The sequence below is a fragment of the Accipiter gentilis genome, chromosome 34, assembly GCF_929443795.1.
Source record: "Accipiter gentilis chromosome 34, bAccGen1.1, whole genome shotgun sequence".
NCBI lineage: Eukaryota > Metazoa > Chordata > Aves > Accipitriformes > Accipitridae > Astur > Astur gentilis.
The window spans coordinates 2081644-2314736 of record NC_064913.1 but is presented as its reverse complement, the minus strand read 5'-3'; the positions used below and the strand labels follow the sequence as shown (position 1 = coordinate 2314736).

At 41.1% G+C, this 233093-nt stretch overlaps 6 protein-coding genes and 1 long non-coding RNA gene across 15 annotated transcripts; 4 read left to right on the top strand and 3 right to left on the bottom strand.

Annotated features, from left to right (window-relative positions):
* Nucleotides 1-8358: 8358 nt before the first annotated feature.
* Nucleotides 8359-21109, bottom strand: SLC35E3 (solute carrier family 35 member E3). Of its 3 annotated transcripts, none has more exons than XR_007504662.1 (6): nucleotides 20664-21109; nucleotides 20327-20437; nucleotides 18584-18742; nucleotides 17569-17651; nucleotides 15775-17105; nucleotides 8359-8440 (listed from the first exon to the last, which is right to left on the bottom strand). XR_007504662.1 is itself a non-coding variant. In XM_049792523.1 (5 exons), the coding sequence occupies exons 1-5, from the start codon at nucleotides 21051-21053 to the stop codon at nucleotides 16919-16921; spliced, it is 930 nt and encodes a 309-aa protein (XP_049648480.1). In that variant the 5' UTR covers nucleotides 21054-21109; the 3' UTR covers nucleotides 14563-16918. The 3 variants fall into 3 exon arrangements, 1 of the variants encoding a protein (XP_049648480.1); XR_007504663.1 differs by lacking the exon at nucleotides 8359-8440 and adding an exon at nucleotides 12912-13737; XM_049792523.1 differs by lacking the exon at nucleotides 8359-8440 and having other exon boundaries at nucleotides 14563-17105.
* A 957-nt stretch (nucleotides 21110-22066) lies between these two features.
* Nucleotides 22067-53451, bottom strand: NUP107 (nucleoporin 107). 3 transcript variants are annotated; one of them, XM_049792264.1, is made up of 28 exons: nucleotides 53368-53451; nucleotides 52523-52608; nucleotides 50781-50870; nucleotides 46325-46461; nucleotides 44221-44356; nucleotides 43609-43712; nucleotides 41584-41711; nucleotides 41206-41254; nucleotides 39918-39989; nucleotides 39339-39427; nucleotides 38346-38424; nucleotides 37277-37390; nucleotides 35002-35092; nucleotides 33756-33832; nucleotides 33166-33225; nucleotides 31617-31762; nucleotides 31462-31510; nucleotides 30254-30323; nucleotides 29693-29811; nucleotides 28035-28073; nucleotides 27519-27669; nucleotides 26365-26471; nucleotides 25274-25376; nucleotides 24933-25093; nucleotides 24623-24748; nucleotides 23802-23915; nucleotides 23353-23520; nucleotides 22067-22388 (listed from the first exon to the last, which is right to left on the bottom strand). In XM_049792264.1, exons 1-28 carry the CDS (start codon nucleotides 53373-53375, stop codon nucleotides 22281-22283), a joined length of 2781 nt encoding a protein of 926 aa, XP_049648221.1. In that variant the 5' UTR covers nucleotides 53376-53451; the 3' UTR covers nucleotides 22067-22280. The 3 variants fall into 3 exon arrangements, with proteins under 3 accessions (XP_049648221.1, XP_049648223.1, XP_049648222.1); XM_049792266.1 differs by lacking the exons at nucleotides 52523-52608; nucleotides 53368-53451 and adding an exon at nucleotides 46584-46637 and having other exon boundaries at nucleotides 50781-50857; XM_049792265.1 differs by lacking the exons at nucleotides 50781-50870; nucleotides 52523-52608; nucleotides 53368-53451 and adding an exon at nucleotides 46584-50580.
* A 2816-nt stretch (nucleotides 53452-56267) lies between these two features.
* Nucleotides 56268-91423, bottom strand: RAP1B (RAP1B, member of RAS oncogene family). Of its 2 annotated transcripts, XM_049791921.1 has the most exons (8): nucleotides 91283-91423; nucleotides 72199-72283; nucleotides 70729-70797; nucleotides 67918-67974; nucleotides 66358-66498; nucleotides 64174-64317; nucleotides 62626-62741; nucleotides 56268-61177 (listed from the first exon to the last, which is right to left on the bottom strand). In XM_049791921.1, the coding sequence occupies exons 2-7, from the start codon at nucleotides 72253-72255 to the stop codon at nucleotides 62655-62657; spliced, it is 555 nt and encodes a 184-aa protein (XP_049647878.1). In that variant the 5' UTR covers nucleotides 72256-72283; nucleotides 91283-91423; the 3' UTR covers nucleotides 56268-61177; nucleotides 62626-62654. The 2 variants fall into 2 exon arrangements, with proteins under 2 accessions (XP_049647878.1, XP_049647880.1); XM_049791923.1 differs by lacking the exons at nucleotides 72199-72283; nucleotides 91283-91423 and adding an exon at nucleotides 69348-69415.
* Nucleotides 91424-91562: 139 nt separating this feature from the next.
* LOC126034478 (uncharacterized) lies at nucleotides 91563-113558 on the top strand. Of its 3 annotated transcripts, XR_007504640.1 has the most exons (5): nucleotides 91563-92861; nucleotides 94907-95099; nucleotides 96325-98507; nucleotides 106225-106339; nucleotides 107004-113558. It is a non-coding gene; the product is annotated as an uncharacterized LOC126034478 (long non-coding RNA). The 3 variants fall into 3 exon arrangements; XR_007504638.1 differs by lacking the exon at nucleotides 94907-95099; XR_007504639.1 differs by lacking the exons at nucleotides 94907-95099; nucleotides 106225-106339.
* A 6954-nt stretch (nucleotides 113559-120512) lies between these two features.
* MDM1 (Mdm1 nuclear protein) lies at nucleotides 120513-197580 on the top strand. Its single transcript, XM_049792231.1, is given in 30 exon segments — nucleotides 120513-123059; nucleotides 123175-123225; nucleotides 125952-126272; nucleotides 134535-137688; nucleotides 143049-143176; nucleotides 144111-144227; nucleotides 145217-145407; nucleotides 145519-147512; nucleotides 149137-154416; nucleotides 154418-154466; nucleotides 154469-154600; nucleotides 156311-156366; nucleotides 156369-156433; nucleotides 164833-164928; nucleotides 169385-169547; nucleotides 170641-170746; nucleotides 173111-173472; nucleotides 173915-174049; nucleotides 176151-176306; nucleotides 178363-178496; nucleotides 180640-180739; nucleotides 186808-186846; nucleotides 187219-187394; nucleotides 188697-188975; nucleotides 190686-190834; nucleotides 190957-191087; nucleotides 192037-192295; nucleotides 193793-193861; nucleotides 196087-196208; nucleotides 197287-197580. Coding segments are annotated over 21 exon segments (2844 nt in total). The 5' UTR covers nucleotides 120513-123059; nucleotides 123175-123225; nucleotides 125952-126272; nucleotides 134535-137688; nucleotides 143049-143176; nucleotides 144111-144227; nucleotides 145217-145407; nucleotides 145519-147512; nucleotides 149137-154335; the 3' UTR covers nucleotides 196194-196208; nucleotides 197287-197580.
* IL22 (interleukin 22) lies at nucleotides 197257-211294 on the top strand. 2 transcript variants are annotated; one of them, XM_049792237.1, is made up of 10 exons: nucleotides 197257-197338; nucleotides 198956-201809; nucleotides 202515-202883; nucleotides 206651-206942; nucleotides 208604-208693; nucleotides 208773-209030; nucleotides 209642-209707; nucleotides 209804-209947; nucleotides 210168-210233; nucleotides 210587-211294. In XM_049792237.1, exons 6-10 carry the CDS (start codon nucleotides 208827-208829, stop codon nucleotides 210698-210700), a joined length of 594 nt encoding a protein of 197 aa, XP_049648194.1. In that variant the 5' UTR covers nucleotides 197257-197338; nucleotides 198956-201809; nucleotides 202515-202883; nucleotides 206651-206942; nucleotides 208604-208693; nucleotides 208773-208826; the 3' UTR covers nucleotides 210701-211294. The 2 variants fall into 2 exon arrangements, with proteins under 2 accessions (XP_049648194.1, XP_049648193.1); XM_049792236.1 differs by having other exon boundaries at nucleotides 197282-197338; nucleotides 198363-201809.
* Nucleotides 211295-226222: 14928 nt separating this feature from the next.
* IL26 (interleukin 26) lies at nucleotides 226223-232679 on the top strand. The gene is made up of 5 exons (XM_049792239.1): nucleotides 226223-226393; nucleotides 226765-226821; nucleotides 228210-228341; nucleotides 232442-232507; nucleotides 232593-232679. Exons 1-5 carry the CDS (start codon nucleotides 226223-226225, stop codon nucleotides 232677-232679), a joined length of 513 nt encoding a protein of 170 aa, XP_049648196.1.
* The last annotated feature ends 414 nt before the right edge of the window (nucleotides 232680-233093 follow it).

Genomic DNA, 233093 nt, shown 5'->3' with positions numbered 1-233093 from the left:
GCTAGATTGTGACCATTTCCTGCTTTACTAATCTGTAGCTGTGAAAAGGAAATAATCCAGTGATCTCTCCTTTTGTAGGAGTACTTGACTGCATGTAATTAGATCAGAGGAAACCTCATTTTAACAATGATCATCTGCCTTGATTAAGCAAACTAGGATGACCCCTGTTCAGTTTAGAACTGTTCTGTTAATCCAGTGTTCATTTGTCATTCAAATGTACTATTCGGTCTAGCACAAAATATATTTCTGTTCCAGGGAGGGGCTCAGAAGGGTGTGTGGGGTGTGTACAGGCTAACAGGACTCATGTGGAAGACTGAGATGTCTTTCAGAAGCTCTTGAGGAAACACTCTGAAATATATTCAGGGACAACCTAGATCTAGGAGAGGCCGAGAGCAAACATAGCATGCAATCCAAATCCAGTCTGTTTGGGATGCCATGTATGGACAGAACTACAGCTGATGATGAGGTCTGGCCTGAAGTACTGTTAAAGTCGGGCTGCAGTTTGGGTTAGAGATGAGGAAGACAAAGAAATGGTTTTAACTGTCTGGCTGTTACTTAAACTTTGTTACTAACAACAAAACCCAGCAAGGTGTTCTGTTACACAAGCAGCTTAACTCAGACCCCTTCTGTGCTTCTGATCATGTATCTCCTAGAATTGTCCCAGCCTTGCTAAACCCATTTGTCAACATCTGCCCTGCATGCTTCCATGCTTGTTTTCTAGCTGCCTGTTATACAAGGAATATAACCTTTGTTTTGGACCACAAAGTCTCTATAACATCCTCCCCTGCAGACCTTCTTGTGGTCTGCTTCACAATTTAATGTTTGGTCGATGCAGTCTTACTGACTGGTGTATGATTTTACTTGATGCAGAACGAGATATCCATTCCTGAGAAAAGCCTCAGCACTCTACTTTTGTTAATACGATTGATTTTGCTGCTGAATTACAAAGTCACCTTTCTGCTGGTATCAAATGGCTCTCTATTTTTGGGAGTGTAGCTTTGTCAGTACAGCTTTTAACATACAGTTTGCAGCATGTGCAGTTAAAACAACAATGCTAGTAGCTAGACAAGTCGTTTGAAGCATTTGCTAGAAGTATTACTAGTGTCTGGGGTAGGCTCGACTTGAAACCTTAATTGGAGTAGTTTCCCTCCAAGAATTCCTTGCCATCACAAACAGGGCTATGTTACCAATCTTGGATGTATCTTCCAAAGCCCGCTTTGGAAGTGGATTTGCTGAGGAGTTTCCTTGAGATTAAATCTCCCCCAAATCAGGCATGGATCCATATACCTCCTGAAATAAACTGATGTACCTTGCTAAGTCATCCTTCTGAAGAGCCGCATTGCTTTCCTGGCTACCCTATCTCTGTTTATCTATATGCCCTCTCTTGATTCAGGTGGGTCCTGATCATATGTTGCCTCACCACCTAGTAGTTCACATGCAACTACTTGTTGCCAAGCAAGAAATGTTTTTTACAGTGTCCAGTTGCCTGCCTGGGAATTAGTACTTGTTTAAACACAGACATGAAACAGCATCTAAGGAAGGAACACATTCATGCCACTGAAACAGAGAGGTTCTCTCTATGGACTGAGGGAATAGTGACATGAGCACAACGTATGGGAGGGAACTGGTGCAGTTTTACTAGGAGGGCTAGTTCTGTCATCTTTCAGTGACTATAGTGATACGGACTTTTCTGACCGATACACAAAACTGACATTTCGTTGATCTGGTGAAGCCCATAAACTCCGATGTTCACAGAAGGCCTGGAGCATCCTGAATCACAGTCAGCAAATCAACTCGAACTCCACTTGAGAGCCAAACCAAGAAGAGGAGTGAATCCATGGGCTCCTAACAGTGAGTTTGCATCCACTGCATTGCTTTCTTTGTAAACAAGCAAACCCAAATCACTGCTGTTGTGGTTTAACCCCAGCCAGCAATAAAGCACCATGCAGCTGCTCACTCACTCCCCCCCTGCCCCAGTGGGATGGGGGAGAGAATTGGAAGGAAAAAGGTAAAACTCATGGGTTGAGATAAGAACAATGTAATAGAACAGAAAGGAAGAAACTAATAATGATAATAATAACAATAATAAAATTACAATAATAATAAAAGGATTGGAATATACAAACAAGTGATGCACAATGCAATTGCTCACCACTCACTGACCGATGCCCAGTTAGTCCCCAAGCAGCGATCCCCACCAGCCAAGCCCCCCCAGTTTATGTACTGGACATGACGTCCCATGGTATGGAATACCCCTTTGGCCAGTTGGGGTCAGCTGTCCTGGCTGTGTCCCCTCCCAACTCCTTGTTCCCCTCCAGCCGTCTTGCTGGCTGGGCATGAGAAGCTGAAAAATCCTTGACTTGGTATAAACACGACTGAGCAACAACTGAAAACATCAGTGTGTTATCAACATTCTTCTCATACTGAACCCAAGACATAACACTGTACTGTCTACTAGAAAGAAAATTAACTCTATCCCAGACAAAACCAGGACAACTGCATAACTTTATGTCCAGACAGTGGTTATTCAATCCTCTTGCCCTTCTGCTTCAAAATGGTGGCTGTATTTGGTCTGACTGAAAGACTCTCTTATGGGAAAGAAACAGAAGAAAAAGGCAGGTTTTCTAGATCAAGAGCTAGTGCATATATGCACAAGAATGACAAGCTGGCGGAGTAGAAAATAAATTCACCAATGACTCCCAGACAGCTACAAACTTATATGAAGATTTCCTTTTACCTAGCTGGCAAAGTCGTCTGAGAGACAGTGCTTTGCATCTCAAGCATATTGAGATTTACATAGAAAACAGGCTATACTAGAGGGGCAGTCACCTTGAAGCAATTGTCTTGTGATCTTTTAAGTTTGCATAGCATAATGAATATGCATTAAAGTTGTTTTTTTAATTATTTATTATGTTTCCAGTGGTATATTAGTATTCTGATTTAAAAAAAGATCCAAAGGGAAGGAGATTTACATATGACATATACAGAAAGCCTACTTATGATGTAGTTGTAGTGGGTCACACATTACACTTTCATCTTGAGTGATCTTTTCCCAGATTTCTTCTTCTAGCAGTAGTTGGAATTGGAGGGTTTAGATTTCTGAAATATCTCAGAACTTGCACCCTTCATTTTTATTTATAGCTGGTTGTGTGATTTATTTCCTCCAGCCCACACATGTAGCTCTTCTGTACTTGCACCTCCACAAAGAACGTAACTAGTCATCTTGCTATCCATTGGCAGTAACCTGGCAGGACTGCCAAAGTACCTTATCAATATGACATAATCATATTAATGAATGTTAAGGATGTGATAAAAGCTGTTTATTCACTGATGTTTTTAATGGTCCTGTTTGACCTGTTCCTTCCATTGATCCTCAAGGTTTGTCCCTTGCTCTCAGAAAGGCTACCTAAAACATGGAAAGCAGCCATTTAGCTTCAGCATTTAGGCTCCATCTGTGCATCAGTTGTATCAATTTCCCATTCTGCAGCGACTCACAGTTCATCTTACAGCTCTTTTTTCCTATTCAGATGTCTGGCAAGAAAGGTCTGGGGAAGTAGGGACTAAACCTCATCTCCCAGAATTAGTGGACAACTGCTGTCAAGGGAGACCAAAGCAGGAAATATTTCTGTGCTGTAACAGAACAGGCAAATGTCCCTAAAGATCTTGGAGATCTAAAGATCTCTGCAAAAATTATTTGTCTTTCAAAGGCAATCTACTATAGAGAAAAGCCTTCTGTGGAAGATCTGTAAGAGGAGGTGCAAGGGGTTAAGCACAAGCACTCAGGCCCTTCCAAAGGCCTGGACAACTTTAGGGAACCAAGCTGGCTAAGGAGTTCCTGGGAGGAGTTCTGTGACCCAGGGAGATACAGCAGGGAGTTCTGCTGCAACAGCCTTCATGATTCATCTGCTTGTGCCAAGCTGGGTGCCAAGGCCCTGGAACATGACAGTCACAGAGATCCAGGGGAAAGCTCTCATACATGTTTTCCCCCTGAATCAAGGAAAAAGCTCTCATACATGTTTTCCACTCTCACAGCTGCAGTGAGAAATGCTAAGAAAGTGGGACTTTGGCATTCTGGAGTTCAGGTGCCAGACACTGGTTGGGACGACCAGCACTGTCTTGAGCTTCTTTTTTTACATTCACCTCTGAATTTCTCCACTTTGTCCCCTATGGTATTTTTCTCCCAGTACTTACACATTCTTTGTCTCCTTCTCCCCTCCATGTCATTGCTGCTTTTCAGATTTTGTTAATATTTCCACAGTATATTTAATAAATATACTCTCTAGACATATATGAAAAACAAAAAATAGTTTCATACAAAGACCTTGCAAACTATTCTGCAAGTACTGTTACATGTCCTAATTTTTGGTAATTACATGTGAAAATGTTTGTAGAATTGGATCAATAAAGAAGCATATAGCAAGAGGGTTTACTCCTTTTTTTAAAGTGTTTTAGTATCCATATATTTAATACCCTGCCTTTCTTATTTTAGAGCTTTAGTTCTTCATAGCTTCCACCTGAAAGCCAGCTGGTACTGGTTTCTACTACGTGGCATGTTTTAGCCTGAGGAGGATTCTGATGGGTCCAGCTGCACTAGAGAAACTTGTACAAGGCAGGTAGTTCTTGTCCCTGACTTGTTTTTATTACCATAATAATTTTTTTTTTTTACTAAATATGAAACAGGTAAAGCATGGGGAATCCCTCACCCCAACCGCCCTACAAAGTGAAACCTGTTTCTAAGCACTGGTTGGCAATACAGGTCAGGATGACATCCACAGTCTTTATCAGGAAGGCAAGGTTTGGAGAGAGAGAGAAAGTATTACTCCAAATGGTATATGAATTTTTGAAGGATGTGTGTGCCATTAAGCTTGTTTTTCTGCCACCTCCCCTGGCTCCATTAGCTGGTCTGACAGACATTAATTACCTCTGTTTACAAGCCTTCAGCCTTAGACCATGCTGGCTCTGTAAGGAGGCTTGTCCGTGAAGGTTTGTTGCTGATCGTGCCATCTGGTGGAGAAAAGGGTTTTTTCCATCTACAGCACGCAAAGAAAGGCTCTTAGAAATACAGGGAGAAAACTTGCACAAACCCACTGATAGCACTGGAAAAGCAGGGCATAAACTAAACTCTTAACTGCAGATGAGGAAGCCACGCAAAATACTGGTCTGTGCTTTGTTTGGTTCCACTGAAGTATTAATATCTTGGTTATCTCTTGCCTCCAGAGAAAGCAAGTGCATGGGCTTTTTGGCGTTCCTTCATTCAGCTGGTTTCACTGGGTCCATCTTAGCATCTTAGTTTAGACCACCCCTGTTGTTTAAAAATAATCTTTTTAGCTGTGGTAGCTTTGAGTCTGTGCATTTTTCTTGACAGCTTCTTCTGCTGTTCTTTGTGTACCTGGAGAGATATGCAGGCACTGGGCTTTGACTTCTGACCCACCTTATTTATCTTAACACCATGTTTTTCAGATATGAGCAGGGCACACAGCATGGTAGAACACCTTGAGAGAATTATACCATGGTAGCGTTACTCACAAGGGAAAAATCCCAAATCCACCACTGTCGGTCTGTAAGATATTGCTGCATCACAACTTGGCTGTCAGGAGACAGGCTGTAGTTCCTTCACATAAGCAAAACAAACCTCACATAAACATATTCAGAAATGCACTGCCATGAGATATTTGAGAGCACAGGGCTTCTGGCTTTCTGTGCTAAAATACAGAGTTTCAAGATGATTCATGAGAACACTTGTTTTTCCTACTATCTGCTGAAGACAGTCTGGTAGAATACAGACCATCCCTTTTGGCAGATAATTGCCTATCCTGATCTTTAACTCATTCAATGCAGATGCTACAATATCTAATTTCCTCTCGCTTACTGGATGGGATGTAGGTAAAGCTGCAGAGAATCATTGACTTGGACCTGCCTAACCCTCCACCTGATCCCTAATCAGCCACATTATCTACTATACCTGCTCTGCTCAAAGAAACCTATCAGTTGTGGGGCTTACTCGGCTGCACAGCCACACTAAAATGGTTGTGTTTAATGGTGAGATAGTGGAGATTCAGCATGCATTTCTTTGGTTGGCATGCTACTTCACAGAGATCTGTTCCCATCCACCTCTTCCATCCTCTTGCTGCCCCTTCTGTTATACTGGCACAGATGTTTGTGCATCTATGGCATAAAGTGGATAAAGTGATCTGGCACACCTGAGAAACAATGCATTTTTTTCTGCAGATCAGTTCCCAGAGGTAGTCCTCAGTAGCTACGCAGGGGCTGGGCCAGGACATCACTGGAATGGTAGCAGACAGGTAGGCAGGGGAAAAGGTGGGATCTGCTTCAGCTAGCTTAGGCAGCAGCACTACTGAAGGTGAAGCTTACAGAAAGCTTGGCTGATTTCAGAGCACACCACTGCGAAAGAGGTGTCCCATTCTCTTCCTTGCCTCCTCACTGCTGGTTGCAAGCTCTGGTGGTGAGACCTTTTTTGGAAGCAGTGTAATGTTGGATTGACTCAGCCACCTTGCATGTTTAGGTGGTTAGGTGATGCAGCTGAGCCCATCAAATCTCTCACTGAAATAATGTCCTGAGCCTATCTAATGCCCTATTGAAACAATGGCCCTGCCAGGAGCTGTGCATTCCCAGCCAAGTATTTCTTTTGAGTTGGCTTTGGCTCATTTGACCACAGATTTAGCTGATTCAACAGCAGGATATTTACTTCTGTTTACTGCTAGTATGTCAGCTTGCTTTATCATGCAGTCACATGAACACGAGAGACATCATAAAGAAAGCAGCAGGAACACACAGCTGGAAGCAGAGAACTGGAGATGGAAATGGGGAAATAACCCCTTCTGAAGGCAGGGAGCCATTCAGTGGTCTTTCCCTTATCATCTAACCACACCTTGAATGTCCTGCCATTACCTGTGGTATCAGTCATCTGGGTTGATAAGTCCCTGCGGTATCTCCTGTGATAGAACTGGGCCCAAATTCTCAGAAGTTTCCCTCAGGTGTTACTTAGGCAGAAGTAAAGAGTACTTATTACCACAGATAATTACTTTAGCTAGTCCCAGACAGCTTTTTCCTGTGTTGCAAAGGAGTTGAACGCTTTCTTTGCAAGATGAGTTGGGTTGATTGTACTGATGAAGATACTTCTGATGGTAATTTGCAGGCCATTCTGTTTTATAGCTCATTTGCCCTGTACTTCAAGCTGAACCTGTTCTCTTCTGTGAAAGCTTCTTTGGAAATGTACAGCTTGACATCTGGAGAGACCATGTCTCAGCTGTGTATTTTGCATTCCACTTGTGCAGATATTAAGGGAATTTCCTTTGTGATAGCAAATACACACATTTTACTGTGGCAACTTTTTCATAAAAGACTGAGAAGTGAGACCCTCTTTCATCTTGTGGCTAATCATTCCACCACTCTCAAAGCTTTTTCCCCACACAGTTCCAAAATTATGATCTTGGTATTTCTTTGCCTACTAGCAGGCATGATTTGCTGTTGTTATTACAGCTCCAGCAAATAAAGTTGCTCAAGCTCAAAACATCACTCCCTCTGCTGTTGACGGTACTTTCTTAGCAAAAGTTACTGCCCTTGCAACACAGTAAGTCAGAGGGATCACTACCCACATCTCAGTGGGTTCAGTTCAGTCTGGCACATTAAACTGTTACTCAGATGATTGCATCAAAGGGAGACCACCACATGGGCACACATTCCTCTTTGCTGACACAGATGGTGTTATCTATTAATATGTATAATATGACTGAAATAACCAGGGAGCTGCTAAAGTCCTGTGTACAGCCCCCATGAGTTAATATTTAAAATAGGGAAACAATAACTAGACATGATTTAGGGTTTAGGAACTAACTACTAGACAATGGGGCTTTACGTTTATGTCAGAAAAGGTAATGGATTGTGGTCTGGTCAATAAACCTTGAAGAACTGCTTGGAACTGCGAGGATTAGGGAAGAAATAGGTAAAAGCTAATTCCTACAGGGGGAGATCGGGACCACTGACTCATTGACCACCTACTCAAATGATACCACCTGCTCAAAAGAAGACAAGGAAGGAAGAAGTCAGAGTCTGTGTGCTAATTTACATGAGGGGTGAAGAAGAAAGAACCAATCATTAAGAAAAATAACAATGAATATGTATTAGTTAAGTGTATAAATGTGAGAATTTTTGAGACAAGAGTGTGCTGTCTTGAGACAGGCACCCATTCATGTGCATCAATGAAATTAATTTGAAAATACCTCAACTCTGTGTGTTATTGGCTTGCACACCGGGTAAATGAAGTCCGTTTGTGGGACAACAAGGGGAAAGGACGATCGTCTCTGGAAGAGGAGAAGCCGCAAGTAGCTGGGGAGTGGTACTGTCTCACATCGCTGTCAGCGTGTGCACATGGAATAAGAGTTAAGAGTCCTTTTGGTCCGTGCAGCCATACAATTATTATCTGCAAGACCAAAAAGATGACTGCAGTAAAACTAAGGAAACTTTATGGTTTTATCTATGCTTTATATATGCATATCAGCTCTCCATTTTCATGACGTTTTGCTTCCAGTTTTCAATGCAAGCAATGCATTTTTAGAGCCCAATGTCTCTGGCTGCTTCTTCTGCTACAAGCCAATCCTGTCAAGCCACTTTTGCAGAAAAGTCTTTCTAGAAGTTTGTTTCATTTCAGTCATTCCTAGCCCCAAAATGTTAAACCCCATTAGTCAATAAGGATGTCACATCCTAAAATAATTTCTTTAGATATCTTTGTATGCGTTGATTTACTTCCATTTTTAAAAGGAAACTCCGGAGATCAGGGGACTGCTTATCTTGTATACTCAGTGAAAATGTTGAGAATTCTTAACTATGAGATATTTAAACCGTGGCTTGCTTAGGGACAAGTAACTGATTAGAAAATTAACCAGCCTTTAAAAATAATATCCCACTGATTTCTGATTTGTGTGACACCCTGTGAATTATTATAGGCTCTCAAATGAGTAAAGCCCTCTTCATGGAAGCAGAAACAGCTGGTGTAGCACAGACTGGTTCAGCTAAATACAGCACACTGAAAAATTGGACCGACACAGAAACCTTCCACAGATCTTCCCTTTATACAGGGGACAAGAACAGAGAGTTGCCAGTCCATGGGAGGCTGCAGAGGCAGGCAATGAGCCACTAAGGCTCAGAGCCAGCCAGTCTCCCAAAGACTTCAAGACCACTTATAGGCACATAAGTATGTTGTGGAGTGCCTGAGGAACTCTGAGGGCTTCTGGCTGACAGCTTGGTAGCTGTACACAAAAATCCGGCTTTCTCACTATTTTGTTTCTGTGTGACTGAAAGAGGTGCCTCCCACCCTGCCCCACTTCCCTCAATCCTGTTTCCAGCTGTGTTGTGTCACTCTTCTCCCTTGTCCCAGCTCCGAAACGTGCAGTAAGGCATCACCTTGCTGTCTGAACCAGTCATGGCTGTTCTGCCTAGCAGAATCGGATGAATCTCCCAGTTCACACAGACAAGGGGCAGAACCAAGTGCCCAAGCCGTGTTCCTGGGAAGGAGCAGGACACGTGCCTCTAAGCAGTGACATGCCATTCCACTGACTCTGCCATCTCATATAATGTGTGCCAAGAGCACGTCTTTCACTAAATTTGCTAGTTTCCCAAAGTTTCTGATTTGCAAACTACCTGTATTTTAATTTCTCTCTTTGGCATCCAGACAAGGTTTGAATGACACCCAAGTACAGCTGGTTCTGTAATCTTGCATCTAGTTCCACAAAAAAAAACTTACTGTGCATGCTGAGCAACCCCAGCTCAGCGCCAGCCTCCCATGTGTCCGTCCACTCTGCTGTTGGCTGGACCTCACTGAGACTGTAGGTTTAGGGGTATAGAATTAAGGTTTACATGTCAACCCCTGATAAAGGCAAAGCTATCCATGAATCAAAATAGCCTTTATGGGAAAATTTTGCTTGGGCTGTGTTTGGGAAACAAATCTACTACATCTCCCTCCCTCTTTTTTTCCTACTTGTAGACCAAAGTCTTACGCAAACTGCACCTGAAGAAAAGCTGAAGAAGTGGGTTTCTTGGGAACCATACTAGCTAAAAGACATTGGTACATTGTTAATCCTGATCAGAATAATCATTTTACCACTCAGAGAAGTGAAATTGTGTGTTTTCAGAAATGTATCACAATTGCCTGAAGGACGATGTATGACCACCACTATTAGTTTCTCCTCTCAACTGGATTGACAAATAGGAAACCAGTTTTTGACTAACCACCACAAGAAATGCATTTAACAAGTAAACCACTTTGGATCCCAGAAAAGACCTTAACATTGCCTTTCCACTCCTTGGAGAGAAGTGCTTTATTTCACAACAGTTGATGCTGTATAATAGGAGTGGCTTTTTACATTCAGCTCAGACAGAAACCTGAGTGGAATCAATATGCACACATGTAGATAAATTACAAGATCTTAATCAAAGTTTTTAATATGCAACTCCAGTGTATTGGAAAACAAAACCTATTCAGTCACTCTAGTTAGTTAAACAGAAGCAGTTATTTTCTGTTAGCAACAGAAAATAAAAGTGTGCAAATGGTTTCTTTTTCCCCGAAGAGTTAAGGAGAATTAAAAATATTATGGGCAGAGTAAGGAAGCAGAACAAGGACTGTTTCTTTGTTAAACAGGAGACCAAAAAAAATGTCAAACTTGTCAACTATGCAGCTTCATTTCTGGAAATGCTGAGCACATGCCATTCTCCGTTAAGTACAACTGAACGGGAAGAAGTTCACACTGACAAATCTGGGCCTGCTATTCAGATGCCTAATTGTGGAGTTAAGCATCTAAACTTAGACCTTATATTTAAAAACCTGCCTATATGTATATGTGCTATATACTCCTCTCAGTTGTCTCTTAATTCATGGTTTCACTTTTTTCTTTCCTTTTTTTTTTTTTTTGTTTTGTTTTGTTTTTGAATCACAGCCACCTCTGTTTTGTGGTCCCGGTAGCCGTGATTACTCCATGTACTTCACCTGATCAGAACACAGCTCCTTTAAACAAGTTTGCTTCTCAGCTTCTGCTTTGTAAGGAAGTAAAAAATACAACTGACTTCTGTGCTGAAGTCATTAAAAATTACATTCTTATGCTGTGCTTCAACCAGAGATCTCCTCCCTGCACTTCCTGGATGTGACACAGCTGTCTACGGTTCTAAAAATAATCCTGTTCTTTCCTGAGACACTGCTAGCCTGCTAGTTACCCACATGGCGGTGCTGGACTTCTTGGAGCTCCTTAAATGTAACCATGTGCCTTCAAATAAAAGGCTTGTGTTCATATTCCAGTGAAGCCACTAACAAATCAGAATGTATCTTTCCAATGCTAATCTTCAAGTAACCTTTGGATCATCCCCACTACCTGCTTCTAAAGACATAATTTACTTTCATTACATTGTTTAATCTGTCCATGTCTGTTCCTGCCTTTCCATTATAAAGGCAGCATGTTGTGCCTATTAGCGCAGCCGGGAAGGCACATGCAACTCCTGTGCTGGCAAATTACCTCTTAATTCACATTAACCTGACTCCTCCTGTATTTTAAGCAATTATTTTTTTTTCTGGATTGGAAGGCAGTCAAGGGTTCCTAGGTAAAAAAAAGCAACACTGGGTGAGCTCAATGTATTTATGTGAGCAGTGAATACAAGTTCTGTCTCAAGTCCAGAATGCCCTAAAATATGGCATAATTACACTTTATACAGAAAGGGCAGACTGAAACAGGAAAGGGAGCTTTCTCATGCACCTACTAAAGGGAGATGACAAAGACTAAAGTTTGAAAGGATTAGTAACTGCCTTGCAATTAAAACAATGAAAAGGGATCACATTTCCCTTTTCTTTAGTTCTTGTTGTACTGCAGATTGTAACTATGACCCTTTGGGCTGGGTTGGATCCCCTACAGCAGGGCTGACAGGGCACTGCAGTTACACGAGGCGATGGAGTATGTTCTACCCCCAAGGTCCATTAGACCTTTCAGCTGCTGGAGGAAGATAGGAGCACGATCCAAGTTAGATGAAAGCAGAAACAGTAACTTCAGCAAGACAAGCTCTGTAGGGAGAGGTGATGCATTTTTGTTGGACCAACTGATACAGCTGAAAAACAGCAGACCGGCTTTCGGGAGCACAAACCCTCCTTCACTAAGCCCAGCATCACTGGGCGAAGGGGAGGTGGAACAATAGCTGCCTCCTCTCAGGAAGGTTAAGCATCGCTGCAGACTAGTCTGGCAAAGATTTTATACTGGCTGAATCCAGCTATTTATTTTTTTGCATGGCATTTCTATTTTCAATTTTTATATTATTAAAAGCTAGCTTAGACTAAATTTGTCAACTACTGCAGCACAGCAAGAATTCATACAATTCAGCTCTTGCATTCTTTGCAATACCTGCCTGGAGATAAACCCACACCTCTCCCCGCTGCTTAGCATGGGTCTTTTTGGCAAGATGTCTCTGCGTCTTAGAATAGGATTTCTCATTACCCAAGATTATATGCGCTCCTGCTGATAGTTTTTCACTTCGTGTTCTTAACCTTCTGTGGCTGACATCCCAATCATCTTTGCAGCAACAGAGCTGTCAAATGGAAGCCTGAGACTGTAAGCAGAGAGGGAGCACCAGCAGGAAGAGAAAGAATTTGTATGGAGCAGAAAGCTGGTGCTTTTCTGCATCTATCTAGTTAGTAGAGAAACAGAAAGACCTGCATCTTCACAGTTCGAAGAGTGAAATTCTTGTGCAAAATAAAACTTACCTTCGCTGTATACCCAGTCTACCTTTCATTTATTCCACATTCCTTTCTTTTTTGTTTTCTCATTAAAGAGGGAAGTTGAGTTGTGAATGGCTAACGTCAAATTTTAAGAGGAAAAAACCCGTAACACAAGCAAACACCTGCAAATCTGCAATCCAAACTCTGCTTCTTTTAAAAGCCAGGTAAGAGACCAGCTATGTAACTGGGATCAAAACAGACATCTTGGGAGAAAAATCGTACTATGAAAGGTGATTTGAGAGACACTAAGGCTTGCTCTCCAAATTCCCTTAAACTGCAAGCCTCACGGTTGTTGTTAAAAGCAAGAAGATAAAAAGCTCTCTCATCTCTCAGAGTGAGCCTTCTTTTTCCCTTCCTAAGCACATTGGTGAATTTCAGGCTAGCCATTTCTAAATCACTGCTAAATACACTAAAAGTATGCCAGTGTTTAGTAGCACAGTATTGCTCAAGAGCAAGCCCCTTCTCAGCAGCCCAACTGTATAAATACATACACGCCAGTTAATGAAATCCATCATTACCTTTTGATAGATTTTGCAGAAGATGTGACAAACTAGACATGGGTTAGACATTAGCTGTACTCCAAAATGTTATAAAAACACTCTTCTGAAGCTCCTATTATATAAGACATTATAAAAATGGGATTTTTACCTTAATACTTAAACCAGCATTGACTACCACTAATATTTTAGAAAAAGTTTAATAAAATCTATGGCTATCCCAAACAGGGCTTTAATGTTGCTTTAGTCTGACGCCATCACTGGGCATTCATTTAACGAAATGAGACAGAGAGAGGATACATTTCTGCTGAATTGCAGCTCTGTCTTGAAGGTAGACTTCCTGCAAGACAAACCTCCTTTTCATACATGTAACAGCAGCAAACCACCTTCCTTCAGCCTCAAGCCTGAGAGAGTAGCTGTTCACCCATCAACAGGAAAACTCCTCTGGCACAGTGCCCCCAAAGCCTGCAAGAACTTAGCAAGTCGTACAAAACCAGATGCAAAATCTGTCAAACAAGCGCTGAGTTACCAACGTTAAAGGTTAACACAAAGCTTTGAACTGAGCATCGCTTAAGTGAAGGCATACTTCCTATTCATTTGGGGAAAATTAGAAAACATCGTGCATGTTGTTCTAAAAGTGTTTTCAGGGACAAGGCTAGCAGAGATAACTTACTAGTCACTCGTTTTAATCAGAGGCATCTGGATCTGCTCTAATTTTTAAATGCCACCCTTGTATCTATGCTAGCTTTTCCACTGGAACTACATCAATGATAGCTTTTTAAAGTAAAGAATGATAATATAAGCAGCAAAGCACTCAACAGCAGAAAAGGACCAAGGTCCATCTTGCTACCATGGTTTAGTCATATGTAGAATATGAAGTAAAATGAAAAGCAGAAAGCAAACACCAGGGCTTGTACAGTACGGCTCCAATTGCGATGGCAAATAGAGGGCGATGACTACATATTGTTAAAGATGCCAAGTCTCCGATTTCCCTTTCAGGAAAGCCAAAACTGAATGAAATACACATAATTAGCAGGAAAACATATTAAAGTGATGTAGTAAAAACTAGAATAAGCAAGTTTCCCACCAGGTAAGCATCAGTAATTTTTATAAGACTCCAATTTTACCTCGGGATTTAAAATTTCCCTCATTTGTGTCATAAGTTCAGTCCCAAAACTTGCAAACTCCTTGAAATATTTATACAGACAGAAATCCAAGTGGCACCACTTTGTCTTATACACACCTAGACCCCCAAAGTGTACGCAATTTAAGCAGAAGATGAAAAAAGACAGGAACAACTGTTCTCCCCTGCAATAAGCAGGTGTCAAGCGATTAAAAATTTATTCCCACCCTACACACGGTATCCAAAGAAACAATACATACAAAGATCTATTTATCCCATGATTACACAAGCCTCCTGGATTTAATATTTTGAACCATATGACAAAGTTCAACATACTTTGTTTGCAAGATACAACAGGTAAATCTCAAAGGAGAGTTCTTGAACGTATGAAAAAAAATCACGTCACTTAAGTGACCTCCACGACTTACACATTCCAGCAACAGACTGTATTTATAATGTATTGTTTTAATGGTACTGCTAACTTTCTCTTGCAGATCTGCTCCTCTCCTTAAGGAATCTTTTGTATTTTCAGACATGTTTGTTTTGTTCATTCTACCACTTCATATATATTTACATCAGACTCATCCCAAATATTGTTGTCATACAGGCTTCTAATTCAGTTGTTTTATAACTGTAAATGTCTTTGTGGTCTATCTACATTTTAGAAGAACTTGTGCACAGCACAAATTATTATTAATGCAAATGGCTTTCTCAGCATATGTACTGAAGGATATGTATCCAGAGATTGACTCTCTGAACACATCTTTCAGTAGTCCAGGCTGTATTTTTAAACTAATTATATAGATTTATAAAAACGTATACAAAAAATTATCCTTGAACCAGTACAATGTCTAAGACACAGTTGGTAAAGATGTAAAATTACTCAGGTATTTCTAACTCTGAAATGATATAGAGTGTTATGGTGTAAACTTAGGTTACACAGAGAAATAACTTTTTCTTAAATCAAGAACTCTGTAACAGAATAAATAATTTACAAGCTTGAGAAGATCTGCATTGTTTCCTACACAAAGACTTGTTACCTATATTGTAAAAAGCTTAGAGGAACTAAATATAATTTCCACTGGCGGTTCTAAAACTTAAATACCTGTTTTTGTTCACATAATTCCCCTCTTTAAATCTGCTAGAGGTAGATGAAGCTAAAACGAACCCCAAAATGGAAGGATTAAGATACTGCAAATAAATTCTAACCCTGCAAATCTAGTGAACATATGTTCTCACCAGATTTACTGAAAGCAGTTATTTTCTCTTTCTTTTTTTAAATAGAACAGCACTCAACTTCTTCCTTCCATGCTGTCAAAATCGGTGCTTGATACTGTCATAAAATAATTTTCAAAGCATTCCTGAATTAGAGCAGAAGCAGGTCTCACCTCGCACTCTTCAGTCACTCCGATACCTTTCCGAGGACTGTCTGTTGACGAAACACCTAGCCAGCGCTGCCCAGACAGCCCCCGGGCCTCCCCCTGAAACAATGACAACAGACAAATCTGCAGATCCCAGCGAAAGTAACTCTTGGGGAAAGGTGCGGGAGCGAGGGAGGTGGGACTTCAGCAGCAGAGAGAACCGAGCATCCTTCATGTCCAATACAGACGGTGACCTTTCCAAAGATTTCTCCAAAAATATTTTTAGCATGGGTGTCTGTGTGCAAGGGCTGCAAAATATTTGGTTATTACCATGAAATCAGAGATTTTATTAGGCTCACAAGTATTTACAAGATGTCATGTAAAGCCTTGGTTTTGGCATAGAGAAAATTATAAAGCAGTAACAGGATTTTCTAAAACATGAATGACTTCTTTAATGTCCTGACAGACCAAAAGAAAAATTTAAGATGAACTGCTTGGATCTGATCTACTTTTCTATAGCTTGGCCTGCGGCTTCAAGTTTTCCAATGTCTCCTCTAGTCTCTCTCCACCTGTAACTTTACCTACTTCCTTCAGCCAAAAACTGTCAATGTGTTGAAGCCAAACATACGTAAGAAGGCATACAAGAAATAGCAATGAGCTTGGCGGCCCTTTTTAAAACTACTGAACAAAGTATGTTTCCTTTTCATCGTTCACCAGACAAAAAGGAGGAAGTTATCACTACATACCAGAACATCTGCATAAAAGTGCCTCCATGTTTCTTCACAACAGCAATACTGGCATGATCACAAAGACAGGATTCCTTTTCTTTCTCTCTCTCTCTCTGCATTGTAACTGTAGCCATCATGATCTCATTTGGTATGCCAAAAATATAATTACTTCAGAACAATTTCCGCAGCAATTTGAAGTGTGCCTTTTTCTCTTTTAAGTTACCATTTAAATTTAATGGAAATGAGAGGACGGACTGAGATGGCAAAACCCCAGCATTTTACATAATTCAGTTCATTTGGTTTAGTTACAGAATAACGATCCTGGCGGTTAAACTAAAACCATAGATCTAAATGAACGGGGCAATTTTGTGCATTCTAGAATCAATGCATATTTAAATACTTGTTTTCCTTCACAATATTATTAATCTCCAGAAACCCTTGCTTTATGGACGCTGAACCAATTTACTCTTATTGCTTTCCTGCTCGCTAAGCTTGAAGTGGGTGTAAGCTAAAATGCCCAACAACGTGCACAGAATCCCAAGGCCTTGATTAACAGACAGTGGATCCTTAAATAAGAGGCACCCTCCCAGGAGGGTGATACAGAACTTGAAATGTCCAAACATGTTATACCTAGACATCTGTTAAGGATAACAGCAAATATCAGTATTATTTTTTGTAAAGAGAAACACTTGGCAATTTCATTAATTACATCCAAAGCATGCAACAGTGTCACACTGACTTCAACTCATGCAACTTTCCCCCACCTCTGCAGCTATGACAATTAACCTCCACCTAAAGCCTTTCACCCATTGTACACTACAAACTGACATGCCAACACTTTCTCAAGGTAGCCAAAGTGTGGGTAAATATTCTTTGTAAGTATGACGGTCACATCAGTAAGTTAACCACCATTACCTATACAAACCCCGAACAAAAACAAAATACACTAAAACATGAACATGCTTTTCCAGCTTCATCATTTAAGATAAAGCAGGCAGGTTACCAAACAGTTTTCCCACAGTAAATCAGCCCAAATGAATGCTAATATAATTCATCTGGAAACAGGAGAAACAACTAATGGTACAAAGGATACGTGACAGGTGACGTATTTCCAATGATCCAGTAAATGGACAAGTTTACCATAAAGGCTATTATTCCAGACAGCAGTACCATTATCTGTGGATTAATGGACACAGTCAGTAATCTGACACACTTTTGGCTATTTGTAGATATATTCCAGGTTATTAATTTAGTTTCCTTTACTTCCAAATGCAAAATATCAGCCAAGAAAACCATATGGAGAACAAAAATAGAAACAGCTTCAAATCAGTACAGGCACTAAGTGGTGTGTGTAAGTATCTCAGGGTATGATGTCCATAAATATATACTGATATAACCAAAAGCCTTTTCTCCTTTACTCTCAGCAAACATTTGAGAGTGTTCTGGAAAATTGGGCTACTCATACACATAGAGGTTGTATTCTTTACTTTTGAGACAAAGTCTTATTTATGGTCACAACAAAAACTATTTTGGAAAAATATTCTGATTTTGTTATTGCGAGTACTTGCTATCCCATTCATAAACTGTAGTGCTACGAGAAATGGCCCATCGCTGAACGGCATGATCAGCAGTGGTAAGAATATGCCACTGGCTTTTTTTGGACGGAAGGATAAAGGCAGAAATTATAGCCTTCTTGCTGAAAATAAACTAGCAATCCTAGAGAACAACAAATGTTGGCATCCTTCCACAGAAGAGGAGTTGAGAGTGTCAAAAGTAAGCATGCTTATCTCTTTTTCTGAGTGGACAGTAAGAGCTGGAACTTGGGCACTTACATATTTTTAATTTAATACACTAGGGGAATCTTCTGGATTTTGTCAGATTTGCCTGTTATTCAGATGCCCTCTAAACAGAAACAAGGAGGTTGACAGACTCCTCCAGGAGGAAAGGGGCAGACGCAACAAGGGTTTTTTCTTTTGCACATGCCCCTCTCATCTCCTCTTAGACAGTAACTATACAAAAATCTGTTTCACAAAGAAACAGATCTTACTATCAAATTCAACTACATCAATGCTGAATATTTATTTAAATAAAGTAAATAAAAGGCTTACCACAGCTGAAAGCGTCCAGGGCCCAAATATTCCCCCTTCTCCAAAGACTGGCTCGAAGAAGGGTATGATGAACAACAACATAGCTGAGGACATTGGTGCCTGATAGTACAGCAACTGCATAGAGTTTACCTGCAACTCATGTTGTTTAGCTCCTACCCACTAAAACCAAAAGAGAAAGCTGTTACACACAAGGAAAAAACCCCCAATAAATTGAAAACTTGAGCAAAAGCAAACTGGCTACTAACACAAAGGGAGTCTCGTGTGGACAATACTATGTAACAGATTGTTGAGCATCATCATCTACCTTTGCCTAACCGAAGGCCCATGTGTTTGTCTCTTGCAGGCACACAAGCCACGTGAGGAGAAAATCATATGCAGGGGCAGTGAAAAATGCCTGAGTGCCTAAACCTTCCTTTTCCCATTGCCTGGGGGTAAAGTTAAAGAAAAAGAAAAAAGTAGCAGAGCTGGGAAGAAAATGCCAGCTGCCTTTTATTCTCAAGACAAAGTCCAGATACTGTCTTTGATGGAGCCAAGCACCTTTGTCTCAGTAGGGATCTGCTCTTGCTCCTTTCTTCTCCTTTTCCTCCACACACACGCTAACAAAACCAGTCAACGTTTGTCTGTCTTTTGCCAGTTTATTGTGAATTTACTAGATTTCATTTCAATATTGACTATAATTGACTATAATTTGGATTGTTGATGGTAGCATCCTTTAAGAGACAACATTAGTTATCTACAGTTACGAAGAGAGATGTTAAAGCCAAAAAGATGCACCTTTATATTGTACTGAAGAACGACATTTACTTTAATACTTCATAAATCACATTAATTGGTAACATGGATTCCAACATATAAACTTGCTAGGTTCTTTTAACAGAAGTCACAGAAAAATTTCACTCAGGTACTACCATTTCTCCAGTACACGCACCATCACTTAAAGTTATTATGCAGCACCTCTCTCCTCCTCCTGCCGCAAAACAGGACAAGAGACAATTATTTAGGGTCTTGCACACTACAGGTCAAAGAGCCTCACCTCTTCAGGAGGCACAGTACGCCCGTTACAAAGAAACGCACGTTTAAGTTGATGATGACTATCACATCAACATGACCGGGGACTCTAATATAGGAGGCTTTTACAGCCACGGCGGATAATGAACTGGCCATGAGCCGTTAGTACAATGTTAGGGCAGAAAGGGCGAAGGCAGCCCTTGGATACATCTGTTTTTTTCAACCATAATCAGCCACAAAGGTTATATTGTGCATACGTGTTAATGCACCCTCTATAAAAAGTGTGTATAGTTGAAATTGAAGAAGGATGCTGATAAAATGTCAACAGCTCAAGGATAAGCCATGGGAATAACTGAGGGACTGGCAAATGCCCTTTCTAGGGAAAGGCTCAAATGCAAGGCACTTGCTTCAGCAAGGAGAACAGCTGTGCTCTCTAGAAAAGCGGCGTTTTACCGATAAAGCGATCTTCACCCCTTGAAAGTATGCTCGCCGCCACGTGAAAGATGACAGCCCGGCTTTTAGCAGCAAGGACGATCAATTCCTTAAACAAGGTACCAGGGGCTGCGGCGGATTATCGCAGTTTGTTTTGCAGTTTTGTTTAAAATAAATAACGGCGCGTGGAGGCTTTCCTGGAAGGCAGAGCGCTCTTTAAAGGCGATTTAACCGGGAGGCAGCCGCTTCAGGACCGAATACCATCTCCCGCCCCCCTCACGCCCCCTTCCCGCCATTACCCACCACTTGGTAGAGGGAGGTCACCAGGACGCCCAAGGTGGCGAACGCCATCCCGAGGACGTTGAATTTCACGTCGTAGTAGGAGTTGAGGAAGACGCCCAGCGTGATGGGGACCTGTGGAGAGGGAAAAGGGCGCGGGGTTCGGGCCGGGCTCCTCTCTGAGGCGTCTCCTCTCTGTGAGGCGTCGCTCCTCTCTGAGGCGTCGCCTCAGGGCGGGCGGGCGGGCGGAGGGAGGGGGGGGGGGGCGCGGGGTTCCGCGCCCCCCCCCCCCTCCCTCCGCCCGCCCGCCCGCCCTGAGGCGACGGCCGCCCCTCCCCGCTCCCCTCAGCCGCCTCCTCACCAGGGTGAGCTTGATACGGAGAGGGAAGGTCTTTCCGTAAGCCAGGCTCTGGATGACCACGATGACCGGCGTGGTCATGGCCTTAGCCAGCTGGTAGGTGCCGATGGTGTTGCTCTGGAGGGAGAGGTTGGTGAAGACGACGAAGCCGCAGAAGCTGAGGGCCAACGGCAGCACCTGGGAGGGTTGGAGGCTCTTGGGGGAGAAGGCGCCGAGAGCCTGGCACAGGTAAAGGCCGAGCCAGGTGATGGCGAAGTGGACCAGGGTGAGGCTGAGGTTGGGGAAACCCAACCGCACGTACAGCCACTTGTTTAGGAAAACGATGCAGATGGAAGCCGCCAGATTCACCAGCAGTCCCGCCGCCAGACGACCCTGCGCCGGCATCCAGCCCATGGCGTCCCGACGGGCCGGGCAGCAGCAGCAGCGGCTGAGGCAGCCCGCCGGCCGCCGCCGCCGCCGCCGCCTAGCCCCGCCCACCACCGGACACGTGGGCCCGCGCCTTCCGGTGGCCCCGCCCCCGAGGGGCGGAGCTGCGCCGCCGCGCCCGCCGCCGGCACCGGCACCGGCAGCGGGACGGTGATGGCTGCGGGGAGCGGGCTTGGCCCGGAGCCCCCTTGCAAGGAGCGTCGGAAAACGCGGCCCAAGGCCCGGAGGACAGCCGGGGGAAGGTGCAGGAGCTCTCCCCGGACCCCCCCCTCCCCGGTCCAGCGGCGGGTGGGAACACACGAACCGGAGCCGGTATTTCTGTAAGCACCACGGACATAAAAATATACCCACGTACGAGTGTGGCACGAATCGCGTTCTTCGGCATCTGTCAGGGGCACCGACTGGGTGAGGGAGCCACAGCTTCTGCACAGTGGAGCAAAAAAGCAAAAAAAAAAAAAAAAAAAAAAAAAAAAAGCCACTTCCCCCCCCCCCCCCCCCGCAAAAAACCCAGCAAAAGCAGCTAAACGTGTGTTTACACCCATAGAGCGGGCCAGAACAGGGTTTCTAAGTCAATTGCAAGATCTGAAACTGGGGAGTTTCAAGGTACGATCGCCTTTCCTCCGGTTCTGGATCCCGTCAGCATTTCAGCAGCCACAGGCTGGCCCCTGCGAGCCCTGAAGCGAGCCCTTCCTTCTCTCTTCCGAAAGGCTGACGGTAGCCCAACACCTTCGCTCCTCCGGTGACGTTCCTCTCCTCCAGCCCCCTGCGTCCGCTTTCTTCTCCCCTGCCTTCCACATACATCCTCCCGCAGCCTCGCTTTCCTCTCCGCTGTTCCCTTGCACGTTCTCCTCCTGCCCAGTAATGTTTCCAGGCTATGGGCAGCGCTTTGGCATGTAGCAAAGAGATGAAGGTTCATACAATCGCCATATTCACATAACAACATTTTAGATTAGAATGAACAAACCTTTTCTATTCGTGAAGCACTTTTATTAGAAAAAAAAAACCATTATGAAAAAGGGTATATAACAAATATCATCTCTGAAGTTGGTCAGAATTTTTCAAGTTGAAATTGAATCCCAAGGGTTGTTTCCCCCCCGCAAAGATCAGAACAGTTTGTCCGAGTCATGGTTTTGTTCTTTTTTTATAACCAGAATGTCCATGTTCAGAAGTCTTTGCAAGTATCTACATGAAATCCTAGGACTGAATTTCATATCCCAAAGGATCAAGATCCTGGTCCAGAAGCATCAGAGAAGATTCCCTCAGCTTCTGTAGAAGCTTCCGGAGTTCTTCTTTTGAAAATACCTAAGAAAAATAAAATTAAAAATAATGAAGTTATATTTATTTGCAATGAACAGCACTAATATCAAAGTAAATGGTAGTTAATTAAGTTGTAATTTCCCCACCCTTTCTTTCTATTGAAGACAGTGTGAACATCTGACATTTCAGAAAGGCATTTAGTAAAGGACTGGAAGCTAGTAGTAGTATCCAAAACCTGAAGATAGTCTCAAGATAGCTCTGTCTCATAACCACTACAGAGATTATTGCTAAACAGCCAAATTTAATTCTCCTGTTATTGCTGGCAGAGATCTTAGGTCAATCCAGGCGAATGCATCACAGTGTTTTTCTTGGCCTTGATGTTTCTTTTCAGATGTCTAATCCTTAGGTGGTTGTTTTTGTTTTTTGTTTTTGTTTTTGGTTTTTTTTTTTTTGTGCAGGGGGGAGTGTTGTGGTTTAGGGGGGTGTGTGTTTTTTTGGTTGAGTTTGGTTTTTTTTTAAGTGATAAAGTTTTTTGGGGTTGTTTTTCAGGCTTGTGGAAGAAAAGAAGGTTAGGTAAACCCAAGTGCTCCAAAACAAAACCTGCTTATACAATGTTCTGAAACGTAATGGAAATAAGAAAAGAATCAATTACAATTCTACAGTTCAACTTAGAATTGTTTAGGTTGGAAAAGACCTTTAAGATCATCAAGTCCAACCATTAAACTTAATTCAATTCAATAGCCCCCGTCCAAAAATTAGTAACTGCACTACTCGGAAGAACTGCTTGTCAGAAGACTGGCATCATCTTCAGGGTTTCAAAGGTAACTCTGATTCCTTAAGTCAGCATACAAGGAAGCCCTTTATTACTGCAGTGAATGGCAAGAGATAAAGAAACTTACGATGTTAAGGAACATATGGCGTCTTCCTCTCTACATAGAAGCTTCTTCCACAGTCAACCCACAGAGCTTTTAAATGGAAGCTAAGCTGCCTGCAGCTCTCACTAACTCACCGTATAAAGCTTGTGTCGCTCAGAAGCGACCATGTCAGCCAGTCGCAGGCACTCCTGATACTGTCCAGTACTGTGTAACACTGTGTGCAGTAAAAAGCACATCATTGGCAGACACAGCTTGCGCAGCAAAATCATCTGGTGCATTCGTTCAGGGTCATCCTCGGCATCCTTACCATAGCAAAATAACATATTAGTATTATGAACGTCTACCTTTAAAACGCAACTCGACATAACCACATAATTAGTAGCATCAGAGGCAAAAAACTGGACTAACCAGCCTGGACTGGACTGCCAGAGCTGATTTGTACAGTAACCAAAGGGGAAGCAATCTGTAACTGGTCACAGCAAGGCCAGAGTGAATTAAGCACATCAAACTAAAGGTGACAAAGGTACAACTGAGTACAATCCATGCTTTGTGGTCTGCGCCATGATATAAAAATTCATTTTACCTCTCTAACATCAACCATCCATCCTCCATCAACAAACAGCAGCACATTGTACATTTTCTCTTTCACATCAGCTGTAAGAGCATCCAAGAGGCCTTTCCAAATACCATAATCCATCTGGCAAAGAAAAAAACAACAAAACTACTGCAGAACAGGATAATTTCCAAGGCTATTTTAAGACAGACTCTTCACCTAGCACGCAACAGCCAGCGCAGCTCCAATTCAAATTAGAATCTTCAGCTAAAACTTAAAAGCCTGCTGCTAACAGCTACTTCCACCCTTGCTTAATTCCCTGTCCAGAGTGTCAGACAGGTTGTTCAGAAGCAAAGCCACCAGAGAAAGATAATTTTAAACAATTATTCTGACATGCTTATAAAACACATACTTGTATTAACTGAATACAGTATATTCATACTGGCTAGACATGCAAAAAGAACTTCTGGCAAAACAAACAAAATGGCAGCATCTTTTAGAAAAGAAAGTGTGACAAATGCAAGAATAAAAAAGAGTTAATAGCAAAATCAAGTACTCAGAGTTGTTAATAACATTGACAATCAACATATTACAATGAGTATTTACTACTACATGACAATATTATATGTAAAGCTGAGTCATACAAAAAAACCCCAACACACGAGAATTTATTGTGCAGTGGCATTAGTATTCTACTGTTTCATACTCCCCTGATATAAAACCAGAATAATTTATAATAGAGCTCTTAAGCAATATGAGTTAGCAGTCTTCTACTCTGTTTCATTAAACTAAGACCACCTCCTAGGCAAGAATGTACGTGTTCATAGTAAATAACTTGAACTTTTACATACCTCATACTTCTTTTCTTTATGTTCATGGGCCACTTTTTCAGTGAAACTTGCTTGTGGTAACAAAGAAGGCTTCTGTGGAGCTGAGTTCATGTGTTTAAACCATTCGTTAAAGGTTTCGTGGGCTTCCTGGATTGCATTGGAAACAGTCTTTTGACTTACATAATTACAAGAATGTCATTAAATGCACAGATATAGTGCATCCAGGAATCAGAAGTTAGATCAAATGGACAAAACTTGAAGTTTCACCACCAAGGCAAAGCCACCATTATTTCTAAGTAGTAACTTGGAATACAGCATATCTGAAACTCACCAAATATGCCCGAATACATAAATGTTCCCGTATAGCATTGTCATCTTCAGCTGGAAGCGGAGTATCCATTCCCTGTTCTTCCCATTGGTTATATATTTCTGCTATAGAGTCTTGGGGAATCTTCACAAACACATCTTTTGCAGCTTCATGTTTCTTGGATGCTATGAGAACATGAACTGAGTATCAACAGCTTTGCAATTTCCATAGTTTATTTTTATAAAAACTGACAAACCAATGCTTTTTAATAGACTAGGTTCAAAGTTATATCAAGTATAATGCCAAGAGCCAACAAGAACAAAACCAGCATTTAAAAGGTCAACAGTATTTGCGAAATTCAGTACCCAAGAACTTCCTCATGATTGCATTGCTTTGCTTAAGTGCTTCCGCCCTCTGTGCAGGATCAAATACAAGCCAATCAATTACATCTATTTTCAGCCGATCCGCCTGTAAAAAACAACATATAGATTCACTAACATTTCAAGCATACAGCTGATGGTAGACAGGTTAAATCTGGTCAATGAAATACACAAGTTTCTAGAGATATTTGGATAGCATTATGACATACTAACAAGGACAGCTTTATTCACAACTTTAGTATCAAAAGCTTAGAAAACAATCTCTGCAGTCTAGAATAATTAAAAAAATATTTCTAAGTATTCACAAGATATTCAGACCAATGGATGAACATCAGGTCTCAAAAATTTTTATGGACTACCATGCATCTTCCTCAAACTTTAATATGAATACACTGTACAAACATGATTTCTGGAGCCCTTGCTATAATCTTCAGGGGTGCCATCAACATGCAACTAGTTTTCCAACTCTTGCATTAGATAAACTACCTATTTGGCTTGGAGTTTAAACTTTGTACTGAACAGCAAAAATTTGCCACAAGTTTGCAAACTATCAGTTGCTTTCTAAAGAGTACTTTGAACGCAAGCTATTAACAGTACCTCACTGTCACTGAAGTACTGAGTTGGATCCAACTGACACTCAACAGTGATGACAAGGAAACTGTCAGTAAAGGCAATCTGTCATAGCTAGAATATGTCACTTGAGCATGTGATAAGGTACATCTGAGATCCAGAGTATTAATCCTCATAATTCTTAGAAGCTACAATAATACCCCGCTCTCAGCTACAACAGATTTTGGTATAGTAATTTCATGGGCTTTATCTCCACTTACTGCTTGCATACAGACATGCTGCTGAGCAACATATACCACAGCCCAGAAAATGAAGGAGATGTAGAAACAGAAGTTATGAATTCGTGCAATTCAACTCCTCACTTGGTCACATGGAAAGTGCACTTCCCTCACAGGATTTTTCAAGGCAATTTCCACCATTGTTGAAAGAGAAATATGGATCATATATGGCAAAAGACTCTGCAGTTGATTGCAAACTGGAATATCTGCCCTACGAAGTACACTCACCTCTGTTGTGCCCATATCTAACATATGGTCATGGTGACTGAATTCACCAGCATCCTTCTTGCGGATGTTTTCAACAACAGTTTTTGTTATAGTTGCAACATCCAGACCTGGATTAAAAAGAGAACTATGTAAGAGCGATCATGAATCTAAACTTGCCACAAAATGAATTTCAGACTCCAATTGCTGATCTTATTCCTTACTACCAGTAACTCTCATCAGTCTGTCCACACTCACATTGTTGGACTAAATTATAAGCTTTGAGATACGTAATTTATTGCAGGTATTTTAGAAGAATGATATTTGAGATAACAGAGAACACCAGACATGGGAAAAAGAATAAGACAACTAACAAAGTTTTTTAGTCTGTGCTGGGGACCAGCATATAGATATATTTACTAAGACCGCCGATTCCTACAAATCTGATGGCAAGACTATGATTTGACAGCAATGTACCAGGAAAAGCTCAGAATAGTTCTTTTACAGATGCTGAAGCAGGATGGTTTTTTTTTTTTTTTTAAACCTTAGCCAAATTTTTAAAAGAAAACGACTAAAAAATGATCAAAGAAAAGTCAGACACTGAAGTCTGCAGTAAATCTATCTCTGTGAATTTTGAGTGGCACAGAGGCATTGTGAAACAATGGACAGTGCCCTGCTTCACTGTAGTCCCTTTTAGTTTGATGTGTGGGCCTGGAAGCAAGCTTACAATTAATGCAAGCAACCCACCATGGCTAAGGAAGAGTACTATAAATAGGACAAAAAAAAAAAAAAATCAAGATACTCATAACCTTCCTAAATCCACAAACAGGTTTGTATTTTTATAATTTGTTTTCTGAAATAATATGATCATGTCAAGCTTCAGAGCTTCAGCTTGAGGCAGGCAGCTGGCATTTACTTCCTGCTGTGTTTGGACATAATCCAGAAGCAAAAGTGATATTTAGTTTAATTCAGAAAAATAATTGCAATTCCAGGTTAGTTAAAAACCACAATATACCTACTTGAAGAGTGATCAGCAAATTAATTTTATTTAATTGAAAAATGAAGAGACACAGGAAGGAAACATTATCATCTTCATAGCTAGGTCTTGCATTAAAAGCTACTGAAACACAAAATAATCCAGCATATAAAATGATAACTGGAATATCAGTATATCTCACCTGCATCTTTCGCTAATTCAAGGCAGTGGTGGCGTTGATCACTTTCAATAACATCTTCGAGAAATAAAGCATACTGAGCAACAGCTAGCTCTGGGGGCAAGTGGCTAACATAAAATGCTATTAAATCTGTGTGCTTCTCAGATACCATCCGCTGCAGAATAAGAAGCAAATATTTAGAAAAACATACTATATTCCTCTGTGTAAACACATGTGTTTACACTTCTGTAAAAACACGTTTTATGTAAAAACATCAATGTGTAAGAGATTTCTGATTATTTTCTTCTGATAGAGGAAGATTCCCCTTCTCAGCTTCTAAACAAGGATCAATAAAACTGTCTCTTATTCAAGCACTGCTGACAGAAACTCTGCATATTAGGCAAGCTTCCATGTATCTCTTCTCAAGAGACCATTAACTGCGTCACAGCTCTTTCCACCCTGTAACCTTAAGTCTTCTTTTCTTCCCCCTTTATGTTTAAATTACACTAGAGAAAACAAACTATATTTTTGAAAGCTTACCTGAATGTAAGTCTTTAGGACTTCAACAGAAACTTCCTCCTTATTAATACAAATAAAAATTCAGTTTTAAATCAGATAATGCGGCACAAGAAAAAAAAAAAAGATACTTTACAGGGTATCACTATTACACAGACACAAGGTTATTTGCTTATCCTTGCTTCAGTTAATTTACACATTCAAACAGGCTCAGCTGGAAGAACTGTTTCTCTTGGAGAGTGATTAAAAAAATAAGTCTTCCGATTCAAAGATTTAGTGTTCCAAGGATTTTCTTTTCCAGCAACTGGATAATATAGTTTTTGGTCTAACTGCAAAGTTGCTTTTAAAATTTTTTTCAAATCTTTCCATTTTACCTTTCTTTTTTTTTAAATTAATAAATAAAATGTCAGGTGAACAGATGACTATTGCAGTGTGCAACACACACTGTTGTATTATAGAAAGTTCTAATCTTCTTCTGTACAGGTAATAAAATATCACCTGCTCATCTGTAATAGCCTACACTAAACAACCAAAGCACCTGAGACTGCTTTAGCTAGTTACTGTGAAGAACTATCATTTTAGTTTTGTATGTGTAAATGAAATTAGAGATCTTCATCTATGAATTGTACTCAAACATCAAATAAGGAACATCATAAAAGCTTGCACAACTGCCTCTTCCATCTGAGGTCTACTGAGGGTTGATCGAGTAACATTCCAGTAAATTCACCTACTCCAAAACTGTAGAGGCAGTAATCAACAGTTGCTTGCAATCCTACAATGGAATTTATGTAGGAAATTGCACCTTCTTTGTCTCCTCTGTTAAACATATGCTAATGACTAGTCTTACCATACTTCAGCTTAAAGACCTACTCTAGCAAATTTTGAGTCTGGCTAAAAAATGTGTATGTACACACACACACACAAGTTCCTCTTAATTAGCTAAATCTTAACTGCCTTCAAAATAAATTTTAACAAGGGAATGAAGCACTGATTAGAGGCATGAAAAAAACATAACTCAGAGCTGTATTTAAATCATCTAATGAAAACACACCTTTGTCTTCTGCCAAAATAGGTTACATTCAGAAACATATTTGATACGTAAGTGCTTCTAAATTTTAAAACAGTAGAAAAGGAGAGCTTCTAATTACTTGTGATTGCCTCAGAAAAGAGTAATTACAGCTGTGTGACCCATCTGCATATTTAGCATAAATAGGCTAGGTAGCTAGTAGGCTATACTTAGTATATATTTTGAGAAAATATGAAAGTTTCAGCTAGTACCAATTACCTCAAGCAAAAACATTTATGAGCTTACAGCAATAGGTACAATTCCAAGGACTCTGTATAAGATCAGTTCATATTCAAAGCATCTTGGCTGCTATGAATAATCCTAACATTGAAGTTTGAGTCAGGTCCTTCTCAATAAAAGGGTTTATGAGTAGGATCCACCATCCTCAAAAAATAATTTTCAAGCTGAACTGGAGGGTAGGAGGATGCTTGTTTCTAATTTTGACTGTTGTACTTAGGCTCCAAGATCAACAAATATACTATTTAAGCATACAGCTCCTCATCAGCCTGGTAGCAATTTACCGTCATTGTATGTAGTTTATATATTTACATACAAGCCTTTCTACTTCAAAGACTAGCTATTGGTATGACAACAATTCAACTACAAGTGAACTTACCTTAGTCTGCAGACCCAAAGTGCGGAAAAACAGAATAAGATGTGTCATGAAACGAAGGAGGTGTCCTGGGAGCACACTTCTGTCTTTGGAAAGCCATCTGCTGAATTCTTCCATCAAACCTATAGCCACCAAGCAAAAGTCCATATTAGCCATATCGTGGGGAAAAAACACCTCAGAAATTTTTCAAAATTATTCATTTATTCAACAAGTGTAATATAGCCTCAAAAGACAAACAAAACAGAGCAGCAACAGTTTTGGAAACATTTAGCAGTTTCACTTAAATATCTGCCATATGTATTTTGTCATTTCTCAGAAAAGTTACAGCAATAGTCTTATATATATTCTGACACATTTACACGGTTTCATGACTTCTTTAAAAACTACCTTATATGTCAAACTGCAGAAAGTCCCTACAGTTCTTGATTAAAGAAGCAGCTTAGGTTTTAGGTGGAGTTTGCCTACTGTGTGCCTCTAAAATCCATTCACACATAAGTTTCTGGAAAGGTCACTAGAAATAATGTAGTCAGTTGACATTTAAAAATTACTCAGAGAAAAGCTCACCATCCACATCTCCCAGTATAATGAATTTCTGAATCACATGATAGTGTTCTTGATTCTCCTCTATAACCCTCTGGGGAAAGAAAAAGAAAGTTCAAACTTTGAATAAAATCTTATAGCATAATGTATAAAGAAAGCAAACTTATAAATAAAGCAAAGGTTCCTCCTTAGGGAAAAAAGCTATCCTATTTCAAAGGGTATTCTGCATAAAGAGCAGGAGAAAAAGCACTTGCTAGCTCAATGTCAAATTACAAGAATATCGACAAACTGAAAGAAAGAACCAGAATATAGATCTGTGGAGTTAATACTTTCATGGAAGAGACCCAAGACTAAGGGCTTTTTGCTCTGAAGAGGAGAACAAATAACGATGTTCCAGAGAATAGATTCTACAAAGTCACAGAAGAAACAACAATGTGTATAAATCCTTAAAGAAAAGGCTTGCGAAACTTACTTGGGGAGATTTTTCTTTCGGGTAGAGGAATTAATACATGAAACGCAATTCAAATGCACCTGTAAAGTTGCTATATGGTGAGCACTGCACTAGAAAGGCAAAGGCAGCTGGGTGTATCTGTGCCTGACCGCATCAATCTGTAAGCTGTCTTTCAACATGTCTTTGTCTTAGCAATATTATAAATGCTATATGTCTATTTCATCAAATAACAGTAAGTGCAGTTTCAATTTAATGTTTACAAAATTAACATATAAGTTATATACTCCATCTTAAATGAAATAAGCACCCTGGGTGTTGAAAGTAACAAAAGAACACAGCTTAAGCAAATATGCCTTTAGATTTTGAAAGGCCTGTTTTGAAATATGCACACAAACCTCCTGTAAAGAAAACTGAAACCTCCTACAAAGAAACGGTATGTAATCTATCTTTGCACATTTTATCAAAGCGTTAAATAGTTGATTTACTCTGTCTGCTTTGTACGTCTGACAACACTTGACAGTCAGCTGTTTCTTTAGCACACCCCGCTAGTTTGGCAGATATGGGGCAAGACAAAACCTGTATCTTTTTTATCATTAAAAGGTGGCAGCATATAGAAAAATCTATTTGAATTGAGAAATTACACATTACAGAGGTAGAAAACCTAGAATAAATCAGTCACTGTACAATTTGAACATTTCCTTAAATAGTGTAGTAAAAGTAGAACCTAAGGAATAGTAAAAAATGGTAAACAGTGAGGAGAAACACTGTAGTTAACATGTACCTTTTTGTCTGTTGCCTGAAGTTCTTCAAAAACTTTTTCTGAAGTCCAGCTTCAAAGTAGGAGAGAAAAGGCAAAAAACATTACCTTGAATATTCCAAACAGATCATACAGGATCCTTTGTTGAGTGTAGGAGCATAATTTTACTTAAAACTTACTTTGTTTCTAAATAATCTCTAGGGAGCTCTTCCATCTCCTCTGCAGTTATTACTGAGGTTCGTATTTCCTGCTCAACAAGAGTGTCCACCATGACTCTGAAATATGCCCAAACAGTATCTTCCCAGGTATCACAAACTGGAAGAAGCTACATATTAAAAAAACAGAGCAAAAATTATCAAGAGATGGAGAACTATCAGAATCCAAACAGAGCAACTGTAATTTAGGATCAGATTTCTGGGCACCAAAGCAGACTAATAACCACAGCAGCCTTTCCTTCATCAAAGCAGGATACAAAAAATCCTTTCACTGTATAAAGCTCTAGTTCCTTGATTATTTTATATCAAAGGTAGTCAACAGAAACAGTCCTATCCTCCTTCCAGAGGCAGCACCACTCCAACACCATTCCCCCTCTTGTGTACCACCTCAGAAAACCAATCCAGATGAAGATTATCCACTTTTCTCCACAATCACTTTTCAGAAGGATCACTTTGCCTTACTGGTTTATGTCATGGTTGTAAAAGTCTCAGTGCAGTAGTGAGCTGTGAAAGGTAGGAGGAAGGGAGTACTGCTGCTGTGGTAAAATAGAGAATTTTATATCCAGTTCTTCTCTGAATCTTGCTAGGCTCTTTCAGCATTGAAACCCTAGAACAAGTTCCAGAAAAAACACTGCATTTCATGAAACACTTCTCTCTTACAGTAATTATAAAATTACTGAAATTACTGAAATTTAATTTCATTAAATGTCTCTCTGCTCTGTCACAGGAAGGTAAGCATCTTCTGTTCTGTAAGTCTGTATAATTTTACAATGCCTTTTTTCCTGTAAAAGAGCTAATTTTAAACTTCAATGAATAAAACCTGAAAACATTCCCTATTCCTCCTCTTTTTATTTTCTGAATTATCTTTATTTCTACTACATCATACCACGATGGGGGGGGATGGGAGGGGTGGGGGGTGGACGGAAATCAAGCTCCTCAAGTAGGAGCTTACCACGGATTACTATAACAGCAAGGAAACTTTTATGATAGTCTGCAACGTTCCTCATTGTTCTTAAAAATAAAAAAATAAATTAAAAATCAGTAGTTAGGAGTGGGAGAGCACAAAAACATCTGAAGGATTAAAACTAATAAAAAGAGAAAACTAAAAAGTTAGCATCATACAGAGTGTAAAACCTATTGATAATGGAATTCAGGTGCAGAATCATCTTTGGATACACCAACTCATCTGTAAGTATACTGTGCATGAGCAGGGAAGTGACTATATAAGCTCTTAAATAATACTGAACTAGAAAGTAACTAAAATAACATTAGAACTGTTTGTACTGAAAGTCAGCAGGAATAATACTAAGAGTCGTCTAACGTATATTTACTTAAGGCATGTCAATCCTACAAAGAACTTGTCTACTAAAGCAGCAATGTTTGCTATTGTCCTGTTTACTAGATCTTTAAAAGTACAATAACCAGTAATTGCAGTATTTCTGATATCACTGTCACATATGAGAAACAAAATGTACAACTACCAAACACTGTTTAACTATGAGGCCTGACATACCTGTTTGAGGTTTCCACTCAGTGCTGCATAGATTGCTCTCTCATATCTATTAAACTGCTCCTAAAATAAACAGTAGAAAAATATAACTTTCAATTACAAAGCATATAAGTTTTCTACTCACTTTACATTTTATTAGAGATTAATCCATTGCAAAATGTTCCATCTAACAGTTTCCAAGAAAAGCTGGAAAATCACAGGACAGATCAGGAGCCAAAATAAGAATAGCAAGTGACCTCCCCTTCACTAGCATCCCCTTGTAACTTATGCGAAAAATTTATATTGACCTGGAAAGAAAGCAGCATTTTTCTTTTCCCATTCAATTAAGTCAAGATGAAAGTCAGTGTTAGCAGTTTCACTTTCAACCAAATAAAAAAGTCAGACATTTCCTAAGCCTGAAAAATTGGTGCTGATTATGTAGATTTCTCATTACAAGACATAAATACGTTGTTTCAGAAGTCCTCTTACAAACATTAATTGCCAAACTTATAAGCAGCAAACACAGAGGAGTTAGGTTTACTTAAAATCATATTACAGAGTTCAGAAAAGTTCAAATTTATATATTAATATCAAGCAAATCAGCACTGTCTTACCTCTTCAGCCATACGCCAACAACTTATTTTCCAAATGCACCTGTATGGATTCCCTTGAACAGGCTCCAGCTCTTTCCCTACATGCAAAGGATAATTAAAAGGCGGGAGGGGGGGGGGAGGGGGAAAGAGAAAGGTGCTATTAAAAAAAAGAGAAACGGGTAACAACGTAAAACCTATTTTCTGTTATTAACCCAATTTCAATCCCTTTGGAACTCTTCCCAAAGCATTTTGTTGCTTTCAACTGGACCACAAGGTGGCTTTTCCAGGAAGCTTGGTAAATGTACATCTTAAAGTTACAGGATTTTGAAAGCTTAGCTGCTAACTAGATTTGACGAAAATAATGTATTTGACCACAACATATCTATAATGTTTACATTCAGAAAACACAAAATTAAGGAGAAAAGGAATTTTTATATCTTAAGGAATACAAACTTCTAAAAAACGTCACTGCTTCAGTGCTGCTATTCTGCATACATCTGCATAAGGGTACGCATCATGAAATTAAACCCCACATAACAGCAGGCTAGGTAGGTACACTCAAAACAAGGCTAGGACACTGGTGAAGCATGCAGATAAAAGTAACAGGGTATCAGGATTTGAAAAGTAGGAAAGCAATATGCCTTCCAGACCTGGCTATGTACAACGCTTAGACACGTTCTTAAATTCTTTGCTAAATCCTGCATGTCCTGACCATAAAGAGAAGGAAGGTATTGTGTTATAAATAGGATCGTGTGCAAGGAACCTCAGAACCAAGGAGAAATGTAATTTAACAACTTTCAAATATTTTAAAAAGCACCTCTTTTTCCTGCATTTACATTTGCTGAACTCTAGTCCTACTATACCTTTTTGAAGCTGGATATAGAGTCCAACTTTGGAGCCTGCAAGCAACAAAATGTTTGCTAGGTGGCACAATTCAGATTTTGAGAAAATACAGACTGAAATATTATATGGAGGTGGAGAAGATCTGTCTGGAACTCCGAGACATCTATTTCCTAGTGATTATGCTTGCTTTTCAGAAAGAAAGTGACTTTAGCATGTTAAGTGGATTCAGTGAATTCATACCTTCAACTAAAATATTCATTTTTATATGTTTACACGTTCAACAGACATGATAAAACATTTCGGATGCAAAAAGGTTTCTTAAGGTAAAAAGAAAGAGCTATTTCTCTTTGCCACAGACAGATATTAAGAGAAAGCCCTCTGCCCTATTTTTACATCTGTCTCAAATGCACTTTGAAGTAGATACCTCCATTTATGTTAGGATCATGGTACAATTTCCATCCTTCCAAAGTTGCAGCTCTCCAGGCCTGACCACATCGTTTGCATAAGCGCTGTGCCTGAAAAATAATGGATTTGCTCAGCAACAGACTTCAAGGTAGGAAAACCACCAGCTTCTCCTTTAAAAATTTGAACTTTATTAAAATAGTTAATTTGTGTAGAGATTCTACTATGCAAAAAATAAGGATAAAGAATCCTAAACTCAAAGCAACTGAAAGATTTCAAAGTGAATAAAATGTCATCACTGGTTTTTTTACACTAAACACAGTTGGTATTTATAGCAATGTGAGAAATATGCTAGTCTCATCTTTGCTAGCTTAAACAGCTGTTACACATCTTTCTAGTAAGTTTAGTTTAAGGTGTCGTCTTGTTGCTTAGATGTATAATCCATCTCTTCACGCAGTCATCTTCTATTCCAGTTAATGTAGCTTTCCAAACCTCATGCACTTCTAAAAATAGCAATCCCACCTTTCCCATAATGATATTCAATAGTCTATGCACTAGCACAAACAGGTTTAAGTCAAAGCTATTTTGAATAGCATAGAAAGTAGAACAGAAACTACAAAAAAAACTTCCCCACAATTCTTCCAATCCTCCACCCCTGGAAAAAAAAAAAGTCAGCTACAGATTATCTAATTAGTCTCACTGGTACTGTTCCAGGACTGAGAAAACAGTATGAACAGTGAGAGAAACTGCAATATGCAGTCTTCATTTGTTTAGCCAAATTCTGTTCTTTTCATACTGGAAGGCTGCAGACAGTCAGCCATTTTGGGAATGGTAACAAACAGTAAATTTAAAGAATAGACAAGCAAGTTGTTCTAGCTTACCTGCTGGGTATTACCTATTGTAATAGGTAAACGAACAGAGGTTCGTTCTTAATTCAGAGTAAGCTTGAAGTATTTTAAGTTGCTCTTTCAGTAGTGAATAACCCACTTCATGGTTATCAGACAGCAGGGACATCATAGCAGTGACTGCAGAACAACTGATGCTGCAAATTTATATTCATATTGCCCTGCAGCAACATGCTCATTTGCCTATACTATCAGAAAATTAATGGACGTGCACCATATTGGAACAGAATACTAGCAAGTAACCGTAAGTCCTAAGTCTAAGGTCTTAGGCACAAGAATCTCAAGTCCTTTTTTTTCCCCTCATTACTCAAATGTCCTTACACATACATAAAGCCTAGTGTAAGGGAATCAGTTTCCAGCTGAGGCCTTTAGACAACACCACAATACAAGTATTTACATGATTAAATCATGAAAGTCACTTCACAACTGGTAATCGTTGTTTAGAACAGCTTTAGGACCTAAATTGCCTGGATGTTTGTTACTCAGCTAAGGATTAATGCAAAGTATACACGTCATATTCTCTAAGGTGGTGGAACAAGGAGACTTAAAGTGAAAGAGTTAATGGGGGATAATAACGTGTTTTCTACAATACTCAGATAAAGTCTATCAGAGTTTTCACTGCTGAAGACCCTGCCAAAAAACAAAAGTAAGAAAACAGAAGGTAGAAAGCAAGCAAGAAAAAATTGTTTTAACTAAGAAAGTAACCACTGTAAATAACCAAGTTTCTTCTGATGGTGGTATTAGCCTATGGATCTTGTGCACTGGCCCCCAGTTCTCAGTCCTGGGACACACCTCCAAATGTGTCATTGCAACCATTTGTACAACAAGGTGATAAAAACAGGCCTGACTCTCTTCGTCAATTCCACTCAGATCATATACCCAAGGGAACATTAGAGGAGTAGAGCAAGTAAAGTTTGCTTAATTTAATGCTATTTCTAAGAAAAGCATACATCAAACCTCTCTGTCTAGTTAAAATTGCAAGTGTGTTCTACTCTAATATATCTAGAAGGAAGCCTGTATGATAATCCATTGATTATTAGAGATGCAGTCAGGAAGTTCTTTGAAACATTCTGTGTGTTTTTCTGGCAGTGTTTAGTATCAAGCCACTACAGTAAAAAAACACTGTCAAGCAACCAAAAAAAGCAAAGATACATAATCTTTTCCATAACGTGTATCCTACACCCAAAATTACTTAACTAAATGGAAGATTTTATTAAAATACTAATTTAGCAGTCCATCACTGTCAGTACTGATAATAAATTGAAAATTAAATCACTACAAGCCAAATTTAAACAGACATTTTAGTATACAGCTTTTCATTAGCCTTAACAGTAAGATTTAAATAATTTACACTAGTTAACCAAGAAGATACTATAACTTTCTGCAGCTTACCTCATCTGTCATTCCTGCTCTGATGAGAGTGAAGAGATACTTCAATAACCTCGCATCATCTTCTCGGTCCAAATCATCAAGTGGCAGTTTCTGTCTTATAGGAGCATCTGGATCCTGCAAGGGAAAAAGTCACCATCCATCCACACGATGCCTATATGCCTCTTCCGATGATTTCCTGCGCTGTTTTATAATTTGGAGACACTTTTTCACATTGGCACAATCTGTACAACCCATGTAATATCTAGCATGATACTTCCTTGTCTTTCCTCTCTCATTTCTTTTATTCCTCTTCTGTCAATGTTTCTATCCGAAGGAGCCATTGCAATTTATTTACTCCACCACCTTGTTTTTTGCCCCAAACTTCTCATCTTCCAGCTCTTCTCACCTTCAGACATCCTTTCCCCTTCTGCCTCTCTACCTACCAAACTGTTCCTCCTCCTCCACCTTCTGACTGAGAAGGCTTTTCACAACAGCTGTACTTGCTTCTATTTAATCCAAACAGATTTTCTCAAGTCAGTCAATAAATACCTCAGATCACCACCCAATTGAATTAATCTTCTACGACTGCTTTACTGTCACTGAGACAGTTCATTACCTCCTTCTACCAGACAGTCCTTTCCCTCCTTAACTTCTCTTCTATTAGCTTTTACTATAGTAGGTCTCAAGGAATCCCATCAGGACTTGGTTTCATTGTACTAGTTACTGTATAAAGACAGCATGCCGCAACCTGCAAGGGCTTCCAAACAGTTTTATAAGCTTTTCTGGTTAGGAAAATGAGTTTGTTTCAGACATAAAAAGTACTATTTAAACTAAATGGCTTTTTTAGACCACAGACACCTGTGATGGCGGGTGGGGTATGGAAGTGACTGCTGAAAGAAAACAGAAGTCCACATATCCCAAAAGGAACTCCAGAGGTGCCCTGCCTCACAATTTCTGTACTAATTTTCAGATAGTACTACTGCTTTTGGATAGTACAACTATCTAAAAGCTGGTGGAAGGCTGTGAAAATAGCATATATGCTCTCTCTAACCCATTTTGAAACTAAACGTTGTTTTTAAATAATACTTACCAGCTCTGTGACCAGAGCTCGAGAACTTCCAATGTACGTACTTAACTGTCGCTGCTTCAGGGTATGTAGTGTGTTCTCCCTGAAAGCAGTGAAATGCTTTTCAGAAAAATGCTTTTTTAGCAAGCATCTTTTAATGAGACACAAATATTGAAAGATATTTTTTGTTACATGGAATATGGTTACAGAAGAGACACACTTGGTTTATCAACAGACTGTGTTACTGTTGTGAAAATGGAACATTTCACAAGAAGCACAATATTAGAATCAATACATGTATCTTTGATTTCTTTCAAAAGCATCCATAATTTCAATCATTCCTGTATTTAACTATGAATGATTTCTGCATGAGCAAAACTTCCCACTAGCATTCACTATAAAGTCAGTCTAGGACAGAAATTCAACTTAGGATGAACACATGATTCCAAAAGCCTGTATTCACTGGCCATTAAAACCAGATTTATTCTAGACATCTAGCATGAAAGGTAGTCTTTGGTCTTTTCTGCCATAAACCCCACCACTGATAACAAAGATGACAATACCAGCTTCTGGTGAAGGATCAGTGACACAAAGTGATGACAAGAACTTAAACAGGCAAAAATTAAAGCCAGACAAAGAAGTGACCACCTGAGAAACACATAATAAAAATGGTTTTATCCAGCATAAATAACAGGCTGATCAGCAGGTGACCATCTCTTATTGTGCCTTCTTATGAAAAAAATCAAATCTGCATCCAGGTTAAGATTAAATTAAGTAGCTTTGATGGTTTTCCTTCCATCTTCACCTCGCAAAAGCAGTAACTGACTTTTGAGAAGATACACTTCAGTGGATGGGTGCAAAATCTCAATTTTTACATCTAAGAATTTAAAGAAAAGATGTGAATGAACTGAACAACTTTTAAAAATCCACTTCTTTTTTAAGAGTGATTCTGTGTCTGTGCATGTGAATCTTACACTCGATGGGAGCATGTATACAATCAAAGAAATCTGAACTCACCAATATACAGATTTTGCATAAAACTCAATATTATCGGAAAAGTCCCCAATTTCATCCTTGGCAATGCTCTCTAGCCAATCTACCACGAGCTGGAATAAAATTAAATTGCATTTTTAGAACAAACATGTAACAAATAATATTTTAACTGCCCTCCTCTCATCTCTGGATGTACTCATTATCTACATGGTAACCAAAGGCGTACACATCCTGAAGACTATTCCACTTTGAAAGTATCCAATACGAAGGTTGTTTAGGCACTTGATCTCTATTTTTCACTAGATGCTGCAGTTACTACAGTGCTATTTAATAGTTTATTAATGACCATCAACAGTAACACATGAGCCAAATGGGAATAGCTCTCAGCCTTTCATCCTCTCCAAGCTAGCCTGAAAAACATTTCTGATCTTTAGAAACTAAAGAGCATTATTTTTACACATACAAAGACCAACACACTTCAGTGAATATAAAAAAAAAAGTATTAGAAACAGCTTTAAAAAGTGCATAGAGCATTAGTGTTATAAACATTTAAGTGTCTACTGATCTATTTTCCATTCTCATCTTAAAAACTTTCCATCATACCTGGCTTTGTCGAACAACTGAATCTTTCTGAAACAAGTTGTCTACATTCGTTTTTTCACTAGCAGTTAAAACCTATTTAAGAAAAAACTGATTATTACTTCATGGAAAAGAAAACTTGTCACAAACCCACAAATATCAAATTGGACACATACTAACTCATAAACTTTCTACAAGTTCAGTATGCTACCTCTCCCCTACCCCTTTTTAAAAAATGGATGACACTATACATTTCTTTTATTTGGATGATCTTTTACATCCAGTTACACTAAAAACTGTAAAAATGAGATTCAGAATATAATTCACAGATGTATGACCACAGAAAGATTCTACATAGTAGATCTATTGATTCCACTGACTGCACTCATATTATCCTAAATCCCATTTATTACTGTATACATAAAAAAGATGACATTTTCCAAGACCATACACACACTTAACATGAACAAGCAAAAAAAACCTCCAAAACCCCCAAAACCTAACCCCAGAACCCTGATCCTTCTATCTGCTCTCCTGCATTAATTTAGCTTTCATTAGACTTGCAACAAAAAGAGAACAGAAGATGCATTTTCCTAAAAAACACAGGTAGGAGGAGACTGGTTTTTGGCACAACAGTGTTTAATTTAATAGTGACAACTTAGCAGTGGGAATCCTAGAGGAAGCTATTTTATGACTTAGAAAAAAGCAACTGCGATCATAAATTTTACAAAGGCAGAGTCACTTTACTTATTGTTTTGCCTTCCTAAGCATATTCTGGCAGCAACAGCTGGAAGCACTATATTGACATAGACAAGAAGACTACAGCTGAAAGAAGAATGCTAAAAAAAATTGGATTTCTCTTGAGATAAATTGGAATCAGGATTGTAAAGGCTAGACAGCTTGAGAGCACATGTTCTTCTTTTAGGCAAAGCAAAATTATCTCTGACCTATGGGAACATTACAGCTACTGATGCAACTTTTAAAGAGAAATAAATAGTTATTTCTAGTGGATTTTCCAAGTGTATGTGCAATACTTAAGGAAATAAAACAAAGTATAGTTTATAATATTTTTTACACTAGCATTTTCTTTTCAGAATTGAATATTTAAATTAACTTTTCACAATATATGAAATAATTTAATATTTGTCTTGATAAAAATCAAATCACTCTCATTTTTTGTTCACATTCCTTCCTTCACCTTTGAATTTTGAGTGGCTGCAATATTGAGATTCTAAAAATAAAATACAAGCACTTAGCTTGTATTTAGCTTATTATATTGCTTAAAAAAAACCTCCCAGAAGTCCAAGCTTACTGTGATATCAAATGCAGTTTCATCTTCCAGTGCAGACTGTATTCTGTCTCTAGAAATAAAAGTGCAAAACGTTAATGATTAAAATAAAGCTGAGAAAATTGAGCAGAATGCATAAGTGAAAGCCCTTAAAAATACCATTACAAAGATGTTCTTTTAAAAAGATACCAGAAATTGCAAAGGTAATAAGAATAGGCCCGTTTACAACTTTCATTTCTGTAAATAGATAATAAATAGACATATATATCAGCACCTAGTTCCATAAACAGATTATTAATAGGAACTTAATTGCCTCACTCTGTATTTATAAACTCATAAAAAAAATATATCTAAGAAAGCCAGGTCAGTGTATAAACATAACATGCATTTCAAAGCAATTACCTATAAAGCGAGGACAACAGTCTCCACGTTACCATCTCCTGCTTGAGAAGCCACAACACACTGGCAGTTTTTGAAAACTTTTGCTGTCCAGGAGTTGCCCGATAAACTATTTTCCCTAGTATATTCACCTGAGGTAAATAAATTTATACATAGTTAATATTGTCCATCATTGTATTTTTTTCCTAAGCCATTACAGCAATCTTTTCATTATCCTGAGTGCTTTCAACAACTAAGTTTGATTACCATCTCTCCAAAATAGGTAAATGATACTCCACACCATAAATTCCCTTAATTATTAATAAAAATAATATTAACACAGCCTAGAGGCCATAAACCAAGAGAGCAGCTTTGTTTTGCAATGCACCGTACAAAGCCAGGATAAAAACAGCTTATGTTGATCAATTAAAAAGCACCAGAAGACTGGGAGGGAGAGAAGACAACCATTGAAAAAAACTGAAAAAACAGACCACACAAAAAACAAACCACCAAATTCCCCAACTTTTTTTCCATATACATCAATACCAAACAAAGTCATAAAGTCAGCCCTACTGGTATTTGCGACAGCATTTATGCTTTTATCAGTGCCTGAAAGATACCCTTCTCTTTCTAGCTCTGTTAAATGAGGAAACCCAAACTGTTGGTTACCACATAATTTACAGTATCACCGAAAAGAAATTCTATTATCATTTCCTTTATTTATTATGAAGAAAATGTGGACAATAAAGTCTTCTCCATCAGTAGCTAGTTCCAGAGCTCCTCCTACTTCTGAGAACAGCCCCAAACTCTTACATTTTAGGAGTACCCAATTTGTCAGGCATCAATATCTTCATCAGTTTTCAAGTGGGAGGTGAGCAACAGATTTGGAGAAAAGAATGATGTGTACCATCACAATGCAAGAGAGGAACATGATCTTCTGTTCTCTTCTATCACCTCCCAGAAAATATGAAAAGAGTTGATGGCTGCTAGAAGCCATGGGGCTGATCTCAGCAGAGAGGCAGCATGAGAGCTCAGGGCTGCCCCTCCACCCCCATCTCAAACCCCTCAGCAACACCAAACCAATCCTTGGAGCAGCATCCTTTGCTCTACTTTTGTATGGTAACATGCAGTCAACTCTCCTCAATTCCACATGGCTTAAAACGACCAGTCTATGTTCCATGATCTTGTAGATGGTATCCACATACTCTAACAGGAGGAATGGAAGAGACTTTCTTTTCCATTTAAGCTCAGAAGTTCCACCATCTCACAAAATAATCAAGTTCACATTTATTTTCCTTCTCTTGTCTGCTTCCCACTTGGGAACACAGTTGTGGTACACGCCTCATTGAAGATCTCAGCGTTCTCCAACTTACCCAGCCCCAACAACAAATTTGCACAAAACAGGGCTAGCAACCTTCTACCAAGAATGCACTTTCTTATGAAGTCTCTTAAAAAAAATTACCTGCCTACCTATCTCTTTTATGATCAACACTTACTGATAGAAGCATCATAGTTTCTTCCTTTCAAACTGTCAATCCCTGCTGATCCTGAACTGTCGGTCAACAGCCAATCAAATAAAAAACTATGTCTAAAAGCAGAGACACTTTAAAGCTAATGTTGAGCCCTCTACGGCCAGCTTGTTAGTAATGTAGGAGAAAACTCTTAAAGCATCATAATACAATGATTTTATTTATTTATATCCGAGAGAAATAAGAACACTTTAATCCAGCTTATCATTAACAAAAAAAAAATATCTATACATCTGCTCATGTTTATTGTCACTTGACACTTGTAGTGGAATGGCAGCCAGATGACATTTTCAGTATTCAGCAAGCTACACAATGGGTATTCCCGTGCCAAAGTAGTGTATGAGGAAAGAGAGATGCTATTCAGTGCTAGTGTTCAGTGACTCATAAGACTGCAACCAGCTGGAAGATTTAAAGTGTCTATGTTAAGCACTCTGACTTCTCAGCTTAAAGAAAAACAGCAATACTACTTTGGGAAGGGACTGTAAAATAAAGTGAACAAAACCCCAAGCAAACTACTTACCTGACTGTTACAAATACTTTCATACTCATCCACAAGATCAAAAATGGTAGTTGATGTATGTTTCAAGAAGGAATGCAGAAAATCTGAGTACATGCTCATAGTAGCTAGAACAGATTTAAGAAGAAACAGCCATATTAGTCAGACACAATTTGGTAAAAAAACCCCAACAGACTACAAAAAAAATCCTTCTGATAACAAGGCATATCATCTTTCGTAAATCTAAATGAAGACAATGATGATATGAACTATTTATATCCCATGAAGTCAGAAGAACTTATCAACTAAGATAGTTAAGATACACAGAAGCTACGAGGTAAGTCAAATACTTAAAAAACTTTTGCTGTAAACCTGTCATCTGTGAAAGTTTAACAAAAAGATCATTTGCATATCTCCACAAAACTAATCCAGTTGGCATCTCATGTCACCAGAGCACCCCATATGTGCCATCAAGTTCCACAGAAGACAGAAAGTCTCAAAACTCCCATAACAGGAAGAGATTAACTTTCTGAACTTTTTTAACTAGACTGTTTTTGACAAAGGAATATCAGCAAAATAATACAGAAAAAAAAGGACATACGTATTTATATCCCACTAAATGTCAGATTGTCTCACCAGCTTCCCCAGGATCATCCTCACGCAACAGCACAGCACTCATAGTGACATCTTCTGTCGTATTGGACATGTCTAGATTTACGAACTTTCCTGTCTGCTGAGGCGAGAGTGCCATTGTCCAGCTAGTTTCATCCAACTAAAAGCAAAACAAGAACATAAGGAAAATAAATGGCAATCTCAGACTATTGTAAGCCTAGCTCCAAGTTTCTTCCTTCTATATGAATGGTATAAACAGAGCAATCCTAAAAAACTAATCATGAAATAACTGCCTTTAGATAGGGTGCAACTATGCCTTTAACAAACAGCTCTGAAAAGATAAATTTTAATCTGGGAAAAGGAAATTATCTTTTTTTTTTTTTTTTTTTTCCCCAGGAAATACTCAAGTAGAAGCTAATCTAATAAGACCATCTACTTTAAAACACCATGTATCACTTTTCATCTTAAAACAAATAAATCACTCTAAACTTTCATTTCTAGTACACTAAATGTTTACTTAGTATTTTGTCGTTTGAAGTAAAAAGACAGAATAACATTGACTAGGTCGTAAAGCAGCTGTGAAAAGTTATGCCAAATAGTTAAATTTGAATCAGAACCATTTACCAGTCTTTCAGCCTTCTTGGTGAACTGCTCAAAACCAGTTAATCAAATGAAGCAATACATGTTTAAAATAATAACAAGTATCAGAATATTAAAGGGGGAAATAATTACATACCTATACTTTGTGGGGGGTATTTCAGGGTAGGTATTTGATAACATATCTGACATCAGAGCAGCAAAATGGCCAAAAGAGAAGATAGACTGTACATACACTGCACTGAGAGGACAGCTTCCTGTAGCTGTTTCCATGACAGCAATTGCTTTCTCAGCAGCAATTAATGCTATACAAAGACCTAGAGGTGTGCCACTGGTTGATTCTTTTTTCCACTCTTAAAATGGTCCCACCCAAACAAGTACAAACAGGGAACCAGATGACATTGCTGTAGCAGTCGCTTAAGTATATTCAAAACCTGTGGACATATACCTGTTACTCTTCCTTTTATACCCCAGTTTCTACCACAGTATTCCTCTTGTCTGATCTCTCTCTGCCATTACAGCCCTCTAGCCAACCAGAACAGAATGCTATAAGCACTCTGACTGCAGAGTAAAAATAACAAGAAACTCAGTTCCAGTAAAATCATTTCAGGTCTCTGTGGGAAATGCAAAAAGGGCTGATAAGTGTTCTTATCTACCACAAATTTCCACAAGACATAATTTTAAGTCCTTTTCCCATCACCCTCCTGTGAAAGCCCTTGTCTAGTCCCAAGTTTCACCCTGCTAATCTAAACAGGATTAAAGTCAGAGCACTAAATGCTAACCTAAAATGTACTCCACTCACAAAACACTAGTTACAGAATGACAAGAGGCTCTGAATCAGAGGAAAAGTGGCACTGCTAAGAGCTGTATACATGTTGGTCAACTAGGCCCCAGAACCTGATCATTTAAAGAAACAAATGGACTGTAACAAACTATAGAAACAACTAGAAGGGAAAATGAATTAAAATGCACATACAGAAAGACATCTTAACTTGAGTTAATTTAAAAATAAACAGAGATAAAATACTTCAGATGTCCCTACTGATAAATTGTCTAATCAGTGTTTTTCCAAAGACATTACAGTAGAAGATAATTATCATCTGAAAAGTGATCAGAAGAGCTTATTCTTTGAAGTCCAAACTTTAACATCCAAGTGAAGCCTAATACTGGAGAGTGCTAAAATAAGAAAAATTCTGAAGGTTTAACTTGCTGACATAGAACAATTGTCTTTGAAGAATTTGTAAACAAGCAAAGTCAGGATTTTTGTAGTTACAAGCTGATGTTATAAGGACTAGCTTAACACACATGGTGTATTTAGCAAGTCCTTAAAACCCCCCATTATTCCTCACCACATCATCTCAAACACCACAGTAATAAATAATACTAGTAGCAAGCAGCAATAGTAGTACTAGCAAGCTTGTACCACCCACAGTTTGTCCTTGGTGCAAACACCACTGAAACACTGTAAACTTGTAGTTTCTTAAAAGTTTCACAGAAACAACAAGAGAAAAAGGTGCTCTAACCATCTTACCATTGACAGATTGCCAAAAAGTCCAGGAGTTGGTAGAATCAGAGGAGATTTCCCTCCTGTTCCCAGGATGGCAGACATATCTGATGGCTTCATGGAGCTTCGAGTTAGTGCAGTAGTTGAAAGAGACCGTGCCTTTTCTGGAAAGAAAAAGTATTTAAGGCCACTATGCTCTATCAAGGAGGTCCAAAAGAAATCTTATAATGGAGATTGAAGTATTTATGAAATCCTGCTCCATCACACAAGAAACAGACAAACCAACCTGATGGAGAAATAACTTGCTCCTGTCCATCTTCATTTTCCTTCCATCAGAAGGCTTGTACCAAAGCCACAAATGCCAATTATAAAAGAAAAAGAAGTCTTAGGCCCAAGAACACTTAGAAATAAGGTTAATTATCAATAATGGAACTTAATAATCTACATATCTAGTTATGCTGGAGTTATACAAACACCCTGTTAACCAAGTTTGGAGCATACTCAAGCCCTAGTTTTTGAAGTAGGCCATGTATAAACATAAAGACAAAGCCCATCTACTGTCATTTCAGTTCCTCCTCAAGTCCAGCAGCATTCCAGATAGAAGTCTGAAGCCAGGTTGAACGCGAGTGTACATATGCACCAAATATGTGACACACCTTCAGTTACTAGAGTTCACTAGTAAACACACACCATGAACATAGATAGCTATAAATCTCAAGTCACTCTTCCTTGGAAATTGGTCTCCAAACCCTTAAAGCAACAGGCAACCACAAGTCTGCTCCACCAAGCACTACATCTGCTCCAGATAATCCCGCACATGAGTGCAACGGCTGGTGTTCCCAGGAATATCTGACCCACATTAAAAATGGAGACACTGCTATGCAAGATGATAAATGCCACAGCCTATGACAACAGGGAGCTCTACCACAACAGACCTTCATACAGTCCAAAGACCACAAAATTTGCATCGAGACAGTAGCTGCTTTGGTCCCCTTATCAATCACAAACAGCCTGGGAAGCCACCTAAAAACATTGACAGTGACAGCCAAATCAGGAGCTGTGTCAACAGTGGTAAAGAGGGAATGACACGTAGTCCCAACATTTTGTTAGCAAATTTGGAGAGAGAAGTGCTTGTACAACCCTCAACAGCAGTTCTTGATAACAAGACAGCTTCAGTCAGCATTGAGATCATTAACGTTTCCTTTTGGACTGCTGGAAGCAGAGGCATCAAAGATGCCCACAACAGCATATACAACCACAAAATAAAGAGCATGTCCAGGGTTTCTATCAGACCATCCAGTTTGGAAGCAGAAAATCAAATGCCTGTGGCACTTTTTTTTTTTTTTTTCAGTGCCTGAGGTAAAAAGAACTTTCTTGGAATTTCCCTGGTCCTGAAGGTTGCCACGAGTTTATCTCATCAGATCTCCGACACCCTCAAATTATAAGGGGGCAAGGTCATTGCAAACAGGTACAGGGACCTTAGAAGGCTTTGTATCAATAGGTAGATTTAGTTTTCCATGCATCAGTTTCACACAGACTGAGAAAGTTGAAGAATCAAAGGTTTTGTTCCCAATGAACTTTCCCTAAAGTCTTGAGACATGAAAGTCACACATACTGAAAATCAAAGAGACAAATCAATTTTCAATCTGTTGAACTAGAATTATGGCTACTAGCATTAACAGTCTGACTCTGAAGTTGCAGATCAAAGCATTTAAATCGTTAATGGATAATCCTTCTCTCCTCCATGGTACCAGAAAGTAACTGCTGTAACCCCCCCTACCCATACGACACAATGGACTCAAGGGTTAAGAATTCACAGGGTGGCAGAAAAGAACTATGTTGAATAATCCTCACATACAGTTTCTAATACTCCCAAAGCCACAATTTGGAGCAACTGACATCAAAGGAAGCAAAATCCCTTGTCCTTGGGAGAGGAGATAATGGATGCACTTCATAAGAACACTTTAAATGTCCCACTGTAGGAATGGGAGTGTGCAACGGGAACAGAAACAGGAGTGAAAATGCCGATGCTTTGTTTGTTGCAGAATCTTCAGACAGTTTGAAAGAGAAGTAGCTCTAGTGTTATGTAGCTGATGACACTTGTGACTCTCAGAAAATCTGTACAATGCAGTGCCAGAGGTAAAACAGATGAAAGCCAGGATGCCAAGGAGAAATGCAGTTGTAACAAAGAAGCGCAGAAGTCTTCAGATTAAATAGTGTGGGAACAGCAAATAGCAAACCTTCTGGAAGGACTCTCTGTCCACTCAAAGTGCTGTTTGAAGAAAGTTTATCACAGATCATACGCACACACATGGATAACCATCAGCCATTTAGGGAAGTTTGCAGAGAGAATCATTATTCAGAAACCAGACAGTCTCCTTCTGAAGTCTGTTAAAAAACAGATGGCAGGTTTACAGAGTATATGCTGTCTAGTAACATCTCCTCATGTTACATCTCTATGCTGACTGGCCATACAAATGAACAGAACTGCTTAACATTAAACCTTCTTGATCAGAGTATTTTCCATCTGTGATCTCTACTTTCACCTGACATCAACTCCCTATATGGTTTGGGGGTAGCTGCTGCAAAAACAAACTGTACACTACCTCTTATGAAATTCTGTACTGTTGAGCTTTCTGAAAATAGACAAAACGAACTTCATAGCAACAAAATCATGGCAAGCTGATAGATCAAAACACTAACTGAAATAAAGATCTTCACTGAAGACAGACAATGGTCAAGATGGTATACACATGTTCTAATTTGAAGATAAAAGTGGGAAAAGAGTTACTTGATTTTGAAGTACCCTCTGACCATCACAGTATGACACATAATGCTCCTCTCTTTAAAACAACTAACTCATCACCCATCTCCAAGCAGTCCTGAAGGAAGGATGTGGAGCAGCAGAAGGTGCAGCCACGCTCTTGGAGCTTGATGGAAAACACACAAGCGAGATGATAACAAAAAAATAGGAACCCCTTATATAAACGTCTGAATGATGACAAAATAAAGACTACAGGAAGAGACTGTGACAAGGAAAAGGGAGGTAAGCCCTGGTGATGACATGGAAATGTAAGGAATAGGCATGTTTCTTTATTTCACCCACAGCTAGTGAGGAAGGGTCTAAAGGATTACAGACCTTTTCACAGTATGTTTAGTGTCAAGTCAACACTAAGAACAACTTGCACTTTCACTGCGAGAGCTGCCAATGCTGACACACAAGTAGCTTGTGCTCAAGAAGACGGCTGATGCTAACAGCATTTGTCTTTACTGTTGGCCACCCAAACAGAAGCCACTAGATATTACACTAAATGAGAACAAGCAGGGGCTACACAGAACTTGCCAGGCACCCTGAGAAACCATGAAGAATCAGTCTGTCTGGAACTATCTTTGCACCAGTGCCAGTTTGGGAATAACCCTCAACACACTCCTGATATGCGTCAGCTGATGCAGAACAGAGGTTGAGATTGGGAGGTTTCAGGGCAACCTGACCTTAGCCAACATGTGTGGTTCCACAGCCTTTCTGTGAGGTGTGCCATCTAATTTCTTCTCCTGCTAGTGGAGAGGGAAATCATTTGCCAATAAACACACATGGTAGAAAGGTCAGCAACAGAACTAAACTGCCACAAAAACAAGGATGGAAAAATACCTGAAGAGACACCACACACTATCTCAAAGAATTAAAAGCTACTGCAAAACCAAAAGAAGGTTGTGAAAAAGAAGGAAACACAACAAACTAGATTGCTGACTAGTAAGAATCAGTTTCAACATGGTACTTGAGAGAAACTGAAACGATACTGGACACACTCTTGTGCCAAACAAAGAAAATGAAGCTCAAACACCCTCTAAAAACGGAAAGGCAAAAATCCATTGGCATTCAGCAATAGCATAAATATGTAACATATGAACATATATGTTGACTGCTACTAGGTGTTTTCTTCTCTATTTATAAACACGTTTAACTTCACAATCACCAAGTAGTTGAGGTTGGAAGGAACCTCTGGAGATCAACCGCTCCAAGCCCCCTACCCAAAGCAGTGTCAACTAGAAAAGGTTGTTCAGGACCTTGTCCAGTCAGCTTTTATTATCTCCAAGGACTGAGACTCCACAGACCGTCTGGGCAACCAGCTCTAGCGTTCAATCACCCTTACAGTAAAAAAGTGTTTTCTTATGTTTAAACAGAATTCCCTGTATATCCTGTTGTGCCCATTGCCTCTTGTCTTTTCACTGGATGCCACCAAGAGCCTGGTTGTCTTCTTACTCCCTCCCATCAGGTATTTATGCACATCGACAAGACCCTCCCCTGCCTCCCCGAGCCTTCTCTTTCCCAGGCTAAACAATCCCAGCTTTTCTCAACTTTGTGGCCCTTCACTAGACCCACTACAGTACATTCATGTCTTTCAGTGTTATGAATTGTTATCAATTATGAAGTCCAAGCATATTATTCCTTTAACTAAATACTAAAGAAAGAAAATAGTCTTACCTGGCTGGCGAAGCAATGAACTAGGAGTTCGGGAAATCAGCTGTCCTCTGGGTGTCATGTTTCCAATAGTGTCATCCAGCGATGTAAGAACTGATTAACAAACAAGTTAAGAAACATTCTCCTAAACACGCTTTCAGCTCTATTCAAAACAATTGTGAATACTTGGAAAGGAAAAATAATTTACTGTAGCTCAAATATTATGAATATTATACATCTTGTCTTTCAGATTAAAGCAGAAAGTCCCATTCATGAGCCTCAGCTCACAAAACATTTCACCAGAAGCTTAAAAGCTGGTGGGCTAAAAAAAAGAGACACTGCAAGGTAAAGTTCAGAAGCCTGAGCGCAGCAGGTCTGGGACTCCTCACTTCTCATAACTGCTCAGATCAAAGAGAGTACTTTTGCCCCACGAGGAACTGCTTTATGCTGCATAACCCATAACAAGAAAATCTGAGACTGAATGTATTTAAAAAAACAGTTCTCTTAGTTTCAGGATGCTGATGACTTTAGGCCGTTGCTCTACTTTGCCTTTTCCTGTCAGCAACTAGGTTCAGTGCTCCAGGTATGGCTTACTAAGAAGTAGTTGTGTAAAAGTTTCAGTATCCTGTGTTGTATCAGTGTCCAAGAATGTCATGATTCTTAGGGACAATCTCACTAATTTTATTCTGCTTGCAAAAACCAGAAGGATGAGGAAGTGTACTGGATTCCTTTGCTGCCATAGCCAGAAAAATACCATTATATTAACTGTCAAATTACACGGTATTTTTTTCTTATTGTGAATAAGTGGAGGAAAAAATTCTGTGGAAATATAAATCTACGTCTGTGCACTCCTCTTACTGCAGATGGGAGGTTAGATATACTGAATAATCATGATACTCTGATAACACAATACACGCAGAAAAGCATAAAACCACAAAATTAAGATATAATGAAGAAAACTTAATTTTGTCAAAAACCTCAGAGATGTCAGCTATGGCTCTCATAGTTCTCCGGGCTGATGTCAACCTGAGTTCGTAAGCCCACGAAAAACTGTAAAGCACCATGCTACACAAACGTGATGGCACAAGTTCAGGAGATAGGCAGTGCAACACCCCTGCAATCATATTTAACCCACAATCGAAATAATCCATCTAAATATAGTCAAGAACTGATTATGCAAGCATTTCAACAATTTCTTACTTTACCTGAAGTCTACTGAATAACCTGTTCTGAGCCATCACTACAACAGCTTTGATGTTGCTTGAGACTACAATGTGGGGAAAAGGAAGGGAGAGAAAATTCCACTCAGAGGAAATACTACTCTGTGAAAAGGCAAAGAATTGCATCTTTTTGGCTCACCCCTAAGTTCTTGAAACTCATCCAGATTTTGTGGTCGCTCTTTCAGTCAGTCATTAATATCCTTCCCCACTAGTTTTTAGATACCGCAGTTTTGTTTTTGAAATTTTCTCCATTTTAATACATGAAAATACCACACAGAAAAGAAAAAAAACTACAAACAGGGAAAATGAGACAGTTCAATAGCAAAATTTTGACCGCAGAATACCTCACAAATAACAATTTCACATTACATTCGTACATTCTTCACTTTAAATGGGTAAGAACCAGAGAGTAACTTGCTGTATGCTTAAAAACTATTCTCAACACGCTTGCTCAAAATCAAAGCACTGGTAAAAATAAACAGACCTTGTGAACGTAGTGAGCAATAATTAAAGAGAAGATAAAAAGTCTTTACAGAAAAAGGATACTAGAAACTCTTTTCTGAGAACTTTGCTTCCATCCAGGTCTGGCCATCTCTACATCATGGGGGGATAACACATCTCCAAAATCATTTCTAGAGAACAGCACCACAGACACAAAGTAAGCAAGTGAACCCAAGCAGAACATACAACAAGGGTTTTTTTGTAGCTTCAAGTAACTCCACAACTGGGAAGCTTAAACAAAGCATAAGGCACCTCTAATTCTCTTACGGATGCCCAGTTTCCTCTACAGAACGTTTAGTATTGCTCATCAGCTCAGGAAAATGGGTTTGTCTGAAAACCCACACTTTGTTCCTCCTCCTCCTAGTAAGAGATGCAACTACACAAAATGCAATTTCGAATTGAAAGATTAAATTGAAAGAATGACAGGATGTCACCGTTTGAGGTTTTTTTCTTCAGATACACAAAACCACCACAGATCGAGGAAGCTCACGTGTCTTGCAGAAAGGCTCAAAACCGGGTAACAATCACTAAAACTCGGGTGAGAAGCCGCCGGTGGACTGCGAAGGCCGCAGCCGTGACTGCCTACGCGGGCCCGCCTGCAGAGCGCCTTGCCAAGGCCCGGCTCAACGATTCCCGCCTAATTAACAGCTTCACTTTAATCTATCGACACATTCCAGAAGAAATCAAGCAGGTTCAAAGCTCCCGGGTGACAAAAAACCTTCGTTACCCCTCAGAAACTCTTCCAGCCCGCACCCTCAGCGCACCGCTCCTCCGCGGCCGCTACAGCGGGATGTGTCAGATCACAGCACACCCGCAGGTGCGGAGCCCACACCCCCCCGGCACCGTGTGTCGTGTCGTTCCCGTCCCTCCCTCTCCCGCCGTCTGCCCACCTCTCCATAGCGGCCTCCGGCCCGGCCCGGCACAGCCCGGCCTCAAGCGTTCCCGCCTCCGCCAGCGCCGGCCCGCGGCCCGGAAGGAGAAAGGCGAACTTCCGCTCGCGCAAGGCGGGGAGCCGCCGCGCTGCGCATGCGCCGTTGCGGGAGTGCGGGGAAGGCGGGACGGGCTGAGGCGAGCGGGGTCATGGTGGCCGTGAGGGGTGAGGGCCTGCCCCGTCCTCCTCCTCCGGCCGGGCGGGAGCTGCCAGCCGCCAAAGGCTGCTCTCCTCCGTCAGTCGGCGGGAGCCCGCATTAAGCGACAAAGCTTAAAAAAAAAAACCCAACCCCAAAGCCAAAATGCCCTAATTTAAAAGTCTCAGGTGCTGTTGAGGTTATCTCGTTGCACGGAGAAGGGCACGAAGTGGTGTTTGTTTGTTTCTTTTCCTCTCCCGTTTCTCCCAGTGCAACTCGGACTACTGGCACCAACTTTTAAGAGGTAAAGTAGTAACCAGCGCGCAGGATCACTCAAAGTTACAAAACTACACACACACACACACACCCACCCCCGGATTTTGCACGCTTTTTAACTGTAGAAAAATACTGTTGCTGCTCCGTCAGCACAAATGACTGCGCTACTGACAATAGTTCATGGACTTGTACTCTAGCACAAGGAAAACTGTCCAAAGTGCATTTTTTAGCAGAGATGGGCAAGTGCTGAAAAGCACTTGCCAGGTACTCGAATGTATTTGGAGCTACAGCTACAAGGGGGTACTCTGAGCAAATTTGGCATTTAAATTCCTCATACAGAAGTATCCATCTGGAAACAGCTGCAAAAGGCAGCAGAACTGCAAGGCGACAGCCTGAAGTCCCACAGCTTGCTTAAGATGCTGACAAAATGTCACAGCACCCAAGCTTGTTGTCTCGAAGCTGCTGGAGAGCCTAGCCTCAGAAGGTTACACGAGAAGCAGAAAGCCGAGAAGCCTGATGAAAATTGGGTATGCATGAACACAAGCAAGCAGAAGACCCCAGGAGAGTGGATTAGTCATTTGGGAGATAGTTTTGGATTTAAAAAAAGTTGTCCTTCTATCACGTAGACTATCGTGAAAGCACAAGTGAAGGCAACAACCTTCATTACAGCAGAAAACTAAAAGAATGGTAAAGGAACCATTATATCCTAATTCCGTGCTACATATTTAACGGAACTCACCTCTCAACACATCCTGAGAGAGCAGTGTGGCATTATTGTCCCTGTAGTGCAGCAGGAAGTTCAGAGTAATGCACAAATCAGTGTCTGGTTCAATTCTTTGCCAACAGCTCGCACTCTCGGGCTAGCCCTTCCTCAGGGCACCAAGGTGCAAACAAATGAGAGATGTAACAAGGACAGAGAAAATGCTTCTTTTGTGTGCTGCCTCAAGTTTATTTAAAGCAATGACAGATGAGAACAAAGCAAAAGAAATAAGGCTGAAGAGAAATTAAGAGGGAAGTATGCATGCTTTAAAAAAAACCCAAACCAACCTGTAAAAGAATAGAAAAGATCAGGCCCCTTGAGAGACCTTGTCTTTGTATATACAGCCTCCACGTGCAGGCTGGGGAGGCACCTTAGAGGCTTCAAGTTGGCTCCAGTAAGGAGACAAGGGGCAGGGCAACAGGGCAAAAACCTGGAGGTGTGGTTTCAGGCAGTATTTTTTGACTGTCATCCCACTTCGTATTTATCCACTGAGGGGGAAAGAGGGGGTGGGGGGAAAGGAGAAAAAAGAACTGAAAGTCTCATGCAAGCATCTTACACTTCCAAGAAGCAGAAGGGCACACAAATTTTTCAGTCAGTGATATAAAGAACTCTGAATTTAAATTTTTTAATTAGAAACTATAAATCCACTTTAAGTTTCACGTATTTGTGTCAACACTGATCCTAACTGCAGCCATGCTGTCAGAATATCACAAGGGGTAGTAATGCTCCATTCTTAGAGGCAGGACAAGCAAAGACAACTCAGCAGCTAACACAACTAACACAGAAACATGGCATGCCTATCGCCAACACCTGAGGTTCCTCTGCTCTCCACTAGCTTTCTGTGAAGTTAGTGGGGTTTACAGGATGTACTAGGTTAAAGTTCAGGATAAATTCAGATTAAGTTCAGATTAATATTAAATAACTAACTCAAAACTCCAACTACCCTTTAGAAAAGACATTTAGGCAGCTCACAAATCAAATTGCCCTAATGCATTGCTAAGCTGCATACATGACATCTGCTTATATAAAATCATAGTCTTAATTCAGAACTATCAAAAGCAAGAACACAACAAAGTTCTTGTGCAATGCGTGACAGCAGCACAACTGCATTCAGTACGAAGAAAACTGGAACCTATGCTATACCTTGTCTTTTTGTATGAGAAGAAGAAAGCTCATGTTTTAGCCCATCTTTTCTTAGTTGAAACACATCCCTGGAAGTGTGTAATTTTTCCATTTTAAAAAAAAATTAAATGTAAACTTTTTTCTTTAAGCCAATCTCAAGAATTTAATTAAAGTGTTTATGTGCTTGCTTAGTATTAAAATACCCATGTTGATTCTCAAATTAATGTTTGCCGGGGGTCTTACCCTAAACAGATTGACTCCAATGCCTACTCCTATTGAGGAAGCTCAGCTAAAACCCCTTTTTTATTAAAAAGGAAAAAGAGAAGAGACAAATTTGTAACTGTCATTTTATTTGTGTCTGAAAATCATGACAGCTGTGCCAAAGGTCTTTGTTGTATTGGGCACGTTACAAGTAGTAAACCCCGTTTATGAGAGCTGGGATTTCACATGTAGATTTTTGTACTTCATACAGGAGTGAAGTTACTGACTCCTCCCTGCTAGATTGAGTAGTATAAGGTAAAAATGCCACATAGTATGAAAAAGGAAAGCATAATGACGAAAGAAGGAACTATAACTTCTACTTTAATAATTTCACTCAGTATCCAAGATTGCAGAAACACCCCTTCCCTCCAAGTTTACGGCCGCCAAAAGACATTACATGAATTAATTAGAAATTACAATGTCTTCCAAATGAAGTAGTTCACCCCAGCCACAACCTCAAAGAAAAAAAAAAAAATCCTGCTGGCAGTGCACTTTCTTAAAATGAAGCTGTAGAGCTTGTTGTTTGGCAGAACTAATATTTTTTGAGGCTGAAATGAATGCAGTGGAATTATGAAGACATTTCTTCCTCCATTCATAAATCTCTCCCTAAAGAACATCTCACCAAAACCAGGAAGCCACCTTCTCCTTGACAATTCAAAATTCTGAAAATAAATAGGTTTGGAAGGTATTTAAAAAAAAAACAAAAACAAAAAAAACCAAAACGAAACCAAAAAAACCCAAATAACCCAAAACCCCAAACACAGAAAAAAGCAAAAAGCAGCAAAATCCACATTTATCTGTTGTTTGAAGCCCAGATATTGCAACATTGAGAACAAAATCAAGACTACAAAACCAACTTTACTTATAGTGCCAGACTAAGAATGTAAAGTTTGCAACAAATGTAAGTATCATTCGAGAGTTTACTTTACAGAACAGAGAAGCTAAATTAGGTTTTAAGAATCTTCACGTTGTTCCTAAACCTTTCAAAGAAAAGCATAAGGTGCTCAAGACTCAGAAATAAGAACCTAATTGGCTTAAGAGCTCTGCTGCACACAATTGCATTTTGTTACATATTTGAGCAACTTTTTCTTTGCTTTTATTCTCCTTCCCATACACAGGCAAAAATAAAAGCTGTAAATTGAAGTATAGCCTAATGCTGTTGGGAGAGCAGTTTAAAATTGGACTAAAAGCTTTCTGTCTACACTGATGCTTGGCTGCATCTTCATACTACAATTCAAGAAGTGCTATAGACAGCTGTATATAGACTACTATTTTTGACCATTCACACCTAGAAATAACTTTCTATTGTTGATATGTCTAAACTGAAGTCTATCTAGAACAAGTACAGTATTGTGGCAAAATTTCTCCCCCTCTTAAGTTATTCCCTAAACTGGCAAAGATTAGAAAGCATTGGAAAAAACCCATCAAGTTTGATTCATCCATAGCTTCTTTAGAGCATTTTAAAAGAAGAAAATCCTCATCTGTAGTGTTCACCCATGAGGAAACAGCAACATTATTTACACCAGAAAAGGAGAAAATGCACAGTTTAATCCAAATTCCAAACTCCTCCCACCTCCCATCTCTAGCATTGCAATATCAGTACATATTATGAAACAAACTTAATATCTAATTCTACAATACTTTTCCAGAAGTTACGTTCTCTTATGCAGAAGAGCAGTAGTCTGAGCTTACAGTTCATTCATTTGGACATCTGAAAACATCTTGCAATGTCTCAAAATACTCTTGTAAGTTAGGCAAGTAGACATTCATTTCACAGAATAATTTGAGAATGAAAAAGGGCATTAGGAACAAGGTATAAGAAAAATTTATACTGCAAGGAAAGAGTCCTAACAGGAAGAGTGCAATTCCATTAAATAATACTTCTGTATTTCGGGACATAAACATTACTTTTTCCATAGAAAGCTCAGACATTTAAATACCGACATATACCAATTTCAGATTAGGGTGGAAATAAAGCAGTCACAACCTTTGTGTGCACTGTAAGCATAAGCTAACTTTACAAGCAGTAATACATGTGTATTAACACTGAGTTTGGAAAATTACTGCGCTAGTTCTCAAAATATGAATTATACATGTTTTCATCCAAAGCTTTAGGAGAAGCGCTCTGTTTCTGTACAAGTAGTTCAAGCGTGAACTTCTTAAGCGTTGGTACACAAAGCAGTTATCCTGGAGATATGTAAAAGTTTGTTCAAAAATTTCAGCAGAGGATTCTTTTCTAGAATTGGTAACTGCTTACATAGTTCCAATTCCTGTGGGGAACTGGATGTTCACTTCCTCAGCGGGAACAGCTTCTTATGCCGCAGTTACTTAGATATGAAGAAAATTCTTTCATGTGTTTTTCCTTATGCTTCATGTCCATCACTTCCTCAGCATCATTTTGTCATGCATCTTCCCTTTAACAACCAGGATACTGCTGCCTTGAAGCTTGCCTAAGTTTTCAAGGAGAAGAAACCTGGGGCTTAGGTATTACCTGGGTTATAATGTGTTGGCTTTACAAATCTGGCCTAAGTTCTAAATATAGGGGGGTGGGGGGCAGTGTATTTCATTTTTTTAGCACAATCTTTAGATGGTAAAGTTAGAGTTTCTGAAAATTTTACTTCCCTGGGGTTTGATCAAGCTGACTACCTCTAATGCTGAGGAACTGTACATTTACTATTCTACAAAGCAGCCAAGAATCCTTCAGTAGAGAGCTTTCAGGACAAAGCCTGATGTTCCCTGTAATTGGTACTCTTTGGCTGGACCCCAAGACCAGACCAGGGCCCCCCTCTCCGATGTTATCAAAGAATTTTCTCTCCCTCCCACCCAATGCCATCTGTACAGCTGCCTGGAAAAGAAACACATTATAAAGAAGACTGATAAAAGGACAACTGGGACATAAAAGTGTTATAAGACCTGAATAAGCAGAGGTTGAAAATGAAGGGAGGAAAAATACTGATTAGCTCAACAAGGAGGAAGGTACCTAGTGGAAAAAAAGAACTAGAGCATTCAGTGCTCCAGTCTCATCTACTCTGGGGAGCAATCAGGATGCAGGGAGTACCAAAGAGATATTTATGGGGATCATCAACCACATGTTCTGGTTTCTAATGATAAATGAAAAGGAATTTCAGTCTTAACTCTGACTCTACACAGTGAAAGAGTATATTACCTCCATTAAACAATGGTGATGACTGATGAAATTACCAGCAAGAAGGATCAGCTGGGCTCCTTAATTTACTTTGGGCAACATAAACTATCTCAAAGCTTACCAGTATTAGCTAACCTAATCTGATTGAATTTGCAGCAATTGATTAGAACAAGCTCTGATAATTCTGTGCCAGAGAAACAAGAGGTACCAAGTATTTGGGTGTGACATTAATTTTCAGCAGCACAGCCAAGATTAGGAAATCATCCACAGTCCACACATTCCGCTTCACAGTCCAACAGTGTTAACAGATATTTAAAAGTCTGCGAAACTCTACACTCAGTACTGCAAGAAAGAATGTTCTTCTGCAAATTTCCTTGAAACCAAACAAATATGGTCTAATCATGCAGAAAAATCTTATTTTCTCCCATGAGGATTTTTTTTTTTTTTTAAGCTACACTAAGTCAATTTTAACAATGAATTCTTCCTGGAAAGAAGGAAAATAGCAGGCAACATATTTTCAAGTTCCCAAAACAGCCACTGATAGTCTAACCTTTGAAGACAGGTATTTTTCTGTTATGCTCTCTCTTACATTAGAACTTGGAATACTGCAAGTCCAAAACAGTAAGTGGAATTTCATTCAGTCAGAAATTCATCCACCCTAGCACACGGGATGCTATTAGAAGAAGTATCTACGGCATGTATTTGTCAGAAGACAAAGTCATAATGGTTCATTTTCGTCCTAAGATGTATGAATCTGCACTGTGCAAGAGATTTAAAATCAATATTTACTAGCACTACTAAAACACAAAACATTCAAGTAGTATATAACTGTAATGCAAGCCCTTGCATGGCAATCCAAATTTATTGAACTACTGATGCTAAGTCATACAAAATTGCACCACTTTAATTAAGGCTTTTAGTTTACATTTGGCCACCTCAAAGCAGTTGTAACATTAGGTTGGTCAATTTAAATACTGTGGCTCCCTGTTGGATATACACACAATCTTTACACCCAAACGTTAATGCATACAAAGCAACAAGGCATTGTTAAATAAATCAGCAAAAGTTAATTACTGCAACTTAGGCCCTGTGACCAATTACACATGATTAAAATTACTTCCCACATTCACATCCACAGTACTCTTCCACCATTTAACATCTCAACCAAAACGTTACACATGTAAAACAATCACTAACAGGCAAAAGTACTAAACCTGTATATTTGGTATTGCAAATACACTTAATGCATGAGCAAGCAAGGGAATTCACAGTGAGAATCTACAGCTGCAGAAGCCCAGAAATGATTTACAAAAAATTGTTAAATCATTAAAAAATCGTTTTAAAATATACACTTCTTGTTGTAGACCCCCACTGTACACACAACTATAAACATTGTTCCCTATGTAAACAAGGAAAAGGAAACATACAATAAAAGGTTGAAAAGTCTGGACATTTCCTTCCCAACAGATATTAAAGGCCATGTCTTTAGTCAGACATTATACTGAAAGGACTCTTAAAGACTAGATCACTGTCTCCACAGGTTTTTCCTAAAATTAAAAAACTATATAGCTGTTGTGTTAATCAAAGCGCTTTTGTACAATACGATGATGATGATCCTGTATTTCTTTAAAAAAGTTACAATAAGCTACAAATACCGATGAAGCAAAGTTATCTGGAGTAGTCTATATAGGAGCTCTTTGGACTTTCTTTTATTATGCTAAAATAGTGGTGCTTTTAGGATTTACATTATTGTACTCTCCAATAGAAAGTGGGGATTGTTGAAGTATACAGTACACAGTTTTCATACATGTACAACATTGGTGGATGAACAATGTCTCTTATCAGTAATACTGGATGTAGGCTCTGGTTTTACCAGTTGCATACACTTAGAATATTTATAAGTAAAAATCTCTCATGACACTGGAAAGTGATTAGAATGTGCAAACTGATGTAGTAGCTTTCATCCATTTCTTAAAGGGTACCACCACAGGAAAGTCCATTTAAGATGTTGGTAGGTTTAATAAAGTTGGAATGCTGGCACTGTTGAATTGGGCAACAGTTCTTCAGACCTGTAACAACAAAACAAGAGGTTCGTATTAGTAACAATTATTTGTCATTGCTCTTTAAGTTAAAGCAACTAAAGCAGGAACTAGGAAAATTCTTAGCAAATAGACTTAGAAAACAACCTTAGCACTTCTCTTCTACTAGTATAATTTCTACTGTACACATACAAGTAACAGACTGTCTCAATCAGTAAAACTGATTTGGGATACATATGGCAATCCAAGCTGAACTGTGGTAGTAGTATTGGATGGGTGGAACTAGTTTTGCTTACAGTATGACAGTTCCAGTGGCTTTAAAAACAAACACACATTTGGAGGATCAAAATTCCTGAACCAAAAGCCCTGTTAAGGAAATGGGGCAGCCATTTCTGCCATCCTCAGTTAATGCTTTTGGACCCTCTCAGGTTTACTTTGAACTGGTTCAAGTTGTTCAAATTAAATAAGTTTTAATATTGATACCAAAAAGAGTTAAACATGCCACTATCTGAATATTAATAAAAGCCTGCAATTTATGACAGTGAAATGTCCTACCGGGATCCTCCAGTATATCAAATAGGTCTATCGGATGACAAAATAATGGATCATAGCACTGAAGCAAACGAACCACCATATGTCCAGTAAAATTGAAGGGAATCGAGATGAACAGGCAACTTGCATGATGTCAGGTCAATCAAGAGAGACCTCTGCCCATACTAAGGCCTGGAGGTGGAAAGAAGGAAACAACCTGCCCAAGAACAAGTTGCAGAAGAAAATTCATGCCTGCTGACTAACTTCTGAAAAGGCTTACTTAAAGAGCAGGCTGGAGCTTGCTTGAGCCTTCAGCAGCATTCTTAAAGCATGGATTTAGTCATGTAGAACATTAGCCAACTGCCAACGAGCAAGAAATTGATCTAGTCACCAATAGCTCGAGGTAAAATATTTGGAGTGTTACAACGATCACTTCACCATTCTCTTCCAAAGGTACTAATTACAGTGCAGCCTATAAAATATCCATATAGTCCAAAGAAAGCAAGCTAAATTCCTATGACATCATGCAAATATATCCAGGAGTTCGAAGCAGGAAGTGACATTTTAACATGCAAACTGCAATATTTTAGTGTGCATTCCTGATAATTGAGCTCTTGCAGGATATTCTAATCAGCCTTTAAAAAAAGAAAACTGTTTCCAAAAGCTAAATTTTTGAAGTATTAGAATGAACATTGTTAATTTGAGCTCTACCAACACCTTAAAGCTTGAAAAAAATTGATACTAGCATGAACAGTGTGTCTTGCATATATTTGCAGTTCTGACTTTGGAATGGCAAAATAAAGACCATAAAAATCTCTATGATAATGTAAATCAAGAGTTTTCAATGCTGATCTGCATCAACAGCTACCACAGTTTAGGGTTTTCTGTCATTGTTGTTTTGTTTGTTTTTAATAGCCATAATACACGGAAAATTTTAAAAGGTTTACCTGGCTCAGAGCTACAGTACAGCTATGTATTAAAGTAGCTGACATGACGACTTTTTGCGTGCTTTTCCAGGCACTGGAGTTTTTCTGTTAATTTGTCGCACAAGGTCGTAAAAGATCTAAGAATATAAAAATCAGTTGGTTATTGGAATTAAGAGGCTTCTCTCATAACCTTAAGCCTCGAATCTTCACACATTATGTACTCACATACTCAAGAACCCCTGTAAATATTTACTTATCAGAAAGCGAAATTGTATACTTACTTAATACCTGGGGTTTTTTACTGTTTAAGATAATTGTCTGCTAAGGGTTTTTCACTTTCAATGAAGCAAACTGGAAAGGCATCTATAATCTGCAGCTATTTAACCCCTGGGTCAAATTTATCTGATATATGGCATGATATATGCCACAGTGATCAACTACTATATGCTATTACTTTGCAATTTAGCACTGAGGTCAAGAAACAGGCCACAGCTTTCTTCTAACTCAAATCACTGTAAGGATATTCTTTTAAAGAAAGTTCTAGTAAGTTTTAACTAAACATTTTCACGGTAACTTGAGTACACTGCATATTCAGTAATAGTCTCTTGTATCTGAATGAGATCATGCTTTTCCAGATACTTCAAAAATACTGAAGTCTAGACAATTAATTCAGCAGCCTCTCTAGGACTACAGCATGACATAAGTGTAACATTTCCTAGAAAAGTAACTCATGTATGAGACACTCTCACACTTTGAGTCTCCTAGAATTCTAATTAGAACATGATTTTGTTGAAAGGCTAATTTAAGATGAGTCTACATACTACAATTAAACAGCATCTGTTTCATTCATAATCAATACAGTTGTAATTATTTCTGCATCTCCTAAATCAAGGAAATCCTCATACTAAAGCCATCCTAGAAGTTTCCTAAGCACTGGCTGCAAAGCAGCAAACATTCCAACAAGGGCTTTTAGTATTTGATGGAAGTTGTAGTTTATTAAACATATGACTTTTATATAGTTAAGCCAATTAATTTGTATTTAAGAAAAACTGAATAGTTTCCAGAAATTCTCAGCTAATTAAACGCACATTGCTTATTTTTAAAATCAGCTGTGCTTAAAACCACCATACTCTTTTGATTACATGCAAGTCTTGCACAGAGGCCCTTTCAACTTGACTGATGCTGCCAGCAATGTTTTCCAGAAGACACAATGAACTGGAGGGTTTATCATAAAATTCAAGCTGTTCCAGAAATGTAAATATTAACACATTTTTTCTCTAAAAATTTCTGCATCCCTTTATGCTGCTGCCCCCACTGGATAAGAAGGCATGTGCTATGGCAAGTCCCAAAAATGCATGTGTTTGATCAGTCACCTAGTTCCTGCTAAACAAGTAAGTAGCTAGATAGTAAACAGGCTTTTGCCCCTGTTTTTCTTTACAGAACTGCTAATTTTGACAAAACCCTTAGGAGTTTTTGTTCTTATCTCAAATAATTTAATACCAAATACAGAACAGTGTCCCATCCTTCTCTCCCTGCCACTCCCCCCACCCCATAGGTAATGGGCCTTACCTCATTAACATTTATCTTTGATTTTGCAGAAGACTCTAAGAATGCACAGTTATTCCATTGCCTTGCTAGGTTCTGACCTTGTTCCTTTCCCACAACTCTTTCATCTTCCAAGTCACACTTATTGCCAACCAGAATCATAGGCACCTAAAAAACAATTTAATACCAGCAAAGAAATCACTAAAATTTTGGGAAGGCACAATGTAAATGCGCACCTAAAACCCTATCTGAATCCCTAGAGCATCCTGACTTACAGACTAATGAAGCTCTGGTATAACTGAAACTTAAGTTTACAGCTGTGCGATACCTTGATCTTCAAATCAAAGTGACTGTATTTTTTGACTGCTGTTTGGCAGGGCAGTAGGAGGAATGGTTTGAGGATTCAGTACACTGCCAGTGAAGTAAACTTTGCATCTTCTAGATGACCTAATGAGATATCATTTTTAGATGTTTAAGGGATCAAGAAGTCTACTGAAGAATCTGCTACAAGATTTTTATGTTGAGAAATCCTGGAAAAAGTGGGCTGTACTCAGTAGCGTGATGAAGGACACTAAAGCTCCTTTCACCATTCCTCTACTTCCAGCATATCTCCACTCCTTTCAAGAGCAGTTTGCTCACATAGTTCTTATTAGTAAGCTGATGCACAGAGAGGAAAGAAACATGGTACCTTATCAAAATTACGAAGCACAAAAAATGCTGAATTGACCTTTGTGGCAAGAAAAGGCAATCAAAGTTGGTTTTGTTTGTTTGTTTGTTTTTCCCCTTCCCTTTATTAATTTAAGGACATAGCTAAGTTTCTCCCAAATTCAAGTGTTGAAAGAAAGGGTTACAATATTTTGACCATTTAATTTCCCCCCACTGAGAATGCAAATCATGCTCAAGTTTTGGAATAGGAAAAACTTTATGTAAATTTTGGTGAGAACTTAAGTTGCAACTTAAAGCTCATTATCTTTCTCGTTATACTATGGAATGGCTTTCAAGACTGAGGGGAGTGTTCTAAAAAGAAATACAATTCCAAGGAAGTATTACCAAAGAAAGGTTATACTAGTCAGCATAATTATACCATGTAAACTAAGGTTTCAAGTATCATCACACTTATCTTGATTTTAGTGTACAAAATTAAATTGATGCTAAACAAGGCTATAACTTGGTAGGTTCTGAATGGGAAAGGTACATGCAATTTAAATACTACCATTTTGAGATACATTTGTGATAATAGGTAATAAATCACTTCTAGAAGAAGTTTATGTTCAGCAGATAAGACCTGCAAATGCTTACGGTTAAGAAAGTACAAGGTGGTTTGTATTACAAAAGTCACAGTGAGCTTTCCTGAAATTGAAGCATTTAATACATTTTGTGTCTGCTGACAGCGGAAGTGTATGTGGATACATACAGCAAGGAAGGCATCAAAGTTTCCATGAGCACAGTTTAAATGAGAAGAGCACACTTAAAAACTGTTCATTGCTTGCCTTTTTTTTTTTCCAAAGGAAGTTTTTCCTGCCTGATGGCTACAACTTATGAGGTGTTTCTGTTAAAAACACCCTCTTACTGCTGTTTCACATTTGAAATAACCTTTCTTACTTTTATTAAGGGACTGAGTATTCACTTCCTACAACTGTAGTAAGTTTTTTTAAATCAATTGTAAACTGGAATGTTTTAGCCTCTTTTATCACTTTAATAATGCTGAGAGATGTATATTGAAATTGTGTGGAAATAGCATGACCAAACTTACTTGCAAGCACAAACACACAAAATATAAAAGCTACGTAACATGCAAGTTTAAAGCTTACAGTACTGTCTTTTGCAAGAACTTAGAATTTTGTGCTTTTAAAATACCATACTGACAAGAAAACTTAAACTATAGGTTTTTTTAAACCTTCATTGGTAGCAACTGAGGTAAGAATAGAGTTGCCTTCCAAATGTTTTCTGCAGTAGTAGTGAATAAGGTTATATACAGTTTCAAATAGAGTATTTCAAAGGAAGAGATTAAAAAGACAATTCGCTACATGCCACATGACAAGTTACAATTTCTCCAGTTTGCCTTAAAAGTTGCATTTTTGTACTATGTATCTACTGGTTGACATGTCTCAATTTAAAGCTTGGAAGCTATCTGATCACAGTGTATACATTACAACACCTGTATGAAAATTCTAAATATAAGTATTAAGCATTTTTAGAGATGCTTACATCATCAGTGTCTTTGACTCGAAGAATTTGTTCTCTTAGATCCTGTAAATCATTAAACGTGGACTGTGCTGTGATGGAATATACTAATGCAAAACCTTGTCCATTTTTCATGTATAGGTCTCTCATTGCTGTAAACTGTTCCTGTAATTAAAAAGTAGATACAGATGTTGGATTCAATTTGCGCTTTCCTTGCACAAACTGCTATACAGTTCAGGTCACAAATGGATCGCAAGTATGATGCATTTGTCCGTCATCCCCACCCCCCCCCCCCTCCCCCCTTTTAAATCGAACAATATTTTACTGTTTGACTATAAGCATTATCGTAAACTGAACTGCTTTTAAAGAAATCTGAAGTTTGGAACATTATCTGGGGTGGCTGAGCAACATCTAGATATTGCCAAGGGCTACACCCGGGGGAAAAGTGACAAACTAGAGTAATTTAATGAGAGAAGAGATACAGTAGAAGGTAAAGTGTAATCTGTAGATAAGTTACATTCCTCCCCAGTCACTCCTTAGTACCAACTTTTTCCCACCTCCTGATTGTTCTTTAAAATGCATTGTAAAGTAAATGCATCCCTTTTCAGCCTCCATTTTGTCATCTATGTTAAATTCTACTTTAATTTTCAAGGAGATTGGCTAGAGGATGGAGACACTCAGTAGACCTGTCACATTTCCTAAGCTTTGGTGACAACTACAATATTGCATATGAAGACTTGCTGGTGCACTGCACAGCAGCATTAGGACTTCTCCCTCTTTGAAAACTCTAATGAGTATGACTGTGGAATAGCATTTGCCTTTCTCACATCAGTGACTCATCTTGTGCCTGATCAATCACTCACCAAGTCCCTTGCTGTATGTCAGTGAAAAGCACAACCTATTTCGAGAGAACAGCCACTCCATCTTTCTGAAGATTTACATGGCCTTACTCTAATACGGAGTTTAAATAAGTTATTATTGGACCAGATTATTATTACAGTTCAGAGAACACGTTATACTCCAAGGGTCTTGAGCGTATGCTCACTGGAATCAATGAAGGAAATGACTGGTTTCAGTAATTTTGGAACTAATCAGAGAAAAAACTGACCAGTATGCAAAGGGTCAGCATAAACCCTGTGCTTTGAGTTCCCCTAAGCTGACTAAAGTGATACTATTTTTATCCCAATGTCAGAGTACATCTCGCACACAAAAGAAAAAGGGAAGAAGAAGAAAGCACGTATTCTCTACAGCAACAGAAATCAAACCTGAGTAACCATTGGGCCTAAATTCTCCTCTAGGCAATATGAACTTAAAACAGCAGCACAATCTCTTTTAAAATGCTCAATCTCATGTTTCCCCTATTACAGAACATGAACTCACAGGAAACTTGTAAGTAGTTTTCTGCTGCTATACTCAAGTTTTGTTTAAATACTAGTATGTTAAAGAACATCCTTTAATCCAACGCACTGACCACAGCTACTCTTTAACGAATGAGGAAGGAAACATGTCACCATTTACACCCCTACATCTTTTGATGGTTTTAATACTGTACATCAGTACTTAGGAAAGTTGGGTTTTACATACCGTTCCTGCAGTATCTAAGATTTCAAGCATACACTGTTGTGCATCTACTTCAACTTGCTGTCAAGAGAGAACAATGTGGTTAGAATTTTTCCTCTTGCAACTCTCCCCTCCAAAGACACCAGGAATTGTGTGATTTTTATAAGCAAATTCATAATGCATAAAGCAACATAATGGCTTAGGAAGTTTATATGGATATACACTTTGAAAACAGCAGGAAGAAGCCTTTCAAAGAGCCCTAGTGACATTTTCAAAAGCAGCATCAGCAGCCAAGTACCACTTTGCAAAGTGATTAGGGATTTTTGATTATTAAAAAGGAGGCTGCTAAATTTGTAATGATGGTTATCAGCAACTACCACAACTAATTTCTACTTGTTTCAGGGATCATTCACAGATTAAAAGAAAAGTACAGGTGAAAGCTAGAAAGTTGGATTGGCATATTAATGCTCATTTGATAGTAATTTAGATCAACAAGATAATAAGTAGTAAACAGCAAACAATAAACCAAGCAAACCATTAAGAGTGGTGTCCCCTAAACAAGCCTTTAGTGACACTAATCAGGAAACTGATCCAGCTTAGAGAAATTTTCAAAAAAATAGAAGGTTTAAGAAGGTAGATCAATTTCTGTATCTATTTCAGAGTTCCTCTGTCTAGTTTCTACCTCAAAAAAAAAAGTAGCTGTGAGGGCAAAGGATATGGACATGCCTTCAAGCAGGCTACCCACTCCCCCCCCCTTTCAAGCTATTGGTACACTTCCCTTGTTTCCATTTGCATGTAAAATTCCTAGTTGGCAGTTCAGGACTCAGAGACGTGCCCCCTATTCCCAATACATGCATTATCACTAGTTTAACTGAGCTTTTCTTTTGTAACTAGATTTGAGCTTGGGGGGAGGGGAAGAGGAGCATTTCCACCCTTCTCACACCTCCCTCATGTCCCTTAAGGGCGGAGATTCCTTCAATAACCACTATTTTAGCCTGTTTTGCTGACAAAGTTATTCAGCTAATTAAGCAGCATCTATTCTCTTTATGAAGAAATATCTGGGGAGTAAACCAAGGCATCAAGTTTCAAGACTTCATGCTCAATTATTTAGTTCCAGACAAACTTAAAATATTTCAATCCACATCCTCTCAACTTCAAATATTATATAATTAGATTTAACATTAATGGTATAGAATTGCAACTGCCAAACCAATATATTTTGAAGTCACACAAGTCAAAAAGCAAGTTAGAATTCTAACAGTGAGGGGAAGAAAATGACTGCATAAAGTGTTGTCCAGACTTAAGCAAGACTTCAACAATCTGGGTGATTTGAAAAGAAGAATACAGAGATATTCCTAGTCTTTTCAGGACCAAATCTCAAAGCAACATTGTAAGATCTTTGCTAAAAAAATAAATTAATTATCAAAAGGCAAAATTTCTTAAGATGGCTTTACTTTTTCATGCTCCATGGAAACAGTCTTTGGAAAAGTTCACCCAGCAAACATCATGAATCTAGTATGACCTGAAGAATGTAAATATGTAACAAAGGAAACATTTCACTTTAGCACAGCTTGTGAATATTTTTGGAGTCATTTATTGGGCCTGACCCAGCAAATGCCTGCACCAAACATTGGGATAGGGTCCAAAATTCCTGCTCATCTAATACAGAAAAAGTAAGTGGCTATGTAGAATTTGTTGTTGCTGTTGTCTCTTTAAGAGTTCTAGAGCTTTGGCTTGAAGCCCACATGCTTAAACAGACTAGGATTTTGCCAGCATACAGATTTCTATGAGGTCAAAAAACAAGTGTGAAATTATCATTTTTCTCTCACTAATTCCTCTTCTGTTCAGAAGAGATTCTGATGACTATAAGCTGCAATGGCTGTTAATGCAGCCTCTTTATTCCATATAAATGTAGTCCAGTGCTGAAAGAGGAGGCCCTGCAGTTTTTGCCCATTCCCAGCGAGGGTTTGTGCATCTTGCCTTCTTTGTATAGACATTGGCATTTTTGTGGCCACATGGTGAGCTACATCAGAGTATCAATGCATCTGAAAAGTAATTCAGCTAAAAAAAAAGAAAGATTAAGAAACTGACACAGCTGAAAATGAATCTGCTTCACCAAATGGTTAACTGTTTTGGTAGCAGTCCAGATGTAAACTATCTTAGCCTGGAATATTAATCATGGTCTCAGCTGAAACTGAAGAGTGAGCAATATGGAGATTCAAGATGATGCAAGCAGAGTCAGACCTTTCAGCCTGTCATGCTGAAGATGGGAAAACAGAAACTAACAGGCCACTGTAAGTGTTTGTTCATTTATGATAGGTTTGTGTTAACTTATTAATAAAACAACCACCCACCTAATGGAAGCATATCAAGCTATCAGTTGAATTGTTAGGAATACAGTATGATGCCTCCAGTGTTCTAAAGGTGAGCCAAGTTGTTTTTAGCAGATTTTCCTAGTAGCAAAGAAGCTTAGAACCTCAAACATACAAATCCAAATCTACCTGCATATACTAACACACACAAACTGATAATAAAGATTATTAAAAAAGTAGTAGTGTATTTTACTTTTTTTTAATCAACATTCCCAATTCTGACAATGAAATTACCATTTTTTTAACTGTAGCTAGTAAGGTATTATGCTTAAACATTAAAAAGCTAGTCTTGAATTATTCCTTTCAGACATACTTTAAGAGCACCTTTACCTTTTGAACTTAAGCTACCCGGTATTATGCGGCATTACCAGGCATACCCTTTTTCAAGCAACGACTCAATTATTTGACAATATGTACTGCAGTTTTAAGTTTCTGTAACACTAGAGAGGTCTTTTGCATATACCTTTCTGTAGGAGTCTTCTATCGTAGGATCGTATTTTTCAACAAATATTCCTTGAACAAACTGTACAGTCTGCAACACAGAAGTTCTTGTAAGATTCTTCTTGTATAGTGACATTTTGTAAACATTGTACACAAATTACTGTTCTAGGTGTATATATAGTCAGTTATCCATTACATTTCTGAAGGCAAATTAAGTGCTTGACAGAACTATAAGAAACAATAGGAAGTTAGATGTATATGCCTATTTAACTAAGTACTGTTAGATGAAGCAATGGTACACCTTCCTTCATCCACTCTTACTTGGAGCATAAGAATTAAAGCATGCATTGATTTAAGGTTTGTCTAACTCTTAGAATCGTTATTAGTTTTAGTTGAATAGGATACTAGACAGCTGCATGGCTTTTACATCTGCTTTTAGAACTACTGCAAGTTCTGCTACTTATCTGCCAGCACAAGAATTAGTCAAAAAACGACTGCCAGCATTTACTAGTCTTAACTAGACTCAGTAGGATATTCCTGTGTACCTAGCACGTAGGACGTTTTTAGCACAAGTCATATGGAACTTTAAGACTCAATGGCCAAGTCTGAGAAGACAGGATCAAATCCAGAAATGCTGCAGTAAGATAAAGAATTCAGAGGTGAAGGAAAACGTTCTTTCACAATCTAACATGATTCGACATTTAAGTTTTCCTTTAGGAACTGCTTTGTAAGACAATAGTTCTTACTTACCTGATAGAATGGACCTCTAGACCTTACTTTATGATAAGGTGCACAATTAAACTGAAAGATGTAAAGTTCTTAGGTGGGCAGAGAACATCATATTCTGTGAACTTTTTCAGTGCTAGTCTAGGTCAGACTAAACTTTTCTGTAATTGTTTAACTAAAACACACAAGCTCTTTGATTTACAATCATCTACCTGCTGCAGCTGTACACCTACTTGCAGGGAAAGATGTAGAAAACATGTTAAAAGTTCCTACAAACATGCAAATATATATTTGTGTCTGCATAAGAAGAATATTAGTGCTTTAAAGACTGCTATCAAACATTAAGCAAACAGCACCCTGAAGACCTTTCTAGAGGCAGGAGTTACCAAGGCCAGGCACAGGCAAACCTGTGGCTGGGTTACCCAGTGGAGCCAGAGACCTTGACAATGCTGTGGCTATGCACTTCAATGCGTTAAGACAGGCACAGATCTGACTAAGCACCATCAACCAACCCTGTACAAAAATAGTAGCATGCGAGAATGCACCAATGGATGCAGATATACCCAGTAAAGGATGTACCTATTCTAGCCAGGAACCCTCAGCAGTCATTACTTAAAATTATGTTTATTTGTGCACACCTACATAGAAGAAATATGGGTTAGTAGAGAGTGTATTAGAGAAAAAAAACCAAACGAACAAAAAAACCAACCAGACAGACATGAGAAGCCTAAGAAAACGTACTTGAACTGCCTCACGGAGTACTTACCAGAGCAGACTTTCCAACACCTCCAGAACCAAGAACCACTAGCTTGTATTCACGCATGATGCAAGAGATAAATCACCCTCAATACCTAAAAACACACAATAAGTTATTCATAATTTTGATCAACAGGTCAACTATTTTAGGACTACTACATCTACTGGAAGATTGCATACATAACAAGACATGAACAGTTAAATACTGGTATCAACTGATAAATGCAGGAGATACACTATTATAACCAGGCATAACCTAAGCAGGATGTCACTTTAATTATTACACAATATGGAAACTATAGATGGTTATTCAAGACACAGTAACTGCTAAACAATGCTACTTTTTCATCTCGCACAAATGAAGCGCCTCCAATGTTTTCTCGTTACCAGGATTTTAACACTTAAAGAAGAACGATTGTTCATGTGTTATCTAGCCTAATTTCATAATCAAGATAGTACAGACTTGAAAAGTTTTTAAAACAGAGATTTTTAAATCCCATGAAACAGTAATTTAGAGAAAAGGCAAGAACAGATTAAGACTCTATGTAATAAAGACCTCAATATCATGATCCTGCCAACATATCACAGGTGTTTCAAAGAAAGCACACAAGTATCTGGAAGAACTGCTCACACCCATGTGCACGTATCACTTCCACAGAGGCCTCTGGATGGATTAATATCCTTTATTTACAGCCAGGAGGCATCAGGCATAGAAATTAATTTACTCCAATTGATAGGCCAATTACTTGGATTACAGCATACCAACCAGTGAGGTGTGTTCATCTCATAACATTTTCCAGAAACTGACAAAAATCCCTTCTAGTTATAGCTATAGTCACAGCAAGCATTAAGGTATTTCACAGGTTTCTCAAGATCTTCCATTCACTCACAAGAAGTTGCTTCCACTCTATATTTTGCAACAACAGACCAAAACCAATATTCCCAAGAGCCTCACAGGTGCCTAAAGAGCTTGCAGTTTTACAACCACAACATTCACAGTATTGAATAGGTTTATCAGGTAAACAGCTGCTAACGTTTGTTGCCTATGGTACTGATATCGTAATTCTAAAAACATGTTTCTTAAATGGCACAGCTGCTACATCCTTTCCTCATCCATCCCGCAAACTTATTTCCTATCACACAAATTTTTGTAATTTCATATATATACACACACATATACACATGTAAATGATTTTCTTCATATGAACTGACATGCATGAAATGTCTCCAGTCTCCTCTGAAGAACTGAAAGCATCAGCATGCTGACAAAACAACAACAAAAAAACAACAAAAAACCCAACCCACCACCAACCACCAAAACCAGAATGGGAAACTTCTTTAGGCAAGAGCACCTCTTTATTTCTGTTGTCAATTCCTTGAAATAACATCCGAAGTTTTTATCTACTGACCCAAAGTTTGATCTATATGCAGAAAGTACAACCATGACACCACAATCCAGTTCACTAAGCAGGGCTTGACAGAAGGGCTTGGTTAACTTTTTTTAATACAGTGGCCATTTTCAAACTATCAACTCTTAATGCAGCTACAATAAAATGCTGCAAACCATCAGATATAGTACTTTCTCTACCTCATTACTGTTCTCCCATAAAGACATACTGAATAAACCCTGCTATAGTAAAGCTAACAGTTACTACTGATAAGAAATAATTATCCAAGAGGAGATAGCATGCGTTTTCTCATTCTGAAACACTTAAATGCTAAACAACGAATCACAGAGAGAGACTTGTATAAGAAAATTAAACCAACCTCTTCCCAGCAAACAAACATTCCTCAAAAAGAACAGCAGGATCCCAGAAGTCTGTTTTCAAAAAAATCCCTTCTTGACTCTGAAAGTTGATTAATGTTTTGCTAGATATCTAACCACAGTTACAATGACTGTAGTTTCATGAATAACTGGAGGCAACTAAAATATTCTTTTGAGACCATTCCTCTCCTACAAGCTGGATCTGTCCCCTGTTCCAAACTAGCTAGTGTGGCTGCCTACAGCAGTCTGCCAGATCTGCTTGCTCATCTGTGTTGAAAACTGACCCAGCAAAACCAAAACAAGGCCACAGATTTTGGGACATGTCTTTGGGTCATACTGCTCAAGAAAACACACCTCTTACAGTCCTGCTAGCAACTGAGCTAATTGAAACCTGGGAACAAGGTTTCAATCCCGTTCCTTCAGGGGCTCCAGCACTTACCAGATTGAGTTACCTGTTTTCTCCCCTCTCTGCCCCTGCAGAAAAATGAAACCCACCCCACCTGATGAATAATTTGGGGGTCAGAAGCAAGGGGAAGTACAGGGAATCCAACACAGATGCTTGTACAAGGTAAGCAGCAGAAGTAAGGTAAGAAAGACCCTTATCAGCAGTAATCTCACAGCATCTCTGGAGTCACACCATCTGTTAGGCATTTAGCACAAAAGGCTAAGATGATTTACATAGAAATTAGAGCACCTCCATGTTAGTGTCCATCTTTGCCATCACTGATTAACTCCACATTGTCAGATAACTGAGAAATCAAGAAGCCAGGTCCTATTTAATTTTATTCTTGCAAACGTAATGAGCAATCTTTCAACTTAGTGAAACTGTTCCTTGCACCTTAAGGAAGCAAAAGGTACACAAGGAGAAAACCGTAAGGACCTGATGTCCGGCAAAGCAGGTCTCTCCACAGGCTTCTGTTACCAATAACTTTTGAGACTCTTCAGTGATTTTCACACTAAATAGAACATCTACTCACTCCTGACTTTAAAAACTACGGTTCCTTCACTAGATAGAAGTTTTTGCAAACATGGACCACCAGAACCGTTCACACCACAACCTTAATCTTTCTGGCACCACTGTAAATGTTCAGTTAGATCCACAAGCCTGTACATTGTCCAGCCCTTCCATAAACAATGAAGGATTGTCTCTAATGGCACTGAAATGCACCTTTCAAACTCCTGAAAAGTTAAGCCTAACACTACATCACCTGTCATTTCTTTAAAACAAACATTCAGTTATGCCTGTATTTTTGGCAAGGTGTCACTAGAATGACATAAACATAGTAGGTGTAGGGGAAATCCCAGTACAGTAATCTTAGGTAAACTGCAGCAATTTCACTGTCTTTAAAAGAACAGTCCAAGCTGAATTTTTCAGTCTTCAGTCTGAAGTTAGCAACTAAATATGGAGATGTCAATAACAAAGGCTGACAGTAATTTAGAAGTAACAGAACTTAAGCAGCAGGTACCAAACATCTGTTTTACCTAGTGTTTTGAGTAATTTGTGACTTTTTCTTACTGAATTATCTATATTTCCTTAAAGAAAAATTCCAAATCCTGAAATAAGAAGCTAACAACTTGGTTTTAGTGAGAGACTGGCAATTCCATTTTGGCTCTCAAACAGGGATTCAGAAATTTAATGCAAACCAAAGCTTCTTCCAGCATCCAGGTTTGGAAGTTCAGCCCTAAATATCTAATTGCTGTACAACACTCTGGAGCCAATTTCACTACTTTAAGTGGTGGTACATAATTAAAGCATATGTACACACACTATTACAGCTTGGTTAGCCAAACTTCTTAACCTCTGAAGCACCCAAGCAAAAAGCTTTTTTAATGTCTTTGAAGACGTGACAAAGCCAGACTGCAGTACACTCAAACACTTCTCTGACCTTCCCTCCAAACTCGGGCAATGAGCAAGGCGAGTACTAACTTCCTCTTCCTCCATGACAACTTTTGTCATTTGTACAGTTACTCCTTAACTCACCGAGAACACGCAGTAATGCTTTATATATACACACACCTATGTAGCATAGAGGTAGCTCGGCATCTCTGCACTGATCTATCATCAGGTAGCCTGGCCATGACATTTTGGAATGAAATGCAAACCAATGTGTTCTCCAAAAATGCTTTAAGAAAGCTAACTTGGACATATCTAACAGAGCATGCAGCAAAAGCACTGTGTATCCTCTGCTCCCACTTACATCTACCAGCCCACTACCTTTGTGCAGCAGTCCTGATGTCACTTCACCTTCCTCTTACTGTTTTCTAACAGAAAAGAAAAACTCAATTCCTAGCTAAGAGAACTTTCCTAAGAAAACTTTCCTGGTTACAGGCCTTTGACTCCTTCTCAGCTAAGAAGCCACCAGCCCACGAAGCTAGGAGCTGCTTTAGGACACTGCCACATTATTGCATAACGAGCTCTGCCACATTATTTGGCATAACAAAAGTCTAGCACACACTTTTCCACTGACCAGTATGCCTGTTGGCTGCAAGTGTGCCCCAGACTCAGTTAGGGCTCTGAACTTGACCTTCCAGTGATTCCCAACTAGCCTGACCTGACTTTGTTCTAGCTCAAACCTAGTTTTCCGTATCGCATGTTGTACAGACTGCTTGCATCCTAAACTCAATCATGCTCTTACTTCACTTTTCTGATTGACGAAACGCTTGACTCTGGAACTAACACTGTATTCAGGTCCATCCAGTGCCAACATGATTTCCTTTTTGACTCACTTATGACAAATGAGTGGGGGCAGAGGAGGAAGATGACAAAGTATAAAAGAGGAGGTTTAAGCCATAAAGCACCCTATCTTTCAGTTACCTGACGGTATTTGAAACAACACAAGCCATTAAGCTTCAAGTAAGACATTAAAATAAAAAGTTCAACTGCTGAAAGAGATGCAAACTGAGATGGAAGCTCAAACTTCCGGTAGGTTTCCTTTTCTGCCAGAAAAAAAAAAAAGGCATGTCTCTAGCAATTCTAAAACAGATACTGGACTTAGTGCATGCAGTATCTCTTTATAAAGTCTGTGCCTTGCATTTCACCTATTGTCATGCCCTCCCACCCCTGAAAAAAAGTTGTTACTGGAAGAACTTTGAAGAATATGTAATTACAAAACCATTTGTACAGCCAAGACAGAGCTCAATGTAGCACCTTAATAATAATTTTCAGCAGTCTGCACTAACCAGTCATTTCAATGATACCCTTCAGTTCTACAGCTATCAGAAAGCAATTGTATTAACTGGAAAAGGAGGAAAAAGGATCATTAGATCACATGATCTCAGTCATTCAAATGAGGAGACAGTTTCATTCAAATAAGGAGACAGTTAGGTTTACATGTTTCCTCATCTACAACTTAGCATTCTAAAGCTACAGCTGTATCACAGCATGGCCAGCATTTCTAGAATAGGATAGGGTTAAGTCCAACAACAATATTTGTCTGTACTCCACAGATCACACAATCTCAGGGCTGTAAAATGGATATACTCAAAGGGCACAACAGAAATGAAGAGACTATGATAACTGAGTAACAGCTAAGCAAACCCCCCCCAGATTTATTGGACAGTTGATGAGAAGTATCCATCAAATCACCCAACAATTAAGATAATTAAGTTTAAACTTACTCCTACCGAATAAACTCTTCATTTAGTGGAGTCTATTTTAAGAGGGAAATTTTGCTTTGAAGGCTGGCTACCTTTAAGGTGACAGACCTGCAGCAAGGAGTCAGAGCAATGCCAACTTCCTTTGCTTTTTCATTTTTCTGCTCATCCATCTTTACACAGAAAAATACTGTAAACTGTGGTCTCTATGCAGGTGCTAAAGAACAAGAGGATAGGAAGCATGCAAAAAGTAAGGCCTTTTTCCTAACTGGAGCCGGTATGGGCCTTGAACAGCTGAGTCAAGTATTTATATGCACAGGTATTTGACATAACTGTGAACTCTGGAGATGTCTAATCCAAGATTTAGCTAGAAAAATGAGGGAAGCTACTCTTCAAGAAATAGCGTTTTCACATAAGCTGCATTCTAATGCTGTCTCAAGTATACAACATCTCAAAAGTACAGAGCTCACTTTCAGATTGCCTCCATTAACTACCAGTGGCACTTCAGTAACTGCCTTGTGTACTTCCTGAAACAGTCCATAAAACCACCATGTCTGTGCAGCCTCACTAGTCTGTTCATATTACTTTTTCTAATTAATGCACGTATTAATGCATTAGCATAGTATGTTAATGTAACTGAATTCTACTTCTTCATGGCACGCTTCTTAAAGTACTTGATGAACTAAAGGAGCAAGAGCTTTATATGCACATGGCCACTTTTTCCAACAAAGATTCTTTGAAGGATGAGCAGATCTTTGAATAAACCCATTTGAACAGAAGGAAGAAAGGTTAACCAGGACAAGTCACAGGAAATGAAGTATTTTAAAAGCTCCGTATCTGTCAAGGACCATCAACGTGGACCTTGCTTTCCACTTCTGCCCTTATCAGACAAACCAAGAAAAAGTGCCTCCTGGACATTTTCTTGAGTAATTTCTTGAAGCACATCTCCAGAAAAAGGCAAACCAAAAAGTGATGATGATAAGAAAGTTGAGGAATAGGAAACCCTACTTTAGCAGTGAATGAAGAAACCGCACACTTACTGCTTGTAAAGCTTTCCTAAAAAGCAACCACACAATGAAGAATTCAGGAAAGTTCAATGACATTGGTAATTGGGATTCACATGATAGTTATGAAAGTGTTTTTTTTTGTTTGTTGGGGTTTTTTTGTATAATTTAGTTTTCTTTCAACTCTTTTAGCTTCAAATTTTGGTTTTTGATTCAACTTTGTTACCTGTCTGAGGAATGGGAAAGCTAATAATCCAATCTTTCCAAGTGATATTAAACCAAATGAAGCTGTAACTGGAGCTCAGCCCCAGGCCAAAGACATGAAACTAAATACAGTCAGTACTTGAAGATATCCCTGAGACTTGCTCATGTGAACTAGTTGTTCAGGTATGGAATTAAACAAATAGTCCCTCCCAGAAGCAGTATCATTTTCAGAAGGGATCATGATTATCCAGCACTTTACAGACACCATGATTCTTGTTCAGACCCTGACATTCTGGTTGTATTGTGAAGTTGCTGTGTACTCACTAAAATTTTCATAATGGTTCTGGCCCCAGCACATTTACCTCTAAGGAAGAGACACTTTGTTAGAACCACCTTGGGAACAGCACTCCTAAATTAATCTCAACTGTTTGCGTGAGAAAAAAAGTTTCAAACATTAGAATGACAGAAGAAGCAAATTAACTGACTGGTTTACCTGCTTACCATCAGCAGTGGAGGGAAAAAAAGCCAAGGAAAAAAAACCTGCTTCTCAGAGAGGAGATACTCGTCCTGAGATGGAACAAGACAACAATGGTCAGACATTTGGAAAAATAGCTCTAGTTCAGTCACAGGACCAACCAAAGTCAGAGGATTAAGTCTTTCCAGACAAGATGTTTCCCACTTCTGGTACTAGAGCAGTCTCAGATGGCCACATCTAAATCTTTCTAATTGTCTGTACCATTCAGATTCCACTAAGTTTTGAGTCTCTTGGTTTAGAACCCCTTCTTCAGGGAGGCAACTCATTAGAGAAGACAGGATGTGTGCTGTTCTTAATATTCCCCAAATACTTACATGTAAGGGGAAGTCCTAAATTCTTATCCCACAAATCCAAGGTTGGTGGGTTTTTTTTCCCAGAATAATTTCAGTACATAAACAGCACCTTGACAACATAACCCAAAGTAGAAGCCTGTTCATTTTCACCCACTGTTAGATAGTTTAGCAATTAGAGCAAATCGGGTAATCCTTACTCAAAAAAGTGGTATCTCTTATAAAAAAGAAATTAAAATACTCCAGAGCTGACTTTCACACTTATTTACAGAAAACATTATTCAGAAATCAATTCTGAAGACAAGATACACTGAAAAGTTGATCGGGTCTAATTAAAGACTTTTATATTCAAGACTTCTGGAAGTAGAGTTATTTCATTACTAACACAGACTCTTTGGAAGTGAGTCAACTGTTCAGAAAACAAAGCTAGATGCAATCTTTATTTCTAGTTTTTTACCTGGGTTTGATAGCTTCTTGTCTTTACATACAAGTTATTTTGCCAGTTGGAAAGCTAGTTCTTCTGGGCACTAATACAACAATTTTTCTTGGACAAAAATATTTCTTCAATTATATTCAAATACTTTAACTGATTCCAGAGAATCTTCAGAGGATTTTCAAAAAGCTGGCTGAGTGATTAAGCTTATCCAGTGACATGAAATCATACTAATGACCCTAGAAAGAGGCAGAGACCTGAGAAAAAGTTACTGCAGCACAACCAAAGCACCGAGGTTTATGTTACTCCTTGAACTGCCCACAGGGACACTTACCCACAGAGGTAGCTTAACCAAGTATTTCTCCTTACATTGAAGGGAGTTACCTTGATTAATACTGCACACATGGACAACTTCCACAAAGCAGCTAACATCAGCTTGTGAGACTAGTTCCACTGTCTATAATTAGTATAGCTGAATAAAGTATGTTTTTTTGTTGTTGCGGGGTTTGGTGTTTTTTTTTTTTTTTTAACCTTAAGTCCAAGTTAACTCCCAGCTAGACCTTAAATCTGAACACAAACTTAAACACATCTCAAGATGAAAGCTTCCTAATGCGAGAGACTAACAAGCATGTGCAACTTGCAGTAGTTTCCTATGAAGTGTAAGAAGTCATTTCAAGGCAAGTGATGTAATGAACATTCTTAAGCTACTAAAAAATATGCTATGCTTCAACACTTACTGAGTTCAAGTTTCAACTTTGTGCAAAAATTCAAATATGTCAATTCAAATTTGGAGTCCCTTATAAAACCTAAGCTATAGAGTCTTAAGCCTCAACTGGAGTTTGTAGCATGTATCAGATTTATTCTTATGTTTGTTGACCATTTGCCATGGTTTTGCATTTTCTCCCTATTTCTGTAAAATCATCACCATCCCCCATGACAGTTGTTTGTGCATGTTCTACCAGTGAGACTTCCAGCTAAAACGATGATCTCAGAATTCCTGAAGAAACTGAATTACAAATGTTTTTTTATGCTTCCAAAGAAAATCCAGGCACACAAATAAAGAAGAACACTCAGATTTTTAAAAATACTACAAGTATATTAAATTCAGAGCACGCATAATTACCACATTACAATATCTCACTATGCATAAGCTAAGTGTTCAACCATACAGCAAGTTTTGAGAACTGAGACAGCAATTTATTGCTGTGAATTTGGCTCTACTGTCATTGCAAAGAAGGATCAGTATTTAGCTCTAAAACTTTTATTGATCAATGGATTGCCATATCATGGTATACTCAACATGCTTTACCTGATATGCATCCTTCTGATTAAAAGCAGATATAAGCATTTGTTTCTCCCCATAACTGTTACAGTAAATTTATCTGTCAAGCTACAAAACTAGTTAAAAACAGCAAGATTACAAGTAAGTCATGGAAATTTTCAGAGTTAAGATACTTCTCTTGTAAAAATGCACTCGTGCAGTTTGAAAGTTACTTCAAGAATAAACTTGCCAGTTGGCTTAAGATACTATTCTTTGGAAAAAGGCAGCTTAACTTCTGTTGCAGAAACAAGACCTAGCCTCAAATTCCATGTGATATCTGCTTAACATCTGGCAATCCTAGCTGTACTCTGATTGCAACACTGGCTGCTGAACCAGTAAAGCCTTATATCGGGTTTCCTTCTACTGACATAAGACAATGCTCAGTTCAACTGCAATTCCAATACCACCAGAATTTTTGTCACTCCTGTCTATTTTTCTCTATAACCCGCATATCATATACACCCCTGGTAATGCCAGAGCTTGCATACCAAGGTATCATTACTTGGACTGTCTCCATTATTAAAAGTTTAGTTCCAGTTCAGGTCTGTTTAGATTACTAACACATCATCAATGCACAGATATATATATTTCCTTCATCATTATATGATCTTTTGTTACTGGCCATTTAAGACTGACTAGTGTAGGCCCTTTACATACAAAGTATCCTTCCATAGTGTGATTTACAGAAACTCTGTTACAAATCAGGTTGATAGCCTGAGAGCGGTCTTACAAATTCCCATACGTCATTTTAATTAAGATTAGAAGGTTTATCTGTTGAAAGAACACTGGTTCTATGCAAATTGAGAATACTAGCTACTAGCATTCATTAACAGGAATAAAATTAGTTCTTCCATGATAAATGAACCATACCAGCAAAGTCCCAAGTAATTGTAACTCATGTCTGTTTTGACCTCTCAATCAATACTTCCCTAATAGAAACATGGTATTTGAATGTGAGCAGCAAACGTCACTCAAAGTCACCCAAATTATACCTAATTTCACAAACAGTTCTTTTGTTAAAGCTTGAGACATCTGTCCAGAGGTTAAGTTGAAAAAAGCATATACCAACACCCGGCAATAACTACCATCTTCTGCCACATGGTTTTGCTACCTCTGCAATAATGGAGGTGCAACCTTAACTGCTTCTTTTCACAGTTAACTTTTATAGCTGAATCTACTGATGAAGGTGGGTCTATAAAAGGTCCAAAATGCTTAATTGAAGTGGCTGAAACTCGGGCAGAACATCCTGTTCTGTTTCTGGCAGCGAGGCAGTAGCATCTCGAACCTAGGAATGGTAGCTCCTCAGTAAACATCCGACTCACAAACATACCTTGACTAGAAGATGACAACTGTAGAAGTTGACCTCCACACTTCTGCCCATATGCAGATGCACAGACAACTTGGTTGTTTCTGAGGCAACTGTAGGTTGTCACAAGCTTCAGATGAGGGTATTTAAAAACAAACAAATAAAACAAAAAACACCCCCCAAACCAAACCCCCAAACAAACAAAGAACACCCACCCCACCCCCCAAACAAATCCTGGCTTATCCTGACATGCCAAGCTGTGAACTGCCATAGTTCTGTACCTGCTTTGTGAGCAGCTGATGCATCTTAGCCCCCAAAAAGTCTCATTTAATGGGTCAGGAATTTCCAAGAGAGGGAAAAATCTGACAGTTATGAGGAAGAACCCAAAGGTAAGCAATTCATGCTTGCAAGCCTGAGTTCATAGATACAATGACACCTACATGAAAAGCTGAATAATTTTAACCAAATGAATTTGAATCACACTCATCCCCACACCACTTTCTATTACATGGACTAGATCTTTAGTAGAGAGTTACCAAATTAATGAGGGTTAAACTTGTTTAATCAAGTCTCCACAAGAGTCTATTTAAATCTTCTTAATATCACTCTAGTTCTTGCTTAGACCATGCTTTTGGTTCTTCTGCAACTTCAAAAGCTTCCCATTTTCTGGAGAAACCTGTCATACCTTAAGACTCACTTTGCTTTAAGTTAAATCAAACATGTACTTTGCTAAGGTAGCAGATGTCCAAAGCATACTGAAATTTAAAATCAGCTCCAGAGGTTTGGATGGGAAGACTATTCTAAATACAAATCAGAATGTCTGGTCTTCTAAGAGTTCATCTATTATTTAGACTATGACAATCACCACAGCATTTGAACAAGTGTTACTACTACATCTTATATCTTTCACTGAAGAAGAGTTTTACTTCCAGCAAGTTAAATATATGCATCTCAAAAGAATCTATATTTTGGGCAACGCCTGAGAGGAAGAATGACTTTTTAGTCTGACTGTTCCAGTGAGGCAAGTTTATCCTTCATGAAACCACAGTCTTGTATTTCCACATTGCTTAGGGTGCTCCCAGTTTACCCAGTGCGTCCTCTGTTTAGGTTCTTGGGATCTATGACTTCAGCTGTCTGTAGATAAGGCTGTGAATGGTTCCTTATTTTCACTTCTACTGTCACAGCAGATTCAGCATTCAGCTTGGAAAAGTAGCTTCAGCTTTCCTCTGTGAAACTGACAGCACCAAATTTCATTTAATAAGTAGTCCACAATAAGATTAAGTAATGGAAGAATTACATTACCTGAAAATACAAATATTTTCAAGTTGATATATTTGTCTTTGAAAAAAGCATTTGCAAACCGCATCTTAAGATCTTGCCTCTGGCTAGAAGCAGGATGTACCTTCAGTTAGCAAGACTGCACATTGTTGAAAACATTGGTTACTGTAGTTAAATTAAGTCCAAACTAACATGCACTTAATGTTGCTTCTTCATCAGCTTCCTGGCTAGACAGGACCCAGATTTCTAGCAGAAAAGGAAGATGGACTTCTTTGTTTCTTTCTTCAAGAATAAAACTGTGCAACCTACTTGATCTTTTCATTCCAGGCTTCACATGAAATATTCTTATTTTCTCACTCTCATTCCTAGTTGCACAGATACAGCACTTTTCTTCAGAGATTACTCTTAAGCATTTGATGAAAAGCAACACAGATCAAAAGGATGCCAAACACCAGCACATCCAGTGGTCTAAAGCACTTAATTGTAAAACTGTGCTTTCAGCTACTCGGTTTTTGCAGAACTTCAGCTACCACACTTAAGTTTTCTATGTGAGATCTCTGGCTGAACCTGAGTTTAGCTTAGGGCGTTTTCTGACATAAAAGGTTTAGGGAGATCGGGGGGGGGAAAAAAAAAGCCACCAGAAAAAAAGAGCAATGGACTTGCTCAAATATAAAGAAAGGAAAAAAGGTAACAACTGTAAGAACATACAATAAGCAGAAATAGCCATCATTCAGAAATGTTCGTTTCTCTCTAGTATTCAGATATAAAAAGCAGGTAGAAAATCGTACACCAACATTAAGAACATTTGAAGACCAAGCATCCATTTACAAAAATGAGTTACAAATGCTTGTTGGACTTCTCTCTATTGGCCTCCAAACTTACTCAATGCCCAGGACAATCTATATCAAGTAACAGGGTATCTCTTCTTTGGTGAGATCCCGCCTAACCTGCTTCTTACATCAAAAAAGATGTATCAAAAAAAATGGAAGACTGTTTCTCCAGCATGACACTCAGCTGTTTTTGCCTCTTCCAGTGCTCCTTCTTGATGCCACAGGACTACTACGCAGACTCTTAGGTTCCACCAAGTGCTAAGGTGACAATTCGGCATCAGTTTCTAGAAGCATGGCATATTCTCAAATAACTAATGTCAGCAGAAGTTGGATTTTGAACACAGCATTTCACAGTCCACTACGAACACAAGTCCGAGGCGTCTCAATTTGTATACTTATATTCAGTGAACACTGTCAATATAAAACTGTCTTGGAAATTCATCTACGGGCTGGTATAATACGTGCAAAAACTCTGAAGGTGAATCCACACTTGCCAAGAACTCATTTCTGATGCCACTCATCATAAAACCCCTGAAAACACATAGCATTTTCTGTACGCTTGCACCAATATAAACAATAGACAGTACATAACAAAAGGACCATTCCCTGAATGGAAATAAAACCACCACACTCACAGAATGCCTACTGCCCATCAATTCTCCATTTTAAACAAGTCAGAAGGGTCACAGAAAGACAGTATGATATATTGTTATACATACTAACTATATAAATATAACCCCAGAAGCGTGAGTCAAGATTTTGCATGCAGTATTAATTTATACACTTCCCCAACCCCAAGAAAATCCTTCAGCAATATTGTATGCCAAAAGCAATCACCTGAAGCCAAGTAGGCTATGCTTATGGGTCATCTTGTACATCAAGCTTTCAGAATGTTATCCTATAAGTAGCTTCACAATGAAAGATCAGGAGGGTTACTGCCTGCATCTTACAATGTCTAACAATTCACCGTAACCACTTCACATTTGCAAGATTAATAAAAGAGGTTCCCGCACAGTATGTCCTTGGGCTGCCCCCACACTTAACTAACCACATAAGCCTGGACACATAGCCATGCATAGCTCAGCCTCAAGTGTGAATGTCACAAACAAATCTAGTCCTCAAGACTGTATTGCAGAGAGTAAAATTCTTAGGTAACTTCCACTTAAAGATTACTTCCATTCCACATTCCAGTTTACCCATCTCCACATTCAGAAAAAACAAACCATGTTGCAACTTTCCACTAGTCTTCTAATGAATCACTTTTGGGGGAAGTATCAGGCCAGATGTTATAGAAGTTTGATTAACTGCAAGCAAGGATTGTACAACTGCACAACTTAACTATCAGTATTGTCTGGGTTCTGATGCAGTCCAAGCACTGTTCAGCATAACTAGCTTTGTCTCAAATAAAATAAATGTTGATTATATATGGAAACCTTTAGAAAAAAACAGAAGTAGCTGGTCTGGCCCTGCAACTACAGAAAACACTTTGATTTCAGTAGTGCTGAAGTGCCACATGTAGCAACGTACAGGTGGTCCTTCTGTCTCCTGTACCTCCCCTCTTCAACTCCACACAGGTAACTCAAGTGCATCTGCAGTTCATCTTTAACATGGATGTGGTGGTACTCTTTTTGCTTCTTCCTGATATATGCAGAATGCTTTTAAGAAATTTCCCTTCATTGCAGACATGAAAAAAAGTGAAGGCACGACTGGTTAGGTTGCAGAAACAGAGACTATCGAGTGGAAAAAAATAGGACAAGACTTCAAAAGCTAAGACAACCGATACAGAGAAACAAAAAGAAACGGTTGCAGGGACTATCTGTGTTCACAAGCTATTTTAGAGTAACTGAAGAGGGGCTAGACAACATACCTTATCTGGGCAATACATAGGAAATTCATTTAAGAGAAAACTTTCACCATCTAATTTCACATAAAGTTATGAAGCCACACTAAAGGAAATATTGTTAAACTACATCTTTTCCTTTAATCCAGATTACCTACTGAAATCAAGACTCAACTTATAATTAAAGCAAGAGTAACATTCACCTCAACGTCAACAAATTTTGATGCAAAGAGCACATTCTCCTCAGAGTTTCTATGAAAAAAGACAAGAATTATAACTAAAGATCCTTGCTTTAAGTTTGTCTTCGGTTATGAAAATAAACTGTTTGCCTGTTCCAGTTCTTCAATACTGTCCAGAAATTTAATCATATAAAGGTTCTCACAGCTCTACAGTTAGAGTTATATTGAAAATTATTTCATGAATAACAGTGGCGCACAATATCCTTTCTGCAGAAGACCTGGTCAAGTCATTCAGATTTAGGACACCTTCCTGTGTTGCAACAGCTGCAGGAATGATATGAAGTGATCTAAGAAACTAGGGGTTCCCTGAAGAGAATCTCAGGCTGCAGAGAAACATGAGATGCTGCTTCTCTGCATCCATTAGAAGGGCTAGGCTGTCCCACCCCTGCACTACGGTCTGGCCTTCCTCCCTTAGCCAGGAATGAACTAACCATGTGTACTCTAACTGGCAGTCTCTTTTCATAGTTGCATGGCAGGGATTTACTTCAAATAACATCAAGTCCTTAGATTAATAACTAGAAAGCTGAGTGGGACAGTGTACAAGATATTGTCGAATGCCTCCTCTTCTTCCTGGTTCAACTCGAAAAAGTTCCTTTAACTCTGCTACACGCATTCCTGTACCATCTTATAGTAACTTTCACCCTACTGCTTCAGTAGTAGAAATTACTATTAAAATACTGCTCTTGGAAAAAGAGCATCCTGAATAGCTAGAGGGCCCCCAAATCATTTTGTATTTCAAAAGTTGCCTAACAGGCAGATTTCCAGCCTGGCACTTACAGCCTTCCTCCCTTTCCTTGCCACTAGAGGAGACGAACACGTAGTATGTCAGGAGCTCACAAAAGCATACATAAACAGGCGCACAGAATAATAAAGAAATCCTTTCCACTTTTAGTTGTCTGGTGTTTCTTTATGCATTCTAAAGCTCAAGAGATGAGAGCTTCCAGCCAGAACCTACTGCCACTTTTGAAGGTAGCCTTATTCAACGATTCCATGAAGAAACAGTTTGTGCCAGCAGACAAGGTCTTTGACTTTCTCCAAATAGTGCTTGCCTACTACAAGCAAACTGCCATAGCTTCATCAGAATACTGCTTCTACTACACCTGTCCCACTCAGCTTTCTCGTGGTTGACAGGCCCCAAGGAGAAAGTGATACATTAGATGCTTTAAGTGAGATACTAAAGCTCTACTGCAGTCAACCACTGAACAACTTTGAAAACTCAAGTCAACTTGAAAACCAGCCCCTAGTAATGGCATTCAAGTAATAAAAAAACTTCATTTTTCCCTGCTTTATGCAACAAGAATAGAAACAGACCATCTTAACCATGTCTGAGCAGGAAAACAAAGTTTGCCTTTGAATATGAAGGTGTAGTTACTGCAGATACTCCCCTAATCTCTCTGAACAAGGAGGCTGTCTAAAATATCCCTCTACCTGACCTAGATGGAACAGAACACAGCAGAAGCCTGCCCCAACTCAGCAGGGATTCAACGCACTGACATTAACACGGTGCACTTCAGTCTGCTTTTGCATTTGTTCTGAGGCAAAAGAGTGACAGTGCTTGCAACCATGAGCTAAACATGAACTTCTGTTGCACAGGGTAAGCTTAGAGATTTGTTTACTAAGAGAACAATTTTGATTAAAACTCACAACAACTTGAGCCTACCCTGAACAACACTCTCAAAAGTCAGTTAGGTATCTGAAAGTCATCTAAGTGTTACTTAGGCCAATTCATAAAGGACCTGCCTACCCTCTTACCATACACCCAAGGACAACAGAGTGCCTGTTTTTATCTCTAAGATACTCTTACCCTTAGGAGCACCTCTCCATACGTAACTCCAAGCAGCTAGCAGAGCTCTGCGCATGACAGGATTGGCACTGTAGCAGTAAGCATCTAGTACTTCTATGACACTTGCACTTCCCACATCCCAGACGATAGGTGGACAACTGTTTATTTTAGTTCCCAGCCACATTTACTAACTGTTAGATCACAAGGTACAGTATACTCTTTAGCACACTTCCTTCCTCAGCCACACAAGTAACTTCTTTCTCCTTTTGTAGGCCCTCACCTAGATTCCCATCTGTTTGCCTCTGCTCCAGAAAGGCTCTCAATTAAAGAGACAGTCAGTTTTACTCTGCAAAACTGGCACAGCACAAAGAGAACTGTCATGGCTCACTTCAGATTTATTTTTGATGAACTGTCCTACAGCAGAACTTTGGAACAAAATAGCACAATTTTAATTCCACTCAGAAAACTTATCTGGTGCACGTATGTAGTAATAGAAGCAAGACACACAGTTACAGACAGTAAAAAGACTATTGGTTCCCCCTGCCGTATAAAAGTTCCGGTTTTACACCTATAGTCTTTCAGCTCTGTTTTGCAGATTACTTTACCCCCAGGCAGACAGGTGCTCTTAAGTATGATCAGCTTTGCTGCAAGAGATACATGACATTTATATTGTCCAGTACAACTCAACACTCAGTTATTTAGCTACAGATAATCATAAAGCTTTAAACTGCAGTTGCAAGTTGAACTTTAAGTAGTTCATACCACTACAAGAAGCATCCCTGAAAATACGCAGGTACCAAGGAATAAAACACTGCATCTAATTAGTTAGAAAGGTTATTTGCAAAGCCTTTGATATGAATAGCCAAGGTAACCTCCACTATTCACTCAGCTCATTTTTAGCTAGAACGAAGTCTACAGGATAGACTTTGAACAAGAGTAAAAAAAGATGCAATGAATAAAGAAAGCGAAAACACTTGACTGTAGCAAATTTGTTGTTTGGTTGGGTTTTTTTCTCCCCAAAAGCTGTGGTTTTAACACAGAGGCAAATCATCCAAAGGAGATAATTTGATTAATTTTTTGAGTTTTCCATAGAGGAGAAAAGAGACTCTTTCCAAAGGGAAATACATTTGGTTTTGAATGATTACTGTATAAGATAATGCAATTGCTTCTTTGCCTTTTAATTATAATTTATGAAAAAAGAAGAGTGTTTTGTGTCTTCTTTTTTATAACAGTAATTCCAATGTATATTTTACCGCAAAAGAGTACTGAAAAGTCTTTGTCATACACCGTCTACAGATTTTGCACTGGGCTAAGATGTAGCTGTTATATGCTGGAAATAGCAAGTTACACTAATCAAAACATCAAATGCAAGAACACACATACGACCTGTGCAATTTTCAAGCTAGGCATCTCTGAAGCAGCCTCTCTCTTGGAACCATACTACCTTACTATCACACCCCACAACAGTACAGAAAAAGACTTTGTTTTGTTTTACCCTGCACAGCACAACCCATCCCTTTAAGACAGAAATGGGAGTAAAAGCGCACTGATCTTTTTTTTAAAGGAAACCTCGGTTTATTATCCTCTTTTTGTAATCCGAGGCCAGGACGAGAACACTCGGATTCGGTTTTATTTTCCCCTCTGCAAACTTTGCTTTCCTTCCACTGCTTCTTCACCCAACACACACAGAAGGGTCCGAGGTCTCTCAGGCTTATTAGACGGGTTTGGCGCAGGAAGCGCCAGTCAAATTCTTCCATTCGCTTTGACACGGGTGGTGCGTGTGCGGGGTGTGTGTGTGGGGGGTCGTTCAGACGAGATGAACATCCCTGTCATCCCCCTTTTCCTTTTTATTTTGCGATAAGCAGGGAGGGGAACTCGCTGGCCCCACGACGCTGCCTGTGCTCGTCCCGCTCCGTGGCCACCCCGGGCACAAGCACCGGCGGTCAGCCCGGCCGGCCGCACCCGGACCGTGTCCCGTCTCTGTGTGTGTGTGTGTGTGTGTGTTCCCCCCTCCCCGCCTCGCCCCCACACACCGGCCGGAAAGAACGAGCAGCTTCTCTCCGACGACCGGACTAGGTGGGGCTCCGGGCTCGGACTTCCCGCTGACAACGACGGCGGCAGCCGGGGACCGTCCCCTTCCCCGCCCGCGGCGGGGGCCGAACCGGGCGTCAACCCGCCCCTCCCCGCACCCGGCCGGGCCCCACGTCGCGGCCCCGAGCCGCGGGGTTACAACTTTCCGCTTCCGCTCCAACTTCTGCTCCGGGGAACCGGCGGGAAGGCCGGGGGGGGGGGGGGGAAAGGATGGCGGCGAAGGGCAGGACCAGGCCCTCGGCCCCGGCTGCCCCTCAGCGCCCCGCTCCCCCCCCAACCCCCCCGCCCCCTCCCCCGCCGTGTCCCCCCGCGCCTGAGGCCGGACGAGGCGGCGGCTCCCAGTTCCTCCTCCGCCATGTTTCAGGCTCGTGCCCCTTCCCTCACAGCGCGCCGCTCCTCACCGCCGCTTACCCACCCCCCCCTCCGCCCTCCCTCCTCCTCCTCCTCCTCCTCCTCCTCAACCCGCCGCCGCCGCCGCCCCCACCGGCCCGTCCCCGCCCCGCCGCGCCACCTGTACCAGACCCCGCTCCTCTCCCCACAGGACACCGGCCCGGCCCGCCTGTCCCCTGCCGCCAACCTACCGGACAGCGCCTCCGCTCAGCCGCCGCCGCCTCGCCGGCCGAGCCCGCTCCTCTCCTCACCGCTCCTCTCCGCTCCCTCTCGCTGCCTGTGCCGGGGCGCGGCTTGGGGCCGTCGCCGTGACGCCGCACGCCCAGCCTCGCTCTGGCGCGGCGGGGGCGGGGGCGTGCAGCCGAGGGGAGGGGTGACCTCGCCGCTCCGTTTCCTCTGCGCAGGCGCGGGGCACGGCGCCGCGCGGCCGCCCCTCCCCCCTCCCATCTTTCCCCCCTCCCCCCCCCCCCCCGCCACCTCCCCTCAGCCTCGCGCTCGCTCTGTCGGCCCGGCGGGCCCCATGTCGGTGCGACCGGCTGGGCGGTGGTGAGGGGCGGCACTTGACACACAGCCCCGGCGCGGAGCGGCTGGTGGTGGGTAGGAAGGGATGGTCGGGCGCTGCCCTGACTGGAAACCCCGCTAGGGAGGGCCGGGCCGCCCGTCCTGCGGCTCTGCGGCCTGCCCCCGGCCCGCCGCCGCCGCCTGTGGTGGCAGCGAGGGAGGGAGGGAGGGAGGGAGAGGCGGCCCACGGGACGCGTGGGCCTTCATCCACACGGTCCTGCTTTCGGCTTGGGAGATTTTTGGGCTGGGGGGGATGGAGCACGGGCAAGATGTGCTGTTTGAGGGGCTGGAAAAATGTGTGAAAGCCAGAGTGCGGAGCCCAGGGTTGCCTTGCGGTACCAGGCCCGTGATCTGTAACCCTGTCGCCAGCCCTGTTAGATGTTCCCAAAGACGCCTCGTGCTCCACAGCAGCGCGTCCATCGGGATAACCGACGTCCCTTTCTCTCCAAGTTCTTGGGGTAATGCAGTCCCTCTCTTCCCAAGTTCTTGCAAGCCCTGGGTTAGCTATAGCTCAAAGACAGGTCAAAAGGACATGATGGTTGGTTTTAAGTTGATTTAGAACATCAAGAGCTGGAAACGTAAAAGCCAGGGCAGTCTAAAAGGGGTCAGAGATCCACCGTTGAAGTGTGTTTTAGAAATGCAACGTGCTGCTCTTTTTACGTGGTTTATTACACCTTTGGATGTGAACAGCCTATCATTAGCCCTGCTGTAAAAGCAGGATGCCCATTGCCTGCAAATAATTATGGTATATCTTAGCCTTTCGCTTATTTCAGTCCTAAGTGACATAGGCACTTTTTTCCCTAGTGTCACTAGTATTTTCCAGTTACAAAGGGTTTAACTGATAAAGGTTAAAAATAAATGAGCATTTACGTTACTAGGAAACACTTAGTAAGCAAATAGTTAACGTGGTACGTTCAGATAAAACTTTTGCCCAGAGGAAGTCCACAGCAGAGTGTAAAACTGACAGGAAGTTGCAGTGAGGCTTCTGGCAAGGAGAGTGGGTGTGGAGGAAGCACAGGCTTTCTGTTTGTAGCACAGAGATAGAAAAGGGATAAAAAAAAGAGAGATTACATTTCCCCAAGTTGCATGATGGAGAGTTCCTTGCCATAGGTGTTTGGAGACCGTACAGCTTCAAATGAATTGTGTGGGAGATGCTAGAGCTTAGAGGAAACGGAGTCAAAGAATGACCGGTGAAATGAACTGCGCTTGGTAAGAGAAGCTTCATCTAGATTCAGGGCATCCAGAAAGTGACGCATTTAAAAAATATTTTTCTTTTAGAGTGTTGCTCCCAAATCCCAAACGTCATAAAATCTCTTCCAAAGTCCAGACAAATCTCTTGGTGTTTTACAGCTTAAACCCTTGTGCAGTACTTTGATAATGAATCCCTGTAAATGACGGATAATGCAAGAGAGCTCAGGTTGTGAGAAATCAAGTACATAGAAACCAGTCCTTTCTCAGCGGGGCGTCCTGTGCGGGGCAAAAATCATTAATGAGAGATGGCAAAATAGATAAAATACAGCCTCTCAAGTAAAAATCATAAGAGCATCTCATGCAGTTATTAGCTGTATAGCGTGTTTACTCACCAGATTAAAAAACATTTCTGTTTCTTTAGTCTTTTCTGTCAGTAGGTATTATTATCAGCACCCAGAAATATTCAGAGGCAAGGAACAAAAAGAAAGATATATCCTCTGCCCTCACAACTTTCTTCAGTGAACTAGATTAATCACAAATAACAAGCAGTGTTCCAGGAACAGATGTGTGCCATTACCGTAATAATATTTTACAGTGTGCCTTTAATTGCCCTGTGTTTTATAGGCAGTGGGGCAAATACTGCTCTTTGCTATACAACAAGAAAACAGGAAGGGGCCTCTGGGAGTCTGAGTGAATCTCCCATGAGCAGATCTTGGCGTTCTGAGTTTCATACAGGGGAATCTGAAACTCAGTATTTTAGAAGAAGTGTATATACATGTATATACACATATGGTTTACTTAATATAGACGTGTTTGGAGATTGATCACTGTAACTAGAAGAAATAGGCAATTAGGATCCATTCTGAGCAAGAGACGGAGTGTTCCCTTTTCCGAACTCTCTCAGCCACATACTTTGAATGTAAATCGGGCCCTTAAGTTTGGATTTTCCTATGAATCATCTAGCTAATCCTCAGCGCAATTCGTAAACCAGCTTTACTCATATCAGTGTGACTGGCGAATAGAAATTGGTGCGCTTGTTAAGCATACTCACCTGGTACTCCACAGGGCTTGTTCTGCTCAGCTTGCTAAGCTTTTCACATGTGCCTGAGCTGCTCGCTGATGGTTACTCAAGCAACTGTGCCAGTGCAGAGGTGCTCCTATGATAGAGCAACTCCCCAGAGAACTGGGAATATGGAAGAAATGAGGGAGATAGGGCCAAAGTGCTGTTGTGTTGGATAGGAACAACACAGACGCATCCGCTTTCCTTAGAGGGTCTGCCTGCACCCAGCACTGACCTGGAGTTTTTAAAAGAAGGAGGTCAAATAGCTAGCTGCCTGCTCACCGAACAAAAAAACCAGAAGAGACCTGCTTGTGCCCCTAAACCTTACTGACAAATAGACCTTTCCGAAGCACCGTACCACTTGTCCTTTGGGCTGTAACTTCTGTCTCCCAATTTACCAGTTGCCTGCCTGTACTTCAAAACCCTCCTATTTCAATGACCAGTGCTTAGCTGGAGCTAATTCAGCCTGCTTATCACTAACAGGGTGAGATGTCTGGTAATGTCATGTCTGTTGTGAGGAACAGCTACAAGGGAACATGGAAGATCCCCTCTGATGGAAGAAGAGGAAGAAAACAGTGACGCATCTTGTTAAAAAGCACTGTGGAATTAGTGGGGGCAAGGGGGAGTTGATAGGTTATTTGGGGAAAACAAAGGAATATTTTTTTAAATGATGCTTTAATAAAAGCTTGACAGGGTGGCCTTTGGTCACCTCCATACAATTTTTCTAACTTTGCCTGCATTGTTTTAACTGGGGCTACACAGGTGTTGGAGCGAAGAATGTGGCTCTATGTGTATTGCAGTTTCATTACTGCTGAAATACAGCCATCTCTGGGACAGAATGCAGAGCTGGCTTGTGCCAGCAAACTCTGAAGTTTAATGGGCATGTGGTGCCAGGGAATGTTGTGCTGGCTGCATGCCAACTAGCTGTGAACTTTTCTAGAAATTTGTCCTGAAGGGAAAAGAAATGTCATTCGGTTAATCTAGGAGGTTGCTTTGCTTTCAGAGAGGAAGCAAAGTTCTCGTCTTTTCTGGTGAATGGACTGAAAGACATCGATTCTTAGCTCAGAGACTTGGTTGTTCCAGCAAGAGAGTGTTTACTAGATCAGAATGTGCTTTGGATCATGAGAGCAATAAGGAGACATCATCTCCAACACTAAAGAAGAATGTCTCTTATTTCTGAGACATAGATGTGTGAGGTATCTTCAGCATTTTTTATCCTTCAACATGATTTTCGTTTGATATTTCTCCATACTCAGAAGATTTAGTCATGTAGAGTGGGAATACCTGCCTGCCTGAATAGTTCCTTGAGACATTTCAGAGACGTGTCTTCCCCTGCAAACTCGATGCAATTTCTCTGTGCCTTCATATCTGTTGATACAGCTTCAGCCTGAGATTTTTACACTGATAACTAGTTTATCACCTTCATTTCTGACATAGCTTCCATTATACAGTTCTGCATCTTAACCTCTCTTCATTGCATCTTCGTGATGTATTGCCATTTACTAATCAAAGTTGTTTAAACAGGGGTTTAATCACAAGCTCAGCTGAAACTTGAACTCCCAAGATTTTTTTTTTCCCAAGCCTTTTTCACTTTCCATATGTTTACCTCATTGTTGAGGAAAATCCTCTGCTCCTCTTCCTCCTCCAAACTATCTTGAATTAATGCTTTTTCCTATCGCTTAGGGATGTTCCATGACTCTTCCAGTTTACCTGCCAGTATCTCTTACTGGGCTGACACTTCTCCCTGCTGTTGGCCCAAATCCTACTATTTGTTCCTATAATACAGCACTCCCTTTTTCTTGTGATTTGTCTCCTTCCCTAGCTTGTGATAACTGCTTTGAGGAGCAAGATTTACCTTTGTTTTTCTAAGCTGGGGAAGAACAGGCAATGGACCTACTGCAATTTAAATTGTAAATGTTAGCATTTATTTACAGGGGTCTCATTTTTTAATCTATTTTCTCCTGTCTTTGAGAGACTACTTCTATATCACTGCAGTTACGTCAGATAAAGCAAGGAATAGCTGTTTCACAACACGGCTGTTGTGAAAGCACAGTACTCTGAATTGCAGAGAGATTCAAGAAAGTGCCCTGAGCTCTGGAATTTAAACTCTTAAAAATAAGGATTAATTTGGTAAAAGGAAAAGCCTACTTTATTTTATCCTGTGTTGAAAAGATATTTCAAATTGCATTGGACAACCAGCTGATCAGATAAGGAGCAAGATTGTCAGAGCAACACAGCAACGTTAAGTGTTTTAAAAGAGTAAATGAAGAATAATGTATCCAATTGGAACTAGAGAGGGAATGTCATTACCTAGAGCAGAATCTGTCCAGGATATGGGTGAACACTTCTCTCTCAAAAAAAGAGTCACACGTGTTTTAACAATTTCAAAGCTTCAGAAGTTTTACTTCCCTGCTTTTTCAGGAGAACACTTTTAGCAGCACATGATGCACAAAGAAGATTACTACCTTCTGAATCACCAGCTCCTGTGATACCTGGATAGTTCTTCAAAGTCTTCCATGAAAGGACTGGGTACAATGGCAGTTAAGTGATGATGATGACTGATGTATTCACAGTTTAGATAACACTGCAGTATAAAGTTCTAAACTGATGTTTAGTTTCCCCCATTTATAATTCTGTGCTCTTCCTGAGAATGTCCTTCTTCACTCTGTTACCATATACTTTAGAATAATGCATTGAGCAGAATAGAATAGCCTGAGCAAAGATAGTACTGGGATCTTAGTGGTAGTCCCAATCAAGTGTATGGGAAGTGGGTGCTTTTGACTCTGCTTTACCAGAACATGAAAGTACAGAATTTTGACTTGGGAAAAGAGTGTTTATAATTATAACTGAATGTCAGTACCAACATTTTAACTGTTGTACCTTTCTTTTGTTCTTTGGTTTTTGATTTTGCATTGTTACTCTTCTTTAGAATACTCATTTATATCCAGATTCAAACTCTGCTGGAGACAGAGGAAAAGCTACCGTTGATTTTAATAAGCTTTATAGCAGGACTTAAATTCAGCCCTTGAGGAATGTGCAACGTTTAGCAATACTTGCATTTAAAATATATATTCACTTCTGGTTTATGTCAATATTAAGACAGGAGCAAGTATATTTAATGATGACAGGTCTAAAAATACTCTGTGTTTTTTGTCCTGCTTCCCCCAGCAGCAGAATTATATCCCAATTAACATAGCAATTTACACTGAAATATAGCTATAGATATGATTTTTTTGCTTCCTTTCGTTTCTGTCCACTTCAGAATCAAGCCTTAACACAATGGGCCAAAAGCATTCACGGGGAAATCATTAGTTACATTAACAGTTCCTTAGTTTTGGTACTCAGTTTGGTTAGAAGAACAAAACGTACAGCACAGAAAGGAGAATTTATTTCCTAACTGTGTGAGATCATTTTCTCCTTAGCTTTCTTTGTAGACATGGCCTTGTTCTGCCATATCTTTCCTCTGGCTATGGAAGCTGTTGCTGAAACTACAATCAGGAGAGAGGTCTTAATGAGGATTGTTAAAGTCTACACCAAGGAATACACATGTTCCTTGCCTTTTAAAGCTAGCCAAAAAGCAGGATTTTTTTTTCCTTTTCATTAATCTTTTTTGCAAAACAAATGCGTTGTGGGTTTTTAGCTGATAAAAATTTCTTTGTTTTACTTCTTTCTTAATGAGTCAGTAAATGGCAAACCCCTCAAACAACCATTTTATTACAGTGTTTAGCACTAATTCAACTGTGTATTTTAGTTGGGAGGCGGTATTTTAGTGAAACTGTATCCCCCAAATAACCAAGGTAAAAAGAGGAAAATGTTGACTATTATGCTGATTTTGGATGAGTGCATGTATTCAAACCATCTCCAAGTAAATTGCTACATCTGCCACAGGCCAGGGCTCACAGTCTGATCTGGAAAAGTTTTGATGCTTTTTCATGTCAGATCGGTGGCATCGGAGCTGTGCAGAGACATGCTGGTGTCCTGCTCTGCATCCTCTTGCTCCCTCTCGCCATACTCTTTGCAGCTTGCTTGTTTCATTTTAGCCTGGTTTATCAGCTAGTAGGCCTACAACACATTTGCCCCTTTCTGCTGTCACTTTCAGAAGGACTCGGGTCAAATCCCTTCTTGTTCCTTAACTGGCCTGAGGTTCTGAATAGATTATTTGTGTAATAGATTTATTTTATGAATACTTTCATTTAACTACTATGCAGTTCTGCTGAACTTCAAATTGAAGATTTCATAATATCCTATTCCCGTGAGATGTCTGTGTTGTTATATTCAATTTTTATCAATAAAAATACGCATTTGAAATGAAAATGCTGTCCTCTCCAAACCTTTCTTACAAATTCAGAATTGCTTCAAGGTCCCAAGCCTTTTAACTACCTCTGTACTACACAGAATCTTCTATTACATCCTCGAGCAGCAAAAAATATATTCTAATTTGAGCTATAGACAGTATTTTAACATTCAGAGGAGGCTGAGTGAAGAGGAGCCCTGTGAATCACTACCAAAGATAAGGACGGAATGGAAGCTGTTGCCCTGGTGTTGCGTTTCCTTGCGTGAAGGTGATACTCCTGTTGCCCTGGTGCTGTGTTTCACGTGCTAAGGTGATACTCCACTGGCTATGCCATTTGTGCAGTCTGTTTTGTGTGCCATGTGGCATTTCCAAATTCGGTTCAAGTGAAAGAAGACAGAGGGCCATGATTTTAATTATGTAATATAAAATAAAAATTCTATTTTTTAAAAATTATATTTTCACTTGAGTTGTTAGTTTTGCTCCCTGCTTTTCCTAACTCTTGTTGTTTTCTACATTTTTCCTTTTCCTTCCATTCTTCCTTTTCCTTAAAAAATGAAAAAATTATGGGAGTTTCAAACTCCAGTGAGGACACAATGGTTTGCAGTAATGGATTTCATGCCGTCTTTCTCTAACTCATATAATTTTGTCTAAGCTTTATTACATATTATTCCATTATTTTATAAAACAGCAACTTTCCTCCTCCTCCTTCCTTCTTCTAATCTTTATCTTTTCTCTTGTCTCCCTTTTGCTTTAACACAGCAGTTTAAAGATTGCAAGTTAGTTCTGGGGTGGGGTTGTGTGATATAATCAACTTCAAGATAGTCTTTAGATTTCCTTTCTTCCACTACAATACTGAAATCTATGCTCAGAGATCAGCATTTACTCTTACTTTATTTCTTTATGCTCCTTCAATGATATAAAAAGAGAGGACTGCAGCTTTTTTTCCTGAAAACACTCTTAGACTCTTAGATTAGCACAATGTTATTTAACAGTTTTGGTATATAACAGTGGATTCAGAGAAAGAGCAGTGCCTTGGAGATAACAGTCATTTTCTAGCCAGTTCTTGCGAATAGCTTTTTATCCTTTAAGTGAGTTTTTTTTGTCTGTCTTTGGGCATTCAGTAATGGAGGAAAAGCCCTCAGGAGGGAATCCTTCCTTTTATAGAAGAAGTTCTGAGGCGCTTCAGACTTTCCCAGGTTGGCCCATGTCCTGCTTTCCCTGTATCTGCTCTGTTCCAGGCATAACGTCGTATTTTAGTTCCCAGGAACATTCTGTGCATGGTTTAGGCTGTTTGTGAAGGCAGCGTGTGTGGGGATTGCAGTATACGGGCACATGGACTCCAGAAAGTGAACAGAGCTGCCCACATTCTTTAATGTACAGAGAATACCGAGTGTCATCAATTCACTGGGCCAGTAATTCTCAGCATTTTCCATACTCAGGATTTCTGCTCAGCTAGCCAGAGTGTGATTAGATGGCTCTGTCAGATTGCAGTGTAGGGAGGACAGTCAGTCATGACTCCTTGCCATGTACATACATTCATGACACCCATGTTGAAAGGCTGTGCATGTACTTGTCCAAGTCACACTCTGGAGATGTATTTTTTAAACGTTCCGTAATAAGCTAGCTATTCACAACAGAGTCATGAACCATTCTGTCATATAGATGCCTGTCAGCTCGTTACAGCTCATTTCAGGTTTGTTAGTGTATTTCCAAGGCGGCTTGGCCCATAATTAGAAATCCTAAACACCACTAATAAGTCTCAAGCCCATTTTCTTTCAGAGTATATCAGTGGCGAAAAGCTTGCCAGATGAACCTATATGGAAACTGTCATTTCCCTGAAGGACAGTTAAAAACATATCATCTACCCAGCGTCCTGTGGTTTGGTACCAGTGCCACATAAAATAGATTCCATGTAGTTACATGGAATTTGTAAGATGGACAGATCAACCTTAATTCTGCCCTCCTATATACGCAATCACATAATATATAAAGAAATTACAAAATTCTTCAAAGAATATTGTTAAATACATGTCTAAAGTGAAATTGAACTAATTGGTTATTTGCTTACCCACACACTTCATAAACATACACATGGAGGCAAATAAACAAATACGCAATTTTTGAGACATCAGTTTCCTAATAATTTGTCCACATTTCTAATAGGTTTTGAGTGACAGCAGTAATAATATTTGGGAAAATGCACCGTAGCTATATACATGTAAACATACTGTTAGGATTGCTCTGGGAATCCTATTTTTGGATTTCCACACTTCTTTGCAATGAAATGTTTGACCTTCATGATGTATTAACATACAGATTTTTTTTTTTTTTTTTAATTTAATATACCGATGAAATTGGGGCAGAGAACACAGATGACTGCCTCTGAGCCCTCAGGCTCCTGATTATCTCAGGATAACTGTGCCTTCCTGGAGTTGCTCAACTGCTGCATTAACAGTCTTTACTGTGAAGAAAGCAGCATTAGATAAACATCATTCAGAAGGCTATCTCTAATTGTTTGAGCCTACAGAAATGATTTGCCCCATGCATCAGCAGTAGATAGGTGTGGTTTTCAGATCATCAAGAAATATCTTTGGCTAGTATCAACTCGGTGCTGTGTCATCCTCTTGTTTGAATTGACACTGAGTGTATCACTTACTCATTCTAACGTACTTGCAAATCTTGATTAAATCACAATAGTTAAATGTCAATATATTCACAGCAGTTTTATAGGCTAGGGGGTTACCTACCTTTTTGTGTGTTTGAATATCTCATGCAGAGACAGTAAAGGACATTTATTTATGCCTGGGTGATGGCTAGCAGCTAAGGGTGGCACAGAGAAGGTGCAGCACTCAACAGAGCATCCCAGTAGGTATCTTCACTCCCCGATTAAGCAGCTTTTTGAAACAAGCTGCCATCCTCATGTTTGCAGTCGTGACAGAGAGCAGATCTAGGGAGTGAGGAGCTTCTACAGGGCCACCACATGGATTCAAAACTGGCCAGTAACTCCCCTGGAGCAGGAGAGCTTGCGGTTGTCCTCTCCGTGTGTTGCGGACAAGGGGTGTTTTGAAGATGACCCTCTTTGCTTCTCGGCTTCACATCTTCAGTGTGTGTTTGCTCCTTTTTACACACCCACCATTTTGTCCTCCTGCATATGCCACCCAAATCTTCATCTAGACATCCTGCAGTTTTCCCCCTGCTCAAGTTCCGAGGCTGTGCACCCCATGTCACTCCACCTGGAGTTCATCGCTCCTGTAACTGCCAGCACAGAAAATGGGGATATACCCTACAGGAAGCCTGGCAAAGCAGAAGTGTTGAGGTGCTTGGAAACTCCAACTGGAAGCTCTGTCCCACATAAGTGAGGCCACTATTCCAGTAAATGACATCTATTTCTGCTGTGTAAAACTAGGGAAAGATTGGTTTCCTGGGACCATACCATACTTCCAGATTAATTGCATCCAAATGAAATAGAAGGTGCTGATGTTATACTGGCAATATCAGATGTTCCTGTTTCATTTACTGAAAGACGAAGTTCTGTTTTATTTCCCCATGAATAACAAGTGGCCTGGTGGCTGTTCCTGGATGTTAGGATCTATCTGAATACAGTAAAAATCAAAGTCATTCTGTGAGGGAAAGAAAGGAAAATATAGTTTGATTGTTGATTACTTTTTTTCCCCCTTTTGGGTAGTTTTATGTTAATCTGTCCTCAAAAATACTTTATCACTAACAGTTTGGATATTGACAGAGTACCTATAGCACTGACTTGCCATCAGAATCTATGTCTAGGCTACATCTTATACACTACTTTTCTTTAGATCTTCTCTCTTGTTTTGTCTCCAGGGAATTTAGTTTGAACTAACATAGCTCCTTTTTTTTATTTTTCAAATTTTTATTCATATGTAACTCTAAATATCATACCCTGTGTCAAAGTATCCATCACTGCCTTGTGCAGATATGTATCAAAGCACATACATATACACTAATATTTGCCATTTATTTATGCAACACACATTATTTTAACGACATACTACATATACTTACACATACCTATCACATTTAATTATTATATAGGGCTATTTAATAATAAGAATTACAACTGTGTATGAATGTATATGATGAGAAAGATCATAAGAGGATTGTAACAACATGCTAGCTATTACTAGTGGTACTTATCTGCAGAGAGAAAGTTAACCAAAATAACTGTAGTGGATTACGTGTGCCTGAAAAAGTAGCTGTCCTGGAATTGTCATTATAATTAAAATTCATACCTTACTTTAATCTAGAGAAATGTTACAAGGTACAGAAACCCCATTGTTATTACAAATAAATTCCCCATGAGTTGAGAGATACATGTTGTGAGCGTTTATCTGTAGGCAGAAGTTACTGTACTTTTTACAAAGACGACGCATTGCCACAGAAAGGCGTTAACACTTCTGCTCTAACAGTGTGGTTTGTGAACATTGATGGCTTCTGAAGCCTCTCCTCTTTCCAGAGCGAACACTCACAAATCTGCTGTGGGAAGAGATAAATAGTTAGACTTCAATCCCAGCCTGCTTCCACTCCTCTGAACGGCTCATTCAGAAGCACTCAGCTTTACAGACATTTTATCCTGAGGCTTTTATCACTGAAAGGAAGCGGGGACATGACTTCCCTGTTCCCACCGCCCGCTCCCCAGGTTGTGCATGGGTCCGCTGCCACAATAGACTGTAGTCATGTTTTAGCAGCAAAAACGAAACAAGCCATAGCTACAACAGAGAAAGAGGAATAATAATAATAACCTCAGCTTTTCTCAAGCTGAGATAGATCCGCGAAGTGCCACTGGTATTTTAGTTGCAAGATGACGCTATGTGAACTTGTTTAAATGATACAAAGTAATCCATTATAATTATACTGATTAAAATTGGAAGGATGGCAGAGCAAGCACTTTTGCATCATAGATATTGGCTGTGAGGTTTTAAGGTCTGAAGATCGTTTGTTCAGTCTCTAAAAAAATGCATCTGTCAGTGCAAAGTTTAGCAGTTTAACGATACCTGCATTCTATGCAACACATATTCCTTCATTTAAACAAGTCGAGGGTCTGATCTCATATTTATGACCAAACTAAAACTTACAGAGCTCTGAGTGCACAAGGAATGCATAATCAGATTTTAAGAGACTCAAATCTTCAGCTCACAGCTGCCTTGAATATCCCTTAACAACATCTATTCCTAAGGCTTCCTCCCAGCTCAGAGGGAGAGGAAAAGATATTAATTAAGGGTGCTACGCCAGTTCATGGCAGCCAGAGATCCAACCTAATAGTTACAGTCCACAATAGAAAGAAGAGTCTTGATGGAGATCTCCAGGATACATATGCTAATTACCCCAAAGATAATTACTGGGTGCAATGGTAGGAGATGATGAGTACTCTTTACTCACACTGGAACCTGTGGGCCAAGTGTAAAATGGTGCCGTCTCCTCTGCTACTGGCTGATGAAGTATTAACATGAGAATCAAAGATACTCAGCAATGCTAAGGAAAAAGTCCTATATGAAAACTGCATACATATTAACCAGCAGCTCTTTTGAGCAGAGCAGGAATTTTCGGATTTATATTGATAGCCAAAAGGGGTGCAAGAAACTGGCTGGTAGATTTCAAGTAGTGAAAACTTTATTTCTTTCTTTCTCCTGTCCTGTCACAGTAATCTAATATTTCTTCTGGGTTTCTCCATTCCACATGTTCTGTATTGTGTCCAGAAGGTTTTCCCTATGATCAGTCTGAGATGTCGATCTGCTGAAAGGATTCCTCTGGACCAGAAGACAACTTGGCAATGTGGCCCGTTGTGGCCATCCTGCAAATCTTTTGTCCATGTGCGACAGAAGCTTTCCCGAATGCCCTCAGTACATTTATAGCATAGGACACTGCAACAGAAAGAGAGTGGGGTTGTGAGCTTAAATTGAAGTTTACTCTGTCATCTAACACAACATTTCTGAAAGGATTTAAGAGCACAAGCACATAAGAAATACCCTACAAGATCAGACCAACGTTCTGTCTGGTCCTGTATCCTGCCTTTGGCACAGATGGGAGATGTTGTACAGGTAGAAGAGCAAGCATCCAGAACTGTTGCATCGGGGGTGTTGGAGGGTACCTGGTGCTTTTGATACTCATTTATGGACCTGTTGTCCGTGCATGTGTTGGAAGTTGTTCAATTGTTGTTCAGCTGAAACCTGACTACATGTCTGAAAATACTTGAAAACTCAGAGTAAGGTTAGCCGCTAATGCTGTGCACTAAATAGTTGCAGTTTTATCAGCATGAATTCAAGTCATAGGAAAAGAGAAAGAAATCAGTTTCTCTCTCTTGCTTCTTGGACTATATCTTTTCCCTTTAAATTCCTTGGTTCCATCTCTTATTTGCAGCACTTTGTCATATTACTGTTGCTGTTTGAGTCCTGCAAGATTCCCAGTGTACCTCTTTGTACACATTGCCTTCTTTCCAGTTCCTGAATATTTTTGCATGTTAGTTTTTCACTATTTCTTTTCTGTTCTTTTCTGGTTCTTGTACTCATGTTTCCTTTCATACCACGCATCCATCTTGAAGGAAACAGCTTAGTGTCATCTAACTTGTTGCATTATACTGCATTTATTTTAGAAAGATTTTTCAAGTAGTTTGCAGAAAAAAAATCTGTGACCCTTTGTGCTTAAACTGGATAGCAAATGTGGCTTCTCATGTGGGTTTCTCAACTGAAAGGCAGAGGAAAGCATTTGTGAACAAATAGTGGTGGCTTCTGATACGTGGGAGAGTTGAGATAGGTGCCTGCGTTTCTGTTACAGTTGTCAGCAGAAACACCATGTGAGATACAGAGTTATGGGGAGGGGCACAGCCACAATTTGGAGGCAGTCTACTGACCCCCATCTGGCACTGTAGTCTATTTTGGACCTTTAGAAGTCAGTAAGTCTCAGTGGCCAAGTGAGGAGCCACCAGACCAGGTGCCTGAAGCGGTCCCAGGATTTAGTGCCGCACGTCCATCCCTCACTTGTAGACAAGTTGTGCTCGCCGCGAGGTGAGGCTGGTGAGACCCTCGCCCCCGCTGTCCTGCTAGAGATCATCCCCTCTCCAGGGAGGACCAGGGCAACCTGCGGGGTGCGTGTCCAGAGACATTGCTGTGAGGGCCACGAAGCCATGGAGGTCCATCTGGTTGCCTTCCTCAGTGCCCGGGAAATGTCCACGCAAGGCACAGCAGGGAGTTTCCCAGGCTGGGTCCCCAAAGCCGGGCACAAGGGCACGAGCCAGCTGGGGCAGCCCAACCGGGTCAGAGCCAGCAGCTACGCGGTGTGCTGTGCAACAGCATTTCCTTCTGCCTGGCCTTATGGTTGTGCTGCTCTGCTGCTGAGATGTAGTCAGCAGTTTTAAAGCTGCTTTAAAGCCGGCGGTTAGTGATTGTGAGGAGTGAGGGGACACAGGGATCTGCTAACTTCAGTCCTCGTCAGGTTTGCCAATAAGTAGAGTTGGGCCATATCTACAGGTTAACAGTCCTTTGTAATGAATGTTCATGTAAATCAGAACCTTAATTTATTAACTGAGCTGAAGAAAACACACCTCCTTCTCTACCATGCACATTTAAAGAGTTCTGCCAATAAATTAAAAATTGCCTCCAAAATACTTTTCATTCCCCACAGATCATACAGCACCTCCAAAGTCTGTCTTACTGTCATTCTCCCAATCTGTTTTACACTGCTCTTCAACAGAGCTCATACCTAGCAGCAGTTCTTCCAGAGTGCTATGTGTCTATAGGTCCTCCTAGGCCTGGTGCCTGTTCTTCTGTTTGTCTTGAACTTAGTCCTCTAGGGACATAAGCAGCCTTGTCATTAAGAAGCAGATGGAGTATAAGGTGTTATCGGTACAACTGCAGGAAATTAAAAAAATAAATACATCTGCATTGTAAGAGAAACAAAGCTCTTAATTATTCAGAATTCATCACCTGCTTGGGACAGTATAGCTTTGTGATTCATTAAAAGCTTCATTTTATTTTTATTTTTTTTCCAACTTTGTACAGTTATATCAACAGTCCCTGTAGGCCTTTCAACCCCACAGTCTGCAAGCAGCTCCACCCTGCAGATGCAGTTTTAAGGAAAGCCACAATCCTTTTATAAGCTAGTTATTATTGAAAGGTAAGGCTACACCTTGGGCACTAATTCTTCCCTAGCTTTGCTACGCGGGGCAAATATGCAGATGGCCTCAACTTTTCATTATCTCCTCCAGTGCAAAGGGAAGTTTGACCAGAGCCCCCCAGTGAGGGAGCAGACCTGCCGCTTCATGCAGTAAAAAGAAGTACTTGCTGTACAAGACCTTCCTTTAATTTTTTTACTAGGGTATCACAGGAAGGTCAGATGAAATCTGGCCCTAGAGCATTTAATCTGACTAATTTTTTTGGTGCAGCTTCTTTCATGTAAACAGTACAGTAAAGCACTTTGCAGAACAAAGGAGTATTTGAGAAGCCTGCTAAAGATGTTGGGTTCATTAGATTCACATAAGGCCAAATTCTGTCCTTCAGGACACACCTTTCATTAGGAGTTAGATCATGTATCCAGGGAATGGAAGTTATCCTTTAATGCAGCCGTATCAAAGAGATTCCACTTGACGTTTTTCTCATTTCCACAATTAGAAATGCTAGCAGAAGCCCTAGAACAACAGTTAGTTTTTCCTTTGATTTGTTCCATGTCTCAGGCTTGTTGCTTAATTTTTTTAGAATTCTGTATGACCAAAGGAGAGCCCTGTTTCTGTTGGCAACTTGCAAATGGCTAACTTTCCTCTCCTGCCTTTGCTCTCCCACAGAAACCAGCTCTTCAGTTTCAAACTATTTCTTGGCTTCTGCAGAACGAGAAGGAAGACGTTGTTCCAGGAAGGGATCCACATGTTGGCGTTCATCGCCCAAGGTCTGTCTCTCGGAGTCATCTGGGCCTTCCCTGCGAAGACGTGGATGGAGAGTAGAAAGGCTTTGTTGTGTTCCACAAGCGATATGGGAGGTTGGGGAGGCAGATGGTATCAGCAAGACAAAAAGAAATGAGGCAAATTTGCAGATAAAAAGTCAGTAAACGTGCTAACAGCACTAGGCAGCAACGTACCATCTAACATCCCTCAAATGGCAATTCTGCTTGTTGGGAGGTGGAGAAGAATGGACCACAGAAAGTGTCTAGGCTCACATGCTCTCCATGAACAACATCTTCCACTGCCCACACTGAAGACAGAATACTGGATGAGATGGATCGTTAGTTTGACTTACTGGGACATTTCTGCTGCTCTTAATTAGGACCTGATATTTGAAATTATTATTGTTTTTCAGTGAAATTTTCATAGCACTTCGATTGTAATAGCGATCGTGAATCAAATTAAATAAGGAGAAGTCATGTTTGTCCTACTTTTTATTGCTGTAGGGTGCATTTCTATCTTGTAGGTGTTATTCCTTACTTGCAGCACATCATATAACTATTGATGTCTCAGTCTGTATTTCTGAGGGGGTGCATCTAAAAGCCACTGCCTGAAGGGAGAGAGGAAGGGAGACTGAGACAGCTGGAAACAGATAATGTACCAGATGTGGGCTTGTTCTTTTAAAACCCAAAATTTCTCTTCCCATTTTTAAAAAATCTAGGTTTTATTCCAGGTAGGAGGGTGATCAAGTCTGACACAGTGAGTTTTTTCAGGCTCATATTCTGTTATCAATCTGATTTACCTCACTTAATCCCTTTGGAAATTGTATCTGACCTAATTTTTTCAGCAGTGACTCTTACGGCAAGAACAAATAATAGGGGTGACCCTGTGCATTCCTGCCATATCTCTTTCTCTGTAATGTAGATTATTCTAGTTTCAGTCCACATTTGTCTGTGAAGAGACAAAGTCAAAGACCAGTTCAAAACAGCCAATACACTCCCGCAAATTCACATTTGGCAGTACTGTAAGTGAGTAAATATTGCCAACGTGTATTGATTGCTTTTTCTGCTTCAGCCAACAGACCTGAAGTTATCTGCCAAATATTAGGTTTTCTGTAAATGACACCTCACATTGCCTGTTGTTGCATGGGCTGTATCAATTCACTGTGAACCTCACCTGCTCTGAGGGTGTTATTGGCTCTATAGGGGATTCTGCTCTTTTCAACAACAGATTTTGTGATTCCCCCTTTAATCCAAATTTAGCAGAGAAACAGCTTGCTAATAGCGAGACTTCCAGTTATGGCCATTTGCCACCTTTTAGGGAGCTGTCTATCTGCTCACTTGCTGTGGCACCGCAAGGTGGAAACCTTATAAATTGCTTTTATCTCTCTTGGGCCTTTATTATTTCTCTGTGTGTGTGTGTGTGTACTTGTGTGTGAGTGTTTGTGTAACCTGATAAGATGCCTTATGGTCTACTCTGTTAATACGCCTTCTGTGTCGCTCCTGCCGCGGCCAGCAGCCGAGCTGCCCTCACCACTTGTGGTGGGTGATGGAGAATGCTCAGAATTCAACAAGTGTCCGCTGGCTCAGCTGATTTTTTTATCCCCTACAAAGGCAGGCCTGCAGTGCGGAGGAAAGCGCGCTCTGCTCCGAGGAGCAATATTCTAGGCTGCTGATGGTCTTGAGGGAGATGCTGTTTCGGATTCAAAAAGAGATGGAAAAGAAAAACGTTTCCCCAAAGAAGTTCTTTCCATTTGCCAGAAACAGACCCGTTTTATGGAAGAACTATGGAGCTGGATGCTGTTGCGTCATCTCGATATGGAAGCTGAGCAAAGGAAATATTCTATTGAGTTATATTGTTCTTACAAGGATTATAAAATAATTACTCCTTGTACTATGATGAGGTCTAATAGGTCCAATATCAATGTCCTAGGCATTACAGAAACGTGGCAGAGACATATCCTGCTTTAACAAAGATATAGGCTATTTCAAGAAGATGTGGAAATTGGTTATTGCTGCTTTTGACATGACATCGGTGGTTATTGTGAAGACCCGTATGAATAAACAAAATCAATAATGCAAGATGAATGCCTCCCTTTAACAGCAACTGCCGCATGAAGTAGTTCGTTTAAGAAACCTTTGCTGGACTGGAAGGTGTATGGTGACTTATAAATGCTTTCACTACAGGTTCTTTTTCTGCCATGGTCATTAATCAACTCAAACTTTCATTCAGCTTACTGCTATGAAGAAAATCGTGCTTCTTGTATTGCGTAGCTACAGTGTGATGGGGAAACTTCAGACCCTTCCTCCTCTCGCCGGGCTCTTCCTCAGTGCATCTGTGTAGTAGCAGCAAAGGAAATGAGCTTAAGAGCTCCTGGCCTAGCGAGTATTACCTTCGTTAGCTGTTGGTACTGAGAACAGCCCATGTGGGAGAGCAGCTGGAAAAGGCTTGAACGCCATCCCTTCACCTCACCTCACTGGGTTTCTGTTCCCCATTCCCCAAAATGGGCTTGAACTAGGAGTGATTTAATTCCACAATGAGATTCCTATTGATTGGATCAGTCCCTCAAATAGAAGAAATATCATCCTCAGTTTCAAAGTATTTGTGGTGCTAAAAGCCTCTAGTTTTTTTAATCTTTTATTTTTAAATGAAGGGAAACTGAGGCAGAAAGGAACAGTAGCACGAGGGACAGAACTTCAAGCAGAGTGGTCTTCCTCCCTTTTTATGCAGGGGGCTGTGATGGTCCTCCTGTGGGGTCCTTGTGATAGGATGGATGGTGCAAGCTGCTGATTAACTGTTCTGAACGAGCTTACGGCTTTGCAGTTGGAGGGCTAATGGGTAAGGAATTATTACCTGCTCGTGGATCTCAATTATGCAATCTTTGTCTCTGGTCTTCTGTGAAGCAAGGAAATTGAAGCAGAGATGAAATTTATTAGCAGGACAAGCTGCATTATGAATGTGGTAAATGCTGATGTCTTATTGCAAATGAGGTATTTGCTAAATAGAAATGCTTTTAAAACAGTATAATCCTTCACTGTCCCTCCAGGACAAACAACTGGAGAGCAGTGATTGCAAAAATCATTTAGGTCATGCAAATCAAGCTCCAGCAGCAGTGTTTCATGCAGTGAGAAAGGAAGGCTAGACTGTCCTATTAAGAAGCCTTGTAATGATAAAACATGATTAAAATGACTTAGAAGAAATTACCAAGTGGGGGTCAAGAAGGGCTAAGAAGGGCAAGCTGATCATGGAAATGTGTTTTTAAATGGACTAATTCCAAGGGAGTATGTTTATCATAGTCACACATAAATGGCTGAACAATAATCACACCAAAATTATGTGAAAATTATCGCCCTTACAGGGTCTGAGGGTAGTTTCGTAGCTTTTTATATACAGAGCTGATTTACATCAAGTGACACAGGGGTCTAAAATTCTCACGTAATGTTTTCACAAAAGATGACGATCAGCTTTCTTCTGGACTTAAATTTAAATGTCACTTGGACAAATATCAAGTTACCCAATATTGTACAGTGTAAGCAGAATGTAACAAAAGGTGCTGCAGCTAATGCTGCTGCAGTAAGCTTTATCGTACAGGGGAGCCAGCTCTGTCATTTGCGGATCCTGGAGATGAATTTCCTTTACAATGGTGCTGGCCTGCCAGTCCGGCTGAACGAAGACAGTGTAATTGCTTTCTTTAATGGACCTAAACAATCTGGGATATTTTTTATGGCTGGCAATACCTGCAGGAAACGTATCGAATGCACTGTTTGGTTACAACAGGCTGTGCAGAGGCCCTTCGCAACTTGGAGAGCATTGACTCTCCGGTGTTACTGCACAGCAGAGCTGAGAAGTACGTCTTTATAAGCTAATGGTTATAAACCAGATTGAACAGCAAGCTGTCTCTTGGCAAACACCGAGGAGCATGTCTGTTCCTCCTCCCCTCTCCTTCCCAGCCACCCCTTGCTTCAATTCTCAGAATTATTTCTGCTTCCATCTTTCGGAGGTTTTGGTGCCGGTGGCCCAAGGGCGGTTCTGGTGCATGCAACTCCCCAAAGTGAGTGACGCCAGCCCAAAACCACATGCTCACACGACTGCTGAAGCTCAGCTTCGGACTTGCTGGCTCCAAATTTGAGGAATGCAGATTTTTGATTAGCTACCAAAGCAGGAAGCCAGCTGGTTCTGGGTCTCCATCAGCTGCTTCCCAGCCTTCCTCACCAACAGCATGTGGATGGTGAGGGTGAAGAGAGGTTCAGGAGGACAATGGCTACCACGAAGAGGAAGGGACAACCAAGGCCATCTTTGGCCTGGCCACGGAGTCGTAGCAGGGAAACTGAGAGGCCAATTAGATCTCTACCCAACAGTACAACGACGAGCACAGGAGCTAATTACATACGAGGTGTTACTGTGACAACCCACGAGGCAGCAGCTCACTGAAAACAAAGTACGGAAGCGTAAAGCTGAAACCAGAGGAGAAAAAAAAAAAAAGAGAAGATAAAAAACATGAAAGAAAGGGGAAAAGAGGTACAAGAGAAACAAGAGCAAATGAAAAGGTCAAGATACAATTTGAAAGGATGGGGGAAAAAAAAGAGTTGGTAGTGAGGGGGCAACAGGAGAGATGAGTGATCAGAAATTAAGCGTTTGATAGCCTGGTTAGCAAACAAGATACCAGGATGTGGTGCTTTCACACTGAAGACCCAGAGATGTTTGGGGTGGGGTTTTTTAATCTGACTTTAACCATCTCAAAGTTAGGTGTTCAGCCTGAGGAGGTCTCCTAGGCTCTGTCAGGAGTCAGCAGAGAGAGACAAGTACGAGGGGAGGCTCAGTCGTTCTGTAGCCAGCGTGGATGCGGTGGGTCCGCAGATGTTGCCTTTGCTGTCAGCGATGGCTTTAATTAAATTTCAGGTCGTTTTGTCTCCTTGCCTTCTCGCTCCCCTGCACTGTCCTGTGACTGGTGCTGGTGAAGCTGTTGTTGGGGGTGTGTGTGCAGTGAATTGCCTTGGGAAATCCGGGAGAACTCTCGTGAGTCCACATCGGTCACAGAGTGGCCACGCAGAGTTTGGCTGACCCTGCCGAGGGAGTCTCGTGGAGGCACAAACGAGCGGTTGAAAGGAATGGTGATCCCTGGTTAAGCCGTTGCTGCCAGCGGAAAGGCTGTCCGCCCGTTTGCTGTGCTGGCGGGTGGTGACTCGTCTATTGGAGATGTCTCGGTAGAAAAAAGCTCCGACGGCTGGACCAACCTGGCAGCCTCACTGCTTCACGGCCTTACCCTTGGCCACTAGCATTTCATGTCCGCTACTCGCCACAACCCGTGGTATATTGGGGCTGTAAATGCACGGCCACAGGCTTGGCTTCATGACAGAGGGGTCTGAGAGAGCGCGAGGGAGCCGTTCCCGAGGAGCGTTGGGTGGTTGTGGTGGGCGGCTGGGGGGTGATGGCTGCGCAGCTCGGAGGCCTTTCACCACATCCCATGACTTTTCATACGGCATCTGTATGATGATAAGGTCTGACCTTACAGACCTTCTGTAAGGTCTCCCATATTCTCCCTGCTACACTCACTTTCCCGCCGGGCTGACCGCTTTGGCAGTGCAAACAGCACCTGTGTCAGCTACCTTTCATATTTCAAAACTCTTCATATGTACAAATTTGCAATAACTAATTACAGAAAGGAAACTCTGGTGCAGCAGCTGTCAGAGGGCAGTGAAAATTAACAGAAACCAACTCAGTGAAAACAGTCTTCATTTGAAACAACTAAAATTTAAGTATCTGGCCAGCTTGGATTAAGTAATCTGTGCTGGGCACAGACCTCCAGCAGTCACTGCACTGCTAATGAGTGAAACAATTCTCTTATTATAAAATCATTATCAGTCAATAAAATGAGCTCAAACCACAAAATAAGAGCAAAGTTCAGGGATCTGAGAATTTATAGTTTAGCCCCTTCACTGAAAATGTCAGAAAATTAAAAGAAGCTCCACACAGTGGAACCCAATGCACAAGAACAATCCCCAAGTGCCATAGCAACACTCATGGGCTCTTCTGAAACAAAATGCTGTTTCTAAGGTGAAAGAATGGGGCCTTAATCTTTGCTCCCAGCTCTTCTTGCTCACCTTCATCCCATAAGTATGCTTCACATAGCTGCTAATTATCTAGCAAAATGGAGGCAGGGAAGACAGAGGTGAACACTTGGCTTGAAGAAAAAAGAAGAGCAATACGAAACATATCCAAACTAGACTATAAAGACATACAATAAGAAAAAACAGTGAGCTAGCATCATGCCTACCAGGCACGCACAGTTCCCTGTGAAGGGCCCATACTGTTTCTAGACCCGACCTGGGCTTGTGCAGAGCTGTCTTAGGAGTTACCAAGAGCAGAATGGATAATCAATGATGGCCAATTGACAGCTGACTGTTGCTAAAGTTGGCAGTGAAACTAACTGGTGATTTTTCTCAACAAAAGTTATAACAGAGGAAGAATTTATTACATTACACCTCTCATTTGGCTAGGCTCTGCTCCTCGGGTCTTGGCTTGGCTGATTTTTGTTCAGCACCTTCTTTCCCTTCCATTCGTTCAAAGGGAAGATGTTGCTTTTAGGCGGCTTCAGCAGCTCCGGGGCTTCCCAGCTGGTCCTTGGGCTGCCCGGTTCTGCCTCCTGCATGCACAGCTTTCTGCCTGAAGAGCTGCAGATGGGATCTCTAACACCCTGCTTCCTTTTGTGGTGGTTGAAGGAGTGACTGCTTAATCCAACTAAGTTGCTCCTAGAGGGTTGAAAAAAGGGCAGATTCACAGCGGTCATGGTAGGGCAGAAAAAGAGGAAACGTGTTGGAGAGAAGGGGTTGGAGAAGGGGAAATATTTTATCTAAAAAGGAACTGCCTGTTTTTTCTTAGACAAATTTTATACCCTAGCCACAGAATCACAGTGTATGCATGGTCCCCTGGAATATGAACAGGTGGTTTATTGGGCTAAATTCAGACTGTTTGCAGCCTCGGGAAGACATTACTGCACTGGTTGATGATGCCGTCACAGTTTCAAGGTTATCTTTGCAACCATACAGGAGAGGAGCAAATACCATGGCAATTCACGTTCTAGACCAGAGTCCTGAGGAAAGTTAATCCTTGCAAATTCTAGAGCATCACATCAGAAAAAAAGGAAAATAATTAAAACCCCACAAAAATGGTATAAACTACTACTAAAAAGAGAGCAAATCTATGAATCATAGATTATAGATACATCAATTTAAGACACAGCAGTAGAGTTACTTAGGATAATAGTACTCAGCTGTGTTATACAACACTTTTATTTGTAGATCTTAAAATTCTTTATAGAAATGAAGGAAATATACCTTTGTTTTGCATATTAAAGATATCAAGAGGATTGAATCACAAAGAAGCCTCATGAGTAACCCATGGAGAAACACTGGGTCATTGTCCATCTGGGTCTAGCCTGGACCTTTTTGTATGCCAAAAACCATCTTAATCTGTAGGTTTTGTTGGAAACTGATGCATATCAGAGTCTCCTGTAAGAAACCTTTGGGTCTCTGGTGCATTGCCAAAGCTATAGTTTCAGGCCTAACATATTTAGGATACCTCACAAATGGGCTAACCTTGTAACATATGCTTGCAAACTCTGTAACTAGGCAACTAAAAAAAGAAAAAAACCTCTATGGTGGTTATCAAATTTGTCTTAGGAAACCCTTGTCCTGCTGTGCAACTTAAATCAAGAGATGGTGTTGCAACAGAATTACATTTTCTCTTAAATTATATTGTCTTATAATTCATGCAACTGTATTATCCTAGTTTTACCCTGAACCACTGGTCTGCATTGTATCTTCCACAACAGAGAGGCAAAATGCTAATTTTTATAGGATTTTACCTCGTTATTAAATAATTATGTTATCTAAATAGTAAAGCATTGTGGTCTAAGTACACACATTTTATTTCACTGCATCTCTATTGTTAATGAATAAAAACTAAAGGAGGAAGCATAGCTCTGGGTTTTTTCTGTTCCTCTTTATCTATTGAGGTTTGTAGATCCCAAGAGCCATTGGACTTACTGTTTTGAATATCCATGGAAATACACAGATCACTTGTAGTGAGCGCAGTGCTTGTCAGCGGGGTTCTGCAGACGAACGTTCACTTGCCCCCACCAGCCAAGCTAACCCGTAGCTGCTGCTCATTATGCTGAGTCCCAGTGAACTTCAAGGAGCTTACATGAAGCAGATGTTGCGATGCAACGCGGTGGATGGGCTTTCGCAGAAGAGTTGAGAAATCTCAAGCCAGATTTCTTACCGATCTTTGTGAACAAGCCACGGCAAGACACAAAGTAGTAAGGTATCCTACTTAACACTGTGTACCTTGATATTAAGAAATAATAACTTATTTGAGGAGGTGGCTGTATGTTGCCGTCAGAACAATGTCTTTGAAGATTGTACAGAAAAGTAAGTTATACCTGAAGTATAATTAAATACTCTGAACTGAGCTGAAGGTGATAAAGGCCAAAAATACTGTGATTATCTGACATAGTAATCAATTTTGATGATACCTATGAAGCTTCTCAAAAAAAAAAAAAAAAAAAAAGGTGCCAAATATAGGGCAAAACCACCCTTCCCGCAAGGATATGTGGCAGCTCTTACATAGACTCATCTGTTTCTGCAGAGGGTTCAAATGCCTCCTCAGGGAACAGCGATTCCTAGGCAGAAATGCCAGTGTGAAACGCTCTGTGTGACTGGAGCCAGGAAGAAAAATCAGGCCTTTCATTCTGGATGTATCTGAAGTCATCTGTGAACAGTTCAGGAATCTATATGTCTTTCCAGAAGGAGATTAATGGTTGCCCGTTTCCCAATCATCTGTTCATAGCAGCCGGGCTGTGTGGAACCACTCTTGTGCACTGCATCCTGGAAAGTTCACTATTTGCAAAACATTTTACCATTTTTCCACTTCTGAAGCTTCTAAATTTAGTAATGGTACATAGCTCTGCCTCCCCAGGGGCCTCCAGTTCAAAAGTCCAGCTCTGTTTTGAATGTAAGTTTACAGCAAACAGCACAGCATGACATAGTAGTGGCTGAAGAACAACCTACGTCTGCTCCTCAGGGCAAAATCTTTATCCACTCGAACTGAGGGTGCAAGAGCCCAGGTGAGATGCTTGGGGCTGCGGCAGTTGAAAGCGTTTTCTCTCCTCCTTTCAGTGTGGACTTCAACAGGGACGGGGATGTTCTGCTTCTCCCTCTGGACGGTTGTGGTCCTGTGGCTGCTTGGAGCTCCCACCTCGCGTTGCCTTGCTGAGAAGCAGCCAGTCAGCTGAACGGCAGCCCTGCGGTCTAGTTGCCCGCTCTTCCTCCGCAAAATCCAGCTGGCTGGACCATAGTAATCTATGGAGCCACTCCGTCCCCTCTCCTGCTTACACCACTGCTGTTCACCGTCCCACGGTTTCTGGGCCCTTGGTGTCCTCAGAGGGAAGCAGAAAGCAGATGTCACCCCCCCCCGAACTCCAAAAGCAGAATTTATTCACCACTGCAGCAAAGAGCAATACACTAGAAAGACAGACTTTTGTGTAGGGGAAGATACTTGCACATATTAGAGTCAGAAATATGAGCCTTTGACCCTTTCATTTATTATTATATTTCTTGACCCACATCTTCAGAGAAGGCATTTCAGAGTCTAGAAATGATTTTGGATTTCTCTCCAACCACTTTCTGTTCCTAGTTAGTCCCATGCTGGGTCATATCATACTGAATGTCTCCCATCATACTAATTTCTCTTTCTGCTCCTCCCAGCTCATCTTCCAGCATTTTTATTGAAAGTCTTCCTTTCCCTCTTCCAGCTTGCTGTACAGATCCTATGGGCAAATTCTCCCTGGTCTTCCCTTCTCCCTGTCCACCTTCGGCCCAACGTAACCTCATCCACCTACACAAAATCAGGTGACGTATCCTTGTGGGTACCTTGGACTTCCACCTCTCTGCCAGGGCTTTCTCCCCAAATCTCAGCACCTCGCTCTGTGGCAATACCCAGCTGATGTCAGGTCAAACTGGGCATGCCAGCAGGCTGCAGTGGCTATTGCTGGCCACGCTGTCCAAAGTCATCTCACTGCTTTAGGGTTTCCCCTCTTTCTGTCTGTATTAATATAATAGAGAATCCTAAATGCTTTTTTAAACTTTTTTTTTTTTTTTTTTTTTTTGTCTTCTTCTCGGTAGCACTAGTAACAACAATAAAACAGTTTCTCTAGGAACAAATTCTTAAGTTATGAACTCTAGGTTTGAACAAGGAGCATTTATATTGTGTGGAAAAGAGAAGGCCTTTGTTTGAACACAACAACCAGGCGTGAAGAAACTACAGAAGTAGGCTTGGCCAAATTTTTCAGCTTCATTTTCTGTCAATAAGCTAGTGGTAACAGAACAGAATTTTTCTTGCTGAGCTTAATGCTTGTGCTGTATTATTTTAGATATGCTCCATTACCTTAAGGCACAAAGGATCTGTTTTTTCTCAGTATGCAATAGAATTCACGCTTCTGTTGTGAATTCCTTTGACCGTTATGAGGAATTGCACAGGGAACTGTCTTCTTTGGCAAGAAGGAATGGTGGAAAACAGAAGATGCTGCTTATGAAACTCCATGGGAGTGAGTCTGTCTAGCAACACTGCAGCATAAATTCAGTTCAATGCTTATCAAAAAGCAATATATCTGCACAGTCCCACTATGAAGCCAAGTTTAGATTACTTCTTGAGAACTTTTCTGATAGATTCCACTGTGCATGACAAAAGGCTTGCACCTGAAACCAGACTCAAGTACTTTCACCATGTACAAACATACGCTACAGTTGTGCTCAGCTGTGGGTTTTTTGTTTAAAGGTAGAGATACATTTGTCTGATCTTCTGAAGGAGAATCACATCCTCCATTCATCAACCCTAGTCTGTCAGTTCTTGAAATTTTTCCTGAAATATCTCCTTCAAATATCAAAACCAAGAACCTTAAGCAACAACAGAATGCTGAAGATGTGACCCCCCCTCACCACAAAATGCTGTAGATGAGTAAAATTAGCGTGGGTTCCAGAGTGACTAGACAACTTAATGAAAGATGAATCCATTGGGGGCTATTACATGCAAAATCACCATGTCTGGTTCAGGAATCCTCTGAACCACAAATTGCTGTGTGCTCGATAGATATTCTGGGAACAATATCATGCACTTGCTCTGTTGCTAAGTTCTTTTCTAGGCATTTACTGCTGCCCACCGTTAGGGATGGGAGACTGGGCTGTACTGATGTTCCCTGACTTGGTGTCCCTGTTTCTATGTTTGAAAGATTTCTGTGGGTTATTTCACATTTCTTAATAGGAAAAGTTGGAGGAAGAGAGGAATCAAATGATAGCTCATGGAGGAATGTGAATAGAGGTCACCAAGAAGAAAACTGAAAGGGAGGAAAGTTCCAAATATTGTCGTTTCTCTATGTACTTTCTCACTCTCCTTCCATAGCATATTTATGATGTGAGGAGAGGCTAAGCCACTTTCGGATGCATTGTGTGTAACCTGATGAATTTTAGAAGAGTGAAGAGCTTGTTGCAAGTTCTGATCCTCTTCCAGTCCAAACAGTCTGCCTCAGAGTCAAAAGAAAACAATGTGGTCGGTCTCTCTTGCCCTCTTCACATCCCTAGTGCTGCTAAATGGGTAATTTAGAAAGGCACATGTAATTCTAGTCAGTCATGCCTTAGCTAATCCATTTGGGTATAGAGTACCTGTCCCTGGCTTTCCAACTTCCAAAGAGCTTTGTTTTCTTCATCGTTTTTGTGGTATCCCTGTGTGGTCATGAAAGCTGAATATTTCAGTCCCCGTTAACTCAGTCCTGTTATTTCCGCTCTCTGTCTGCTGAACGATCAGTTTTGCAGTTTCCATTTGACAAGTCAGGAGTTCTTCACCCTGCCATTCCTTGCAGTAAGGACAGAGACTCCAGCCTTGTTTTCACAGAGTAGCCTGGACGAAGACCTAAAGTTTGGGAAAGAGTTGAGACAGTGAGCAGCTGTGGACTTCTTACTGACATGCTACGAGACTTTGAGAAAATCCCTTATCTCTCGTGCGTCTAGATGCCCTGTCTTTAAAGCAGTCCGTTCTCAGTGATCTGTGGTTTCAGGCTAAATTCTATGCTGATTACAGAGGCAGTTTTGATCTGGCCAGACTTGGTAGTTTAGAGAATGTTGCATAGACAGCCATACCATATCTAGAGTAAGTTAGTCTCTGAGAAAGCGCAGCCAATTTTGTACATTTTGTACGAATTTTGTACGTTTTGTACGCTGAACTATTTAATCCTGCCAGACTGAATCTTGCTCTGCACACAGGCAACTTGGGTGCCCAAGCACCCTGTGGCTCAAGGTGGCTTTGCACGAAGCCGGCCTCAGTTTAGCAAGTCTGGCACTAAGCTTGAGGTACTAAGTCCAGCTGGACCTGAGCTAACTCCTGCAGAGCCCTGAATACAACCGCGCTGTGCTCCTCAGCCAGCTCTGAGCATCCCTGCAACGTGGAGCGTGGACAAAAGGCCACAACTGTGTGGTCCTGAAGGAATCGGCGTGCTCCGGAAGGGCATATTAGCACTAATGTGGCACCAGCCATCCAGCAAACCATTCAAATGCCTTGGCACCAAGTTGCTCAGTGCCATACTGCCTGCAATTTTCCATTAGCTAGGTTATTTCAGGCCTTTATTCCTCTCCTCCTCTCCCATAGCTCTGGATAATGGCAAGTTGGCCACAGCATGAAAGCAATGATTCTGCCATAACTGTATGTATTATCAGACCCTGTAACTTTTATGGTTATTTAATGCAGTCTTTCAGTTTTTGTCCACCCTTTTTTGGCTAGGCAGCCTGCATTTCAGGATCCTAGCCACGGAGCACAATGAAATTACCGGTTAACTCGTCCCTGTAATAAGCTGCACTTAAGAGTCCTGTCTGTGGGATATGCGGAAGGGATGGGCCAGAGAGCTGGAAATAGGACTTCACTGCATACAAAGAACCACAATAGCAAGTACAATGTCACTGCTTAGACAGTTAAACTCGGTAGCGTGCATGCAAAAGAAAAAACAGAAGTCACCAGTCTTGATAAAGCTGGTTCCCACCAAAACATGCAGTGAATTATCTGTGTTTTTTTCCAAAAAGGAATACCAAGGTTAAATATGAAAGATAAGAGATGCAATTGTAAAGTATTACAGTAAAAATAAAATCAGTGAAACGAGTAAAGAGGACTTTGAAAATTTGTCTTCCTTTGTCTACTGTTTGAAAAGTTTCCAGCACTGTGTTCTTCCTTTTAGATGGTGCAGTACCTTGGCAGCATTTCCTGAAGGCTTTTCATGACCTCTTACCGTAATTGCTTTGAAACCTACAGCAATCTCTGTAGAGTCTTAAAAGAATATTACAAAAGTTAGTAATGCAACTATTTTTCCATAGATTTAAAAATGGAAGGATCACATTTTCTGATGTTTTGGAGTGTCAGAGATCTGCTTTTTAGATCTACCATCATTTTCCTCTTCTCTGTTTTTTTTTTTTTTCTTTTTCTTTAATTCTTGCTTATAAACATCACAGGTGCACCAAATTGCACAACTAGACCAATATTTCAAAAGCTACTAAATCTTACACATGCAAAAAAGGAAGTTTAACAATCTTTGCTAATCTCTAATGCAAGATGTATCCATTATTTATGAAGGCAGCAGACAAAGGGGAACTGCTCTTGAATGGAATCCTAAATACTACACGAGATAAGCCCTGGGCAGCTGCACAGCACAAGGTTCCTTGTTATTAAAGCTACTGACCAGTCTCTGGGGAGATTGACTCTGAAAGTTAGTCTCCAGCAAACTTTATACTAATTGAGTGTGAACCGGATTGAGTTTTGTAAGAGAAGGAAAGAATGAAGATATGATCCTGCTATCCAAGCATCATTTTGTACCAACGCTGATCGAGTTACAGTAGGTCAGCACTTTCTCCCTCTCATCTCAGATTTTCTGCATCTCTTTTTTTCGTGTGTGAGGAAGGCAAATGACCTTTAGTAGCAGGACACTAGTAGTGGAGCCCTTGCACGGCAGTTAGGGGAACTCCATGTCTGGATCCAACAGCATCGAGAAGTTTCCTTCCCCCTGGGCGTGTGTTCACCTACCCTAGTGTATGGGGTAGTAGCCTTGGTGCCTATTAATGCTTGCAAATGACACAATGAGGCCAAATTGCAATTTCCTGAAAGCTGAGCTTAATAGACCCTTAAATACTGTTTGTTCTACTGTGGCCGATGAAGCTTTTCCATATCGATATTCCATACTGAGTTGGAGAGGCAGGGTCTGACAAGGGTGAGATCTTTTTCTCATCCGTACAGAACCCATTTTTGAATATCCCACTTCAGGAGGGGTGTGTGTGCGGAAACTAATGGCAGAGTTTCATGAGAAAAGCAACAAGAATGATCAGAGCTCAAGAAATAATCGTGAGGGCACAGACTCTGAGGAAGGGCAGGAGGAACTGAAGTTATTTTCTGCGGAGAAATGAAGAGAGAGGAGTGACATGATGTCAGCCTTCAAAAGTGTTTTTTCAGACACATCGAGGCCTGCCAGGCAGAGGACAGGAAATTGTCTGACCTCTGTGTTCACGTGGGTTAAGGCCAGAAAAAATGTGCTAAGGGGGGGATAATGCAAGTACAACATGCAGTTTGGGTATTAGTGAAGATTTTTAATGGTAAAATGGTGAAGAACTAGAGTATCTGTCCTAGGAAGCAGATCTCTAAGTTCTAGACATCTTTAAGAGGAAGCTGGAAAAGCATTTGTGAGAAGTGGCGTAGGTATGGTCCATCCTACCACGGGTAACGCGATGGACTAGAGGGCTTCCTGAGGTGCCTTCCTGCCTCCTATTTGTGAGTCTATTGCTATGTATAAAGATTTCCAGGGTATTTCAGATGGACATATATTAAAAAAAAATCTGAGACATAACTGAAACTACTCATTAGCTCTTTTTTGTGCTGAATTTTCTTCTGTAATCAACACACCAGGCACAAAACACCTACAGAGCCCTGAAAGAGCTGAATGAGGGCCCGATGTGAAGACAGCCACACCACTGAAAATAGTGGGAAGCTTTTCAAAACAAGCTTTTCTCCTTGTGAGAAGGAAGAGATTGGTATCAGCCAAAGCAAGAGCTCATTTATGGATCTGAATGATCTGTTCCTTTCTTTCTCGCCATTCTGTAAAAATAATTAAAAAAAAAAAACCAAGAAGAAAAGCATAAATGTAATGGAAAATGCTTTCATCTCCCTAAGGTTTCGATATGTTCAAACTTTTTAAGAGCTGGGGAATAGTTTTCCTCAGGGAAACTGTTTTCACCATTTCCCTCTTGTCTCATTTACTAAAAAACCCAGTGCTTTGAACTTAAAAGGAATCACACAGAAATGATGGGTTTATGAACATGACAAAGAGAATGGTGTCCGACATTTATTTCCTTTAGAAGTATGTTCAGGTTTTCTCGTTGTGAATTTAGGCATGCTAAATTCTCCATTCTTTGTTTTAACCATATACAGAAAAACGCTGCCTTTATAGTTTACATCAACATAAAATATAAGCCTGTTCCTTGTGATCCGAGCAGAATGATTCTGTCAGAGCTTAACAAGGAGTTTAACTTAAGGTCTTAAAGGTGAACTACAAAGCATAGAGATATTATGCTTTTGTGCCCTGTAGTTAACTAAAGGGGGAACGGTGGGTTGCAGAGTATATTCTGGGGGGCATCTAAGAAGCCACAGGATAATTCTGCAAGCCTTCTTCCTTCCTCATCCTCTTTTCTTTTGCTTCTCCCCTGTGCTTTCTCCCCATCCTGTAACCCCCATGCAGGGTGCAACACTGGCTCTGTGCAAGCACTCCATGGTTGGGCTGGGGTTTTTACCCCGACGGAGCAGTTCACCTTCAAACAATTCTTGAAAGTGAGCTTCAAATGGCCTTGGGCATTTTGGCTTGAAATTTAGAACACCTTTTGAAAAAAAGTGAGTATATTAGCTTCATTGCTAAAGTCAATTATGTTTTCAAATAGACTGGACTTTCCTTCAGGGTTATTTTTAATACTGTTTGTAATTTGCGTATCTTTGTCCTTACCTTTAGATTAGAAGACCAAAAAGGCCATGAAGGCTTAGAATCATAAAGCAACTGAAGGTATTGTTTGGTACTGTCCCTTTTTTTCTTTTTTTTCACCTTGGGTTGATAGCACTACATTGACTTCTTGTCTTACTTATTATTGCATGAAAAATTCAAACTAAAGAAATCAGACAGTTGTAAATTGCTGGCATATTTAGTAGTAAATTAAAAAGCAGGCATCAACAGAAATAAAAGCCTAAAATGCATTGGAGTTCTGAGGATGCACTGGGAAACTGAAGAAAGACATCAAAGCTAGCAGAAAAAAAATTAACAACTTAGCAAGGAAAACTGACTTTTAAGAAAAGACATTGGATTCAGCAAAGTGGTGCATGGACCATAGAGGATAAAAATAATGAAGAAGAACAGCAGGGACCGCAATAAAAATGGCTGGAAATGAATACACCCTGGAAAGTAGTTGGTACAGTCTTTGCCAACAAAACTGATAGCAATTAAGCAACAATAAATGCTCAGGAGTTGTCTGAAGATGAGATGATTTGCCGTTTAATGTTGTTATAATGTTGCTTACATGTCAGGGAACAACTGGGCTTTTAAGCTAGTCAGATCACAAGATTCATGAACCAGCTTTTAGAGCTAAATGGCAAGGAATCCCCTGGTAGTTTTTAATACTTAGTTATAGGACAGCCTGGAGGGTTGGAAAAAAATGAGTGTAAGGCATGAGTAAAATTACGTCAGGGATTATCTTGTAACTCTTAGTTATGCATTTAGTCCCATTACCGTTATGAGATGCAAGTATCGAGTGTGTGTTTGAGAGACTCTCGTACATCATATGCTAAAGCAAAACCTGTTTCCCAGGCTGTGGATCATTTTGCCGTATTCTCTTCTGTGTGGATTTGGACTCCTGTTCAATTCCGAGAACTGTTGTTGTCACGATGATGGTGATGACTTAGGTGAGGGTTAACTCCAAAATACACGTATTGCCAGCAGCACCTATAACACCCTTGCACAAGTTTGTGAGCCCGATTCTGATCCCACTTAGCCTAGTTTTATTCCAGTGAACTTCAGCAGAGTGACTCCTGGTTTGCTGCCATATAAGGGAGATCAAACCCAATATGACTCAGCCCGTCACTTGCCAGTCTATTCTAAGTAAGACTATAATAAGAACTTCCACAAAGGAAGCTTACTTTGCTAATATGCAAAAAAGGAAAAAGAGTAGGAAAAGCGCGTCTTTATAGACATTTGTTCCACTTTTTTGGCTTTTGAACTGGATATGTCTACACAGACTATAAATATTTACTCAAGGCAGATTTGGCATGCCTATGAGCTACCTGTGTTAATTTTAATGTACTTCATGCTGGTAACAGCAGCAGTAAAGCTGTGACAGCACAGTCTAGCAACTGGAGTACAAGCAGCCTGGGCACACCTAGTAGTCGCTTGCCCATGCCACCGCCTTTTCTTATGCTTGCTAACTAGATTAGCACTGGCCTGGATGTGCTTACCCATCGTAAAATCATTTTGCCTGAAGAGGAATGTGGCACATGATAGAAACACGCCTGAGGAGTATGCTCTGGTATGAGGGATGCAACTGTCTGGTTCTTGGAGTCACTGAAAACCAGGTGTTTCTGCACAGGCCCCTAATCAGGAGAAAGAATGACTTTGTGCTTGAGGAAAGCACTCCCAGCGCTCGGTTATCCTCACATGATGCCTCAGAGAAGCATTATTTTGTTACCCCAAATTTGATAGCAAAGACACAGTGTTTGTAGTATTTTATTCCTGGAAAAGCTTATTAATTCTGTTGGAAAGACAGGCTATGAAACAACTTCCACAGAGGCTGCAGCTATGGGGCTAAACCCAGCAAATGCCTTAGGCATACAACTTTACGCATATGGGACAGGTTTGCTCATGTGGCTGTTGATACTGCATTATTCCACAGCAGTACGCCCCGTAACTGGCGTGTGCTCTGCGAGGTCGTGCTATTTGCCTTGCATGCTGCTTTTAACACAAAACCACTTTGAATGTTAGAGGATGCTCAGCTATTCACGTAAGAAGCCATTCTGGAAGTAATACATTATCCTGTAGAATATTAATCAAGTTATATGTATGTATATTTTCCTCATCTGAGAAGATTATTGCAGCTATTGCCTTAAGGAGTCACTAAGGCCACTGTTCCCTTTGCTCAAATTCCTCATTGAAACGTATGTCTTTCAGGAGGCCAGTAAGAAGCCAGTCTATGCATAATAGGCAAGTAAAAGAGATTTGGGGAATACATAGAGGACCAGCCATCTACATAAATCATAGGCTTATACTTCTTCGCTCTTCCTCTATTGCTTCCCTTTTTTGAGCTAAGGGACTATGAGTAAAACCTTGGCTTCACTGAATAAGGAATTTAAAACAATTTAAAAAAGATGTGGGCAGTTTTAACTGGATCTTTTTGGTCAGCCATAGGAAAAATGGCAAATGCACCATGATGATTAGTTAAAACTTGGACAAGAACGCCATGCGCTTCTAGCCCCAGGCTGCCTAAACTCTGAGCCATGGGTCAGACGAAGGGTACAGTTTTATACTGTTGCCTTTAGAGGCCTTATTTCTGCTGTGCTTCTGTGGCTTTTTAATATGCTTTGTGGACAAGCAAAAATTTCAGAATTATTTCCTCCTCATTCAGCATTTGCAGTCTCTGGTCTGGTTTTGCTTAAGTTCTTCTTTTGGGCGTTTCACCATAGGGGCCCAGAGTCAGATTCCTGGGGTGAAAGTGTAAAAGCTTACTCCGTTCTTCATTTCTCCTCCAGGACTTCCAGGTTCGTCCCTAGACAAAATGTAGGACTGAGAACTTGCCCGAGTTCCCCCACCCGGTGCCACAGGGTCTTCTGTGTGTGGCTTCACCATCTGGTAGCTGCTCCTCGGAGTGACACTGGGAATAACTACCCTCCTGTTGTCGTGATGACTCCGGCAGGGATGTGATGGATGGGAGGAAATGTGGAAAGCCGCAAAAGTGTGAGGAGTTTGTGAGGAAAGGGGGAGGTGAACGTGAAGGTTGGCAATGAGTCTTTACTTGAGTCACCTCCCTGGACCGACGGTGAAGTTACTGGGGACCATGAATGTGATACAAGGTACGATTAGCCAAGTTTATTGTCTAACCATGTCTGGAAACTGGTAATCGATAGTTCACCAACAGCCTGTACGGAGGCATGCAGTAGGGTTGGACAGGGGCCTCTCTGGGTCTGGTACTATTCAATGTGTTCGTTAGCAACTCAGATGATGTAACAGCTTAGTAAATTTGAAGACAACATCATCTGAGGATGGACTGTTAGTACACTGGAGGAGAGGATGAAAATTTAAAAATAATTTTGAGATATTGGAGATACAGGAGAAAAAATAAATCCTTTTAAGAATGTAAGTGTGAAGTATGTCCATTAAACAAGAAGAAATGGGCTTCGATCGCAGCAAGGATTTTTTTCTCGGACAGATATTTGAAAACACGCCTAATGGTGACACCCCGTCGCATGTGGCATGAAGGGGTTCTGCTGGCCAAGGGCCTAAAGAAACAGAGAAGAAGGCTCGAGGAGCAGCATTCGAGTAGCTGGCCGAGCCCTTTCATTTCTCAGGCTTTTCCTCTTCTCCGCGTGGTCCCTTCGAGGATGCAGCCCGGCAGTGTCACAGCCGGCGTTAGAGAGCCCTCCGCGAGCCACCTCAGCTTTGCTACATCCTAGAGAAAGGCTCAGAGAAGGAGAGAAAGTCTTCTCTGGAATTCCTGGTGGGAATCTGCCAAACAGAGAGGTTTTGACGCCTAAGCAAAAATTTAAGAACTACGCGTTAGGATTTTGTCCCTTCTTCTTCCCGTCCTTGAGTTTAGCGGGTCTGGGAGTGACTGAGCTGCAGCTGACCGTGCTCAGCACAAGCGTTCCTGTACGGAAGGTCTTTGCAGACCTTGGGCTGTCTCCAAGGCCAGCTCCCCAATAGACCCAGTCCTGCGATGGCCGTGGGACTGGGGGAGGCTGGGGACAGACTTACAGCCCATGGGAAGTGGTTCAGATGATAGTTTCTTCTCCCCCGAGCTTTCCCATTAAAAGGTGGATTGCCGTGTATTATACTAACCAAGTGTGCTGCCTGAGCAGCCTAAGCAAGTGGCCCTACATCTTGATTTGGGGGCTTACCTGCAATGAGGGAGTGGGAATTATATCTTCCATGATGAGTCTCAATAGTTTTAGGGTCTAATGCTCTTGGCACAGTGGCTAAAAAATAAATAAATAATTATTTAGAGGTCCAGGCCTGAGTGAAGAGAGAAAAATAGGAACAATAATGTTTTTGGACTCTTCATGGCTATAACATGAGTTTTTTGATGACATAGCCCCCTGGTAAAAGCCTTGCTCCCGGATTCCTCTTCCTGGACGTTACCACACACGTATTCACACACACACACACACACGTATGCACAGTGCAGGAAAAGTCTCTCTCATCCCCTCTGGCTTTTGCCATGCCCTTGGGTGCCCTGACCCTGTTGTTCCAGGTTTAGCCCTGAGCGCACACGAGATGGGAAGGTGCCCTGGCTCCTGGCAGACCCTGGGGAGCAGAGGCATCGCATTTGTCTCCAGCTGTTCCTGAGCTAAATAAAAACAGCATTTTTCTCATCTAACATCCTGATATTTATATTTCAGGAGGCAGAGCTTAATTTCTTCATTAACCTGAGTAAATAATTAAAATTGTCCCCAACACTTCAAGGGAAAAAGCATTAAAATATTAACTTAGTGTATGGGAAGAAGATTAAGTTAAAAAATACGAAACTACTTCTGTGCATCACCATTTGTTGCTGCTGCTGTCTTGTCTGTCCCTTGCTAACTGAAAGGAACATTTTCCCTTCTTCTAAGTCTATATTGTTTTATGTTTATTACATCTTGTCACCTTGTGGCACACCCAGCTAGATTTGCTAGAATTGGATGTTGATATTAATAATTACTTGTCTGAGCTAAACGAAAGTGCTAATGAAGTCAAGGCCCCTCTGGGGATAGGGTCTGGGCTTCCATTCCTATGCAGGCGTAGCTGAATTTTTGGGAAGAAAGCTAACACTAGCTCCACAAAAACACTTCTCTCGAGTGATAATACACCATATCATCTCCCTTAGCAAATAGTAACAAGTGCTACAGAGCGGCAAGCAATTTGTGAAACGTTGAGGAAGAAAAATAAAATTGCTGCAAACTACCCAAAGGCTATGGAGCTTAACTCAGCATGTGGTTGAACTGAAGGCAGAGCTATTTTAAATAATTGATAGTGCTGTAAATGTACATGATGCGGTACAGGAAGAGGTCAGCGCCTAACACGTAATAAGCCCTTGCCCTGAAGGGTTTATGGTCTGATAGTGGAAATGGAGGAAAGCCCTGGTACCTCATCAGAGGAAGGGGCCGCAGAGGGTCGCACGGACTTTGGAGCGTAGGTGTCTCAAGGAGCAGGGGGTTGCAAATTCAGAGATGAGGCCAGTAGCTAGAAACGCACGAGCAGGATTGGCAGAAGGTCGGTTGCAGTTTGGAGGAGGCGACCAGACAATTCAGAGCTGTGCCATTTTAAGCAGGCTGACTAAGGCGCGTCGGTGATTCAGCGGCGATGCTGGCGTGCCAGCAGAGCTTTGGGAGCGCCTGCGAAACAAGACCGGGCGCTGTGAACCCAAGGTCTGGCGTGGTCGGTGCAGGCGGGGAATCCTGCGGCGGAGACTTCCTCAGCTCAGATGTAGGGAGGTCAAGGCAGTGGGTGGAGGGCTCTGAAGATGACACTAGTTATCTCAAGCGTTAGGATGTAGGGAGTACTATGCCACGGGAGCAAGCAGCTTTGTTGATATTTCCTACCACATTCCCCCTGGATGCGGTTCAGTGCGACCTAGTCCAGCGGGAAACGGCAACACCCAGAAAACTTCTGTAAAATAGCTTCATCCTTCTGGAGCTGCGTAGATGCAGCCCCCGATATTGCCGTCGCCTTACCCATGGATCACCCTTGGGAAGCATCATGGGTCTGGAGAGCCACCTTCCATACCCTGAGGGGGAGCATTTGGCCCAAAGTGTGCTGAGTCTGAACCAGAGAGACTTTTTTTTCCCTCCTGATTCTCTCTCCTGCCTATGATCTCTCTTCTGCTGGCTCTCACAGCATGGATCACCTACTGACTGTACCGAAGCCTCAGGGGGCAGGGAGATTGGTGCCAGTGAGACAGCTGGTTGCCGTTACATTATTTACTCCTTGCCCTGGAACATAAAAATAATAATGAAATGAATGTTACTTGAAAGATGGAGAAAACAGCAAGCAAAGAAGATTTTTATTTTTTTTAGACCTGACAGGTTCATCTCTAACGTATTTGCATCTTGAACATCTGTCTATGTGTAAAGAAATTTCATGCATTTGGATGCACAGAATCAAATCCTTGGTGCAATACTCAACAACTGCCATAAGCATTTTCTGATACAACTAACTCATAGTATGTTAAGTAATTTATCAATATTTTAAGAAGAGGTACATTTTGGTAAAAAAACCCTTCTCCTTTTCCCCATTTAGCAGAGATTTTTTGAGGATAGCTCTTAACACCAATTTTTAAACAGAATTCCCCATTACTCTCCATAGCATCCCAGTTCTGAAAAGTGGCGTGGTACTGCCATATGTTAGCTTCTTAAAAATGTTGTATTTAACCAAGCAACAAGAAGTCAATTTTGTGATACAGAACAAATGTAAAGACATATGGTGAGTAGACCTGCCTGGGGAACACCAAACTTTCTGGTTTACAGAACAAAAATGTCTCAGTATTTTCACTGCCTACTCCAGAGTCTGCTTCCAAGAGAGCCTGTAAAATCAAGAAGACATATGGGGCAGAATTCATCTCACCTAACTTGAGTCATCTACAATTCAAACATCTACATCTGAGCTAGGCACCTTGGGCTATCTTTACCGTCAACAGATAGAAAGGCACTTTAAAAGGGCTTGATATATTAGCTCTGTTTTAGATGTCTAGTTTGGGATGAGATTAATTGCTTTTTTTCAGAAGGGTCTGTTTCTCCCATTGGGACTGACTATACAGAAAGCTTAGATGACTAATCCAGATGAAAACATCCCCAACGTAGACATGAATGTTCAGATGAACCCCACCTATGGGTAAGATTTCTGGACCTAGAGGATGCTGAGAATGTCCAAAAGTGCAGATGCATGACATGAATTCCACAGAGAGTTTGGAGGTTTCATTCTTGTGGAAAAAAGATGCCCTGATCATCCAAAATATTTTCTGAAAACCTAATTGTGATTGAAATATTTCATTGAATAATTGTTTTAGCACAGTTTTCTCTCTCTTTTTAAAAAGCAAACAAGAAATAGACGAAGTTGATGCAGTTTTGCAGTGTTTGGTAGAATGTGGTCCTCTAATGGAACATAGTACCCCGCAGGTTTCTCTAACACTCTGTACTTTGCAATGTCAGGCCTTACTGGTTCAGAAGCATTCGTACTACTTCTTGAACTTTGCAAGATGCCCTAATGACAAGACGACATATGTGTAGCACGAGCTGACTTTGGGAAAGCTTGGAAAATGTATTTACAAAGTATGTTACATCTTTGCCAGCATAGCATTTTATGACATAAAGTCAGTTGCTAAATTAGAAACCCTCTTTATTCTGTTAAAATGTCACAACAATTTCTATCCTTGAGCTTCAATCTTTGGAGCACACCCAGACATGCACATTGTTTTGCCGCTGTTCTTGTTATGATGGTGACGGAAGTCTAGCATTCTCGGTAAAGGGGAATGAAGGACTCGTCTGGAGCCAAAAATAACTAATGAGGAAGCAAGGAGGAGGCTGATGATACCTTCCCCCCGCAGGGAACCAGCACAGGCACAACAGTGGCTTACGCTGATGTCCTTTGCTTTATAAAACTGTGCAGCTCTACCAGCTCTCCTTGGCCTCTCTTCTTTAAGGTCCAGCAACTTAGATTTTACTTTTTCAGGCAGTGAGGGAACGTTAGGTACTCTGCGCCTTCCTCCGCCCCCAAGCAGGAATGTGGTCTGTGTTTCTGAAATTGTATTTCAGCTGATCAGGGAGGAAGAGGCCACAATATTGATTTGGAAAACTGCATTACATTAATGGCAGCTCCTCTCTTTTTGGTTTAATTATAAAAAGCAGTCATGAATGCAGATCTGTTCTTGTGTCTGTTGAAAACCGAAACTTCACTGAAAGCAAATTAAAGTCCTGATTGCTTAGGTGGTCAATGGAATATCCATTTAAAAGTTTATTCTCATACCAAGAGTAAGGAATTTTATAAAAGAAATGTAAATACAAAGTGTTACGCTTTCAAATAGGATATGTATCAACAAATATTAATAGTTCAGTACAAAAATTTCAGGGAGCCAACAGCATCTGCAACTGGGAAAACCAGGTAATGTGCTGAAGGCACAAAGATAAGGCCCACAGCTGCTGGATTTCTTAGCACAGGAGTTTCCCACCGCCTCAGCGGGATTTTGGCACGAGGACTGTGGGTGAGGTGTCTAGATTGTGTGTGTTCCCCGAACGGCACTTTGTTGTAGATAACTTTAAATAATTGGATTATGCAGTTTACTTTTCTGCTTTCAGGGGATCCCTGTGAGCATCAGAAACTCACAACATTAAGGTTGGCTTGTCTAATGATTTTTTGCATTCACTCGGAGTCAGAAGCATGAAGGCCCATACTGTTCAATATCAGCAGAATCTTTTTCCCATTTAAAGTAACTTCAATATTCCCTTTTAAATTCTAGGTGAAGCTTCAGAGTTTTGAAGTCAGGAAAACAGTCCACAATCTATCTACACACTGCATATGCTAACATATAACCTAAACAAACATAAGGAAATGACAAAGCAGCAGCCCTTCAACATATGGGCAGAACGATTATCTAGGAGGTTATTTTTAAATACAAAAACCCTTTATCCGTCCTTAAAGTTCCCAGTTGTTTAGAGGAACGTTTTCTGATGCTGCTGGCTTTCTTCTGATGCTGTCTGTGCTCTCTTCCGTGAGATCCATGTGACATTCAGAAATGTAAACTCATGACTAATTAAGTTGCCTGCTGACTATTTCTGACACACATGATTCTTCAACATAACAAATTCTGCAATAAAAATATAGCAAAGCAAGTAAAAATCGCACAATGAACTCTTTAGCCCCAAATATGAATCATTCAGATTTAGTTGGGAAAAGAACCCATTTAATTGTTTCCCATAGAATCAACCACAAATAAAACACAAATGTAAATATTTATTTGAAAAACGGTGGCTCTACTAGCAGCTAAGACAAGGCACTCCTAAATGCAGGGCAAATTTTGATCTCAGTTTGCAGCCAGATTATTGATGAAGTCAGTGGGAATACTGTGGGGGAAAAAAAGGGCCTTTCTCTCTGTTAAACAAATATTGTGTGTAAGGCTGCACCCCACTGAAGCTGGAGGGTGTAACAGAGAACTTAAAAGCTAGGAGCTTCTACAAGTGAAAAAAAAGTCAGGAGATCATCACCTACAAGAAAGGCCCATAGAAAGCTGGCGTGAGCCTACTGGATTACACTTTTGGACGTGAAATATGTTTGACAGATGGAAGTAATGATAACCTTCTCCAAGCCTGGCAACAAAGGGACAGAGACAGGGAGAAAAAACCCCAAAGGGCAAGGCTTGAACAAGCCCTGAGAAGAGCCTAGCACAAAGAGCTGTTCTTTGACGCACGGGCAGCAAAGGGGTGACTTGTTTGGTAAATCTCTAGGCATGAAAATGTGACTTTTTACGGTGTTTGGAAATAAAGAGAGGGCCTCTCCAAGGCTTCTTGTCAAATCAGCAGAGGAGACATCTAACTCTGCGTAATGACCCACTTCAAGAAGTTGTAAGGAGAATCAATCAGATCATTGCTTAATATTTCAGTGAAGATAGCCTCAGACCACATGGGCCAGTAATAATGCAATGCATGCTCAGAGCTCCTGTCATCCAAGTATCTAAATGACTTTCTTGGAAATGATATAAGCTTCTCAGCAGACGAGTATTATTATTTAAAAGATGGACATGACAATGTGCATGTATGTTAAGAGAATTATGCAATTAAACAGCCCTTTTAAAGACAGAGCCAGGTCATAATCCAGCCTTCCTGACTCCCAGTCCCCTGTTGATACCTGCTGGACCATTTTCTTTCTCATCCTTCGTAACAAATAATTTAGCTGTTTGTCAATATTGCACAGCAGCGTTTTCCAAAATTTGCAGATAAAATTCTGTCCTGCATCTCCGGGAGATGCGATATAAATGTCGTAGGCCTGGGGGCACTCTCCTTCTTGCACGCATCAGTGGCGTGTACTGGACTTTTCAAAGGTATTGCAGCTTAAACCCAACGACCACAACACAACCGAGAGCCACCCCTGCTCCTGGTGTTTTTCATCTCCTCGCCGGTCCCCTTCCTAGCGTTCCCCTACGGCAGTATTGGCACAAGTGTCCAGGTTTCGCTATGGTCTTCAGCAGTGCTTTAATCAAAGGACTGTTTGCTGCTGCCAATTTTGTGGATCTCTTTTGTTGTGCTGTCAAGACCGTATTTGGCATAAAGGGACTGAAACGAGGTGAAGGATCTTGCTGTCACCTACTTTTGAATGCTGAGTTTTCTCCTTTTGCATATTTGTAGGTCATACATAAAGTATAATCAATAGGTCAAAAAAACATGAAGTGAGTAAGCCATTTTTTAAATATTACCCTTTGAAATGTTCTCTCTCCTGCAGTTAAAGCAATGTTAGCTAAACATAAGTACCTAGACGCAGAACGGTGAGAGTGGGCTCCTTTTTGAGCCTTTGGATGTATACTTCCCAGTGAGTTCATACAACCCACTTATGGTGAACTAATGGGATAGAGCTTGTCGTGGCCAACCTCCTCACCTACCACACTGCCCCTGCCTTCTGATGGTCATGCCGCCATAATTATAGAACAGGAAATTCAAAAAAAGGGAACTGTGATACTTCAATCGGCATAATATGATTTTTGGTAGGGGACAAATACACTGTTGATGTAGGTGACTTATTACAAATACTCACATTGCATATTCTTGACCCAAATGGCACAATTGCAGATTCTGACTGAAATGTACTAATGCATGTTTCTGGCCCATCACCACAGTTTACAATTGCTAAAAACATCCATGCACTGCACAGATGGTAGAGATCAGTTAGTCCAAAAGAGTCACAAAGGAACAAGTTTTAATAATAATTTGGGGGGTTTTTTTGTTTGCATGTTCCAACAGTCTTTTAAGGTGACTATGACAAACAGAAATTAAGAGGGCCGTCAATCTTTGTGCGGAAGGTAACAGTGCTGTAGTCAGGACAGCTGTCAATTTTTTTTAGATCCAGTTGTGCCTGAACTTCAACACAACTTTTTTCAGGATAACATCCTGCCTGGGTCTCACCCCTACACAGCACCTCCTCAGAGCCAGCACAGACCTGGGCAATGTCAGGTAGGAGATGACTTCTGTTTCTCTGAGAGGGGTGGAAATACGTACTGAACGTGGTGTGCCTCGTGTAACAGGGTAAGGTTGTCTTTTCCTTGGAACTCTGGTTCCCTCCTACTTGCACTTCTAATGGTCTGGGCTATGCTTTGACCTGGACATCTGGCAAAGGCGCCGATACTCAGGCTAGCAGGGTCAAACCCAGGCATCTGTCAGGTCTGACTTTAGGGTTGTTTCTGGAGCTGGAAGAATGCAGAATAGTAATGACTCTGGCACAAATTTTCCTTTATAAAGGACAACAGAGGTAATAATCAGAACAATAATGCAAAACTCACTCAAACTTTCAGGAATTTACAAGTAAGTACTGGTAAATACTCAAGTACCAGTTGGTGGGATTGCAAGTGCAAGCCCTTTTTTAATCCAAACAAAGCAAAGGACAAACACCAAGAGACCATGAGAAAAGTGGTTACACTGATATAAAAAAGTGCAGCTGAAGGAAGAAGTGGTTGCTGAATGTTAGCAAATACAAACAGTGCGGTAAGGAAGATCTATAAAAATAAGTACAAACAAGCCAAAGGATAAGTGGGGGAATAAGACTTTACTCTCAAATTGTAGATTACTCCTTACTAACATTAGGAGGTACTTCCAGTATCTTCTTATTGAATTGTAACCAGAGGAGAGGCTGTTTGAAAAACACTGAAAAACACTGCGTGCATGTTTATACTGCTTTTACGAAGTCCTTTTCCTCAGCAGTTATCTCTCCATCTGTTTCCACTTCAGCTTTATAGTTATATTTGACTCACGGCAGGTCAAAGAGAAGGGGGGCTTTCTGGCTGTTGACAGGCAGTGTCTGTAATGCTCTAAGGGGTCACCTCTGCGGGTACCTTCCCTCCGTGCCTGACGGGGATGGGGCAGAAGCATGGCTTATCCTCATCCTACCTACCATCTCCTTCGGGGCCGAGAAGCCAACTCCTGTCTTTGACCAGCCCACTCTATCAATGCCCATTGCCTCCTGCCAGCTTTTCCAACCCATGCTCTGTCTCATGCTGTCCCCAGCACTCAGGAGAAGCTCTCTGTAAACATCTGCAGAGCTGCCTCGTAATCTTTCTTCAGTCCCCCCTCAAAACTCTGCTTTTGCCACGTTGCCTCCATGAGTTTGCATGAAGCCTACTAGATTGACAAGTATTTGTTTCACCACTTCCTTAGGCTTGTTCTCTCTGCTTTTCTGCCTGTCTGCTGCAACTTTTCCTAACTTTAAACCGTAAGTTTCTGGCGGCCAGGACTATCTTCTCATGTGCTATTTAAACAAGGTCTCAGATAAAGACTGCCATTCCTGACATGGACACCTCTTGGCTCTCCAATGCAATACAAATCAGCTGCGGCAGTTGTTAATATATTAAATTCAGTTTTTGCTGGATTTAGATCTTCCCCAAGAAACATCTTTACGATCAGGACCAAAGTCTTAGCAAGGGCTACGGAGGTCCAGAGGGAAGAGATGACCCATGGTTTGATGTACTTGTAACAGCCTGGGTGATGCAGGAGGCACATCTGTCTTGCACAGAACCCTGCTCATCACCTTCATACCCAGCTTCAGGATTAATGAATTTAGTGGCAAACCCATGTCATGCATCCTTGTGGGCAGGCCATCAACTGAGAAGCAGCAGCTAAGGACTAGACCTAAATGGCATTTAAGCTCCTAACTCATACTTAAGTGACCAGTATAGCCCAATTCCAGTAGGAAGGGAGGCTCCCAGATTTGAGTTATTTTTAAAAAACTGGTACCCCCTGGTCACTCAGGCATAGTACAGTCAGACAGTAATGTAAGGATTTGTATCACTTGAATTAATGGATGATATACAGCTTTCCTAAAAGACCAAGAAACTTCATAGTGACATTACAGCCCTTGTGCTAGACGGGTACAGCTCCCCTGCTTCTCAGGGCTGCATTAGAAGATGCCTCTGGAAGAAACCAAAACATTGGCTGTGGTTACCTCACCAGTTCTTCTGCAACCCGGCTTTGCATTCGGAAAAGCATTTGAGTCATAAAAGTCAATAGTTACAGAAACTCTGGTGCTTTGCGGGAAGGAGACAACAGTGAAACAGAACCGTGGGTGAGGGTGGGTGGGAGGTAGAAGCAGGATACGATCACTGGGGAACGGACTCTCCGAGCCCTCACTAAGCACTGTGCAGGTTTTGGTGGATGGACCGTGTTTCTGTCAACACCACAGGCTCTAATCTTATTGTCCACCCTGCTTATCAGATCCTGCACGCTAATACAATATAACTGTCCTTAGATCAAACACACACAGATGAGAGACTTTGCTGAAAAGAAAAAGGTCCAGCTGGGGCAGTTTCCTTCTGAGTTATGGCAGTGGTGGTGAACAGCTTCAGACATTTTTAATAAGAAAAGTTGTGAATCTCTACCCTAGCAATCCATCTACGAACAAGGACATAACCGGTCCGTGAAACTACTCATTTAAAATATATCAGCCATATTTATTGACCTGCCTGATCAGGTCACTGGGAACCGCTCGAGAGGCACCGTGCCCACTGCTGCGGCTCTCAGCAGCACCCACAGCCCAGTCCTGCCCAGCACCAAGCTGGGGGGTCAGACTTCCCGGGTAAAAACAAAGATGTTCCAGGTTACCAGATCCCTTGCAGAGTTAATATCCTTTCCTTTTATGTGCACAAACTCACCACTGAAACCTGACCCTTACTAGTACCTGAGGGGCTTGGTGTTAAGCAAATAGAACTAAGACAGTACCTGAGACTGCCTGGTCCCTGCTAATATTTTTCTGGATTGGGTTAAACTTTGTGAGTGTATCAGCTGCTTTCCCTTCAGCATGAATACAAAAAAGCCACCAGCTCCTCTGGAACAGGGGGGACCTGCACTCCTACCGAAGTCACAGTGGAGCTGGAGTGGGAATATTCGCCCAAGGGGATGCCGATGCAAGATGAGAGCGCAGGAGAGAACCCCAGTTGTGCCTCGGTGTGCCTGCAGGGAACACAGCAAGAAAGATCACAGAAATCCTGGAAAGACGGGAAAGGCACGAAGACCACAGGAAACACCCTGGATCCTTAAAAACAGCTGAGTAAGCAAGGTTTACTGACGCTCAGTCTCAGGGTGGTGGGTGCACTAATACCCTCACTGGCTCTGCCCAGCCTCAGCAGGGACCAAACCTCTACCCATGGGCCCCTTTAGACCTCCACCTGAGCGGTGATGTTGGGGTGCCGGTCCCCAGCCATGGACCCTCTTGATCCTGGCCTGCGGACTGACTTTCCGGCTTGACCTTGGACCCACCTCGCCACCACGGAGGTGTCCAAAGATCTGGACTCTTGGTTGAACCCAGCTGTCCCCAGCTGCCCTGCTCCCTGCCTGGGGTGAAGTCCTGCCCTGTCCGTCCCCCCCTGGTGAACCCGAGCCCCCCCCAGCCTCCAGGGAGGTGCTGGCCCAGGCAGCATCCATGCAAATCCTGGCCAGAAGCATGGGACCACAATTCTCCTGCTTGATTGTCATCTGTGCTCAGGGACGCATTCCTGGGTGGGATCTTTGTAAAGAGGGATCTCTTGCATCTGCAGACGTCTGGTTTTGCCGGTAATTTTTTCCGACAGTACACAGGACCCTGAATTCTGCATAATTCAGAGTCCAGAAAACAATGCAGAGCACGTGGCTGTGGTTTCACCGAGGTGCCGTACGTCCATGCCGACAAGACCACGAGGTGCCTATTTTGATGGGAGCCCTTCTTCTTTGTCTCACAATGCCCTGGCTTTGTACAGGCTCTCTCCCCAAAGGGGTTTTCTCTTTTGCAATCCCATCCTCAGCTAGTAGCTTGGCATCCAAGCCTCGCCATCACACCAAACAGAACTACTAGGCAGCAGCACAGCAAAGCTTTGTTATCGGTCTGTCTTCACTGAAGAAACGGAGACCCCCAACTCTTTTGCCTAACGTGGCTAATAGCTGGTTAACAGCTCCTGACATAATGAAGTGGCTCCTGGTGCTCAGTATGACCTTACACAGTATGAAACACATGCAACCTCGAGGCTGGTCCCTCACTGCCCCTTCTCACAATTTGGTTAAATTAGCAAGAAGTCCTACCTCCTTTTCTTCACGTTTTCCTATAGAAGTCCATGACATTTTGCCAAACTTTGGTAATTTTTTCTATTACTTTGTAGAAAAAGGTAGGGTTTTTTTGACAAATCACTACCTCTTTTTCTTTTTTTCCAGTTGGAAATGACCTTTAGATTTTCACGTTCATTACAAACTCCCACAGTACTGAGGGTCTTCTCAGAGGGATTTGCTGATGCTGATAATTATAGGTGCCAATTGCATTGGTTCTTCGATGACTTCCCCTACTACTTTCTGTTTAGTAAATGAACTTTTTAAAAACCATGTGTTTTTAAAAGCCCCTTGGAGCTGTGAAAAAAGAGTGGGTCAGCAGTAAGAAGGAGCGGTGGAAATGACAATGCTTGTCTGTTGTATGGCCAGGTAATTCTCAGATACAAACCAGAAGATGTTAACAGCTGCCCCCACGATACTTGGAGCCAAAGACGTTGAAAAGAGGAGGGACAGGCAGGTTAGAGGGTAAAAGAGATGGTCAGAGCTGTTCAGACAATCCGTAACAGAAGAGCAAAAGGGGGATGTTACCACTTCATTGTGGCATTTAGAACATTTCATATCCCCTAACATGGTGGGTACAAGTGTGAGGGAGCCTGCTGGATGCTGAGCTGCTGCTGGGCAATTCTCGGTAATTATTTAGTGTGCAATGTGTTGGCTGAATTAAGGCATTTGGACAGAGATTGGTATGGTGCATTGTTTCAGAAGGCCTTTTAAAAAATTGGTTGAAAGATGTTGATACTAACTCCAGAGGAACTGGTTTCTGGAATTTTTGTCAGGGCAAATGGCCATAACTCTAAGTGGGAATTTTACTCACTGCCTTAGGCTGGGTTTTGAAAGGTATTTAGGTGCTGAAAGATAGAGTTAGACTTCCACTAAGACTTTCAGAAATATTGTCTGCTTCATAAAATCTTACTTGGCACATGTCTGATTTGTTTGGCACTTGAATATCTCGGAAATATGGCACTGTGCAGGCAATAAATACAGGAAAATAATGGGAGTTCAGGTTAAAAAACAGCAATGTTGTTTTTTACAGTATCGGGATTGGCATGCTGTTAAACTGTTATTACAACAAAGTCAGGATCTCTCACAAGGTGCATGGAACTAAAAAGTAGAAACAAAAGATGGCCACCTAAAAAAAAAGAAAACTAAGAAAATGCAGAAGGTCTAGTTTATAAAGCCCCCGTCACGCAGATTCAAATGATTTACTTTTGGCTTGTTTGTTTTTTGTTTTTTTTAAACCTTTTCTCTGGACAATTATTGGATGAATGTAGAATTGTAAATTGAGTATATAGATCTTTCTACACATTTGCAGGATGAGAGATCTGAAATAACATAACTGACATTCTTAAAACTGGTAAGGACAGTCACTTGTTCAGGAAGGTTAAGTGTATCCTGCAATGCTGAGCAAATCAAACTGCACAAAGAGAGGTGTCAGGAGATTGCAGTGTGTCCTAATCCTGAGCATGAGCCTCCAGTTTGGTTTGGTGTTATTTTTTTCCAAGGGTGAGAAATAGAATGGTTCTTGAATATGTAGATCAGTATAATTTAATTAGCTTTTATGACCAGGACTCCTCAGAGATAACCATAAAAGTCAATTAGACTGTATTAAAATGCAGCCATTTCCCTGAAGCTCCTGTGAAACAGCCCTTACTTATTCAGGAAAATGGTAAAAATCTAGATATCTAATCTAATAAAAAGAATACCCACGTAGAAAGAATGCTGTCATGGTTTTTAATATAACAGGTTTCCTTCTGCACTTTCCCAGTGCCTGAAATGCATTGTAACGTACAGGTCATACCTTGGGTTTATGCATTTATATGCTGTACTGGCCAGCCAGTATTACAGTATGATCTCGCAGTCCATTTAAAATTGGATTTGAAGAAGATGGTTAGCAAAGCGTAGTGCCTCAGGGCAAAAGCTGATTATCTGCAGGAATCAGGAGAGGACTGTGTCCCAGCTGTACTCCCCCTCCTAACTCCAGATGTTACACACACAGCTGGCTGAGCACACAGGAAGATGTGCAAATACCTCACCGTGCCGCCAGACGATCACGTCTTAATTGATGCCTTCTTTCCTCACCCTTGCCTCTCTGTATTGTAATCAGATCTTCATCTATGCTAGGTTTAAGAGCAGCGTTGAGGTGACACTTGGTGACCATCCAGCATCTACCTGCTTGGTCTGTCTCCACTTACCCTACCGCAAGCCCATGGCTAGTCCGTGCACGATGGCTCCCTGCCTCAAGCCGAGGTTGCCTCTTACTCCTATGGGCTTGGTCTCCAGCGCACGCTGAACTTCAGGTTGCTGCTGAAGCGAAAGCGTTTGAGGGCAGGAATCGCAATTACGTTTTTGGTCTCTCTAATGAACATTACAGGCGTATACGCCTGTATTACAGAATAGTCAACATTTGATTTTTAGGTTTGCTCTTTTTCCTCTGAACGACATGTTCTGGCTATTACAAAGAGCAAGTTCTACTTTGAATTGGCCTGATCAAGTACGCACTCTCTTAAATATTAGTAGGCCTATTAATGCCGGGAGTGGCAGGTAAGAATTACCCACGGCAGAGGTGGGGAGGGGGGAGCACCCTAAAGCTATCCTATCTTGTCCACCAGCAGTTTGGTCTTGAGAGAAGGAGTTGCAGAGCAGCTGGGCAGCTTCCCCACCACCGCCACACGCATCCGGCCCTGAATTCCAGCAGAGCCTTATTTATTTCAATTAGCTCATTAGACCTTTCAAGCCTCCACGCTTATCTCAAAAATAAATATTTGTTGTACAGCACGTCACACTGCCCGGTATTATGTTCTCTGCGTAAATAAAGTCCTTGCAAAACATACCACAAAGAGCCTGTTGTCAATTTATTGTGAGAATCTTCATTCTGGCTTTACTTGATTTTTATAGGATTAAAGTCTCAGAGTTGATGCTGCATTAGTGTGTCGTTTCTGTGGAAATTATTGCATTTCATAATAATGTACTCAAGTTCTAAAGGAGAGAGACAAGCGTGAAGCAAACAGAGCTCTTATCAAACTTGCGGCAGATAAGAACAAGCATTGTCTTGAAATCTCAAGTTCTATTCTTTTTTTATGGCATAAGGAGAAATATTTGAGAGTTAGCAACCGTGGCACTGAGGTGATGTCCCTTGCATCGACGTAGTTAATCTGTCAGCAGTTCCATCAGCAAACCTGTTTTTCAGACCTGTTAACTGCGGTCTGAAAATCAATTCCAGACTTAATCATGGACAAAGGGGTGTATTCCACCATTCTGCATGCTGGTGATACACATATATCATTGGGAGAATAGATTCCAAGGTCTCAGACCATGAGAAATTTTATGCTTACAATATTTATGACAGAATATCACCCTTGTGCTACAGAGTGCAGAAACCTAGACAGAATAGGTGATTCAAATGCAAAATAGTTTGATCCTCTGATGAAAATTCCTTGGCCTTTGGCCTTCTCGTACAATCCAAGGCATGTAAAAATTGTGCTGGAATTTGCCTCTCATCATATCTCATTGCTTAATTATTAAACATGTTTGATATGGTACAGTTGCTCTATAATAAAGTGTGTCATTACTTGAGCAAGCAAAATTCCTTGTGCTATTGTCTTCCTAGAGAGTCAATACCTGATAAGGGCCAGGGCTGCAGCTCTGGGCTGAAGCAGGGCCACGCGGCTCTGCAGCGTGAAATGACAGAAACTTGGGGCCACGCCGGCACTCGGAGAGCAACCAGGCGCTGCTTTTTCAACCCTTTATTTTTTTCTTCATGAAGGATCAAGCCTTGCACCCTTCTCTCCAGCTGGATGGACCGGGGGCAGAGGACAGGACTGTGACCCTTTGGCACTGGCAAACGCCAAAGCCTTTGGGGCAAGGAGGTGGAGATAAAACTGCCAGTGGTATCAGGTCAGGGCTCCAAAATTACAAAGGTTGCTACGCTTTTCAGTGCACAGGCGAGAGGCAGAAGGAAGAGCACAGTTTAGAGAACACACATACTGCAGCAGCAGGGAAAGGACACCCTTCCTCCTCTGCCCCTGCGAGACCAAACCCAGTTTCTCAGGATGGGTCTGAGAAAGGAGATCTGTCCGAGGCATATATGTGAAGCACTTCTGCACCTGTTGATCTTTAGGCTTTCCACTTAAATATAACCAAGGACCCCAAAACCAGCATTAGTGAGACAGACGATGACAAAAATTTTCATCTCTGTAACCTTCAATGCAAAGCACTGGGCTTAGCATCAGTGCAGCCCTCAGCGGACACAGTCTCCTTCAGTTTTACCATCACCACCGGCAGTGGGTGCCCCTACTTTTTTGTCCTCATTTTGAACGGTTCTGCCTGTTTTTCCAGATGGGGTTCGTGAGAAGCCACCCTTCCACTGATGCTCATTGGAATGGCACCAGCTCCCGGCCATGACTATCAGGCACAGTTCAGCGTCTTCACTTCGGCATTCCAAAACTGAGACGTGATACATCCAAGTTAATGGCTTTTCGCTACGTTGGCTTTATTACCATTTTCTGCGCAAGTGCGAAACAGTCCCTTGAGTTAGAAAGGGAGCAAAAGAGGTGTGAGGCTCAAATACTGATGAGATACATTTTCTCTGCCCACCACCTCGGTCCTGCTCCCAGGGTCCGACCCCCCTCGCGTGAACGCGCAGGCAGGGTTACCCCCAGTGGCTCTGAAGCAGCACAAGACGCCAGGAACACGTAGGAGCTCAGGTCCTTGCAGCATCTTTGCCGAGGTGCCTTCAGCTGCAGGGATAACGAACCCGCGGCCGCTCCGCTGCGATGCAAGGAAAGGCTTGACTCGGGGAGATGCTGAGTTCCCGGCCGCGTGACTGAGCTATTTATTAAATGGCAGGGTCTGCCTAAACAAAAAAATGGAGTTGGCTACAATTACAAAAAATTGTAGCAGGTCCTGGTCCCTGCTCCCCTCTCAGCCCCCCTCCGGGGCTGCTGTCGGCATCCCCGCTGCTTCAGCTCCCGCAGCGCGGGTATGGGTCTGTTCCCGACCACCGCTCTTGCAGGGGTGGCAAATTTTGGCAGAGGGCAAGGCAGAGAGCTGGAGGGGGCTTTTATGGTCGAGGCCTTTTTTGATGGGGGTAGGGTTTTTCCAAGGCAGTCAAAAACATTATAGGGGTCTTCTATGGTTTATATCTCGTCTCTAGTGCATGTCGTGCACAGCAATGCTATAGCTTTATAGACATATAATCTAGCTATATTTTCTAAAACAACAGACTGAGGGTCTTTAAATAAAAAAAATCCTAGAAGGTCATTTCTTTTGAAGCCAACTAACTCAGCACTTGCAAACCTAACTTTATAAAAAGAGCTTTATGCTGAACTGTGGGCCATCCCACCCCACAAAGCTTTTCAATGAATTGGAAATGATTTCTCTTTAATGTCTTGACCTCAGGGCTCAAAGGGGGATCTGGCAGCAGCCCCGTACAAAAGCCCCGGTGGGAAACATTTAACTTCCCGAGATGTTACTCCCACAGTGTACATGAAGAGGAATTGCTTCAGACAGCGCGAGGTGAGTTTTATGGATCACAAAACTCCACCAAAGTAGGGCTGAAACACAAATAAGTAAGTAAGTAAATGTGTCCCCTCTCTCCTTTATCATGCGCAAGCTGGAAGGTAGCGTGGACAAAAATAAAGGTCCTATAGAAAAATGCTGATGCGAAAGCCTAGTTGAGGAGGTCCTTTAATTTTATCGCAGAATCTCTTGTCCAAACAGCAGAGGTCTGCGTGAGGGCTGGCTGTGTTTGCTGTGTCCAGGAGCCCTCTGTTTGCAGGGGGAGGAGAGGCTCTAATCTTTATGGTGGGAGCACACACACCGCTGCCGTCCGCAGCCCAACACGCTCTCCTGCCTCCCCGTGCAAAGACGTTATCTCTTGGATCCATGTGTGACCTCTCAAGATATTCTGTCTTTACCACTTAGGCTTTCCCCATCCCTACCTCAGGAGGGAACCGGAAGTTTTCCCCACTGTGAATTAAATTAATGAGAAACGAATCTAGGGAAAATCGGCTATTCTTTGGCTGATTACCTTTTGTTATCCTACTAGCCGTGTTGGGGTTCAGCGTTACTGAAAGAATGAACAATAATCTAATTAATATGCTTACTGTAGTAGAATAGAATCTAAAGACGTATTCAGCTTGTCGCAGCATGCACTTTTAAATTTTTTACTCGGCAGTAACATTAAAACAGCCAGACTTTCAGCCCTGCAAACTGTGGATAATGAATTTCTTTCATCCCAAACAATTTACTCCCCTGTGTATTAAAACACTTAACCAGATCAGTTGTATTTGTACCAATGCGTGCTCTGACGTGCAAAGCAATGGAAAAAATGAGCAATCGGTGTGTAGTAATGATTATTTTCTTAGTAAACGTTTTTTTCTAAAAATGATAGAAATAAAGTCACATATTTCTCAGTCACAAGTGAGTGCTGTTTACACAACCAACATGAATAATGAAAACAAGTATATTCCCTCCTGCCCTTGCTCTCTTTGGATGCTCTCCAGCATTGACTGAAGTCAGGGAGAGCTGCGCTGTTGACTTCTCTGGAGCAAGATGGGATCTGCTGCCTGCAATCGGCATTCCCCTCAGACGAGCACAGCTCTGGAAACGCCGTGCCGATGGAAAAGTCCCACGGAGAAGGCAGAGCTCATCGCTCTCAGGGTTAGAAGGATCACCCGCCGGGCCTCAAAACAAGGTCAAAGTTGGGAGGGAGAGGAAAAGAGGTTTAAAATGAAGGTTTGCCTGCGCTTTTTTTTCTCTCATTCTAGCTTCTGAGGCATTTAGCTGTATTTGGTTGTATTTTTAGGCTCTGTTCCAGGAGCAGATTGAAGAACTAAGAACTTGGTGAAATGAAAGTTAGGATTTCTGCATGATCCCTTCACTTCAAAAACTAATGTTCTGAAAGAAATACCCCGCCCTGCAACACTTGTTAAAATACAGATTTTTGTAGAAAGGCAATTCTAAGCTAGCCACACAAATTAGGTCTCAAGAATATGATTCTCTACTTTTTAAAGCTGATACGACAGCGCAGGAATGCTGCAGTAAGGAGCCCATCCTTTCATCACGTGTGTTTTGGGGTTGATTTCCGTGTTATTTTAAAAACTTGCATGGGATTCGGCTTTTCAGTTACAAAAGCACGTGAACATTTTTCAAAGCAACTCCCAGCCATGCAGTTAATCGCTCCAGTAAAATGGAATTTAGGGGAAAGCTTTCTGAGCTGCAGAGAACCGAAAAGGAGTGGGGTTTGGCCTGCGGGGGTGGGATTCACCCCGAGCAAGGGGTGACGTGGACTTGAAACGAGCCCAGGTCGTCAGCCATCGATTGACTTCAGCGGCAGCTTTGCCTGAGCAAATAAGAGCTCGCGGGAACTTTTCATTTGTGCATCCGTAAGGGAAGAGATTTGGCTTTGGCCACCAGCCTCTTTGGTCTTTCTGGCTCTCTGGGGTGGTTCCTCTAGATTTCAAAGCGTATCAGCCGGGGCTGTTCATGCAGTTGTAAAAACAATGCGGATTAATGAGAGTCACTCCCTACTAGGTGACCCTGGAAAACCTGCTCTGCAGTCACGGAACGGCAAGAGTTTTTATTCCGTTTTTTGGCCGGAGAGAAATTAAATCGTTAGACTTTTTCCCGTCATCAGCACCCTCGTTGTGGAAACACAGCGGTCAATTTTTACTGCGGTTCAGCAAGGCTGTCCTCAGCGCTGCACATTTCCTGCTTGGCATCCACCTTCCTCGCTTTTAAAATTCATTATGGGTAATCTGCTGCGAAAGAGAATATCGAGCCTGTATGTCTCGACCACCCAGATCTATACACTCCTATTGTCAGATCTATTTACTTCTGCTATAATAAAAGCGCTGGAGAGCAGAGCACATGAGAAAGTGCTCCTAAGGAGAACACTGAATCTTAATCTTTGCCTTACACCCTCTTTAGCACCGTTTCTTCCAAAGCTGTGCACATATCTGTGCAGCTGTATATTTTCAGCGTACATCACTGCAAAATAAATTATTCAGGATTGTTAGATTACTTATAAATGACACCAATCAATTAACACCACAGCCGGCAGTCTTTCGGGCTTTTGTCAGAGGCCAGGATGGTAAAGCTCTCAACTCCACATTTCCCAGTATGAAGGATTATGGTAATGACAGCTTATTTTTATTGAATTTTTAATTGATGAGTAATATCTCTGGACTCGCTGTGCTAACATTAGGTCTAGGGAGAGCTAATCTCTTGAAGGAGAACATGATACAAGCAGAGCTGCCCTTCCCCAAACAAAAACCCCACTTGAATGTGGCACCGAGCAATCACGGGAGTTTGCGGCTCTCAGTTGTCGGAGTGTTTCACAAGCCTTTGCACTGGAGATTTGTGCCTTTTCCTCACTGCACAGGCCTTCGAGGACACCATGCATTAACATGCGCTTCACTGCTGTCCTGTAATAAGGTGAAAAAAGTAGGGTGGCTCCAGGTCGTGTGAAACAAAGCAAGCAGCAGCCTGTATTGATCCCCGGGCTGAAGACGCCACGGTTCTGTTTGCAGGCTGGAAAAACCTCAGGTCTCCCCCCTCTGCACCGCTGACATTTCCAGCATTTCTGCCGGCGTTACCAGCAAGGCCACCGGAGAGCAGGTTCTGCAACCCTCTCACAGAGGAACAAATCCTACCGCTGGCTACAAAGCCAAAGAGCCACGGAATTAAATATTTGTTTCCCTTTCTCGATTGAAGGACAAAACCTGGGGTCCCCTCCTTCTTCCAAAATACCCAGCCCCCAGGCAGATTGTACTGGTGCGTGCTCATGGTGTGCACAGGGTGAGTCACGCAGAGAGCTGCGCTTCAATACTGGCAAAGAATAACACAGCTGATCTGGTCTTTTCCATGTTGCTTTAAGGAGCGGTAAAGCTTCGTGATGATGGATAAACACTACTATCGTGCATTAAACATATGTGGTTTAAGGACAGAGAGTAGTCTGATACTAAGTTCTTCAATACAGATTGAACTTGTCATTGAACTGCTTAGGTGTTTTATATTTAAACCTTCCTTGTAGCCCCACAAACTAAAATCAGGCTGTTCAGAGTCCAGCTGAATTAACTTCATAATTCACCAAGAACAGTTTAAAAACATATGCATTGTATGCTGACACAGATTGATTCATTAAGGGCGGTGGTAGAGTCTGAATTGGAAGGTGCAGTGAAGACCATGATGAATTTTAATGTGGCCAGTGGCTACTGTTCAGCAGATATGAAATTGGAAATCAATGCTAGCTATTAAATACAAATGGATGCTACCTGTACATCTGAAGCAGTCTTCCATTCCCAATCTTTCAGCATGGCAGGGGAATGCTGGCATGAAGGAGGAAAGCTCAGCCTTGCAACGGTCTGCTGTGCCGCTGTCTGTACTTTCTGTTCATACCTGGGCTACATCTCACCCTCTGTGAAATGGGTCCACAGCAAATGCACCCAACTCCCCCCACGCTAGATGTGGTGCTAGAAGCTGTACTTTAAGTCTAAGCCTTGGTCTCTGTGCCTGGGAGTCGCGTGATTGCATCTGAACATAAACTCATACGTATTTCTAGATCTCACAGTCAGGAGGAAAATCTTTGAAGGGTGAAGAGCGTGTAATGGATGCAGTGATGCCTGAGCCTGCTGGCACCAAGGCAAATTAGAGTGCAAACCCTAAAAGCCGAGAGCGACCGCCCCCCAGCTGGAAGGTGTTGCTGGAGGAGTCTGACATCTCAGGCAACCCCACTGAGGAGCAGGAGAACGCGGTCGGATGTCCTCCTGGCTGCTAGTACGGTGCCAGGAGTGGCTGGAAGGCAAGTCTCTGCCTGCCAGAGAAGCAAACTCCTGCATCAATGCTGCTCCACGTAGCGGTGGAGACACGGCGTGTCCTTGGGGGAGCAGAGAAAGCCTCGGGGAGCTCTGTGTTGTATTTTGCCTAGGGCATCAGTTTGCCATAATCCATCTGTGCTCCCGTGTAATGCAGAGGCAAGGTGTTTTAGCCTCCTAAGTAGTGTCTGTCGCCTTGCTTTCCACCTCTCCCCCCCCGCTTTTCAACGCACAGATGTGGATGATGGAAAAAAAAACTTTGCTTTGGTGCTTCATAATAAAATACTAAATGGAGAGACAGAGAGCAAAGTGCCCCCTCCCCTGAGAGCAAAGCAATGAAGACATTAGTATCCCAATCTCATTTAAATAGTTGCTGGCTCTGTTGACACTGGAACGTAGAGCTAAGTCCCTAATTAAATGAGAAAACAATAAGCATAACTAGTAAACCATTGGTTTTCATTAATCCCCATATAGAATGTTTTCAAAGTGTCTAACAAAATGAGCACCATATTTTAAATGTTCACCCTCTAGATCTCTCAAGCGTAATCAGTGATGTTTATCATGTCCTTTATGAAAATGCAGTTTCTCTCTCCCCTTCTCCACTGCAGGAGCAGAAGGAGGGAGGGAAGCAAGATGCAACAGGGATTTGTAGCACATGTGCACTGGAAACAAACACAAATTCTCCTGTGTGAGCATGATAGTGGTATTGGTGTAATGAGCTCTTCTTGGGTAAGTAAACAAGCCAAACTGATCTGATTTCGCGTGAAGGATCTGGGTGACGGCCCACCCAACACAGGAAAGTCAGATGCATAGAAGTAGGGCTATGGGAACGTCCAGTCCAGAGCTTGGCTTTAACACCAGCCAACACGGCCCTTTGCATTACGTCCACAGACAAGCCCCAGTCAACACAGCTGGTCCACAGAGCTCATGTGGGGCCATTCACGAGACGCCAGGTCTAGTTAGGAGGGACAGAAATGCATCATCTCTGCTATCTTCTGTTTTTCTCTGTGTCAAAACTTGCCCAACTCCCGAGAAGCATCTCCCATTATGTATTTTAATTTTACCTTTCAGTAGCTCCCATATGATAGTACTATTTTTCTTATTTCAGTGTTGTCCTTGACCTGCACTGGCACCGGGTACCTACCGCTCCTTGGCTAATGTGTATAAATTTAGCTGGTAAAGTTGAGGTATTAAAGATTTCCAGCCATTTTGGCCATCATTTTGACACCATCAGAGGAAAATTCCTGTTTGAAGTTTATTGGAGCTGGTGATCAAAAAGTGAGGGAGGGGTGAAGCGTTGCTACAGCATCTCAAGGAAGCATCCATTTTGTGAATGTCTGAGATTTTTTTTTTTGTAATTGATATTTGACATTTCAGCCAAGTCTGAAACCTCCAGGATTTAATTGCAGCAAAATCAATGGTACACCAGAAGTAATGAGGTGCGCCTGAGTTATCCTGAAATAGATATAATTGCTGTATAACTCCCCCAGCAGGTCCCAGTTTCCCCAGCCACAGTCAGTATCTCACTGTTTGCCAAGAGTAAAGGCGTCGGGAGCCCGTGGGATGGAGCTTAATTAACCAGGGTGCTCTCATTGCCTGTTTTGGTTTTGAATGACAGGTAGCAAAGAGCATTTGAGAAAAGGAAAGGGTGCTGGATGAAGATGTTGCCTTATCGGCATCCTGAGGGTGCCTCACACTCGAGCAGTGGGGAAGACAAGGATGGAAGTGTGATGTCGGGGTGGAGCGAGCACTGGTGCAGAGGGCTTTGTTCAGCTGGGAGGTCTGGGTAGAAATTAATGGTGTTCTCATTAGAACTGAGTTTTGACTTTCACTGCAGCATGGAAAAATCTCTGCTACAGGCCAAGATGAACTGCTCTGTAAATTATCAGCTGTCACCTATTAGAGCCACAGGTCTGAGACACGGCACTGCGTGGAGCTAGGGGACAATAAGGGACCTGGCCAAGGGAGCTATAGAAGCCACTGTGGCTAGGGACTCTGTTCTCCTAAGGGACTCTGTGGTCCAAGTGTCTCTGCTCAGGACTTCTTGCTGCCTGATCTCTGCTGCCTTTCTTCCTCCTGGAGAGAAACGTGCCTAAGATGTGGTGAATCCAGGCTGGACGCCTTCCACTGCCTGAGGATGTTTGACTCCACACCTCCTCTGCTGGAGACCAGCAAGTCACCAGCTTTCAACTTATTTTACTGCCTCCTCTACTGCAGAGGTTCCCTTATACACAGAGTAACTGTGCCTTAATTAAGGGCACTCAGCTGGGGAGGCAGGATACGCAGGCTGAAAGTGGAATTTGATGTGGGTCTTCCTACTGCTGCAACCACTGAGCTACAGAGGAAGCCTCTGTGGCCCCTCAGTGTTGTGCTAGATTGTGGATAAAACTTGTTTCTGAAAGGAAGATAATTTGATAGATTTGTATTATGCCTTTTTTTTTTTTTTTTCCCCCCAAATAGATCATTTACAAGCCCAGGGAGATGTAATGGGGATACACAGTCATCTGGACTTTTACTAAAAATAATACAAGATAAATTTAGCTAATGAGTTCAGCGTGTATATGTTTTAATGGCTTTTCCCTGCTACAGTCTTATACTGGCTCCTATCGTACATCAATGCTTCTTTCAACACATGTAAATAATACACAGAGCACAATTCAAATTCCCATAGAAAGCAACTTGGTTTTAGTTACAAACAGAAATAAATGCAACAGCAATTGCATAGAGCCATTCAGGCAGTATATCAAAAGTCGGGCCAAATTCTGCACCTTTTGCTCACAAAAATCATCTTTACTGACTTCCTAATGTCACTGTGATAAACAGGGCTAAATTTTCTGAAAGAACTTTATGTGGCAATATATTCCATATTAGCTCCTAATGCCAAAGGCACTTTAAAAACCTTCCATATGTCTAGCTAAAGTATAGTGGATGAGCTCCCTACATTAATAGAGAACATAACCAATCAATTAGTATAAAGACTCTCTCTCTCTCCCCATAATCACCTTAGTCATACATCATCTAACTCCAGTGGTACTAATGCAAGACTTTTTAAATAGCCTATATTTGTCAACCAGGCCAAGATTTTAATGCAAGTCCCCTGTAACTATCAGCGTAGCTTACAAGAGCAGCTTGTGTGAAGTTCTCAACACTGGACAGAAATCTGAGACGTAAGTTTAAATATGCTATATGCCTCTGCGTAGTGAGCCGGGCCCACTCTTTGGACTTCTTGGAGAGTCTGGCCATGCCAAAGTTGCTCAGAGAAGCAGAGCACAGTGTGTTACACGTGGCCACGTGCAGCGTTTGCTCCCTGCAGGTACCGTCTTAATTCGCAGAAGTCACTGAGCACCATCATGTAACAACAGTCTCCACTCCACAACAGTTACTTTTAGTTTAGACCTATACTTATTCTGTGGTCATGTTTTTCATTGCACTTGCAAGTTGCACTTGCAAAAATGTGCGAAGAAAATAATTTTCAGGCAGGCCTTCTCAAATATTGGTGGCCAAGGTGACGAGGGTACCAATAATAGCGTAACCCTTTGCTTCTGCCTTGAGATCTCAGTGACTGGGCTGTGACTCTTCTCCTTTCTTCTCACAGGACCATTATTTTGTTTCATTGGCTTCTCCATTTCTATGATGATGCCCCGCTTCCTAATCTGGGAATCAGTAAAGAATGAGCTGATAGAGGCAATGGGTAAAGGACAGATGTTTGCTGTCTGATCTTTTGCAACAGCGTGGCTTCTTCCAAAGTATTTTTAGCTGGACAAAACACTATATACAGTTTACTAGTGGAAAGGGGCTATCAGTCTGTGATCGTGAAGCAGAAGTAGTGTATGCCTCTCTCCTTCACCTTGGTCTTAATCTACAGCTTCAAGGTTTGATCTTGCCCACCTGAAGATGGCTGCTGTGGACTTCAGTGGGACTAGGTATTAGAAACATGCAGAGGGGATGATACAGGAAAGTGCTTTACAGCCAGTCTGCACGGAAAGAATTGGAAACACCAGGTGCAAGTTCAGGGAGGAGAAAGATGCAGATGTTGCATTTTCTTCATTTAGAAATAGGCATCCAAAAATCAATATTCTTTATACATAGCTCTGAAATATGCTGCCTAAGGTGACTGGGACTCTACAGTGATGTGCGTCCTAGAAATCCGATCAATACAACATCTGCTCCAAAGGTCTACCTTAGTCAAACCAGGCATAACTCCTGACTCCTTGGAACATGGGCAGCTCCCGCAGAAAGTAAGCACAGACATGGTCTCCAATCAAGTGTGCTTATTGGGAATAACATTTCAGGTACAGTTTGCCTGCTAACCCACTTATTGTAGTAACTTCTGCGAAGCTCAGACCTGTCTGGGAGATTTTCTGTAAGAAGTAGAAAATATATGCTCAATGCAGCAAACTGTGATGATAAATGTATGCTATATTGCTTCATTCAAATGTATATGTTTGTTCTTTTTCTCCTCAAAGCCTAAATTCATTGTGTAGGTATGTGTAATAAATATACCAATTTAATATGTTATCTTTCCTAGTACCTCTTGTCTTCTAGTATGACCTTAACAATTTTTCAAATCAAAATACGGTGGGAAGCAGTGAGGCAAAGTTTACGGATTGTTATGAGGAAAATGGAAAATTTCTCAGGCATTCCCCCAAATATTTCCATGTTCAGAGGAATTCCTTTTATCTTGAAGCTGACACTGTACCAGAGCATTTGCCATTTTATGCCATTTTTATTCATGTTCATCCAATCACCAGCTTTCTTAAGCAACCCACGCTTAACACTTGGGTCTAGATTTGCTAGACCTGCAGAAATCATGGAGACTGAACCTGTAGGAGGACACTCATGTGTAAAGCCTTTCTGGTCCCTTGTGTTTTGGGTGGACTAATACAGATATTGTCATCTTCCTACACCAAAGAAAGAAAAATATACTAGAAATTCACATGCTTGATACAATCATCAGAGAGAACTAGAAGAGGAATTTCAAAATTCACCACCAATCCCAACTGGAAGTACAGGAACCCCAATTGTTTCTACAGTACTGCTTCCTTTTTAAAAACCGATTACATCTGAACTCACTTAAAACTGAATCTGATCAGAGCAATCAGTTCAAAGGCAGGATTCCTTTACCATCAGTTGTATTTATGGACACGGATTAGAAATGTTCTGTCTATGCTTGGGATCTCCCTTCAGTTAAATATCTGCTTTCTTTAATTCAGACCTTTAGTTCAAGGTCTTGACACTACCAGCATACTGTGCAGTGACAGTCCCACACCAGCAAAGCCCAAGCCTTGGTACTGGAGGGAATGTCTGGTAGAAAGGAGACCATTTCTGTTAAAAAATATGGGTTTAGATGCATTTTTTTTGAGGGGGTGGAGAAATGGCCTCTCCAAAAGCACCATTCAAGTACAGCATGGTGCCACCTAATACTTCTATGTAATACTTCGGCAAGATGGTATAGTTTGAAAGGAGTATCTGTGACTTTAAAGAGCCATTCTGCTCTCAGGAACTAAGGCAAATGCATTCTTTTTCTAAAAAGGTTACCCTTAACGAGCCTGTGGGGAAGCTATTTCTGAGAGGGGCATATTTGAGTGCAGTGCTATTATTCCTAACAAATTAGTCATATTGCATCACCAACACGAAACAATGAAACTGAAGAGCCAGGGCGCTAATTTGCTCTCACGCATACTGGTGTAACTCCACTGGGCCTGATTTTCTGGCACGCCCGAGCTGGGAAGAGATGTCTCGGAAAAGCCCGTCATAGCCCGAAGACTGCTCCCGAGGAGCGGGTGCCCCACCGGACCGGGGACGGGATGCGATGGGAGCACGGCGGGCTCGGCCACATCCCTCCCCGCCTTTCCTCTTCCCGTGCACCGAGGGGTGTGTGGCAGCTTCGGTGCCGGCCGGGAGCTCCCCGGGGAGAGGGCAGCCAGCTCAGGAGACCGGCGTTTCCCACCTCCCTTTGTACTATTGGGCTGAGGCAAAGCGGGGAAGCAAATATTGAATCAGGCGGAATCACTCCCCTTTCCTGGCATAGAAGAGCTGCAGAAGCCCATCGTTTCTTATGCCTGTTGAAAAGTAAGAAAGAAATCAGTATATTTTGGTAGAGTTTGGAGGAAGATGCCTTTCTACTCTGTTCAGATAATACGATGGTCTGTGTCCTGATTGACCTTTGCAGTATTAACATTTTTAAAACATAATTTTTAATTAAAAAGGGCTGGAAAAAATTTTGGTTCTCGGTCCCGGATTGAGCTGGAGTTCACAAGTGGGTTTCTTTCGCAACCCAAACGAAAACATTGAAGGCTAAATACACACACTCTGATTCAAACTGTGCTCTCAGTGAGGTTTCCAGCAAAACACCACATTTGACAAAGTGCGGAGCTGCTTCAGATTTCCATGCAGAGAACTAAGATCAAAATCTGCCCTTGACATTCGAGCCTCCCTCCAGTTTAGATTAGGAGTTTTGACTCTGACCCATGTTTAAGACTAGAATTTCATTCTATTTCTGCTATCAGAAGAACCTCTCCTGTGCTCTTTTTAGCATTTTTGCAAATTTATGCTTGTGTATAAACTGTAGAGTAAAAAAGTAAAACTGGTAACTAAAATAGCAGGAATGTGATCTACTAAGCATCATCATCTGAGCAGTTCTTTCCCCTTCCCCCATGTGCCGGCTTATTCTCAAGTATTAAATCACATCGTGAAGGCTGCCCTACAAAAAAGCATCCGAAGAAAGCAGCTGTAGTACGCCAGGGCCAGCTTCATCTTTACGTGTGTATTTGTAACTGTGGCGGATGAGGGTGAGAAAGCTACGTGGGCAGGGAAGTAATTGGAAGTAATCACAAAACAGACTTGCATAACGTAAGTGAAACGATGCATACAAGTAGTCTTCGGAGATTAAAGATATTTGGGTTGGGAGAGGAGCTTTAATTGGAATTGACCTTGTAAAACATGCTCCCTTATGTTCAGGCTTATAATCATGGGTGGGCCGGCTGATCTATTTAAAAATGCCTGGTTCACATTAACCACCCAGTTTTTAGAGACAGTTTTTAGATGCTTGGTGGTATCGCAGAGAACAAATGACCGTGTTTGAATATTGATCCAGTGCGCTAGCAGTTAATGGAAACGGGTACAGATGTTTCGTGTAGTACCTCAGACAGCACTATCATGTAATGTTTTGACATAAGAAAACTCTTTCCTTCAGGAAAATAAAATACTAATAATGCAACTGCTGCTACTAGGACAACAGATTTCCAGTTGCTGATCTCTAGATGTATTTTTAGAAGGAACAGACGTTAGAGAAAAAGATCTAATAAGCCAGGAGATTGTCCCAGGAAGATGTGGTCAAAATTAGTTCCTTTGATTGTAACACAGTTCCAAATGTAATAGGCCCATCACTAACAAAGAAGCTCTTTTGCTCAGAAAAGCTGCGCAGAAAAGAAAGGCTGTATCTTTTTTGCAGTCTGGGTGGGAGCACGTGAAGGGCTGGGCTGGAAAGGGGCAAAGCAGATTTTTACGAGGAAGTCCAGGGCTGCGCCTTTCGGGATCTAGCTGCAACGAGCGCCTCTCCCTGACTTTCTTTTGGCCTCTGAAATAGCACACACTGATTGCCTGTGGAAGAGCCCAAACTCCAGGCTCTCTTTAGAAAGGAGGAGCATGGATATTGGATATTTTGCATTTGCAGAGTTCTGATCATACGTCACTGACGTGAGCTGGTAGGCTTGTTCTGTTGGCTTTTTTTTTTTTTTTGGCAAATATGGAGTCCCAGTAATTCACTCTCTGCCTTTGCAGGTACTGCTTCAAGGTTTGCTCCCTGGGCTGTTCCCCTGCCTCGGCTGTGCCCCTGTAGAGCTGCTGTGGGGCCGTGGGACCCCGGTGCCTCGCGAGGGCCGGGAGCTGCCAACGGGAAATAGGGTGAGACCAAGCTCTGGCTCCGCAGAACAGGGAAAAAGGGAGGTGAAACATCTCTGCCTGAGCAGAAAGCCCGCTCCAAGCAAAGACACTGGAGCAAGCTCCTGCCCCTGCGCAAGCTTCAGGGCTTCTGTGGCTATTACCATGTGTTTTAAAGTGCTGTCCGCGATAAATCTGTAGCTAAATTGCATATAATTGACAAGCGCAAGTAAATTGCAGTCGTTCTCAGGCAAGGGACCCTACAGTGCAAGAATTCACATACATGCTTTAGAAATGTTTGAGAGTTGTTGGCTAAAACTTGTGCTGATCAAAAATCAAGTATTGGCAAAATGAAGATTTTCTCAGAAAGTTTGCTTTCCTCTATGTTATATACAAAAGAACATTTCCCCTCCTTTTTAACTCATTGGACAAAATTGCGAACTTTCTTTGGTTTCTGCCAAAAATCAAGTTTCCTGTAAGGAAACTATTTCTTACCCCTGCATGCAGTTTCTGACTGGCTTCATATATATAACCTCCGTCACCATAGTGTCTGGGTGCAGCATCACACTTCCAGGAAACCAAACCAAATTCACATTTGACACAAATGACTCAGGAACTTATATATGAGTAATGTATTAAAACATGCTGTCTGTGTAAGAAATGAGAATTGTTAAAAGTATTTTTAAAGAAATAGTCTCTGAGCTTTTGCTTCCTGCAACTTCAGACTCCCTTAAAATCCTTTGACATGCCTTATTTTTTTTTAAGCCAATCTTCTATTGCTAACCTCTGCGCAGGCTTTCAGAGTGGATGCTGTCCAGAAATCCTATTACAATAAATTTACTGTATTAAAAAAATCTGAGGAGGAAATAAGATATGGTCATATTATTAAGTCTGACTGTTCAGCATTGCCAGCCTTTCATCCAGCCCTTTGTTTATTGTCATCTTATCCTGCACTTAATCTCATTTAAAGTATAGGTGCTTCAGTACCTTTTCTTTATTTTGAGTGCCTGCTGCATATATGATACATTTAAAGCACATATTCTCTCTCTTTAAAGTGTTTTCCACATCTATGATGCTGTAGAAATAAAAAAATTTTTTACAAAAGCTTAACCACGAGTTGTAAGCCTAACCAGAACATATTTCTGTAGCTCTCAGTCTCCTTTGTTGTAAATACCAAGGCCAGCTTTCCTGTATTTTAACAGAGATCGATTATCATATTTATCTAAAAATGCTGCTTAAAGTAATGGATTAGATGTTAGCAAATCTGAACAAAAAATCAGCAGTATATTAGAGTGCATATCTCTAAAGAACTCTTGAGGATCACTAGCTTTAACTGGAATTATCTTGGGATCTCTAATACCTACTTGGAGAGCCGTCCAAGGCTTCCAGACTGACATCCCGCTCAGAGGGATGAGAGCACCATGAGAGCAGCTCTCCCCAGACCTGCAGTGCAGTGTCAGCGCTGGCCTGGAGGCGAAGCGGGGCTGAGACACTTCAATTTACAACCTTGGGGCCTGAAAACAAGGTTGCATCAAGTGAGATGTGTGGCCATGGCCAAAGGGAATGGGACGGCAACGGCAGCCAGCTAGCCTCATTTTTATGACGGTCCTAGCTGTATACATCACTGTAGCTTCAAGTGGGGAAAAAAAGTGTATGCTTTAAATACCTGGCTGCAGAAATGCAGAAAAAACTTATTAGTAGCTATGGATTTTCATTTTGCCCAGGGGATGAGGCAACACAGCGGTTCTGTTCCAAACACATCCTCCTTCCCCCATCATCTAGAAGGCTGTTGTGCAAACCAGCATGAAGTGGGCTTGCCAGACGAATCCTGTGCTGATGGCTAGCGTGGTGGTGGTAGTCTTTTCACTTACTGGATGGCAGCTGTTCAGCAAAGCATTAAATGTTTCAGCATTTTTTCAGACATGTTTTCTGCTGCATCAGGTTCGTGCCATCTAGTGGTGACAGTCCCACCGTGCCGCATCCCATCCGTAACGCAGACAGTGGTTTTCACATCTCTTCATGAAAAACGGTAAAAATCAAAAGGATACTTTCAAATGATAAAGCGCAATGTCCTAGGCTATTAATCGGTACCCTGGATGCTCTGGTAAGTTTTGTCTGTCACCTCCAAACTGCACGTTAGCCCTTAGGAGACTACAGATGACATCCCGGACCTCGGTGAAAGAAAATGCCAAAGGCAAGCATTAACATCTGTAAATTTGCCTGCCCACTCCAGCTGGCCTTTGCCTGGGTCTTGAAGCCAGAGGCAATACAGTAATAAAACAGAAGAACACAGAAGCGCTTCACTCGGGCAGTTCTCACTCATTGCCACTTCTTCATCTGCCCAAGTCATCACACAGCTGTCAACAGTCCCTGCATTGCCTGGAAGCCCTGAAAGGTATATCAGAAAAAAAAAAAAAAGTTTCTAAATAGCTTTATTTAACTGATCTCGTATTTCACTTTGATTTACAATTATTGTCTAAACTTAACCCAGAATAGATCAGCTTAACAACCAGTTGTCAGCAAACCTGCAGTAAATTCTAAATTAAAATTCCTTCATTTGTCTTTATTTGATGACATCTTCAGCCTCGCTTAAGCAAAGTACTTTTGAAGATTTGTCATCTTTTTGGTTGGACAATTGAATTCAAGGAGGAAGAATAAAGACAACATCTATCCACACTGCAGCACTGGAGTTGGACCAGGAATGAATCTGGAGCAGCAGATTTATTGACCAAAACACAACAGAAGAAATTGTTGACTTCAATCTTTCTGCACTGAGCAAACCAGAGTACACAGACTGCGGTTTTAATGAATAGATAGTACTGGAAAACTTCTAGTATTGTGCATTCACGTACAGTTTAATGGATTCAGGCCAATACTGAAAAGAAAGTCAGCATTCAAGTCTTTAGAGGAACCATCATGCCATAAAATCTGCATTGTCCCCATTCAGAGATCGAAGGTTTGACTTGCCCTGGTGAGGAGGTAGGAAGCAATCTGAAACCCTGAGCTGCTTCACGAGTTACTGCCCAGGAGCACAGAAAAAAGTGGTGCTTCTGCCTCTCTGTTCCAGAAACTGTTAAGAGATTTAAATTAATACTGGGATGACCTTTGAGTTTTTCTGACAGAAACCACTGATAAAAGCTCTCGTTAGTATGTAACCTTTACTCCAGCCCCTCAGTAGCTGGTCCTGCTCTCCTTGTGACGTGTGGTCCCTGGTCTCGTTTTCTGCCGTCCATCCTTCTTCCAGCAAGCCTTCTGCCATTGGGATTAGCCAAAGTGCCCAGGAAGCAAATACAACTTCTAACTGAAGTGATACTATGCCAAGAAAGGCTTTTAGGCATTTTATCAGTTCTTCCTAAATAATCCAATTCAAAACACAATGAGAAGTATGTCTGCGAGATGAGCCATAGTTCTCGATGAATATAAAAAATGGATTAGAAAGGCACCATTTGTTGAGGTTTACATATTTTAAAGACAGAAGAAATGTGAGAAATATGTCTTCTTTAAGCTGTCTTAATACCATGCTTTCAGTGTTCTGTGAGAGTCAGGGGTGGAACAAGTGTAGATATAAAAAGATTAGGAGGAAAATCACTTGGAAGAGCTGCTGCATTAGAGTTACTCTTTAAAGTTAAAGTCAGGACAGATGCAGCATGTTGTGACAGAAACCAACTAACATCTTTAATGGAAAATTGTTTATTTGAGGAATTGAGGAATATTATTATGTCTAGAAGGGAGCAGAAAAAAAATAATCAAACATTAACTCATTAACTCTCAAATAATTTTTCTAAGCTTGAAAAGACAGCAACTTCACAGAGACAGCCAGCATGACCCACGCTTCAATGAGAGACCCAAAATGGAGCGAAAACCAAAAATACCCATTTTCTCAAGTAAGACCAATACACCAGCTGTGATAATGCAATCAAGCTGGACTGCCTTCTTGGAGCCTGTTGCTACTGTTCAATTAACATGTCAAATGATTTTCAAACTTCTTTCTGATATTATTTCTACAAAGTCTTATTTCTGCTAAGACCAGAGCAGACTGAGACTCTCCTGTTTCTTTTATTTTTTTCCCTAACAAAAAAGTTAAGTTTTTGGAAAATGTGAAGTTTTCCAAATGGAAAATTTAGATTTTTTTTTTCATCAGGTGATTGCACATGAAATATTTAACTTCCAATTATTTCCATATACCATTGTATCCACCAGAGAAAATACTCTGTGGGAGGTTAATACCACTCTGGAGGCTACATGTGGATACATAGCTGAGTATTTATTACTGTTCAGCAATGCTTTGCCCTGGACACTTTTCTCCAAATATAAGGTGGGATATAGTTTTCTGCTTGCCTTGGTGGCCCCAACAGTTTTGCAAATAGGTTTTGATTAGTCACAAATAGCTTGTCTTTACCATGCTGCCACACCGGAGACTGTGCAGTCAGGGTTCACACACATAAAAAAAATTGAGGACCAATGGGATATTCTGAAAATGTTAACCCTACTTATTCGTATGTGCAAATCCAAACCTAAATGGAAACTTCCAGCATAAGTCAGCCAAAAGAATGATTTTTTTCCCTATGTATTTCTATTTTAAGATTGATATTTAAAAAGCTAACTACTACTCACATGGCTTCTTTCTTGCAACTTTTACATCTTGGTGGGGATGCAGAACTGGTTTGTTCTGCTGAGAGCATTTCAACTTGGTGAGGCTACCAGAAGTGGTAGAACATCTGCCTAAACTAACCTTTAAAAACAGTTAAGTACCACCACTGTTAGTTTTAACTCACTATGATATTGCTCTTTACATTAATGCTTTCACCATCCCTGTCTTCAGAACAGGACCTCCTCTTGAGGCCATCAGGAATGTTGTTCCTTATGTCAGCAGGACTTTCTGGACATGACAGTTACAACTTTATCTCTTCACCAGATATTGTAAACGAGGACTGGATTTTGACAGCTCGCTCCAACTGATGATGATGAGATCCAGCACATCTGCAAGTGGGAAGATACACGTTTCGATCACAAAACCTTTTGCTGCCATTCCAGATTTCAGATTAAAAAACTACAAAATTTATTCAGATTTTACCTAGGACAGTCTATTTACTTGAGAAAAAGCTTTGCCAGAATTCACAACTACAGACTGCTCCCATGAATGACATCAAGCCACTGCTCACACAAGCCAAATTGAAGCCACTAACTAGAATGTAAAAGGTTATAATACATAATCCTTTTTAGATCTCTTAGCAGAGATGATCAGCCAATGACCCTATGTCTAGATCTGGCCTGCAAAGAAGTTAATCTGGTCTGTGGAAAGAAAAGAGATACTTTCAGCAGAGTGTACCTCTGAGATTGCTCCATTGATTTCAGTGGGAGCTACTTATGAGAAAGAAATTGCAGAATTTTGTTCCAGGTACTGTCATGGAAAGAAAAACCCTAATGAAATTATCTTTGGAAATGTACCACTCTAAGTCAGGTATTTTGAAATGAATCCAACGTATCATATTTAATTGCATATATTTTCAAAAAGCTGTTAAGCACTGAAGGCTCTGGTTCATCTGAAATTGAAAAGGCATCCAAGACTAAATTGATTGAAATTTGACTTTTGGGCACTGAGACTGAGCAGCTGCGATAAGGACCAGATTGCTGGTTGGGTGGCATTTTCCTTTCCAACAATATTGGGAACTTTAGATTTTGCTACAGATTGAAAGAAAATACCAGAACGCATCGCGTCTGTGCAGACCAGCTGTAAACACCAAAAGGCCCACTGTGCCCATTTTGCAAAGGCCCTGAGAGCATCCTCCCGCTGGGAGGTCTGGATGCCAGGGCCAGGGGATAACGCAGCGTCAGTGCGGCCAAGGGCGAGACCCCCAGGCAGTGCCGCAGGGATGCTGCAGCTGGGACCCACTCCTGTCCCCGCGGAGCTCCTTCCAGCCGTGGCCATGGTGCTTCATCCATGGTGCTTCATCCATGGTGCTTCATCCCTGCCTGAGCGACAGTTCCCGACGACGTGCCACTGCCCGGCCTCAGCCCATCCCCATGCGATGGCTTTCCTTTAGCTGGGAAAGCACGGAGTCAGGATCAACTGCACAAGTCTTGTGTTTGGCGAATCCCACCTAGCAAGTCCACAAAGAACAACAGGGACCACTGGCCCTCTCCCCGGGACCACCAAGGGTAGGGCCGGGCTCAGCCTGTAGCTCCACACCTGCGTCCCCTGCAGCCGACCCAAAGACTGATGCTGTCTTCAGCCAGAGATGGATGAAGCCCTCCAGGAACATCCTCAGCTTCTGGTGGACATTATCTGGAGGAAATAATTTTCAAGATACGTGTGTCACAGTGATGTCCTATCTGCCTTAGAAGGGACTTCAGGATTTTTGCCAAATGCTGTTTACACAAAACTCTATTAGAACGGTGTCCCGAGGGGCTGCAGAGGGGGAAGGAGGTAGGAAACAGCTGTGCTGGTAAATATTAGATTTCTTTGTGCTCATATGCTCGCCAGACAGAAGAGAGGCTGAGACAATTAAGAAACTTCAGTTGTAGTAAGGACATGCTGACAAGACCATTAAGATTTGATTTGTGTGGCACTGGATCATCTACCCATCCAAATGGATGGGGCAGGAGCACACAACAGCAGTTCTGGTGAATTGACCACCGTACGCAGTTTGGTATTTATACTGGCTTTATATTATCTGGAGGGAACTGGCAATATCTAATCTGGCATAAAACTGGCATGGTATACACAGAATATTCTCAAACCAATTTAAACCGAACCATTTGTTTTAGCACATTAAAATCACGTGCCTGCGGCACTTTGCACCATAAGGCTGCGGTGTTTTGGTGCAGTATTCAGTGCCCTAAAATATTCTTGCCTAACATAATTCCAACTGAAAAGCTGAGCTGCAGTAACCAAAGGTCTTATACAGGGTGTTCAGAAGCTCTTGTCCTTGTGAAGAGCCAGAACCGTGTGTCAGAACCAGGTACACAGTCAAACAGAGTCCTTGCAATACCTAAATACAGCTAAGAGACACGTGTGTTTCAGCTGCTGTGTGTTACCTGGTGCAGACAAAAGCCAGGAGAACAAGGAGCTATTCACACTACGAGATCCTGCCTACCTGCAGATCTGTGTTGGGCTATCTACTGAGGGCAGCTAGAGCAGGGCTCATTCAGATGTCCTGCTTACTACATTTACTGGCACTTTTTGAGGGGAGACAAGTTTTAAATTTAGCTTTCACAAACTTTTAAAGCCAGGTACCATCACTGGCAGGGACACCGGTGGCAGCAGTGGTGGCGGCCACTGCTAGTGACAGCAGGTCCTATACCTGGCTGCAAAGTAGACATACTTGAGGAGAATGCGTGAACACAGTTTGGGAACCTCTGCTATGCTACTCTAATCAATGCCTTCAAATCATCTTATTAGAAGGCACTGGAGCTAGTCAAGTAATGGTGTGCATCAAATCTAGCTTTCCTAGACACAATGTAGCTGGCACACTAATACCTAAAAATTTGTGTAATTTGCGGATAAATGCAGGTTTGTGTATGAAACTGCTGGAGCATTATTCTTAATCCTGTGGGATGGCAGGAGTCAGGAGGGAAGAGGCACCCATTGAAAAAGGCTGAAGAATCAAAGTCTGGTCTGTGTTTAGTATAGGTATGTGATCAAGCTGTACCAGCGAAGGCTTGCCATCTGCTGATATTTTGTTTAACAAGAAGTGAAAACAAGAACAAGGACATTTGCATCGCAGTTACTGGAGGGTTAATGGATAAAATGGCAGATAAAAAAGTTGGTATGACTCAGGATCTTGAGAGCTGCTGCTATTTCATAAAAATAATTCTGTGTGTCTCCACAACAGAAAACCATCACCATAAGCTGCTGCGGTGACCCAAGAAATGCGTACTACAGAGGAATATGCAACTTCTTCTCCAGATGCCACCAATAAGGGAGAAAGGGGGTAACAAGCTGTCTGGAGCCACGTACCCCCGGTGTCTACAGCAAATGAGTTCCTGATAATGAGGGGGAATATATGATCTATGCAAATGCCACTAATGGCTTTTCCTGCAGCTGGGTGCCAAAGTTGTTTCCCCTTTGATCATATTGTCCCCTTCCCAGTCTGTCTTCAACACTGTTACAGCTACTGGTGCAGTGTATTTCAAGCTATTAATAACATCTCTTTCAGTATTTGTGCTATAAACCACAGCGGTTTTACATACATTTTTTTCAAAACATGACTTTATTGCATTATGATCTTTTTTATAGAGACCAGGTAAGATACAGATATCAGCAGAGATGACAGACACGGGCAAATTGCACTGATAGATTATTATTACCAGAGCAACCACAATTTTTAGATGTTCCTTTACCACAGTGTTGCCAGATGAACTGTGTCGACCTAGACATACAAAACCTGAACTTGTTTGAACATTTTCACTCTGTCCTACAGGGCCGCTGAAACAGACTTCTGTCTGTCCACCTCCTGGCAGACACTGCCAGGAGCGCCAGGGAAGAGGGAGAGCTGCTCACAGTTGGATTCCAAAAGGTAAAGAACAATCTCCTTTGGACCATATGGCTAATTCCCACTCCCTTAATGAGCCTTCCCTTCTAAACAGCTAGAGTCAGCCTCATGGAAGTGTGAATTCTTAGTGATGTATGTATATAGCACCAATAGTGTGACAGAAGATTATTGTTACAGACGGCATGCAGAGCAAAGTAAGAAATGAGAAGAAAAATGACAAAAGTTTCATTTAACAGAAAGTTCAGCATGTCTCTTACAAAACTTTTTCTTAATACATCATAGTGAGTTTTGGCCGTCTAGCAGATGGCCCTCTACAGCGACTATTAGCTTCTTCGCCTTCCCTTTTGAAGCTGAACTGCATTACCTTGCCAACACAGCTGAGCCTGCCAACCCGAGCCGTGAGATACCCGAGGCCAAGCTCATGTTTCCATTGTTACGGTGCAGTTACCAATGCATCAGACCATCCTGGGATTTCACACATCCTGCCAACAGGAGTTACTCCCCGAGGGGTTGTCATAACAGATTATTTATGCAAGCATTGCACAATTTTGCTACTGCAAGTGTGTAAATCTTACACACCTTCAAAAACAGAAAGGAGATTATTTCTACATTGTGAGCAGTCATGTAGACTGGTAATGGCTGAGCCTGTAGAGCTGCACAAATATCACAAAGTAACACCCTGTGCTTCCTACAGAAACAGAGATCGCTATGGTTTATAGCTACAAGTTGGGTGTACGCTTCTTTGCTAAAGGATGAGCAGCTGTGGTTTCACTGTGCTCCCCGGGCAAACGTTAGATCAAAATTAGATCAAAATGACACATGCTCTCCTACTTTCCTTTTTCTTCTAATGTAAGAAACGAAGTTAGCCACTGTTGCCCTTGCATCAGCTACAAACATTTGAGAGACCTTGTTCTGCTTCTGAACCCAAATTCTACACTTTTTAAAAAATATCTTGTGCTTTTATAATCAAAATAAGCTCATGATTAGCAGATACCAAACTATGCTTAGGAATCTTCTATTATTCTCACTTTAGAGAGGGAGGAATGACAGAAAGGCTAAGGATGCTGATCTCAAAAGTGGTCTGACCTGAGACATTTTGGAGTTTCAAGATCACCCTGGAATGCCATGGAGTCTGGCAGCCCTTGGTTATGGAAAGCTCTGCTGTATGTGCCTGGCTTTGGGTGCATAAAAGATGATGTTCTCAAAGGCAGCAATCACTTTTGACAGGGTTTTGCCCTCAGAGATAGTGCACAATGCACAAAAAAGTGGATGGTGGGCTGAGAGTTGGACCTGTCTATCCACATTTCATGTTCATTTTATGACCTCTTTTACCGTTAGAAAGATGAACTACATAGGCTTCTCTGCAATTCAGAATGAAATTGTATCAGAGGGACAGACTAGTTTAAGATGATACCAGTTAATGCTTTTGCCAAGCTCAAGAACCACTACCGAGACACGAAGCCAGGATGAACCCCACCTGCAATACTGGGTTCAGCTCTGTGGCCCCCAACATAAGAAGGACATGGACCTGCTGGAGCGGGTCCAGAGGAGGGACACGAAGATGATCAGGGGCTGGAGCACCTCCCTGATGAGGACAGGCTGAGAGAGTTGGGGTTGTTCAGCCTGGAGAAGAAAAGGCTCTGGGGAGACCTGGAGACCTTACAGCAGCCTTCCAGTATTTAAAGGGGGCCTACGGGAAAGTTGGGGAGGGACTTCTCATCAGGGAGTGTAGTGATAGGATGAGAAGTAATGGTTTTAAACTAAAAACCGGTAGATTTAGACTGGATATTAGGAAAAAATTCTTCCCTGTGAGGGTGGTGAGGCACTGGAACAGGTTGCCCAGAGAAGCTGTGGCTGCCCCATCCCTGGTAGTGCTCAAGGCCGGGTTGGATGGGGCTTGGAGCAACCTGGTCTAGCGGAAGGTATCCCTGCCCATGGCAGGGGGTGGAACGAGATGATCTTTAAGGTCCTTTCCAAACCAAACCATTCTATGATTCTATGATATCTTTGAATCCAGACCCCTGTAAACAACAAAACACTACCCTTTAATTACTGCTGGATCAGCCCTGTCACTTGAAAAAGGGATTGAAACGAGTACTAAAATTAAAGTAGCTTTAATGTGGCAGTTTCTAAATGAGTTGTAAAATAAGCTGGGACAAGTTTGCACGAAAAACATTTGCTATTAAGAGTAAAACCATGGGACTTGAGCCAGGCCAGCTGTGCTACTGCTCCTCCTTTGCTCCTGTACCAGTAGGTGCCAGAGGCTACAGACTCTGGAAGTAGAAAACACGTTTCATTGCTCTCATTTCATTCCCTCAGGCTGACACATGGAGTGGAGTTGACAGGCTCCACAGCAAGCTGTGTCTAGCCTTCTTTGGCTGGAGGGAGGATTGCCGATACATTGTGCTTTGAGTTTTGGCAGGAGAGACCATCAATGTTAAAGCAAATGAAAGAAAGATTCTTTAGGTTACCAACTCTCTAAGGCAGGGCTGCCTGTGGTATACAAGTTTACAAGCAGCGTGAGAAACGGGTCATAAAAAGGTCCCCATTTAGATAGATGTAATAGACAGTTAGCTATTCACAGGCTGATGTCCAAGTGAAAGGTGCTCAGGGAAAATCTAGCTTAATCAAGCACTTGAAGTCAGGACTCAGGAGGGCTGGAGTCAAGAGACAGAGAAGGTCAAAGATAAGGGTCTGGATATGCAGCAAGATGTAGCAAAGCTAACAGGCAAACAAACGATGTGAAAAGAAAAATATATGGGTCACAAATTATCCATTTGAAATTATATGTATAAAAAATTAAAAGAATTTTCATATGTGGTTTTGCAAGAGAAACCACATCTGTTGATTCATTTGAAGAACAGCAACAAGAAGATCTAAATCTGGAGTAGGTATCAGTAAGGCAAAATAAAACACTATAATTTGCTTTATAGGAAATAAAGGAGGAAGATGGTCAACCTCTCAAGTGTTATAGAAATGTGAAGTGACTTGAACTCAAAATTACTTAAATGTCTTGTGTAGCAACACAAGCTTTAAGTGCTTATTTTTATAAACAATGGGATCCAATAAATAATACAGACCAGTTACTGAGGGATGCACATTTACATCAGTCCCAGCTAGTTTATTTCCAGAAAACTGGAAACAATCTTTTCCTTCTTTTCAGGACCGTAAGTTTGTGAATGCACTGTAACATTTTCCACATATGGATCCATTTTTATGATTTCATTATTTATTCAGCACTCATATGAAAATATTCTTACCAGCCTAAGCATTTTAGCATTCTTACATCATATTACCTTAAATAACTGTGTGTTCAGTAATGTATATACATTGAACTTGAAGTAGCTAGTATACATCAGCAGTGATAAAGGGTATGAGGTAAAGATCCTAGTAGCTCAGTGGTTGACATATTTACTAAAGTGCTTCCTCCACATCAGGTATTCCTATCTCTTAGCTATGAGGAGAAGTTTTAAAATGCAATTTAAATCAATCAGTGCATATGGAGGAATGTGAATTCCATTGTTTCAGGATAATTTATTTTGCTTCAGCTTAAAAAAAGGTAAAGACATTGTTAAGAAATATAATATCCTGCATTTCAGGATGGTGTGGTGTCATGTTATGTTTCTGCATTAAAGAATCAAACCCATCTCCGAATCCAGACAGCCCCAAACCATCTCTAAATGCATTATTATAGTTTGGTTAATTGGAAAACACCCTAAAAACATACTGAAATTATGTTTGGCCTGGTTTCCATACATATCAAAGAGGAGAGATTCCTGGCAGACCTGGAATCTGTATTTTGAACAAGGAGTTTGCCAGCTGGCTTTTCACATCCTGTAACAAGTTTATGCATTACTTTAGAAAATTTGCGGAACTAGACCTCGTTGAATGTTATGAAATAAACCACTGTAATAACAAAACAAACTATTTGGTGGACCTAGCAGTTTCAAGTGTAATCAGCAAGCAAATTATAACAAAATTATTGTCTTGATCTTGAAATTTATTAATAAAGATGTGTGAAACTTGGAAACACTATCGATGCAGCACATTCATTCCTTTTCTTCCCCCACTGTTTACATTGCAGAACATTTTACTTTGCTCGCAAGCCTTTCTGTTGCTCTCTCCTTCCTTGCCTTGACGGTAAAAAAATCGTTGCTCTCCTTTTATACGGGGTCCAACTGGGCCTAAACTCTGCTTAAGTCAGTGGGACTGGCACCAAATCATTCCTCCCATGTCTGGCAGGGTGCTTTGCAGGCAGAGGGGACAAAGCCCTTGCTCAAGAAGCTTACGGTGCGTTAGAGGCATCAGTGACCAGCAACAAGCCCTATAAAGAAGAAAGACAGAGAGGGTCAGCAGCCGCGGGCAGAGGGAGCTCAAAAAGATTGGCCGAGCTGTTTATTTTGTTTAGTGTATCTATTTTACACCACCCCCACCCCCCTTTTTTTACCACCCTCTCAATTATTTTTAATTTGCTATGAAGAGTCAGGATGGAGATTAGCAGCTGGAAGGCAGTCAAAAAAGCGAGCCCCAAGGGAAGATCTGAACCCGAAGGTGGATTAGGGTCTCCTGAGGGTGCGGCGAGGTCGGGTGAGGTGGCCAAGGACCATGGGCAGCTGGCACGCCATCGCACAGGCTCCAGAAAGGTAAGGGAGCTTATTTTTCCTTTCTGTAAACTCTTATTTTTGTACTAACACAATGCCGCAAGCGTGGGCGTGTAATTTTTTTTTTTTTAAACCAGTCGTCCAGTAATTCCCCCGGCCTTGCCCTGCATGAGCGCCAAGTGCCCGACGCTACCGACTGACCCGCCGCTAGGCGCTCACGCCTCCCCGTCCTCCTTCCCCAGACAGGCTGCACCGGCGATATGGCGCCGTACTCCTGCCACAGGCCAGGGGGAAAAGCCTTTTCCTGTGGCCAACACGGCGGCCGCCCCCCGCCAACATGGCCCCCGAGGGGCAACGCCGTGAGGTGAGGAGGTGGCGGCGATCCCCAACCCCCCCCCCCCCCACCAACATGGCCCCCGAAGGGCAGCGCCGTGAGGGGAAGGAGCGGCCCGCCGGTCCGCCGCGCTTCCCGCCCCCGCCGGGCGGCCACTGCGCAGGCGCCCGGGGAGGAGAGGCGAGGCGGGCCGGGCCGGCGGCTTCGCCAGGGGAACGGCGGTGTTGACGGCCGCGGCCCGGCAGCCCGCGCTCCGCCATGCCCGTGCGCTTCAGGGTGAGGCGGTGGGGGCCGCCCGGGCAGCGGCCGTGAGGGGGTGTGCGGGTTGCGGGTGTGTGTGGGTGGGTGTGTGTGTGTGTGTGTGGAGGGGCAGCGGGCCGGGGGGGGAGCGGCGGGCCCGGCGGGCCCCCGCAGCCGGCAGAAGGGGGTTTCTGGGGTGCCGCCGGTAAAGCGGGAGACCCTTGTGCTGAGGAGCGGCGGTGAATAAAAAGAGAAAGAGTTCAGTCGTGCGGGGGGCGGAGGGTTCAGGCTGTGTTTGTTCTGAAGGTTTATTCGCTTGAAGATACAAGTTGGTTTTAGGCATACCTGTTGGTGCATGAAATTATTCCGCCGTTGGTTCTGCAGAGCGATCAAGTAGTTTTTGCTCTTCGATGGAGGGTGGGTTTGGAAGATGCAGAGCAGCCCGCCGGCTTAGCTGAATCCCGCAGCGGCCTTGTTGGTGTTTCTCCCCTCCGCCATCTGTTACCACCAGAAGCAGGACATGCACCCCTCACTTGACAGACACCTCTCTGTTTGCTGCAGGGACTGAGTGAATATAAGAGAAACTTCAGATGGAAAACCCCAGAGTTTTGTAGCCCGTCCCAACAGCAGAAATCCTTGTGGGCAGGACTTCGGTCGGATCAGTTTGGTAAGCGCCCCTAAAAGCTGCACCCCCAATTGCAACCCCCGGCGCTGTCCAAGCCAGCTCTGGTAAGGATGAGCCTGTCCCGCAGGAGGCCTGGAGAGGTTTGCTGTGATTGAGTGCACGGCCACAGTGAGCTGGTAGCTTTTGCACTTTGTGCACTTTATATAGTTAAAAGCGTATTCCTGGTCATCTTTAAGAATATGTTTTTGAATGCCATATTCTTTCTGGCTGCACTGAAACTTGCTTTTCACCTTAGTGCTGTTTATATAAAACCTGAAAAATACGTGGTTTCTGACATACTGAGTCAGCTGAGTCTCAAACATGAACCACAGGTGCAGTGTTAACCCATACAGGGTGTGTAGAAGGAGGCATTGGGTTACCTGTGGTGCATGGAAACACCAAGTAAAGTTCCGTATCTAATAGGAGACTAACTTGGGGCAAAGTTTGATACAAAGTGAAATTGTTATGAAGACTAACAGGCACAGCTAACTGAAAAAAACCAAACCCGTGAGCATTAAATGGAAAAGCTTGTGATGCTGTCGTCTAGGAGTTAGGGGTTGTAGACTTTATCATGGCAGGAAAACGTGGGGCTGGGAAGTAGAAGACAAAGGAAATAGCATCTGGATTGAAAAGCCCATAGGGAGTTGAGGAATAGGAGTAAGCTGGAGAGTGATGACAACTGCAGTGCTTTGAAAAGGAGCAGTAAAAAATAGTAATTATTGTAGTGGCACAAGACAGATTAACAAAGTTGTGCAATTCAGTGCAACCGCACTATGCAGTCCGTGTAATTAGAGTCCAATATATTCATTCCTACAGTATGATAAGTGTTCTAAATTACGGCATAGTAATTAAGAACTGACCACTGCGAGTAGGGTTTGTTTTTCGTCAAGATGCTAGACATTTTATTAAATAATTCAATCATGTGAAAGTTTGTGTGTTACATATATTACTGCTTTCTTCCATTACTGCAAAATACATGTTTCTTTAATCTTGCTTTCCCTAGCACATGGCTCTGTGTATGGGTACCTGTGTTGAAAAGTATAACTTCCACGAATTCTGAAACACCCAAAGATCCAAACACATTAACTTCATTTTAAAATTGTAATCCATGCTTCTTTTAAGTCAAAAAAACCTGCAAATTTTACAAGACATGCAATAAAGTCATAAGTTAGCAATACAGCAGTTTCTCTTCCTCCTCATGTTGTAGCAGTATTTTTGTGCATCCTTGGTACAGTTTTCGTACACCTTTGTGTTCATTTTCACTCCCACCTCTTTTCTGGTCATTTAACCATCTACATCTTCAATTGTTGCTCTTGACACCTCATAGGACTTGCAGGTTGTTATTGATAATTCACTTCTGTTTTTTCCTGTTGAAACACAGATTGGTAGTTTTAAGAATGACTTAGAACATCACCACAAAAAGTTAACAGCTGCAGGTGCTCTGCATTCCTTCCTGCTACTTTTCCAGTGTTGTTCCACTAGGGTTGTTTCCTACCACCTGTATGTGTGGTCGGACATCCAGACATTCTGTATATCTTTCACTGTTGGTTGTTCTCTCTACATTGCTTTTTAGTGAGATAGGAGTTTCTCTCTCTCCTAGAAAGTGTTTTTTTCAGCCAGTTAGGGGCCTTCACTTATTTTTCCATCACAGTTGAGCACGTTGCAGTTGGATTATGAGTTCCTGCTTTAAATGTGTTCAGTCATTCAATCCTCCTCTTAAAATAGTGGGGTAATTTTATTTTCATCTGCACATATAAAGACCAGCAATTCTTTAAAATAACTTGATACCTGGTTTTGTTACATAGTCTTTTTACAGTTTTGGAAATGTTTTTTTGTTTGTACTGTAAAAAGTCACCAGCTATATGAGATGGTTTTAAATCACAGTTGTATTAGATGGATAGGAATCTGTCACTGTCCTGTCACAATCGGTGAGAACCTGTTCAGCAAGGTGTATTGTGCATGTGTAATGAGAAGTGTTTTTGGCATACTTTATCACTGTAGGTTGGTTATTCTGTATCTCTGTGAACCACAGCCTTTTCACTGGCTGTGTTAATTTTGTTGTTGTTCAGCTCCCAGAATCAACTTGCAAAATGTCCTGTGGCCATATTTGCTTTATAGGGTTTTATCCAACATGGTCCTGGAGCACCATGTTCCTGTCTCTAGTGGAAAGGAAAGGCATTCACAGACGGGAAGGAAGACAGAATTTCACAGCCATGCCCATAATTCATAGGCTGTCATTGCTCAAAGATACTAAAATAGTTTTTTCTAATAATCAGTTGTATGATAAACTTTTAGTTCAGTCTGCTAATAGAGTCATATTATGTCTTCAGTAGAATGTTTTTGTTAAACCTAATATGTCTTTTTCAGGAATCACGAGAGAACCAAACTTCATTTCCAAGAGAAGGGTACCTTACCATAATCCACAGATTTCAAAGTCCTTTGAATGGACAGCAGATTGTGATTTGAATGACCCACTTGAAACTGAAGTTCTTAGAACTGCAGAGTTGCACACAGACCACAACAACAATGATGTGAATCAGGAAAAAATTGAAACGCCAGAAGGACCCAGACTCCCCCGAGAAGTTTGGTCACATTCAGTAGACTCTAAAGGTGAAGCAGCCCTTGCCCTTGCAGAAAACAACATGAAGAGATCATCCTCTGCATCTTCAGCAAATCAAAATGAAGCACTTTCATCTCCAAAAAAGGAATTAGAAAAAAGGGGCAATGGGGTAAGGGAAGATTTTTTTTTTTTTTTTTAATTGACCAATATAAAAATTACTAATCTGATACTTAGGGGATTTTAATGCACATACACCAGCCTCTGTTGTCTAACTCTCTTCTTAGTTCTGTGTTTTGATATTCTACGTTGTAGCTTCTCTGTTGGGAGAACAGTACTTTTGAGACCAGATTTTGGTTCCACTTAGGTCAATAGGAAATGCCCTTCATGTGCCATCACTATTGATTTCAGCTAAACAAGGATTTAGCCAATAATATATAGACTTTTTGGGGTTGCTGGCTGTAATGAGATAATGTACTTTGCTTTCATTTAATTCATACAACCAAAACCCAAACCATGGGTTTGAAGGTGTGCATTGAAAGATATCTGACTTGCAAAACATTGTAGGAGAGGGAACAACTGGTGTTATTTTTTTTCTTTTTTCACGTTGTCAGCTTCACAGAGTCCTTCAGAGGAAAGCAGGCATGAATATTTCACGTTTAAATACTTTTCCCAGAAATTCTGAATATCAAAGCCAATTTGTTTGGAAGAGTCCTCATGAAAAGTCACCAATACTTGCAGCTGAACAGGTAACTTTAAAGAATCCAGAAAGTAAATGAATACTTTCTTTTATGTATCAGCAAAGTTGCTTACCTTCCAAAATTTCCTTTCTTTCTCTTTTGGCAGAGGAATGACAAACTTGAATGTTGTTAAGTGATTTATTTTTTTTTCCTCTCAATATACAGAAGTGCAGTATAATTAGATTTGTTTCCCTGTGATTCTTTATTGTAGTCAGGTCTAATACTCCTTTTCCTTATCTCTGGTTGTATTCCATCCTTTCTAACAGGACCATTTTTTTCCGTTTGCATTGTTACCTTAGGAGCACTAAGATCCTAGTCAATGTTACCCTTCATTTTTATAATTTTTATGTTATCTAGCATATAGCTAATCAACAGAGGAATGTTCAGGTGTTCTGTATTTTAACAACATGTCTTGCCACTGAAATCATTCAGGTTTCACTATTTATTCTCATGGTCTTTTATGGGTTACCACAGTTTCTTATTCTCGGTCTCCATCTTTGTGCATATATACTTCCAAGCTCTAAAGTGCACCTCTGTAGTGTTTTTTCTTTCATGAGAACTGTTTATATTTAAAAGTGGAATCTTCTGATTTTAAGATACTCTTGTGGCATTTTAATACATCTCATGAGTTTTGGGACTTTGTAGGATTGGAAATGCTGCTATTTCTAATCAGACCACAGAGTAACTCTGATTGTGAGACTGCTTTGTGTTTTCAATTCATTGTTACTGGGATCAGGACTTCAGAGACTCAGTCCATCTTTTGGTCATTTTACAGTATAAAATAGGCACTTTGCTTTTATTTTATCTTCTGTTTCTTCACGAGGAGCATATACATTAATGGGATTACTGCAGATGGTGAGCTCTCTGTTTTTACCCACAGGTAGCAGATTTGTTCAGTAACAGCTTTCAGAGGCAATAAATGCTGATAACCAGGATTGATCACTGTCCTGTCTTTTTCTGCTGGAATGCCAAGGAGGTTGACTTACTGTGAGATACCTGTTTCCCAGCACTCCCTTATCCAAGGAAAACTCACTGAAATGCATGACAACAGTATAGAAGTCAAAGGACCATTTGAGGAAGAGGCAGATCACAGAAAGTCACCTTACAGAAAATTTTGTAGAGAATTCCATTTGATTCTATTAGAAATCAGTTTGATAATTCAATTACTGATGCTTTTGAACATTGTGCTATTTCAGAAGAAAGACTGAAATCTAAACCCTTTTTTTCACAGCTTATACAGAATAAGAAGCTGTAAGAATAAGTCTGTAGGCACTATAAATCCTTAGATAAATAGAACTTAGAGACAATCTAAATATGTATAAATGTTTGCAGGTTCTAAACTTAAGATTAGAATTTCATGATAAAAGTTATACATATTAACAAACTGATATTCTTTTGATTGCTATTGATATAATGGAGAATATACCTAACGCTGAATACTGACAATACCTTTCCCTTGAAGAGGTTCTGTGAAAATATCAAAGTTATCGAAGTTAGGTTATAAGTCAGACCTAAACTCTCTTAGCAAAGCTGGGGAAAATGTATGCACGTGACATAGGACATGGTCTTTTAATTCAGCACCCCATGAGGAGATGATACCTGGCTGCGTATTAGGCAAATTCTCCACCTTGGTTTATAATACCGTATTGACTGAAAAATAGTGGATAGCTCAAATTATGCAAGCCCTAAGCTTCCAGTTTTAAAACAGAGAACAGCTGTCTGTTACTTGTGGACTAGGCATGTACTGAGGACTCACAGGAAAGTTTAATGGCATATGTTTTAAAAAATAGGATCCTACGTACAACTCTAAAGGTGAACTGTCTTCCCAAATAAATAAAATCTCTGTTAGTGAACTTGAGTAAAAACAGCGTTTGACCACCGGTTTAACTGCATCTGACTTGTATGCTTTTAAATGTATTTTTATCAATTAAGTTTCTCTTTAATTTGTCCTGGAAGTTAATTAGTCTGCACTTGCTGTATTTGTACACATGACCGTCTCTGCTCTTATGTGAGTGTATTTACTTGAAGTGGTTAAATGATTTTGAAAATTTAGCCTAAAGGTAAGCAAATCACACTTTTGTTGTTGTTGTTGTTTTCTTTCCCTCCCCAGGTTATTAGCAACGCAAGTAAATCCATACCTCCATTTAAATCTCCTGCAATTACTTCTGAAACTGCACATGAGAGAAATTTCAAAGGGTCTCCTCCTGTTAAGGGTCTACAAGAAAGAGGTGGTTCAGAAGAGAAAGAATTTCCAGTTTGTGAACAAGTAAAGCCCTCAAAGAAAGGCATTAGTATACTTATATAATTTTGATTGTTCTTTTCTATAATGCAGGGGTGGGTTTATTTTGAATTTTTTTACTTTAGAGCCGTTGCTAATGACACTGGACTCAGTAGTGGGTTTGCTATAAAAGGCTTAAGACTGTACAGCTCTGTTTGCTCTTACGGATTTCTGTAGTGGGTTCTGTAGTTTCTGTAGGGCATTTGTTCAGTTTACAATGACATTTTAAGAGCGTTTTTCCTGTCACCTTGATTTATGAGTTTTCAAGTGTGGGTTTTTTTGTTTTTTGTTTTTTTTTTTTTTTGTAGTTGAAACTTTGTTTCTGGTTGTTAGGATAGTTTCTGAAATCTAGATCTCTGATTTATACTCTCATTGGTACCAGTGCAGTCTCTTGGTATGCAGGAGGGCTGGATGGGAGGTCTGGAACTTTTTGGATCTCATAAATCAGACATAGTGTACATAGTGTGAATTAAAAAAAAATATTTTGGTGTATGGAAGATGCCACAGTTAGAACTGATTTTCAGCCAATAGTTGTAATTTGAAGAAACATGGAGGAAAGGTTACAATTAATTTCCCTTTGCCTTGATAAGTTGAAAGGTGAGTAATTGTGTTTAGGAGAGGGCTATAACAGGACATTGTGTAGTCTGCGTAGGCTCTGTTACTCAGTTCAAAACATTAAAATGTCTTTTATGAAAGTAATTTGGCTGTCTGAGGCCTTGCATTTCCTTGTCTTGCTCTTGGCTTGAACAAATTTAAGTGGACTTTTAGGAAACATGGCTGTGGCCATTCTACCAAATGCATTTAATGAAAAGAAATTGTTTCAGGTTGAGACCTTTTAAAAATAGGTGAGAGCAATTTAGGTTGCATGACAGCTAACCTATTTTGCAAGGTGGACGTGTGAATGTCTATTTTTGTAGCAAGATGCCAAGTGTAGTGTTGTCTGAATTCCTGCAGGTTAGCTAATCATCCTTCAGGTAAAAGGACCATGTATGAGTCTCTTCAGTATCCATCTCTGTTCCTTGATAAACAGAAAGAGCCATTATCAGACAACATGTTCACTAAGACCATTACTGAGCAAAATGCATACTTAACATGGAGTGCCTGTGGCTCAGTTTAAGCCATTGGTATATTGGAGGTTCTAAGGATGATTGTTGGCTTGGAGGCTTTATCATTTAAAACTCAGACTTGCCCAGTGCCTTAAATCTGGGAGCGAGGAATTTTATGTCCCCTTTTGCCTCTTCTAGCAGATGTGAGGAAGCTTGAAAGGCATGGGAAGCATTTCTTTGTTTTTAACACTGGAAATTCAGGTTATGTTTTCCCAAGAGAGCTAATAAAATGAAGGAAGAGAAGACATGAGAAGGGAATTTTGGTGAAAGCTTCTGAAACACTTTTTGTTTATACCAATATCTCTTCTCCGATGAATATCTTGAAAAAGTTTTGGGGGATTTTGATGGGCGCTTTTTTTTTTTCCTTGAATTTGAGCAATATCTGTAAAGATCTCTAGCAGAATCAGAAATCATGCATGAGATTGCCAAGAGGATAAAAGAAGCATGAAAAAAATACCTTTAATGTGAAAACTGAACAAGTTAATCTGACCCTTTATAAACCAGAATGGCAACAAATTAAAAATTTGCCTTTTGGTTTATTATAAATTGGTTTATATTGCCTGACTATAAAGCTAAGAGTTTCTGGGTTTTTATTTATTACAAATCCCAGAAATATAAATGTTAAGTCTTACACAACTCGGGTTAGAATGCGCAGGTATCGTATTATTTTATTTCTGTTTCATGTTAAATTCATTTTGTAAAGCGTACAAAATGGATCAACTAACTAAATGGATGTTGCACTCAGAATCTTAGCTTTGGCATTTTGCTAGTTTATTTTTGTATTAACAAAGGAATGTAATATTCTTGTTTGTATTAAATATGCAAAACAGCTAACACTATAATAAATTAACTTTTTGCAAAAGCTTGATGTCAGAAGGTATATGAGGCGTTTCAGATTGTTAGCTAATGTGGTATTTTTAAAATTATCTTTGCCTTAGAGTAAGAGGGAAGAACCGTTTCAAAAGCCAGCAGAAGATGCAGCAAAACAAGGGAAATCAGAACAGAAACATCCTAAACAAAAAAATAAGCGACATATCAGTCCAAAGCCCCTCTCTTTACATACAAGTCGTGGGTATGTATGAAATAGGAAAACCTAGCCTAGTGAATAGGTGTACAGCAGCCTAGTATTTAGACCGATGGACCTTTAACCATGCCATGCTACAGTTGCAGGGCAGATGCCCCCTTGTAGTGCTGGGATTGAGCTTCCTCTGGGTACATCTAGACCTGGTGTTAATTTCCATCCCCTTCCCTGGGCAGAGGAAGTGGAAGCTTTGTAACCACACTCGTTTTGTTGAACCTTCTGATGCAATAATAATATTAATAAATTCAACATGAATGAAATTCAATTGATGCAGTGCTGCTACTAGACTTTCAGCGAGTGTTTTGGAAGTTGTAGTCACCTTTCAAACTGCTCTCCTGTGCTTGCTCCACTCCTTAAAACTGTGATGATTGTAACTGATGTCTGCTTTTTCTAGTCTGTACCACCTTCTGTCCCAGAGTAACAAAAGCAAACACATGAGGTAAAGGGAACTAAAATCTGTCCCATTTAGGGTAACCTGGCAAACATGGGAACAAAATGAAATTGTATGTTACTGAGTGCTATCAAAGTACCTTTTTCTTCTGCCACATACCTACATTGCAGGAACTGAACTCATGTTTCCATTTTCTACACATCTGAGATACGTCAAGAGAAATGAAAACCCAGAGTGGGTGTAGCTTTTAAAATGCGTAAATTAATCCATCTCTGCCATCTTTGTGCTTAATGTCCCAGTGATTGCTTTCATTCACGTGACTTTCTGGCAGTGTTAAGGCATTAGATTAAAGATGGTAGAGGAGACTTACCTAGGTCTGAATGCTGTTGGCTATTGGGAGATAATTACAAAATGATCACCCAAAATTCTATGAAGTAAAATTGCTTTAGGAAAAGGTGAGTGGCTATAGTGTAGTTAAAACCTTTAACTCTGGTTTTCGTAGCTCTTTGACATAGTAGATTGTAGTCAATTTTGCAGTGAGTAGTGTGTAAAATTCTTCATCATTTACTGTGATTTTTTCATTTAAGGACAAATTTCTGCCTCTCATATTTTCAGTGTGGTAGCACAAGACAAGTTTCCAAAACAGTCACTGGGCAAATAGCTGTCAAAATGTGCAAGTTCTCAGTATGCAGGCAGGACTGTTACTTTGTATGCAAGATGCCTTGCATGGCCTGCTTTTGCAGCAGAATGACTGGGATCAAGGCACAGCAGTGATGTGTTTTTTGAGCTAATACATTAGTTTTGCAACCAAAACGGAAGGAATTCTGTCAGTTTCAAAGAAAGGGGCATATGGAAAGAAATTTTGAATATAAAAGGTTTTTTTACCTTGGTATTTTTCTTTCTACAAGGTACATTTTATTCTCTGACTTCAGTTTTTAGGATCTATTTCTGAAGAAGGAATGAAAAAGGGCTTTTTTACCCAGTGCTGTGTATATTAAAATAAAGTTAGTAATGTTCTGAAGCAAGATTAAAGACAAAAACCTTTTTAGATTTAGGGTGATAAATCCACAGTTCAGTGCTTAAGGACTTGAAGTATTTCTTATTGCCTGCTATAGGTTAGATGATGTTAATTTGTCTGTGTATGTATGTGTGTGGCAGAAGGCAAAATGAATCCATCTTTTCAAGTACTGAGGCCTTTTGAAGATCAAAGGCAGTAGGACATAAATAAATTATACTGACCATTGTTCTGGTAGTCAGGCGTTTCTAGCCCCAGCAGTTCACCCCACCCATATGCAGAGCGCCTTTAGAGTGGAATTCATAGAAAGAAACGTCTCAGACACGTTAGTGCCAAACGATGCATTTTTACTTAAATGCACCTTCATCAGTGGTGTAAACCAAGATGCTTCACTTTGTGTTGAAGTTATTGAGGCTTATGTGTATATTACATTCTTCTGATTTGGCTGTCAGGGCAAAAGCTTCTGGTAGAAAGGTTGTGAGGAAAAACCAACAGGAGTAACTACTTGAAGAGCTGCCAACTGTGAATGACCTTTTTCGTAGCTTTCCTAGTTGTGTTGGTATGGATGAGCTGTGTTTCAAAGCATGCGGTTTTTGCATTTCAGCCCTGGCATTTAAGCGCAAGTATGCTTAGGATTGTTGATAGAACTTTAAAAGTGCTCTTAAAGAGTATTCTGGATATCAAGCTTTACTCTTTCTGTCTTTTTTTCCTCATTCTTGATTTCTTAGGAAGATGAACACTGAATATAGGTCAAAATTTTTGTCTCCAGCCCAGTATTTCTACAAAGACGGAGTTTGGTCTCGAATCAGGAGTAAAGTTCCCAACCAGGTGAGTATTCTTAAAAAATCTGAAGCCTGAGTATGCTTTGTATTTTGATTTTTTTGTATGCAAAAAACTTTGACTTGTGGTGTTTATAAGATACAGTTTTCAGATTGTAATGCTAATGACTCAAGTTCCCAAAGGTGAGTATACAAACAAAATTAGGTTCTGACAAGCCAGTATAATATGTAGTAAGAAAAAAAAAAGAGACAGTGTGACTTAGAGAATATATTAATATGACATGCTGTCCTGGGGGTGGGAAATGAGGGGTTCAGATCACTTAAAAGAATCACCCCCAATTGTATGAGCAACAAGAAAATGATTTAATAGAAATTTATATGAAAGTGCAACCTCAGAGAATTCGATGGCAAGTTTCACTCTATTACTTATTACATGGATAAAATGCACACAGGAAAATTAAGTTAGAATCAGACTAAACTTATGTATATAGGGACCAAAAATGTAATAGGGTAAAAGGGAATGTGACAAAGAATTAGTTTCTTGTGATTTGTGCAAAGATCAGGAATGTGGGAAAGGGTAGGGGAGACCCTCCCGTTGAGTCACGAGGTTCAGAGAAGACCCCCTTGCTTTCTAGATTCCTGTTGGAGCCTAGGTGTGGCTGGTTTGACTCCTAGTCCCAGACTTAGTCGGTGGTTTATGTCTAAAGGGATTATAATAGCAGCCTAAAATTCATTCACAGTTGAAAAAAATCATGACTGAAATAGTACACACACATGCATAAAGGCACTAAGAGAGATACATGAGCAATTTAAAGAGGTATACCTGTTAAAAATTCCCCCCGAGTTCAGTGAAAATATTCATGTCAAATGCTTCAGCATCCTTCTCAATGGGCGAAGGGTTAAGCCTCAGGGAGCGGAGAGTATCAGCCCAGGTCCTGTTGGCTTTTGGCCACAGACCTCTGATCTTTGCCAGCTGAAGAGTTTGCGAGCTCTGAGAGGCATCCTGCTCAGAGGGAGATGCTGGTCACAGCCCGCTGCGGTCCGGGAGAGCTCAAAGGGCCTCACTTCGTACCACTGCTTGTAGGTTCGGGAGATGATTGACTTTTGTCATTAACAAATTGCTGGAATCCCAGCTGCGCTGGAAAATTCCGAGACTGAGAATAGCTTAAAACAGATATGGGATGCTCCAAGATTGTCAGGGGAGGACTGTAATGTCTCAAGGTTGTTATGAGAGAGAACTGGCTGCAGGTTGTTATGAGAACTAGCTATCCCTACTCCTGTCCCCCGCCTCCGCCATGTAGCAGGAGTCCATGAGACGCACAGCATACCTCCCTGTCTTAGCTGTGTAAGAGTTTCTGGCACAGTCAAGGGTCGCTTAACTGCCTGACTCATTACACTTATGCTAAGGCCTAGCGAGCCTTCCCAAGTTCGTGAATCAGCCTGAGGAGGGGGAAAGAAAGGTACCGCCACATAGGCAAAGTGAGGGGGGAGCTTTGTTTCCCTTACAAATCGGCATCATGCAGAACAGTCTCTTGGAGCAGATGATTGTAGCATTGATGTTCAGTGCAGTCGTAACAAGCGTTAAGTTTTCAAAATGTAGAATTAGGTGATTCCAACGGAATACAAGGAAAATGCCAATGTACATATCAGCCTAGGTCAGCTTGATAGTCAAGATCAGCTTATTAGCTTGCCATGCTGAATCCATTCAAAGCAGTCAGCTGAATTCAGTCGTACACAATACAAAATTAAGAATTTCTCTTGCAAGTTTCAGCCAATCTAAGTATTTTCATGTAGTTTATTCAGTAACTGTGATCAGTATTATACTGTATAGGAACCCGTTTGACAGAACTCTGAAAATGCTGAACAGCTTCAGGACTGTAGGATTTCTGAGCAGGATTATTGAGTATGGTTTCCTGAATTAGTCAAGTAAATCAAAACCTTTAGTGGTGTGCGAAGAAACTGCTAGAGCTAGTTCTGCAGCTGTCAGATTTCACTGAAGTGACTTGGGCTTCTCCCAGCTGATAGAGGGAACCTTCACGAGACACTGTGTGTTGCTAAATGTGTGGCAAATGCTTGGAAATGTGAGTTTCCTTATCAGATGGGACCAAGCTGATGTGGAAGATAGAACCGGAGGAGATGGCTCTAGGGTATTGGGCTTTGAGATTTTGGAAATAACATTCTCTGCAGATTGCTGGTGTAGTGCGGTAGTGTTCAGTTTTATGTTTTCTCACTGGACTTGATCTAGCAAGTAATTTTATTTCTCCTTTTAGGCAAAAAGAAATCTATATTGAATATATATGAAATACTGAATGAGAACTAGGTCTCAAAGTTTAAAGTATATTGTAGTTTGAGAAAATTCATAATCAAATTTTGTGTGTGCATGCATGACATAATCCATTCTGTGAAAACAGCCTCATGAGAATGTTAAGAGGACTAAAACCAAGCAATATTTTTATTTTTTAAATGTATTGATATATGCATTAGACTTAGTTTTACCATCACTAAGGCTGTAGAGTAATCTAAACTACTGCATGCAGCAGCCTGACTGTAAGCAGTATACAGAATGTTTCTGTAGAATATTATGTCATTTTCCTGGCATGTAAGACTTTTGTCTGGAAACTGGATGTTGCATCAGTAGCATTCAAAACAGTCAGGAGCAGTGCTCAGCTTCAAGAGCAACTGACTGGTAGGCAAGAGAGGGGAAAGGGGCACGTTGCCTTGGAGTAGGTTGTGTTTGCGGCACAGCCAGCTGGGAGGAGTCACTGCAGCAGAGTCAAGGGAAGGAATGAGGGCACTGCAAGTGAAGGATGCGTATTCTGCTTTACCAGGCAGGATCCTTTTTAGGTTGTATTTGAGAGATGTAGGAAGTAAATATATGAGGCATTTAATTAGAGCATACGAGAAACAAAGAAATTCCCATTCTGTAGATATGTGGTTTGGATATGTCTGACTTTTCCATGGAGACTGTCTTGCTGACAAGGGAATTGCAGAGGAAACTAGAAGTAAGTCACTCGGGAGTAGGCATGAAGAATTCAAAAAAGAATTATTAGGATTTTTAGGGCCTTCTAAATGGAAGAGTTGTGCTGGGTAGCTGGAAGAACCAAATTAATTTTAAGACTATAATAACAAATGTTTTATTGATGACAAATGTGCTTAGATTACATTCACTTTTTAATGTATCCATACCTACATTAGATCCTAGTATGAATTCTTGTAGAAGAGACTTTCATAAATGGAATTACCTGGATTTCTCCTCTCTCTCTCAGACTTTAAATCACATGCCTGTAAGCATATGTCATGGTTTAACCCCAGTAGGCAGCCGAGCCCCAGCCAGCCGCTCACTCGCTCCTCCCCAGTGGGATGAGGGAGAGAATTGGAAAGGTAAAAGTGAGAAAACTCATAGGTTGAGCTAAAGACAGTTTAATAGGTAAAGCAAAAGCTGTGCATGCAAGCAAAACAAACCAAGGAATTCATTCCCCACTCCCCATGGGCAGGCGGGTGTTCAGCCATCTCCAGGACAGCAGGGCTCCATCACATCTAACGGTGACTTGGGAAGACAAACGCCATCACTCCAAATGTCCCTCTTCCTCCTTCTTCCCCCAGCTTTATATGCCGAGCGTGACGTCCTATGGGCTGGAATATCCCTTGGGTCAGCTGGGGTCAGCTGTCCCAGCTGTGTCCCCTCCCAAATCCTTGTGCCCCACCCCCAGCCTGCTCGCTGGCAGGGCAGTCTGAGAAGCAGAAAAGACCTTGAGGCTGTATAAGCACCTTTCAGCAGTAATTGAACTATTAGTGTGTTAACACTGTTTTCAGCACAAATCCAAAACATAGCCCCATACAAGCTACTCTGCAGAAATGTAACTGTATCCCAGCCAAAGCCAGTACAGCATATCAAACCAGTTTTGCTAGTAGACAAAGAATAATATTTAGGTTGTGTAAATGTGATAGTGTGTGGGATTTTTTCTATATAGAGGTTTTTTTAATTTGCTATTCTCTTGTTAATATTTCCATATATATAATTGAGGGTTATAACTCTTCAAAAAGAAGTTCTGGATGTAGTGAAAACAAAGAGCAATATTAAAGCTTGGAATTTTCCGGTCTTCAAGACAGGCTGGAAGAAAACCAAGTTTGATTCTTAAACCCTCTATTAATACAAGAATACAAATGCTGATAGACCTGATCCTTGGCCAGGCTTTTTTTTTTTTTTTTTTTTCTTTTTTAAAGGATCCATCAATATTTTTGTTTTAAGAACCACAGGTTGGGATGCAGCATGGCTAAAAGAGTAGGACTGAATAAAATATTTCATTCACAGTTCAGACATAAAAAAGAATCTAGCCATTTGATAAATATGTAAAGAGCAGATTAATGAAAGTATTCATTACTTGGAAAAAGTGTCAGGTACATCGGTGTTACTGTAAAGCCGCAAAGGTACTTTGGCCATTCACAGTATAGGCTGCCTAACAGTCCTTTTGGTTTCTACCTGATTCCATGCCTGTTCCTGTACTAATGCACTCACATGAAGAGAAATGTTCTTCAAAGCTGTACCTAACCTCTGCCTCTGATGGCTTGTTGAGACTCACCCCCGCTGAAGGTGCCTACAGAACATCTTTTGCATACATGATTAGATGATAAGCTCTGACTGATTCAGTCTAGTTTCTCCCTCAGCTGTGACTGCACATGCATAACTTTGTGTCCAAAGCAGACTTTCTGAAGTTCTGAGCCCAAACAGGCAAAGGCTGTAATAGAATCCTGATATGACCTTAGCTGTAGCGATTACTCTTAGACCTCTACAATATATTGTTAAGGGTTGCTTTTCAGCAGTCAAATGAAAAAAAATCTCTTTGAATTATGCTTTTGAAAAATTAATGTGGGCAATTCACAATCACAGTAGGACTCTCTGGGGCCTGTGTCCTGCTGAGATAATGCTGCCTGCTGAGTCACTGGAGGAGACGGTTGTCCTTTGTACTTCTTCACAATTTGCTGGAGACATAGTATTCTTCCTCCCCCTGCAGTGTCCTGTTGCTCTGGATTTATATTCCTTCTGTTGTGGCTATCATAATTAATTTTTCATTCTTCTACTTAAAGTGAATAATCCAGTAGATCAATTGCACCTCAAACTTTAAACTCTCATCTTAAAATAATAAGTATATATTTTAATGGGCTATTCTTTGGAAGTTTAGTGGGTCATATTGTGAGATGTTAGCTAGTGTGGACTAAGTAGATTTCCATCTGCTACATCCAATTACTTTTAGTGGGTTTAGCGGAATTTGGCCCAGTTAACTCTGTTCCTTGCAGGAAGAACAATGTGAAGTCTAACATGAAAGAAGAATAAATAAGAAAAGCTAGGAAAATGTGCTAGAGGAGATGTCGGTATTACTTTCCTGCTCTTTGACAAAATACTTATTTCCTGTGAGCCATTTTTAGTGAGCCAGAATTCACACAATATCACAAAGTTATTTTTGATTACTTAAACATAGAAGTTTTGTTGTTGCTTTCTCTTCCTGCACTTCAGTTGTGTTTGGGTGAAGGACACAAGACAGTGTGAGTGTTGAAATGGTTTTAACCATAAAAATGATGGTGTAAAATCAGCAGTATAATGTCTAAAGAGAGGGCTTACCGCTTTTCTTTTAAGACTAAACCTGACATTTCATTCTTACAGTTACTGATAGCCTAGAAGGAATGCTTTTGATATTATGTCTTAGATACAGAAGCACCAAGAGTTCTGCATAATCATCACCTCCTCACTGAGATAAGATTAATGTAGCTAGAGACAGTTGTGGTGTTCACAGCATACAAACTCAGTATTACACATGCACATAGACTTATTGACTTTAAATAATCATAAATTTGTGTGTGGTGAATGTATTTTTGAGTGTTAAGGCTTAGAAATCTAAATTAACTTCTGCAAGCTTGGTAAAGACTGGTGAAATACCAGTGGTGATGTATTTGTTTTACAGCTTTTTACTGAATCTCAGGGAGGCAGCATAGAGCTATGTTGACAGGTTTTTAGTACTTAATTTCTTACTTAAACTGAAATAATGTTACAAGGGTGATAATAACAATAGTGTTGAGAGAAAAATAAGAAATTTTAAAATAATTCTGTATTCCTCTCCTTAGGCATCTCAAAACACCTTAAATTCCATGTGGTATATGGAGGTTGGTTGCATCTAAGTTCCTGTTTGAATGTTTGGAGCACTGTGTCTGAGCGCTGATGGAAAAAACTAGAATCCAACACTACACTTATTCATAGTTGCTGCATAACTTTTTGTGCTCATTGAATGAGTAAATGACAATTTTGCTTTGGCTTCATGGCTCAAACATGCTTACTAAATACACGCTTTTGTTATTTTTTCTTTCCTTTTGTTGCATTTACTGCGGCATGCAATGTTAGTGCTGTGGGTGGCCCTGTATTATGAGTAACTTGCCTTTCTCCTTTGGCTGCCATTAGCTAATGCAAATATGTTATAATGTTATAGCCTATTAGTGAACTTTAAACAGACATGCAACTTATGAAACCTTGATGTGCAGGTGAGAGAACTTCGAGAAAGAGCAAAGGCTTACAGGCAACGAGTAGAAGGAACACACTTCTCCCGATACCATCTCAATCAGATCCTGTCCGATAATAACAGTCTTTGGGATGTGTCCTCAAATTCCAGTTCAGAAGAAGGCATCAGCAACAACATCAGAGCACTAGATCTTGCCGGGTAAGGTGGTCATTCCTGCCTATTATTCTGTAGCTTTGAAACAGAGCAAAATGCTGAATCTAGGCTTAGCATAGCTGTGAGATCTTGGATGCTTGACTGTATTCAAGATGCGATTGGGTTGGACCAGATGGTCTTTCGAAGACCCTTCCAACCTGGGCTGTTCTGTGTTTCTGTGATATGTAAATTCTCTGGAACAGATGAATTTACCTTTTCACAGATACATCAGTTGATCTGTGCTCAAATAGAAAATGAGGCGCAGTCCAGTCTTCTGAAAGAAGAGGAAGATACTCCTTTGTAATTCTCCATGAATGCATATTTAGCATGGCAACCTCAGTCTCATCCAGTCTGGAGGAGTTTCACACGGAGTCATATTGAAGTAATACACATCCTTCCACTGGAATGATATGAAATACGTTTTGCCTACTTGGATGTTATCAATGTTCTTGTCAGGAATGGTGTACATCCATTTTCTCCTTTCTTTGACGGCCATCAGATATTAAATCCCTTGCTAGGAAAATTCAGAATTAGCATTTTAGTAAAATGTACAGACAGCTATTGCTGAAGCAAGGAGAAAAAAGCACCATTTGTGTCTTTTATGAGATCTGCTATTTAAAAACAGTGCCTTGGATGCCTCTGTCTGCAGTCCACTTAGACTGCTGTATGCGCACTGCTTGTGTGTGTGGGAGAGATCTATCCATTTGCATGACTGTAGCTCTAATAAAGGTTGGGGTTTGACATGTAAAAGAGTATTTATTACACTATAATGTGTGATATTAAGTATGGTGTAAATTTTTTGGTTTACTAGTTTGGTTTTTGCCTGTGTAATACAGATCCTCTTGCTGATCTCATTTCTGTGCACTGGGCTAATTCGCACCGATTTCTGTGAGCAGTTGAGAGTTTAAGACTTTCAAAAGTTGTGCCTAAAGAGGAGTCGTCTGAACTGCTTGGCTTTCAAAATTGTGCCATCAGACAGTCTGTATGCACACAACTAGTTATTTTTTGAGCACTTCTGATAGTCAAACTTGTTGTTTAAATTGGAAATAAAGCCCTAATTTTACATTCCATTTTTGGAAATGGTGATCTAGAAGGAGTTTTCATAGAATCTAGTTTGAAAATGGGTTGTGCTTAAACATCAGTTAAAACTTCAGTGGAAATTTAACCATTCATCATGTCAACTGTACCACTTTTTAATATCTGGGCTATACTTTTGGCAAAGGACTGAACTGGATGAATGTGTTCTACATAGACGTGTGTAAATTGTGCAAATCAGTGGTATAAAACACTGCTTTCTTTGTTACCTAGAGTTTCTGAAAAAGAGATTGCACCAAGCCCCAAAATGCTGCAGCAACCTGACTCCAGAGAACAGCCACACCAGGACAGCACTGAGAAGAAAGACATGTCAGATGCTTTAACTGTTCCAGTCAAAAGGCGTTTAGTTTGGGGTGAACAAGAAGGTACTGAAGAAAGGGAGAATCGACAATCAACAGAAGAGGAAAAAACCCAAGATGAACAGGCTGCAGTTGTGGCTCAGCAATTAGAAGAAAACAATAAAGATGCCAATGAAGATAAGAAAATTGAAGGGTAAAACCCAACATTTTTGTGGTGTATACGTATAATTTTTTTCTCTAACATCTAAGAAATCTGTAGGTTAACTAATTTTTGTTTTGAAATCAGATTTACTTAAGAGAATGTAAGTTGGTGTGAGACTACTTTGTTTTTAACAGTATTAGAAAGAATGAGAAAGTTCAAGACACTGAGGTGGTTGATGGAAATGGATCTACCATTAAGAATACTGGATTTCTGACTTGCAAGACAGAAGTTTGTAGAAGCATGAACAATTCTGATTTTTTTTGTTCCAAAACTATATAATTTGCAGTATGGGCCTCTCAGAACAGGCTGTTCGCTACACAGCAGCCAAGTGTAGTGAAAATTAAAGCTCACAATTTCCTTCAAATTGACAGCATAGGATTGATAGGACTGAAAGGATAGAATACATGCTGATCTTGTACTTAGCATCTTTTTTTTCTTAAAAAAAATTCATGCGCAAAGATGAAGGATGGAAGGAAAAAAATAACTAGCATCCAGTAGTTACTGGTGATTATGTTACTGAACACAGGTGGGAAAAAGGTGTAGAAATAATGAGAGAGAAATTCAGTATGTGCATAGTACTGTAATTGACAGTTGAAAGATCCAAATTATATCTAGTTACAGAAGTCTCAGGCTTTTTACTGTGCAAATTCTGCATACTTTTTTTGGTAGAACAATGTTTTAGTTTGATAAATACTTAAATCTGAATAACTTTGGCCCTTGTTACCATCCCATCTAAGTGTTTTGTATTCCTCATTGGGTTTTACCTTTGGTCTTGCAGCACGAATCAAAGGTAAGGAATTATAATTATCTCCTTTGGGGGTAATGTTCTATATGCAAACCCAGGCAAAGAAAGATTGAGATGCTAGACTCAAATAGAAATTAAATGCAGGCTTTCAAAACCATCATCCTGAAAACCTTCTTAAGTTTCTATCTGATTCTAGAGGTGATCTAGTTTATAAATGTATCTCTGATTGACACAGACAATTTTCTGTCATCCTGCAATGTGTGTGCTGAGATATGCTCTGGACGTGGCCATGCAGAGCAGCTTAACACTTGCGTGTTATCTAAGCCTGCTTGAGCGCTAGAAATGAGGCATTCTTTGCCTAGATGTCCTCAGAGCGTGTCTAGCATGCACTGACAGGATCAGGTTCCTTGAACAGTGTGGGTATGCCACCACGTCCTTTTGAAATGCATCTGGAGGAAGACAGAAGTGGTGGCGCTGATTTATTTAATAACCTGGGGGCTAGAGCGGTTACATAAATGTGGGATACTTGGTTTCAGTTCCATCACATTGACTGAAAAGAGTCAAACCCACGTTCCCACCTCTAAGGTGGCAACCACATTCAAAGTTTTTCTGGGTGAGTACTCTTTCCAGTTGAGTCTCCTGTTGAGTCTCTGCTACTGTGCAGCAATACATTCAAGGTGTATTGGGACAGAGGGAGCCTGAATTTGCAGCTTGAGACTGTTTATGTATTTTATCCAGTTAAATAAAAAAATAAATAAATACAGAAACTGAGGCTCAAGTGCTGGAATCCAGGACTCCCCATTCCAAGCAGATGTTTTAGCTACAGGCTGTCGGTGTTTTATGGCCCTGTCTTGCCTTAGGCTTCATTGTAGGAATGTATTAGAAACAAAAAAGCTCGAGTGCAAGGCTTCTCAGTCCTTAGCTACTCCTTTAATCATTGCTCATTTTTTTTGCAGTGAGAATGCCTTAGTATCGAATTCTTCTGCAGCTGTGTCAAATTCTTCTTCTGTATCCTCGAGGACAGGCGGCAGGCTTCCTACTCCAAAGCTGAGAGCGCTTGGTGGAGCTCAGAGGACTCATCATGATCTCACTACCCCAATTGTTGGTAAAAAGACTTTTAAATGCAAAGCAGTATTTCAAGAATGAAAGAAAAAAAAGACATGTATGAATTAATTTATTAGGTTATTTAAGGTAATAAAGCATTTTTCATCTTCTTCACTACAATAGGAGGTGCGGTTCTAGTGTCTCCTCCTAAATTCAAGTCTTCGTCTTCACAGCAGAGAACACAAGGTGTAGGACCAGACCCTTCTTCAGCTAAGCAAGGTGCAAGAGAAGCTTCCAAAAGAAGGTCTTTCCAGGTGAGCCAGGAAAGAGACTTACCATTATGCATTTTAGGAATGTGCTTTTTAAGTAATTGTGAATAATTTATTTAATAAATCTTTTTCCTGAGTTGTCATTTACTGTTCTAAAATTCTCAGCATCTATGACTAAAAAGGCCAATGTCTGAATAAATAATTTTTAGGGGGGAATCAAGCAAAGGAGTTGAGACTATTGGAGTGAGATTGGATGAGCTCTATTTTGTCTTTTTCTGCTAAATGCACAGGATCTGTTTTTAAAAAAACCCACCAAAAACCAGTTGTTATCAAGAGCTGTCGATTTCCCATTAATGTTACTGTAGCTTGCTGCTGACAGGGCACAGCTCCAGATTCCTTGACTTGAAAGATGTTCAAGAAGGAGAGGTTGGGTATCTATGTACAAGATAGGTAAATGTGCCATAATAGTTTCATTCTCTCTTTCCTTTACTTTTGTGCTTCTTTTACTTTGCAACTTGCATAGTTACTAAAAGAAAAATAGAAACATTTAGGAGTTGTTTAACTGTCTTCCGCTCAAAATTGTGGGTTTTTTGTCAAGTTGTGCTTAGTGTTCTACAAAGATAGCTAGCATTTCACTGCATATGTCCTCTGTAGTAGGTTCTGTAACAGAAGCAGACACACTTGCCCGAGAAGTTGGTTATGTTGGTTTAAAATCTAAGAACACAGTTTTTTGCTGTGAAGAAAATAAGCTTTTGGTTTGACCTGACTAGATTACTTTCAGACCATGATAAACACTTGTTATTAGGAATAGATTTGCTTTAAGTTGTCTCACAAACTTTAAATACTTATTCTTCCAGTATCCTCATGAGAAGTGTAACAGTGTAAAGCTAACATTTGCTGCATATGTGAGGATCTATACTGGAAGGCTGTATGTGAGATGTTAGGTTTTTGTGTTTTTTTGGTTATTTTTTTTCTTCTTTCTATTGTGTTTTAGCCTGATGTGGAAGTGGAAGCTGTTTCACTCCTTACGTCTCCACCTGCTGGGCTGGGAACTTTGGATCCTCTGCCACTTAGGCAGGATCAGTGGCCTCCTAACAGTGTTTCTGGTGAGCAAGTTCCTCTTGCTCCAGCCCATCAAGAGCATTACTCTATGCCTCCTGTGCTGAAGTCAGCCAAAAGCTGCTCTGTGCCTTGCTGGAGTCCCTCTCGTCGTATTCAAGGGACTCTCAAGGATCCAGAATTCCAGCATAATGGTGGGTTTTGCGTATTAACTTGCTGTGTTAGAGTGCTGCAGGATGGAAATGGCTACCGTTGTCTAATTTTGCCTTATTAATTTCAATAAGTACTTACTCATTATGAGAATAATTTGGTTTAGCATGAACAATGGTAATTTTTAATCTTTAGGCTACAACTGGATGCTGTGACACTTTTCCATCTGAAATTACCAACAGCGGTGTTGTCCTTGTTTCAGCTGGGATAGAATTAATTTTCTTCTCAGTAGCTGGTACAGTGTGTTTTGGATTTAGTGTGAGAATAATGTTGATAACACATTGATGTTTTAGTTGTTGCTAAGTAGCGCTTATCCTAAGTTAAGGATTTTTCAGTTTCCCATGCTCTGCCAGCGAGCAGGTGCACAAGAAGCAGGGAGGGAGCATGGCCAGGAGAGCTGACCTGAGCTAACCAAAGGGATATTCCATACCATAGAATGTCATGCTCAGTATATAAGCTGGGGGAGTTGGCCAGGAGAGGCAGATTGCTGCTTGGGCATTGGTCAGCGGGTGGTGAGCAGTTGCATTGGGCATCACTTGTCTTTTCTTGGTTGATTTTTGGGGTTTTTTTGTTACATTCCTTTTCATTATGATTATATTATTAGTATTATATTTTATTTTACTTTAGTTATTAAATTGCTCTTATCCCAACCCATGAGTTTTACTTCTTTTTCTGATTCTCCTTCCCATCCCGCTGGGAGCGGGGGAAGTGAGCGAGTGGCTGTCTGGTGCCTCACTGCTGGCTGGGGTTAAACCACGACAGGTGTGTAACTGAGGACCTTTACAGTGTGGTATTATTTTGCAGGAGTTGTGGATGTCTGAGAGATAAGCTCCTTAAATATTTCTGCAGGATACGGAAACAAAGAAGCCATCTATAAAAGATGTATTGGATATTGAGAAAAGCCCATTTCCTGGCAGAGGAGGAATTTGTGCTGGAGTATTTCACAGATTTTTTTAACAATGTTTAGGGTTACTGGGGGCATAAATTTGATAAAGAAAATAATCCTTCACCCCTTAGTCAAAATAAAGTTTATGTGCTTAAGTCTCCATTCCATAAAGACTTTCTGTAGTTGCTGAAGGTCGCACAATTCTTGGTCCTTTAATTATAAAGATTACCTAAACTACAGTAGTATTTCCATTCTGGAATGGAACAAGTAGTTGTCAGATTAAGTGGGATGGTGAAATCCAGAGAATTTCCTTGGAAAGAGGTTAGAATTGGTGCTGTGTTCTAGCTCTGCACCTCAAGTGCAGTTCACTAACTTTTATTATCTCCCAAAGATAGGTGCCTTGAGAAGAATAAAGTAAGTTTATTTTACCTCAGCTTAGAGTGAAAGAATCTCATGGAGTTTTTGCTATATTTGCTATTTATAAGACTCGTGTTTTGGAAATAATGTTGTAACCTTTTTAAACCTTCTAAAATGAAATATTATCATTTGTCTGTTTGAAATGATTCAAAAATGTGCCTTTGACTTTTTGTCTTAGGGAATGTTGGCAATCCCAAAATGAGATCTTTCCAGTTACCCCTTCAGGAAAGAAGCTATAATGATGAAGGTATTTCTCATCCCAAAGTATTGTTGTATATCATGTGTATGTTACCTAGATTAATTTTAACTTTAGCAGTAATGTGAGAGGTCTCTGAATGCAGTAAGCAATACTGGTTTATGTGATTGCATGAATAACTACTGCATTGTTTCATCAAACTAATTTGAAAATGTTCATCCTAGTGATCTGAAGTATGAATATGAAGGTATATTCTAGCATGAATAAACATTAAATGCGGCTGAAAATTAAATAGACCATTGTGGTTCAATATGGTTAATATAGCTTGCTCAGTTGCATACCTAAAATCATTTCCTCCCTGCACATTTTTTAAGCCTTTGTGTTGATAGCAACAGAAGAAACTGCAAAATGATGACAGCTCAGGTTGCAGCTGCAGTAACTTTGGATGCAACTTTAAAAGTACCAGAAATCTTAAGAAAAAGATTTTGTTTGTGAAACTTCAGCACCAGATACGCAGCATGCAATGGTTCTACTGACTTTAATTTTCACACCTGTTCCTCTGCTCAGTGTATTAGGGGCACTTAAGGCATCCTGTTACTCTGATTGCTGGTTTGGCCTTTTTTTCTGTTTACTGTAAAGTTAATCTGGGGGAGCAGCCAGTGCACAGTCCACCAGTGCATCTTCTTGGCCCTTTTGTGGACAGACACAAGTAAACTCTTTCACTAGTGTGAGTCAACCAAAGGCCCTGTAGCCTCCTTAGCTTGAGCTGCTATATGTTGTTTCTTAGCATGGTGTATGAGGTTGAGCTTGGTGTGGTGCTGTGCTAGTCACAATCATCTGTGTTTGGTTCAGATTAGAATATGGGCAGAGCAAGCTTATATCTGATTGCAGTTTATTTATAGGTATACCCCAGAGAAACCAAAAGCTTTTTTCTGTACCCCTTACACTTGTTTGCTCCTTGGTTTTAACCAAGGTTCAGGCTGATTCTCTATTTTACTCATTGTAGTTGGCTGGAAAATATGTGGGTTGTGCAGATGGCTCAGCCAAGCATCTGTGTATCTATGTAAAACATGCAAAATCCTATAGTACTCTGCAGCTTCCCACAAGCATGTTGCACACAGACTAAATGCTGTAACTGCTGTTTCTTTTTCTTATTTTTCTTGTGAGCTGAGTGATGATATATGAGCTTTCAGAAACTGATGCAATGTACCAGCTTATAGATACTTTTTGTGCTCGTATTTGTTCATATATGTACAAAACTGGGAGTTATCCAATGACATGTCTGTTTGCAAAAGTGCAGTTAGGAGTTTTCTCATACATGGGAATATAGTTGTTAAACATACTGTGTGAGCCTGTTACGGGCTGTTTGGATCACTGTATTTCAAAAATTCAGAAATGCTGCTGAAAAGTTAATTGAAACACTGACAAAGTACAGGTCCTGTTCGGATTGAATTGTGGAATTTTTTGCTGTTTTTTTTTGTTGGTAGTGGGGGCTGGAAAGTAGTGATACAGTTCTTTTTAATCCATTGCAGGAGAATGGGTGTCATTTTTCATAGAGAACATCTTGACAGAGCTGTAGCAACATTTTAATAATGATGTTGAAGTATAATGTTGTGCTTTATCAGAGAAGCAGCATCTAGGCTGCTTAATTTTAACAGTTCTGCTGGGTGTGAAGTGGACCCTGTATTCAAAAGGAAGACCTTTCAAAAGTACATTTTTAAAGCATGCTTCTTGTTGTCTTTGTGTTAAACATCCTGTTTTCTTCAGAAGACTCATTTCTTCTAACAGCTTGCGAGACACTAGCTGGGTTTGGCGCAGAAAGGCCCTTTTGGCAGCATAGGTTCTGATGTTTTAGTTATGTGTTATTCTATGGTTGCCCGCTCTGCTTGAAGAAGTGGGTTGCTTTCATGAATATATTATCAAAGTCTGGTCTGTACAGACTTCAGTGGCAGGAGAACAATTTCTGAGGAGAGTAAATGTAGAGATGACTTGGAGAATTGGGCAATTCCCAGGTGACAGTAGGGATCTCATTCTAGAGTTTGTCAAGAGTTGGGCTTGTAGCTCTCTTAAACTTACCTTAGCATCCTAGTAGCTTTCTAGTGAGATTCTTTTCCAGCATGTCAGTTACCAAGTAATAGAATTGAAGTGTATTGTGGTACTATTTTAGCATCCATTGTGAAAGAGGGCATAAAAATATTTGCACTTTCAAAGTCTGCCATGAATGTTAATTGTGCTTTAATATGTGTATTTAATCTTCCTTGTCGCTTTCCCCACAGATGACAGGTTGTCTCAGATTTCTGCTCGCTCGGCAGCATCTAGCTCACTTGCATCTCAGATACTGGAACGAGCTCAGAAGAGGAAGGATTTCTGGGGCAAGACATAATCTCTCCCAGCTGTTGTATAGAAACTGTTCTGTAAAATTATTTCTTTTTTATAGTTTGTAGTGTACATTTTGAAAAACTGTGATTGTAGATACCATGCAACATCCTTTCACTTACCACTAATATGGCCCAACTTTTAGGACTTGCCATCCCAATTTAAAATTTCAGTATTTAAACCAGTGTTGAAAGCGTAGGTCCTTTATATCTGAGAGTTATGTCTTAATTCACTATGTCACAACAGCCACATGTTTTCTTTTCTTTTCTTTTCTTTTCTTTTCTTTTCTTTTCTTTTCTTTTCTTTTCTTTTCTTTTCTTTTCTTTTCTTTTCTTTTCTTTTCTTTTCTTTTCTTTTCTTTTCTTTTCTTTTCTTTTCTTTTCTTTTCTTTTCTTTTCTTTTCTTTTCTTTTCTTTTCTTTTCTTTTCTTTTCTTTTCTTTTCTTTTCTTTTCTTTTCTTTTCTTTTCTTCAGTGGCACCTCTTGAAACTGAGATAATTATTTTTTTATGCAACCTGTGTGTTACTTTTCAAGGTATTTTGCTGCAGTCCTGTGGTATGACCTGGGACAGTATTCAGGGGCAACACCATCATTCACCAAACATCTCAGTTGCTTGATTTTAACCTATCTTAAAGGCAACTGTGGTATATTTGTTTATGTTACTGTATGAATTGTCAGTACAACACAGTGCTGTAACAAAAAGTTACTTTTACTACTTTCTGCTTTTAACCTGTTCCCAACAAAATCTTATTATTTCTTAATGAAGCTAACATGGAACATACAGGGGTTTGAGAAAAGAACACTAAGCGTGAGGGTTTGTTCATTGTCCACAGTTTTTTGGCCAGCATGACTATTAGAGTTCAGTGTGTACAGTACTGCAGTCATCAGATGTACTGACATGAACTTTTGTCTTTTTGTGGGCAAGACCCGTGTTTAGTATTAACTTCAACTTTTCTAGAAAAAGCAACCTCAGCCACCTTAAACAGTGGCCTTCCACATCCTCACTTCAAACTCAGGTGTTTAGGAGTAGTTGATCTCTTAAAGTAAGCTCAGAAGAATGTTTTTTCTTGACTTTGATGTTTTAATTACCTCTTCTCCTAGTTGCCCGTTTCTGGGAGACCAACATACTGTTACGATTGTCACAGTGGAAAAGGTTTGTGATTTATGCTGACAGCTTGTTTTATCTTTCCAAGTGATACAAAGAAGTTAACATGAAGCAGAGGAAATAGGTGGCTAGCAGACAGTTTGGTTCTTCGTGTGTGGCTTCAAGTTTTAATACTACTTCATTTGGAAATTTTATACAAGAACAATTTGAATTTTGTACACATTTGCTTACATTTCAATTTTGTACACAATTATGTATGCATATTACTGAAAATAAAAGAGGTTCGTTGATTTGTTTCTGTTCAAGTTATGCCAGATAAGTTGGTGGAGCCTATTACGTTGGCTCTTCTCTGTTTAGTTCTGTGTTTCACTTGTTCAACTGGAATATCTGTGGACCTTTGAAAGACAAAATGTTATCTTGGAACTCAGCTTTAGAAAGAAGTTACTAAGGCTAGTTATGTTGATACTCGGAATTGTGACCCAGAGCAGGTGGATGCTATGCAGGCTGGAAGGCTGCAGTGCCCAAAGGGCCAGTCCTCCACAAATGAGGTGTTGATTTAAAGCGTGAGTGCTATCTAGCACCGACCATGTTAGAAAACAGTGTCCACTTCTTCCAGAAGTTACGCATTGCAGTAGCTTCCTACCAGTGGAGTTGTTTGAAACAAATCAAGGTATTTTATTTTATCATGAGGACTTCTGGGATTATTCTGTGGCATGCACTTAAAATGTAAGTTATAACTGGTCAGAAAGTTCCTACTGAAAGAGAAACTGTATTTATGTCCAACAGCCTTTATGAAAATTGCCAGTTTTCCTCTAAAATGATAGTTTTATAGTGGAAAACTTAATGGCTTAAAAAAATGGAAATATTTTTGTTTAGGAAGGAGTGTTGCCACAATGTATTGCAGGTGGGTTAATTTGTGTGTCTTCTGTCTACATTCTTCAAATTCAACACATTCTTGTGGTTCTCATGGCCAAGAGCTCTCATCATCCATTACTTCTCCTCTGTAGTACCTGTAATTTGAGTTTTATGAACTGTGTCCTCTTTTTAGATCCTTTATTTTTGTTTTTTCTAGGTTTGCCTGGGATTCCTGGCTATCCAACAGCTCTGTCAGAGTTTTTGTGCAGGCCTGATTTTGAGGCCTGTAAGTCATAGATGATATAACAGCATAGGTGCCAATTTTTCTTACAGTATTCCACCATGAGTCTGGTGCATCTGGGTAGCTCTGAGTTTGTTAGATGTGTGCTGTATGGTACATGTATATTGATACTCTGCCAAGGAGACAACAGAGTGGTAAAGGAGGGAGACATTTTTGTTGCATGGGGGTACAAACCCAATTTAGAGATAAAAATGGAAGCCCCTGGTATCCTACACATCATTGTGACATTATTTTCCATCTGAACAAATTTTAGCTTTTGCCTGAAATGTTCTAATTGAATTTACTTTTGGACAGAAGTATTTAAGAGAAATGTAGACAAAATACCCTTTTTGAGTAATGCTAGTGCAAAGCTTCTGAAGGGTACTCTTCTGTAGTCTTCAAAGCAGATGTAAAATTCTTTATGCCTGCTTTCTGCTATTGTTGTTTATTTAGCTGAAGAGGGTTTTTTGTTTTGTTTTGTTGAATATTTCAGACCAACCTTCAAACATGTTTCCTGTTGTGTTTTCCAGCAAGCTGAACATGGAAAAAAGGTTCAAAAGTGCACCCTTTATTAATAATTACAAGTGCGTGCTGTACAGTGAATGTGTATTGTTTTCAAAGGAAATCTTAGAAGCCTTGGACAAACCAAGTACATAAACAAGGAGGAAGGCAGTTGCCAATAGGAGATGCATCTAAGGAATAAACAGCTTTGGGATCTTGTCGACTTAAGGTCAAGATTTACAAAACCAGCACATTAATAATGGACCCAGTCAATAAGTGTTGAATTGAATGTTTTCAGCTGCTGTTCCCAAGTTGGGTATATCCGCTGAGTGGATCTCACTGCTGAGGGTTCACAGCTCTCAACCCCCTGTACAAGTAAAGAAGCCAGCTCTTTCTCACTGACTGCTGCCAGCTGGGAAAAGGCTTTCCTTTACCCAGTATTCCTGCCAATAAAGCATTCCCCCAGAAGCCCACAAAGAGCAGACTTGATTCGAGTCTGTCACGTCTCAAAAACCTCCCATCTTGCCAGATAATAAGACTGTTGCCTGTCTGCGAGAAGGAGAAGCGAGCTCTCGGTTTCTTCTACTGAATCTTTTTTTGGATAAAAGTGGTTCGTGACCTAGGAGTTGGAACAAAGATCTCCCTATTCCCAAAGCTATGCTCACTCTAGCATCCTCTTCCTCCTTTCTCTGGCCAAATCAGTCGTGGAATGACTTCACCAGGAGGGATGAAGCACCTTTCTCAGCACTTAGGCAACTCCTCCAGTGAGGTTTGGATGCTCCTGGGCATGAGGAGGGTTTTGAGGATTTAGCTAAATGCTTACAGTAGCAGCAAGGTAGTATTTAGGCACTTGCATCCTTTTATGGCTCTGGGCTTTCATTTCTTTTGAGTCTCAGTTTCCAGTGCCTTTCACCATGCATCAGCCTTCTCTACTTAAAATGCTGAAATTACCCCTGAAACACTGGACTGAACAGTTTGAGAAGAATTGTTTGGGTCTTTCCAGCTCTGCAGGGAAGTTTGGAAGGACATCTGGGATTGTGGATAATCCCATCCTGCTAAAAAAATCCTGCTAAAATGCATTAGTTTTGCAATAATATTTTGTTGTTACTTTCAAATTTTAATGCCATACTGAGGTGAGTTCTGAAACATAGTGTGAAGTATATAAATGTTGTTAACCTTACAAATGTAAGCAGTCAAGTTTCTTTAGCCATCAGAGCTAGATTGCTTTTAAGGAAGGTGTAGGCAACAAGGCTTGTTTTTGGGACACACAATGTGGATTAAGTCCCAAGGCTGCCCAGTGCTCTTCCAGTGATACTTAAATCACTATGGGTATGTTGTTGTATAGGGATTTTTCAGACTTTTTCAATGAATAGATCCATATGTCTTCTATATTGCTCATATGGGTCCCTATGTAGTGAGTAACAACCTCCTGGAAACAGGTTTGCCTTCCCTGATGCCTTGCAGGTAGCCTGAGTTCCCCCTGGACCTAAGGGCCACAGCCTGAAGCCCAGTGTGTGTTGCAGAAGGGTGAAAGGAAGCAAAGTTACTTACCAGCCACCAGCTTTCTCCTTCACTCGCAAATTCTTCAAGTCCAGGTACTAAGATGTTTTCCTTATCTGACTCTTGGTGTCATCGCTTTCTGGCAGATAGCAGTGGAGGAAAAAGGGATTTCCAAATACTATCCATAATACTCGACAAGCAAATTACTAGTACTTGAAGATGAGGCAGGAAGCATAGCTTCTTTGAACAATTTAGAGTGTGCTTACTTGCATAATGCCATATTGCGTTATTACATCTGCCTGTTCCTGCAAGGCTGAGCTGGCACCTAATGTTCTGGTGTCAGAGCAGTTCTTGCTGTCTGGTAAAATCTGTCAGCAAAGAGCCCCATCGCCATCTGATGCAAGTGGAAGTTTTGCTGTGCCCTCGTTGACCAAGTTTTAGCATAGCCTGAAGCCAAATTGTTCCATTACCTAGATGCATGCGAATGTGTGATAAAACAAGCCAAATGGTAATTTTCATGTGAAGCGACCTAAATTAACGTCCTGATTCCAGCAGTTATTCAAACCTTTGCAGACAGGAGCCTTGGGAAGAGCGAGGGGGACACTGGAGCTATGGTTAACTCTTTGAAGCACAGTCAGTTCTGAGGATTTGCTCTGCATTGAAACCCGATGGGAAAGTGTTACTCACATAGCAGTGATCACACCGAAAGCGAAAGCTGGAGAGTGGATAGTGGATGGTAGCTAACCAGAAAACTCCAGTTTCACAGAAATCCAAGTTTTATTTTGCTTTTTGATTTGAGTTTAATATTGTGTTGAAGAAGGACATCAGGAGTTCCATGTTAAAAATGTGAATGAGCTTCCTAAATATTTTGATATTTACTACAGTTCATCCCTGTCAGATGTGAACTGACCTTGCGAGGTTTCTGTTTCGGAGGCTGCGTTCTGGAGAAGCTTGTGGAGCGACTGGGCCCTGCCCAGTTGATCTGAACTCGGCATGTTGAACGTGCTGCATTCGGGAAGAGCCCTGAGAAACTGATGGATGGTGCTCGGTGGTCCTGCAGCGTCTTGTTAGGGTGGAGGACTGAGAATTGCACAAGATTCACCAGGAAACTGGCAGTCCTTTGGGAAGGCGAGCAAGGCCTGATAGTGTTTACAGCTTATACGCTTTTTGTTGGATCCGTTTATTCCATTCATCAGGCTGGAATAACAGTATAAGAGCAAAAGCACTCATTTGCTGCTATGAGCTTGCTTGTTGCAGGGGGAGTTTGGTGGCCACAGTCCTGGCAGCAAATCCTTAGTGCAGACAGTTCTTCGGTGGAGGGGAAAAGGACAACTGAAGATTCTCACTCCCCACTTTCTTCAGAGCTCTCGATAAGGTCTTCTGGTAAGTGTGCATCAGCTTTGTAAATGTCACTGATTCACATTTATGCCAGTTTACCTTTCCTGAGGTAAAGAAGGCAGCGACCTGGGCAGGTTTTGAGTGGGTCTTGAAGCTTTTCCTTTAAGCTGTGTTTATATCTGCTATACACACATACTGTATGTGTGTCTGTGTATGTATATACATATGTGTGTCTGCATATACATTAAAAAAATGGGTTTTTGTTCAAGGTGACTTTATTTAATAACGTCATGTGCTGGTGTGTCTCCAAAGCACCTACTTCAAGACTTGAAGTAGAACAGGAATGGCTGACAGGATCCAGAAAGCCTGTGCTTCTGGTTTTCTTCTTTCCTGGGTCCTTTTCTGGTCGCTGAGTTGGTGTGACACACACATACAGGCATTTGCAGATGCACCCTGTTCTGGAGAGCCCGGGTGCCCAGCTCTCACCCCAAGGTCTCTTGTGGGGCTCAGTGTCCGCCCCGGCCAGAGTGGGTCCGTGAGTTCCCGGAACAGTGCTCTCGTGAGGAGCGCACTCTTTGTGTTTCCACTGGGAAGCTGACTCCTGTTTACATATTCTAGCTTACACGACATGTGGCTAAAAACAGATAACCCAGGAAAACAGCATCCAAATTGCTAGGCTGTAGCTATTTTGTTTGGTCTCCTTTTGGCCCCATAAATCTCATGTTCTTGACAATAGTCCCACTCCAACAGGAAACTCGTTGACTCGGAGGCTCTCCTGGGAGATGCGCAATAGCATAACCTTGGACTGGGGAAGGGCTGGGGCATGGACTGTTGACTTCCTAGGGATGGATCCTAACTAGAAGACTACTGTTAACAACATGGGAACCAACAACCTCCTTCCCTAGCAGCCCTGTTATATGGAATAACTGAGCGGCCAAGGGCTCACCTTCAGGAGATGATGCTGAGCTCACAGCCTCGGTGGAAGTGCTGGTGTGTGGGCAGTGTCTGGGCACAAGTACTTCACCTTAAATAATGTTGCTTCCCGTCAAAATGGCCACACATCCTCAAGGTGGTGTGGATTCATTACACGATAAAACTGATGATACTTGGTAAATGAAGGTGCGTAATGCTGGACCTATTTCTTGATCTGAGTAACTGTTTGTCACTGAATTCTGGATTATAAACCAGCTTGCAAAATTCTGTTCCCAGTTAGAGTGGTTTTCTTTGAGATACACTCTGTCAGTAATTCCTCTTTGCCATGTCACTGAGTCACTGCTGTGCAACCACATCACATTAACAGGAAGCACAGAAGTTTCAGTTCACCTGATCTGACTGTTCACCAGACATAGTTGGATATATGTAGGTCACTATATAAAGTGACAGACTCTCATAATACACGCAGGATTTTACACTCTGAATTAAAAGAAATAGCCATCTGGTGGAAGGGTTAATAACGATGCTGTTGGTGGCATGAGGCAATGTGCACTGAGATGGTCTGAATTCTCTTTTCTCCTGTCTGCAGTGATAAGTGATAGCTCTTATTGGCAAGTCTTATTAAAACTTTTGTTTATGCTTTACTAACGTTGGCAGCAGTTGTCTGCAGAGGCAGGACCACTGGACTATTGCAGTATCTATTGCACTTCCATTGACACTGGGTTTTGGTGGGTTTTCTTTTGTTTGTTTGTTTTCATACTAAGCACTGAATCCTGGCACTGCAATAAAAGTTACATCAGTGGTCCTGGGGTAGCAGTAATAACACTGGTAGCAGTAATAACATTGGTAGCAGCTGTACAGTGTTGTCTTAACGTGTCTCTGGGTGGCTTTCTGTTGGATGTCCACTACATGAATGTTTCTGAGGTGAGAATAAAGTTATTTAAACCAAAATTTTTTTTGTCCTAGAGTGTAATTTAAAACAGTGACCACAATGAACTGTTAGTTCCCTTCCACTTAGACTTTTTGTGGTATGAAATACCAGTTTTATTATGTTTATTATATAGCATCTTATACTTAGGAGGCCTAGAAATTATGTAACAACCAAGTGAAGGTCAGAAACAAAGATGTTTGATGAAATACCAGATATATAAGCAAAAGTGTTACTGACAGAGGAAATGTGTTACTCACTGTGTAACAAAAGTGTTACTGTCAGGGGAGTTGGGTGAATCGCACATCCTCTGCAAAAAGCCTGAGTCAGCAGTATCTGTACTGAGATCTGACACGAGTCTTTTCCAAAGTCAACAAGCACTCCCAGGCTAAGCAATTTTAATACTACTACTAATCTTCCTCCCAAAAGTTTCAGAGTCCCTTACACAACATTAAACCTATGGTGAAAAAAGTGAAAATATGACAGTCAAATGCTATCCGTCCTCTCCCAATCTCTGCGTTGCTATAATTTCCTCCATAGAAAATGAATTCCTTCTGCCACTCCTAATGATCATGCCCAGAAGACACTTGCCTGTGTACTAGGATGTTTTCATAATGAATGGCTGGATTACAGAAAACCTTATTTTCAAGTTTTATAAAGAAAAATCAACTTCCATTACTGGTGTTTTCATTGCTGGGCAGAGAGCTGACTAAAATAAGGCTCCACTGGAGCTCGAGCTGAAACATTTTTAAAGTCTTCTTTAATCTGTTCAAGCTTGAAAGTCTAGGCAAAAACAGAGAAGAACTGAGATAAAATGCAATGAACTAGCTCACAAATGAGCTGGAGCAAAATGAAGGGGATGACTGTGACCTGAAAGTTGAGGATGTCTGCATATAGATAGCGTGTTCAGTTTTAGGCATTATATCACCTGTGATCCATTTGTACAGATGGTTAAGCGGGGAGAATTTCATCACCAGGGAGAAGACCCAAGAGGATTATACACAGGCTCACTCTTCCACATGCCTACTCTTGACAATGTTTGTAGCCCAGTGTCCGATCCTGAGGATGTTTCTGGTAATGCAATATGATCCTGAGAATGTTTCTGGTAATGCAGTATAATCCTAGCTGATTGAAAATGTATTAAAGCTCAAAAAAATCCTGCATGCCAGTGTGCTCGTGATGATGCACAACAGCTGAATGTCAAAGTACAGTATTGGTTATTCACCTGTGGCCTCATTCAAAGTAAGAAGGAAGTGTCTGTGGCTTTTGAGGCAGACATGATGTAGAGTTCCAGTCCTCCTCAAAAAATCCTCTGTCCTCAATATGGGTCAAGAAGTCATTGTCGAGAATATTCAACCACTATGGTTTCTTAATGAATTAGGGAAACTCCATGTAATTACACGTTAAAAGTTTATTGGTGAGGTCAGTGATAGGATAGACGTTTAACTCTTGGGATGGCACTGGGGAGAAAATATGATCTGTGAACAATTTCAAAATTATTTTTTTAATTAATTATACTTAAAAAGCAAGGCAAAGAGGGTACTTTATAGAATTTCAGAGGTCTTGTTTTTAATTAAAAGCATAGCAGGTATGTTTTCTTGTAAGAATTTTGTATTTAAAAGTGTTACTAGCCTTAAACATTAAAAATATCATTAAACCTAGAAAAAGTCATAAAATTAAAAAGCAAAATTACTCCCCCCCCTCCCCCTCTTCTCCCTCCCAACTCCCCTACCTGAGCTTGAAGAGGTCTTTTTTGGAGTTCATTTTTGTTTGCTTGTTTGTTTTCAAAAGAACATTGTTTTATAAAGAAAAGCTTGGTACGATCATGTATCATAAGACGTCAGTAGTGCAGGCTCAAAGAGCAATTACTAAATTACCAGTTCCCATACCATTTGCTAGAATACTTGACAATGTTAACATAGGAAAGAATTAGTGAGAAAGGCTGCTCTTTTAAGACATGTTCTTCAGATGCGTTTTTTCCACTTTATTCTTTCTCCCCAAAGCAAGACCCACCAGTGGTGGTTTCAGCTAGGGTACCACATTTTAAATTAGATGCAGCTTTCCTTCCACTGACCTCTTCTGTCAGCTCTACAGTTCAGAGCAGCCTGTTTGGGGAGGGGTGTCTAAGCAATTCCCGTGAGGTTCACCTTCAGTGCTGGCTCAAGACCTTATTTTTCAGAAGTTTATTGTATTTCCTCCTCAAACAAGAAGAAAGAGAAATTCTTCCTCAACTGTAGCAGCAAAGCTTCCGATTCCTTCCTCCTTCTCTGGGCTTCAGCTGAGGACTGGAGTAAGAGGTTTTTAACCCCATCTTTCCCTAGGATGTAATGCTGAATGTGTATTTCCCATCCAGGGTGTGGTGAGCTAGTCAAAAGAGGTGATAGCAGTGATTAGTCACATCCTTGTTCAATGCAATCTCATAACAGCAACAGCAGACCCTGGGAATGGGAGGCACTTCCAAAAAAAGTTTCTTGACATGTTACAGGGAATAACTGCAGCCACGACTGTGGCTACACCATAACTCAGTGGTACATCCAGGACCAGCAGTCATCTCCTGGAAGGTGCTTGGGAAGAGGCCAGGAGTGGACTGATGAGCACGGAAACCATACAGTCTGCTAAAATTAGTGTCCAGTGAGATTTTGAACGTTCATTTTTGGGCTGGACCATGCTCACAGTAAGCTAGAGGGATGGAAGATAGGTTGTTATAACTGAAACACAACTGCAAAGAAAAGGTTAAATAATGTGAAGGCTTTAGGAGTGTCATAAAAACAGAATTTGTGAAATATGAATTAATGAACTAATGAACTTAAAATACGCTTTTCAGCATTTCAGTGTCTGGAAAATAAAGGTGAATACCAGAGGTAGGGAGGTAAATGTAACAATTGAAACAAAGCTTTTTAAAAGCCTCAGATGGAGGACATCATGGCACAGCCAAAAAGTAGTATGACTGAGGGAGGTGGCTAACAATACAGATGGGAGAAAGAGAGCCTTATCAAGTCTAACTTAACGTTTTCTATGAAAATAGGTATGTCCCGGTGTATGATTTCCAACACTAGAGCAGACAGACAGAAGAGATCCTGTAATGACTACATGAAAGAGGGCAGAAGAAAGATTCAGCATCAATATCCTCATCCATCTGCCTGATGTCATTCAAATATCCATCAGGAGGTGTGGGAAGCTTGGGACCAGGTGGGCTCCTTGCAGTGGTTTGAACAGATGTGGGTGGCACAGCACCTACTTACCCAGGTCATGAACCCTTTCCATGGGACTGGAGCCACAAGAAGAAGTCGGGCAAGCTGGATCCGTGTCTGACGAGGGTAAGGCAAAGGGATGGAGAGGTGGGATCTGCCAGCAGGGCAAGAGGATGGGGAGTCTGGACCAGGGAGAGTCTGAATGCCCATTCACAGCTTTTGGTCTGGGTTTGGGACTTCTGTTCTGCTGGGTGAGCTGGTGGAGAAGTGTGAGAAACCTCAGTTAGAAGCAGACTTTGGTTATCAGCCTGTGTTTAACGCCTGGGGAGGAGTTCATGGGAATGCACTTCAGGGGAGGCCAATCAAACAAAACAGCCTCTCTGTCTGGATTTCTCCCAGTTTGGTCTTTAACGTCTGTCTTTTGACTAAGTATAACTCAGCCTCCCATCTTCTCATTAACCTGTTCCCCCACTGGGCCCATTAGCCTGGCAGATGAAACATTTATGGAAAAGAGTTTATAAACATGTTCTCGAATAGCTTGTCGACGTCCTGGCTCCCGCCGTGCTTTCTGCTGCCTGCAGCGGTCGGGATGCTGTTGAAGGCTGGGCATGGGAATGGGTCCCTGAGAGGGACACGGAAAGGGACGTGGGGATGGTGGCTTCAGGGTGAGGGGCTGCAGCTTCGAGGGCGCAGACCCGTGCAGAGCTGATGCGGCAGGTATCTAAGGGAAACTGAGGCAGGACTGAGGCGTGGAGAGACGAATTCGTGCTGCAGATGCCTCAGGGGAGGCTAAAGTGCAAATTGATGACAGCCAGCCTTTAATGGCTTCCTTTCGGGTATAAGGAAAAGAGTGGGGCGTTTCAGCTGATTACGGCTCTTGTCCCGAGAGCCTCAGCCACGAAGGTTGAAGCCCAGCCCCAGGGATGCCCCTGTTGACTCCCAGAGGCAGAACTGGAGCCTCGGATTTCCCACTCCCATTTCTGACATTTGTCACCTTGTGAGCATTAGACAACCAGGAGTCTGCATTTGTACCAGTTCTGCATCCTCACGCATTACTGTCTACAGCTGGGTTGCAAATTACTCTCTAAAGGGAGTACCGTTTCCCTTTAGCACCCTGCGTAACATTTCAGACTAAAGGTGCAGCTCTGCCTTTACGTTAGGACAGGGTCAGGAACGTGGAAATCACCTGGATAAGCTGACCACGGCTCTGGTCATTACACCCGGTTACAGCTTGGAATATGGGTGATTTTTTGGAAAATGGGATCAGGATATGATAAATGTGGTGTTGGTCCTATGCAGTTTCCAATCTCTCCGAGAGGATCGCACAGTGATGGGCAGATGGCCGGTGACTCCAGCAGGCCACCGTGTGAGAAAGGGTGTTTGCAGGGTAGGTGGGCAGTGCTTTGGGTCTGGTACAGCCCGACCACTTGTGTATACCAGCCAGCAGCGGCGGAGCACCAGTCTTTTACCACAGAAGATGAACAAAACTTTATATGAGTTACATTATCTGCCTTCATACTGCCAATCCAATTAGTGTGTTACAATCAGCACAGGAGGCACAAACCCATAAAGTTCTCAAATATTTGTATGCAAAAAGAATTCAGCATTCCTGCCCCAGTAAAAGCCCCTGCTTTGCCCTGCATTAAGATTTGGTTTATTTTATAAGAAGCTAAAGATTACAATGGCCTTGAAGTTGTATTTGTGGGTTTTGTAGTGGTTAGGTAGTTCTCAGAAGAGGATACTGGAAAGTAGGAGACTTGCTGATGTCATTTTTATTTCACCACCAGTACCCAAAAAAAAAAGCTGAGAGAGATGTTGGTGGCCCTATATAAGGTGCACCTCACCTCCTGCAGAGCACATCAAGAATCACAGCAAAGGTAAGGCTTGCAGCCTTTGTGCCTCTCTCCCTTTGCCTTGCCCACTCTCCCTGATGCTAACACTGCTGTCTCTCGTCAGTGCTGAGTGCTGTAGCTGCAACCTGCTGGGACGGACGACTTTGGATCGTGAGCCATGGCCTCGTTGCTGACCTTGACCAAGAACTTCTCAGGATGGGTCTTCTTCTGCTGCTGTTGCTGTCTCCCTCTTCTTCTCACCAGCCCTCTGCCTCCGAAAGGGGCAGGGGTGGCTTCTAGCACCCATCATGCCTGCAGGCTCAGGAAAATCAACTTCCAGCAGCCCTACATCAGGAATCGCACCTATACCTTGGCTAAAATGGTACGGTAACCCACGTGTCCTTCACAGCGGGATCTGAGGATCTCCTCCTCTGCCAGAGCCCTGGCTTCTCGCCTTCGGCATTCCTCTCTCTTTCTCATGCCTTTCTCCAGAAAAAAAACGTGGATCAACGTGAAACAGGAGCTTACATTTCTCTGTTTGCCCAGTCCATTTGGAGCTGGGCCCGCTTGTCCTCCAGCCATGGCCAGGCAGCTCCTCAGGCATCTGATGGTGCTCTGCTCGGGCAGGTCTCTGGGCTGCCGGTTACACCATCGAGTGCTGCTGCACCTCCCAGCAGCGCGGCGGGCCAAGTGAGGTCGGCCACCTGTGGCATCTGGTTCAGTCATCGTAACCGCTACGACATCTGATGTTTAAGAGGGGGACGGGAATTCAGACTTCTGCTTATTTGTTTTCCAGTGATACTGATCTTGAATCTCACCCAGTTAAGGGGAGAAACAGACACAATGTCCAACTTATCGACCTGTAACACACTGTCTATAGCGTCCATTCCCTTGTTTCACCGGCACTATTATTGATGAAAACCTTAGGGTTTATAATTAATTTTCAGGTAAGTTTCCCATCCCCACCTGACATTCCCTTTTTTTTACTCTCAGGCCAGGGTCTTGGATGAGGACACGGACAACAGGCTCATTGGGCAGCAGCTCTATGTTAACGTCAAGGTAAGCCTTACACCGGGAGGCTGCTCTTTGCATCCTTCTGCAGCACTCCTTGGTCTCTTGCTGTGATTTAACGTGACCTCTCCCGTGCATACATAGGAAAACAACCACTGCTACGTGATGAAGAGGATTGCGGAGATTGTAGTGAAAGATGTCCTCCTCACCAAGGCCAAGGACCAGTACCCGTACGCTGAGGAGGTGGCACAGTTCTTGGCGTCCCTGACCTCAGAGCTGAGCAGATGTGTGAGTAGCGTTGGGTTTCTTTCCCTTCTCTGAGCTGTGACTCTTGTCGCTGCTCCTGGCTGTCAGAATGCTGCAAACAGCAGCAAAAGGCAGTGATATGAAAGGAAACCTCAGATCAAAGATATCAGACTCAAGCTTGATAGAAAGGTGTGAAAAAAAAAAAAGCGCACATTGTTGCATACAGCTGCCAATGTTATGTCTGGGTGTTTTCTTTTTTTAGAAATCCTCAGGACACAGAGAGCACATTGAAAAGAACGTGGAAGAAATGAAGAGCAAAATGAAACAGGTAAATTTTTTCCCAACACTTAAAAAGAGCAGTTCCAAACTCCAGACATTTTGTTGGATTAAGGCTGACTTAATTATGAAATGAACTCTGGAGGTTATTTAGGAGGTGAAGCCTGCAGGGGCATTAAAGAGGGGATTAGATGGTAATTTAAACCTTCAGAAGTCAAGTTGCAGGTAACTATATGCTAGACTAGATTTGAATGAGCTGGTTTATATCTTATGATATAATGACTCTAATAGAACTACTTGAGAGAATAAGGAGAGTAAGTTCTCAATTCAGTTTCTGCGACAAGCCTAATTTCCATTTTCTGAGCAATAACGAGATGCTAAAACTCACATTCTGCTCTTTTCTAGTTGGGAGAGAATGGAAAGACTAAAGCCATTGGAGAACTGGATTTACTGTTTGACTACATAGAAAATGCCTGTACTGATGCCCCAAAGAAGGCAGGGAACAAGAAGAAAAACTGAAAGAATTTCAGATCAGGCTTGAAGACGTGTCTCCAAAAAACTCTTGCTATGCTCCAATTGATTAACTATTATGGAAACTGCACCCCTCTCCCCCACACCCCCCATGCAGTATATTTTTCACTTGTCCCAAAAATAGCAAACTAAGTGGGCACAGACAGGATGCATATTGCTGCCTTCTTGGAAATGAAAACTCCAGGACAGTGTTGGCAGCTCCATTTCAACACAGGGCATTAGTTATTTTCAAAGGCACACTCCTGTCCTCCCCATAGGAATAAAACAACTGTTTCTGTATTTTATATGCTGAGATTTGACACCTATGAATCAGCTTTGGTAGGCATTGATACGTAGCCAGTATGTTTTGAGCCTTTTACTTGGAAATCTCTCTTGCATATGTTGCCCCCTTCTGACCTTTACCTGAATAGTTGGTATTTCAGACCAATTCAGAAATATTCTTTGTCTTTCATATTTAATGGTAACTTATTTTAAGGTAATAATTATACAGCACTTTTATTTATATAGATTAATTGAAAAATATCCATGGAAATGTATTTATGAAGCTGTACCAGAGGATTTTAAGTGAACTATGAAATTAAAACTGCTGTGTGATATTTATATGCAGATGGATTGTTTTATAAATGCTTACTCTCTAATTTATTGCAATAAATATTTTGGTGCTCAAATATTGCCATTTACAGAGCTCGTCTCTTTTACTCAAACATAAGGGAGATGACACATACTGTGCCTGTGGGGCTGCTGGGCCAGCGGCTGTATTCTTCTATCCAGAAAGGACGGAATCTCGGTTTGGGGACAGGCTTCTTCACCATAAGGCTGCAATTTCAACTTATCCGAGGCCAGGGCTTAGAGGAGAGCATGTGGGTCAGCCTTTCTTGTGGGGGGTGGTGGGAAAAATAACATCACTGCTGAGAGTCATTGGTTTGGTTCTTTGATTCTGCCTCGGTATGCCCATAGACAAGATCCTGTCTTGAATAGCTGCTGGTGAAAAGTCCCAAACTGTCCCCCCCGGATCAGATGAGATGGAGACAAACAGCCAGGCAGCAATTGCTACTGAAAACTCAGAGCACTGCATTTTCACTGCCCTATAGGCATGCTGAGCGCAAGTGATGCTCTACAGGATCAGGGATTTGAGAGTACTTCAGAAGAGAAGTGCTTGGTGCCTACTTTCAACATAAGCTCCTAGACAGAAAAACCCCAAGTCACTGAAGAGCAGTTTAATCCACCATTGTCATGTCCTTCAGCCATGTCCCTTAGGCAAAGACAGAGGAGTTGCTCTAGTGCAGCCAGGGACATTGGTGGCTGGACCAAGGTTAAAGATGTGAAAAGCATCCAAATAGTGAGAAGGCCAGAGGAAATATGTAAGAGCAGATTGTCAGCAACTGGTGAAAACTTCTTGAACAAGGCTTTACCATTTATTAATCAGGGTAAGAGGCATCCTGTCCACATCTGGGAAAAAAAAAAATCACCACGAATATCCTCAAATAAAGGACTTGGGGTGGCAGTGTAGACGAGGAGGGTGAAGTTTTGTAAACACAGTGTATCAGGGACATACATGCAAAAATGCTTGCTAAAAGGATACCTAGAAGACACCCCATGAATAGATACTCTAATACAGGAAAAACGTTGGCAGGAGATCTACCTTGACCTACCTTGGCAGGTTCATCAACTAAATTCAAAGAGAAATTAAAATTAGTCCAAAAATAGTTAGTCTCAACATGTCTTACATTGGCTGTTGAAGTTAAAGGGCATTTAATCTATGATTTAGTTTATGATTTATGATATAGATTAAACTATCCCATGTTGTTCCTGAAACAATTTCGAGATAAAAGCATCCATCCATACCTACTTTGAACAAGGTTTATGTGAACTGAAATTATAACTTTCTTGTGGGAACTCACATACTAGACTGGCATACGATCCATCTGGGTGATGCATGCCTGTTACCTGTCAAACTAGATGCAATCAACATGGCTTACTTTGCTCCACACTCTTATGAAATGCATTTGCATCCCACAACTTATGAATTACATGCCTGTTTACAGTCAAGGCAGAAGTGACCCAACAGTGACAGCCAGCCAGGATTTGGTACCACGCTACAGTGTTAGCGATTTAACCTTTTGCTATATTCAGTAGGATATTTGTTTTCTTTCTTGTGGGATAAGCAACGATGTTGTCAAGAGCTGTTGGCCAATATCCTTTCCCTTATCACTCGAACTTGCAACAGCGGACAGCAAAGGGAGGGAAGTTAAGCACCAAATGGGGAGTTGATCTCACTGACCTTTGACAGACACAGTCTATCCCCAAGCTACACCCGGCTTCATTTACAGTCAGTGGAGGGTAATAAGAATTACCCCGGTGTCATTCATCTCATCTACATTAGAGGTTTATAAAGACTGTGCCTTTGGACAGAGTAATGCGACTTTGCCCCAAAAGTACCTGCTTTCTTCTTTGATTAGAAATAGAGACTAGACCATGAACCACACATGCTGTTCCTTGTTGATATAATCTCTTCACAAATGGATAATTAACTTATTTCCTTCTTCTACTTCCTTTAGGCCTCTTCCACATTGTCCTCGTTGAGCTGCCCTACCCAGAAATGTCAAATCAGTCTCTCAGGCTTTCCATACTGGGGCTAAACCCAGCTGAGAACCCATTTGTCCACAGAAGTGTAAAACCAAAGTCAACTATTTATCAACTCCTCCAGCCCTGAAAACCACCAGCTGGAAGACTCTACCATGGAAACCTCACGAGCTGGAGCCCTGGAAATGCCACACAGCAAATTTTGCAGAATTTCCTTCATAGGTTTTTTTGCAGGGCACATGTGACTTGTGGGTGTGTGAAGGATGGTGGGTGATGGTCAGTTTTGAACAGACGAAGGAAGTAGAAGTTGGAGGAGATTTCCCTTACAACCAGGGGAAATGTCTGGGACAAACAATTACTGACCAAAAGAAAATAAAGATGTAGTTTCAGTCAGGCAAGCTGGGTTTCAATTCAGTCAATAGTTACGGCTCAGAAAAGGAAAATCATGCTGAAATGTTTCGTTCTGATGTTTCTAAATAAAATATTTCAGTTTTACGCTTCAAAATAGTTTGGTTTAGAATTTTATGTACATTTTCTTTCAAAGGTTGAAAACAGATTTGAAAGCAAAATGAGCTGTTTCATTTTGAGCTGGAGAAGTGCTTTGGGCTCACCCAAAATGATTTTTTTGGTTTAATTTTTCGGTTGGGTCACCAAAGAGAAACTCCGTTGTTCGCGCAATTCTTATTTCCGTTGCCCTATTTTTCTTTCCTCACCCCGCCTCCAAGTCATGGACTATTTGTAATTCCCAGAGGTCCTTGACCTCGCGCCATTAGGGAAGGCACCAGCTCCACATCCTTCATCGAGGACACCTCCAGTGTAGAGGCTGGAGGACCTCTTTTCAAGCAAAAATTGACAGAACCACCTACTGCCAAATTTGCGTTTTGTTGGCTCTTCCTCCCCTTTGCTTACATTAGGTAACCAGAATAGGCACTTTTTTTTGCTACATAGGTAATTATAAAGCATTTAAACTACCTCTGAAACTTCATATTGTGAAGAGAGACGAACCCAAAGCATGAATAGAAGTTTCCACATCCTGCTGAGTAAGTATTGGTGACAGTTTAAGAAATGTCTCTTAAATACATTGCGTGGAGTGTTACTCAGTTGTGAGATTTATCTATTCAATGTCTGAATATATACTCCTTAAGTGACCTAGAATAATAGAGGGTTGATATTTCCAATTTGCTGCTGGAAGTATATTCTAGGCAATGCAAAGAGCTGAAGCTATCCTGATGGTAAACCAGTGGCATGTGATTATGTCAGCCTGTGCTCTAAAGCACAATTAGCTAAACAAGTTGCTGCTTTGAGGAAGGTACGGATTGCACTGAACGACAATAAATGCCTGATAACCTTTTCGGTCACAGCCATCATCAGTACCCAATGGAGGTTTGTAAAACTGATGTAATCTGGAGCAGGACTGACCTGCTAATGTGAAGCAGCATTGGCAGAGACATTACAGTCAATCTCAGGCTTATGAATGATGCTGCCAGGAAGAAGGTAATGACCATGGGAAGAAGCAAAACCTATGATATAGTTCTGTGGGATCCAGGGTATTTTTGGCAGGGCACTACCCAATGATATGTTACATAAAATAACATATTTAAGATGGAAAGTAATGCAGCCTCTCAGGGGATCCAGACCAGGATTCTGTGCCGTTCAAGAATTTGTTAGGAAGTCTTATTTACATGAGGTAAGTTACAAAATACAAATTATGCTAAGGCTGATGGCATTTCTGGGGCTACACATGCTTCTTAACACATACCCATTTGTAACACCTTTTTCTTGGTTAACACGCAGCTGCAGACCTTATCAGATGAACTGTACGAATTTCACCGCTAGCAAAAGTGTTAAACAACTATGTAAGTGAAAAGATTTCTTCTGAAGTCTAGGAAGTCACTCTCTCTGTTTAACCTTTACATTCCAAATCCCTGGCCAAATTCACAGATATAAATTGCTATAATTTAATCTGGAATTCACTGATGAGTGGTTTAGAAAAGAAGATATTTCTATATCTTTCCTCCTCTAAGGAGAAATTAAAAAAAAAAATATTTTGGGAAGAACTGTCCATTTATCTTCAGCAAACTAATTCATGAGACCCAAATGTAAACATTTTTTGAGAATGAAAGACTAAGGCACAGCATTAAATATTTCCAAGATCAGGCCATTTTTCTTCTCTAGGATTGAATAAAGAGAAAGAGCAACTCTCCTAAACTAAAAACATTTTCTCTTTTGCTCACAGCAACATGAATTGAAATATTTTGAAAAAACAGACTGAAGAAAGTGTAGTTGACTAGCTGACTTGACACTGTTGTATGGTTGTTTCTGCAAGAACCATTAAGGTTCTTCAATGGAAATTGTAGCCCTAGTTTCAAATGACTGAATGCAAAATGATATTGTTTTCAAAAAACTGCAAAATTGCACTGATTTAAAGTTTGGTTTGTCCTATAGTTTTCCCAAAGAGGGTGGCTTCTGACTCCTGCAGCACATTTAAGGAGTGGTGATGATGTTCATTAAACTGTGAAAGGAATGGGGCAATCAGGTATCTGTGGTAAAGTCTAAAAGCTATGCAGTCGTGAAGATTGATTTGCTGATTTGTCTTTTACATTAAGCCTTGACATGTAAGAGCTCCCCGATGGATTAGCTCATCATGTACCTGGTGCTGCTCCACAGAAGATAGAAAGAAAACTATTGACTTCAAAGTGTGTAAAATCAGGCTTGTAGTTTGTGTTTATATCAAGTTAATTATATTACAAAGAAAAGATGAAAGATTTCAACACAGATGTTGATGGAAGTGATAAATTGGACTGCTCTGATGAAAGGCTTGTTCCAGAAAGTCCAATGCATTAACACTTATTTGGGCAGCAAAGGTTCCAAAATAAAGATTAGACACTGCTTGTCACTGCAGTGACCTTTTTTTTTTTTTTGTTGGTCTAAAACTATCCAGGCTTTGTCTTAGGTTAATACTTCTTATCAAACATGTCTCTAAAATTTCTGGTTTGACCAACCTTTCTCCTTTAGTAGTTATCCTTTGTAATGTGAGTCCTGCCAGTCTTGAATAGAAGAAAATTCAGATTCTCACTCATTTTTTCATATTTTATCATGAAAAAAATTGGATAACTGAGTTTTAGGTAGATAATCCCAGGTTTAGGGATTATCAGCTCTGATGCTCGTTTTTACTCTGGCAACACAAAAATGGAGAATACTTGTTTGTCAAGCACAGCATTTGGCAAACAATATAATTATTTTGTAGGCATTAACATGTCACCTTCAACGCAGTGATCATTGCTCCTGTACGTAACAGAGGTGCCATTAAGTTTAGGAAAGCGTCTTGGTTTGACGGGACCCATGTGTGTCTCAGAAAATGTGAGACAGTTACTTGCACATGAAATGTCCAGTTTAACTTGACACGTGAGGTTGAAGCCTCCAAAACGGGGAGCTGCTCAACCTTGACGTCACGCTCTCATTTTTAATTTGCCAATGATCCAATTGTTCCATGACAAGGACTTGTGGGCAGCGACTGGGCACACAAAACAAATCCGTGACCAGGACTCTGATCCTGCGAATTGGTAAAACACCACAAGTTTTCCTCGTTTTGATAATAGCCATGTGTGAGTCATCTGCCCTAGCTTTGGTGCCAGAAAACTAGCTAGCAAAGCCCAAGGTGCTGCTCACAGGCCCCCGCAGATCCCGTCCCTCGCTCCGTCGGCAGCGAGGATGGTAGGTGGACGAGGGGAGGTGTCCCCTGGGGGTCCGGTGCCCTCCATCAGCCCCGGGGGATGAGGACAGGCTCAGACATCCACCTCCAGTGGTCTACGGTCGGGCGTGATGAATCCCAGGTGTGGACTTCAGGGTGCTATGCTGCTCATGGGTCAAGCTACTGGCAAGAGAAAGAACCAGAAACAAGCAGCTTCGTCTGTGCCATTTTAGTTTGGAAACCTTTTGGCAGTAAGAATGTAAATTTAGATTTCCTTTTTCATTTCTTAACAGTTTTCCATTGGTACTTTTTACACTACTTGCAGTTAGGAACTTCAGTTTATGTTGGTAACGCAGTGACATTGGAAATGAATAAAGAATGTGTTTTAGGTGAGATGAACATGTGAGGTTTCTCTGAAAATAGGAAGAAGGGAGCAACTCATCTTTTCTACACTTCTGCAAAGTAAAACAGAGAATTTCTTAGAGCTGCAGCGTGAAGTTTTGGCTGGGAGGATTAGGTTTATGCCGTAACCTCATTATCAGAACCGAGACAAGAGAGAGGTTGCATATTGATAAATTATCTCCTGATCTTTGCTGTGTCGTTACAGGTGTGTATGATAAATAAAATGTTTGTTTTTCAGAAGTGACAGCTTAGTAAAAATAAACCTCAGTATGTTCAGAGGTTTGGTCAAACATTTCAGACCCGGGATACTTTTCAGGGCTTACCTGCAAGTTTTGAAACAGGTTGGCTGAATATCAGAGCAACAAATCTTCTGATTTTTACAGAACTGCTAAGCTAAATGAAAGGAAACCTGCTAGAAAAATGCTCCTTCCCAAGGAAAGGAATTCTCATGTGGAAAAATTTGCTTTCAGATAATCTAATCTAAACCTGGAAATGGGAGGAAACATTTTACAACCCCTGAAGAGCTTATTTGGTGTCTGGGATTGTGTCAAAATCCACTAAAGTTTGCAGTGAGACTGATAAAAGCTTCTTCCCAAATGGGCACAAGTACTGAAATTTTTTATTAGAAATGGGAAAAAAGTAATTAAAATCAAGGCTGCCATGTGATTTCCCCAGCCCATACAAAGGGATATAAATTTAACCTTTCTGCTTATGTAACAAATACAAATAATCAGAATAATGATTGCAAAGGATTTTTTTTTTTCCTTTTTTTTGTATCACATGGTAGCTCTGAAGCTTTTATGAGGACTGGAAGCCTTTTTGCATTGGAATTGGTTTTTTCCCCGCTGGCAGAAAATGGTTTTTGTGAAGAAATTAATGCTTTTGCTGCTTTTCTACATAAGTGTTGATTTTCTCCTGGAAACTCAAAAACTGGAAAGCCCAGTACAGGTACTAAATTTTTTTTAAAAAAAAAAAAGTTTTCATTTATTGTTCACTGGAAACCATGGGTCTATATTTTAAAAAATGAAATGTAGCTATTTTCATATGGAGAGCATCAACAACTTTCTAATTCATTTCACTCCTACAAGCATATTAGATGATTTAAACTTTTGTCACAGTTACAACATTAATCGGATGTATGGGAGTTTGTGAAGTCAATGCTCAGGTCTCTAACTGTAATTTTGCACATAAGTATTCCTTAAAAACTTTACTAAATCTACAGGTATTAAGAGATGGAATATTTCTGATTTGTTTAAGAAGTTCTTAAAGAAGGTGTTAGTTAAAATATCTCTTCCATAATTGAAAACATTGTGCCTGTTTTTACATATTGTGCTACAGACTGAGTAAAATCTAAAAATAGGTTAAAGAATGAAACTTCAGTCAAGCAAGCTATCCAAAGGTAGATATAACCAGTATTTTACTTCTTCCTAAGTTTCTAAAATAAATTACAAATAATATAGGAAATGTGAACTTCATTATTTTCTCCTTCATTTCCAGAACTAACAACCACCATCACCATTAATATCTGCTGAATAAGATTTAATTATGTTAACTGCAATAAGCAATGCTATCTTTTAGATGGTAACACAAAGTTTCCCCATTGTTTTAATTGGAAAAAACTCTCAAAAGTTCCCTGATCTGAAGTGAAAATCTCAATGCATATTTTGACATGTGGCATCTGTTCTTTCTCTCTAAGTGCTACTTATATCTTGTGATATTTTATTTTTCTATAACTTTTAGGAGTCTTTACAATACAATCTCTTTTTCTTAAATACTGCCAACAAGAAACCCAGATTTTTCTCCACCCTCAGGTACTTTAGTGCTCATTTATGTGGCTTGTGTCACAGGATTTCACATGCTTTGGAAAATGAACCTTTCATGGGTAATTTATTATTTGGCTCCTATGTCTTCTCTAGCAAAAAAAGGGCCAGATGGGATCATATCTGATAATTAAATGAGTAAATTGTCCACCAAACATGACCCTACTGATGAGATTCATTGAAAGCACCACTTCACAAAGACAGCAGGTACACAGTGGGAAGCGGAGAAGTCCAGAGACACGAAGGCGTTGTTGAACAAAAGCTGGGGGGATGGCACCATGGCCCCAATCTCTGACTGAAGGTCACAGACTTCTCAGGGCTTGAGGACGACTTCCAAGGGAAACGTAGCTGAGGGAAGCACCTTTATTACCAATAGGTTTAAGTTCACCAGAGGGAGAATGGCACCTCCAATGGAAAACCGCTCTGGAACGTCATCTCGTTGGCTACTGCACTGTTGCTTCCCTCGCTTTTATTCTCTGGTGCTACCATTGGAGAATCAAGGTCACAGCCCTTCTGCGGCAGTCAGTCCGACTATGGAAACACACTGCAAACAAGCATTTCCTGCACAGTTTCAGCTTTTTGTTTGTTTGTTTTTTAAATGAAAGACTGTTCTTGACAGTAAAGATCAACTATAATGATTTTTCTTAATGTAGTTTGTTTTCCTGCATGCCATTAACATGGCCATGCCAGCTGAAAGATGCCACGCCAGTATTTTTCACCAGCATCTGGTTAGGTTTCTTATACCCCTGTATGTCCTAACTTATCATTGTAGTTTCTGAATATTGTCCAGAAATTCTATTTCATTACTATTTTAAATTACATTTCAAAATTTCTTTCTCACAGGATACAGCCGCCTCTGAACAGTCTGCTCAATTAATGTCTTAAACCATGTTTTTTTCCAACACCAGGAAACATTTCCAGGATGGAGGCTGTAGTTTCTGCAGCTTCAAAGTCCTCTAGCCCAGCTCCCAGTTGACATTACTCATAGTGCTATAGGGGCACCCTGTGTTGGCATTGCCAAGATGCTGAGGGATGTCCTGGGTTGAGAGAACAGAGGGGGAAAAACCTTTAAAAATTACTTTTGAAAAGAGAAGCAAGCAAGAAGGGTAAAAAAAATCAGGGGGAGAGAGAAAACTGGAAAATGGTGCACAAAGGTAGGAGAGAGTAGCTTTTCTGTATAAGAGTGGTTCCGTGCAAACTGACCCACTTCTACCCGCCTAGCAGCTGTGGGCATCCTCTGCCCCCAGAACCAGGCCCAGGTTTCCATTCAGTTTGCTTTTTCTTTGGTTTTTTTTTCCCCCCATAATTTTAGTACAACCTTTTTATAAAGCCATGATGAAATTACAAGAAAAAGCAGGTCACAGACTCTTGAACAGTCTTCTATGTCGTAAGAGAAAATGAAGAGTTTGGAATAGCCGCTTGCCTACGTGGGCAAGCTGAGCTGTCTGTTATTGCTGAGCACATCTGTACGCTTTGCAGTAATATTGCTGTACAGGGGTTTCCTGGTGTGAGTTTGGTGGTAGCAGACGAACGTTTTCTAAAGAGTTTGGGGACTGAATCACTGTCGTTAAGTGAGATCACTTGACTGGTTGATGGGAACAATGTGAACATGCTCAAACAGTTTTTCATATCTCTTTCTTTCATAATCTTTTTTCTCAAATACAAGACTACAAGAATGTGACTGGTAAAGGCTGTATGCATAACAGTTTTATGTCAAATTCAGATCCTTGGCTAGCCATGAAGTGATTACTGATTTTTAATTACACAGCTGGAGACATTTGAAAGGCATCTTGAGATATTCAGGGAGTGCTGAGCATTCTTTCAAAGCAGCTCATTGTTGGCCATAAAAATTACAACTGCTTTGAGAACTTAAACTGTTGTCTTTTTTCTGTGCACAGAGGCAAAATTTTACTTTTAGTACCTTGGAGATTTCAAACCGGACCCTGAATATACTCTGTAATCTGTCTCTGAAAAGACTGAATGTGCTGAGACCTTCCTATCAGATGGCTGAAGTAAAACCAGCTTGACAGACAGTTGTCGGCCATCTGTCACCAAAGTGAAACACAGAACCAGGACAAGAGCACAGGAAGATCCACCACTGGAACCAGTCTGTGTCGTTTCTTGAAGATGAGAGCAGACTAACTGTATGTTTTATAGCAATTCACATTTGAGGCTTATTCAAAAGATGTTACTCATAAAGTGCAAAGAGATGCAAATGCCCAGAGGAAATGTAATTGGGTTTGGTTTGGGGTTTTTTTGGTTTTTTTTTTTTTTTGGTTGGTTTTTCTTGTTCGTCTAGGTTTGAGTCTGATTTCTGCTTTACTTAATGCCTTAACATTTTTATGAAGTTTGTTTAAGGCATAGAGTGAAAAAATTCTGGGTGTGGTGGATATGTGGCCCTGGTGGTGGAGGACCACAGAGCTAATTAAGGGACTGGAGCATCTTTCATCTGATGAGAGGCAGCGAGAGTTGGGACTGTTCCGCCTGGAGAAGAGAAAGGTCAGGGAGATCTTATCAATGTGTATAAATACCTGAGGGAAGGGGAGTGGGGGTAAAGAAGAGAGCCAGGCTCCTCTCAGCGGTGCCCAGTGGCAGGACAAGAGGCAACAGGCACAAACTAAAATGCATGAAATTCCATCTGAACATAATAAGACAGTTTTTTATGGTGAGGGTGACCAAACATTGGCACAGGTTGCCCAGAGAGGTTGTGGAATCCCATTTTTGGAGATGTTCAAAACCCAACTGGGCACAGCCCTGGGCAACTGGCTCTAAGTGGCCATGCTTGAGCAGAAGGGTTGGACAAGGTGACATCCAAAGATCCCTTCCAACCTCAGCCTTTGTTGTTCATCAACAAAGGCAGTCGAGGTGCACCCAGACAGGCAGCATGTAGTGTGGGTGCGTCATGGGAATAAGTGTAGTGATTTCGTGTTTAGGGATGAGAAAGGCACCCGACTGACATCCAATCCTAGGCGTCCAATGTTTTTAGCCTTCTTGACACTGTCCCAATTTCAGTTATGTAGGGTTTTTTCCTAACCAGAGCAGTGTATGTACAATATTCAAGCAGGAGCTGCTAGTACCATCTGTTCATGCTCTTCTCTTCCCCTGCCTTTTATGAGTATTGAAGCTGATGGCAGTGAATTGTCAGGTGCCTATGTGCTGAGTTTCATGGGTAATTTAAGTACCCATGTCTGAAAAACTGGCTAATAATTGTTCAGTAATTGTACAAAATGTACAGCAGCTCCAAAGGTTCCTATTATAATAATAGAAAGTTACAAGAAACAGTGTTCAAGCACTGGTGGGTATTTTGTGCTTACCTATGTGCCTATGTTCATTACAACCATGTTCAGAAAATGGCAGAATCCATTTGGGATGCTAGGAGTCGCTCCACTCCAAACTTTTCTCTTCAATGGAGGCACTAGGGTTTATCAATTTTTTTATGTCCTACAGTAGTATTGTCACCATCATTTGGGGGAAAATCTCACTAGACTTTATTGTTACTCATCAAATCACATTTCTGAGCACAAATACTGCAGTTCTTCATGTAGACCTATTATTTTTCAGAAGACCAAAGTGAATTAAACAGGATAAGGGAAAAAAAGAAATAGTAGAGAATCATCTTAAGAGACAGCATAACATTAGCAGCAGCTAAGCAAATATGACTAACATTTATAGGAAGTGCACGACTAATTTAGTTCTAGTTATACTAACAGGAAATAAAATAAACAGAAAACGTGAAAGGTGAGAAGATTCAGAATTAAGAAACTAGATGAGGCTTTTTATGGATGGAGATCAGAAAGCCAATTAAGCTGCAAAACAACCACTAGATATGATTGTTACCTTAAATAGACTAATGGAACTTTGCAGCGATAGTAGGTACATCTGTTCATTCTACATAGATCAAGAGAATATAATATTATTAATATCTACTGAACTCATATAGATCAAGACAATTCCATGGTTCACAATAAGATGGTGAAGAAACTATCATCTTCTCCAGACTGGTGGTCTCATGGACTCATGTGGAGCACGGGCCACACAGAAACTTAGTCCCTAGCCAGTGTAAATCAGGCAAGATTTTCTTTTCTAATAAGTTGGCTACTCTGTTAGTTTTTCTTATTCTTCTTAGCTATTTTCGTTCTCTTTCATTCTCATGATCATAAACTTTAAACATTTTGTATTAATGTAACACATGAACTTTGCATGTGTAATCAGTATTGTATTGTTCCTTAAGTATTTGCTGATACTGTACATTTAAAATTTTCTGTATGCAGACAGCCCATTTTCTATAGGGAAAGCTCCTTGAATTCCTGTCATTCCCAGCCTAGGTCTGGAATTCAACACGCTTGGTGGTGTGTTTTGTTGTTGTCCTCAGACTGGCTCTGGATATCAGTTCCACTGCCCATACAAACCTTTGCAGATCTTTTCTGTCTTCATGGCTAAAAGGGCTGGAGTCCCTGAATTGATTTCTTCCTCTGCTTCATATAACTTTAAAATACTGAAAAATACCGGTTCTTCGGTATTCTGTATTATTTATACTATAATTATGTCTGAGTGTGGCACTAAAAACCAGTGTACAAAGAGCTACAGGAGACCCTGAAAGAAAAGACCATCTTTGTTCTGAAAGAGTAACAGATGAGAAAGTACAAGAATATTGGCTATTCTCTGATTAGTAATTAGGTCAGCATATCAAAAAAGGTGGAAGTGTAACTGATTTTACAGGATTGGATAGTAAATGGTACCCACCATCCTTCTGTGACAGGGAAGATAGGAAAGCCCTATTTCCTTTTTATTTATTTATTTATTTTAAAATATGGTCACCATGCATCTGCATCCATTTCTACCCTTTTACACCCCTCAGTTGAAAAGTTAGCGAATTCAGTGAGGTGTTAGCTGATTCATGTGCGGAAGTCTCTAGAGCCCAACGCAACAGTGTCACTGCTACAGCCCTCTACGCATGGGGATGGGAGCTCACAGAACAGACAAAATGAAACTCGTGGGCTCAAGGGTTTTCCAGCAATATCAGAAGTTTCAGCGGTGTTGAAAATTATTGATTTTCTTGTGAAAAGCCATTACAGACTGGCGACATGACCCATTTATTCCATTTAGAGGAAAACTGTTGACCAGGGAGTACCACGCCTTGGGAACCCAAGGCAGTTTTGCATTCTGACTCTACTCTTGTTATTGCCCAAGATCCCCTCTTCTAGGAACAAACTAGGAGCAAGTGGCAAATCTGCTGTCCGCATGCCTTGTACTCTGAAGTTTGGTGCAGCTCATCTGGCAAGACTGACAGCATTTAGAGAGTTTAAGTACAGACCACAGTTCAAATGCATGCTAAAATGCACATAGGGACTCAGGTCTCCATCATCTCCACTTCCCAAAAATATAAGCTCTCCTCCCCTTGGTGGTCCTCTTTGTCCCTGGACCCCATCAGCACTTCAGTGCTGGTGAAGCTACTGGGATGTGTGGGTGGTGGTCCTGTGGTAAAATGCATTTTCCAGAGCTGTTACAGGTGGGATCCTTGAAGCTGGATGTGCATCCAGCTTGGCCTGAAGGCTGCATGCGTGTTTGTTTGTGTAAATGGCCAGTGGGATCAAGGCTGGGTGAGTTTATTATCCAGCTCATCTCATCCTTCTTCCTTCCAAAGCCAGGTCATGCCCCTGCCATGGATGCTCTGGTGGTGCCATAGAGGGACATAGAGCTCTGCCGCTGGCTCTGGCAACTCAAGGTCGCTTTGAGTGGTATCAGTGGTAGTTTAAATAATTTTCTCTGACCTGTTTAAGCCCTTCTATGTTGCTCTTGAAACATTAAAGGAATAAAAAACTCTCTCCTGGGTGAACATTTCAAGAGCTTGCTTTTACTTCCAACAAAAATGGTACCACTCTAGGCTGAAGTATTGCTATGCTGGACCAAAACCTGCTTTCTCCCCCTTCTTGCATACACCAGTCCCAGGAGTCCTGACATTTGACTTGCATCCTTCCTTGACTTAACAGCCTCACATTGCTGGTGTCACTTCAGCATTTCCAAGTCTATCCTTGGTGTGATGTTCCTTGCATGTCTGGAGTGGTACCCGAGAATCCCTCACCATTTGGCTGCCTCAGAAACAGGCCAAGGACATAGACTGCCCAATCCCTGTTTGAGCACCTCTGTAGAAGAGTCACCATCTGACTTTATGGTTTTACTTTTACCACATCCATGGTGGGTATGCTGGGACCTTGCACGTTATTTCCCGGTGCCCATGGCTCTTAGTGGGCTCATCAGGCAACCTGATAGCCAGGCATGCCCCGGTCCTTGAACAGCCCTCCCTGCAGCCCTCCTTTTCACACTAAATAGCCTGCTGCTTCTACAGGGGCAAATCCTGCCCTGGCAAAAGACTAATTACAGACATTAAAATAGGAAGAGAATTCCTTTGCTACCAGCTGCTGTACCCCTGAAAGAAAACACTTCTCAAAGGCTGGACAGTGAAGTTTCAAAGGCAGTGCAGTACAACTTCCTTATAGGTAACTGATTTTTCTAATGCTTCTTAGTGTAAATTAGCAAAGACTTTTTTCTCTCCAGGCCATTACCTTCCAGAAAAGTGCTGCCATAAGGTTTTGTGGAAAAATAAAAAAAAATTTCACACTTTTGATGTACTTTGTTACGAAACCAAACTAACCAGCTCAACTACTTTTTCCTCACTTGACCACCACTTAAATGAAAGAAGACTTCTCACATGAGAGGGAAGTTCTTCTTTCTTGGAAACCTTGACCCTGCTGCCAGTAAATATGGAGATACCGTTTAGAAAAACGTCACAGATGATTGCGGTCAAATTTGTTGAAAGTGGAGCAAGATGTTTAAAAAAGCACAGCAACAATACTGATCAGCCAGCACATGAGCAATAGGTTATCTACGTGAGCATCTCAGTGCAGAAGCTGCTTTGAGGGTTAACAAAATTAGGTTAACCTCTGTCATCTAACCAGTCTTGCTGTATCACATATGCTGGTATGACTGTAGAGGCACGAAGATTTGGGAGAGAAGATGAAAGTATATTCTATTTTCAGATCTGGGCGTTTTTTAGTTCTGCTTTGTCTTTTCACTGTGGAAGGTAAAAAGTCACCTATGGGAAAGCATACCTGCCGAAAAGGACTCCTCTCCCAAGTGACAGAGAACCTGTGTATCAAGGCAACTAGTTTAAAATCATCTGTTCCTGTAAGTTGATCCCACTAGTTGGAAAGTTTATTTTATTTATAGATGCTTCTTTGCCAGCTTCATTACTGAGGATGTGAAGACTTCAGTAAGCCGAATGATGTCTACAGTCCTGAGAGAGAGGGTAATGACGCTACTCCTTTTGTAAAGACGGGAAAAAGAAGATGCACAGAGAGGTGGGATGAGTTTGCCAAGGAGTTTGCCATGGAAGAAGTTTGCAGCTAGGCTGGGATTGGAAGACGGATTTTCTGAGTCCTCATCCTACATCTGAATAAGATGATGATTATTATTACTACTAAGTATTGTACAAACCAGACTTAAAGCTCTGTCTCCCTTCCTCTGCTTAATTAATACTAGCACATTGTATTTTACAGAAGGATCTCATCAAGAACACAAGACTGCTTAAAAAGACAACAAAAATGCTTTTTATGGTAAGATTTATACTACTGGTTTTCCGTTTTTTTACTTTGATTTTCCTTTGGTCAGTAGAGATAGGAATGTGTGATCAAAAGGAATGACAGCTGACAAAAATAATTTGTGTTTAATAGGAAAGGACATTCTATTTATGAAAGCCATACATTTCATGAAGTCCTCTGCTTAGAGGAAGAGTGTTACCTCTGCCCCATAGAAAGGGATATTCCCCTGGGACATGAGGGGAGAGTTGAGCGTGGAACGGGGAGAAAGAGGTGGATTTGGAAAGCCTGGCTGGAGGCACTTATCTCTAGGTGGTTGTAGTGGTGCTCTGCCAGGGGACTTGGGGAGAGGGTGCAATCCCCCCCAGCAATACTTTCAGGCACCAGCCCATTCACAGGAGGACCATGGCCACCGCCACCCTCCCGGCAGCTGAGGCACCTTCTGCTGAGAGTGTGCGGTACTGTGGATGGCCCCGGGATGCTGCAGAGCAGCCGGGACACCCAAGGAGCTGCTTTGGGCTTTGACCTCCGCAGGTGCACTGGAAGAGGGAGATCAGAGTCCTCCAGTGTGATTCAGCATGGGAGTGAGACAGGAAACTTGGGGTGCCTCTTTGTAAGTAACTACAAATGTGTGAGATATTTTAGCTTCTTCTATGCAGAGATCTAGTCAGCAGGGCCAACTGAGTCAGTTTATCCTTAAGTAGAGACCTACTGGCCTTTCAGCTCCCCTGGATCTCATTGATTACCGTGGCAGTGAAGGCTCCTCCCTTGCCTGTGGGACCTACACATGGACACCTGCATCCAGGTGGCTTAATCTGCAGCTGCAGATTGGTGGGAATTACACACCTGATACTTGGTTCCATTGCCTAAAAATAGGCATATAGCCATTTGCAATACCTTTGGGTATCCAAGAGATCCCACAGGCCAGGCGGACATGACACAGGGTATATAGGATGACTGGTCTTTTCTGGAGCAGCAGTTGGGGATGGGTGAGATACCCTACAGCATCTCGAATGGTATGGGACACCAACGTGGAGGAATGGAACAATGACACCCATAATGACTCCTACAATTTGGCCAAGATAGTCTGACTTAACTCCCCAGTTTATCTTCCATTTATTCTTTGTGTGTAAAATAGATTTGTTGCTATCACTTCTGTTCATGTCTCACTAATTCTCCTCTGGCTGCCAGCACAGCATCCTCCTGCCTTTCCTTCAGAAACCATAGGGGTACATTGAGCTGTTTAAAAAGAAAGGAAGCAATCCGATGGGATACTAAAATTAATGAAAATGTTTTTGTTGATTGTACGCTTTCTAAACACGTGAATTTTCACGAGGCTGAAGTTTTAGGCCAAAGTTGACTTGCGAGGTTTTAATTTCGCAACTCTTTACCTGCTTTGTTTTCAGACAAACTGCAGTGTTCGAGATCAGCTCCTCTCCTTCTACGTGAAAAATGTTTTCAGTCATCTTGGAGTAGGAAGTGACAAGTTGTACATTACTAGTGCCTTCCAGGTCCTGCAAGCGAACATGAACGCCTGTGTGAGTATATTCCCAAGACCCAAATTACCTGTGTCCGGCTAGGGAAAGTTCTATCTCACTTTTTTTCAGCAGAGAGGGTGATTCAGAGTCATGGTGTGCCCCACATCACAGAGGACCCAACTTCCCGAGGGCTTCCCCGCTGGGGCTGGGGAAGTTTAACACCGCTCATTTCCTCCCAGAGTGAGCTTGCGGGGAGCGGGCAAGGTGGTGGAGATACCGTGGGGACAAGCCACTTCCCCGCTGATGGGGTTGCCTCGTGATGCCTTCTCAGCACCAAAGCTGCAAAAAGACGGGGGAATCACAGGGAGAAATGTGGCTCCTCAACTTTCCGCAGTGTAACACTGGGTATGCTTTCCTTCTTCAGCAGCATACCCACTGGACGTGTGTAATCTTTACTCACATCATCTCTGCTCCTCCGTAAATGAATTTTGAAAGAGCTGGTGGTGTCTCATGAGTAAGCAGGGACTGCAATTATGAAGCATATTGGGGCAGTTTCCACGTGTCGGCAATGCCCGCAGCGGAGCAGGTTGTCAGGGAGTGATGCTGCCCACTGGCAAAATGTCCCTAGAGTGGATCCAGGTGTCCCAGGGAAGAGGCACTTTTACCAACACCATGTCATCATCCCACTCCGTAAACAGCAACAGGACAGCAGATAAAGCACACTTTTGCCCATGCAAATATGCATGCTGACATACTATGATGCTAAGACGACACTGTCACTTGCGGGTCGTTTCTCTTCTTGTATTATTTTTAAGGGTAGATGAGTAACAACAGGGTGTGCTTTAAAACTTTATGTCCTGTGGCTATTTTTTTCTCCCCCAAACCTGCAGTCCTTACAAGTGGCAGTGTCCCAAAAAGTGGAGCGTGACTTAGGGTGAAATATGGCTATGGATATCTAGGCTATAGTGATTTTAAAAAGTGAGGGCAGGATGAGAAGTCAATGAAATGTTAATGAATTAAAACTGTCTATCCTGAATCGTATGGTAGCATGAAAGAAAAGGACGTTGGTTCTACATGCATGCAATATTTGCGATGCAAAAAAAAGCAGCTTCGGAGATGTCTGTGCGGAGTTATAGCTCAAAACACAACAGGAATATTTGTATAGTGTAAAAAGATTCAAATCTCAATGGGAGAAAACTCCACCAGCTTTCAGATTCTGCATTTAAATCCATGCTAAACTGTTGCAATTTGCAGTCATTATTCACAGCATTCAACACACTGCTGTGGTTATCTGTGTCTATCAAAATTCCAGATATTGTATGCTATAATATACAGAGATTTCATTCTTGTCTGGAAAAGCAATTGCACCCTATACAAGTGCTAGTACACACTGAGGAGTTCAGATTGTCAACTGTGACTGAATTCAGAGTATCAGTTATTCTAAAATACCATCAGTGACTGGAGCTTGCTATATAACTTATACATTTGCTTCTGTGCTGTATGGAGACAAAGAGCTGCAGATTTTTCAAAGCTCCTACATTCTTAGTGCCATAAATTAGTGCCAGTGTTTTACCCAATACCAGTCTAAACATAACAATTTACATTTCTGGATCTTAAAAGATACTGGTAGGATAGAAAAGACTTCCTGTGGTAGGAGAAAACTACCTTTGAAAAATGATGGCTTGTCATGATTTTCTAGGAGATGTCTCATTTCTGGAAACTAACATATTTTAAAGTATTTGTATTAATTCAAAGCCAACAATACAAAACCATGTGAAAGAATAATAGAAACTGTGAACTGAATGAAAGTAATGGGTCCTTTGCTAATACCAAATTTGGGATTTCTCCATCATATTATTCCCCAATAAATCAGCAAACTCATTCATCCATCTACAGAAGCCCTTCAATTTGTATTATCTAGTCGAGTTATAAGACGTTTATCAGAAGGGATTTCTACCATGGCAATTTACCTATGTAATGAATTTGTTACCTTTCAAGGATAAAGTTCTTTATACAGTTGAGGGAAACAGTGATACCTTTATATATATACCCACCATATATATATACCTTCATAAACTCAGGCTCTAATCCAGCCAGCTAGAGGCATGCATGCTATTTAAAAATCTGAACAATATTTGTCTCCAAAACACTTCCAAAGACTTTGTACTATATTGTTATTATTATGATTCTCACCCTGCTAGTTCTTGGCTTTGTCCGAATAAGGAAACAGTAATATTTTCCAATGATTTAGGAGCCCAAGTCCTGTTTTTCAAAAATACATAGGTTCTAAAATCTCTAAACCCATTTTTTTTTTGCAGTAAAATCAGGTTCTTTTGTTTAGAGTATGACTGTATGGTAAAGGGAACAGACCTTTTTCCTAGGATATTGGGAACATCCACCTTCAGCATCACTGACCTATTTACTTGCTCGTGTGCCCTGGTCGGCAACGTTGTTGAGAACAGTATGAAGTTGTTTCGGAGGTCAGACTTATGTTCCTACATCAGTAGAAGATTATGGAAATTTTTTCTTGTATTTGCGCGGAGTGCAGAAAGGCAACACATTCACTGCAGGATTTTTAATCCTTGCTCTATCATTGTAGTCAGAGCTCGTAGACCTCGAGCAGAGACTGCAGCATCACTTGCAATAAGCAAGCTTACTTGCTTGCTCATTTGTTTACTTGCTCTTTATGCAGGCAGAACAGAGTTTGCAATGTGTATCACCACTCAAGCCAGCATAGTCATTTAAGGTCAGTTCTGCTGCTAAATGATTTCTGTGGAAATCTGCATTGTACAAGCTGCCCTTAAAAAAAAAAAAAAAAAAAGCCCCAAGTCAGAAAGAACCGCCCTAGTTAGAAGATTTTTAAAAGTTTGCAAATTAGAGTTGCTTTTATTTACACTTTCATCCTGCAAGGTGAGTTTAAGAAGCACAAAGGGTAACTTGAAAATGTTTGTGCTCCCTTTTGAAGTACTCTGTGTGAGGTAGGAAGAAGGACGAACCATCCATTGCAGCGGAGTCATGTCTTTTCATGTGAGTTGAGGACCTTTGCCTTTTCCCTTTTCAAACATGTTGTCCTTGTTCGTAGATTGGAAAACATCAGAATTTTCTGGTTTTTTTTTCCCTGAAAGAATCACTCTTCCCCTTGGAAAGCCTGGAGAGCTGGGGAGTCAGCAAGCCGTGTTGCTCAGTAAGCTCAGCCAGACAGCTCCAAAAAAATCAGCTGGTCCAGTTTTGGTCCATCAGAGCTGGGTGGTGAAGACAGGACTGAGCCCAATGGCGCACCCTGGGGGTCATTGGTGTGGGGGGAACATGGGTCTCCCCCAGTGTTCCCACTCCTTGGCATCCCTCTGGGATGGAGCGTCGACCCACTGATGCTGTCAGCTGTGCCCTGGCTGGATTAAACCTGGGGTGCAGCCTTTGGGTCCTGTAGGATGAACTGATCGACTCTTTCGTTCCTAAAACCAGCTTCCAACTCAAATCTTGCAGTGGTAACACAGTCCTGTGCCTCTGGTATCACAGCGGGGGTAGAGGGATGCCAGAACTTGCAAGTAAGACATTGTTGACTGATTTGGGTGGGATGCCTGGGAGCTGGGTAGGGTCTTGCTGGCAAAACTCCCAGGGATCTTAATGGAAGACTTAGCTTGACAAAAGGGTTCAGGATTAGCTTGTAATTAGCCAGATGCTGGAGCAATGGGCAGGAAAATAGGGGGAAGCATAAATCAGCTTTATAAGCAGATTTGAAGGTTTTGCAGAAAAGTGTGAAAATGCCCTCTGTACTTTGCAAAGGTCTTTGGCCCTTAGCATCGCCTTCTCTGAAGGTTCAGAATCAAAGGGCTTTGAATCTCAGAGCTACGATGAGCTGTACAAAAGCTGTAACTGCAGCTGATGTAAAGATCCCCGAGATAAATAGAAAGTGTTTAATAAGAAGACTTAGTGGCATTCAAGTTACAATTTTTTTGTGCTGTGAACTAAACTTGCTAGGGAGCACACAGGTAAAATAACACATTTGTAGTAACAGAGGATATTGAAGTGATGCTGAGTTCACAGGCTTTACCAGTAGTCCTGTGGTGCCACACTGTGGGTTGGACTCTTCCTTGCCACTACGTCTTTACATCAGCATCTTTGCTGCAACTAGCTCTTTTGGTTTCTTCTCATCCTTTCAGCTTCCGTGTGCTCCATCAAAAAAGTTAACTTCTGCAGTCAAAAAATTAAAGAAAACATTTCTTAAGGTAAGAGCAGGTGATGTTGGCTCCCAGCTGCCCTGTTCAAGGTCCGCGGGTGGTTTCTTTTCTAATGTCTTTATCTCCTCGACAGCTTGGAGAGAAGGGAATCTACAAGGCCATCCATGAGCTGGATATTCTCCTTCCTTGGATTCAGGCTTACATACAAACCATCGTATGAAGAACGAGGAAGTGACAGACAACACGCTGCTTCTGTCCTAAGAACAGATCCTTACCCAAAAGGCCTGAAAATCAACCGAGAGCCGGACATACAAAGGGCCTGGCAGGAACTCCGTCCAACTGAAGGAGAGCCTCTGTAATACAGTGGCAGAAAGAGGGATTTTCAAGAGCTTTTGTGGTTGGCTTGGCATAGCAGCTACGCCTGTCCTGCGGTACGAGAGCAGCCTCCGGAGCAGTTGCGGCATGCTGATGTATTCCTTGTCCTGCCAGCTGCCTCGCCGGCAGACCCCGGACACGTTGCACGGGCGTAACTTGAAATCTGCTACCGTGCGGATCAGACACAATGATGTCCCGTGTGCCGTGGGCACGGTCTAGCCATGCCTTGTGCCACCCCCTGTGATTACAATTCAAAGCA

Excerpts from the sequence above, each read along its gene's own strand:
- SLC35E3 (XM_049792523.1), bottom strand. The coding sequence starts at position 21,053 with ATGGGCTGGATGCCGGCGCAGGGTCGTCTGGCGGCGGGACTGCTGGTG. Across the intron at positions 17,652-18,583 it reads CCTGGACGCTTTCAGCTGTG|ATAATGGTACTGCTGTCTGG; the intron begins GTAAGCCTTTTA and ends ATTAATCCACAG. Across the intron at positions 17,106-17,568 it reads GGAAATACGTCACCTGTCAC|GTATAACATGTTTGGACATT; the intron begins GTATCCTTTGTA and ends ACAGATGTCTAG.
- NUP107 (XM_049792264.1), bottom strand. Across the intron at positions 38,425-39,338 it reads TATGCAAAATCTGTATATTG|GGAGAACACACTACATACCC; the intron begins GTGAGTTCAGAT and ends CACTGCTTTCAG. Across the intron at positions 35,093-37,276 it reads GAGCAGGAATGACAGATGAG|GCACAGCGCTTATGCAAACG; the intron begins GTAAGCTGCAGA and ends ATTATTTTTCAG.
- RAP1B (XM_049791921.1), bottom strand. The coding sequence starts at position 72,255 with ATGCGTGAATACAAGCTAGTGGTTCTTGGTTCTGGAGGTGTTGGAAAG. Across the intron at positions 70,798-72,198 it reads GTGTTGGAAAGTCTGCTCTG|ACTGTACAGTTTGTTCAAGG; the intron begins GTAAGTACTCCG and ends TCTGTGTTGCAG. Across the intron at positions 66,499-67,917 it reads TCTTAGATACTGCAGGAACG|GAACAGTTTACAGCAATGAG; the intron begins GTATGTAAAACC and ends TTTTAATTACAG.
- IL22 (XM_049792237.1), top strand. The coding sequence starts at position 208,827 with ATGGCCTCGTTGCTGACCTTGACCAAGAACTTCTCAGGATGGGTCTTC. Across the intron at positions 209,031-209,641 it reads CCTATACCTTGGCTAAAATG|GCCAGGGTCTTGGATGAGGA; the intron begins GTACGGTAACCC and ends TTTTACTCTCAG. Across the intron at positions 209,948-210,167 it reads CCTCAGAGCTGAGCAGATGT|AAATCCTCAGGACACAGAGA; the intron begins GTGAGTAGCGTT and ends TTCTTTTTTTAG.
- IL26 (XM_049792239.1), top strand. The coding sequence starts at position 226,223 with ATGAAAGTATATTCTATTTTCAGATCTGGGCGTTTTTTAGTTCTGCTT. Across the intron at positions 226,394-226,764 it reads GTTTAAAATCATCTGTTCCT|AAGGATCTCATCAAGAACAC; the intron begins GTAAGTTGATCC and ends TGTATTTTACAG. Across the intron at positions 226,822-228,209 it reads CAACAAAAATGCTTTTTATG|ACAAACTGCAGTGTTCGAGA; the intron begins GTAAGATTTATA and ends CTTTGTTTTCAG.